A 277173-nucleotide genomic window follows, 5' to 3' on the forward strand; every position below is an offset into this window, starting at 1 on the left:
GACCCTGGCAGAGCTGTCGGAATGGAAACGCCGATGATGGGTTTGTTGGTGTCAGGGTCGGTTTGTGCAAGACTTAAACAAAGGAAGACAGAAGAGTTCTCAAAACAACCGTGTTGTCGTCGGGCTCGGGTTTGTTTTTCAGTGAATCGTGAAAAGGCGCCACCGCTACACGTTTTTTAACAAGCTCAAGGGGCCGAGTAGTGAGCCCTGGAGGATGCCAAACTGGTATATTTCGTGGGGGTTATTAGACTTATCTTATTTTTAGCCAAGAGGGCTGTGAGGTGGCTGTTGTTATAGGTTTTGGGGTTCTGCTGTTCCCTCAAATTTAATGAAATAACTGTTGGCTAAAACATTTGCCTTTGCTACAGCTCAGGCCGCTCCGTCTGTCAACACCAGCTCAGCTGACACGTCCTCGCTGTCGGTAGTCCGCCGGTAACCTGGAGATGCCCGCAGCAACCTGTACTGCCAGTCATTCACGTCTTCCTCTACAGGGGGGGTCAAAGGAAGGTCACAGGTAGGGAAAACTTTCCTTTTTTTCAGCCTTGTAATTCCAGGTCCGTGAGAATCACCGCGGCTTCCTCGACGCTCCCTTGGATGCGTCTGATTGGTCGGACTGCCATCTGTGAACCCCATTAGCCCCAGATCGCCAGACTTGTTAGCGGCGGCACCTCCTGCGAAAAATTTACAATCCCTTCACCTCGACGGAATGCGTTCCATGTAGAGCGTAATGGAAGTCATCCATTCTCCCTGTCAGGGCTGCAAAACACTTTGCTTCCTGTACAAATTGTGCTGTGGTGGAGGATGCAGGTTGGGGGTGGGTGTGACGGCAGGAGGGGCTGGAGATTTGACCGCGGGTGTCGCTCATGCAGTCTGCACACCATGACTGGCAGGTTTTCAGGATGGGGGTCGCTCAATTCCGAGCACCCAACACAACGGCCAAAAGCACTTTAGAAGCCCTGAGAGTTACGCAATCACGAGCCAAATCTGTCGTGTCAGTGATTCTTCTAATTGACTACTACTTTTGGACATATGAAGGCTCTTTCCAGAGCCAGAGATGATCTACAGATGCCGAATAGAGCCGCCTTTATGCTCAGGAAACCGAGAATCTTTGGAAGATCTCAGCTTTTCCAGCACAAGGATTGTATTGGCCTAAATTTAGCACTGGGTGGTTTTTCACCAAAAAGTCCCTGCTAAGGGGGTAGTACTGTACTCTTCCAAAGCTCAAGAGATTTTTTTTTTTGTGGGTGCTCGAAGCGCCGGGAATTTCTGATTGGTCAGATGCACTCTGGGTTTTATTTTTAGTTGCTTGCGGCTGCAGACTTTACCGTTTAGTTTCAGTTTCATCGGTAGAGACGCGTTTTCCTTTAAGGTGGACAAAGTTGACTACAAGATGCAGAAGATCATAATTAGTGGTAAAATGATGAACAGATAAAGCAAGATTTATTTTCTTTTATGTCGTGAAAACTTTGAACTGAAGCGGCAAGTTCTTTGTAAACTGATCCGGCATGTTGGCAATGCTAACAAAAAGACTGTGTAGTAATAGTTTTTACAGCAGTGTCTCTGAGATCAGACTATTTTCAAGAATATGGCATTAAAAATATCGGTGTTGCAAGAGTAACTCCAGCTAAGCAGCTTTTCTCAGTGGAAATATAGCTATCTTGCTATCTCTTAAAGTGGATTCATTAAGCTAACTAGCTTCTTACGGTACATTTCTGTGTTGAACTTGTTAGAAAAGATGATTTTTCTATCCACCATAATATTTACTCTCAGCATCCGTGTTTGATTTGTGGACCTCAGCGCGTTTAGTTGAAGTCATTTCAGCAGAACTCTTTTTTTTTTAATCCCCATGTTTGAAACCAAAGCACACACGCTAACTCAAAAACAACAATCTATCTTTTGCCTTTGCCTATATATCACCCTCTTTCTCCACTTCTTCACCCTCGCTCCCCCGCTCCTCTCCCACAGCCCCCTCCATAAATCCCGGGACAGCAGCGCTTTAATGGATAATTAATTGATGCCGTCGCAGCAGAGTAATAAGACGATAAATTACGACACAGGCTGGTGTGCTGTGTCAGTGTGTGTTGCTAATGGCCCTTCAGGACTGGAGCAGGAGGCTAATAAATTAGACACACATTAACTTCGGTCCTATGGCTGCCGTAAATGAGAGAAGAGCAAGAGGGCAGGGGTCATCATATTTGGTTTTCTGAACTAGGGAAATGAATTGTTTCAGTTTCTGTGATTTTATTTGCCAAAAAAGGTGAAATCTGTGATTTAGACAGGAATAAATGCAGGATTTGCTCATTTGGGAAAAACTGGAGGGAGAGTGAGACAACGTTTATGGAGCAATGGAGCGATTCCAACGAGAGGAGCTGAATTATGATGAGACGTTTGAGTGACTTCATGATCTCCCGGCTTTGCTGAACGCTCGGGCCCACGTGTGGAGTTTAACAGATTATGTCGCGCTCCGAAGAGGAAAATCCCAGATTAGTAAACAAGGACAACACCTCCTCCCTGGATATGCACAAATTCGGGAGAAGCCTGTAATCCAATTTAAATGGTTGTCTGATTAAGAGGTGAGAGGGATTAGAATGCGAGCGTGCACATGCGGCGCGCTGCGTTCAGGCACACATCCAGTGAAATTTAAAATAAAACAGCCAAAACAACGACGCAGAGAAGAAAAGAAGAAGAAAGTGAGCGGGAGAAAAGGGCGAATGGCCTCTCAGCGATGTGGTCCCAAGCCTTTCATCTCCTGATGTCGTCTTTAATGAGCAGCCTTTAGTGGCAGTTATGTAGATAAAAACTCTTTCTGATTGATTTCGATGGCCCACTGAAATCTGCTTTGCCCCAGCTTATTGATCACACCCCTCAGGAGGAAAACGGCTAATTAATAATGATAATAAAAGTGCCAGAGCTCATTAAACTCAAGCGTGAGGCTGAACCTCTGCTCAGCTTCCATCTGCGTCATCGGGCTTTAATATCGTGATTTAAAATTGACGGCAGATGATACAATCTGGACGATCCTCCGACGTATGATACGATTAAATCCTCTGAAGGAAAGAACAAAGAAGAAATGAAAGCCATAATGGCTGTACCAGAGGCCACACTGGCCTTGACCCTTGACCTGGTGACCCCTGATCTTTGCCATCCAAATTAAATGAGAGCAAGTATCTTGAATTTTAATAAAAAGAAATCATCTCCGTCGCCTACATCAGCTAGCTGTAGCCAGTGCTAGTCCTGTGTGGGCTACCATTGGCTAGCTTTAGCTGATGCTAGTCCACACGAATGCAGATAATGGGACCACAGCTGCTGCCGTTTATCTCCCTGCCTGTTCAGCTTGCTCTGTTTACAAAGCTAACACGCTTTATTTGCCTCATCTGAACACTTTTTAGTCGCAAAGTGTTGAAAAAAAAAAAGGCATTTCTCATCTCGCCCCCAGTAATCTCCCGTGCGCTCTCGTGCACGACGAGGTCGCAGCAGCTGCGGCGATAACAGCGCGGATAATGATTAAGCCGGCGGTGCAGAGGAGAGGAGCGCCTCATATATTACCAGCGGACACAAGTGCCACCACCAAAGACTGAGTGCCCGATGCGGAGCTCCTGCGGCTCGGGACCCGAAGCTTTCCCCGATATTTCTCGCCGGCTGTCAGCTCGTCTAATAAAAGGGGGACAAAATGGAGGAAGGGCGCAGCAGCTGAGGGTGGATGAAGTATCTCACACTGATGTAATATAGCTTATAAATCTAATTTAATTACCCAGTGTGGGGACAGGCTGTAGAAGCCCTGAGTGGATTTATCGTGTCTTAACTTGGCATCGTAACGACTTTGTGCTTTTAATATCATTACCCTGTAATTTATTCTGTCCCATGCGCACACACACACACGCTCTCACACACACCGATATGCCCGCAGTTGGCCGACACCCACAGCGTGGTCATAATCTTTTTAAGCAGGATTTACAGATTGTTGGGCTGCCGAGCTGTGACGGCTATTGATCCATAAACTCCCTCGTTGACTGGTCTCATGTCGCACCTCCTGCGTGTCATCAAAGCGCTGTCCCACACCCTCCAGTTCAGCCAGTGCACGTCAATAAATCGGACAAACCCTGGAAAATGGGAAGAATTATATGGCGAAGAAGGAGAAAATAAGAGATGGGTGGCAAATAATTCCCAGAGGCCTCTGCTCCACATTAGCTTAGCTCACAAGCGAACCACCGACTTAACGCAATCCACTGAATGCCTGCTGCACAGCCCCGCTGACAGTGACATATTTGTTTTGTGGGCTCCGTTAATGTGATGTCTGCCACTGAAGCAGAGGATCTGATTAATGCCTCTCCTTCTGAGGCCTTTAATTGGCTGAAATCAACTGGCGCCCAATCTGTTCTGCTCCCTACTAGGCTCAAGGTGCGAACTAATGAATGAGACCTGACAAAAGGCTACGTTCGATGACAACAAACAGCCAATCAAAGCCCATTTAGGTGCTCATTTTAAGTTTAATTACAATTTAGCATCTGTTAATCTCTGAACGCCTTTTGGCTTGTCCACATGCTACCACATGCTAACAAATATCTACAAATTTGGAGCACGGTAGAAATTCAATCACTTCAGAAATGAAAGAATGAGCGTGTTAATGTCCCGCAGGCTGCAATAACACAAAAATGAGTAAAACATTCGGAGCTAATCTTGCTAATGCACTCATACGATAGCATCAGTTTAGTAGGTCGACCAAAAATGTGCCAGTGGACGAAAGACCTCACAAAAGCCTGTTAACTGGAAGCTAATTCATCAAATAAAGTATCATTTGATTCTTTTGTGTTGTCCGGTTGCTATGGAAGCTGGCAGTAGAGAAAAGCAAGCCTGTATTTTACATTAACTGTCAACCATTAACCTGAGTGAAACTAAAACTCGCCCGGTCGAACGGATGTTGGACTTTTGGGTTCTGGTAACGGGTCTGCTGGAAGACGCAGCAGATAAACACGCCACATTCTTCACTGCTCCGCCGTCTGCAGCCGTCAGAGTGTAAAACCGCCCCTGTGGGTCCGTCTGAGGTTGGCTCGTCTGGTCCCACCATATCTGGAAATAGCACCGCGTTGTTGTCTTTTCAGAGGGTTCTGGTCGGAGGTTCTGAGTATGGTTACTACCGACAGCCCCCACAGCCCATAATTTACACATCGACAGAAATGACTACAGCCACCATCAGATGATCTGGAGGGACATGTGACTGTCCTGCCAGCTGCTTTGTAATTGCTTTCATGTGTCCATCGTGACCTCAGAGTTCATATAAAGGATAGTTTAAAAAAAAAAACAGTGTAATAAAAAGGAAACAATGAGGAACAGGCCGGTCGAACAGGAAGACAAGGAAAAAACAACCAAATGAATAAATTGGAAAAAGGAAAACCTCGCTCTTGTTTACAGGATGAAGCACTTGTGCGCCGTGTTGCCTCTAAAACCTTTTTTATGAATGAGGTTTATTCCATTTCCATAATAATAGTAATAACTCAGAAGTGCTGTCATTCCACCTTCGCCTGGTCAAAAATAACTCCTCTCCTGACCAAAGGCGGATCACATGCACTTGGATTTATGAGCATCTATCTGGAGGACTTGGAGCTGGAACAGGATTTATTTACGCTGTATTTGGCTTCGCCAGTCTCTGGAGATGCTGTTCGTATTAATTACCGACGTATATATCTTAACGTTTACGGCCGCTCTTGCTTTGTTGCGCACAAACACATAATATGATATAAGTTCATAAAGCTGCTGGCAGCAGAGCTCATGTGATTCCCTGGTGGGTGAATATAATGTGTATGGAAAACTAATGGTTTATACTGGGAATTATTGTACACACACACAAGTTTGGCCTTTTAAAAAGTGGATCATGTGACATTGTTGACATTTGTCTCACAGGACGGCAACATAGCAGCCACACGTCTTTGTACCATCTCATGTTTGAATGCACAAGTGAAAACAATGTTTGGTTCTGATTGAGGTTTCTGCCTGGCTCTGATCAAGGTTTCTGCCTGGTTCTGACCGAGGTATCTGTCTGGTTCTGATCGAGGTTTCTGCCTGGTTCTGATTGAGGTTTCTGCCTGGTTCTGACCGAGGTTTATGCCTGGTTCTGACTGAGGTTTCTGTCTGGTTCTGATCAAGGTTTCCACCTGGTTCTGACTGAGGATTCTGTCCCGTTCTGACCGAGGTTTCTGCCTGGTTCTGACTGAGGATTCTGTCTGGCTTTGATCGAGGTTTCTGCCTGGTTCTGACTGAGAATTCTGTCCGGTTCTGACTGAGGATTCTGTCCGGTGCTGACTGAGGTTTTTGCCTGATTCTGATCGAGTCGTTTTTTCTCTGTAATTGTCTCTGTTGTCGTAAAAATGCTGTTTTTGACAGACTTAAATGTGTTTTAAACCACAACAAAGGTTCACCACAACCATCTGCTCAGACTAACGAGAAATTCAATCAGCCCAAATTGTGTGTTGTCAACAGGAATTAGACTTTACAGACTTGGTGGTTGCCTGTTAACTGACTGTTCCTCCATCCTCTCCTTGTACTTTTCCTAAATTTGGGGTAATGTTGTGCGTAATTTGTGTGTTCTCCGGGTCTCATTATCAACACATCCCTCCATAAACATTAAGAAGTTTTGATTTCTTGGATGAGTACGGAGAAAAATCCCTCGGGGATGGTTAAGTCTCCAATGATTATATATTTGCCGGTTTAAAAAAAAAGTCCTGACCCGGCACTAAACGTCTCCATTAATATCCATCAGAGCAAATTAAGTTAGGATGGATTAGCGGCTCTTAAATGCGAGACGGGCCGGTAATCTTCCACAAGCTGCTGAGTGAATCATATCATCACCCGCTTTAACCTAGAGTCTTGGAAAAGTCCCACCTTAATAATCGCCCAAATTGTCACAAACAGAGCGGCCAAGCCTCGGCCGCCGCGTGGACCACTGTCATAACATGCCACGTATGTCAGCGCCGAGGTCAGGGCTGGGTCAAGAGGAACTGGCACTCCTCGCTCGGTGGGCGGGGGGAGGAAAGCGGGCTGTGTGTGAGTGACGGAGCCCACAGAGAGGGTGGCAAAGAGCCACGAGCAGGCGGCCTTGGCTGGCGGAGAGGGAAGGAACAGCCTGGCCAGCGCCGCTGTCGGGTTTACTGATCTGTGAGCGGAAACTGCAGAAGGTACAGGGACATCGGACGTGTTGGTGTCCCCTGGTCCTCGTTGCCCCTCCGCACAACAGTCTGCTATTGTTGCACGCACGAGTTGTGGAAGATTTACTGACCGTTGACGAGTTGGTGTTGATGGGTTTCACCATAATTCCAGAGTCAGGAAAACACCAAATCATGCAAGTGTGTGTGTGTGTGTGTGTGTGTGTGTCTGTGTGTGAGAGAGAAGAGAGAGACCAGGTGATTTATGGGGCCTGTCTTCCTCTGCAGCAGTTTGTCTCTCCTAGCATGGAGGATGAATGGCCCGCTGTCAGGCCTGCCTCAACCTCTCCTCCTGCCCCGACTCAAATTACCTTTCTTCTTCTCTGTCCTCCCTCTCTTTGCATCTGAGCTATCTTATCTCGCCACACGCTCTTCCTGTGCAGGTACCTTGTCATCCTCACTTCCTTTTCCCTGATCTGATCCTGATTTGTCTCTCTTTGGGGCTTCGCTCGCTGTCAGGGCACGAGGATCTCTGGTCTTGAGATATTTGGGATGCTAAGTGGCGGGGGGGGGGGGGGGGGGGGCGTATTTCTGCGCCACGCCGCGGTAAACGATAATAACTTTATCCGCGCTCGCTCACTGTGGATCCCCGGCGATGCGACAACAGTTCAATGTGCCGAAAACCTGAAGAATAACATCTCTGGACGCCATTAATTGTGCCACCATTATCATAATTTAGCAGCCGGAACACGCCACTCCGTCTCTGTCACGGACCTTACCGTTCGCTCATTAATCAGGCTGAAGGGGGGGGGGGGCAGACAAATGAAATAAAGGAATGACCTCTCCATCAATCCCATTTCCAACACATTAGAGAGGAAGCACTTTTTCTTCTCTTCCTCTCCCCCCTTCAGCCTCTCTGGGCTAATGGTGGATATACAGTGACATCGTAATGATCTGGCCACTGCCGCGCAGCACCGGCCGTATCGATCGGCAGCTGATTTATTGCCGTCTGGGGCTGATTATTGGGCCATTCATCAGTCTGGGATTACCCTATCAATAAACTGCTTAAGTTTGTTTGTAAAGTGCTCGCCACCGAGCGCCGCGACTCCCGGCTGGAGCGATGTAGCCGCGGCAGCTCGACACGTTTCGCCGGCAAACCGAAACTGAAGGGCCGTCGCCGGCGGTCAGCTTGCAGACATCAATAACGTCAACGAAGAAGAAGGTGAGGCCGAGGAAACTTGTTAATGTCACGCAGTGATCATGAAAAGAAAAACAGAATCCGTAGAGTTCAATAGGCGATACATCTTGGACTTCAAGCAAGCACCTCTTACCCAACGACTGGCTAATCACGACCTGGACGACCCTGAATCGCCAGAGACGAGCCCAACGATTACGTGTAAACATTTGCTGTGGATTGACGACCTCAGTCTCTCAGCAGCCAGATGAAAGTCCTGACGCGAGTTTTACGACGTAGCGTAAAACAAATAAACGAGGTGTCCGAACTGTTGTTCAACTCTTGATAGAGCCAATAGCCGGAGAAATCTTTGGTGAGCTAGCAAATTAAGGATAGCGATTTTGCTATAAACGCCCAAGATAAGGGGAGTGAGTTTGATTTGGAAGTTTGATGACCACCCTCATCTGGCGGTCCCTTTTTTTTATTATTATTTGTAGTGTTCAAGTAAGTTGTAAAACATTCTGGGGGCTCCCGGACGTGCTGCCAGCGGCTTCCAGGCTGCCTCCGAGAGCTGCGGCCATAAAACCCGCCTCGACCGCGGTGTCGTAAAGTGGACATAATGTTATCATAAACATGTCAGGGCACCTGCTGTAAACATTAATGAGTGTTTATGAAGGGAGATAATGAATTGGAACACGGTCGTTCGGCAGGTTGTGGCCGGGGAAACATCCCCCTCTGTGTTCCGGGAGGGGAGTCGATATTTAGTGCCAAAGCCACCAGAGCCGTTAAAGCTCTCAGACAAGCTCTCTTCAATCCAGCCTTTCTACCCTACTTTTAAATAGCTTCTCATTGGGCCATTGGGGTGTTTCAGATCCTTAATCCTGAGTAACCTCCGGTATGCCACACCGGAGATCCTCCCTCTTGAACCACAACAGTTAGCTGCTGATTTACTTGGCAGACTTTTCTCTCCTACAAGTGTTTGAGGCCAAGGAGACTGGGATTGGAATCCCAGATGACCTTCCATCTATTCCCTTGGGAGGTCTTGACAAACTCCAGGTGCCTCCCTTCAATCGCGGGCCTCCTAATTCTGGTCCAACCACTTACTTGTAGGAATCTGATGTTATCTGGGCGTAGCTATCGCAAAGGTTCCGGAGGCTTTAGTTGCGCCCTGCCATGAGTCAAGCCGGTTGGATACCAGAATGCAGTAGAAGAATGCTAAAAGTGATGCTAATTCTCTTCCCACTTTTGGGACTACCGCTTCCCAAATGTTTTTAGCATCTCGTCGGAATTGTGCTCACAGTCCCAGGTGATGGAGCGAGGTAGCTGCCGCCACCTTTGAAGAGCGCAGCATGTCACTATCGATTCTAGAGCCGTCACATGACTGTCGGCGGGGTCGAACGTGTCTGCATAGTGACGGCATGCAGCTTGTGCACGACTGACAGGAAGTCGTAACCGCCCATCACAGACTCGGCGCTCAGCAGCCTGACAGGTCGCCATAATCCCCACCTTTCCAGGTGGTGGTCCGGCGTGCCTGACAGTGGTTCTGCGAGGCAAACATCACCGTGCACTCTGCCTGACCCAGGTCACACCTGCTAAAATACAGACAATACGAGTAGATAAATGCAGGCGCTAAGACAACCTGAACCGATTTATGAGCTTTGTTGAGGCGTGAGTTATGGCGCTTTGGCTGACAGTTGGTATTTAAGTGATGTCAGTGGATCCTGTGAGGCTATGCGGAACAGATGTATGTGAGCTTTATATACCTTATACAGTCAGGCAGCCCAGAGGGGACAGTCCAAGACAAATGTGTTGGTAATTTACAAGTGTGCTTAAATACCCATTATTCTTTCCTCTGTGAGCTCTCTGAGGATGTGCTGCACTCATTTATCATCAGCGCTGCAGAGAGGCGCACTCACATATAAATGCAGGAAGAAAAATGAGGAGGGGTGTCGGAGTTGTCACCGCTGGGACTGCGTCAGCGTGGAACCAATCAGGAAATCCTTTCATGTCACGGCGGAAAGCGAGGTTGTTTATATGCATTTTGACCTGGTTAAAACAGTGCTAATGCTAACAGTAGCCGTATTTTAATCATGGCCCTAGCTTCCCAAATAATGAACACAGAGCATCAACATCGCCCTCTAGTGATGAGCTGCCTTTTTAAAACGCTAGCACCGTTTGATTGGGATGCAAACAGTTTTTTGTGTGTTCTTAAAAAGGCTAGCTCCTGTAGCAACATTCTTCAATGATGGTTTTTTTTGTTGTCAAGACTTGGACAAAAATCTAAACAGCCCATAAAGACTTCAGTTCTACCCACATTTGCATGACCTTTTTTCCAAAACTTCAAATAGTGCGCTGCATTTCATTAATCTCACCGCAACCGAGCTAAAGAGAAGCTCTAACCGGCTGCAGGGTGGACGGGTGAGTTTTCATTGCAAGGTTACAGTGACTCACACCACGATGGGTCAGTCCCATCAAGTTTTACAGTAAGAGGGGGAATTCAATTTACTAGCACGCCACAGCAAAAGTATGCTAATCCAATACAGACAGGAATCCTCAGAACGCCTGCTATTGAGGCTAAGGTGGGCGGAGCATGGGGGGGGCGTTCTCTGTAGTCACACACCTTTCATGCTGTTCTCTGAGATTACATTTCAAAAATGCCACAGACAAGACAGAGGAGATAATCAATCACATGAGTGCAAAACACGCAACTGAACGCAGGCGTTTGGTGACGTCTGCCGGCCGTGTCAGCTTGCAGGGCTCGTAAATCAAGCCAGAGCTGTCGGGGAGCTGAACGGCGGGCTGCGGTGAGTCAGAGCGGCGGCCCGGGTGGATTTACACTCTGCGGGCCCCCACTTTGGCTCTGCCTGACCGCCAGATAGAGCGATGAGGGACCCGTCATGTCAGGTTCGCCAGGTATGGCGGCCATATCAACTGAACCCATCTCCCTGTGTGTGTGTGTGTGTGTGTGTGTGTGTGTGTGTGTGTGTGTGTGTGTGTGTGTGTGTTTATCATTATTTACAGCGCCTTAGCAACAATCAATTATTGTTGTAACCTTGGCACAGAAGGGGCTGCAGGTTGAACGATGGGTTGTTTCTTCCCCCGGGGGGGATGCTAAAGCCCTGTTATTAGCCGTGTTTACTAGCTAGGTTGCTAACATCTACAGTAAAGAAAGGCTTGTTAATAATAACCTTGAGCTGAAATATGAGACGCATAAAACCCAAAGCCGAACAGTAAAAATGGGAATTTACAAATCCTGGTTGGTTTTTAGCTGTTGGAGGGGAGTTCTCCAGCTCTCTGTTGCCCTCTAGTGGAAGGCTGCATTAATGGGCTCATCCTCGACTTTCCTCGTTTCTTTTTTTGGAGATCAGCTGGTTCGCATTATTTCAACAGTTTGTGTTTTCTTGTTCCGTCTGGCTGCACATGACATCACCAGAACAAGATGTTGAGAAACACCTGCTCCTCCAGCGTTGCCTGTTCGGGGTGAAATGAGGACCACGTCGCTGAAGGAGGAGCTTTGACTCACTGTATTCCTTCTTTTTTTTAATCCAACAACTTGTGCATGGACAGAGCTACCTCCCAGAAGCGGCGCGCACACGTGCGAGCGCAGGGTTGTGGGGGTATGTGGACGCTTTTGTGCTGTCAGGCTTGTGATGTGGACAGCTGTGATCTGTTGTAAGGGAATCCGCTGCTGATGACAGTGATGATAGTGGAGCTTATTGGGCTGTAACTCGGCTGTCTGCTGCAATAGCGGCGCTGACAGATGCGGACCACCCACTCTCCCCCAGCCAGAAGACATTCATCATATTGTTAACTTTTTCCTCCCTCCCCCCCACCACAACACCGAAGCCTGAGTCAAGAAAAACATACAGTCAGAAGAGCCGGCGTGCGTGTTCCAAATTTGAATAAGAGGGGATGTTATAGATTTACAGGACGCCCTAAAAAAGAGGTTTCGGGATTTAGAGTATCTGGTTTATATTGAGGAGTCGACCGCAGCAGCGGGCCGGGGTTCTGGAATGGAGCGTGGGCAAGAGAGCGCGGCTCCCATTTCACTCATTCCTCCGTGTTCGGTTTCCATCCTCCCCGATGAAACCGCGGCAGAATCGCCTCTGCCCTGTTGGGTTTTCTCTATCTGTGGACTCAAAACTCCGCTGGGTCCAGGTGCTGCTCAGTTAACCCTCAATAATCTGTCCGAGCATCCGTTTCCTCTCGTGAGCCTTCGGGACGCGACGCCGCAGCCTCGTATCAGCTCCTCTGACGAGGTCGCTCCATCTCATCTCTGGCTCATTGCTGTCATGTCTCCCCCCCCCCCACCCCCCCTCACCTGACAGTGATTAATGACCCTCAGCTGCCGGGTCCTCCCTGCTGACACATCTTCCTTTTCTCCAGCACTCCGGATTAAAACTAACTAAACGATTGATGCCACATGCTCTCTGAGGGAAAACAGATCGAAAGCCTCGACGCTGGTTAAATACTGGATTATTCTCAGATATATAACTGAGGCTGGGCTGTGTAAAGAGGGTCGGAGGACCAGAGTCGGCCTTCAAACGCCAGACAGAACGTCAGCATGTCAGCTGATGATTATTTCCAGTTTAGCTAGTTCCACACGTGTGCCACAGAGGCCTTATTCACATGCACGGGGCTTTGTCTCCCTTCCAAATCTCATTATGTGATGGAAGCGCTAACCTGGCAGATAAACAAAATCCCTCCAAGGTAATAATTTAAATTAAATTTGCACCGTTGTGATGACAACATAAGAAAAACTGTGGCGAGTGCTAACTGTGGCAGCGGCCTGATGCTAACAGCACATGGCTGCACTACTTTCTACTCAGTGACAGACTTCATTTGGGTTGAATCTCACCTCCAGAGGTTTTCTCACAGGATGCCAAGGTGTTGAGCTGCAGAGGAGCGTCTCGCACCCTCTGTTGTCACTTCCTGTTTCCCTGTCCTCATTCGCCCTGACGTCCACCCTCACCGGGTGTCCCAGTGTCACGCTACGTTCCTCCACTTCAGACGGATGACAGACAGCAGGCCAGTGCAGAGGATACACGGCTCTGTCTGTAGGTTATTAGTGCATTTATGGAGAATTCCATCCGGTGAGGAATTTTAAATGCCAGAGGCTGATAGACGAGTGGGAATTTGGAACTTCATTTTACAAATGTATTCAGGAACTTCCACAGATTTTTGAGTGGGGCGGACTGTCCAGTGAATGCTGGGAGATTTTCCAGCATCCTCAACTTGTACGCGATGTACTGACATACTCGCTCTAAAAAAGTTACATTTTGGGTAAGGATAGAGTAAGGAGATGGGTAATGTGTTATGGCAATAAAAGTCCTGATAAAGATAGTAAAGAAATGTGTATGTGTGTGTTTGTGTACATTTTTCATCCAAAAACACACATTCCCACTGAGTTATGCGAGGACAATTCTGATGGTTTGGACTCATTTTTAAGTTTTGAGTTCTGAGCTATTCTGGTAATGAAAAGTCCTCACAAAGATACAAATGCCAATCACTCATAGACATCTTGTCACATGTCAGAAATCAAAAATCACAGATTTATATTACACAAAATGCTGTTGATATTTCAGCAGGTTAGATATTGACTTGATTTGATGTCATGACAACAGTGATAAGAAGGAAGTCCGTGTGCAGAGTACCAGAGCGTCTTAGACCACTAATATACAATTAAACAAATCATAATACAATCGATCATGAGAAACTGCACCTTAATGTAGGCTTGAGATTATTTGATCTGAGAAGATCCCATTTGCTCGCGGGACAAAAAAGAGGGATTGGAGGAGATTAAACGTTGATCAGCCAGAGACGCTTCTTCCAAAAAAGGAAATTCTGTTGTTTTCAGCATTGCGGCAGTGTTCTCACACATGCTACACATACGCCCTGGTTTCTGGTTAGCGCCTCTCCGTCCTCGGCGTTCTCTCAGCTGTTCAAACACGGCTCCTCTGTTTATACGCATTAGCATGAGAATGTGTTCAAGTCTAATGAAGCAGTCCGGCGTGAAAGAACAGCAGTTTAGCTTGTCAAATAGCTCCGGGCCTGTTAATAACAGATGACTTAACTGCTGAAGATCGGCCTGCCTGGCTCTAAATTGTGTCCCTCACCAGGTCACGTGATCCAGTTATATTTCTCGGGCGAGCACATCAATAAACAACAAATAGAAGACTGACTTTCTGCATTAATTAGCTTAAAAGCTGCAGCTTAAACACCCATGGCTGACATCAGCAGCAGCCGGTTGTGCACCTCAAGCACCAGTGGAACCAGTGAAAAAGGGCTAATTTACGGCTAGCTTGCTGCACACATCCAGCGTAATTTAATTCGTTGTCAAGAAATGGTGGGAAAGTCTAATGGTGGTAAAGAGCACGAAGGAATTAGTGACAGAAAAGGAGATTAGAAAGGCATTAGGATATGGGAGGCTCACCCGCGCTGCTAATGACTCTTCTGTTCTGAACAAATCAGTTTTGCCAAGTAAAGCTGCTCTCGACAGAATTATAGCCACTGTTAGCCACTCTTATTGCTGCCCCCATTAACTGGACCCTACCTGAAGAGAGATCGGTGGAATAACACCATCAATCCAGGCCGCAGAAGTTAGTTCCCGGGAAAAGTTGTCCTTCGCTGAGGGGAATCGTCCTCGGTACCAGGTGCAGCGCTGGTGATGGAAGGAAATATGGACACATGATGTGGTGATGAGAGAGAAACAGCAATTCTGGGTCTATACACTTAGATTCCAGATCATAGCATTTCTTTCATACTAGGTGGACTCCTGCTTTTAACCTGGGACCCCAGTTTTCTTCATGAAAGCAGTTAGGACAGAAGACCCAGCTGGCCCGTGGGCCTTGAACTGGGCTGAGGCCTCCTGCCTGAGCGCAGCAACACCCGGATCGTTAACATGGAACAGGGATTCAAGCTTCAGCAACGTGCTCGTGCAGTAAACGCACCTTTCCATACAGTCATTACATGCAGAAAAACCTCCTGTGCGCTACTTGATTCACACGTCACGGAGGGTAATCTATCGCTATCGGCATGTCGGCGGGGTCCTGTTTCAGGTGTCAGCTTCAGCCGGACTCTCCTCCACATCCAACAGACAGTTTTCCCACATGATGTCGGCCTACGTGCGGCCAGCTGCTAAAGAAACGCTCGAAGAGGAAGAAGACTTGGACGCGGCGGGGGAAACAAACGCGGGGGGGGGGGGGGGGAGGGCTGGTATTGATCATCCGCCAGGTGTGATGGATAGTGCAATAAGTGGCAGCGGCCAGCGGAGGGGAGAAGAGAGTGATCTGTGCTTCTCTGGGCCCTGATAAATGAGAGCGTCCGAGGGAGGCCGGCGTCCAGAGCCCAGAGCATGATGGACTGCTGTGTCAGACGCCGAAATTGGAGGAGAAAAGAGGAGAGGGGAGCGGAGGGAGGAGCGAGAGAGGAGGAGGAGGAGGGAAATGAGGGGAGCGGAGGGAGGAGCGAGAGAGGAGGAGGAGGAGGGAAATGAGGGGAGGGATGGAGACAACATCAAGGCAAATGTAAGCATGGGGTGAGATTTAAGGAGGGTCAGTGGGAGACAAGAAGTGACAGAGGGGTGATTGGCCGAAGAGTGCTGGGGGGTGAAAAATTGAGAGTGATGGGGAGGCGTGACGACGGGGAGATGAAATAGAAACACTGAAGGATGGGCCAGCTGGAGGAGGAAGAGGCAGAAACGAGACTTCAGAAGGAAGCTGAAGCTGATTGTGTCCATCTTTTATTTTTTAGCATTTCACAAGGTGAAGTCCAAAAAAAAAAAGGGGCTTTAATTAAAGAGTTTTCATTCTTGTCTGCAGCTCCAGGCAGATGCTGCTTCAAGAGTGGATCCTTGTTATCAAAAAGCTGCACTTTTTAACACAGAAATGGGTGAAAAACCAGACAAACATCATTTTGGAGGACTTCTGGGGGGGAAACGGGAGGCAGCCTCCGCGGCTGCCTGATAATGTCGGCAGTAAAGCCGATCTGAGAAGACGTTAGCGCGTCCAAATGAGAGGCGCTGCCAGATACCCACAGTCCTAAAAGGCTTCCAGAGAAATGGGACCGACGCTGGCAACAGCGGACGGCTTCGATTTGGCTCCAGCTTAGGAAAAGAGAACGGGAGCTGCATCCAAGGATGGATCCAAGGAGAAGAGGAGGAACAGCGAGCACAAACATCCCAGATTTCTCACTATTTAAGTTGAGGAGTGGCGGAATTTTGTCACCAAGGGGGGGGGGGGGGTGTTTTCATAATGAACTGAGCCCAGTCCCATGTCCCAGGTCTTTACGTCTCCACTGGAGAGCTTCCATTCTAATCCCCTCACACGTCTCGTAAATATTTATCTGGGCTCATTTTGGACCTGGAGCGACCTGCCCGGCACGTTTCAAAGGGGTCGGCCTGGAGGAAAAGTTTGACTTGCTTGTCCAACTTTCCAGGGAGACTCTGGAGACGCTCGGAGACGTTGGAGCCTTGTTATCTTGGAGCGGATCATCGGTGTGTATTGACATTTTTTGAAGGGTGAAACACGTCTGGTGCTCGTTTGTGGTGGCGCCGTTGTTCTCCGCGCAACATCTCGGCTGCAGCTCACACGCCGACGCACAGAACCGCCGCCTTTCACTCATCACGGTGGGGAGGAAAGGAAAAGACCGGGATGAGAAGCTCTGCCGGCCCGTTCTCCGGTTTCTGACAGCAGAGGGCGCCGTCAGCGGGACAAGTGGATTGTTTCCTCCCACGGGATGAGAAGATGAAGAAGGGATGAGGAGGAGGAGTCAGACAAGCTCATTAAAGAGAGGGCAGCGGTGTGACAAATGAGACATGGAGATGGCAGCATCGATCCAGTCCGTCCTCTCAGGAGGAGGGTGTCAGCACTGGGGGATGCTGCGAGTGTGTGTGTGTGTGTGTGTGTGTGTGTGTGTGTGTGTGTGGACTGAGAAGTACTGGTGTTGCCGCTCTAATGGAGAGGCCAGAACCGGCGTCCTGTTGACAGATGACCTGTCAGCGGAGGGGAGGAGGAAAAAGAGGAGCGGTAGTGATTAGATAGTTGTGCTAATGCTTGACCTCCGCGGTCCCAGCATCCGTCCTTCATCTCGGCTGAAAAATGTGGAAGGAAATGAGGGAGGGGGGCAATCAAAGAGAGAGGGAGGAGAAGTGCTGATGATAACACGGGCTTGGCACCGCGTCAGCACATTGTTCGGAAGATTTGAAGATTTTAGTGACTCGTGACAGCAACGCAGTCTTAAATCTATAGAACAATGCTGCAGGTGGGGCAGTGTCCTGGGACCCTTGAGGTTCTCCTCAACAGGAGAACGCACCTGGAACCAGCCAAACCTGCACACCAGAAGAACTCTTTATCAGTTAGAGAAAAGGCTTTTGGGCACTGATTTAGATCCACTTTGGGGTTTACAATAACCATGCAGAAAATTGACGTCCACCGTCCAGGAAATAACCTGAGGCAGTAATGAAGATCTGAGCTCCAGAGGACGGTTTGAGGACATTTGAGGAATTTGTTTTCTCAGATAGTGAAGTGAAGCAGAGACAGGAAATGGACCAAAGACAGGAAGTGAACCAAAGACAGGAAGTGGACCAAAGGGAAGAAGTGAAACAAAAGGACAAAGTGATCCTACTGGGTCCCCTGGACTGTCCTGCTGCAAAAGTGTCCTCAAACCCATCGGCAAAATAGTTACAAACCACTGAAACAACACGTCAAAGCTCTTTTTAAAGGAGCGAATCTGCTTTTATTATGACAGCTTAAGAACGTGTGAAGAGATGTACCAGGCACGGAGCCACGTTGGCTGAAAACTGGAACAAGACGTTTCTTTGGCAAAGTGAAGGACAGCTGCTGCGTGAAATATGGGATTAGCGTTAAATATCGATATTTTCTGAAGGATGAAGTAGTGTTACAACAGGGGGGGGATTTAATATGCAGCATTTAATACGCACATCAGTTAAGATTTTAAAAGATCCCAACAGTAAAAGAGCAACAAAATCCAGAACTATGGTGAAATCCAGCGGCAACACAAGTCGCCAGACCTCATCCCGAAAGTGGCGGGTCCAGTGGAGGTCATGAGGTACTTCCAGCCACCATTTAATGGCTCCAGCTTATTAGGGGGGATTAGAGGCGTTTTACAGGAGGATGGGCCCGGACGACTGCAAGGACAAGGCAGAGAGAGCTGTTTGCAGAAGAAAGGCTGGAGAAAGGCGGGAGAAGGAGCAGCGGGGAGCGAGGAAGAGGAAAATAAATGAGAGGGTTTGTTGCGATTCATGCAGCAATGCCGCGGCTATCATTACCATACATCAGGACAACGAATGGGGCTTTCAGCGAGCGGTAATAAGAATTTGATAAATCATGAGCTGAGAATTAACTAGACGTCAAAACAATGAGAGCGCCCTGATAGATGAAGAGAGGATGATGGCATAGATTAGTCAGAGGAGAGAATAGGGGGGGGGGGAGTCTTGCAAGGTCAGGAGAAATTGAGAGGATAAGGGAGGGTCAGCGGTGGAGATATATGAGGAGGGAAGAGGACAGAGGAGGACAAAGTGAGAGGAGAGAGGTTGAGAAAAGAGGTCAGGTGAGGTTGCCCGACAGAAACTGAGCGGGTTTTTTGAACCGTTCAGATGAGATGAAACTTTCTCGATTTAAACTTTCTTTATTGCCACTGTGAGTCTAGATTGACCACAGGGAGCCCAGCAGGACCCCCAGCAGTCTCCTGAGTTACTACAGTGCTAAAACAGGAAGTGCTGAGTGCTTTGACCCCTGGAGGAGGAGGCGGGGCCTCCTCTGCACATGCAGTGTTTGAGCTAAGCTAATTAAAAGTTGGCACATCTTTGAGCCCGCACACCTAAATTGGACCAATTTAACTCAAATGATCAATAGGCCGCATTTGAACGGCACTGAAAGCGACTGCGCTGAGTTTAGAGCGGAACTTTGACTGACAGGTGTTCCATTGTCAGTCTGCTCCGTTGTCCGCCTGACAGCCGCCTGCGCCCCGCCTGCCTGGACCGCTCCGTTCCTGGACCGGTGAAGGATGTGACAGGAAGATGTTTATTTAATGAGAGCAGTCTGGAGGAGGTAATGAAATCTGCCCTAACACCATTAACAACCAGGCTCATCAGCTCCGAGGACACACGCCGCCGCCGCCGCCGCCTTTTTGCTCCCCGCCCGAGGCTGCCGCCGCCACCTAAAGGGCGGGTTTCAGATCTCCTAAACTCTGCTGACCATCCTCTTCTGCCCTTTTCCTGCTTTTTCATCAGCAGGCGTCTCGGGTATTTTGTCCAGGCCTCATGTCACTTAAATCATTCCGATTTGACTTTTCCACACAAACAACAGCACAAACGCGCACAATAACGTGGAAAATCTGCCCTTGAAAGGCTCGTTTGCCGAGCGTTCCGCCGCTGATGGCCTCGCTGAAGTCATGTAAATGAGCTGTTGGAGAGCCTCATCAGTCACCGCGGCAGATGCGCTCGCTCATTATTATTTATGGCCGTAATTGCCCGCGTTTCCTCGGGCTACAACGGCGCGCCGACGGATCTGAGGCCGACTGCTCCGCGCCCAAATCAGGAGAAGTGTGCGAGTGTCTGCACGTGTGATGGAGCTGCAGCAGAGACCTGGTCTGGCTCCGGATTCCTGGTCCGGTCTGAAGGATCGGCGCTCCCCTGGTGTCCTGCCTTTACTTTTCCACTTTAGCTTCCCTCCATTTTGATCACTGTCAAGAGCTTCACCTGGGTTCCATTACCACCTCCTCCCAGTGGATTCAAGCCTCCGTGCTCCTCTTCATCTCTGCCAAACCTGTTTTTTTTCCAGTTTGGACTCAGAAAACACCTTCATGTTAGCTCAGATTATTGTTTCTACATCGTCTTGGGCGCCACGTGGGTCACATTTTACCCCCGAGTTGAGTCAGGCGGCTGTTTTACTCGTTCCGGTACCGGGCTGAGCCCATTCAGGCAACGTTTATTGCTGCTAATCGGCAGCTAACGATTGTCGCAGCTACAGCTTAATGGTAACGGCCCCTCACTAAGCTCTTAATCAGGAGGTCATCGGAGCCGAGCTGACAGTGCCTTCATTCACCCGCCGGTGTGTGAAAAATCGACCCACTCTACAAATCCATCCATCATTCTGGGGGGGGGGATAACACTCACCCGCTCTGGCTGTAGCACAGTCAGTGGCAATTAGGAGAAACAGTCGAGGAATTGAGATACGGATCATCAGGGGACGGCCGTCAGACGTGGTTGGTTGACTCCAGGATTGAAAAGCCAGGCTCAGAGGTTGCTGGGTAAATGCTGAGCCCCTTTCACTCTCGTAAATGGACAGTTCTTCTGAACACACACCCTCCCAGGCTGAGTAATGGGCCCTCTTTATCTAGAAACGTTCCACCGATCTGACCTTAGCCTTGCACAGCTGATCCAGGAGCAGTCACAGGAGCCTTCCTGATCTCACTTTTCATTATATAAACAATCATAATGAAGGAGGTAAATATGCTTGGAAAGACAAATAAACAAATTTCATTTTGAATGGGAGAAAAGAATTACAGAACCTGCATTATTACATATGTACCCAAAGCGACCGCCAGGGGGCGGAAATACCCCGAAAATTAATTACTTATCAGAAAGTCTGTTGAAATCTCCTCACTTAAATGTAAATCCAGCTTTTATGGCCACATGATCACAGGCTGTTTAGACATTTCTATTCAGAAATGTCCTACATTTGAACATTTGTGTATGAATTAATGTAAGAAGGGCCAAAATACATGTGATTAAAGCAAAACAGGGACATAAATCATCCTTTAACACATATTTTTAAAAAAGCTTACTAAGCATAAACATTGTGGTAGAGAGCAACATTTTCATCGACATCTGGCGCGGCATTGTAAAAGATCTTTAACCCAATATGGCTGTCACGGGTGATGAAACATAATCCCCGATCAATGATGGATGTGTTGGATCTAATAATGTGAGTTGGGAGGAATTACGACTGAAATAAAACATCTCTCAGGGGCATTTTTCAAATGACACCACCGGAAAACATCCCATTATAAATGGCAGCAAACGGTGGGGTGAGGCCACCATCTGTTTGCCAGTAAAAAACATGATCCTGGTGCGAAGCTGTTGACAGACGTGTGGCTGTTTCCCCCCTCGGTGGCGTAATAACGGAGAGGGAGGCGGCCTTGTGCTCGGCCTGACATTTGGTTGCGGGGGGGATCGTTTTAAGCCTCGTCTGTCTGTCTTTATTTACATTCTTTTTATAGTCGTGTTCTGCATCGAAACAGCCAGATCTGACTGTCAGTTTGCCATATCGCTCCATACTGAAACAGGTCAGCACACAGTGGACAGATTGCTGTGACATTTTCAACAAGTGCTGCCCAGAGGGCAAACGCTTCAGACTTTAGCGATGCCCTGATTTGTACCCTAGCGCCCCCACCAGGGCTGCTATTACAATCAAAGCCCCATTGGTGTCAGTTCGGAATCAGAGTGCATTCGTAGTCTGAATGTAAAAAAAAAAATAAAGGACAAGAATTGGAGCCTGAAGTCAGATATCACCATTATCTATCTTTGTGTAGCAAGATATTGTGTCTGGTTGCCGCAGCAACTGAAGCGTCAACAGTTCATTTTTTTTAAAAAATGTTTTTTTAAATAATCTCTGACGTCGGTCTCTTGGGTGTACAGTATTTCAAATGGACACTACCTGGTGGAAATCTGGGCTTGTGTCGCCACCTGCTGGTGATGATCGGTATATACAGAACAACAGCTTAAAGACGGGACCTGGAGCATCTTATTGAGTAACATAAATCTCTGTAAATTTATTTTTTTTGTACTGTGATATAATTACACACAATGGTATTTGATGTTTCTGGAAATATAATATATAAAAAAAAGATAAACATGCAGCAAGTGTGAGCTGCAATTAGCACCATGCTAATATCAACATATTAAGTGGACACAGACAAAAATGACAGCATTCACTAAGTAATAAATATGTTTCATAAAGAACCATTTTCAAAAGTAATTATTTGATTTCTTTTTTTAATTACTCATCAGAGTACTGAACTTACTTCTTGTTAGGGGAGGTTTTCACTATTCCAGATCTGAAGTTTAGTTTTTAGATTGATAAATAAAATTTAAAAATCAATTTTTTACAATGTAATTTGATAAATATATTTTCTAAATACACTTGGCAAATGCTTTAAGAGGTCAATCTGATTTTTATATTTTGAACAGTTAAAATGCTTAAATAAAATCCTTTTAAAAGTAGCTATTTTATATATATATATATACATATAAATATATGTGTGTGTTTGTGTGAGGACCAACTAATGGCAATAGTTCTACACAGCAGACTAAATCACCACATTATATAATAGGGTATATTATCCACGTCAGGCATGAATAAACACCTGGAGCACTCAGACGGTCTTTGCAGGTTTGGACAGGTCCGAGTCCGTCTTGCTGCGGCCTCCTTTCTCGCAGAGCTCCAGCTGACCGCTCTGCTGGTGGCCGTATTCGAAGCCGATCCTCAGCTCTCCCATGTGACAGCGAGGGAGCACGTCAGGGATCCACTCGATCACAAAGGGATTGGCCTCCTTCAGGGTGGCCGAGCCTGTTCCTGAGAGAGGTCACAGGATCGTCAGCGGTGCCGGACCGGTGCTGTGGAGAGCCGGGAATAAACCCACTCACCGACTCTGAGGAAGGTGCGGAGCTCCAGAGGCCTTATGGGTAGCGGTCGGTCTGTCCTGTGTGCCTCTGGCTGAGGGGGAGGGTCAGGACAGCGGAAACGTGAGTAGGTGCCATCGATGTTCTTCACAAAGCTCTGAGAGAGCTCCAGAGGCACCTGAGGGGGATAATGTATGTGAGGCGAGGCTGAGGAGCAGCCGATCGGCTGGACTGAGGTCACGTGTGCATTTACCTCCGGGGTGTCGAAGATGCGCTTGACCTGCGCCAGGTCGGTGATGTGCCAGGTGTACTTGGTGAAAGAGCCCAGAGGAAGTCCATCAGTTCTCGCAAACGCTGGTCACAGCAAAAAGAGACCAGGGAAGTCGTCGGCTTTCAGCTCCCGAGGCGTCGGGCGTGATTGCGAGGTCAAACTGTTGCGCCTACCTGTTGTGAAGTTGGGCAGCCTCTTCTTCTTGGAGCCCAGCGAGAGGCGTTGCTGCAGAGCGTTGAAGAACTCCTGGGGGATGTGGTAGACGAGAGGCTGAGGTTTCCCTGCTGAAGATGCACCTCGTCAAGCCACAGCAGGCACAGTTTCAAGTTTTAGACCATTACAAGCCCATTTATATGGATGATACCGCTCTTTGCATGAGGCAGACATTTTCTATCTATATCTTCATTAAAACAAAGGCAGAGAGATAAAATTGAAAGAAAATGTAGTATTTGGTAATATTCTTTAATAACTATAAGCAACAACAAAGCTTTGGACTTCAAAATCTTGTGGGTTCTCATGGAACTCGTGGTTATCCAACAGCCAACGTGGATTCCCTTTAAAAGGGACGACAAACTCGCTATTGTTGCAGTTTGTCATATCGCCACTAGGTGGCGCCAATCGGAAGCACCACACCTATACAGGTCGAATCAACGTGTTTTTCTACACTTTGGGATCGACTGGTTGCACGCTCAATTTGGTCTGTGGTGGCTTTAGCATCACACAATCCCTGGAGGACAGACAGTGGTGTCAGATTAAATGAACCTGGACTGTACCATTATTCTGGTAGTGCATGGTCAGGTGGATCCTCTCAGTGACGCCGGCCAGCCACTGTTGGAAGCCCATGGCCACGGCACGCTCGTCCACCACGCTGGTGCTCCCTGAGACATGAGGGGGATCAAGCAGCACAACACACACTTACTTTACCGTCCAAAGAATCACAGCTTCGGCTGTGTGTTCTGTGAATATGAAGAGAGCACCGGCGAGAGCGTCATCCAGGCGCAGCTTCTTCGTCTTATTCTGAGAGTTAAATGGTTCAGCTTGTTGCAGAGGCTTCTCACCGGGAATGGCCCCTCGGTTTATCTCGTTCTGCTGCCCACCTAAAAGACGACGTGGGGGGGAAAACACCGTCTGAAACATTGGGTTTAAAGAGGACGTCCCTCCATTTTGCTTATGAACAGCGTTTAGATTTGAACCTCCCGTGCAACATTACGGCGGCTTCACGCCAGCGTGGGCGCCTTTAAAAGGGTTCTGCTACTGTACCGTTGGAGCTGTGGTCGATGAAAGCAGCGAACTCCGCAGACAGTTTGTCGTCGCTCGCAAACGCGCACACACAGGCGTAAAAGTGGAGGCAGGGCGGCGGCGCGGCCGTGCTCAGCGGGGGGTGGCAGCCGGCGCCGGCGGCTGCGGCGTTGCCGGCTTTACTCCGTTTGCTGGCGAGCTGACAGGCGCAGCGGAAGATCGCCTGCTGCTCTCTGCTCCTCTTCTCGCTCTTCGAACCCTCGGACAGCCCCCCCGCCCCTATGGTGAGGTGCAGTAACCCCAGGGGATGCTGGGAGTCCGCGTGGCATTTGACAACCATGGTGTCCTTAGCAACACGCTGCACCAGGGGCCCCGGAGACTCCGTCGCCAGCCTCCACAGCTCCGCCCTGGCCTGAATGGAGACCTGCAGCCCTTCCAAGATGGAGCTTTTAAAGGTCAGCGGGGTGGCGCAGCTGTGGCACTCGATGGCCTGCTTGATGTGGACGCAGAGGACGTCCGAGGACTGTTTGGACTCGGCGGCGCTCGACTCGGGCTCGTTCTGGTTTGACCTTTGACCCTGCCTGCAGGACGGCACAAAGCAGCGCCCCAGGTTTATACGAGTCAGCAGAGTGGCGCCGTCGCCCGTGGCTATTGCGGTGTCAGTGGGAACCAGCTCGACGAAGCCCAGGTGTGTGGCTGCGGCTCCTCTTCCTCTGTGGCACACGGAGAAGACCTGCACCCCCCCTCCTTTCGCCCCGCTCTCCTCGCTGTCTATGATCATTTTGACCACCTCCACCGGGCAGCTCCTGCGGCTTCGGCTGCTCGGAGACGCGTTCCTCAGCTTGATTCCGCAGGCCTTGTTCTTGCAGCTGAGCCCGCGGGTTCCGTTGTAGATGCCACACTGGGGGCACTTGCGGATGCCCCGCAGGGTGGCCCTGCCCAGGTTCGACAGGAAGTCGGGGGTGGTGGGTGCGGTCCGTCTGTGTTCTCTCTGTTTGACAGTCAGATTTGTCTGGGTGGTCAGGGGCCTGGAGGATGCAACCACGTCGGCCGAGGACATTGTCACATTGTCAGCTTCCATTTTGGCATTTATCATGATTCAGTTTCCAGGAAAACTTGAGGCGGGGTGGAGGGGGTTGGATCAAACGGTTTAGGCAGAAATTAAATATAGGCTCACATCACCAAAGGAAACGATCGAATAGGCGTTGCTTTAAAAATTATATTACGTAGATGAACTTTAAACACTTACTATAAGTGTTTCTATCAGTTTCAAAAGTGACAAATAAAACGCTTTGGCTGGACCCGAAATGGCTTCAGCAACGACTCCGTAAACACGCTCCTATGGTACAAGTGATCGGACAAGGTGAGAATGTTTAAACTACCTGCGGATTCGCTTCTGTTTGGTCAAATTCAGCTCTTGTCCGTCTCGACCGTCGCCATTCCTCCTTACATCCCGACAACCGCATTGCGCCTGTAACGACACTCTTCATTGGTCAGAAGGAGTCAGGTGACTAAATGAGGGTCAGCCTATTGTGGCAGCGGTGAATTCTGGGATTTGTAGTTCGTGGACGATAGCGCGCTTTTTACCCTTGTTTTTACCCTTGTGTTTTTAAAGCAAGAAAACGAGAAATCCGCGTTGCAAATCCGAAATTTATGTCATATGATTCGATTATTGTAATAACTACTGAGTGTAAACCTATAAAGTAAGATTTAAATGGGCACCATTTTGATTCGAATGTTACAAATATTTAAAGAGATAAAGCAGAACAATTTCTCAAAAGATAATTATCTAAATAAATGGAAATCTTAACTGAATGTTACTGGAAACGTCCCTTAAAAATACTTGCCATTTGCCCTCCATCCATTTTTTCTCCAAGCTATTTTAAATCCAATCGTCCCACTTTGTCATTGGGAAAACACAAAGTACAGCATCGCATAAATTTGCCAATTAAACCATTTCAGCATCAGCATTTTAATGGGACAAATCAAAAACTCAATACTTCTCTTGCCAAAACAAAGATTCAAAACATTCTTAGGCACCGCCAACTTTTTGATGGTTCGTGGTTCAATTCATATTAAAATAAGGCAACACAATGGGTTTAACTACACGTGTACAATCTAGTCCGATTCTCACGAGGTTTTAACTTCAGCTATAAAAACAATGGTTTATTAGCTAAAACTGAATAATTTAACTAATGCATTGCCTGTCAATTAAATGCCTTTTCTGATTTCATGGCCAATTCCTCTGGAGCCTACTTTACATGAAAAGAACTAGACAGGGATGCTACTGTTACACAGCTGTCCATATTCCAGAAGCCCAGATGCTTCCTTAATTAACATATCATCTTTATACAGATTCAGTACAATGAAGCAGATCTTTACATAAAACAGACTTTCAAGTGAATTTACAAAAGAAACTGGAATGCAGAAAATGACCTTATCAAACCGTGAAAAGATGAACTTAAGAATTTGTGCAATATTTCTCTGCCCATTGGTGAGATAAGAGTGGCAGTTAATCCCTGCAATTGGTTTGAAATATTGAAAATCTAATTTTAAAAATAAAGTCGACAGTCAGTTAATGCTTTATAAATGAACATAAGAGCTCACAATTCTGCGGTGACACTGCAACAATCCTTGATAAGACAGTCCCGAAACAAAACGCACAAAAAAAAAATCTTTATACAATGTCAGCGTTTAAAGAAAGTAAATGACATGGGGGGGGGTGGGTGGCATAGTCCTTTCTGTTTCAGGGAAGTTAAACTGGACGTTGTCTTGTGTGTAAAAGCATCAAAGTTCATGCACACACACGAGCATACTCACAGTTTCTTATCCACAGAAGGATTCTCAGTCCGTTCTGGGACCGATGAGCGAAGGATCGCTGAAATGTGACGTTTGCTTTCTGTCAGCTTCTACTCAGTGATTTCCTACATGTCTCGGGAAGATGACAACAGTCTGAGAACTCACTTAAACAAACACAGTGAGAGCAACAGTTCCTATTCAGAAAAAAAAAGAAAAAAAGACTTATGGACTATCGACTATTTGTTATGGCAAAGATGGCCGCCTCTTCTCCGTGTCTGGTGTTAACATTGGTACAAATCTCTGCTCTTGCTCTTTGGCTCCAAGCGGCTTAAAACACAACGTGGGTGTTTTACAACAGATGTCGACATTTCTCGCCTTTATACTACAAGGTTGTTGTTGGAAATATCAGGACAGACGTGGTCATATAATTTATATTTAGCCAGGTATCGGCGGGCATTACAAAAGCAGGCCAACGATGCTGAAATGGGCCCGGAAATGCAGAATGAATTAGCAAAGGCTGTTTGGACAGTGTTCAAGTGTTCTGTGGTAGTATTCCTTCACACTTGCAGATCTGGGCAGTGGATAAGGTTATGAGCCAGTAAAGTTGATAACATGGTGCACCGGCTCCACTAACAGAATAACACGTGTGGTAGCAGACAGAGCTCATCTAACGCGCTCCTTTCCCCAGCAGAGTTTCGTTCTTCTGGCCTCAGAGGCTCGGAAACAGCGGTGTGCGATCAGTGAGTGGGGTAGCCGGCGGTGCTCATGCCAGTCTGGTTGGTTAGCATCGTCCCGTTGACCCCCTGACCCGGCTCCACCATGCCTCCGTTGCTCACGGCGCTCATGCCTGTCCATCCAGCCCCGGCATGTAACTGACTGAGAGAGCAGAGGACGACAATATCACATAAAAGGAGCAAAGAAATAATAATAATAAACCAAAGGAACTGGATCGCCGGAGCTTACTTGTAACCCTGTTGATCCCAGGTCTGCCCGTAGACGCCATAGCTGGGTACCTGCCATCCGTTGGGGACGTACTGTCCGATCTGCTGCGTGTTGCCGTACCACTGCCCCCACTGGCTGTAGTGCTGCGCTGCAAAGCTCATGGTGTTCTGCTGTTGTATAGAACATGCAGAGTTTTACACAAGGCCAGGCTTCAGGCCTCACCGGCAGAAGCAAGGGCGTGGCTACACACCTGCGGCATCTGCACCTGCTGCATGGGGCTGACCATATCCGTCGTCTCCTTGCCCCAGTAACACTTGACGACGTAGCCCTCGATGGTCGTGCCATTGACGGACACGATGGCGTGAGCTGCTGCCTCGTGAGAGTTGAACCTGCCAAAAGGGACAGGTCAGGTGATCGTGACAGGATTAAAAAAGACAAAAAGGGGTCTGCTTACCTCACAAATGAGTAGCCTTTGTCTGGGAACACGCGGATTTCCATTATATGGCCAAAGGGTGAGAAGGTCTGTCTCATAATTTGCTCTGAAAACAAGAATAAACAATAGGATTCAAGTATGAGGTTTCGAACCATGTCGTGACTGACTGAGCAGTGTGTGACTCACCTGTGAGACCTGTTGTCACCCCCCCGCAGTAAACAGTGCAGTTGCTGGGGCTGGACTGGTTGACCACTTCGTCAAAAGATAGTTGCTTGGTGTTAGTAGCTAAAGGGGGAGAAATACAAGTTTCACCAGCTGCTTGAGTCAAACATCTGTGGCTTATCTCCAGTCAAGCACCACATACTTTCATTTGTAGTCTTGGGGGCGGGCTTCCTTGTGGCCCAGTTGGTTCTGATCTGCCTGCCTCCCAGCCACTGCCCACCCATCTGCTGTATGGCGTTCTCTGCATCCTGATGACACCAAAACAACCTCCCTGAGTCGGTTACGCCAAACACAAAGGACTCTACAGGTGTTAGCGAGACACTCACCCATTTGTTGAAGAAGGAGACAAAGCCGTATCCTTTAGATTTACCTGTGGCCATGTCTTTGACCACCCGACAGTCCCTGTGGACACAAAGGCAGTTCGGGATACTGTCCTGGTGACTTTGAACCTGCGGGATTATATGGACCAACTGGAATACCACACTTACGATATTTTCCCAAAGGGCCCAAAAGCCGCTTTGATGTCATCTGTGGTGATTTCAGGACTTAGGTCTCCAACGAAGACGTGGAAGTGACCTGCGGTGACCCGACATATAAACAGTTACAGGCTGCATATTAACCATATTGACCATTTTACCCACAGGAACATTTAACATTAACCCAAGGTTTTGGAAAAATCCCAAGAGCTTTTTTAAAACTACAATTACCCAAATTTAACCCCAAAAAGTGCCCCGATGGAGGTCGATTTTCATACTGTCTATGAAAAAGCGTTTCAGAACGTACTGCTTGTGTCTTTCTTTTGGCTGGTTGGCGTCGTGGCCCAGTTGACCTTGACTTCCTGTAAGAGAGAGAGTTGCAGAGAGCAGCAAAGAAAGAAAAGGTGAGACCCAAAAATACACCCGCGAAACAGAGGAAGGCTCTTTTTCTTTGATCAGAGGCTGAGGTCACACACCAGGTCTACTTAGAATCTGTGATCGAGAACTTCATTTATATGTGGTCTTGGTATGCCAGGCTTTCCATAAACCACCATTACACATTTAATAATCCATGGTTACTAAGTTTACATACCTGTGCATCTATTAATAAGACAGTAACATACAGTGGAGAATAAAGGGATTTCACCTTCATAATTAGGAATATTTCAGTCTTAGTCTAGTAAAAATTTGGAGAAAACTGTAGGAAGTAAGGTCCAAATAACAAGGGACTTACAAACAAGTGATTTATACGAACTTGTTATACTCCTCAAATGGTCCTTCAATACCTGTTGAGGATAAAATATTTTCAACTGAAGGTATTTTCCTTGAAGGTGCTCTTATGTGGATTTTATGTGGAAATGAGAACACAACAGTAAAGACGTCGGGGCAGAGAGCATCAGTTAAACTAAAGAAACGTTGTATGCAGCATGATCACAGCGGCGTAAAGGTTTTCTTACAAAATGCGGGCGCATGACAGAACGCAAAATGGGATTCTAAATGTATTATTCTGGGACAAAAAGGGGAAAAAATTGCATTATTTTGGAGTGTTTGGGGGGGGGGATGTTTTATTTGTTGTTGAACATGTGTTAAAATAAGATCATTTATAAAATAGGTAAATTAAAAAACTCACTTTCTTGAGTCCATGAACATATGTTTTGTTAGGAGTCTGAACCTTCACAGCAATAAATAAATTCACAAAAGTCAGTGACTGCTGATCTCAACCATCTTTCAGACAGTGCACAGAAGAATAATGTGCACGAGAGAAACATTAAGTGGAGCAGCTAAATGAGGGTTTACATGGATACAAACTTTTTGGTCACTTTGAGACCCAGTCTTGGACGTGCCTTAGTTGAGCCACCCAGGAAATATGACTGCTTACCTTACCCAGAATTTTCCGACCATTCATGGCTGCGATTGTGGCAGTGGCGTGTCTATGTTCATAGAATTCCACAAAGCAGTACGGATCATGGCCTGCTGTCTGGAGTGGACATGAGAGACAGAGAGGGAGATTTAATTCAAACCAAACCGTGTTTTCGTTCCCCATCTATTGACCGTTTAATTCCCCGATGCTGAATGACACATGCAGCTCAAAACAATCAATTCTTAGTTTATTGTCTCCAACAGTAAATTATCAGGACCAACATATGTCCAACTACAATTTAGTGGTTATAGTCAGTATCTAGAAAGTGACAAACTTACATCTACTATCATTTTACAGCTCTTGCAGGGTCCAATCTGGCCAAACAACTCCAAGATGAGGGCCTCTGTCACATCCCTGGACAGATTCCCCACATACCTTGGAAAAAATCGACAGTTTTTATTCATGAAATGAGAGACTGTAAAAAAAAAAAAGGGGGGGGGGGGTGATTATCTGTGATGACGTGGAAGCAAGTTTCCTTTATTAGAAATTGACACAATTTTCCTGGGACCTTTTTTACCCTAGAGACCCACATTACATGTTGACAAAGATTATGGAATCTTTGGCACCGTGGCTAAAGAAAGAACAATTAGGGCCCAAAGATTATAGTCTATTACAGCAGCAGACACCTGGAAAGGGTAGTAGCCTTTAGGCCCAAATTCCTGACTATAATCAGGAATTTGCTGCAAAGATGAAATATTATTTACACAGCGGTCACGGTTGGCTTTAAACTTAAGCACCCTATTAATTCAGCTGATTAACATAACACCTATACATATATTCAACGTTTGAGATATTAATATTAGAATAATTGCTCATAAAACATGTCCTTGAGGATAATTCGTCTATTGCCCGAACAGATATGAGGGGCCACAGCAGACCTCAGGGAGCTTAGTTCAGCTGACCATATTCATGTCTTTATCTTATATTTGATGCATTTCGTATTTACGACATGTATTTTTTTAAGCTAACACCAAGCAGCGCTGATGTTTAATAACGATGCAACTTTTTTCCCCTCTCAAGCAGTGCGAACCGCTGCATACAGGGCTAATTTAAGATTGTTCTGGAAACAGCTAGCCTTGTTGCTAGGTGCCATATTTAGCCGAAGATATATTAATATCCGATGATTGGAATTTTGCAATTTAATCAGGTCGAGCGAGTAGAGCCGGACGCAATCCACGATATGCTGGTATTACAGAAGCCCAATACTTTGTAGTAATGTTAAGGTGCATTTTGAGAGGGAATTGCGCCTTAGATAATTGGTGTCTCAATGCTAGGCTACGTGACGAACACAAGTGGTTAGCTAACGGTGTGGTTACCGGACATACTTACAGGGTTTTGGGCTGTTCGTCGTCCATTCTCTGTCTTTTTTTTGGCCGAGAACGAGTCGCGACCTCAAAAGAAACCCCACAGTTGTGGCGGGTTGCTACCTTTGAGACTGACAAATTATTTAATTGCGCAGTACGAACTGATTTACCACCGCAGTTAGCACCAGGGTGAACAATGGGCACCGACAAAGATGGCGGCGCGACTGTTACTGACGGCCAGTGCGCATGCGCAGTAACCCACCGTCTTCAGCGATCTTTTAAAATGTCATAATTTGGGAGTTGTAAAACCCGGACAATCTTTCCAACAGTATGCTGCATCAGTTAACTTTGAAAATATGAATCACTCAATAGCGTATCCAAAACTATTTAAGTTGTGTTATTTAAAACCTGTAAATAAATGACTTTATATTTGAATTTAAGTAGCTAGTAACCACAGGTCGGTGTGAAAAACCTTATTTTGTCCTGCTAAACAGACCAAAATGCTATTAGTATCTGAAAACAGATTTATTAAAAACAATAATTCAGCCCTTCTGGATGTGACGGGGGTATAGCAGAAAGGTTTAACACCGGGCTGACCAGCAGATTTAAATTCAAACACTCGTCTCCAACAGCACCCGTTCAGCCACCACAAACATGGTTTAAACCTGAAGCAGCAGTTTTCTGGACCAACCCAGCTGAAGGGAGGGATATTACATAACCACAGGTAAAAATTCTGTTCATTTTGGTACAAAATGCACAAGGCAGCAGTTTAAACAAAAATATGAAAATAGAGTTCATTGGGTGTTCCATATATTGTGTTAATGTGTGTACTGGAATATGATTATAAACCTCCCCTTGTTTAGGCCCCAGTTTGATCCATATATGCATCAGAAGTGCACCACATTGTTTATAAAGTGCAGGGAAGACTTATGTAAACCTTTTAAGGATAAAACCTGGTTTATAACGAATTAATTTAGAATAGATTCATTTTACCAGCAACAATAATAAGTAAAACAGAACAAAATGTCCAAAAAGTCCAGTGGTTGAGTAGTCTGAACCCTGATGCTGCTACATGCTGCTGTGGTGCCACAGTCCAGTCTCTCTGCCCCGTTACTCCTCATCTGGGGCAGATCTTGTGGTCGGTGACCAGCTTTTCCATCCTTTTAATCTTGCTCTTGTTTGTTGGCATGGGTTTGTCGTACATGCCGTTCTTCAGCAGATGCTCCTTGCTGTGATGAATCTGGGCACCGTGGTCCAGCTGGAAGGAGCAGAGGGCCTTCAGGGGCCTCAGTAAGACCTGGAGAAAAGAGAATGGGGGGAAATGGAAGTGGAAATTCATTTAAACTGTGGAGTTTTCTGTCCAAATAGGTAAATAAAGATGAAGCATTTCTTTAATCTGACTCAGGACAACTGAAGTGCATGTAAACACATCAGTCCGACTTATCAGAGTAAGACACCCAGATACTATAAGTGCAATCAGAGGTAAAGTGGACAACGCATGTGCTCCACAACCATCGTGCTGGCACAAGACCGCGGAACAAAATAAACCAAGAAAGTCGGTTGCAGAAAAAGAAGGCAAAGAGGGACAGCGTGCATCTTAGCTGCACTATAGTTAGCACGTGCATCATGTACAAGATAAACAAAGCCGTACACTTATCTGTCTGCTGCCTTGTTTATGATGTAATGACCAGTAATAGGACAATCGGAAAGAGGGCCGGATTGAAAAAGATATGCAGCTCTGAAAAGACGCATATCCCCACCTTGTGTTGAGGACGACATGTTGCCTTTGCATGTAAACGGGGACACGGAACGAATTCCGACGGGTGGCAAGATCGAATTTTGATCATAGCTCGAATAAACTGTGCAAGTACTTTTATCATTCGTAAAGAAAAAGCAGATAAGATAAACACCATCAGACAATAATCCACAAATATTTCACTACCTCTTGGATGCTGTCGTTCTTCTCTAGGATTGAGAGGGCGTAGGCAGCGCTTTCCAGTGTGGACAGACAGATGTTGGAGGGCTGGGTACGAATCACATACTGACTGGACAGAGTTCCATTGAGCTGCACCTGATAAGCCAAGATACAAGTCAGAGGAATCCATTTAGGTCCGAGTAACTCATGGAATCTCGTAAAAACAACTCGCTGTTCGAGTCAGATTGCTCCACATCTGTGTACCTGTTTTGGGAGGTGTAACAGGCTGTTTTTAAGGAACATATTTTTAGCCTGACTCCAGGTGCCATCTATGATGATCACGTTATGTTTCTCAGTGCCTATTTCTTCCCGTTGCACTAATTCCTCCAGATTCTCAGATTTGGGGCCTGGATACAGGATGAGTGTTCTGCTATCTCGGCAAATGGCAGCCAGCTCTGGATACCTGGATTTAAAAAAGGATAAAACGGAGAGCATCACAGTGGAGATTTCACTATCAATGGTGGTGGAATAAGTTTTAATTTCCTTTATTATTGAGCGAAAGAAAAGGATCACCATCTACCTCTCTTCGCTGAATCTTCTTCCAACTATGATGTTGCATTTTCCTTGAGGTAAACATGCAGCCAGCAGCGGAACAGTGCGAAGCACCCTGCCCCCCTGGAATAACAGCATGGATTAGAAAAGTCCTTATCTTCTTTAAAGATGCTGATTGGTTTAAGAGGTTAAAATTGGATTGATGTGATTTGATTAAATCACAAGTATGCCTTCCAAAAGAGCAGCTTCTACCCAAAGATCAGAGGGCATTCAAAGACACAATCATAGTTTTAGAGACAGAATGTCAGTGGCATAACTCACTTCTGCAGGATGCTGCACAACATACAGAGATGTTGAGACTTCGAGGGGTTGCGGAGGGAAAAAGGGACAGAGACACACCTTCTCTGGGCGACTGCATGGGAGGAAAGTTGAAGAAGTGAGGCTGTGATTGTCCACAATTCTAGCCCCATCTCTGCCCATTTATTCAAATGTGATAATCTCTTAATGAAGAAAGTAAGTGGACTTCTAGGGGGCGAGCTAGCGTTAGCCTCAATGGAATTGACCTCACCAGCACCGCAAACACGTCGGTCGTCTACTCTCCGGAATCAAAGCCTCGGCCTGTAAAGTGGTTAAGTCACCAAAAGCGTCGGCTAATTCGTCTTTCACCGGGGAACCGTCGTATGTTTCAGTGCCATTTTCTTCTGCAGCTGATGACGAGTATGAACTTGGGACATGATCCATTACGGAGTTAGCAACAACTGTGTGAATGGGTACAGTGAGCGTACACAAAGATGGAAGACATAGATATACACTAAAAAGAAACGAACTCTGCTTACCCCATCACCACTAAAGCGTGTTTTAAAGTTTAACTCATTTTGATCACATGCCTCGTGTCATGTCTTTTCAGCCAGTATAAAACACCCGAGTAACAGTCGCATATACTCGTTTTGATTCAACAAAAGAACAAATTAATACGAATTTACGGTACTCGCAATAGACTTCTTAATTAGTTATGAGTGTGTATATAGCTTGATTAGTAACATGATGTTATCATCTCGAAATTACAAAAACAAAGTATAGTTAACCTTTGAATTAGCGGAAAATAACGACATTGACAATTGGACACATGCGCGGTGCTAAATCTATCTGGTCCAGTTCTATGACCTTCTTCTTCTTCTTTCCCCATAGGCTCATTGGCTCTAACGCGTACATCTGCCCTCTACTGGCCAGTTAAAAACGCGAGAGTTAATGCCGATTAATTATCGTCTCAATGCTGCCCTCTATAGATGTGGAGGTCGAAGTGTAATTTAACGACAAGACGAGGAAAATACTTTTAACATTGTATTTCTTGGATAAGTTTTACATTTTACATCACGAAAACAGAAGGAACGCCCACAGTTATTTCCATTCGTATTCCTTTTCTGTATTTTGACAGTCACATCATGAGAAGATGCCATTTAAGGTTTTAAAATGCTTTCGGCTGGCTAAAGAACATGTAACAGTCACTGTATCATGTTTTGCATGGTAAGTAGAATAAAGTAGCAGAATCATAAAGTTAAAATAATAAAGTGTATCAGAAAATGTGAACAAGTAAGATAGCTTCATGAAAAATACCTCAACATGCATGGACGTATTAAATACCTTGAGTGTTTTGGTTTGTTTACACGATTAAATGCAGGCAATGAGACAAGGTGTCAGGTTAAAGCCAAAGAGGATTATTTTTAGCAGACGATGCACCATAATATGGCACCCTCACCCCTCATAAATGATACTCATGACACCATCCACTCCCCGTCAGCAGGAAATATCATGTATGCAAAGTTCTGCAAAGACATTGAAATAAATTTATAAGACGTATAAAGAAACAGCGAAACAGGTCTGAAGCTACAGAATTATACAACGTGCTTTCTCTTTGGCTGCCTCTGCTGGCATTTGAACGCCTTCTTTTTCCTTTTGACTACCAATGGTTCTGTTTGAGTCTGATGAGCCATGGTCTCCGGGTTCTGCAGCGCCTTCGGCCTCACGTGTCCCCTGTTCTGCTCCGTCTCCCTCGTCTACAGGTGGGGTCATGCTTCTGGGAGGCGGTTCATCACTGTCCCCGGTACTTCCGCTCTGTGCTGGCTCTGCTGCAGCTAAAGCCAGCCTGCAGGTCTGCGGAGGTTCCCCAGCGTCCTCTTCGTCGACGGACTTTGCTGGCGCTGTCTCCGTCTCCTTTTCCCCAACTCCCTGTTCCTTCCCACCCGCGTCTTCTTTTACCTGAACATCGACTGGGGTCAAAGGGCAGAGATCCAAACGTGTCTTAGGGGAAGTTTCCTTTTTTCTCGGGGGGGCGACCGGCTTTTGCAAGTAAGAGTCTCGCCACACTTCCGGATCTGTCGGATGGGTTTTTATATCCAGGACAGCTAGGTGATCATCTGTTAGTCCCCAGTCCAGTTCCTCGTAAGGACACTCAAAGTCCAGGATGCTTGCTGGATCGACCGGGTTCTCCAACTCTGGTTCTGCTTTGATGGCAACGACTTTTTTGGTCTTTTCTTTGGTCTCTGTCGTCTCCTCCGTGTTGAGGGATCGATCAATAGGTTCCATCTCACAGGGAGAGGAGTTGGCACTGGACCTGAGGAAATCCGTGATCTCCTCCTCTGGCTCTGGCAGAATTTCTTTCTCAGGCTTGTAATCATACAACTCCTGGGACAGCACCCGGAGCCCTTCCTCCGCGTGGTTTCCTTTATCTACTGCTTCCATTTCCACCACGGGAGTCTCGTCTATAAGCACGTATTTCTCCAAGTATCCCCTGGCCTCCCGGTCTGAGTGTCTGCTGTGGAAGGACTTCTCGGAGCCCACGCTTTCCGCGTCTTCTTCTTTTGTCCGACATCCCATCGCCTCCTCGTACAGGTCCGTGTAGAGGAAGGCCATGGCTTTGGGTTCCTCCAGTAAAATAGGATCGATGATTTTCGGTGGGCCGTCTGGTAAAAAGATTGGAGTCAGGACATCTTCCTCGCGGCCAAACAAAATGGAGCCGCTTGGTTTTGAAGGGCCCTTGGAGGGGGGCCCTCTGGCCGCACCATCGCTGCCGCCCTCTGGTTTCTGCTCTGTACCCCCATAGAAGACTTCGTCCAGAAGATCACTGGTGAATTCCTCGAGGCTGACTGTGTCTGGCTTTTCAAGGTCGGCGGTTGTCCCAGTGGTAGGTTTCTGCAAAGGTGTCACGGAGTCCTGGGTTTCCATGGCAACTTCTGGCTTTGGTTCCACCGCTTGGGCGATGACAGCAGGACCTCCAGGTGCCTGGGCGTCGATCAGGGTGTAAGCCTCAAAGTAGTCCACCACCCCAGAAGCTCTTCTGTCCAGAGGCCTGGTCATTGGGGCCCCTGGTGGGTCCGTCACCCTGATGGGGACAGCTGCTTCTGCACTGGGACCTGCTGTTGAGGTCCCCAGAGGCAGCTCCTGAGGGTCTTCACTGGCCTTAGGGACAGGCCTGTCCTCCAGGTAAGACAGGTTGTCCACCATCTCTCTGCTCTCCTCCTCATCCACAGTGGCCAGTTTGGTGGGAACGACGATGTTGAGGATTTCGGAGCCTTCAGACACTAAACTGAAAAGCTTTTGCTCCTTGTCAGCGGGGGGATCATTCGAGACGTCTTCGTCACCGTCGTCGGGTTTCACGTTTGGTTGTGAAACTTCCGCCAACTCGGGCCTCTCGGAAATCGCCCCAGAACTCTGCAGGGCAGCTTCTCTCTGTCTGTCCGACCTCCTTTTCTGGTCGCTCTCTCTGCTCCTCTTCCGTCTGGACATCATCCCTTCGTCCATCACAAAGATGATCTTCCCGGCTGCAGCAGACGAGGGCGTCGAGGACCGCAGCGCACCCTGAGAGCCCAGATCTTCCGACGCCCAGGGCGTGCTGCAGCGGCTCGGGGTGGTCTCCCAGGCGATGCCGCTGTCCTCGCCTTGCAGTGTCACCATGGAGAAGGAAGAGTCCATCATCAGGAACTGCATGGTGGGCCGGACGTTGTCATCCTGGATGACTTCACGTAAACTGTGAGCACAAGGACACAATCTGACCTCGACTTCCATTTTCCAACCCATATTAGTTACTTTGGTCACAACAACAGTTATTAAATGTGGAAAAATGTCCCTGCAAGGGATTATTTCAATCAAACTGAACCAAAAACACACTTTAGAGCATTTACACACACCGGCTGGAAGCATTGAGGGAATTAGCATCGTTTAGCATCATCATTTAGCATTTTTCTGCCAGTTTTATCAGCCTATAATGTTTCTGCACCTGTTTTGAAGGTGCTCCACTTCATCGCCAACAACAAAGCCTTGATCTTCAGCGTTTTCGTGCACCAACGCCATCATCTCGCCATCCATCTCTGCCCCCTCAGCAGAAGAGTCCATTGCCCTGAAATCCCGCCGCGCTCGGCTTCAGCGTTTCCCGTCCGCTGCTCCGTCGGGCTCGTTCTAAAACCAGCGCGCTGGGCTCCAGTTTTGGTGCTCAGCAGTGCTGAAATACAAAACTGGCCTTCCAGGGTTTCACATTTGCGAAACGTGTCGGGGTTATTTTGCCATGTGTTCACACTGGCTGGGCTCTTAAATTTGGCTGATACAATAAGAAAGTTAATCTGGGATAATTACTTACAGCCTCTGAACTGTGACCCAGCCGTACAGAGTTTAAAGACTTCTCCTTTTTCTGAACCAGGGCTAAATATACACGGTTTGCTGTTAGTTGATACCCAACATCACGAACCTGCAGGTCGAGGAGGATGTGTGGGGTGTTTGAGTTACGACCGTCCCACAAGTGATCAGGGAGATCTTCAGTTTGAAGACTTGTGGAGTCCAGAAATAAACGTTTTAATTGTTTTTCATTCATTTTGTGATTCAAAAGCAGCTTTTTTTCCACCTGTCAGTGTTTGTTCACCAGCCTCCTAAGTTAGAGAAGACAGGAGGCACGAACTTAAGGTGAACCTGGAAACGGTGGCGCTCTAAAGGTCAGGAGGTCTGGCCGGAGTCACGGCAGAAAGCCATCAGAAGGTCGTAGACTCTGCTTCACAAAACTGACAGAGAATGAAAGAATCTACTGGGGGGGACTTTGCAGCTGCCTCTCAGTTATCTTCTGCATGGCCACCACTCGCTCCAAAGATTAGAGAAGCAAGCTGAGGAGAAGCATCTGGGGGAGATTAGATATGAGACACAACAGCCTCACAGGCAGACAAGGCTCCACAAACCTTCCTTTCAACTCTGCTAGTCCGGAACGAAGAAAACTAGTCTTTCAAGGTGTGAATCAAGGCAGCCTCTTCTAACTGATGAATGCGCTATAAAAGCCTCTCTGGCACGGTCGAATCGAGATCATTTCAATAGTTTTGCAGACTTAAAAACCACCGTTTGGTGCCATTTGTTTCTGCTTTGTTTACATGAGGTCGAGCTTGACCGCCGCTGACGTCACACTCGAGTGTTTCCGTGGTGACGACACGAGCGACAGCCGAGGATGGAGCCGAGCAAGTGAATGAGAATGGTGCTGAGGAGAGGACCGGTGGAGCATCGGCATCACGTTTTGAGATAATCCGAAAGTCGGATTAACCATTGGATTGAATTACAGACACAGAACAAGACGAGGAACCGGCGACCTCGGCCAGAAGCGCCCGCCCCCGTGGCCGCAGCGTCGGGTAACCTCGACATCTGTGCAGCTGTTGCGGTCCTGGAGGAGGATGGGGATGAAAATCCCGAGTGCCCAGCAAGAGAATTCTGTCTGATCTCCAGCAGCGGAGATGAATCTGCCTCTTCAGAGGAGATTTCTGCCGTCGACAAGGGGCGGCGAAGCCCCGGATTGTGGCAGAAAAACGCTCGGTTGAAGAAACTTGATGGCACGAAATGGAGAGAAAGGGACCAGCGACTGCAACCCGGGATTAACGAACCGTTTAACGACATCGAGGGGTGAGGTTCACTGATATGCAAAGGTTGTTCTTTGGTTGAAGATTTCTTGTTTTTCCAGTGTCCAGTTAAGATCACCCACACAGATCTGCAGGGGTACCAAGGTCGAGCTAACAGCGAATGGATAAAGCGACCTTATTTGAAGGCGTAATCTCACTCGTCGCAGCATTTGCTGGTGCTGGACTCTGTCTTTGGACTTGGTTAAACAAGTTTACACGCCTTAACTGGCACTAAATGACCCTAACTTGCAAGTGTCGTTAGCTGGCTTATCTGGGCGCAGCTAGCGGGCGGTTGCATCACCGACGGCAGCGCCGCGTCTCGTCTCCTCGTCATGTTTCCAGCCACACATTTGCTGCTGTGAACCCCCCCAAACACCACCGCCACCACAATGGAACTAAGCCCGAGCCACGTCGGACTGGAGACGGGACCGTGGATGCGCCGTTCCTGAAGTTAAGCGGAGAGAAGCTCCGGGTTGAGAGAGGGTCTAAAAGCTGGAGCTAGCCTCCAGCCCGTTCACACACATCAGCTTCCAGAGAGCGCAGGGACGGCATCACTCTCCTCTCCGGCTACAGAACCTTGCAAAAATGGGGTATGTATCCAAACAACTTGTTACTATAACGCCACAAGTCAGGCTCCGAGTGCCTTAGAGGTTTTCAAGCTTTGAGCAGCGAAGCGAGTCCCAGCTGCAGGATGCCAACCACCGCTAGCCAGCTAGCCCGGCTAACTGTGGCTAGCCGTGCAGCACCGCTGTCCTCCCCGAAGCCTTCTCAAACACAAATAAAATATATGAATCTGTAGCACACATGCACACACAAACACCGCCTTGCAGCTTTCACACGCTCATATTTCAGATTAGTTAAAGCAAGTTGACTTGTGATTGTGGTGCAGCGGTGCAACTGCACCTATGGGCACAACGTGCTTTGGGTTAGAAATTCAATTTATTAGGTTGTTACACGATTAAACTACAGCCTGGAAAGTTTGCCTGCTTTAAATGTACCCTGCCCACTTGATTCCATAAACCAGGATCTTAATCTGGGTGCTAGGTTAGTGCATATGCAGTAGGTGAACCTGCAGATGTTTGGTGGGGCGACCTAGTTCTTACTCCAGACAGAAGCAGATGATGTTGCATGTGATTGATGTGTTGTCATATTGTGCTGCAGAAGGAGGTGGGGGGTTGAACCGCTGAACTGCTTACCACCTCATGCAAAGCACATTCCCTGTAATTCTCATGGCCGGCGGGCATAATCCAGCCGGAGATCAATTCCTCACACGCTCCAGCCTGTGTCCTACGCTCGCCCTCTCCTCTTAAGTGCCAAGTCAGATTCAGACGCTCCGGAGAGGGTGAATCATTTATGGCTGAACGCGGCATTAAACTTTTAACTGGAGTTGGAAGGAAAGTTGTGCCTCATGTTCGAGTGGGTCAGGCTTTTAGTTGGATTTCACTGTCTGATCACTCACGATTTCAAATTAAAGACACTTTTAATTCAGAATCAGACGCTGTCAGACTAAACCTGGCCTGAGGAGTGTGCAGGAGTAGCTAGCCTCATGCTACCAGCTAGCAGAAGCTTCCTGCTGCGTTTTGGTGTTCGTAGAGTTGGTCTCTGGCTGCACGTGTCCCCCGTTACCACTTGTGACCTTCTTCATGGTGCCTTTTTGAGATTATTCTTTGTTGGGTTTTCCTCATTTTGATCCCTGTGTGCTCCTTAACGAGAGAGCAGATCTCTTTTTGAGGCTTTTTCCGGGAAAGAAGGTGCTGAAATGCTGGAGCGTGGCAGTTCTTCTGCCGGGTTGTGGCGCTCCTTTCTTTTAGATCGAGGAGAGAAAGCCGGTGGAGCTGTTATCCCGCTGAACGACATATGGGTGTTTGCAAACTGCACGTTGCCAAGCCTCAGCCCCCGCGCTGGTCGGGAGGGTTAACCAGCAGGGACATGGGGGATCGGATTGGACGATGGACAGATCAGGTTGGAGGACTTCCATGCCGGAGCTCATGGGGACCAGCTCGTGTCACGTGGTCGTTGCCATGACAATGCTGCAGCTAAGTTAGCAAAGCGGGCTTTTATAGAGCTGCATATTTATATTCCCAGTGATGGGAGAGGTTGGCGTTGAAGACGTGTTTGTCTTAGCGTTGACCTCGGTCCTCAGAACTGTCCACAGCCGTACTGAAACACTGGAAGCCAATGTTAAAATCCACTATTTGATTTTTTAAAAAATTGTGTTTTCCGGCAGCCGTCATGAATCCAACGATTGGCAGCAGCAGCACATCCTGATGAGCAACGTCCTGATGTGATTAGAAGAAAATGCAGCCACATTCTTGTACTCACAGACAGTTCCGCCCTTTGTTGACTACAGTTGTGTGTCTGTGTGTGTCTGTGTGTGTCTGTGTGTGTGTTGTGGCTTTAAAGGAAGAACTGCTGATTCAATATCATCTGCAGGCAGATTCCTCTGTCAAAGCGTTTGCTGTCGAGACTTGAATGCAACGGTCTGTTTCATTGTGAAAAGGGATTATGAGTTAACTGTCACCACACACACACACACACACACACACACAGGCTGGCACACACACACACACACACACACAGGCTGGCACGCACTGTGATCCAGGCCAGTACTGTTACAGTAACAGTATATATAATTATAATTGTTCTGTCTGTCTCATCTTTGTCCGCTGCTCAACACTCTCCAGGGTTTAAGCTGACTTCCTGCCTCCTCTCTCGGCTAGATGTTGAATTCCTCTTCACTGTGAATGAACATTCTCCTCATTAGACTTGGTGCCAAAGCCTGTGCACGCTCACTTCCCCCCTCTGTGTCTCTGGAGTGCAGCTATCGTTAAAGAACATCCTCTGTCACCTCTTCGTGCACACTTAATTACCAGAGAGCAGACGAGAGGGTCCCAGAGACGGGAGCTGTCGGCGGCGTCTCCCAGACACACTCCCCATTAAACCGTCGTTCCCTGAGAGACGTTCCCACGTGGAATCGCTTGATGGTTCTCTTAAATGGGTGGATCGTTTCCTGCTGCCGTGTGTCACACGACCACGAGCGTCGACAGGCTGCCTGCACAGATGCCTGCCTTCGCCGTCGGCGTCGGCCGCGCTGCAGGACTCGCACAGCAGACCTGCCTTGTTTGTTCCCTTCCATTTAGTTCCAGCACGTGACCTTGAGCTGCCCCAAGGTCAAAGAGGTGGTTGCCGTGAACTCGATGAAGGACGGCCCCAGAACGAGTGTTGTGTTCAGGTTTATCCGGTTCTTTATGGTCTCATCTCTGCACCACGTTATTAAATCTGTCCATTTGCAGCTCTGTAAGTGCCATTTATTCCGTCTCCGTCCCAGTAGCACTGGCTGGCGGCTCGGCCATGAGCTGCGAGGTTCGTTAACCCCCAGTAACGACACCTTGATGTTGTTTGGAGACGTTAGAGGAAGCAATAAAGGCTCTCCAGTAGTCTGATGGGATATTTCCCGCCGAGTCATTTATTTCCGCACTGTTGGGGTCCGCATAAACGACAGCTTTGGGCGCTGCGCCTGGCGTCCTCACGTCTCCGTGTCTTCCTCCACACAGAGAGCAGCCCATCTTCAGCACGCGGGCCCACGTCTTCCAGATCGACCCCAGCACCAAGAAGAACTGGGTCCCGACCAGTAAACACGCTGTCACGGTCTCCTACTTCTTCGACGGCACCAGGAATGTATATCGAATCATCAGCCTGGATGGTTCCAAGGTGTGTGTTTATGTAACCTTTGGATCTGATCCGTGACTGGCTGGAAAACCTTTCGGTTTGAATCAGCAGATGTGGGAGCCTGCGGCGTTCGGGTTTGTTGATTTAGTGATTATTTTAGTCTTGTGACGAGTGCTGGGGTGGAGTTGGTGGAGTTGTGCAAGTTGCTGCAGCTTTTCTTGCGTTTTGTGGGGAACATTTCGGGAGGGGGGGGGGTTGCTGAAGTCCGGAAATGGTGATTTCCTGATTGAACCTGGTGGGATTGTTCTGTCTTTTCCCTCCAGGCCATCATCAACAGCACCATCACTCCCAACATGACCTTCACCAAGACGTCCCACAAGTTCGGCCAGTGGGCCGACAGCCGGGCCAACACGGTCTACGGCCTCGGCTTCCCGTCCGAGAGCCACCTGACCAAAGTGAGAACGCGGAGACACACAAGCACCCCTCTGACCCCCCCCCCCCCATGCTGAAAAGTGTCCCTTTTTCTTTAAGTTTGCAGATAAATTCGCGGAGTTCAAAGAGGCGGCTCGGTTAGCCAAAGAGAAGTCTCAGGAGAAGATTGAACTCACCAGCACTCCGTCTCAGGTATCACCAGTCAGTCCCTGCACACCTTCCTGCATTCCGAGCGGGTCAGATGAGACGCAGATGTAGCTTTTTTTATCCTAACTCTGTCTGTGTTGGACTGGGAACATTCCGCATGACTTTCTGCCACTGGGGCAACAACCTGCCGCTGGTTCTGCCTCCTCTGATCTCCCCGATCGTTCCTCCTCAGGGTGGCGCCGTAAAGAGGGATGTGTTGTCTGTCAACAAACCTGTAAAAAAGAAGGTAACGGGGAACGGAGAGGTGGATTGATTTGACTTTAGAGGCATTTTCCCTCCAATTTCACCCCGAGTTAATGAGCTAGTGCCTCCTCGGCTGTCCCCTCCACCGTGTGATGTTTGTGCTGTTTACCACGTCCTGGTTTCTAGACTAACACCTGTAAAACCCCCCCCACGTGACCCCTCCCTGACCCAACCACCGGTTCACGCTCTCAGAAAACGGTCCGATAGAGAGTCGCCTGTAACAACAGGCGCCGCCGGCTTTTCACACATTTCCTGGCAGGGACGTACATTTTTGAGAGCATGAAGTCATCAACACTGCGTCTGATTATTAGGAGTCCAGCAGGTTGATGAATGTGCTTAATCACCTTCCTGAAGGAGCGAAACAAGATCATTGATTCATATCTCAGACTGGAACATCAAATATGTGACCTAACAAAGCCCCGACTCTCACCTCTTTTATTTGTGATAACTGTCATAACTTTTTTTCCCACATTTCACTGTTTGTTAATTCAGGAGTCCACCTCCGGGGATCAGCAGTCACCTTTGACCCCGGGAAACTTCAACGGGACGGACGAAGAGCCGGTCACGCCGGGCACACCTCAGCGCCCTGAAGTCAGAGCGGAGCCTTCCCAGAATGCACTTCCCTTCTCACAGAGGTAAACACTGCAAACAAATCACACAAGAAATTCCCAAATGACCCCCCCCCTACCCCCCGCGTGTGTCCAGTTCGTCCAGTATCGGTAAGCACTGGGAGGCGGAGCTAGAGGCTCTGAAGGGGAACAACGCCAAGCTGACGGCGGCTCTGCTGGAGTCCACGGCCAACGTCAAACAGTGGAAACAGCAGCTGGCGGCGTATCAGGAGGAGGCCGAGCGGCTCCACAAAAGGGTACGACGGCGCCCGGCGCCCAGAGGAGGGGGGAGCAGCTGGGGACCAAAGGCCGGTGTCCTTTGTGTTTCAGGTGACGGAGCTGGAGTGCGTGAGCAGCCAAACGACGGCGATCAAATCCCAAAAGACAGAACTCAACCAAACGATAGAAGAGCTGGAGGCGGCTCTGAGGGCCAAGGAAGAGGTACGGGGGGGGGGGGGGGGGGAGCGGGCCGGCGTGTCCGAACGCTCACCGGTTGTGTCTCCGTTTCAGGAATTGCAGAGACTCAAAGCGGAAGTGGAGAGTGCCAACGAGTTCCAGACTCGGAAAGACTCGCTCACGCTCAAGCTGCAGGTGAGGGGGACGCGTCCGTCAGCTGGCAGCGCCGCTGGTCCCGTTCGCACACCGTGACCCGGTCTTTGTTTCAGGACACGGAGTCGAGGAACCAGACGCTGGAGGCCCAGCTGAGGGAGCTGGAGCAGCGCCTGGAGAGCAGCCAGCAGGAGCGGGACGCCTTTCACAAGAGCCTGCGCTCGCTGCTCGAGCTGCTGGACAGCAAGATCCTGGAGCTGACGGAGCTGCGGGACACCCTGGCCAAGCTCCTCCAGAGCAGCTAGAGAGCGGCGCCGCCACCCATCAGCACCACCAGCCAGCGCTCAGAGGACACATCACCCGCATGTCGGCAGTCACCGCGACTTGAATTCCTGTTCCCCACGTGACCGCGCGGCGCGTCCAGAGGAGTATGTTTACACGCGATGCATTCACGGTCCACACGTTACGTTTCGGTACACGTTTACAAACCGGCCACGTCGGCTCGGATCATGCCTTCCCCTCCGCTCCTCTGGAATAACCTTCCAGGTTTTCTTTTCATGCAGAGACTTCTTTAAGACCCTTTTGAGCTCGGTGACCGTTCGCCTCGTCCCCATTTTCACCATCAGCCAAAAGAACAGTAAAGTTTCCTCCGGTCTTATTTGGATCTTTTTTGAGAGGGGGACACGTCTTTTATCCTATTAGAGCAATACAGAAGGGCAGCGAGTGGAGGATAAATGCTTTCCATTCTCACTTTCAGGTACTTTGATATGTGTAGGCTGCGAGGCAGACATTTAATTCTGATTTCTATCCTTTTTTTTTACTAAACTCTTCATAGTGCACTTTTGTGTGTGAGTGAATCATGTTTTCTTTCCCCTCTTGTGTCTGTTGCAACTCAAAGTGCAATGATTGGTTCCTTTTTGTTGTTAATTTATTACTAAATGTTGCAAATGTTGGAGTTGTTCAAATGCAAATGTATTTCTTTACATCTTGTTTCCTCTTCATCCTTTTGTTTGGTCTGATTTTTCGGGTGGTTTGGGTTTGTTTTTTGTTTTTTTTTTAAAAACTGGCAATATTTTTTCAAGCATGAAAGGAAATTAAGTCTCGTTCTTGTTTCCTTTTGCCAAATATTCCTCTACTTACTTATTTTGCAGTTGTTGCCTTTGGTACAGAGACGCATCAATGGTAGCGGTACTTTATTTTGATGGGTTTCCTGTTGCCAAAAATTCAGAGACATTAAAACAAATTCAGCATAAACACCTAAAGAACACTATAAGGGCTTGTTGTTGGTTCTGCTAGACAAATAAAAATGTTTCTGCTTGAAATGGGAGAAAAAGGCTTTTAAATGTTGGTTTTAACACATGCTTAAAAACACAATTGTAATTTTGAGTTCATAGTAAAAGAAAAAAAGATCATTCTTGTGTCATTTTTGCCCCTTTTGAGTATTTTCTGCACAAATTTCACTGGTCTGCGTTGTCGAGAGTTAAGACTAATAATGAAATGGCCGTTCAGGCAATGCTTTGGTGCTGAAATTTATTTTGAAAGGACAAAAATAGAATTATGGTATAGAAACAGGAATGTCATGATAGGATAGAACAAAAAGAATTATAAAGTACATTTACATTTGTATGCTTTAAAAATCACTTTGAATATGAAGTTTTAATAAATACTTCAAATACATTTAGGCATGCAGATAGATTTTTTGTCATGATTTACATTTAAATTCATTACAGTATACTTTAAAAAAACGACTTTAATCTCAATTATTGCACTTACATTGGGGGGTTGTCCTCGAAACCTGCCACGTGCATAAGGTCGTAAAGGTTAAAAACTTGTAAAGTTTGGGGTGCAAATGAAAATAAAGCCATAATTTTGGAAACACAATATTCCTTCTGAGAGGAGAAACAACTGTAGCAATGAAAGACGGTGCGAATTCTGTCAATCTTTAAATCTTTCCAATAGAAATGAACTGGTTTTGGATCAGGGTGTCGCTATTAACTTAAACATATATTGATGCTCACACACATACACACACAGCAAACTCAAAAAAACATCAACAATCAATAAAAAGGAAAATAAACGTGTGAAAACAAAGAAGGCAGTGAAAGGGGAGAATGTTCCCCCGGGGTAATACAACTTAAATCCACAGTCAGCGTCACATGTAGGTTAAGCCCTCACCAGCAGAGGGCGACAAAGCCGAAATGAACCTACAGACCTCAAACGCAGCACGCAGAAGCGTCTCCACGTGACGTGTATTTTCAATAAAGAAACCTCACCAAACAAGCACGCGTGAAGTCAAGTTTTATCCATTTATCTTCAAATCCCCCACATCCTAAATGTCCCGGATGAATGCCGTTTTGTCCAATCAAAAAGGTTTACAAAGATATAAAAGCAGAAAAGGCAGCAAACTGTCACAATGGCTGTGCAGCAATGCTGCAAACATTCACTCTCCATTATTGTGAGGGACAAACGATGCTCCTTCTTTCCATCTCATGCTGAAAGAAATCAACATTGGCATCTCTGCGTGGCAGCTACGCTACAGTTGGACAACTTCACACTGCATTAATGCGATCACCTAAACTCTTACCGATTTAAAACGTAGGATAACACTGTCGGCAAACCAGATTTTTTTTGTTAAATCGATGATCTGCTTTAATGATCGGCTCTTTTTGTGCAAATATCCGCCGTTAGCAGCAGGAGAAACTCCTCACATGCGCGAGCTGTGTGGATGCTAAAACCCTCCTACAGATTTACAGTAAAGAGGTGAAAAACTCAGTTTTATGCTTGTAATCCAGCTGTGCTCCTGTGTGCTGCAGTGAAACCGTTGAAAATCCATCAAAGAGTCTCACTGAAACATTCATCATTCTATGCTTGAGGATACTGGCTTTCCAAACCATGCAGCGTGACCGCGCCGATGAACTAATTGGTTTGTTAAACAGGCAGCTACACATTAGCATGATATTTGCATGTTATTCCATATATCTACAAAGGTTTTCATAAAGCTTAAAAACAAAACGTTTTTCACTCATGTCAAAGGTCATTTTAACTTCTAATTGTGCAATGTTATGGGGGTATTGCAGTATAGACCCCACAATAATTCAGTTACCTTGATATTACTTTAATAGCTGCTAATTCCCTCCACGAGCTGCTGCTGCCAATTAGATGTACACAAGTTACGGCTAAAATGCTTCTGTTCCTCTCTGCTTCATAGATAAAGCTGCTGATAACCTCAAACCAAGAGTATGACACTTAATTTAGTACCAATCTAAAGGAAAATCTTTGTATCCCACTTGACAACCAGTCCCGTCCTGCCATGTTTACGTAAACATACACAGTATAGGTTTGAGTGCAGTGCAAGTTTTCAGTATTTCGCAATAAACCCATCACAGCGAGCTACAGTACGACGTGATGAGAGGTTAGAGGTTGTGTCCTCCTCATGAGCGCCACGGCAACAATGTAAAAAATAATCAGTGGTCCATGTTTGCAACAATACACTGAACTATGACAAAAACATAATTCTGAGGACTTCTGATATAAAAGGAAACAGATCAGGATGTTTGTTTCAGATGATGTTAGCGCCATTTAGCTTTGAAAAGGTTAAAAATCTAGCTCTCCCAGTCAGTGCACGGAAGACCTTCATCCTCAGACTCGGACTCCGGCGACGCCTCTTTAATCCTCCTCAGAGCCTCGTGGATGCTGCGCGTCAGCGGGTCAGAGGAGTGGGGGAAGGTCTTGGCGTGGCGCTGCTGCTCCGGCCGGGTCCGGACCTTCTTCAACCTGACGCCCTGCCTGATCTGAGCCAGGATGTTGTTGGTGTCATCGTCTGGGTCTGGGGCCAGGACTCGCAGCTCGGCCTTCCTCAGGTGGAAGCTGCCGCGTTTCAGAGAGGCCAGGACTTCATCCATGGGGGAGCTTGCTGTGGACACAGGTTAAGTGGATTCTGTTATAGCTGCTTTGCATTCTGGGATCTGTAGTCAAATGTCTTCCTTCTAAAAGGTTTCTCCTCACCTCTCCTCCACTGTGATGAGTCCAGAGAGGCGGTCTTCCTCAGCTTCTTCCTCGCCGTCTGCAGCTGACTGCTGTCGAAGTATCGAGGGGAAAACGGAGCCAGTGGCAGGGAAGAAGTTTCAGTCTCGCGGGAAACCTGCCGTACTGGGGTGCCCGACTCCTCCTCGCTCTGTCGGTCCTCCAGGGGAGGAAGTGACATGGGAGGAGGAGGTGGCGGGGGAGGGGGAGGTGGAGGGGGAGGAGCGAATGAAACAGAGTGTGGCGCTGAGAGCGGAGGCAGCGAGAAAAAGGGCGATGAGGCGTCCAGCTGGTCGAGTTGAATGGTGGGTAGAGACAGGATCTCACAGGTGTCCGACGCAGGAGGAGGAGCAGAGAGTTCTGGGAGGTCCGAGATGCAGTCGGTCTGGACGCTGGCTGCCTGAGTGCTGGGCTGCTGCCCGGTTCTCCTCCGGCTCTGAGGCTGATTCAGACGCAGTCGGCTGGACTTCAAGGTCACCTGACCCGGGTAACGCTGTGGGCAGAGGAGTCAGCAGGAGGAGGTCAGACGCAACAACCCGTGAGAGAGCAACGCTTGAGCCGCTGTTCCTCACCTGTCTGAGGCTGCGGAGTTTCTCCAGAGTCCTCTGCCTCTCCTGGCTCACGCTGACATTTGTCTTGGCTTCATCCTCATCTCCTCCCTGGGCAACAGGGTCCGTATTTAAGCAGCTGACCGACAGCACTGTACCGGACATCACACACCACCACGGTTGTTACCTGGAGCGCCGTCTCCAAAGAACTGCTGTCATCATGGCTTCCTTCTCGCTGCTGTATCTTCTGATTGTGGTTGATAATACAGATTTCCTGTTGGAGATGAAACTCACATGAGTAAAGTGCTCAACTGTAGCACATATCTGTAAAGCCCTCCTAAGAGGTTTGGGGGGGGGGGCACCTTCTTGTTTTTGAGGTAGACTTTCTTGGCAGTGATGCGGCCCCTGCGGGCTTCAAGCTGCCGGGTCCTCAGCTGCAGGATGCTGAGCTCTTCATCTCTGAGGGGGGACGGTGGGGTCGGTGGGTCTTCTTCGCCCTTCATGGCATCGGGGCTCTCAAAGGCATCGTAGTACACCACCTCATCCTGATGTTCTGGAACGGCATCAGGACAAACCCATGGTAAACCAGTTTGCATACACAGCAGCACCTAAATGCAGCTCTAAATGAGCGGGTAGCTATAAAACAGCCAGACAAACACGCCCACCTGTCATTTGCCGCCGTAAACTCTGCAGCTGAGCGGTCAGCAGCAGCTCCTCGCACTGCAGCACCTCGGCCTGGATGTCGTACAGCTGCAGCTGCAGCTTGTAGTACAGCGCCTCCATCTGGTCCAGGCGCAGCATGGCATCCTCGCCGCCTTTCAAACTCTGCATCTGAAACAAGATTGAAGAAACAATTAGATATTTCAGATGTGTTTAAAGCCTCTTTCTATTGCAGTTTTGAAATTTCCTGGGAAAAAGCATGAAACTGTATAAAAGCAACTCTCCCCACACCCCCCTCCTCCCCCACTTTGTTTTGGTTCCATGGCTCCTCCCAGAGGACTGCAAATCGAACCAGGAAAAGCTTCACCAAACACATAATTAGAAAGATAATAAGAGATCTGCTGTGCTGTTTCTTCTATGGCCAAACATCATCAATCAAGTTCCTCACATTCTGCAGAGTCTACAAAATCTTGTTGCATCTGTGAACAGAGAAAGACACAGACAAACTACTGGATGGAACGTGTGCACCAGTTCTCACCAAACAAGTTTAGTTTTAACAGAATTTGGCACATTAATGCCAGTACCCAGCAGTCCTTGCCAGTGAGTCATTTCCAGTGTTCCAGGATGTTATTCACTCCACTGCAGGCTGTCGAGGGCATGAGGTCATTTCTCCTACACTGCCTTTATCTTCCCCCTTTTCTAACCTCACAGATAAGTCTTTCTTCCTGGTATCTCTTCCTGGTAGCCTGCAGCTCCCCCCACTCAAAAATAAAACACGTCAGCATTAGTGTCGATCTGTGTGTCGCTCTACTTTACCTCCTCCTTCAAGGCATGTTTCTTCTGTTCCAGGCAGATTTCTTTGGCCCTCATCAGCTGCAGAGTTTCTTTGGAGACTGCGTACTGCAGCTGCTCGATGCGTTCCACTGCTGCTGCCCACGTGGATTTGCCAAACTTCTTTTGGTCGGCGCGCATCCGCTCGTACAAAGCTGAAACACGCGGTGAATGGTGAAGTAAAGTATTTGGGCGACATATTTCAGCTCTCTGAGATCTGTTACCTTTCTGAGCGCGCGTGGTGGCTTCAAAGAACTTAACGGTGAGGTCTTGAATGGACAGGACGGCAGCGTGCGCCTTCTTCTGCCATTCTTCATCCTCTTTCCTCAGGCCCTCCACACGACGAGGACCCAGCCGCTCCGTCTCCAAGGAGATCTGACGCAGGTCAAACATACAGTGTTTACATTGGCACGGATAGCTTAGTAACAACAGACCAAAAGCCTTCACAACCTGACTCCAAAATTAATTAAAAATGCCAAATAATTGGATTCTACAGCACAAAATTGGTTTCAATCCCTGCATTTAGGATTTTGTTTTCTCTCTCAGTGGGCAGACAATAGAACTTGGGTCTTAGCGCATATAAACAGGAAATGTGCTGTTGCCATGGTCTCACTGAGTAATTGTTGGTGGTTAAATCGGGCCACAAGTTGTGAAAGTTGCATCATAGGTTACACAGGCCAAGTATTTATTAGCAGCTCTTGTATTCAAAGTACCCATACATAAAAAGTATTAGTCTAACTGGCATCTAAATAATAATAACAATGACATCAATGATAGAAGTATTATGACACATATTCGAAATTAGTCATTACACTCTGTTTCTTTTAGCACTTTTCATGTACATTGTTTATAATAGCCATCACAAATGTATCCTCTAGAGGGCGCGTGTGGGGCTACATTTTTTTCTCATTTAATAAACCTATTAATAAAGTCATTCATGTACCTAAATTAACTCCATGAGTACTGTGGGAGACAAATAGAAAATATTTCCTTATCTTTCACTAGGGTGTGACACCAGCTGGTGACAACAGGCGGTGTCGAGTGTTTGGAGGCCCATTTGCTGTTTGTTTGTGTTGACACTAAAACGGTGCTTTAACACAACAACCTAAACTGAGCATCACCCAGCCCAAAAGAAGAACTTTTTACAAGAGCCGTATTATACGTGGCAAACTATCTCTTACAGCCACAGTCACCCACTCATGTCAGGCCATGTGAAAAAGAGTTAGAAACAGGGGGGAAGCTTTGCCACGTGGACTCTCACCCCGCCCACCAAAGGAAGGCCGAATGGAACAAAATGTACAGATGGACCTCAGCTCCACCTCACGTACAGTCATGTATTAATATCTCAACGTGAAACAGATGTGCTTAGGTGTTCAGAATTGAGGAGAACCATGGTAATTATCAACCAACCTCAAAGGTCTGGGAGAGAGACAGAGAGACAGAGAGAGAGAGAGACAGGGTGAGGGGGGAGATTGTGTGCACGTGAGCCATAAGAACAGGGAGTCAAAGGGGGGGGGTTAAACTGAGAGTGGGGGAGTTAAGATTACATCAGAAACAGAGAGAATAAGTCTGACCGCAAAGGCTAAAAAAAAGAGAGAAAACGTGAGGGAGTCCAAAAGAAAATGTTAACGTTTATCCCAAATCCCCATAAAAAGAAAGGATAAAGTACAAGTGTGTAAAAGGAGGACATGCAGAGAGAACGAGAGCTTCTTTACATCCAGACTCACTCCCCCATAGCTGATCTGGGACTGATCTGATCATGAAATATGACCAACGTGACGCCCGATTGGTTTATGTTATTAATAGGAGTTCAATTAGGGGCTAGAAAAATACTTTTTTACAGACTGAGCTATTTGTGATGCTACTCTGTTGTGTACAAATGAAATTGCATGAAGGGCAACTGTGAAAGAATTCTTTTCACACGTCAGATCAACAGCTGCTCTTGACAAAACAAAGATGAGGCGAGGAACTAAAAATAGAGGTGAAGCCAGTTATTCACGGCACGGATATCACCACGGTGGTCCTGAGCTGGGCCATTTGGCCAGTCCCAGTATCAGACGCTCGGCACAGTCCAGAGGAGAACAACAAACTTAATCTGTCATTTAAGGGATTCCAGTCAGGATTAAGTCATATGCGATTGTCTCCTTCAGTGGATCCGGGAAAAAAGTAATAGGAGAAAAGGAAAAAGGAGACGGGCAACAGCTGCTGAAGTAGGCGAAGCAGATATATCAGCTCTTCCTTGTTCTTGAGCCTATCACACACCCTCCACCACAGTGTGAATCGGCTTAACATGTGAATCTGATCCGCTCCACAGACATTCCACAGATGAAGAAATTAAATTACCCACAAGCCCAAGCATATACGCGCCGATAACTAAATCAGCGTCACGTGGCCAGACATAGACCCTGGTGGAGTCAGACACGTCAGTATAATTTTAACCTCAGGCACCCAAATAGCAGGATTTAGTGATTTAATGTTTCCGGCGCTCACTGAGCCATTAATTAATAAAAGTGCAGGATAACAACAGCATGTGTTGAAGGCAGCAGGTGCCAACTCGCAGAAAGGATGTGAAGCAGTAACCGGAGCCGGCTGCTGTCCAGAAATATCTCAGGCCTGTCACAGAGAAGCCTCATTTTTAATTCATGCTTGCCCTTTGACCTTTTGGGCAACAGGAGAATTGCAGGTCCTCCACACAGCAGGTCCACCTGAGAATGTGCCAGTCCTTCATCGGAGTGCTCGGGCGTCCTGCTGGGTGCCTGCTGCGATGTGAGGATTTTCTCCTTTCCACCGTAATTGTAACGCCTCAGACATGCTTACCGACTCCACCAGGTTCCATCATCCTCAAAGAGTCTCAGGAAGGCTCTGACGTGCCAGAGGTGTGTTACTTAGTGTAAAATTAGCATTAGTCTGTCTCCTACTGTCAGACCAGTCCTGAACAGACCAGTCCTGACTATTGACTTCAGCAGCAACCACCTGCTGGTGCCAGCACCGGCGCTTCATTTGCATACAGCTATGTTTTCAGCTGTTGGTTCGCCCTGGAGGCTGCAGGTGAGGCAGCTGCTGCCATCACAGATTCCCCGAGGAACACAGAGTCTTAACAAACCTGTTGTGATCTCCCAACACGAGTTTTCTTCATCTTTGGATGAGTTTTCCCTGCTGAGCACCATCGAACGAGCCACACTACTACGGCATCTCTTTTTTTGGGGGGGATTAAACGATCCAAAACCTGTGCCAACCTCCCAGTGTTATTATACGCTGGCTATTTTTGTCAGTATTCTCCGCCACTGGCACATTTTCTACCTGCCTCCTCCTGCCCTGAACACTGACATGTTAATATGTATTCATTGTTGGATTCTATGTAGTCAATATCATCAAAGCTCCTGAATATTTTAATACAGCTTACATTCCTGTTTTTGTCTATGTACTTCATGTAGATTTCCTCTCTTTTCTGTTGTATAATGGAATATTATGCGCACACTTCCTGAACAAACATACAAGAGTGTGAAGAATTCTGACCCACTGACCCCTGGGGAAGGCCAGAGAGAGGAGAGATTAACTCTTGGATTTACTTCCCTTTTCAAGCCTCTAATGAAGAGCTCTGAGAGAAAAAAATGGAGTGAAGGAGGATTGTGGAGAACTGAAGATTGTGCTGAAGCAGCAGAATCACAGAGTGGTTTAGTGGCTGCTGTAATAATACTTATGCTGGTGGTTAAGCAGCTCTGGCAGGGGGGAAAAGCCTCCATGGCTGATCCTCTGCCCTCCACAGCCCTTGATGCAAAGCTTCAGGGTAACACATGCTGGCTCGTGCACCATCACCATCACCATCAAATGTAGCCTCAGCAACTAAACTAATGTCCTTACAGTGGACTGGAATGGCAGGGGCAGCAGAGGACTTCACCACAGTGTTTCAGGGTCAAAAACAGCACCGCTGAACTCAACTCGGAGTGTGTTCCAGCTCCAGAAGAGTGTCTAAACCGACTAAATCAAGCCCTAAAACAGATGGCATCCGAGGATGGTGTATTACCTTAATCTGCTGTCTGTGCAACATCGCCACCTCCCTCATGTCCCTGAAGGGCTGCAGCAGATAGTGGTAAAGCTGAGTGGTCGCCTCCAGAAGCTCTCCGTAGGCCTCGTCCTCCTGGGTGTACACCTGCAGCAGCTCAACCATGTTGTCCATGGCTTTGTGTCTGTCCAAAACCTGCACCCAAATCAGACGGAATGGATGCATGGATAGTCACATGACATTCTTGGAAAATGACAAACACCATATTTCATGACAGCAGATTGTAAGATAAATTTCCAGTAAGCAGTGAAGGCAAGAACAAAGTGTGTGCGGTCAGAAATGTCACAATGAATATGTTGTTTCTGTGGACACAATGAGAACAAACTGGCCATAGCTACTGGGGATTCACAGAATATCTCCTGGGATCCACAGATACATCATTGTTGGGGAAATAAACGCGATCGCACAAAGCTCTGATGTGCCAGCGGCTGCATTATTTAGCATTAAAATGTACGTTTTTCATCTGAATAAGGAGCTACAGAAGAGAAGACGTTTACATCAACACAGGCGGCTTTTCCAAAGCCCGTCGCACTGGAGACTGGGTCAGACACTGCACGATTCAGCTTTAACACTGCCCCTACTGTTTACCACGGGTCTGCGTCTCCCTGGTAACCACTGGCCAACAGCGTACCGGCTCCCAGCGCCTGCAGTCAGCGTGAGACAGGAAACCGCTGGGCCGTGCGAGCCGACTCCAGCCCCAGCTCAAGCAAGACGCACTGAATACATAACACCAAACCTGGGATTAAATCAATCAATAAACAAGATGTTTAAATGAGGATTGTTGTCCCTTCATTCTGAGACAAAGTTTTGTTCTTGTGACACACCGTCCTAAAGTCCTGTTGAGAACAGATTTCCATATTCAAATGACTTTCTCAGCGGGACAATAACACACGTGTGGACGGCTCGGAGAGTTCCTGATTATCACCTCTGGAAAGAGTAATCTACGATCCAACACAGACGAGAATTACAATATGTCGTTTTAGCCTCGGGTGAAGAGCAATTCGCATTCATGTTGCTCAGGAATCATTAGAAGGGCATAAAGATGTTTTACTAGTTATTTAGAGTGATTTCACATTTCATAAACACTAATAAAAGCCAACTGTGATGTATCAAGATTGGTGGGAAGAAGGTCCACTGTTTATCCAACAGGGGTAAACTCATTGCATCCTCACAAATGTATATTTAGCCCACAGTTTTAGTCATTAAGTCTCCAGGAAGTGCCTGAACATGCAGGCCATAATTAGCTATGATTGATACGAGCTGCAGTCTGCTCCAACCCTGTGATCAGGACCAGCTCTACCGGTTTGTCTGTCCCAAGATGCGTTGAAGGACTTGTGCTTCTGCCCTCCATCTGAACTACTTGGCCATATAAATTGGAGCACACTCGAGTTAAAAGGGTCTCGGCAGGAATAAAGCGTTTCAAAGGGAAACGCCGCATACCGCCTCATCGTTTTCCGGAATTCAAGCGTGAAGCAGAGCTGCTGCCGTCTATGAATAAGCTGAACTCTGACCCACAGCAGGAACGCTCATTGAGCAACGTGTTTTGTAGGATTTTTACTGAACGTGAAAGTCCTTTTAGACAAGAGCACAAATGCCGTAAAAGCAAAGATAAACCCCACGTGCTATTGACACTAACGTACACATCATCTCTCACAGGAGCCACATGAGGACACACCATAAAGCCTATTACGTAATAATGTATTAATGATATGGCCATAAGAATGAACTGTAGTGTCACGGTGCATTTATTTAAACATGGATAAGTGTTTGACTGAAGGAAAAGAATTCAAAGTGGGAATGATTTGCCTTGACTGGAGACGATTGGTTACATAAACAACTGATACCACACGCTGGCAACATTATATGCTATAATTTCAAGTATGTAACAGAAATTTGACCAACCACAATTGCCGTCAGCAACCACTGATGGTCAGACTCTGTGAAATGACATTCTAAAGATAAAGAAATGCTGTCTCGGGATAATTATAGACAGGTGCATGACCTACATCTGAGCATAGTTTTTCATTTTTCAGTCTTTTTTTAAACAAAAAGCAGATATTTCTCAGCTCCTCCCATCCCACCAAATCCTGAAACAATCCATTGTACTCTTCCATTTCCCAGAGATCCACTATCTCCGTGTTGAGTCCTTTCTGTGATATATCAATTCATGGACTATCACTTTCAATTGAGCACATTGTCCATAAAATAGAACACAGATTTAAAAAATATAATGGAAAGTCCCTACAGTTTATGTTTCATCTATTGTATTGATGTATATTTTGACAGAATGTCTATGAGCTCCAATTATACTCATCTTAGAACACACAACCTGATACAGAGCCAAATGCTAACATCTGATGGTATATTCCATACATTTTGTTTTATCGTTCCACATACAATAATTATTTATATGCCCAGTCATTCCTGTGACCTGTTGTTTGGCAAGTTTTAAACCACACTGTACCCTGACAGGCGTATGATTTAACCTCAGTGGTTCAAGCTTCCCAAATGTGGAAATAGGACTGTTTGTGGTGAGTTAGAGAACAAACATTTAAAGTGGTGTTTTTGGTGTTAAAAGATGGCTTTTCACTGTAGGAGAAGAACAGCATTAAATGTCATATTTTCGTTGGCAATTAACATTGTAATGTTGATTATTACAACTATATATGGTTACCAATGCACAGCAAACTGATTAATATTGCATGTTTATTTACAGATATACAACTTATCTGGTATTTTCATTGGCACTTGTATATAACCAGACCTGCAAAAATGATGTAAAATGCTGAGTGAAAACCCATTCTTAGCTGTGTGGACTCAGCACAACAGCCCCAATAGTTCTGGTGAAGCCTCATTTCTGTAACTCCACCTCTGATTGTTCTCTTGTGTTTCTGTAACTTCCAGCTCAGCCAGCTGCAGTGTGATGTCTGGCCAGACCAGATCATGTTACAGGCCTGTGAATGTGCAGCAACAGATGGTGGATCGGGGGGGGGACAAAGGAAGAGGAGGAGAATAAGCAGGCCTTGCAGCACAATTATGCTCTGAAAACGACATGCTTTTTGGGAAGCCAGCACACTGCGGTCGGCCCTCTTAAAATGCGTCTCTCTATAATAAGAGTGCTGAGGTTTAACTGTCGAAAAAAAACACACACCATTCAGCGCTGCTAGGATTCGATCCCACATGCAAGTGCAAAAACAACTCTCACATTAAATGACATTAAAACTCACCTCTTGCAGGCGTCTTTTGGCCCTCTCCTGAGCATCTTCGTAGCCGTTCTGCCTCAGCTCGCTCAGGCTCTCGTAGTACTCCTCCGTGTCGTCTCCTTCGGAGAAAAGCACCTGGGACAGGATCTTCCATCCGCAAGTGTCCAGGGCATGACCCAGGTACACCTGCAGCTGGTAGCACAGGGCCTCTGTCTCCCGCTGCGACACCCCGGGCGCACCGAAGAGCACCGTCCACACGCCGGATTGCTCCTCCGGGAAAGACGGTAAGCACGGCTCGAGGTCGGAGTTAACGGCGCAGAGCTGGAGGTGGGCTGCCCTCAGGTCCTGGACGGAGAAAAGCCCGGCCCAGCTGAAGTCCTCCCGGCTGCTGTTTTCACTGTCGCCGGGCTCATCTTCCGGAGACAGTTGGAAATCTACAGGATCCAAAATCTCCAGATCCAGAACTTTCGGTGATACAATATCCCAGGATCCGAACGCGTGGCTGACACACTCCGTGGTCTTTGTAACACCGGCTTTGGCCGTCGTAGTTGCGGATTTCCCCGTGGGACTAGAGTGGGGTCTGACTCTAGCGTCTTTCGTGGTGATGACGGGACTTTTGGCGTGTTTTTCAGCCACAGAAGCGCCGGAAGGAGCATCGTCTATGAGCGGCTCCAGGAACGTGGACCGTCTCTGGACGGTTCTGTTGTGGGAGGTTATGGCGAACTTTCCTTCGATGTCGTTCCAGGCCACGATAAATACAAATTTATGTCTTTCCTTTTCGTCAAAGACTTTGGGCCTCACGGACACCCATCCGGACTCTACGTTATCCTCCATGGTGAATGACATCTCATCCAAAGTAAATAAAGACACGACGAGATTAACGCTAGGGATAGTGGGGGGGGGGGGGGGGGGGGGGAACAAAAATCCCTTGAGGCTAAAGGCTAATGCTAACTAAGGATGGCTACAATAAGATGCCCGTTGGAAAAGTCCAACCTGGAGTAGCCGTTTCCAGAAATCGATCAAATAAATTAAGAGAAACAAAGAAAGTGCGGCTGTTTCCCCCGCCGCCAGCTGCTCCGGAGCTGTTGACAACGCAGCTAACGTCGATATCCCTTCGAACGGTCCGGTTCGAGGTCCGGACATTAGAAGTTCATTCGGTCAGACGAGGTCGGCCACAGCGACGTAGACGAAGAAAGAAAACCATCTTCAAATCAAGTCAGATAACCTCGGTTGTCATGACACCTAACCCCGCACCTGGCCGATGCTCGCTCTCAATGTCGTTCTTTGTCCGCTCGCACACAATGCGGTCGCGCAGTTCGGTCCTCGGTGTCACGTGTGAGCTTGTGTTTACAAGCAGACAAGGTGCGTGCGTGTTGTCAAATCCGGGGAGGGATTTAAACGTTGCACCCTTCCCCCCACCGTGTTGCATTCACGGTCCGTGTTAGGAACAGTGATTTCCACCGTCATGGAAAATATCCTTACTGTACAGTCGTTGTACTGCTTTTTGCGTCTCTTTTAGACTTGGTTTTTGATTATTTGATTTCAACCATATGCCATGAAGGGATACAAGCAAAAATCTATCGTAGATATTTTGAGGCATTTTTAAGATATTTTGCCCCAGGTCAAATAAAACGTTTGGGGGGGGGGGAAACTGAGCGTAATAGTCAAAGATTGTTATGATGACAAACGTAATCCACATTCGATCGTGTTATTTCATAATTTTTCATTTTTATTAAATGTTCCATCAACTTCTACCACCATCAGTTTTGTAAATACCTTCTTTTTCACATCGTTTCTTCCTGGCCGACGTGCACGAGGGGAATAAACATCTACACGTGGGTAAATCGATGACGAAAGCTCGTCGAGGACGTGCTGGCGACGAGACGCTGTATGGCAAGTCATTTGGAACAAAAGTTACTCTTACGCGGTTTTCCACGCACCGATTAAAATAGATTTGATAGTACTGTAGTACAGTAGACACATTTGGAATTTGTCTTTCATCCCTTACACTTTAACTAATATAAGCAGTAATGTTAATATTGAATATATTAAATTGAATTTTCTAGATTTTGTAGACATTCTACAGGTTCTTTTTGGTCCATTATATTGTTTATTTTAAATACACACAATATATGTTGTTTAAATATCTGAAAACATTCTGACTTGCTCAACAATGTTAAAATCCAAAATTTGTGATAAGAAAAGATTTTTTTAACAGTGCTTCTTTGAGCATTTTGTGTTTGCTAGATTTATACTCCATGCAGAACAGTATATTTTCATGGAAGATATCAGTTTTCTCCTGAAATAATGTCTGCAGGTTTTTTGCAGTTGATTCTCAATAGTTTTAATGCTTTGGAACTTGAACACATTTCTGCTTATGGGAACTTAGTTTCAAATTTGCATTATTATTATTATTATTTTTTAAAATAGGTTCCAGAAAGTAACATGCCATTAAAGTTTAATAGGTTTCAATATTTTTTATTTCATTTTCATTGTTTTGCAACTTTAAAGTGAAACCAGAGATTCCATTTTTATTGCTATCCATTATGATCGTTCATAACTGCGTGAGGCATCTGTAGAGGGTTACTGATTGAATTCATAGCTTTTTTTAAGTGAGGAAAACACCAGTCACCCCAATTTCTGGTTCAACCTGAAGCATCAAGACTGAATACAAATGGTCCTAAAGACACAGCATGAGATTTTCACATATTTATGTAAACTTCAGAAACTGCTGTCCAGTAGGTCTTCACTAACACTTGTCAGCCTTTTGAAAAAGAGCTTTCATTTCCTCCTGTGAGGTGGCCTCCTTCTTCTGCATCAGGTCAGCATGGCCTTTGGTGATACCCCAGCTATCGGGTTCTGACAAAGAGGGGCAGAAGGGACGACCAGAAGCAGGTTTCAGCTTCTCCCAGTAGTCACGACGAGCCCTACGGTGTGATGAGTTAGGATTTATGCATTTTACCACACTAGATATATAAAAATATGAAGAATGGTGGTCTATACCTGGCTCTGACCCAAGGCTTTGTGTGAATCTCCAAACCGCTGCCCCAGTTGCCATGTTTCTCTGAGCCAGCAGGATAAAAACCCCTCTCAGCCTGCAGTTCCTCAGACAGGGCACGGATATGATAGGCTTCAAATCCGCAGCAGCCACCGATGTAACGGATACCAGCGTTATAGGCCTCCCGGGCATATTTTTGCATGTCCCATCTGGTCAGTATCCTGGGCTCCAGACCTGCCAGACAGAATATTGGTGAAATAATATATTATTTAAATCTGAATTAGAGTCTTCGGGAGCCTGCCTACTAAAGGGGAATTCGGGGAGATCAATGAAGCCCTGGCAGTTGCAATCAGGAGTGTGATAAGCCAGCGGCTGGGACATGTAATGAGCCTTTAGTCCAGCCTTCTCCACGCCCTCCTTCATCATCTTCACAGTCTTCACACAGGTCTCTGGGTCAAAATGGCAGTTGATGCCCACAATCTGAGCTCCTAAACAACACAAAACATGGAACCTTTTAGTTCTTTTATTCCTGACCTTGTCAAAAGCTGTCGACAAATTACTCCAAAAACATTCTTAGAGCACTTAAGTAAATGCCTTTCCTTGAGACTCCATTTATTTAAGGACAATGGAGTAGTTGTAGTTTTGACTGGTGTCTCTAATGTCAGTGTATTCAAAGCTCAGGCTGCATTATGCAACATGCTCAAAGACTTCTTTAACCAAAATGCTCAAAGAATTTGTCATTTTATTATCTTTTATCAAGAAGTACACAATGTCTGTTTCAGCTGTTCTCAGTAGCAAGCTGTATTGGGTTCATTCTGTACATACCAGCTTTGACAAGTCTGACACCACATTCCCCGGGGCTGATTCCATTCAGATCACCTTCTGGTCCGATACACAGGGTGGCGGCCACAGGCTTCCCAGTAGCCTTCAGAACCTGTACGGCCCATTCAGCCTCTTCCACATGCTCAAAGTACTGACAATAAAAGAAAATAATTGCAGCTTTAGTTGAACCGTCTTCAGAGCTGTATTGGTCATTTCCAGTCGCTGCTTCTGGTATCTGCTGCCCCCAAATGGTTAACAAGTTATTGCAACAGCAAAGAAGCCACACTCATCCATTGACAAACATTAACCCATTTCAATAAACTAAATAAACCCTGATAATTCAGTTATACAGTATTAATCAATGTTACTCTCACTCAGATAATGAGCACGCAATAGTTGCATCAATGCTAATCTTCTCGTGAGGCCGCAATCCTGGTATCCACCTTAAAAATCATTTTAATTTTCTAAACTCTCACAGACTCCAAAGCATTGGAAAAAACAGATTATAAGGACCGAGCACCTGCCCCTCCTTAATTTCCCCTTATCCTGTATTTTACAGTACATTTAACACGTTAAATTGTTCCTTATCACAGTGTTTACACAGGGGAAAGAAGGATTACCTCTGCAATCAAGAAGTCCACGTCTTTCTTCACAAAGACGTCAAGCTGCTTCTTGAAGATAGCCTTGACCTCATCTTCACTCTTGCAGCTAAGGTAAGCTGGGGTCTGAGAGACTCCTCCTGCCACCAGGGCATTGCCTTCATTGGCCACCTCCCTGGCCAGGTCACAGGCTGCTTCATTTATTTGTGTCCCCTTTGAGGAAAAAAGGCAGCACACATCATCCCTGGTGCCATTGATTATATTCCACTATGTGATGCAGGTTTGTAAATAACACCCGGGTATTTTGCACAAAATTGGACACTAAGTGTGTGTGTGTTTTTGTGTGTGTGTGTGTGTGTGTGTGTGGGGAGGGGGGGGGTCAGGGTGTGACAAGTGATATTCATGTGTGGCAGAGATCTATCAAGGTCATAATCAGCGTTCAGTGTCACAAAATTGACACCGGCTCCTAACGCTCATGTATAAGATTACTTCCGGTCCTGTAATCCTGTGAATAAAGTTTGACACAAACATGAAAATACAGTAAACTTACAGGAGGTGCAATAACTATCAATTGCTTTTAACAAGAAGAAACGCGGAAGCCAGTTGCAGAAACTCCAAAAGTTTTTACGACTTAAGTTTCGGTGTTCCACCCCCTTTCTGCCACCACCACCCCGTGCGTCTTTATGCAAGTTGCCAGTTGTCGACCTGATCTATAGCCAAGGCTCATTTTCTAACTGCCATCTCCCCGCCCCCACGACAAAAAAGTGAATTTGACATTTCTGGAGCAGCTGCAGTCACATGAGAGTGTAAAGATGGTGCGTTCACTGACGGTGAAGCGCTGAGCGTGGCCCCTGTTCTCTAGTTTGTCATCGCTGGCGTAAAAAGTGAACGTTTGCATGACATCAGAACCCGCCCTCAGGAACTCTCTGTGCAGCTGGCGCACTGAAACATAGAGAAAAAGACAAAGAAATACAATTAAAACCGCGCCTACAACTTCATTCCAGCTGGGAAACTTCACCAGCATTGCGCAAGCACAGTAGTAGAAGTAATAGTACCGGCTTCGGGGTACTCCACGGTGGCTTCAGGTGTCCACGGTCCTGCTTTTACGTAACCTCTCTTCTCAAGTGCAAACACGAAGCCTCCGTCACCGATAACGATCTCTCCTGCATCCAGACGCTCCAAAATGCCCTGCGCGTTTTAAAGGCGTGCAAAAAGAATCAGCGAGAGGATAAATGGTAATTCGGCCGAGTTTTGTCCGATGTTTTACCTTCTTGTTCGCCGCGGGTGCCATGATTTCTGCAGCAGTGAGTCTTTCTTCGCTCTCCGGGGCTTCAGAGTTTGGGAAGGGCTTCACGGAGGCGCTCACGATGCATTTATAGTCGCAGGGTGTGGCGCGCCTGTAACTCTAGAGCTGCCTCAATGCAGCTCATCCCCTTAACTCGGAACTTTATGGGCTATTTAAAATAAAAAACAACAACAACACGGCGATGAGTATTTAGTCGATAATATAATAACATAACATAATGTAGGGTTTTATCCTTTAAGTTGGTATCATTTAAATAAAGTGGTATATCAAAAGGTTAGATTCTTGGATAAGTTGGAAATGACGCTTTTGGAGAGAGTTTCACATTTATCTACTCTGTAAGGATCAAATAGTGTATGGTGTAAATCGTGTAAATGGTTAATGAAATATGTTTTCTGCTGAGGAACGTAATAGTCTCAACAGAACAATAGCTGAAACGTGATTTGCATTTAAAGTGGGTTAATGTAAAAGAAAGAGGCTTGCATGTGTTATTTATATTTAACAATGACAGATAATCATTTATTATCTGTCCTTAATGTTTAGGATTATATAAGCAGGATTCAGCAAGCACATTGTCCAAAAGATTTTCCCTGAGTCTTCATTACCATGGTGATGGCCAGTGGTGCACCCATGATCAGCTCAGCAGCTCCAGCAATACTTGAAGTTTAAGTGGAAAAAGAGCATTTTATTAAGCAAGTCTTAAAACCCTCAACTTCATTTGTATGAAAAGCACAATAGATGCATACAAAGTAGGATAAATAAATACCTAAAATAAAACAACACAAAGAAAATACACCATATTTTAATAACCAAAGTACACAAAAATAGTAAAGACGTAAAGGTGAAGTTGGATAGTAGTTTAGTTTAGTTCAGTTGACCTGATGGTGCCGCCAGACAAAGGTCACCAATAATAGAGGCCTTTGGTGAGAGCTAGAAGGCAGTTAAACATAACCTAGTTTAGAAGAATGCTGGGTCTGAGAGTCAGTTCTGGAATCTCTTACCTGGTTGCTGGTCGGGCCTCATAAACAGTCCTCTGTCATGCTCAAGGACATAATGTTCTTTCAAACCTTTACCTGCTGCGCTTGCCCTGACAACCCTAACGTTTTTTTCCCACCCTGCAGCTTGTAAAGCTTTCTGCACCTTGTTAAACTTTATCCAGCTCCTTATTTCTAGTCGTCCAATCAGCTCTTTGGTGCATTCCAGAGCAAACAATCCTTGAAATGTCTCCCTGAGTCCCAAACATATTGTGAACGCTGTGTGTGAAACTTAGGTTAGGTTGGAGGCTGTGTTCCACAGGAGAGCCCAAATAACAAACACAATGAGCCATTTGGATTCTTATATCTGCTACATACAATTTCCACAAGTCACATGGCTTGAATTGTGCAGATGGTATTGCTGTAGACTTTATCGGCCTGGAATGCAGCAGTCACCAGAGACGTTGCCATTGAAGCACAGTAAAGACATTCGAGATCCAGAGGATGAGCCTTAATATCAGAGCAATGCACAAGTAAGCACTTAAGCTTGCAGCAAGATGGTTCTGTCATGATAAAATACACTGTAAAAAGGGAAGAGTTGTACAGTTTATCTTTCTTCCAAAATATCATTGTGTAAAACTGCTTCTGCACATTTATTGCTGCCCTCCTTATGTAAACGCTTTCTCCAGACAGGAACCTTTGTGACCTATATTCAGTTCCACGGACCACTAAGGGTTAACTCGTATCAGGCTGAACAGGGTAAAGTTTCGACTTGATCTTGTGGGAGTACCACCTGTCAGCAGCAAACTCGCGTATTTGTCTCCAATCTGAGCATTGGAGTCCTGCAAGAGAGGCGCTGATTATGCTTTATTGCAGACTTTCTTAACGGAGTCTCGGCCATGTCGCGGATACTGCAGCTGGTTAGCGCTCATTTGCGCAAAGATTTGGCAGCCTGTCATGGCGCAATTCCAGGATCCGTGAGGACAATAAGCTGCACGGCAAGAACACACGCAGAAGAGAGGTGAGGCGTTCGTTTTCAACCGCTGGAGCAAACTCTTGTGTGCGTAAAAGTTCGGGGGGTGCGCCTTCAGCCTCACATGTGACCCGTCCTTCCTTTCTTCCAGCGATGCAGCCTCGGTGTTGGGAAAGAGGTGGAAAGACACCGCGGAAACGGTGATCATCGGGGGTGGGTGTGTGGGGGCCAGCGTGGCCTATCACCTGGCCAAAAGTGGCATGAAGGATGTGGTGCTGTTGGAGAAGTCCGACCTGACAGCTGGATCCACCTGGCACGCTGTGAGTCTGACCAGTTCAGCATGCCCTAAATGGACAAATGTCTATTTTTATTAAAGAATCGGTCACCATTCTTGCGTAATGTCTGCACCAGCGTAATTTCTCCGAATTCTATTTTAATTTAAAATTCATTTGACTGATTCAGAGATAGCCATTTCCAATAAATGAGCATGATGGTGACGTTCGATTAAATTGCCAATTGATTTAGCTTAAATTGCTTTGTTTTTATAACTATTATTAGTGGGGGGGTTTTTTGCAAGTAAATAAAGCTACACATGTTATTCAGTATTTGGAGGTTTTTGTTCTTGACCTCCTTCCTCTCATTCACTCACTGTTCATCAGCGCGGTGCTATTAATACCTATGACATGTGATACCGGTCCTGAGGTGGATGGGTTCAAACCTGTCCTTTAGAGGCATTCTTTTCAGGCAGATAATTTGGTTGGTGAATGTTTTATTACTGCTGTTATGGCTGACTGTTTTTCTTGCACCAGGCGGGTTTGACAACTTATTACCACCCGGGCATCAACCTCAAGAAGGTCCACTATGACAGTCTTAAACTGTACGAGCGCCTGGAGGCTGAAACAGGGCAGGTGAGGCTCCGCCGCTCCTCTTCCATTCATGTCGTTGTTTTAATCCTGACACCATTCTTACCATCGTCCTCTGCAGGCGGTCGGCCTTCACCAGCCTGGCAGCGTCCGTATTGCTTCCTCACCAGCTCGGGTGGATGAGATGAAGTATCAGATGACCCGCACACACTGGCACGTGACCGAACAGTATTTAATAGGACCAGAAAAAGTCAAGGAACTTTTCCCTCTGCTTAATATGGACAAGGTCTGTATGTAAAACCACTTAAGATGTGTTGATTGTGAGGGAAATGATCCATTAAAGCCACCATAATGAAGTTTTTATTTTTTTATTTTTTTTTTAAATCAATCAGGTGTTGGCAGGTTTGTACACACCAGGAGACGGCCACATCGACCCTTACTCCCTCACTATGGCGCTCGCTGCTGGCGCCCGAATGTACGGTGCCCAGATCTACAACCCGGCCCCTGTCACCGGGCTCAGCCCGAGAGCTGATGGCAAGTGGGATGTCCAAACTCCTCATGGAACCATCCTTGCCAATCGTATTGTGAACGCAACAGGTTCGTACTTCAGTTTTCGAATCAACAGACGTTCTCACAGATGGTGGGAAGTGTGTCTTCGGATTTAAAGTGCCAGGTCTTAAATCACTTTCTACTATTTTTATTCCAGCTCTAAGTGTTGCTGTTTAAGAGACCCGTTCCGCATGCGCGTTACTGTACTTCCTGTTATCTGTGGACACTCCATAACCAGAGACCTTTGCTCGCACAGACCACCACATGCAGGGTTCAGCAGAATGAGTTTTAGGCTCAGACTGGGTCACACCAGTTCTAGGAGGATCTTACTGGCAGCGATTCCATTCATCCCTGCTGCTGTTGCATGTTTACCGAGCAGGTTAGGGACTCGCTCAGCCCTGTGTCTAGAGAGTGCCACGTGTCAACAACTCTGTTTTATTTTTAAACTATATATCCATTTTATTTCATTGAAACTGCAGAAGAAATCAAACACTGAAGTAATTCTGCCACCGTAGTGACTTGCAGAACCGTACAATGCTCCATTTTCCTGTTCCATATTTTCTCACCCAGTTTTACGCTGGTTCCAGCCAGTTCTGTTCAGAACCACTTTGCCTTTTGACCTCACGGCTCCTGCCAGCCAATCCAAACACATCAACCTATCATTTTCCATCCAATCTTGTGTCAGCACCACCTGCACTCCTCCTGACAAACAGCATTTTGCTGCTTTTTTAATCCAGGAGATGAAATTTTAAATGTATCATTTGTGAATTGGAGAATTGTACTGTCCCTTTATCAGCTGTATACACATTTTAAATGTTCTAGAATAGTAAATATTGTTGTTGGGTTTGTTTTCTTTGAGGAAAGACTGGGGAATTCTTCACATGAATCCTCTCCCGTTGTTTTAATACTGTTTTAATTGACTTTAATTAGCTAATTTTCCTGTCCTCTCCTGCACCCAGGGACTAATGCACGACCACTTTTCTTTTTTGAACTCAGTCGAGCTACTGTGAATCGCTTTACTGTTTATCCAGGAGCTGTTGATCTTGGTTGGTTGTAGTCTACTGTTATATAAGGTAATATTTTGGGTGTGTTAACCTGTTTTTTACGTGGTTCACATGCAGATATCTAGAAATGTATGTGCGTCTCATCATTTTTGAAGGTTTAGCTTTTTTTTATGAGCATGTTGACTCCCTCCAACACTTACCCTGTGTAAACGAACGAATGAATGAATGTTTGTCTGTGTGTGTTATGACCCTTGTTGCCCAGTTCCTGCCTAAACTGGGACTTTAACTGTGGGTGAGGGGTTGCGCAATGAACACACATATCCAGATAAACTTTACTTGGATATATATACAGAACATAAACCATGTCATAGGTTACAGACTTGGTCACATTTTGCTATGTCTACACTCCTTAATATCTGCATATTATTTAAATTTACTGATTAAAGCATTGGCAGCTTGGTGTTCCAGCAGCTCTGCTCTCACACTCAGACACAGCAACAATGTCCCAGCTAGGGCCTCATTCATTATAGTTGTTTTTATCCACAGCAGGTCAGTGTTTGGCTGGTGCAGCTCGGCCAAATCAAGCACTGCCGTGCTCAGATGAGCTGCAGAACCGAACCACTCCAGATATAGAATATTGTAATTTCCATCAGACAAAATAGCCACAAAGATTTGGCTGCAGTTATCTTGGGGGGTGGGGTTGACTGGAGCTCAAATTACAGGAATGGTCCCTCTAGCCATCTAATACCTGAGATACAGTTAAATTGTCTGCCCAGTAGAAGCGGAGACTCTGGTGGTACCACAGCTCAAAACACAAACAGCAACACATTTTAAAACACACAAATTCAAATCTTTCTGGGTTTCTTTTTAGGTTTTTGGGCCCGGGAGGTGGGGAAAATGATCGGGTTTGACCATCCTACCATCCCGGTGCATCACCAGTACGTAGTCACAGCAACGGTACCAGAGGTGAAGGCTCTGAAGAAGGAGCTGCCGGTTATCAGGGACCTCGAGGGCTCTTATTACCTGCGGCAAGAACGGGACGGTCTTCTGTTTGGCCCCTATGAGAAGATGGAGAAGATGAAACTGCAGGACTCCTGGGTCACAGACGGAGTACCTCCAGGTCAGTTGTTAAGGATGAAGAGTTGGTAAACCCAAGACAGGTTTGGATTTAACTGAGCTTTTGGTTCCTGTAGGCTTTGGTAAGGAGCTCTTTGAGTCAGACCTTGACAGGATAATGGAGCATGTCGAAATGGCCATGGAGATGGTCCCTGTGCTGAAGACTGCTGACATCGTCAACATTGTATCTGGACCTATCACATACACCCCTGACCTTCTGCCCATGGTGGGACCACACCAAGGTGTTCGCAACTACTGGACAGCCATTGGTTTTGGGTACATGTTGGACTTTAAAAAAAAACAACTTTCGGTAGATTTTTTTCCCTTTACAAAATAATGACCAGTCAAGCCTTGGACTCCTTTCAGTTATGGAGTGATCCATGCCGGTGGTATAGGCAAGTTCCTGAGTGACTGGATCAGAAATGGAGAACCTCCTTATGACCTGATCGAATGTGACCCCAACCGTTACAGCAAATGGGTCGATGTGCCTTTCCTGTGCGCCAAAGCTCGGGAGTCCTACGGCTTCAACAATGTCGGTAAGGGAAAGAAAATCATCAACAAGCACGTTTAGTCAAGAAAAAAAAAGAGCTTCTTATCACATCTTGCTGCCTTTTCCTCTTCATTCTAGTTGGATACCCCAAAGAGGAGCGTTTTGCCGGTCGACCAACTTATCGGCAGAGTGGAGTTTACCAGCTGTTGAAAGATAAAGGGTCTATGGGCTTCCACGCCGGCTGGGAACAACCTCACTGGTTCTACAAACCTGGAGATGAAACTGGATACAAGTAAGATTTTGAGTTAATGCAAACATCTTTTTGCAGGAGTTTATTAATCACACTTTAACAGTTCTTTGACTTTCTAAAATTAAGCCCTTGTGGCCTATATAATATCTACGATGTGCTGTCCTAAGGCCCAGTTTTCGGCGCACAAATTGGTTCAAACCAGTTGGAAGAGAGTACCAGCTGGTGATGGAGAAGGTCGGGGTGATCGACCTGACGCCTTTTGCAAAGTTTATCGTGAAAGGAAAAGACTCGAACAGGCTGCTGGACCGTCTGGTCGCAAACACGCTGCCCAAGGTGAAACAGGCACATCTAGTCTGTAAAATATTTATCTGTTGCAACTGGAAATGTGCAGCCACACATTTTATGCACATTTAAAATAGTCCGCTGCCTTTACAGTCCTGATTTTCTTCAACCTTCGGTTTTTCAGGTGGGCGTCACCAATATTAGCCACATGCTGACACCAGCAGGAAAAGTTTTTGCTGAGCTCACCATCACCCAGCTGACACCTGGGGAGTTCTTACTGATCACAGGCTCTGGGTCAGAAGGACATGACCTCAGGTAAAATATTCATAATCAGGAGAAAACTGTTTGGTTGACCCTATGGTTTATGCTCTGGTCTGTATATCTGTACTCATATTACTGGGATCTAAAATATTTCTCAAGGATTTAAAAAAAAAAAAAGTGCTGCTGTACCACAAATGCATGTTTGTCAAACTGCAGAAATTATATAAAATACTTAGAATGACCGTGGACACCTGGGTTACATGTAAAAGTTCTCATAAAACACACTGAGACTTTGCTTAACAAGATGCTCTCACGATATGTTTTAGATTAAACCTAATAGCCCATAGCAACCGTTAACACAACACCCCCCATTCTCTTCAATCAGGAAGGAGTAAGCCCACAGCACACAAATATATACAGTACAGTCTGAGGTGGTTCAAACCAAAGGTTCCATTAAGGACCGATACAACGTGTGTAGTGTGTGTAGATCCCTCTAGTGGTGGCCCATGCAGTCAACTTTGCCCTTCCTCATACAGTATCTCCTTTCTCTCCGGATTCTTTTCAGTTGGATTGAGACTGAGGCCCAAGATGGCGGATATGAAGTTGATATCAGCAACGTAACAGAAGACATAGGCGTGCTGGGCATCGCAGGACCCAACTCACGTAAAGTTCTCCAGAAACTGACAAATGAGGATTTAAGTGATGCCGGATTCAAATTCCTGCAGTGTAAATCCATCCAGTTAGCTGGCATTCCTGTAAGGGCTATCCGGATCTCCTACACGGGTAACGTATATATCAGTTAAATGCACTTTCAGTTTTGTGTTAAGTGAAATCCTTGGCCTTTATACCTTTCCCATTATGCTGATCAGATTGCTAGGACTGTGCAGCTTCGGCACCAAGATTCTGCAGCTAAAACTCAATGTGTGTTTAGGTGAGCTTGGTTGGGAGCTCTACATCGACCAGAAGAACATGGCAGCTGTGTATCAGGCCATGATGGAAGCAGGAAAAGATGAAGGCATCGACAACTTCGGCACCTACGCCATGTCCTCCCTCAGACTTGAAAAGGGCTTCAGAGGCTGGGGTGCTGAGGTCTATACAAAGTCACACACCTACTATAAAATAAGAGGTTTTTTTTGTTAGTGTCTACAAATTGCAAATGTGATCTTTCCAGATGAACAGTGACACCAATCCTCTGGAGGCCGGATTAGATTATTTCATTAAACTAAATAAGGTAATTGTTGCCCTTTTCCCCATGCATTAATTATCCATTCCAGTTTTCAAGTCAATACAGTGTTTGCTTCTGTACTTGTTCCAGCCTGCTGACTTTATTGGAAAAGCAGCCCTTCAGGAGATAAAAGCAAAGGGCCTGAAGAGGAAACTGTCCTACATCACCCTGGATACAGATAATATTGACCCTGAAGGCAATGAGACCGTCTGGCACAACGGCAAGGTGAGCATCCAATTTGTCCTGTGGTCAGTTGTGGTTGTATCCATGTGTATTTAATCTTCAGCCCTCCTATTATTCTCCAGGTGGTTGGCAACACCACATCAGGAGCCTACAGCTACGGTACCCAGCAGAGTCTGGCCTTCGCCTATCTGCCTCTGGAACTGTGTTCTGTAGGACAGAAGGTGGAGGTGGAGCTTCTGGGGAGAAAATACCCAGCCATGGTTGTTCAGGAGCCCTTGGTCCTCACCGAACCCACACGGACCCGGCTGCAGAAGAAAGCAAAGGGCAAAGTATAAGCATTAACTGTCAGTGCTAATGCTAATGGGAAAATATTTCACTGTGATACATGAAGAAGAGTATTCTTTAAAAAAGGACTGTCCGACTGAACCATTAGTGTGTTATGCTGAGGGCGAATGAGACACTGGCTTTTGCACTTCCTCTTGTTGCTCTGAAGTAGAAGGAAGCTAAAAGAAAAGGCAAGCAAGAATTCTTGCCGCCTTAAAGTTTTCAACAAGCAGGGAAACAATAAGTGATGTTTTTGCACCTCACATTGTTGGAAGAGTAATTTTTGTAATTCCATGAATAAATGTTTACAGGTCAACCATTGTGCTTATCTGACAAAGACCACTGGCATTTTGAACAATAATGCAGCTTCATTTCTCAGTATTGTCTGAAAAATATGTAAACACCATAACCGTGTTTGAGAGTTTTGTAATCTATTTTTCAATTATTGTACAACTGATTAATAAAAAAAGAAAAAAGCCTCAATATTGTTTGTATTAGGTGTTCATGTGTCTTAAATCTGGAGGTTTGACTTGACGAAATTTGGTTGGTGATGAAGATAGAAATGCTCCCTTATAGGTCCAATGTAGTAAACATCCACTTCTCACTGTGTTGAAGAAGCTCCTTTGCAAGTGTTGCTTGTAAAAATACATGTGGCTCAGCCCAGCCGTAGAATGAACAAACTATATTTCTACCCTAGGACAAGTGTAGTCTATAGACATATAGACATATTCTAGATCCGTTCACTTTGAACAACAATGTTTAAAATTATGACAGGAACTTCGCTTAGGCCAGAGGTCGGCAACCCAAAATGTTGGAAGAGCCATATTGGACCAAAAAAACAAGAAACAAAGCTGTCTGGAGCTGCAAAAAATTAAAGCCTTTTATAGGGCTTATAATAAAGGCAACACATGCTGTAAGTGTCTATATTAGCTGTATTAGCCTACTTTCCAAATGATTAGTAGGCTACAAATACATAATGAGCATTCATGATTAAATGTTTATTTTCCCTGCAGCGCATCCTGGAGAGAATGAGGCACCACGTGACCGCTCTGCTGTAGATGGAGCTTTAAGTTTAACTTCCATTATAATGAGAGGTTGAAATTAAATATTTATTATACACATATATACAGCATTGGAAAACTTTAAGAATGTTTGTCACGTTTTTCCTCCTACAGAAATTATATTAAAACAATTTCCATTTTCATATTTTTGAAAAAGCTCCAGGGAGCCACTAGGGCGGCGCCAAAGAGCCACATGTGGCTCCAGAGCCGCGGGTTGCCGACCCCTGGCCTAGACACCAGGGCAGAACCGTTTGTTGATAGGACGCATGAACAGGTTCTCAAAGTTTTAATCAGACAGCCAGTTTTGTTTAGCACTATATCAGCTATATAAATATGGATGCAATTTAAATACAAGTTCAACTACCCGTAGTTTTAGTCTCCCCAACACTGCTCTCATGTATAATAAATGGTATAATTTAAATAGAACTATCAATCTTTTCTAAAGATAAAATGTTTATTGTGACCGTAGTTACACATAATATTTATATATGCCCTTAAGTATATTTAATCATTAAAAGAATATCATAATTGAATATAAGGTAGTTACAAGATAATGATACATGGTAGTGCCAAGTATACTCTGGAGTCATGTGATTGGCTGCTACTTCAAGTTACCTGATTGGCTGCTGGGTGTCACCTGACATATTTACGGAAGTTTTTGAAGTTCAACTAAACCAGGATGTTGTACAGTGTATTTATTGAGACTATGTTTTCTGAGTTACCGCACATGAACACTAGCAGTTGGCCCATCTTTGGGCGAATTCAAAAGTTACGCTCTGGGAACTCAATGGCACTAATGAACTAATGAAAAATAAGACGTAGATACGATGGCGTTAGCAAGTTTTCTTATTATCACCGGGCTCTTCTTGAGTTTTCCTGGATTTCTAGCGGCTAAGCAGCCTCACATCGTCTTCATTCTTGCAGATGATTTTGGCTGGTATGATGTCGGCTACCATCTCTCCGAAATTAGAACACCAATCCTGGACAAACTGTCCTCCGGAGGAGTCCGTCTGGAGAACTACTACGTTCAGCCTCTGTGCACCCCCTCCAGAAACCAGCTCATGACTGGAAGATATCAGGTAAAATCCCCGAACAACTGCACTTTATCTTCAACTTCAATTATGTCAAACCGTAAAAATATGAATAATACAGTCACATCATTGAAAGCTATATAAATATCAGCAGAAACACACGAGATATGTAGTTCACCTATTTAAAATTGTGTTAAAAACAATGTAGAATCTTGTATATGTTGAACAATATCTGTTCGTGTGTTTTAAGTTTAACACTGAGATCACTTGAGACAACATCTTGAAAATGATGACATTAATTTTAAGAACATTTCTGCATACATGATTTCAAAATCCTTCCTGATGTGACCAAAAAGTGGAGCAAGCGAACCGGTCAAGCCGCTTTAAGAGAAGCTTTTACAAGGCTGTTGGTTTGCAACAGTGTTACCACAAAGAGCGACGGTTCCTCTTTTTGTAAACTAAAAACACACTTTTTCCTGAGCAGCATGTCTGTGCTTATAGATCCATACGGGCATGCAGCACCAGATCATATGGCCCTGTCAGCCCTACTGCGTGCCTTTGGATGAGAAATTGCTCCCTCAGCTGATGAAGGAGGCAGGCTATGCCACTCATATGGTGGGCAAATGGCACCTGGGCATGTACAAAAAAGACTGCCTGCCTACCCGGCGGGGTTTTGACTCATACTTGGGTAAAAATCCTTTGAGAGACAGTGGGTGATACAGCTGAACTGTTAACTGAATGAACCTCCACTGTGTGCTCAGGCTACCTGACAGGCAGCGAGGATTATTACACTCACATCCGCTGTCATCCCATTTCTGCTCTCAACCTAACTCGCTGTGCGCTGGACTTGCGGGAAGCAGAGGCTGTTGCCAGGAGCTACAAAGGAACGTATTCCACCGAGCTGTTCAGCCAGCGAGCCGTCAGCATCATCGAAAAACACACCTCTACCGAGGTGACATCTTCTTGATGTTGCATATTGCATCCAGTGCTAGATTATCCAAACTCTGTTCAGCTGCCACAATGAATCATACCGCTCAGCACATGCTTTTTCTTTTTAGCCTCTCTTCCTCTATGTGGCTTTCCAAGCTGTCCACGCGCCACTGCAGGTGCCAGAACGCTATGTTGCCCCATACAGTTTCATCCAAGACCACTCGCGCAGGTCGTACGCGGGAATGGTGTCGGCAATGGACGAAGCGGTGGGCAACATCACTCTGGCTTTGCAAAAGAGAGGATTGTGGGAGAATACAGTCCTCGTATTCTCAACAGGTATGTCACATGCATTTAAAGTTGTGGGCACCATTGATTGATTGATATATGTGGATAATTTTGGATCACTAAAAAGGGCCGATGCTTACGTACAGTTTAAGTATATAAATCATTGTGGAGATTCTGACTGTAAGGTGTCATTAGCTGAGCCCTTGTAATTCATCGGTGAATCTCATGCAACCTCATACTAACTTGATGATTGAGCAATTAGAATGGAAACCAGTAGAGCATGACTTTGCCGCTAGAAGCCTCAAAATAGAATTTATGGCGCCTTCCTCCTATCAGTGTCTGCATTCTTTTTTTTATTTCGACCTTCCTCAATTCTCATTACTTTTAAAACTTGGATAATCCTAATCTTTAAGAGCTGCAATCATTGCCTCTTTCCTTTTCTCTTTACCTCTCCACTAGAGGGCAGTGTGTAGCTGTCTCTTGTGTATGGAGCATTTTGAGTCTCACTTGGAGGCTGAAATGCACGCAGGAACGCTTTAACTGGCTGACTGAGGTCTCGCTGAACATTGAAGCGTGTCCACGCAGGCTTGGCTTTGACGAGCATAGTGTGGTTAAAATGCAGCATCATCTAAACATGTGCCCGCTGCGCCCCACATGTGGAACTGCTAATGAATCGCATCTGAAGTAGACGACTTTTGGTTATTTCTGGGGCCTTTAAAGGGGGATGATTAGTAGACAGAAACAATGCTGTGAAAGTAAAGTGTGAGGTTTTTCATGCCAGTGGTGGTCTTTCAGTAGGTGGCCTATTTCATTGTTCCTCCACACATTTGGTTTTGCGGGCAGATGTCGAAGCTTCTGATCCGCCACTCGCAAAAAGCTCTCCAGTTGCTGCTTCTTTGGCACTGGTAGCGTAATATCTGACTTCAGCATCTCAGATTTAAATGCACAATTATTGGTTAGATCTATCATTGACTTTATTACTCGTGCGTCTCATTTACCATCTAAAAATTTCATGTGCAGGCTGTTTTCACTGACCCACATGTGTCAGACTTAACGGGAAATCAATGGGCCCTAACCTTGACATTCCTTTTTGTTGAAATTTTCTACAAACCAAAAGCCTCAGTGGGAATTTACTGTAAGCAGATGAGCGAGAGAGGTGGAGCGAAAGAGAGAGAAGCGGCCTGTGGAGCGCAGGAACAGACTGAAAAGGCATTAAGAATGAGAGCAGACTTTTCCAGAACTGTCTGAGAATTGGGAACTACTTCCTGAACTAGGATAACCTTCCACTGCTGGAAGGAAAGACCTGGATAAGTGTGATGATGCCTGGATATGACTGGTTTCGTGTGTTTATATGGGATAGCTGTGTGTGTGTGTGTGTGTGTGTGTGTGTGTGTGTGTGTGTGTGTGTGTGTGTGTGTGTGTGTGTGTGTGTGTGTGTGTGTGTGTGTGTGTGTGTGTGTGAGTGTGTGTGTGTGTTTGTGTGTGTGTTTGTAACATTTTGTCCAAAAAATAGATGAGTGATGTTTTTCCCTGCTGCTGTCCTGCTAAATTTTAAAATTCACAACAAAAGATTCTTCCTTTACAGTGAAATGAGTCCACCCCAGTGGTGTACAGCCCATTTCCTGTAATAGTTGCCATCTCGATGTGAAATGAGCTGTTAATGGGCGACCCAGGGCAAAATCCAGTGGTCGCTGGGGTACGAGGCCTCTAATTCATTGATCGAGGATTATACGTGAGAAGGAGTGGATACGCTTCCAGTGTTTTAAACAATGCTTGATGTGGAAAACCATCTTTAATCAAATGCGAGCCAGCGTATTTTACTTCAAAAATTGTACTTCAGACACCATATTTCATATTTACTGCTTCGTCTTCGTCCTGTGTGTCAGTATGTTTCATCTCTGACTTTGTCGGGCAGATAATGGAGGTCAGACTCTTTCCGGGGGCAGCAATTGGCCCCTTCGAGGCAGGAAGTGGTCACTGTGGGAAGGAGGGGTCCGGGGGGTCGGATTCGTCGCCAGCCCTCTGCTGGAGCAACCCGGGACCATCAGCCGCCAACTCATCCACATCTCTGACTGGTTGCCAACGCTGGTGGGTCTGGCAGGAGGGAGCACCAATGGCACCAAGCCGCTGGACGGCTTCGACGTGTGGAACACAATCAGGTGGGTTATTCTCTTAGAGCGAGGGTCACGCCAGGTCAGAGGGTGCCTCTTCTCTCAGTCTCTGCTCTTGCTCCTCTCTGTCCCGGTGTCCTCTTCAATAAGCCCTTTGTTACTGTGGCAATGGAGCTCAAAGAGAAGGAAATTCCATCAGTCATTCGTGCACAAATCCATCTTTTTTTCCTCATCCTTCCCCTTATCCTCTCTCCTTGCTCAGACTCATAAAAGCTTTTTTGTTAAATAGAATTTTAGCTGCCAACATATACGTTTTATGTGTTTTACATTTCATTGTTCCTTTTTTTTTTTTTAATTATTATTTTGGAAAATAAGACGATGGAGGTCACCACCCTGTCTGACTGACACATCGTACTGGTCAACTAAATGTGGACACAGTCGAGAAGGTGAAATTGAGGGCTTCAGCAGAGCCCCAGCAGAAAATCAAGGCTTAGCCCGTACCGCAAACTGCTACCCGCAGTCTTCACTCGACTCGACTGGTCTGACGCACGTCAGCTGACCTCAGGCTGCTGGCGTCGCCGTGCGAGCAGCACACCGACCTGGGGCGCGTACGTCCCCACTTTACAGCTCTTAAGTTGTTTTTAATTAGCTATTTTATAGGCAACAGCTCAACCGGGGGACGCCGAAGCCGAAGGAAGGCGCGGAACAGTAGGCAGGAAGGGCAGAGCGAGTTATTTTAGGTGTGTTATCAGACACTGTGGTCAGCGAGAGCAGCGTGTTTTCTCTGTGGTGGACTGCGGTCAGAGCATATGACTGGCTGGTGAGCAACAGCCAGCTGCTTTAGATTTACAGATCCCAGTGGACTTTACAGTGCACGTCGGGCATCATGTTGTGTGTGTATGTGGGTGTGTGTGTATTCATACGTTTGAAAGCTACACTACTTTCTTATCTTGCAGCAAAGGCTTTGCCTCGCCCCGACTGGAGCTACTGCACAACATCGACCCGCTGTATAACGACATCGCTCCCTGTAAGTCCACTTCCACCCCTCACGGAGGAACTTCTCTCCAACTTTTCCCTGTCAATGGAGCCCTTTGTGATCTTACTTCCCTTGCAGATTTTCCCATGTGTTTAACAAACAAAGCAACACATTATTTTCCTAATAAAATAAGGCTGCAGACTTATGGGTATTCCCACAAACTTTAGCGTGCAGACATACACACCAGTTCACTCGTCATGCCTGTCTTGCCCAGGAAGTTGGGAAATGTGTCGAGGTTAGCATTTGGAGCCATTCTTCCTGTGGCTGTGTCAACACTTGTCCACATCTCTGCTCTCCATGACAGTCGGGGGTGTCCTTGACATTTGAAATGGGTCGTATTTCTTTTTTTTATCTCTACATAGCCACCAGTATCAAAGGCTTACTTTTTATGTGAAATTTACCACTGCCAGATGTCTTAAATCCAGTTTAATTAAGTTAAAGGGAGACAAACTACATCAAAATTGCTCATAGTTATCCTACTTGTTAAAACAGTGTCGCTTGAGGAATTCTGATAACAAGGCCGAAATACTGATTCGTCACCGTCGTCAGCGTCGTTGACCTACCCACACCTGACAGCAGGGTGTGTGTCCTCACACTTTAAACCCTTTGGATTGCAGCGAGGTTTCCAGGAAATAGACCTCGGCACGGCCTCCTTTCTTCTCACAGCGGTGTGGTCTCATTCATGTCTAAGCCACTCAGAATTCGCCGGGCCGGGTCTGAGGTCACTCTTTCTGACTTTGCGGAGGATGCTGCGCACATGCACACACCAGTTACACATCAAAAATAGCAGCGGCTAAGGAGGAGTACCACTGTAGCGAAATGCTTCACAGATGTACCATTATGGGCATGGAAGAGATTGTCAGGAGTCTTGGTATCCTTTGATCCACCATTGCAACATTCATCTCCCGTTGCATCTTCTCTCCTCTCCACAAATGCTTGTAACCTGCTGCAATACTGAGTTTACTCGTTTATGATGCTGCAATGTTGGCCTTTATCCGATCGTCACTGACCTAATGACATCACAAAACATCCAAAGATCTGATGGTGCGATGCACCGAAGAGCTGCGAGGAACTGGTGATTGATGTTTTTCTGTAACCTTTAGAGGCTTCGACCTGGAGATAGGCGTGATTAAAACCAAACGCAATAACACGGAGTTCTGGGAAAAGCCTCGCTTGGCCTCTGTTTGTGTGGGCGTCACATTTCTCTTCAGGTTCTGATTATCCTAGTTTACTGCTGGTCATTAGCATCTAAATAAAAACGATCAAAACAGGATTCCATCAAGAACACTTTTGGAGGCTCGTATGTTTTATGTTTGAATCTTAATCAGCAGCAGTGACAACCGTTCCCTCTTGATGCATTCCAGGCTGAGATTGCTTCTTTCTTCTCCTCTTTGCTATTAAATCGGCCTCTCTTTGACAACTTGCTGCTCTGTTTCGTCCCTTTTTCTCCCGGCCTCTCTCTCTGTGCCTTCTTGTCTTTCTTAACCTCATGAAAGGGCCTCATTCCTTTTTTTCTTTTTCTTTTTTTTTTTAAGTTTTAGAATTGCTTTTCCGAATTCCTTCTGTGCCCTCGGCCTTTGTGAGAGGTGGGATCCCCGACACCGAGGGGGTCCCTCGTCTTCTTGCTTGTTATCTTGTGAGTTCAAGCATTAAATCAACCCCCCCAATTCTGCCTCCACCTTGTTGCTCTCTGTTTGTGGTGTCTCCTGCTGTGGATCCAGATGAGGAAGGCCTGATTTGAGGCACTGCTGTCTTCATGCGAAGACCTGGATGTCAGAACCAAGAAGAACCAGGGCCCCCCTAGCATAAATCTCTCCCTGATGTATGCAGACCCTGAATTATTTATCAGCTCACCTTCTTCCGTAACAGCAAACACTCTGGAATCTGAGCCCGACTCGGTCATTAATTTGACGCCGTGTTGAGCGATCCCGATCAATCCAATGCGAGAGCAGTTAAAACACCCACATGTCATTTACTAGACCATCCGATTCAGTTGGGCTCTTTTGTTGCACGGCCGCGGAAATGTTTTAATCTTGCAGTCATGTCGCTGTGGTTCTTGTAGCCGCATAAAATTAGCTTGAATGACGAGTCATTCCATCATGAAAGACAGCTGCTTAATTAAAGAGAACATAGAAGATGATGGAATTAAAACAACAGGGCCACTTTAAAGGCAGATTAACAATCAGTAAATTACACTCCATTTAATACTCATTACTGTGTTCTGTGTATTATCATTTCCAATAATTTAATGAGATTTAGATTCTCTGACTCTGATAGACCTCACAGAACCCTGACGTGCATGAGACGTGTATTTTTTCACAGTTTTCCTAAATAAGGTTAGCCTCAGTTTTCTTCTTTGGTTAGATGAAAAATAAGAAAAATTTGTTACACATGTCTTGGTTGCTATTCTTGTGGGTTTCTCTCTTTTGGTCAGCTGATCAGAGAGTTAACCAGCTCTGATTAGTTTCTCCCTTCTAGAGATTCTGGTTTCAGAGCCTTTAATCTTGGATAATTCTCAACAGGTTTATAAGAAATCTCCAACATCTCTGCAATGATTCAGCGCCCTGTTTGTGTCTCTTTTTGCTATTCTTCTGGGGACCCTGGGGTTTGTATTGGTGGCCATTTGACTGTGTGCCCAGGTTGTGTGTGCCAAATCTGTGTAATGAGGACCACATTGTCAGGGTCAAGGCAAGATCTGTTTTTATTCCTTTTTTACCCCCCAGTCTTCTCATTTTTAAGAGTTCGTTTCCATAAGAAGTGAAATAACCCCCGGTGGGGACAGTTCTGCACCTCCGCCATATTAAACTGGTAAACTGATGCCAAAGGTTAACCACAGCCACTGTTGCTTATCTTCTAACCCTTTTAATACCTGTCCTACAACCCTCGAGGGTAAATTATTCATTGTGCTTGGCAGAAATGGAAGGCTTGTGCTGAATTGACCACATTCCCCCTGTATTTGTGGGAACGTGTGATCTTTAAGGAAAATATTGTTTTGAAGTAATTCTCTGCCATTCAGTTCCTGTCACTATTAATTCTACTGCAGAAGAAGAGGTCCCCCTCATTGGTGTATTTATTTTCACACCCTCACTCGATACTCGCTGTGATTCGCCGGTATGCGCTAAAATCTGGTATCAACACTGACAGAGGGGGGTTGTATCCAGTGGTGGTCCAATACCTTCCTCAGCGAATTCTCTCACTTGATTTTTCAACAGATGACCTGCATGATCGGCTCTGTCCTCTTCTTTCTTCAGGTCCTGGCACGCGGCGCCCGTTAACTTTGGCTCAGGTGGCCGGCGGAGCTTCCAGGACCAACTCTGGCTTCAATGTGTCCATTCATGCCGCCATCCGATACTCAAACTGGAAGCTGCTGACTGGCTACCCGGGTCAGTATCCTCTGTCACCCATTATGACATGTTTAGTCTGAGGAGAAAGTGGAAAATCAGGCACACTTAAGCGCAGCCATGTGGTCGGGTCTTATCTCTTTTAATCAGTGGTGGAAAAAAGGAGTCGGATCCTCGACCTACAGGAGTAATAGGCAACATTTCCACATTAATGTGTTATTATATGTATATATTTCTCCTCACTACTTTTTTGGGTGTTTTGCCTCCTCCAGGATGTGACATTTGGTTTCCCCGTCCTGGTCACAACGGCTCCGATTCGACGCCCTCTGAGGCGGAGCTTCAGAAACCCGTCAGGCTGTACAACATAGAAAAGGATCCTGAAGAGAGAAACGAGGTGTCTGCTCAGTTCCCCGCAGTTGTGGACCGCCTCCTGGCCAGGCTGTACCACCACCAGAAAAGCGCCGTGCCCATAAATTTCCCCGACGATGACCCTAAATGTGACCCGGGCCCCACTGGAGCCTGGGGACCCTGGACTTGAATGGCTTTGTTTACTGGATTCACAAGAAGATTAATTTGATCTCTTTTTTTTTAAAGAAGACAGAAATTCCATATTTCTCCTCTCTGATAATCACAATTGAAAATATTTTCAAGCTTTTAAATCTCACCGAGCTCTTAAACACACAGAGTTAAAATAAAACAGCTTTTTTTACCCTTATGAAGTTTGTTTGGATTATTCACCTTTATTGTCTTACAGATTTTATTGTGCATCAGTATTTAGTTACAATTGAAACAGCGAACGCCACCCTTCGCTAAGTCCCACTATAGCTATATAACCTATGTGTCCATGGACCCAGAACTGGTCATAAATAAGTAGATGATGAATGGGTTCGATATTTCATGGCGTGGAACAGCTGACGGCAGCAGACGCTCACATGTGCCGGTGACAAGTATTCGGGGTCGCCCTGCAAAATGGTTTTGCCACCGATCAGTTAAAGGCTGCATGACGGACATTATCCGGACCTGAAGGGTGAACACTGGATACTTCCAAAGGGACAGTCTGCAATTTTTGGAATCCGTGCGAGAGAAGCTAATTAGCTTTATTCATACACCCTTTCTGACCTCTGACCTCTGGTGACTGACCTCCCATTGGCTGAAACATGCAGACAGCCGCAGGAAATGCTCCCTGCAGAGAGTGGGCGGCTCCGTCCTAATGCGAGTTCTGACCTCTGACCTGCAACCTGAATTGATTGTCAGCTGAACTCAGCAAAACAATGCAGCTCAGTGTGGAAAACACTCGTTCTTGGTAATCATTTGACACCAGTAGGTTTGTTACGCTGCTGAGACTTCTTTCCTTTGTACATCCATGACATGACAATGTTGGCTAAATATAAAATCTAGCCGATAGCATAACAAAATGGTTTTATTTCATTCCAGCCTCTCATTGTGATCAAGAAGAAATATGGTGAATAGCATGGTGACCAACAATGTATCATGTTTCTGAGCTAAGCTAACACCTAGTTGAATGCTCTGTACTCATTCTATTGTCCTTAAAAGTCGACTAATTGAATAATATTTGCAGGAAGTGTCAAACAGCTTTATTTCCTCATGAAGGAGTCAGTGTTAATGCTTAATTAATGCACGTGTTTCTCAAATTTGAGGTCACCTCACTGCATTATTTATCCGGTATGGGTCCCCTCCATCTGGGCAGCCCACGGCAACACTGGTGACACTTTATTTTTCCAAAATCTAAACAGCTTTTCTCTCAATGGTCCGCCTATTTGACTCCCTTTAACGCCAAGTTGTTTTATTTGGTGTTGAAGTGTACATGTGTTCAAAAACACAGACCACCGTCTCCCAACATGGTTGTTAAATGGAACTGGAACTGGGATTTTGATAATGGCCGACTACCAGAATACCACAAGATTATTTTATGTTTTGGAGAAAGTGCTTCTGACATTACCGAGGCTATAAATTTGTCACTCGCTTGTTCTGTTAGTTTACTCTACAATCAAAACTCTGCCGTTCGGTATGATGGGATAGTTTATTTAATTAGATGCTGCCAGCACGAACCACTCATCTAAAAGCCATATCTGCGAGTCTCTGGGTTTTACTGCAGACCACTTTAGCGCCTCAGCTACCCTCTCTGTGGTGAGCTGCCCCTCCTGACAAGTTATTCCATCTTACCCCTCTTGTCATTACCAGCGGCCGACCGCGGCCGTGCCACGGCTCGCTCTCCTCCTCCAGCCTTTCAAAGCAGCGACGGTGTGTCTTTCACACTTCACGCTGCACTTTGACTGTGAAGTCTGCCACGGTGTGGCCCCCGCAGCACCCAGGCTGCGATGACCCCGGCCCCGGCGTCACCCTGACCCTTTTTTTGGGTTTTGTTTTTTCAGCTGTGGCGAGGCGACGCCTGCCATCGGCCTCCACCGCGATGGCCCTGGAAGATATGACGGCTAATCTGGGGCTCAGATGTTGCTAACGCTGTGCACAACCAGAAATTCAATACAAGGGGGCATCATAAATGTGCGTTATCCAATATCAAAATAGTTTGAACACATTTCAATAGGCATATAATCACCGTGGAGGGTAATTACAGATGTAGCAGCTTTAGGTGATAACTACTTAGTTACTACTTGCTTTATAGGTAAGATCAAAGGTCTGCCAGAACAGTCTTGTTAGGCTTCTCTTATCTTATACTCAGACAGGACTGAAGGTCTGTTTCAATGAAGTAAGACAGGTTACAGGAACGGCTCAGTACACGTCAGCGCTTTACTCAGCGTAAGGGACAGATCAGACTTTTCTTTATGCTTTTATTGAAAGGAATTAGGGCAAGGTCTAATTGACTCAGCATGGCGGTCCGGTAACAGGCCTGCCGTTTGAATCCAGTGGGAAATATATAAAGCCTGCAGGGTAGGAGGTCTGTTGGACGGCGACTGTGAGGCACACAAGCGAAATGTGGAGTGACACTCCAGCGGGATCACTGTGTAATCTTGATCTTGAGCTAAAATCTGAAAATCTGAGATTATGGAGCTTTAATACCATCCTTTCCTCGGTGTTAGCGAATTTATTATTAAAGGGGCACAGAATAACTGTTTGTCCTGGAGTTACTTGGGTGAGAGGCGTTTAAGGACCTTCAGCTGTGATGTCGAAACTGTGTGTCATGGAAGAATCAGGCCTGTGTTACAGAAGACTGAATAATATGGCACTTTCCTTTTGACTCAAACTAAAAGTCAGCCCCAGTGATCCCGGGAACTGGTCGAATTTATGACATTAACTTTATAATTTATGACATGAGTTGTTTAGCCAAAACTCCCAGAGTGAATCATGAGACTCCCCTTCTGTTTTCACTATACTCAATTCTCATCTGAGCAAGGGAAGTTTAAATAAAGGGGCAGTGGGGTCCTGGCACCAGTTGATCCCTTCCCAGTCACAACAGACTCCAAAAAACCCATTTGTACTCTCACACTCACGTGCAAAACATGCATAGATGTGCAAAGGTTTTTGTTCTTTGTGCCGCAGGGATGGTGCCATGTGTTTCTGCACCCTTCCACCATTCCTGGAGACTTGGAATGGCATCCATGGTGGGGGGGGTGGTGGTGTACTGGTGTGATATGTTGGACCTGAACTGAAGGAGGCTTCAGAATGCGAGTAATCTGTGTTGACCAGCGATGGCTTTGAGGCTCAGCTGTTGGCGTGCCGGTGAGGACGTTAAGACACATTTGGAGAGACTGTGACATGTGGACTATCCAAATGTTCACGTAATACTGCGAAGAGTTTGTCTTTGCATGCCGAGCGGTAATCTAAGATGCTGGGAGAACAACAGAGAGGAGATACTACAAAAGTATTTTTTAAAAACCTTGTACTTTGTGGCTTTATTTGGCTAGCAAGATGTTCTCAAGATTATTTTACCCAAGGAAGAAGAACAAAATATGCAACTTAATCAGTTTGTTATTCAGTTCTATTTTGAGATAGTGAAGATGACTAAAACTGATTCTCGAATCCCAGAATGACATCAGAGCTATTTTTAGGTTACAAATGCATCTATATTCTCAACAGAGCCACTGCTTCGCCACATTCAGAGAAACCAGCTGATGTGGTTTGTGCATCTGGTCAGGATACCACCTGGAAGGATCCTTGGGGAGGTGTATTGGGCAAATCCGGCTGGGAGGAGTCCCCGAGGTGGACCTCAGCCCCGCGAGTGAGGTCTGGCTGGCTCCCATCGAGCGCTGGAGCGCCTTGTGGTTGAGCTGGAGGAGTTAGCTGCAGAGAGAATGTTCTGGGTTTCCCTGCTTAAAGCAGAGGACTAGACCAGAAATGAATCTCTTTAAAACTTTATTATATCTAATAAAATATTAGTTGCATTGATCCATTTATGGTACCAGCTGTCTGCAGTTGAAATTTAATTTAGTATACTGCATTTACCGGTTTATGCAAAGGAAATTGATTTGGTTTTCCATGTAAACTTACATTAATGATGTTTAAAGCCACTGTAGCGCTTTAAAATACATGTCTGCATTACCTAGATAGAAAATGAGGAAATAAAAAGAACAAATAAGGACTGTGCGCACATGCAGCTAGTGTGCAAACCGTTTGAAAACAGTTAGACACCAGATGTGCAGCAGCAGGTTTCATTATTACGGTGCGGTGGTGTGTTCACGTCCACACGTACTGTAGGACAATTGAGGGGCCAAAAGATAAAACAAAATGATTTAAAGAATTATATGTAAATTAGGCGTGCCTTTCTTGTTTGTGTAAGAAGTTAAATGGTTCTGAGCTTTAATAGTTTTCATATATTGTAGTTAGATTAACTATTAGTCGTAGAGTCCGGTGAGCAGCAGTGATTTTGGGATGGGGGAGGGAGCTAACCGGGCAGTCACTCCCTCCCATCCCGGCGCTAGGCTCTGTGACCGGGGGAGGACGGAGCCATTCATTCTTCTGTGGTTCCGAAGCCAACGAGGAGGATGAAGAGCAGACACTGAGAAAGAGAAAGAGTACATTAGAGGTAACCTAACCCTGCGCAAACGGCAGAAACACGCGAGGAAATCCTCCAACTTAGGAAACGTCACTCCAAAAAAACAGCCAGAAAGCTGCGAAACGCGTAAGTAGCAGAAGACAAAATCCCTCTAAAACTACTTTTATCCAGCGATAATTAAGTCTATTCGCCTGCGAAGCTCGACTTTGGTCGGAGACCGCATCGTGTGAGTGCTCCTTCGGGTTTTTCCACCTTCCCAGCTGTGGTAAAGCCTGACGGAGCTGAGAAAGGGAAAGTCGTGGCACCAAAGCCGAGCAGACGGATGCTTTTCCGGGCAACGCAGCGCACTGTGACCGTAATGTGGTCCAGGCTGCGACGCACCAGTCACTTTTCCATTTAACCGACCAGTTCCAGAATGGAAATTGCTGTACTGGTATCCAGTCAGGTTAGAAAAGAGATTCCAGCGTATTTTGTGTGTGTAGGAGGTTTTCACTAAGACTCGGTTTTGATCATTAACACAAGTGCTCTCGATAAATAAAATATGCATATTATATACTGACTGATGGGATTTCTCCCAAAATAATCAACTCTACCACTTTGTTTTCCATTAGCTTTCCCCCCAAATGCCTCTCTGACCTCTGACACCTGATTCTGATTGTTCTGTGTGCGTGTCAGCAGATATATAGCAGGTTTTAGGTTTCGCTGCTTAAAGAAAGCCTGTCATTTATCTTGACAAAGTGCATCAGAGATTCTTGTTTTTGTGTCATCAGTAAACCCGAGACCTGACCCCACCTGCAAACTACTTTGTATGTGAAAGAAGAAATCGCCCCTGGGGGGGGGGCAGGGAGCTGTGTAACAGTTATTTGAAACATCATGACCAGGTTTTTGTGTAGTTAACGCACAGAAAATCGTACTTAATTGCTGAACAAACATTTATTTCCTATGTGATGCCTGTTCTAAACCAGAACTGTTGGTTTTGTACGGTAGGAACCAACGCAGATGTGTTAAATCTCATTTTCCGCATGGAATTTGATCTGTACAAACACTATAAATGGCACTAAGGCCAGGTTTATGTCATCGTAAAATGACCATATTAAAGTCTTGTCTTTAACCAGTGATGTGTTAATGGCACTTGTGGTTAAGGTAACTGCTTATTTGTGCTATTTAAATGACTTGTAGAGTATAATACCCAGATTTTTTTGACTAGCAACAAAGATGCCGGTCGCTGAAACGTCCAGCTTGCGTAAAAGTGCACGTTGCCCAGAGCTCTGTGTTCGGTCCATTTAAAAAGCCTGGCATTCATTCATCGCTGTCCTCCAGAAGGCTGCCTGTCTGTGTTTAAGCAACAGGGGAAGCAAGAGTACACACATTTCTCTCTCCATGGCGAGCTGGCAGTGTCGATGCTTTGGAAACCTCTGTTTTCCCCTCTGCTTTACTCAGGAGAGGAAAAAAGTATCAGCACCCTCACTTTAGCCTGGTGCCCATCGTGTATTTAGTGATGCTTTTCATGCATGTGTCCTACGACGTGGCTAAATTTAAACTGCCAGACCACATCATCCTTCTTTTATGCCTTCTGGAGCTCCATTGTGCTAGATCCAGTATACCAGGTTGTGTTTTATCGGACCAGTCGGGGTTTGAAATACGTCCCCGCACATCTGTCTCCTAGACGTCTTCTTTAGCGTCCAGTGGCGTAAACATAACTTTGAGAGGCCTCCTGATTGAAATTAGAGCCGGTCCGCACCTGAAACCAGAGCCGAGATCTTCGTTTCGCCGTGACCAAAGTGTGAAATCCACTAAATGAACGGCTGCTCCCGTGTCAGAGGTTAAACCCGGAAGACTCCGGTCGGCTCAGACGGACATCTGGAATGCAGTTTTTTTACAGCAAACCCCTGCTGCGCATATCCTCACAAGTAGATGGGCCTGATAACAAGGCCCGTTTATTTGCGTCCTATGTGTAATGCCGCACTTGTGCACGCATGCACATCTGCTTTAGGCCGCGCTATAAAACCATGAGCAGGACATCGGAAGTGTTCTAATTAGACCAATGCATCGCAGGCGGCGTCTTAATAACCCTCGCGTTGCCATGGTGATTGTTTATTTGGGTTTGACATTGATGTAATGCGAGAAAGGATACTTCACACGAATCTAAACTAGGTCACATGACGTGATGCCGTTTTTCCATTCCAAGATTTAAAAGGAGTATTTCTGCCTAAATTAAAAGCAGCCGCGTGTTGGAGTTCGATTCCTCCTTCGGAGTTGTGATATTTCACCGGTGCTGGAAAAGTCTGTGTCGGATCAGCACATCTCAGAGATTCTCTGCAGCTGTCTGTCTCACCGAAGCCTAAAAACAAAACACATTTGAAGCCAGTTTGGCCCGACTGCGATGTTTTCCATCCACGCTTTAAACTGCGTTTGCGTCCCGATTGTGTTTCGCGTCTGGAGTTGTTTGCTTACTTCTCAAGGACCATCTCCACTCTTTTAGGTGGCAAAGTCTTCAGATCCTTTTAAAAATGGCGGGTGCTTCTTTTGGGCAACTAACATACCTTCGCATCGCTGCTGTTTCCTGTTGTAAAACTTTTGACCCTCCCCTGAAGTCCCCGGAATCCTTTCCTGGGACGTGAACCCATCAAGAAAGTCGTACTTCCGTCACAACTGTGAGCATGTTTCTCTCATCGTCAGCTAATGGCCCTCCTCTCTGCTGTTCTTTGCTCCACTGGTCACTCTTTTTTTGGTCGGACTCCCCCCACGCCCGGGGCCTCCTTGTGGCTCCTGTGGTTGAGCCTCTCCTCAGGGTCCGTGGTCCTTCAGCGGCTCTGCAGCCTGCTGTTTACCGGGAGATTAGCAGGGTGGGGTCCTCACAATAACAAAGCCCTCACCCTAAACTTCCCTCAGTCAGTTGGAATCTGACTGTGGGCCTGCGTGGAGCATGCAAGTGAATGGCTGGTGAGGGAGTCTTGGGGGTGGGGGGGGGGGGGGACCCTCCTGTCGGGTGAAATGAGGAGAAAGAATCTGCGCTGGGTTTTTGTTCCTTTGTGGTGGGCCGGGGGTCAGTCTCAGGGGAGAATCCACGGCAGACGGACGGCGGGCTTTGCAGCTGCGTGGCCCCCAGCACTTTATCTGGTCCCTAAGCAACTGCCGCCTCATTAAACTCTGCTCAACGTTCGCGTCTCAGTCGACATTGTCTCCGGCTTTTCCGCCTCTGCTCCTTATCAGACAGCGTTGTGATCAAACATGTTTGAATATGAAGCTGGATTTACACTCAGCTGTATGTTAATGGTGGAAGGTTATCACCCACCACAATGGACAGCCTGTGCGCAATGTGCGATAAGGCGGTATCATATGTTCGGTTTGGTTTCGGGGATGGAAAATGCTTGAAGCCAGACGGAGATTACATGATATTATCCTTTGTGTTTGTGTCAAAGTTGAACGTCACACTGTGCTTTGAAGTTTCAGATGAATAATGGTCAAGAAAGGAAATGGAAACCACAAAGAAACGGTCTTTTGTAGGCCCATCATATTAATCAGGTTTTTCAGAAAAATCAGGATTAGCTGGTGACCAGAGGTCTGGTCCTCTGTGTTTAAGTCCTGGTTTAACCAGCACCATGGAAACGTAACCCTGGTTTTGAACTGGCAGGCTGTCACTAGTCTTTATCGGCGCTACACCCTAGTAGCTCTGGTTCAGCAGCTGGACTTGTTGCCATAAATCTCTCAACATGCTTCGCCAGAGCCAGTTTTTTTAAGAAATCCCGCTCACATTACTAACTGAATTAACAGCGACGGGCCCTTCCTTTTGTTACGACCTTCCAGGTTTGCATTCGTCCCAGACAGGAAAGCAGAAATTATAGTCCAAATGAAATAGAAATCGTCAAATTTAATAAGCTGTAGCTACCCAGAAATGAGTTTGCGCTGTCAATCTTTCTCCTTGGCAGAACATTTATTGTTTCAATCGTAATCAGTTCAGTTCATTCCAAGCTTCCAAGCAAATTAGCGTGCTATGCTAACAAATGTAAAGATAAGGATTTGCTTTTGGATTTTGTCTGACACAGTGAGGAAATAATGTACGTTAAAAGAGCCACTGGTGGCACCAGTCGGACCACACGTACGCACGCATGCATCTGTGCTGGGACTAGATGTAGATCATCGTCCCATACCGTTTTTTGGGTCAAATGAGATACTTTGAAGGTGATAAGTTGGCGATGTGAACCCAAGAACACACTCTGATCGTATTGTTCCTTGTGGACGGAAACAGAAATGATTAAATAAGAAGACTAAGAGTCTTTCGTTGCATATTAACTGCAGCAGCCCTGCTGGGTCAGACATCTGTGATCCATCTCCCAGAGATGGGTGTCTGGAGCTGCCTCTGTACGCCCCTGGGCTCTTCGTCCTCCTCCTCCTACGCCCATCCCTCCACCAGAGTCAGGACTTGCCTTTGACAACCCTGCTGCCCCAGAAATCATTCATTTGGTGGGGCCACAACTTTTTAACAGTCACCTCTGACCTTCATTGTTATTCTCTCCACATGTATGAATTTGTTATGTTGGAGGTCAAATCCGCCGTATTCAAATGACATTTGCATTCTGAGGGACAGATTTTGTCAAAATAGTCACATTTTGGGGTCATGTTAATGCAAATTTCAGTCAATCGAACCACGGTGGAAGCGGAGCTATGCCACAGACCTCCCTGTGTGTCCTCTACACTACTGGAACTACTTTTCATTAAAAAATAGAGTAACAGTAGAAAGTGTTGACACTGCCCTTGAGCTCTCAAACGACACTGAAATTGGCATCATATGAGAAAATATCTGCTCATGCAGTGGGCGGACCTTGTTAACCAGAGCCGCTGCAGATGCAGCGAGGCGATGGAAGACTGTCAACACCTCGACGGCGTTGTGACCGCAGAGCTTATTTCAGGCAGTTTAATGGCAGTCATGCACTTCCCATCCATCCATCCATCCATTCTCTGCCGCTTATCCGGGGTCGGGTCGCGGGGGCAGCAGCCTAAGGAGAGAATCCCAGACTTCCCTCTCCCCAGCTACTTCCTCTAGCTCATCCGGAGGGATCCCCAGGCGTTCCCAGGCCAGTCGAGAGACATAGTCTCTCCAACGTGTCCTGGGTCTCCCCGGGGGTCTCTTACCGGAGGGACATGCCCTGAACACCTCACCAGGGAGGCGTCCAGGGGGCATCCTGACTAGATGCCCAAGCCACCCCATCTGGCTCCTCTCAACGCGGAGGAGCAGCGACTCTACTCCGAGCTCCTCCCGGATGGCAGAGCTTCTCACCCTATCTCTAAGGGAGAGCCCAGCCACCCTACGGAGGAAGCTCATTTCAGCCGCTTGTACCCGGGATCTTGTTCTTTCGGTCATGACCCAAAGCTCATGACCATAGGTGAGGGTAGGAACGAAGATCGACCGGTAAATCGAGAGCTTCGCCTTTCGGCTCAGCTCTCTCTTCACCACAACGGACCGGTGCAGAGCCCGCATTACTGTGGACGCCGCACCGATCCGCCTGTCGATCTCCCGCTCCATTCTTCCCTCACTCGTGAACAAGACCCCGAGGTACTTAAACTCCTCCACTTGGGGCAGGATCTCCTCCTTTACCCGGAGAAGGCACTCCACCTTTTTCCGGTTGAGAACCATGGCCTCGGATTTGGAGGTGCTGATTCTCATCCCAGCCGCTTCACAGGCGGCGGCGAACCGATCCAGTGATAGTTGGAGGTCACGGGCCGATGAAGCCAACAGGACCACATCATCCGCAAAAAGCAGAGACGCGATCCTGAGGTCACCAAACCGGATCCCCTCAACACCATGACTGCACCTAGAAATTCTGTCCATAAAAATTATGAACAGAATCGGTGACAAAGGGCAGCCCTGGCGGAGGCCAACCCTCACCGGAAACGAGTTCGACTTACTGCCAGCAATTCGGACCAAACTCTGGCACCGATCGTACAGGGAGCGGACAGCCCGTATCAACGGGCCCGACACCCCATACTCTCGGAGGACCCCCCACAGGACCCCCCGGGGGACACGGTCGAATGCTTTCTCCAAGTCCACAAAACACATGTGGACTGGTTGGGCAAACTCCCATGTACCCTCGAAGACCCTGCTGAGGGTGTAGAGCTGGTCCACTGTTCCACGCCCAGGACGAAAACCACATTGCTCCTCCTGAATCCGAGGTTCGACTATCCGGCGGACCCTCCTCTCCAGTACCCCTGAATAGACCTTGCCAGGGAGGCTGAGGAGTGTGATCCCCCTATAGTTGGAACACACCCTCCGGTCCCCCTTCTTAAAAAGAGGGACTACCACCCCGGTCTGCCAATCCAGCGGCACTGCCCCCGATGTCCACGCGATGTTGCAGAGTCGAGTCAACCACGACAGCCCTACAACATCCAGAGCCTTAAGGGACTCTGGGCGGATCTCATCCACCCCCGGGGCCTTGCCACCGAGGAGTTTTTTAACTACCTCGGCAACTTCAGCCCCGGAGATACGAGAGCCCATCTCCAGGTCCCCGGGCCCTACTTCCTCACTGGAAGGCGTGTTGGTGGGATTGAGGAGGTCCTCGAAGTATTCCTTCCACCGATCCACAACATCCCGAGTTGAGGTCAGCAGCACACCATCACCACTATACACAGTGTTGACAGTGCACTGCTTCCCCCTCCTCAGACGCCGGATGGTGGTCCCTGATCGTGTAAACACTCGTGTGATTGTATCCTCTTTTCACAATCATTGGGCGTATTAAGGGGGCCTGTTACTGCAGTGCTGTTGGAATCCTGGGGGCCAATCGCCCGTGGCTCAGTGGGAAACCCGATTCACAGACGAGACGGGGAAGATGATGCCAGTTTGTCTTCGAGACATGATAACACAATTTGGAGGACATTATAGCTGCAGGAATGAGTCTGCGTGACCTCACGCGAAACCTTCCTGCTCATTATGTCTGTCAACATGTCTGAGAAACTTGGTTTGCATCCAATCCACCGAAATTACCCCCGTGTTGACACGAGAGAGCCCATAATCCACCTGTCTTTTATCATAAAGTGAGGGGTCAGTGATGACCTCACCGCATTTTGTCAGACAAGACTAATAACGTTAGCCGTCGCTGTTTGATCTCTGCTTCCTCGGTGATTCCATTTCTGACTTTTCACCCTCAAAAGCACTCCACCGCCGGTAATAAAGTGCTGCGACCTAGCATTAAGCTGAGATGGTACAAAATGATGTAATATGTAAGGGCTGTGTGCGGTCTGTGGTTTACAGGCAGGACAAGAACATGTGCACGCATGTACTGCAGGCACACACGGGGAAATTGGATAGAGTGTGGATAATTGTTACATTAGTGCAGAGTATGCAATCAGCGTGTGCCTGGGGGAGTAAAGCACACCTTGTGTTTTCACTTTACAGCCTGAGTCCTTTTGTAATGGCTTATGCTGCAGTGTTAAGTGTTTTTGTGGGGGAGGAACGGAGGGGCTCGTTGTCACGGGGAATTAGGAGCTAACTGAAGAGGCAAAGCTTGACGTTAGCGGCATGATGTCATTCAGACGGGGGTGTAATGCCACCGAACATCGATTTTTGAGTCCAAAAAGTCATTTCAAAGAGGAAACAGGTTAAAGGCCTTTTTACATACCACAGACATGGAAATCGACAGCCTGCACATTGATTACAACCAGAGAGGTCTGAGTTAGCATGTGCAGCTAACAGGATTATATCACACAGACCCCTTAATGCGTTCTTTTAGCGGACTATTATGTCATCATAATGTGATAACGGGATCTAGGCTTGTCTGAGAAGGTCCTGTTTCCTTGTTTTGGGGGAACATACCAACATTGAATCAGAAGGACCCTTATTGTTGCCGTGAACTAGCTTTGTTTCTGTTTCTCATCCACCATCAACAGGCCCAGCTCACACCCAGAGCGGAAGAGGCACAGGCACCAGAAGCTTGACACCCCCCCCCACCTTTTTTCTCTTTGAACACCTTCTGGCATCACTTTCAAAGCCCCTCTGTCTCAATGCTGCCCCTTGAAATAATATGTGCTGAATAAAATACAGCTGCCAAGCAGGAAGTGACAACGCTTATATTCCGCTCCAGCAAAGATTTGTGCGCATCCCGCGTGTTTACGCTACAGAGCACATCGTCTCGATCAAATTTCTCCTTTTTTAAATTAACAAAGCAGAAAAACACTGTCCCACATGCAGGATAATCATCCGCTGTGCTGCCACTGCGCGGTTTCTGTGGTGCTGATGCAGCAACGGTTCTCTATTTCCAATAAAAAAAAAATGTTCCAATGAGACGCGGACTTAAAACACTCCAACTGCCAAGCGTGATGATGTCACTGTCACTTCTGTTTGGTTTCGAACGAGCAAACAGCAGCTGCAATGCACATTTAGTCTCATGACAGGAGCGCTATACAATTAAATCCACACTCACTGCATGTCTTGTGTTCTGTCAGTTGCACAACAGATGGGCACACTTGTTTTAACTTTAATTGTTCACTCAAATGTAAAATCAGGTCGTCCCGCTCCCGTATTCACCTGCTGTGTGCGTCACGCCGCCTGTATTGGGAATAAAAATCCTAGCTAAGTGTCAAAACTTGTCCTTTTCTTCCTTTCCGTGACCCGTAAATCTTTAAAGAAAAACCCTTTGTGTTGGACCTGGCTGCAGAAAACTTTCCTATTTCACAAGCCAGGCCTCATATTATGGTCTGCCCCCAGCTGGGAAGGATTTGGTATCAGCTCTAAACCCCAAGAAAGAGTTGTCTTCAAATCAATAGAATTAAAAGAGAATTTGTTTTGAACACACGCTGTTAACGTGTGTATTTTTCCAGGTGGATTATTGTCTCTGTTATAGTTATTGAGGCAGATTTCTGCTTGATTTTCCCACCACGGCCACTGCCGCCTGCGCCTGTCACAGCCGCACATTTAAGACAACTAATGAACAATTTATCCTTCTGCATTTTGGATGTAAAGCAGTTATTTAGCATCATGTTTGAGAGAGTGGTTCTGTCTAAGTGGAATATTCTGTATCTGTTAATGTGATGAGGAAGTGAGATTATAGACCAGTGTGTTAATTATCCACGGTCCGTCGTATGTGTTCCAGTAGAGTGACTAATGACTGTCAGGAGACTGTCCTCGAGCATTTCAAAGGCTTGTTGGGGTTTTTCTCCTCACAAATGCTCAATTTGCAGCCCCAAAACCGAGAAGGAATGTAGAGAGCAAGAGGACTGCATTCATCTGCGTGGAGAGACTAACAGGATGATTGGATACGGGTGAGGAAAGCAGAGCTGGGAGGCAGAACAAGGTTAACCTAATAGAACTCATGTGAACTGTCACAGGAGCAGCGATTCTACGTTTTATTTGTACTGATCTAACCAGCTCGCGTGTTTAGGTGTTGGATGGTACTCTGCCCTTTTAGATTTGTGGCATTAAAGTTCTGAGGTATGTTCAAGGCCACCTGGAGAACAAACATTTGTACTGGTTTTTTAATGAAAGGTCATTTAATCGCTGCTATGTGGTGCTGACGTGAGGCAGCTTTGCCACAGGGTCCCACGTGGAGCCGATGAAGGGACATCAGCGCCCCTGATTTCTGGGTTTATGAACAGGTGAAACAGTTTAAACGCTGTCCCCAGGTGCACGCAGACGCTCGTTTTGTTGGGGGTGGGGGTGTGGGGGGGTCCTCCCTGGGAGAGATGTTGCCGCCCGGACTCACTGTGCACTTTCTCTGCAGCGACCCAGAAGGATTCCTGCACCGTTTGGATTGAACTGAAGCTTTTCCTTCGCGTCCTCCAGAAGATTCCACACGAGGTTTGTGTTTTATTTGCTCCTCTGTTGTCAGCATGTGTCCTGACTAACAGCCTGGTTTCCTGCTTTTCTTCTGATGATATTATTGGGGTTCCTGCCACCTGTCTGAGTTGCTGGAGGAAATCTTTTCCCATGACTCCTATTGTTCCCTCCAGGTGTTACCTAACAAGACTCCTTTAAAAAATCCTGTCGGCACTTTCTTACCTCATTCTGACACTAAGCATGCAAAAACATACAGGATGTGATTAATCACAGAGCTGAATAACATTGGCTTTTTAACTGGAGGTGTCTCCCATACAGTAGAATCTGTGTGTATTTCCTGATCTCCTCCTGAACCGTGAACTGTAAATTACCCACGCTTCTGTCTCCGGAACCCCAGTCAGCTGAAGGAGAAACGACCCATTCTGTATTTTCCTTGCCTGACTCTTCCAAACTGTCTGGTATATTTATCTGGATGAAGAAGGAAGTCGGGGGTGAACGTGTTTTTCCTATAGGAGGGAAAACAACAGCCTGAGAGATAATGAGTCCGGACCACCTGTGAAGGTCATTTCAACGTGGAAAACCCCTGCTAACATAATAAACAGAAACAGTCGTTTGTCATTTTGCTCCTAACATAGGGGGACTTTGTGTCAGCGGGCCACTTCCTGTTATCTCAATTGTTTTTAAATGGACCTCTGAACACGTCGGTGGGATCCATCTGCTTCTGACGCGTCGGCTTCCAAATCTTGTCATCGTTGCTGCCGGAATATCTCTGTGCTCGTACGATTACACATCTGAGATGGGCAGATTTTTTTTTTGAGCTCTCAACACTCATCTTGTCCTCTTGTGAAAACTCGTCTCCCTTTACCTCCTGTAACCAGCCCAACAGCGGCGACAGGCATCTACACGTCTCAGTTTCCTGCCTCTTGTCTCCCCACGCTTGACCTCCATCGTTTGTCCCCATCTTGGATGTCCTCGCCTCCTTCACATGCTGTTCATGTGATTTAGAGAGCTGGGCTGATATCACTTGATGCTTTCATCATCTGAAATTCAAGAGGGTCTCGGTGCCCACGTTCCCCGGCCCCCTGCTTAATTTTGATTTTCCTCAGGCTATCAGGTTGGAGCGTGGCGTCGCCGTGGCAGTCATGGCTCAACCCCCCACGGGGAGCTTTGATACGACGGCCAGCGCAATCTGTGTTTGCAGGGGAGTTTTATCGTCGGAGCCACGGGGAAGTGAGGATTAAACTGCCCTCATCCTGAGCAAAAAACAGAGTGAGAACAATAGTTTTTACCCCTCCAGAAAAGAGGGTCACATACCATCCTCCCACTGCAGCAGATTTCCCGAGCCTGGCTTGGAAAACAGAAGCACAGGGATTTGAAGTGGAAGGACTTCTCTCTGGTGACCCCCTGCCTTAATAGTCCCTGGAGCTGTGTGCAGGTGGGGCTGGAAATGGTTAAGTATAATGGATGCAGTGTTTGGCCCTAGGCCGTAAACCCTGCAGTTCACTCACACTGGGAAACCGAGGAAGTACCCAGAGACTCCCCCAGTTCATCACCGATCCGTCCAGCAGCTAAAGGAAATGGGTGTCCAGGATTTCTCTAAGCCATTTTCCCAAGTGACCCATTTTTGTGCAGCATGAATTTTGATTCCACACCCTGTCTGTGACATAATACACAGAAAAACTCTGAGAGAGCAGCAGTGGCTTCAGCCACACGCAGAAGGGCTGTCAAGAGAGCCGCAGCCTTGATGAGTCTCTGCACCAGATAAATATCCATTGAAGCGTTCCGAGTTGGCGGCGGCCCGCTCGGCCACCCACTTTGAGCGCTGACTGCGATGTGTCAGATGGTCTTTGTTTTCCATCAACCTTTTAACCCGTCTTAACTCGCCTGCATGTGAGGGTTGTTATGGTCAATATGAGAAGACGAGGGTTTGTTGACCCTCCTCCTCCGAGGCGCAGCTGAAGGATAACCCCACCCCTTCTTTTGCAGTGGCTCTCACCCCACCCCACCCCACCACTAGAACCAGTCAGGCAGATTGTATAACCAGATGTTTCCAAGGGGAAAGTTTGGAACACTTACACTGAGATCAAATAATAGAGGTTTGCCTGGTTTGTGCGTCCAAGTGCACATCTGTTGATGTCGACGCTATGCTGTGTTTTTAGGTTTTATGTTCTTAGACTTAGCAGGCCTCCTGGGAAAGGTGAATTTGTTTTCCTTATCCCTCAGGCTGTTTGTGTCTTTACAGCGTCTCCGACGTCTCGTGGCTGGAGGTGTCGGTGCCTCTGTTACTGGCCCACCTCTCGCAGATGTCCTCTCCACCGTCTGGAGCTCCGGTGTCCCTTCAACACTCACAACACGGCATCGTTATTCCATTTTTCCTCCCTCCTGCTTTCCCACGCTCCTCTACCACTTCCCTGAGAGCTCACTGCTGGGATGTTCTCACCTCCAGCCCATCTGTGTGTTGCTATTCCGGCAAACTTGCCAAGAAGTTAATAAATGAGTAAATATGCCACAGAGGTGATTCCCAAACTGACCTGCAACCGCTGTCGACAGCAGCATAATGGATAAAAGGGATGTTTCAGAAAACTCTTACAGCTGCTGCTTTAAATTAAAATCCGAGTGCGTCCGGACTTTGAAGCTGTGAAAATATACTTAATGCGGCATAAAAAGGATGCATGTGCCTTTCAGCAAGCATTTTCTTAACACACGTTGCGTAATCTTTGTTTAAACCACGGAAGAAGGTGATACGGTGCGGGTCTTCATTGATTTAGTCTTTTCCAAGAGAAGTGAAAGTCTGAAAGTCATATATTGCGAGAGACGCTGGTCAGGGAAAAGCCAGGATCGCAGCCCAGGCTGTGATTTAGACGTTAAACATCTGCCCTCTTCTCCTGCTGCTGATGGGCTTCAGGCAGCTGTGTCCTTGAAGTGGCCAGATGGCGGTAGCTGCTCCCACTGTGGGATTCAAACTCAACTTTGGCCTCTTTCATTGCAAACGTATATGACTCTGAACATCTACAGGCCTCTCCACATCTCCTTTTAGACTCCAGTGATACCACGCATCTGAAGAAAGTGGTGAGAACTGGCTGGCTAAATCAAAAACAGGAAGGTTCAAAGGTGTGTTCTTGACACTTGTTAAATGCTCTTGAGAGTTTTATGGGTAATCCACTTTGGATTTCACAACATATCGAGCTGTCATTATTACTTTCCTCAAATGCAAAGTCCATAAGCTCTTGATGGATCCAAATATTCCACTGGTCTGTCTGTTTTTCCAACTTTTATTACCAAACTGAACCCTGGATAGACTCTGCAGGGCAGCCAGGTGGTGGAGTGGCATTACACATGCAGCCGTGGTCCAGATTGGAAACACGTGGGGCTAAAATCCTCATTGAGATATCCGAAGCATGTCGGAGAATCATAACATCAGCCAAAATCAAGGTTTTTTTTTCTAGTATGACATCAGTTCCTTCCTGACTCCACCTAGTCCACGTGGAGAAATATCTGTCATTGACAGACTTAGAACCTAAAACCAAAAGGAAACATTGAAGTTCCGATATTACAAAAGCTTGTTTTCCAAAATGAACTAATACGAAAACAGTCATATTCTACGCCATTGTTTTTGGTCAAATGTTATCAGGTCATCAGGTTTGCTCCGCCCTCCCCAGCCTTCTTCAGATCTACACAATACTATTGATCACAATCTGAGAAGACCAAAACGAATTACCAGCGAAGCCACAGCCAGACTCATCTGAGAACTCCCTCAAACCCCGACATGAATGATGATTCGGCCTGGCATTCGTCAGGCGCGTCCATGCACGCAGATGTTTGACTACATCTGCTGGGGATCTTTCTCCACTGTCTCTTCTGATCTTCTGCCCTTTGAAGTGAAAGTCTGCGCTGCGTCTGAGCTCTCCGGCTGGCGACTGAGAGCTCATCTGTGCGTCTCAAGACCCCACTGCTCTCTTTTTGTCTCTGAGATGATCTAGACCGGCTATTTATCTCCAAATGGAAAACACAATACTGCTTACAAAGTTGGCTTCAAAAGCCGAGGGTATAAATAGCCCAGACTTCCTCCCTTCTGAACAGTTGCAGTCCAAATGGAACTTGGACCAGCCGGGCACGTCAGTGCAGATAAAATAGAAGAGGTTAAACACGTTCACAATATAAATGGTTCTACGGGGAAGGTTCGAGGCTAGCATTAGCAACGCTGTGCTGTTCCTAAACTGACATCTTAAAATCTGCAGTAAAAATGGGACTGCGTTGCGGAGACATCGAGGCGCAACAGTAGCGCCCGACTGCATGGAGGCTTTGCAAACCATCGCTCGTTTTGCTGAGAAAAGGCATTTTTGCCATTTTTCTCAACATTAAGGGGACTTTGTGTGGCTTCTCAGTGGCCCATCAGCTTCTTACTGTCCAACTTACAACCACAGGGTAAAGGAGGTTGAGTCATCAGGTTTTACTGGAAATAGGTCAAAGGAGAGGTTTTATTAGGCTCTGGGTTGAAAGTAACTCTTTGGGTCCATGTTCCTCTGAAACTGATAATGAAGAGTTCTTCCTCGAGCTTTCCATGCTGCATTCAAGTGCCTGGCTGATCGCATTCCTTTTTCATACTTCATATGGAATTAATTTGTCTCTTCTGTCAAATGCTGTAGCTGACTGCAGGATTTTGTAAATCCAGGGACCCTCTTCGCCCACCACTAAAGAAGTATTCCATTAGTCAAACAGTTAACCATCTGCTCTGTCAGCCAGTTAGCTGCCTATCTTATCTGTCCTTTATTTTTGGAGCAGACTTTAGCTAAATCTAAGGTTAACTTAAGACACACACAACTGAGAAGTGTATTACTGAGTAACTGTGTCTCGTGATTACGTGATCATTATTGTTAATAATTAAGTATTTATGCTACTCAATGAACATTAGTCATTAGGAATTCCCACTGTAGCGGTTTAGACCAGAACCTATATATGGATCTAAATTAGTTTCCTGTTGCTATCTGTTGCTATAACTGAATATTTCCATTTTCTGGGGTTTACAAACACTAAAAAAGTAGATTTTTTTGACGAAATGCGACTTGTTTCGAAGTTAAATATTAGACTTTTACAGCATTATAGTTTACAGGATAATTTACAAACTGTATATATATGCAAAATAGTACAATAGGTCTGTTGAATATATTTAATCTGATTTGATATTTAGTTAGAAAGGTAATAAACTATTTATTAGCATGGATAGCCACTAATGTATCCACACTCATTATTATTAGCCTGAGGTTGCACTGATGAAAAGGGTGGAGAGACCAGTGAAAACAGTGTGAGGAGGTGAGAGAAACTGAGACAGAGAGACAAAAAGGAGAGACCCTCCGGAGCTCCAGTTCTTGTTATTATAACCCAGATTCAGCACTGAAATATGGCCACCATGTGGACTCCCTCAAAAAGCTCTGCTCCAGTCTCGGTCCAGCCAATAAGAGGAGATAAGGTCCGGGCAGGAGGGACGTGGGGAGGGTCTGAGAGAGAATGTCATCAAATTGTGGGAGCACAGCAGGAGAGTGAACGGCAGAGAAGCAGCATCTGCAGGAGATCTGGATTACCCGCAGATCCATGGAGACAGGTTGGACAGGTTTTCTCAATCGGCCTGCATGATTCCAGTTTAACCCTATGGAGAAACACTTACTCATTTAACTGTCCCCCGACTGACATAACGGCTCATAAATATTATGTTGTACGTCAGGGTCCAACACTGCTGTAGCATCTCAGGATGCTGAGCAGATGTGCAGAAGTGTTGGGAAAGGCTGGCTCTTGCTGTGGAAAATATGACTGCGCTCATTTGTTATTGACTGCTGTTCACAGGTTTTAGCTCACTCTTTCACAAGAGCTTTGGACGTTTTTGCTGAGTTCAACTCGTTTGCCATGTTCATCTCTGCCAGCTTTAAGATGTTTTTTTCCGGTCTTGTAGTCCACACAGAATCATCGCTGGATGAGACATCCTTGTTGTGGAACCAATCATCTGAAACATTCCCTTTGAGGAGCTCTGGGGCCTTTTCATTTGCCACAGATCTTCACAGATTAAGCGGTCCCTTTTCTTTTCTAACTTTGGTCTGGGTCACGTGCTGCAGATACTGCGGTCAGCTCAGACACAGCTTATCAAAACGTATCCTTTGTGCTCTCAGCCCCAGAAACATTCTCTACACCCCCTCACTCTAAACAAACACTCTCCATGGTGACGTGTTGCTCTAGTAAGAGCATGCCTATAGAGATGCAGATTGTTTCCGGGCAGAGGTGGCGCGGGACGGCAACTCCTGCTGGTTTTGTGCCCGGGTAGGAGCAAGGCTGAATGGACACTGTTGATGGTGTCTAGACTGTATTGTCCCTTATGTTTGATGACTAATTTTTCCTCACCTGTTGCGTTGAACAACATTGGCCCACCAGCTAGCTGACAGGTAGCATGCACGTCTGAAAAACTAGTCATGTTCTGTTATTTCAAATGAAATTTGATTGTATGCCGTGGTGACAATTCAGGCATCTTTAATGGTCCTTTAACTCTCATTTTGTCGTGTGAATTATTAGTTCAAGCTGTTGGTAAAAGCCCCCTTGTTGCAGCCACTTATGCAGAGCATGCTGGCAGGTAGTGTTGGAAGTGTGTGCAGGCATATGGGGATTTATGTTGGGGTCAGTGAGGTGGTGGGTGCAGGCTGAAGGCTGTAAACTCCGCTGTAAACCGAGCCTCGGATAATCCCGGGTCTACCCCACGGTTACTCAAGGAGTATAAAAGACATCATAAATCCAATAAAGCCTCACATATTCGGAGTAGCTGCCTTCAGTCTATCTTGGGAACCTTCTGTTTCTGATAACCGCTCAAATCTGTCTGTCTGGGAACACTGACCAGACGTCTGGGTGCATGTTGATGTGACAAATACCAGCATATTAATAGCAGACTTGTCCAGACATGCTTTAGATTGACTAATGCACATTCAAGGCAGCTTTTGACAAATTGAGACCCACCGGGGTACTGTGTAACCAACAGGCACGTGATGCAAACATACTGGACCCACAGCAAGGTCAGAGGTTATGTGTGCCGGTCGTTCAAAAGCCCTATCTCCCCAGCTGGTTTGAATTGTTTCAATTCCAAAGTGTTTTCCTTCAATATTCTTGTCAGTGATGAATTAGTCTTCCCAACTGGCCAGCAAATGTTTGACCCTGAGACTCAGGGCTGCCAGTTTGTCTTAAACCCTGATGTCAAGCACCGGCCTTGGCACCCAGCACCAAACACCCCTCCGTCCTGAAAGCTTACCATCTTTGGCCAGAGAGTTTTTTTTGGAAAAGTTTCATTCGAGAAGTCTGCATCTGTTTTTGCATCTGTTCACGGTGAGGCAGCGAGAGCGCCCGTGATTCACAAAAATAATTTTGGTGCGGATCCACAGAGGCGGGCCCTCCAATGATCTCATCTCGCTCGCTGCAACAACACACACACACACACACACACACACATGGCCTGTCTGCAACCGCAGATCTGGGCCATTGTCTGGGCCCGGGGAACAGTTGTTGATATCTGGACAGGATGTGACAGATCCAAGTTTGTGTAATCCTCTGACTCACTCGCCTGCTCAGTGATGACCACAGAGGTCAACCGCGGCTCGAGTGACCCAGTGTAAGGGGGGAATCCTTACGGTGCAGGCGGTACACGCGTCAACAGCAGCCCCCGACTCTCTGCTGCGCTGCCAAACACTGTGAGACGCAGACTCCCACGAGACGGAGAGGAAACCGGCGCTGGAAAAAAAGCCCCCCCCCCTCACCCAAAAAAAAGAAACAACTGTCAGCTTTGGATCACAGCCGTATTTGTAACATCTGACTGAAGACTCGGACGGTCCTAATCCAACTTATCTTTACACTGTGTTATTGTTCGAGGGGATCTCGTGGTCTATCATTACCACGTTATCCGTTTACTGGGCAACTGAGAGCGGGCAACACTTCAAACGAGCCTTTTCATGTAAAAATAACGTCACGGGGTGTGAAAAGGAGCTCGGGGTAATTCTGATGCAATTATTATATTAGCTGAATAGATTAGTTTACGACTTGGTGGGAGACGCTTGCGTCGAGGACCAGACCTATTTAGAACTTAATTGTTTTACAGTTTAAAGAGAAACTGTGCTGTGGTCAAACACGGGACAGTAAAGTATACAGTAAAGGAACGGTTTAACACTTTAGGGACATATGCGTGTCTGCTGGGGATTAACCCCCCCCAAAAAAAACCTCTGGCATGAAATAAATGACTTTTACATTTGTTTATTGTGTGAGATAAGGAATTCCGCATGATCGGTAGCGAGACATTGGCGAAGCGCACAGAATGACCCGTAATGCTTAAACAAGTGAGTTGTCTCCCTGTTTCACTGCTGTGATATTAATATGTTGTCTTTGGCTGATGCTGGCGATTCCTCCTGCTCTTTGTGTAGCTCTTTGTTGGTTGTGCGGTAGGTTGCCGTGGCGTTCCCTCTGGGAGTGGCTGTAAGTTGTTTGAAATGTGCTGTCACTACTGTATCCACAGTATCCACAAATAACACCGGAATTCCTGCAGAGCCTTCTCCATGTGTGGTACATGTGAAAAGACAGTGTTTTTGTTCCTTCGGTAATGCTCATAACACGTCACGTTTGGAAGGTCTTTGTCATATCGCTGAGTCAGCAGTGAAGCCGTGAAGATGTCAGTGAGGTTATCTGCGGTCATGGGGCAGCAGGACATGGTTATCAATGTTTATCCACCGTTGGCTGACCCTGGGTCAGCCGTGTGGGCTGGCTGATGAGCCACCTCCGGGTTCTTTTTCTCTCTATGGCCACATCCGCTTCCCATTCCGCTGTTTCGCGACGGTATTAGCTGCTTCTCCACCTTCATGCTGGGTTTTACCGTGGGTTTTTTCTAGTTTTCCTCCATCCATCATCAGTGGGGCAGATCCACTGGGAGCAGTGGAGCCAGAGAGAGCCCCGATCACAAATCCTCAAGCATAAACACAGTGAAAACAGAAGAGGCCCACTTCAAATGAGCACATCCCTACACAACTCATTAGAGCCTCTCCTGAAGATCCACAGCAGGCCTCCTTCTCCCGGCTCCTCCTCCACACTTTCCTCACTCCCTCCATATGACAGAGGAGAAGTGGGAGCGGAACAATTACTGATTAATCTCAGACCTTCTCTGACTTGCACAATCAGATTTAATGTGCGCAATTAAAGCATTAACCTCGTCCTGCCTTCTCTCTGTTTTATGTTTTAGGTGTGTCTGATGTGACGCCAGCTGGCTGGCTCTGGGGACACAGATTCAGTACAATGTAGAAACCAAAACCAGACAGAAAAAGAAGTCTGAAGAGCGAAAGGAGCTCGATTCGACGGAGGAGGAACAACAGCTGTGGCGAAGTGACACAAGCAGGAGATAAGAAGAAGCAGCGAAGGAAAAGTGGGAAGCAGCTGTAAATCATTTACTTGGAAACTTCCTCGTCCCTCTGAAGTGTTCACTCGGGCTCGCGTCCCTGCCAGAGAAGGATCCGAACCCCCCCAGAGGGATTGTGACCCACCCTCCATCTCAGCAGCGTTGAAACCCGAACAGAGGGAGCCTCCAGCCGCCGGCAGCCATGTGCCATGTCATTGTCACCTGCCGCTCCATGCTGTGGACTCTGCTGAGCATTGTGGCTGCGTTTGGAGAACTCATCGCCTTCATGAGCACCGACTGGTTGGTGGGGTACCCCCGCACCCCTGACGCCGTCTTTGGCCCCCATGGGGCCACCACAGCCGGAGAGGCCTACAGGCCGACTTTAGGCATCTACGGCCGCTGTATAAAACTGCCCCACCTGCAGCGTGGAATACTGTGCGGACCCTACGCCATACATTTCGGGGAGATTGCCAGCGGGTTCTGGCAGGCTACCTCCATCTTCCTGGCAGCGGGGATTCTGCTGTTGTGCGCCGTGGCCTTCATCTCAGTCTTCACCATGTGCTTCCAAAGCATCATGAAGAAAAGCATCTTTAATGTGTGCGGACTGCTGCAAGGGATTGCAGGTGAGAGTTGCATCAAAAAAACGGCGTCGTCCGCTCCAGCTAGAAGATTTAAAAGTTGTTTCTACTCATTTTGTGTGATCGCAAATGTGTACAGAGACATTAAAACTACAGAGAACTTTGCATGATTACAGAATCAACATTTAGAAGACAGTAAATATGTCAAATGCCTGTAAGACCACTACTTACCTCTGTCTAAACTGAGGGGCTACTGTCTTTCATTTTCTGAAAATGTCAGCCCAGCCTGCTTTTCTTTCCGTGCCGTGGTTTGTCAGATGTGAAGAGGTAGTAAGTCTGCAAGAACTGCCCTCTCTTTTTATTACATTGTTAACTTTTTCCCCTCATTTTCCAAGTCTAGAACAAAATGCTGCTTTGTGCTTCCCCTGCGGTTGACCGACACATCTTACAGTAGTTGAACTAGTCTTTTGCTTACATAAACTGGCCTGGAGTCCCACATGTAGGTGGGTCTAAATCCATACTGTAAATAATACACACCTCAGAGCCAGACTGAAAACAATGGCTGGGCTGCGCCGCTAACAGTCTCTCATCCATCTAGGGAGGGACATTAAAACTTAGCTCATTTAACTTTTGTGTCTCCTCATTCTCCTCCCTACAAGGTAAATGAGGAGTTTCGGCTGCGCACGTTCATTATGAGTGCCAGAACGCCCACGGCGACAATGATATGTTTGATTCTTGTGGAGCCTTGTATGAGCTTTCAGCCGAGCAGTTAGACACCACAACCTCTTTCCACCCTGCAGAGCTGCCGCTCGTAGCAACTGCCACCCAAATATTTACTTTCTGCCCCGGCTTTCTGACCCTCTGTTGGTCTGGAGTTAAACACGCATGCGTATCTGCGTGTGTGTGCGACGGGTGTGTGACTTGTGTTCACCGTGGGGCTTCTGGGGCCAACATTAAAGCCACGATGGTGAGTTATGGAGGGGAGAGATCATTCTCACCAGGCCTCCTCACTATAGCTAAAGCTTCTGGCACTCTGCTGATTATGGCTGTCCTCCCCCGCAGTTGTTTATTTGGTGCACGACTAAAAAGGAAAAAGGGTGGGTGGATGGTGAAGGACAGGCAACGCTGTAAATCCAACTCACAGGGTTACTGACCCGACAGGCTGCTAAGATTTATGACAGGCTACTGAAAGGATTGCTCAAACCTGATTATCTTAATGCTAATGTCCAATGTGGACCCAGTGTCTTTGATTCACTGGTTGTTCAACGGACGGAGCTCTCGGTAGCAGTTTTTATTATAGATTTGGGGGAAAAAAGTTGTAATGGCAGTTCATTAAAGATTTGTAGACCGCTTCTGTTTTAACATCTTAACTTGTTGTAGATTTAGCAAACGTCAAAGGACTTTATTTATGTAGCACTTTGCCACTCATCTTGACTGGGGGCATTGGCGTCCTCGCAGCTTTCCACCTGGTTCTAATTCAGCCCTACCCTGGCCAAAGCCATGACACTGTTCAAGTGCCAGCTTGAAGCACTTTTCTGATCACCCCAGCCAGTCTGTTCCTGCTGAAATAAACATTAAAGCAACCAGGAATGCTGTTCTTCACCAACTATATCAAGCAACTGAGCTCACAAGATATTTCCCAGGTCCTTCGGGGTTGTGCGGTCATCGCCAGTTGTGCGGTCATCGCCATTGAACCAATAAGTTGTCAGCTTTTGAGCATGGAAAGGAAGAATGCAGACAACAGGAGGGATAAAGTTACCTAATCAGGAAGTACTTTATTTACCAAATATGTGGTGGAATTGTGGCTAATGAAAGTGGGGAAATACAGCTCTGAGTCTGCTTATTGTGAAGAGGAAGAGGATGTGGAAGAGGAAAGTGGGTGAATTGAGCTTCAAAAAGAATGGGGGGGGGGGGGGTTTCCTTTGTCAGTGTGCCTAAAGACCCATAACCCCTCTAGTCATTTTATCTACAGGAAGAGAGACGACCTGACATATGTTTTGTTTGAAACCCACCTGTGTCTTTGTCCTATTTCCACTACGGTGTCACACACAGGAGTGTGTTGTCTCTCGGTGAGGCCAGTGTGAGATGTCAGTCTATCTTCTACCCGGACTAAATCATCAATTTCTGCTAATCACTGTTTCCATTATTCATGCCGACTCTTGGGTAATGAGGAAGCTGGAGCCAGACAGCAGATATTTGGGGAAGTGATTGACCTCAGATGTGGAGATTGTGATTCCGTTGCCAGAGATGGTCACGTCATCGGCTGTGGAGCAGCTCCAGAGCTCATGAACCTAATCTCCACATTCGCTGATGTCACTTGTGCTTTTTAACCGAAGAGTCTCGGTGACACACTTTCTGCTGGCCGCAGCTTGGATTCCATTAAAGTGACGGTCAGTTTGAGCTCAGACTGAAGGTAAATCCATTGCCTTTACGGAATTGAACAGCTTTAACAGACGGCCCTCTGTCCGGGGTCAGGTAAACTGTGAATTCTGGGAGCGCGCGGTCGGAAACCCCCTAAAAATGTCTCGTTCACTGGTAAAGCCAGACAAAGGTAGAGGCAAAATTATTGAACCGCCATCGTCATTCGTCACTCACGCTGTACATTGACTGAAAAACGGGATAGACAAACTGGCAAACAAACCGGTCCATAAATCTGACTCCGGTTTCTGTCCCTGCGGGGCTGAATGGCTTTATTAGCCCCCGTAAACTTTTCCTTGCAGCCGTGACTCAACGAGCTCATGGCAGGTGACTCAGGTCCGGCCCGGAAATGAAGGAAACAAATCGGCTGTTTACAGGAATGAAAGTGTTACTGCCAGTAGTTATTATAGTTGCATTTTTGATGAAACAGAACTCTGAATATAAGTTACATAAGACTTGGTTTTCAGCATTTTGTAATACACGAATCAGCCACTAGGGGGTGTGCTACCACGTGGTTTTCTACATTTATTATTAGCTGATTAACTTTACAGGGTGGCCTGATGCTTTATCAATTCAATGTAAAGTAGCAACAGTACAAACACTCTCCTTTTTTCCTGGAAAGCGGAATCATGGCCAGTTTTGCCACCAGATTTTCCAGCTGCGCCTTATTGCAGGGCAGAAGCTGTGGGTGTTGAGGTTATTTAGGAGGGGTGAAGTCGTCGGTGGCAGGGAGGCGGCGATCGCAAACGGCTTGATGTTGGAGGGTCTACGGCCGTCTGGACGTTCACAACGACAACCACTGCAAGGGGAATAGCGAGGCTGGAAGGGTGAATCATGGGGGTGGGGGGTGTTAGACATTTCAGCCCGTTGTTACGGGGGCGGGGGTGTCCAAGGAGGGGCGTGTGTGGAGGGAGAATTAGAACCATACCTTCAATCCATCACTGGAGCCGGTCTGGATGTCAGGCCGGTGCGGCAACATGTGGAAAGAATTTATGACCTAGTTTTCGTTTCCTTGTTTAATACGATATCAGTTGTGTTAAGAGAGCGAGAGAACGGGTGAGGAAAGAGAGGAAGCAGAGGGAGAAAGGGGGATGCGTTCACCTCCACATACGCAGGGAGGTCAGGGCTCCTCACCGTGCACTCCACTTGCCGTGCGCAGCAGCATTGCTGTAAACGTGCCTTCCTGAGCTTTGATTGGCAGCAGGCCTGTCACATGACATCGTCCGGAGGAAGAAATGGGAATCATGATGAGAAAGTCTTCTATGAGGGAAGGCTGTGTTTATGCGTCAGGAGTTTTGAGATGTCGGAGCCAAGTCGGCAACAGAAGTGGGTCAGGATCAGACAGGAAGTGACCCGAGCACCGGAGGAGGGGCGGGGGGGATCTGGGTCAGGCTACCTTTTCCTGTTGTTTCCCACTCCGAATTCAGGTTCAGCTCGTTATTTCCTGGAGGATTTCTCTGATTTTCTTCAGCTGCGCGTTCAGACAGACGGCAGGAAATCATTCTTGCTGGTCCACAGATGGTTCTGGGCACCATTGTGTGGTGGAGGAGCTCTTCTCAGAGCGCGCCGGTGGCCGTGGGGATTGTAGCCGCCCGCTCGGCCCTGGCCGAATCTCTGGGGAAGCTGAGGTATTTTGGGTGTTTTGTGGGCTGCGCCTGGAGGGTGCTGTCAGCCGCTTATTCACTTTGACAGGCTCTGCTTTAAGTTACTCACAAGACTGCATTAACATTTGTTAAGAATATTCTCGGTCTCCGGAGGATTGATGTCAGCGTATTTGAGAATCGGACACGTGTGAGACGTTTGAGGAGATCGCCCTCGACAGTTCCAGCCAGTGATGGATTATTTGGCCTTAAAGCGGCCTGATTTTAATCACAGGGCGCGCTTTGTGGAAAAATAAGTAGCTCTATATGGAACTCGCGTCCAGCTTTATGTTGTTTTCAGGGTAAACATTTCCTGTTTTCCTCTTCCGGCAGGTCTGTTCCTGATCCTGGGTCTGATGTTGTACCCTGCCGGCTGGGGTTCGGAAAAGGTGCAGCTGTACTGCGGCCATGACGCGGCCCCGTACCGGACCGGGCTCTGCTCCATGGGCTGGGCCTTCTACACCGCCATGGGCGGGACCGTGCTGACCTTCATCTGTGCCGTCTTCTCGGCTCAGGCAGAAATCGCCACCTCCAGCGACAAGGTCCAGGAGGAGATCGAGGAGGGGAAAAGCCTCATCTGCCTCCTCTGAGACCCTCCGACTCGAGGGGTTAAAGAAGAAGCAAGAAGCAGGCCGGCCGCCCTTCCTGGATGCTCTCATAAGGCTGGCCTATGAAATTCATTGTTTACCACTAAAACTGACTCTCTGTCGTCTGTTTTGTGTTTTTATCCTGGAAGAAATCTACAAGTGCCAAGTTTTTCTCAGAGTGCGTCTTTGTCTTTCTGCCACTAGAGGTGCTGTGCCTGTTGTTGCGAGCGCGCGGACGCCGAGACGAGCTCGGCCCGCCGCCACGCGCCCTGTAAATACGTGATTATCGAGGGTTTTTTTGTACATAGTTGCGATCACAGAATGATTGTTCAGCTCGATCCAGGCTGGGCTGATGATGCCACTCCTAAACACTGGTGTGTTTGCCAGCCCTTGGAGGCGTCTGTGGATTCAACGCAGCGTTCTGTGAGGTCCAAACAGACCAACCTGGACGGGTTAACCTTTTACCACGTGTGAGCGTGAGCTCAACAAGGGAACCACCACTCAGCCAGAATAAACTACTCCCAGAACCGGAGCGGCCGCGTTGGTCAACGCGCAGAATGTACTTTTGAATGACATTTGGAAGGAGCTCGACACGGGCGGCGCACGGACGCGCTGGGTTGCGCAATCCCAGCCGAAGCTATTGAAGATGACCTGTGAAGGATCTGTAATCCGTGCAAGGATGGACGATGAAGTATTTGCTGTCATTAGTTAACGTCAGGGAGTCTGTTGAGTCGTAGATCGTGTTCCTGTCTCTCTTATTTTGTTTCAGCCAGACAAATAAAGCAAACATCTGAGCTGGGGTGCTCGTCTCCTCCTTTCTATGAGTTCAGCGAAAGCCCGGCTGTGTGTGTGTGTGTGTGGGGGGGGGGGGGGGGACACGGGGGAGGAACGGGAGATGCAGCAAGTGGAGCAGCCAGCTGAGACCTTGGTTTGGCCCTCCAAAGTGGGGGTGGGTGCGTTTTCCAGCCAGCGGGCGATCAGTTTTTCCACTGATGCAGAACTGAACTGTGCATGTGTGCGTGCACTCATATTCCTGCTGCAACACTGAAGCGCTGTATCGTGTTTTATGAAGTAATGAAGCCGAGATTGTGACAGTCGCACAAAGTCGTCCGGTGTCGGGAGATTAGAAAATGAGCTTTGAACGTCAATATGAAGGGTGATTGTGGCAGATTTACCTGCTGGGAACAGGAAATGAGAATTCCCCAGTTTTAGCGTATTGTTAAGTTGATTTTCTCATTAGTTTAGGAAACTTTATCTGGCACCTTCCTCATCTCTCCTAACAGAGACAGATTTGGTTTCATTGACTACAAAGACATCGTGTTAGTGTTGAGTGAACGCAGCAGCTGAAACCAGAGATCAATCATGAGACAGACTCATATTCCCCACTCGACATCCTCCTGGCTGTGAATCTGGTCCAATTCATCCAAATGATCCTGTTTATGCAGATCGGAGCGCCCAGTGCCAGACCGGTGCTGCTTTGATAAACACCGCCACCATGTGGCTGTAGGCTGCTATTACACCCTCATCCTGCAGAGCGTAGTTATGAACGCGTTCAGAAGCAATTTTTTTTAATTGTGTTAATACAATAAATAAACAAATCCCAAACTACTTAACATGCAACTGAAGGGGGAAACCAGACAATCTTAAAATTACAGCAAACTTCAGTGGAAAAACACTGTACAAAATATACAAACACCCGGAGTTTTCCTTCAATTAAGTCATTAAGTTGCTGATAAAAAGATTTGATTTCACTTTCAGTGTTTCTACCAAAAACCCTGTTGATTACTTAGCGCAGCTCCAACCTACGGCTTTCAGTGCAGTCCAGGAAACCTCGTTTACCAGCAGTCTGAATATCTATGCTTCAAAATAGACATGCAGCAATCCCAACAAGGCAGAGCTCAGCAACCTCACAACAAAACCACAGCTTTGCTATCAAAAACACGAGTCACTGAGGATTCAAACATTCAGTCTAGAAGAAATACATTAGACCAGGTTTACACTGCTGCACCTCTTTGTTGCTGGAGTAGGAAACTATGAAAACGCAGGTAGTCGCCAGATCTTCCTGGACATTAATAACGGGCCAATTAAACTCTTCACATAAGCAAAGAGTGGATCCTGAGTTAATCTGAGGTAAATCTCCCGATGATGAGGAAAGCTGAAGCCAAGAGAAGACCTCTTAATGGTATCTAACTGTGTGTGTGTCCGTGAGGACCTCAGGAGATGCTCCAGATTAAGAATCTAGTAACCAGATTTAAAGTGCAACTTGACACAATTTAACAATGGACATTGAGACTTATAGGCAGAGGATTTCCAAGAAATTACTTTAAGGCAAACTACTGATTGGTAATTTACCTAGAAAGAGGTATCGATTAATGGCTTTAACTGCTCCATTTAGAAAATTTAACATTTTTACGAGACAAAATGAGAGAAAAAAAGAGGGATGCACCAGTTCCAGTGTTGAATACCAGATAAATACATAAAATGCTGCTAGCGTGGCTAAAATCAACAATGGATGGAGCCTATAGGAAAACAATGCGAATACATTTCCTTATCAATATATAGGGAATTTAAAACCATTCATAAGTGACAGATGTATTTTATCCTTCACATTTAAGAAACAGAAATATGAATATTATAGGGAATACGAATCACACATCAGAGGAGAGTGGAGTAAGGCAGTGGGCGAGAATGCACGGCATTCATTTGAACCATATCACGTCACTCCACCAGGGGGCAGCAGCGCGAAGCGACAAAACGAGAAGGGTTATGATATGACAGAGAGAGAAATAAATTATTTTTAAGAACAAAACAACCAAAACTCGCAAAGGTGTTAAGAATGCTGAGGGTAGGAAATGCCCAGACACTACAGTTATATTTGTAAGTTACATTAGACCCCCTGCAGGCAAAAAAGAGGCCCAGAGAAACAGAGTAAATTGTAGCGGAAGCAGGATCGCAGCTTAGGTGACGCAACATAGCTAAGCCTTGATGGAAATGAGGAGGAAAACTTTAGATGATTGGACGGCCTCTTTCACGACAGCAGGGTCTGAAGACACAGGGACTGTTCTCAAACCGGTAGTTCAACAGGAAGGTGGACGATCAGAAACGGCTGGATGGAGCCGATCAGGGTTGCTCCTTAAAGGCCCCCTGAGCGGCACTGGAGGCGGCATTAGCGGCGGCAGCCTGCACCGTCTTGTTGGACATGACGCCGGAGGCAAACTCCTGCTGGGCCCTCTCAAAGCTGGCGCCCGTGGTGCGGTAGAGCGCGTGGATCTAATCGGGACGTGGAGGTGGGAAAGGAGGTCAAACGAGGGCATCTTTTCAAACAACAATGGCTGGTTGTACCTTCTTGAACATGATCAGGGACATGGCGGCCAGGGAGGTGAAGAGAACGGCGACGATGATCATAATCACGCCCACTGGGACGTTTTTATTCAGGCAGGTCAGAGCCGAGATCCACCCACTGTGGAGGAGAAGCGGAAGTTTGACACTGTTGGACGGCTAAACTCCGAGTTCAGTCGGAAACAAACCCGCTTCCTGATCGAGGTTAAATCCCCTCACCTGGTGCCCCAGCTTGTGATGCCGATACACTGGATCACGTAGATGCCGAACTGACAGATGTACACGAAGAAGAACAAAAAGAACCTGAAGGAGCTGTCACTCCTGCCCGCAGAGACGAAGAAGTAAGCAGGTGAACAACAGAGAGGTGGGGGCAGCAATGTCAGGCGCGTCCGAGGTGTACCTGAACGCTCCATAAAGCGGCCGGTACCAGCAGACGTAGGAACACGGCGTGAAGAGCATGAACCAGAGGATGGACAGACCGAAGTCCACGCCGCGGGAGACGTCCACGAAGAACCAGGCCATGCAGCCCACTAGGTTAGCCAGCAGGGTCCCCGCATGACCTGCAGCAGAGGGACGGAGACAGAAGGACTTCAGCAAATGAGTGACAGCACCTCTGAAAACACACGTCCAGAAATATGTTACACATTATTTGTGCGTGTGGGAATTTGTTCACGCGGAAAATCTGAAACAGCCCCCAGCCCCTCCCTGTACATCAGGAAACTCTCCATTTCTCTTCATGGTTTCAACCGTAGCAGAAGTCTGGAGGCAGATTTCACAGCCCGATGTGAAATACGGCGTCGGGCTGCTATTTTACAGCTGAAGGCAGCGAGAAAAAAAAAAAAAGAAGTCTGCTTTTAGGTGCTCAAGGATGTAAAAGCATGAAGGGAATGTGAGGGAGAGACAGGTCTGTATCTCCAGAAAGCTCTGAGCGATCATCTGACCCCGGCCCTTCATTGGGCCACATGACTGCACCATGTGCCTCCGTCATGAGGCCTTTCATTCCCTCAAAAACGCAGGAAATCTGAAACGGTTTTACAGACATGAGCACTGAGCAGTTTCTGCCGCCTGCGTTGTATTAAAAGACATTTATGAGCAACAGAAAACAAAAAGAATCCAACAGGGAGGATTTCATTTATCCCCTCCTGGAATTCTGAGGGAATTCTGACATTGAGGTCAGATCTCTCTGAATTCACACCCCCCTCGGAGCTCCTTCGGAGTCAGCAAACCGCTTAGTTTCACCTCATAAGCCACTAAAGTCCTAATTCCACGACTTCGAGAGCTAGTTCCTCGTTCCCGATGAGGACAGAAGCAGCCACTCACACATCCACAGATAATACATGATCTGGACCGTCTTCTGGAACTCCACCGGGATGTCCACCGTGATGTCGTGGTAGAAACAGGGACCCACTGGGAAATTCTCCGGCAGGGGCGGCCAGTTGTTCTTCCTGCCTGAAACAGAAGAGAGCGAGCTGCTCTGAAGCGGACGCGTCGCCACCCCTGACCCGCCTCGGCGGCCCGCCCGCTCACCTCCCGACGCGCTCAGCGTCTGCATCTCCCTCTCCCGCCGGTCCAGCTCGGCCGCCTTCTTCTCCAGCTCCTCCTGCCTCTTCAGAAGCTCGGCGGCTCCCCGCGGCTGCTCCTGCGCGCGTTCAAACACTCGAGTCAACACACCGACAAAGCACAACAGGCGCAGCATTCGGTGCAGGCGTAGGCGCGGCCACCTTGGTCTGCGAGTACGCGGGAGGCTCCTCGGTGGGCTTCATGATGGCGGGCTGCGTGCTGACGGCAGGCGCTGCAGCTCTGGGCGTCTGTGGACAGACAAGAGAGGGTTGACGTACACTCGTCATACACATCAGAAATATGGACGATAAGATGACAAGAACTGACCGTTTGGGCATCCGTGAAAGGGTTATACTCCTCCAACCCCGGGGGAGCCGCCTGTCTGGCCTGTGTCACCGCTGGATCCTGGGAAAACATTAAAAAAAAAATCCCTGCTCAGAGCAGCATCAGTCTGGAATATTACTGGAACACGACGGCCCTGGTGACCTTCACCAAGGCAGCAGAAGAGGTCCCGCTAGCACGATGTCAGTGCAAAACCCTCCATTATTGTGTTGAATCAAAGCCTCTTTATTTAAATTGCAACAGGCCTGTAATTTAATCCTGGCAAAGACAGGATGATTCCAATAATTTTCACAGGAAGATGCTATAAATATCCACATCCGCAGAGAAATGTTTCTGAAAGAAAAATGCGAAAAAGAAAGAAAGAAAGAGGGCACAATTTGTCTCACAAACAAGCGTGGGGGTCCTTGTAACCATTTACAAATGAAGCAAACTTAAAAAATAGCTGCAGAGGGACAGAAAAGTCTCCTCCCCCAGCAACATCTGCGTACTCGCCGTCCTTCCACTTCCTGGAGAGCGTCGCCACTACCTCACCTTGACCGACCCTTACCATCAGCTGCCGTCGCTCACCACCAGATTTCATTCAAGATTAGCATCCAGGCGCCGGATCCCTGCGTTCCTCCCCAAGTCTAAGTCACTCTGGTCTTCTCCCCGCGCCCGCCTCTCAGTTTCTGGGGGGGGGGGGGGGGGGGGGGTTCTCTCCCCAACGCCGCACACATGCTGCAGGACCCGTCGCCAGACCAGGCTCATGAATATTTCATGGAATGTTGTGTTGAAAGTTTAATGTTGCCCCGCTGCACAGCCAAAGCAGCACAAGATCTCATTATGAGACGCACGGCTCAAAGATTTCTGTTTTAAAAAAAAAATCACAGTGGAAAACCGGCATGCGTCCGACACCCTGAAACACGACACCACGGCTCGTTTGATAAGGAACGAGCTAACGAACCCGCCACCTGCTCCAGCAGCGAAACAGAAACTAGAGCTAGCTGGAGCCTTCATGGCCTTCTACACCAGCCTAACTCGACTACATGTGGGGCTATTGAAGGATAAAGTGTATCCAGCAAATATGTAAAGCTTAGTTTGGTACATTTGGTCTCTTAACTGTTGCCAGGGAGCACTAATTGTGTATGAATATAGCATTAGAGCACAAATCTGACACTGGTAGATGAAAGGAGGGGCAGAGTTTTAGCAGAAAACCCAGCAGAAGGGATCCGAACGCCACATGGTGCCAAAAACAAGCACCATATGACTTCATCAAGTATTGAACAAACCTCCGGGAGGCAGACAGCGCGTTCCTCAGGCTGCAAAAATATGAGCCAGAACGCCAGAGGCCTGGCAGGACGTCAGGATGTCACCGGTCGGGTCGGCGTGTTAACGCGGCTTCATGAATCTTTCACACCGAGCAACGCAGCATCGAGGAAACGTCCGGAAATACCGTTTGGTGCGAGGGAGCTGTAAACACTGTGGGTGGCTGTGAACTTGTGATGTCACTCACCAGTTCTATGCACGTTCTGCTTTTTCTCCCCCTCTTTTTATGTCACCAAATATCGAAATGACTGCTTTCACCACCCCTCACTGGCACCTTTGATAGTTTACACACTCACAAGATCAGGTCAGTCGTGAGTATCTTGTGTTTGGAAAATACGAGTCTTTCTTTTGGGGTCAAAATGATGAACGCCCGGGATGAACTTTTCAAACTACCGTTGGGATCCAGAAAGGGCGACAGTTTTGTCCCAGGAAGGAAACGAAAGTGTGTCTGAACTTCCCGGTGCATGGTCCAGATTTAGGAAACAGCTGAAGGTTGGAGGTGAGAGGCTGAGATCTGTGGCACCAACAACAGCCAAGCTGCTGTCAGACAGGGAGGGGGAGCTTTCAACTGGTTAATCTTTCACTTTTTAACCATGAAACTAGAAAATAGTCACTGGTTTTCCTCGCAATTCTTCTGGAAAATCTGCACTCTCGATTAAATTTCCCCCAGTTTTAACAGAGTCTCTCCTCTAAAAGATGTAAATTACTTTTATGACAACGAAGCTCATTTTAAGTAGACTTAGTCATAGAAATAAGAAGTTAGAGGGAATTATTTAAACTAACAGCTGACATATACGCAACACTTTAAATCACGTTGATACGGATATGTAACAGAGTAATATAATCTCTAGATTAGGTCCGTGAGTGGATCTAATTGGAGTTATATGATGAAATACCAGGTAATTAACATGCTGTTTGTTATAACCAAAATAACAAACGCCTCTTACCAGGAAGACAAACACAACTTTAACCCTACCCAAGTCCCATCCTGGTGAAGTTGTGCACCAATATTGACAGACTTCAAACGAAGCAAAGCAAAGCTTCATTTTAAAGTTGCAGATTGTAAACACTGCGCTTAAAAAGCTTTCTTGTACCAAATGCCCAGTGCCTCAGTAACGTTAGATCACGTATGTGAACAACGCTAACGCTAGCAGCTAAAGTTGCTAGCAGCGTTACCTGAAAAGGGTGGCTGAACGCAGGGTCCGCGAAAGGGTTGCTGTCGATTTCTGACATTTTCCTGTGATTTAAGTCGCTTTTTTGCCTGGATTATGACTGAATTCCAGTTTCAGCCAAATGTAGAGCGAGCCACCTGTGAAATACCGTCGGACGTAAGTTGACACTGAAGGAGGTGAAGTCCAGTCTTGATAGTTCTCAAAGATCGTATCGACGTGTAGATAGTTCACCAGTGGTGGTCACACGCGACGCAAAATAATTCAAGCGGAAATGAATGTACGTCATATCCTTTAAATGTATTTAAGCGAATTTACAAATTGCTTTGATCACATCAATTGTAGTGCCAATTAAACTCACTTTCCAGTCAATTGTACATATTACTAACCAAAGTTTGATATGATTTTTCATATTAACGCCATTAAAATGGACAGGAGATGATTGTTTTGTGAATTGACAGAAATAAAATATACAAACAAAATAATGTAGACAAAAATAATATAAATATTTGATTTTAAATACTACTGTCAACTCTAAAGTTACCGTAATTTTAGCAGCACAAGAGCTCGAGGTATTTTGACCATAGTTCTACAATTTCTAGTCTAAAAAGATGGTCTGCCTAACGACGACTTTAATTCTAGTTTGTATAGATCTACGTGCTGGAGGTCTGTCATGTGACACCGCCTTGTCCACCTCACGCTTCCGCTTCTGCGTGTAAAAACTTGTGCGAAATCTCGGAGAAGTTTTTCTCTGCTGGAAAGTTTTCTCGCTAAGTGACACATTCCGAAAGCGAAGACCTGTTTCTCCATCGCAAGACCCCAGTATAAACGTATTAAGTGTACACGTCGTCTAACGGTGACTATGTCGACGGGCGTCTCGTACAATGACCAAGGGGGAGCAGAGGCTGCCGTGGAAGCGGCTCAGGAGAGCACCCCGACCTCCAGCAGCACCGGAGCTGCCTTTGGACTGTTCAGCACCGACTTCAAAAAGTAAGTCAGCTGCAGGAATTATTGACGCTGAAGTTGTCCCAAAGTCTGGCGGTTCGAGGGAACTCTTGAGTTGCTGGCTGGAAAAGAGGCCAGCTGAGTCCAGCATCATCAACAAGCTAGGCGGTGATGGCGACTGTTAGCTCTGCAACTCTGGATCTATCCCATGGTTACAGCACCTGCTTATGTTTAACGGTAGAGAGCCAGGGAAAGTGAAGCCAGTAGAGTTTAATTCCTTGGTAACATTGAGTAGTATGATGTGAAAAATTCTATCACGGGACATGAGGTTATAGTATTTGCTTATAGTATTTAGGAAACGTGAAAATGAAATGTTACTGTCAGTGTTTGGGCTCATGTGTTCCTATATAGAAACAGATGAGTCCCACTATCATTTGAGCTGCTGTGTTCATTTGCAAACCGCCTGTATTGTCTTCAGCAGGACCAGATAGGAAAAAAAGATCTATAATGACAAAACTTTTTTTAAACCGAGGCAGTATGTAGTTCTATATTGCCGTGCAAGGTCACCAAATATAACATAATTTATCACCATCATCACCACTTCACTAAAACTCACAGTATTGTCAATATTTGTTTGTTTGTTTTACATTTTTAGTATTCCCTGTTTCATCCCAGTGGACACTAGGGGGCGGTATAACCCAACACAGCTCCTGAGCTCCTCTGGATTAAAACTCCAGAATGAAGATTTAAGACAAAACAGGGTTTAAGAATTTTTGTATATCTGTGCTAATGCTTTTGTTTAAAAAATCCTAAAATTAGGCAGACCTTTTCATCTTCAGTTTTATCTCGAAGCAGTGTTTATTCATTGATTTATCGTCCCTCCCTTTACTTTAACTTGTGATAGGATGTCCTTAAGTCTAAGTGTCAAACGAGTTAACTTCTAAGCTGCCTCACATGACCATCTACCCAGTGAGGGAGGCTGTGTCATATGTCTGCCTCTGGAAACCAGGCTGACTTGCCAGGGAGAGAATTAATGTGTGTGAATGATGCTTTTGTGTGCAGATGCATGACCCAAATCACAATGATCTGGGCTCTCACACTGGTGCATCGGGCAGACTTTCTTCCTCTCCAGCTGTGCTGTGTGATTGGTTATTAGAGCTTATTTCAGTGTTTTTCAGTTGAAAAATGCCCAATATGTGTCACGTGCAGCTATCCTGCTGTGTTACACGGGTCGTCTACAGATCAGGGGTGTGATTTTATTACGTGAATATTTGGATTTCAGTCATGAGGATTTTTAGAAGACGCAAAAAGTCTGCACCCTCATGATCGCAAATCGCAGTTTTTCAATACATTTTATGGTAAACGTACCACAAAATGACTGATCGCCATCATTACATCTGCTCAACATGGGCAGATATCTTAAGACACAAATCCAAGTATTATTTTTTTGAAAAAGACTTTTTCCATTAAACTGCAGCAGCATTTTGTGGACAAATTACAACAATCAAACTAAGTTGTGAACAGGAAATAAGCTCATTAGTATTTTTTGGTGAATTATCCCTTTAATATAATTGAAGAGGAATGTATTCAACCTTTACCTTTGATTAAAATAAAATCCACTTATCATGATCTGGATAAATATCCAAAAGTGGATTTTTTGTACATTCTATTGCAGGAGTCAATGCTGTTAAGTAATGTTGCAAAATACAAGAATTTTAGTAATTATTAGCCATTACCGATATTATTTAATTATTCAACTTGGTAGAAGAGAATCAGAAAATCCACCGGTAAGAAGTACATTAGTTTACCTGTAATTGTTTTAGGAGTCCAGACATATCTGACATATAGATCTGATGTCACCAACTAATTTTTGTAATCCCTAAAATGTATTAAGATAATTTAATAAATGTGTGTGTTTAATAAATGTGGACTATTTGTGCCTAAATATTTAGTAGGATGTTCAGTGAACATCATTAGAAATGTCAGATGTCATAATGTAAAGATCTAAAAATGAATCATAAAAAGAGAGGTCACCCAGGTGTTAAATGGTGCTGCTGCCACTGGAATACCCCCCCCCCCCAATTATTTCCCAAATGGTTTATTAATAAGATTTTTTTTGGTTGTATCTGCAGGTTGTGCAATATAGTATTTGTTAACCAGTTGTCTCATGAATTTCACAACAGGCTTTTCGTACCTTATTGTCTTCCTGTGTGGGACCAAATTCCTCCAAACGGCATCCTGTTTGAAAAAAAAAAGTACAAATAAAGTATACCAGGCGGGCAGAAATTCAAGGAATCATGTTTTGCACATTCCAGAATTGTTCTGGAAGTGCGCTGGCCGCCTTAATTTCCCGAATTTGTCCATGTATGCTTATCTTTGTTATCCAAATTTGGCTGTGAATGTTTTGCTGAAGTTAATTATTTTGCTGTGGAAGTGCTGGAAAGTGGTGCCGTGTTTACCCTCCAGTGTAGATAAGGCCCTCCTTTTCCCCCAGAGGGAAGTGACTGTAGTCACAGAGCAGAGTCCCAAATATCCACGAGACAGGTGAGATGTTTTTGGCTTCCAGAGGAAAGTTTTCACATTTAAAAAGTGAGGAGAGGGAACAATAGCGGGCCACAGATCGTCACTTTAGAAGGTATGTGCTGACCAGGGTGACAGCGAGAATAGCTGGTCATTACCAAGCTGATGGATCATCTTGTGACTTTTTTGCGCAAGAGAGGAAGACAAGAGAAGTGCACGAGTGGAGCCTGTGGTGGTGATCCACTCTTTCTGGATCTGCAACTAAGAACAAGTTAAGGAGAGAACTGTAAATAGAGCCGGGGAACGCCGCCTGGAGGAAAAGAATTAGCGCAGTACAGTCAGTTGGAGTTTTATTTATTTATTATTTTTGGCGGGGGACTCCTTGTTCCCGCGCTAGAAAGCGGGCATGGACGTCGGCTTTTCCTATAACCACGCGGCAGGAGCAGTGAGGACGGCGCTGGTGTCTGCTGAGAACCTCCATCTCAGCCTGAAGTCTGGGCTCAGTCTGGAAGAACAGGCTCTCACACTCTCCCGGAGCCCCAAGGACACACAAAACACTCGGTACCTTTAAAAAGAACACGGTTGAGTTGATTTGAATCTAAGCAGTTTTTCAGGTTTAGGTTTCAGCTCTTCTAAACGAAATGTTTTAAACGGGGTGGGTCTTTAGGTATTTCAGTCTGGGACAAAATAACAGTCAATAAGACCATCAGTTTCTGAGAAATTCCACTTTGGGTTCTATTCCCACTTTCTGCTTAGTCCATGGAAACACACTGTTACTGGAATGATACCAGTTTGTGCTGGTGTTACTGCTGGGAATGAGCGTTGCCGTGGAAGCACGGGGCAGGTTTGGCCGAAATGGAGGCGACGATGCCGAGGTGGTGGTGGTGTTTTTACTGGTTTTCTGCCTCATGTGTCTTGGTTTCGGGATCAGGCGTAACCCTGACTTGTCTCCTTTATCTGTGAAGCCGACACAGATGCGACAGATGCGAAACGTTCCCAGCCGCACCGGTCAAGCAGCAGCTGGTCGCCGCCGCCGCCTCTGTAGGGTGTTTTTTTTTCTCATATTGACCTCATCGAGTGTCAGTAACAGTGTTGTTAATCCGCAGGAATGAAGATCTCAAAGAGATGTTGGAGAGCAACAAGGAGTCGCTCAAACTGGAGGCCATGAAAAGGATCGTCGGGGTGAGCGCACGGCGAGGCTTCTCCCTTCACATCGATCGTTTTCTCAGCAGGTGGATTCAAATTTGCTGCTTGTTTTCAGCTGATCGCCAAAGGGAAAACCGCTTCGGAGCTGTTTCCTGCTGTGGTGAAGAACGTCGCCAGCAAAAACATCGAGGTATGACATCACGGGTACATCGGAGCGAAACTGGTTCCCTGTCTGTGATGCGTCCGCATCCTTTGGGACTCACCTCAGGAGTCACAATCACTACTGAGTAAAGGCAGCCTGAAATCCGGCCGAAGCACCCAGATGGGTCCAAAGCAGCGGTACCGTAGTGCGTACCATACGGATCCATAATGTTGGACAGGTTATGAACGGTTCCAAGGCCCCAAACCTGGGAATATTGGTCAAGTGCAGCAGAATAATCAGGTGGCGTGATGTTTGGGGGGTTACCTGAAGTTGTTCAACGTTCCGCGTGAGGCATGCAGCCAGAGCAGCTCGTAGGAGGGTAGGGGAGCAGGTGGGAGGGTGTAATTGGACCAGAGAGCCCACAGTCACGTCTTCTGTCTCCCACTTCAAACCCACCAGCTGCTGAGGTGGTGCTTTTGTTTCTTTTCTGAGCTCGGCCGCACTCCTCCTCCCCTCTCTGTGATTTGCTATTGATCACTGCTAACTCCTCAACGCTGTATCACGCACATATATCCGTGCAGTTTGTTCCCTTTAAGCGCTGTTTCGCGCAGTTTTATATCATGTAAGGTTGTGTGGGAAAGAAATTACACAAAAAAGGGTCCTGTTTGACCCTGAGGGTGTTATGGGGACCTTTGATTAGTTTTCATACCAATTCAAAATAATATTCGCCTGTTTTTTGCAGAGAGCCGATCTTTGAGGACAGATGGGTTGTGTCCCCTTTTTATGGTGAATAATGTGACTAATTTCAGCAGTAATGACCAGAATGATGATTGAGAACTGAGGTAGACTGCAGCAGGTCGATACTCGCTGCATTCTGGAGCTGATTAGTAATTAAGCGCTTAGTGACTGTACTTAAAATATAACCTTACCCCTGACCTCAACCGTCTCTTTGCTCCAAAATGAAATTATAAATAGTTCCTGGAGTAAATTGTCATTTTTCACCTCAACATTTTTTTCCTCAAAGGGCAAAATTGGCTCTTTTTTTCTTTAGCTGCTGTGGGGAACTGAGGAGCCACCTTTAGCCTCCAGCAAACCTTCTCAAGTGGCAGCACACATTTTTATTTTAGGCCTTCCTTTGAGAAAATGAAAAACATGGAAGCTCAATTCAATGGAAACTTTCTGAGAGGAAAAAGATGGTGTAGCCTTGCTGTCCGCCTGAATCAACATAAGATCTTACTGGCGCTGAGTGACCGGAAGCTCTGTGGTAGAACTAATAAACTCACATATTCTGCTGAAGCTCTAAAGAACCAAGCACCCTTTGTTCATCGATTAGGGTTTATTTGAAGTCATTTTATTCAGAACACATGCATGTTGTGTTTTTCTGCCTTTTTTAGCATATTTCCAGTGCTACATGGGTTTCAGTGTGTGTTTTCTTTTTTGATTCCTTGCAGCTAAAGAAGCTGGTGTATGTGTATCTGGTGAGGTATGCAGAAGAACAGCAGGACCTGGCCTTGCTCTCCATCAGCACCTTCCAGCGGGCTCTTAAGGTAGCATATCGTACATAAACACACTCAGCCATTCATTTGGGATATTATTTGTTTTAAAAATCAGTGTGTGTTATACTCTGCACGTTTTGTTGCTCTAAATCTTTTTTGTTGTCGTACTCACCCCATGTTCTTGTAACAGGACCCCAACCAGTTCATCCGGGCGAGTGCCCTACGGGTTTTGTCCAGCATTCGTGTTCACATAATCGTCCCCATCATGATGCTCGCCATCAAGGAGTCATCGGCTGATCTGTCTCCATACGTCAGGAAGACGGCCGCTCACGCTATCCAGAAGCTCTACAGGTACACTCTAGCCTGTTTGTTCTTCCTGTAATAGACGAGGGGAACTACAATACCGGTGAATTCCACTGAAATTTGTTACATGTTGTTATACCAGTCGATACTCTAGATTAAAGAATGAGTGAAAATCCTGAGATGGGATGATCTGATAGTATACAAAATTCTCTGTCACTGGAAAATATCTGTCCCGAAGCATTGTGAACACTGACATTATTCTGAGGACAGAGTAGTATAATTTAATTTGTAAGCCCATCAAGTTTTAACGTTATACGAATAATTTCAAATCCTTAATCGCCAATTTCACCATCTCTCCTCTTCAGCCTGGATCCAGATCAGAAGGAGCTGCTAATTGAAGTGATAGAGAAATTACTGAAGGACAAAAGCACAGTAAGTACAGCTTGAGTTCTGCGTAGGGCAGCTCTTGCGTTGTCGACCACTGGGGGGCGCCCCAGTCAAGCGGTTCCCCCCAGCTCTGCATCACACAGCTCATTCGGTAGTGCCACGGTTTGTTAACACCCACTTAAACCCACACATCTTCAGATGCTCCTTGTTAAGTGTCCATTTGGAAGGAATGTACGCACTGATGCTTGTGTCAGCTTAATTTTCTAAAAGGCCAAATTCTCTCGCTTTTCCGCAACATCGACCGTAAGTGAGTCAAATTCTTAAATCCCGCATTTAGGCCAGCTACATAGAGAATACCCACAGCTGAGTAGAAGACAGACACATCATGTTCATTTGAGGGGATCAGAGTGAATGATAAGTTTGCTTTCGTTCCACTCTCAAATATTGTGAGTTCAGCGACAAACTAGAGATAATGTTGCGTTTGTAAAGGTCAGCCCTGCCCGCTGGCTGTAATTTTGTATTCACACCATATATACCTATCATTATGCAAAGAAAACAAAGCAGTTCAGGCCAAGAGGGGAATGAAAAGCCCAGTACCAGATGCATAGAATATTTAGCCCTGGACGCTAACGAAGACAGATGACTCGGAGCCTGCATTGTGAAGCTGGGGGACAGACAGAGAGGGCACTGTCATCACACAGATGCACATGAGTTCGAGGAACATGCTCAAAAAACCTGAACACAGTGGCGACTAAACAACCATCAAGCGAGACGCAATGCACAATTTTACTACGAACCCAGCATCTAAATAGCTTTCAGGTGAAGTGGCCAATCACCAAACAGTCTGCTGTTCGGTTTGTAACCTTTCTTTCTGTCTCCTTCCCACCCCCAGGCTGAAGGCAACAAGCCTTTCAGACAGGTTTAACACACTGCCTGATATTAATTAAGTCATTTAAAAGGGGATATGTTGGCCAATGCTATTTAGGTGGTGCTGCCATGCTGTCTGTTGAAGGAGGAAACATTTGGTGGTAGTTTGGTGCTGTGACAGTGTCCAGGCCTCCTGACATTTACCTTTACCCGTGTGGCTGTTTGTTTAAATGGCTGTGACACATAGTTTGGGGGGAAGGGGTGGGGGGGGCTTTTATGCAATATGGCTTAAAGAGGAAATGGGAAGGCCTGATGACAGAGACAACATAAGAGTTTGTGCAGCTGTTTTACTGTGATGGATCTATTATCCCTCTATTACAAGATAAATGATCGATCCCCCCTGTCCTCCCTGCTCATGCACCTTCTGCAAAATTGAAATGAGAACAGAAAGGAGGGGCAGGGAACAGCATGGTGGGTACTATGATCAGGAGCTAGGTGAGGTGCCCATTAATTTAAGCAGAAAGAGAGGGAGGAGGAAGAGAGCAAGAGGGACGGGAGGATAGGCCGACCCCACACTGGGCCATCAATCAAAAAGGTGCGTGTTGTCTCTGGTGTGATGACCCAGCACTCTCTGCCTCTGTGGCACTCTAATTAGAATTCATAGCAAAATAGATGCAAGGAAACGGTTTGGGCCCTTCATAATTTTATAGGAAATTTATTGTTATTAGAAGAACCATTTGCTTAGTGTGATTTTTCCATTACCAGCTTGTCACACAGGGTAGATAATATGGTGGAGGAAGGGGAGGGAGGTGTATGAACTCCATAGATTGGGGTGTCAGATTTGTTGATGGTGCATGTAGTTTACCTTGGAGCTGTGTCTAATGGGGGAAGTTGGTAGCGAATGCACAAAACCCTTGCAGCAGGAGCCACAGGAACAGATCTGCTTGTAATAGCCTTAGAGACAAAAGGCTGAGGAAAAGCACCGAGGGGGAGCGATGCCAAAAAAACACAGCAGCCTGCCCTGAAAATACACACCGCTGTGGAACAGATTGATCTATAACAGCATATGTTGACTCAGACGCGCTCAAACCTCCATTACAATATTTTGTTATATTCTACAGTAAACATTTACTTCATGTTTATTTTTGGATTAAATGAGGACAGAAACTTCAAGAAAGAGAAGTGTTTTTTTCCCCTAATGCGTAGTTTGTTTTTCAGCACTTAAGGTTTGTGAAAATATGCATTAAAGAGCTTTTTAAAATTGCAGAATATCACAATGATTTTAATTACTTAATAAGATCTTAGCATCTCTATTTACACTCTTATAGTGTCTCGCTGTCTAGAACACACTGTTATATTTGCTAGCTACAGCAGCAAGAGAATTTTATCAACGTCTGTTTACAACTGTGTTCCCAAGCATTGGTGTCTGATATTACTGTATTATCATCACTGTATGAGGTTACTCATCCTCTTACACGCTCTAATCTTAAACATGCACCTACGCGTAGGTGTTTAAAAATAAAATTTTTGCCCCACTCACAAATGGTCATGTCCCTCAAATCCCAAGGTAAGATCCCACATAAGTCGGCAATACGCGCACACACGTGCGTGCGCGCGATCAATCAATGCAGGCTCATGACAGTGCTGATGGGTAAATGCACCGGTTTCCCACAGGGCCACCAGGGGCCAGAACACTTTAATTGGCAAGACCAGATTCTTCTCCCTTTCCCTTCTTCTTCTCCGCCCTCGCCTGCCCGTGATAATGCTGTTTGCATATTAATACATCACCGTGTTTCTCACTCAGCCTCACAGTCACTCAGCAGGCAGTGGAATGGATGTGAGGAGGGGGGGGGCGTGCTGGTGGTGGGGGGCGTGCTGGTGGTGGGCGCACAGCCAACAGTTTTTGTTTTTTCCCCCCCATGTTCTGTAAGAACGTCATTGACTCCACCAACTGCTGCTTCCTCCATTTCAAATTAATGATTGAAAATAAAATGTACTTTTTATTAGAGAAAGGATTTTTTTTTAGACCGAAATGTGTCTATTATTTTGATGTAATTGCAAATTTGCTATTTTGTTATATTATAAGTGCAGCAGTTGATCTTTTTTCCTGTCTGTGTGTTACAGAATTTGTGAATATAACAAGATCTGCCACAACACAATTAGAATTTGATTTCAAGATTCAAATACAATCGGTAACGGAGGAGGAATGTATATAGATATATGTGTGTATACACATATATTACAGTTCTGCAGCATTTTTATTTAGCCACTGATCAATATCACTGAGCACAACTCTAATATATCTGTGCCACCTCTGTTCGGCTTGCAGTTCAAGTCCAGAGAGCTAGTTGAGACTCTCAGGTCCATTCTCTCATTGTGCTCTGCAGCTGGTGGCCGGCAGCGTGGTCATGGCGTTCGAGGAAGTGTGTCCAGACCGCATCGACCTAATCCACAAGAACTACAGAAAACTCTGTAACCTGTTAGTGGACGTGGAGGAGTGGGGACAGGTGGTCATCATCTCCATGCTGACCCGCTACGCCAGAACGCAGTTCACCAGTCCTTGGAAGGAGGTGTGCAACGTCTTAGTGTGGAAATAATCTTGCACAGTAATTAAAAAAAAAATAAAAAACATTTTTTGTAGCCAAGTAATAAAAGGGCATCTGACTGCATTTACCACTTTGCATCAAGTAGATGGTTAACCTTTGTTCTGTAAATTGTTTCAGGGTGCTGTGCCCGAGGAGAACGATGACAAGACTTTCTACGAGTCTGACTCGGAGGACAAAAAAGAACAGGCCCAGAACAAGCCCTACATCATGGATCCAGACCACCGACTGTTGCTCAGGAACACCAAACCTCTGCTGCAGAGCAGGAATACAGCTGTGAGTCAGACTGACACTCGCATCGAGTCAATGCACGTCTGAAATAAAGATGATTGACACTTATTCTTAACAACGTATGAGAGTAGAGGCATAAACATTGATTAAAGTTTCAAGGTGCTTGTGTCTCAGCTTGAACACTAAAGCTGCACGTAATTTAGTGCAGAGTGCACACTCTCTGTATTATATAACGCTCCTGTACATATATAACGTGGACAGAGAACGCGCACACACGCACGTGTACCTGTCACATTGCACGTCCCGAGATGAGTAAACAAGAGGGTGAGTGCAGATCTCCATCATCCAGGAGACTCAAGGTCTCTGTCAGTGTGCGGCAGCAGGAGGAAAAATCCCCCCCAATGAAAGCGTTGATTAAAATGTGCCATGCTGTGCCTTTTCCTCCAGACAACAGAGTGACATCCTCCATCTTCATAGATGCCTGGACCACTTTCTTTCAGCCAACAATGACAGACACACATCCACCAGCTATTTAGAGCCACCGCTGAAATATTGCTTTGACGGTCTAATGTCAGCGCCTCTGTACTGATGCGTGTGAAGGAATGAAACTTTAGTTTGGTCTTTTGTTGCGGATTTTCCAAGGTGGTTCTGGCCGTCGCTCAGCTCTACTGGCATTTGGCCCCAAAGCATGAAGTCAACGTTGTCTCTAAGTCACTGGTGCGACTCCTGAGAAGCCACAGGTAATACCGAGAACACATAAAGTCTGTTGCCTCTCCTAAAGAGCTGAATCTCAGTGTTGTCTCTGTCTCCGTAACACAGAGAGGTGCAGTACATCGTGCTTCAGAACATAGCCACAATGTCCATTCAGAGGAAGGTGAGTCTCCACTTCGGTGGATGAGCAGTTTAAGTGACATGAACTGAGATTTTTCTTAACGCAATTTCTAAACAAACAGGGGATGTTTGAGCCCTTCATGAAGAGCTTTTATGTGAGATCAACAGACGCCACACACATTAAAACCTTGAAGGTAACGGGTTTTGTGCATCAGCTACCTCAACAGGGAATTCTGAGCTCATAAAATAAAGCTTAAGAATGATTTCTCATCTTTCCTCATGGTGGTAGCTGGAAATCCTGACCAACCTGGCCAGCGAAACAAACATCTCCATTATTCTGAGGGAATTTCAGGTTTGTTTCATGATTGCAGTTAGTTATCATCTGCATTGATGAGATCCCTTTACTTTAAAATTCCCCTTTTATTGTGTGTTTATTGTTCTGGATTTCAGACATATGTGAAGAGTCAGGACAAGGCCTTTGCAGCAGCCACCATTCAGGCCATCGGCAGGTGCGCCACCAACATCTCTGAGGTGACGGACACTTGCCTCAACGGTCTGGTGCTGCTGCTCTCCAACAGAGATGGTAGATCCAGCTTTTTGGACCGTAGATAGTTCCAGTGTTTCCTGCACCAGTGCAGCCTAATTGTGTTTGGGCTGAACATGTTTTTGCAGAGACTGTGGTGGCTGAGAGCGTGGTGGTGATTAAGAAGCTGCTTCAGACTCAACCCTCCCAGCACAGTGAGATCATCAAGCACATGGCCAAGCTCTTTGATAACATCACTGTATGCTTCACAATTTCTTTCTCCACTCTTAATTCACACTCCTTCATATCAACATAAGATTGCAATTATATATAAATATCCATGCAACCATTTTGTTTCCGGACGAAAATTGCAGGTTCCCATGGCTCGAGCCAGTATCCTGTGGCTGATGGGGGAGTACTGCGAGAGGGTGCCAAAAATCGCCCCTGATGTTCTTCGTAAGATGGCGAAGACTTTCACAGCAGAGGAAGATATTGTGAAGCTGCAAACGGTCAATCTAGCAGCAAAACTCTACCTGACCAACTCCAAGCAGGTACAAAATAACTCACAGAGGCAAGAGTTGAATGAAATGGATGTCAAATTAGCGTCAAGATGATAAATATTTAAAAATCGGAATCATTTTTTTTGTACTCTGTTATTGGTTAAACCTATGGAGCTCAGAGTGAAATGCTCAGTTTAAATACAGAGATGTTCATGTGACCGGCCAGTGGTAATGAAGCGTCTCCGTGTGCAACTCTGTGCTCATTGGTCTATTTGGTTATATGGGGCAATTTTTGTCTCTTAACTGGGTTCATGAGCCCACTCTCACGGATGGAATGAGAAACACATAAAGGCGATTTCGGCCCATAACAATTTCCGTTTCTCCGTTTAATTTGTTGTATATGATTTATATGCCCACGTATGTTTTTGTTCAATGTTCTGCTTGATGTAAAGATGCTTTAAATACAGAGCACGCGGTTTAGTGTAGAATCCAACCATCAAAACCTGGTGCATTAAAGGCTAGATTTCTCCTTCTCCTTTTCTGTGGTACAGACAAAACTATTGACGCAGTACATCCTGAACCTGGGCAAGTATGACCAAAGCTATGACATCAGAGATCGAACACGCTTCATAAGACAGCTGATTGTGCCTAACGAGAAGAGCGGCGCCCTCAACAAGTATGCGCGACGCATCCTGCTGGCACCCAAACCAGCTCCTGTGCTCGAGTCTACCTTCAAAGGTATCTCATACATTTTTAATGTCAACCTATTATCCATATTTTCAAACATATTAGCGTCTCTAAATGAGTTCATAGGCTGAGATTAGATCCTCTTCTTCCAAGTGGCTCGTTCATGCGGTGGTTATATTATTCTGGTGCGTCTGTCTCTCTGAAGGGCAGTCAGGTTGGACCCCTTTACCTTGGCCTAATGATATGGGTAAATAGTTGAGCTAATGCTAACCTTTTTCAGACACTCGGGGGGGGGGGGGGGAAATCTCCCTCATTTTGCCGTCTCTTCTCTCTCCCACCTTCAGAAAAGGGACGGATATGTGCATTATTAAAATTCAGAGGCAGTTTGCACTTACTGGATGTTTTTGGAAAGCTTTAACCACCCGTCATTCTTAATATTCACAAGTTAATTCCCCCCCTCCATTCCAGCAAAACGTAGCATCTAGAGCATGCCTCCCAAGACAACGACACCGATTATCTTTGCTCAAGTTACATCTAATCTACAGTACTAAAGAAAAACTGGGACTTAAGCTAACGTTCTTATTAATTTTGAGCGGCTCTTAATTTGAAGATGGTGAAAAAGCTCTGAGGCAAATGCAGTGTATAAACAAGGGATGATATTTAGTGTGGAAATGAAAGAAAAATAACCTTGGTTTTCTACTCTTCTCCCCCCTTCCACTGGTGCCTCCTGCTTTTGTGCACTCGCTGCTTTTTTTCCCTTTTCCGTGATTTATTTCCCCTCTCGTTCCAATGTCTCCTCTCAGATCGAGACCGTTTCCAGCTGGGCAGCCTCTCCCACAGCCTCAACAGTAAAGCCACCGGATACCAGGAGCTCTCAGACTGGCCAACTGTTGCTCCTGACCCATCTGTGAGGAACGTGGAGGTCATCGAGCCAGTAAGGACTCCTCCTAAAACATTTTCTCATCCCTGTAAACATAATGTCACACTCTCCTGCTGTGGTGCGAGATGCATAATCTTTGTCTGTCATGGTTTATAGAGCTCCAACACTTACCGGTAGTTGATTGGCTATTTACTGGAGATTTAATCAGCTATTATTTTGACAAGATATTAAGCAGAAAATGACATTACCTTCAGTTGACTTTAGTTGAAAACAAAGTACTTGGCAGCCATGATTTTAAATTAATCATTGCCTGTATCGTTTTAATAAACACTAGAACTTTCCTAATCCTTTATCAGGATTTTTTTAGAATGCCTCTTTCTGTTACCAACATTTTCTGTTTTGAGCATTAAAAATGTGTTTAAATTGTAAATATAAAACTAATTATTGTGAATTACAAGTTAAACCGAAGACCTTTTTAAAAAAAAATATTTTCCTTTTTATGAAGTTAAATTCTCAGCTCACTCCTCTGTATCTCTGTAGGTGAAGGAATGGGCACCTTTGGTTGGAAAGACCAAAAAATCCAAATCTCAGGACAAATTCTACTCTGACGAAGAGGATGAGAAAGAAGAAAGGTCGGACAGCAGTGGCAGTGGCAGCGAGAGCAGCAGCAGCGGTACATTTTTTAAGCTTTAAAATATCTACACACAGGAAGGATTCTAATTCAATTCTGATGTGGTGCTTTCTGTGGGCGTGTTTGTGCAGAATCAAGCAGCAGCAGCGAGGAGGAGGAGAGCAGTGACGGTTCAGAAAAGTCCTCCAGTGATTCTGGAAATATGTCCAGTTCCTCTGAAAAGAGCTTCAGTGAATCTGAATCGAAACAAAAAGTGAAGAAGAAGACAAAGAAGAAGAGCCAGATGACAAAAACCCAGCTGAATGCGGCTGACAGGTACAGCGAAGGCACCTGTCTCTGAAACTCTTAGGCCTTCATTTTTCTTCCCAGGAAGAGTGCCGGGTCCAGATGTTTGCTTGTTTCTTTCGCTTTCTCTCTTCCTCACTTGGTTAATTAGACAGCTGCGTGTTTGCGAGAGGCGCCAGAGTGGAAGTCAACAACAATGTGATCAGTGCTTTGCCGCATCAATAAGTGCAAGCCTCCATCTGTTCATGACTTCAGCCATTTTTATCAACGTTCTGACACCCCATCTGTTGGCAACTCTCCCCTTTTACTTCAGTTTTAACTTCCTTTTTAAACACTTTTACCTAATCCAGTATGTCTAATGGGGAAAAAATAGAATTCTACTAATTTGTCCTTTACTTAGCACCGGTAACTTTGTCAAATACGTGTTTGAGTGCCTTGAAAATAAAATAAAAGAAGATGACATGCCTCTTCCAAAACAAAGTGTGAGCAATGAAAAATGGTTCTAAAAGCTTCGGTGAAAAATAATTAATTACATTCTCTTCTAAATGAGGGAGGAGATGAGATTTATTCCAACACGTTGTGGCTGTGCCTTCATTACGCCTGAGTAGAGCCTGAACACTTTTCCCACTGCAAGCTGGAGCCCCTGCCACAATTTATATTTTGACTTTGTTTTCAGGGTTGAATTTTCTCCAACAAATGATTCGTGACAGGTGGCGGAGTGAAAACCACGCTGTTTACCTGGACAAATTATGGAATTTCACTGCCCTGCATGGACAGTTAATCAGAACATCTACATGTGACTGGCATAACGGTTCTGCTCATGATCGAGTCGTGTTTTTATTATCAAAACGGCAAAGTTTCGAGCCAATTTTCTCCCTTTGGTGGAAGATTGTCAGAAAAATTCTTGTTGGATTTATGTTTTATGTGGACAATGTTGGCTTGCTGACTGGTTTAAGAGAGTTTAACTTCTACGGGCTTGTTCTAAAACAACAGTGAGAGATTCCCCCCCTTCTCATTGAGAGGCAAAGCAAAATCAAGACCTCAGCAATTTAGAAGATCTATTTTTAGTGCCTCGGTATTTGTTGTTTTCACGGGATTCCTGGTTATTCGTCATCCATCCTTCTTCTGTTGCCGTGTTCACAGCTTAATTACAGCATTGGGCCCATTAACTCCGTTTAGTGTTTTTTCAGTGTTCTAGTTACTGTGACAGTACACCAGTTAAATAATGAAGCCGACGCTTTTAGACAAAACTAAAAATAACACCAGCTGTTGATAGAGGAGACAATGCAGTCGAAGTCTCTCTCGCTCTCTCTCAGTGGAATATCATTAGTGGGGGTTCCATTAAGATTCAAGAGTCAAGATTATCATTACCAGGCTAATCAAAGAATTTTCCTCCTGTAGCGTAATCCACATTTACATGGCTAATGGATAATGACTTCTGATTGGTCATTTAGCAGACTGGTGTTACCACCGAATGAGATTTGAGTCATTACTACTAAATATGCTCACGTATAGTCCCTCGCACTCTGGCAAATTTAGTTTCTTGTGCACTCTGCCTCATTGCCTCACAGACACACAAACTGGGAGTGAATGTACCTGATTTTACTGTGTGACAGGCCAGTGGCTGACCCTGTTCTCTCCATTAGAGAGTATAATTAGAGCAACTCACCCCAGTGCTCAAACACACACTAACATGCACGCACACACATACACACGGTAATTAAAGCGGCTCACCCCAGTGCTTCCACAACAAACACAGCATAATGCCCTCATTATTGCCCAGTCGTTTTAGGCAGGGCCTAATCAGGCCCGCAGTGATTTATATCACTTTTTCCTGTTCACACAAATGAAATCTGTAAGCCAAATTAATACTGGCTTTTCATCATCGCCCCAGTTAAAAAGCCAGTTACCGTCACAATTCACCCTCATTAATTTAACAGCTGAAAATCCCAGTCAGAGTAAACACTCATTATATTATCAGCGCAAAGTGAGGAGGGACACGGCAAGTGGAAGAAGGATGGAGATCTCTGAGTGAATTAGTGACACAGAAATGGGCCGATTGTGGGTCATGACCAGGACAGAAGTGTGGATAACACCTCCTCTTTTTATGTGTTACAGTGATTCGGATGAAAACGGTAACGGACCCGAGAGCAAAGCCAGCAGTTCTTCACCCGAAAGCTCCTCCAGCTCAGAGACGGACTCTGAAGAGGAATCTGATTCAGACCCACCACAGAAGAAGAAAAACGAGGCAAAGCCCAATCCCAAGGTGAGCCGTAATCGTTCAGTCTAGTCACTTGACTTGTATCCTAATCTAAACTCATCTTTACGTTCACATTGAAGGCGTTTGATGAGCAACCACATTTTCAGTACAGACAGATGGAACATCATATTATCTAATTATCCGCCTAAATTTGTCCATAGAAGTGCTTTTCAGGCCTCAACGTCTCACTGTCACCGGTACACAACACAGTATGCTGCCCTCTCTTTTCTTTTCGGCTCTATGTAATTCTCATTGCGTACAGTTTGTAATTTGCGCCCGCGCCATGAATTATGCATCTCTGTTGCTACCTTCCAGACCTCCATTTACTAACAGGTTTTCTGACTCTATTACCACCATCAAGTGTTGGCAGGAGAAGATGTGACAAGATACAATTTCCAACTCGGTTGTGTGACTTCGCTATCGTTCATCGGGCCCTCCTGTTGTTTTCTTTCTATCTTTTCCGCCTCAATTATCCCGAGTGGATATTTGATGATTCCTTAAGTGAAAGCAAACAGGGTCTGGGATGGTTACAGTGGTGAAGCAAAAGTGTGTTTTAATATGTTTTTTGTTGCAAGCTGGAGAGAAGCCATCGTTTAATCAAGCCTGAGTGTTGTTTTTCCATTCCAAATCAACACGTCCCATCTTGGTGTTTCAGAATCAGAAGATCTTCATTTATCCTGGAGGGTTTTTTTTCCTTGCGTCTCAAGATCTGCTCTGCTGAATTCATGCCTTCATCTGAAATGGCACAGCTAAAAATATTTGTTCATTGCTGTTTTTGCCTTGGCTCATTGTCATCATGGTGTTTCAGGCCCAGGTGAAGCCCAAGAAGGAAGTATCCTTGCTGGATCTGGATGACTGTGAGTCTAATTCCTTGACTAAATGGGAAAATAAAATCTGCATTTGGTTGTTTATGTCGGATTTCTGCTTGAGTTAAGAGGCTGAAACTCTTGCTCATGCCAACCGTTGTCACTGCCTCAAATCCATGATCCATGACTCTTAAAGAGTCTCATAAATAGAGACACAGCCAAGAGTCTCCACATAAATGTTCTCTTCCTCTGAACGCGAAGTCTGATCTCTACTGACGGAGCAACCTCGCTAAATTATGTAATACGCTTAAGTTTCATAAAAGATGTAGCTGCCAGTTTAGCCTGAGAGCGCTACGATAATAAATACAGCGCTGTCATTCAGCGACACAAACAAAACAAAGACATTGTTGCATTCATGATCCTAAAATGTTTCTTTGCATCTTTGTAGTTTCTCCCACACCAGCGAACTCTCAGCCATCAGCCATCTCTTCCAGCCTGTTCTCCGACCTCGAGGGCCTCTCTATGTCCAACGTCTCCACCACCATGCAGGTTTGTGTCTGCAGCAGGAACACGTATGACATTTCCTCCTCCGTGTGTTGAGAATCAATAGTTTTTGTCTGGCCGACGCTGACAGGAGCGCAAGGCGAGTTGAAATGAACCTCTCTCCCTCGTGGAACATTTCTGCCTAAGACGCCATCTATTGACCTTTCCTGCCTTCTTATATTTATAACCAGTCAGGACAGTGCGACTGCTCTGCCTGTTTCCTGTATCTCTTATAGTCTGTCTTCCTCACCCGGCTGTCTTTTGCTCTTTCGCACCCTTGAACTCTATTTCTGCGTCTCATCTGGAACTCCGGCCTCCCTCTTTCTCCCTCTCATATCTCTCTCCTCCTGTCTGTCACCTTCCATCGCTCCCTGTCAGGTTTTGTGTCCCTCGTGTCTCTGCGTTGTGTATATCTGATGGGTGACCTTTCTTAGTGTGACGGCTCCTTTCTCTCCTCGTGGTGTATTTTCTGTCTTGCCCCCCCCCCGGGGAGAAACTGCCAGGCCGTTTTTGTAGTTTTGGTTGTTTGCCGTGTCTATTTTGTGTTATCGCTCCTGTTATTATTCACAATCGGCAATCTTTTTTTTTTTTTTCAGCATTTACATATTTTGTCTTTGCAGTGATCAGTTTTTTGGAGTCAATCTTAATTAATTCTCATTAAATTAATTGATCAGTCTGATCAATTTTTTTTGTGCCATAAAAAGTTTTTATTTTGTTTTTTACAGCGTGCATTTATCAGTGTGCAAGGTGCTTCAACTGGAGGGCACAAACAGTCTACCCATTACAAATAATGTATTTTATTAAGAAATAAGATTAATATCCTAGACAGCAAGTGAGCTTCAGGAATGTAAATGGATAATTGCGTAATTTATCAGAATAATTTAATCATCTTGCCTCCTGCTGTTGATACGAGTAGCTTCCAATGCAATAGCCTGTTGTCCGAGCTTATTGTTGAGCTCGGGATGCCCAGAGTCTTTCAGTGCTAAAATATATGAATTACTTTACCATAATTGTAAGGATCTGTCTAATGGCTGCAGGTAAACAATCGTATCCACTCTTTTCGTCTCTGATACTGTGAGCGTTGTTGTGTGTGTGTGTGTGTGTGTGTGTGTGTGTGTGTGTGTGTGTGTGTGTGTGTGTGTGTGTGTGTGTGTATCCTGATTCTGCGCTTCGGGCCTACGCAACTGTCACTCTGTTTGATTGACAGCTGTGCTCAGGATGCCGTTTATGCTACACGAGACTTGTAAGTCACTTTCTCCTCCTCAGGTGAAGGCCGTGGAGTAATGGACAATAGAAATGCAGATTAGAATGAGGAACTTTTTTCAACATCTGATTTTAGAGTCAATTCTATGCATAAATACATGATGAGCGCCAGGATTCATAGACAAGGGTAAATAACCTCACCTTTATTCACACTCGCCCCCCCTTCCCGTGCAATGAGAGGCAGACACACACATACATACACACACACACTCTGGCCTTAGTGTCATTTCTATTTCTCAGCAATCTTCCCACGGAGGCAGCAAGACTGTCTCAGCTGAGCGCTCGGGCCCTTTTAGAGAATTACTGCATGGTTATCAAAGGCATTTAGATTAACCCTGGTCACTGTCTTTGACCCCCCCTCCCCTCCTGTCTCCTCCTCCTCTCCTCAGTTTCTGCATGCAGCAGCTCTCTCTAATAACATTTTGACATTAGGATCTCTCACAAATGCCTCTTAAAGCTCCCCCCCACCCTCCCCCGCACCTCTTCCGTCCGCTGTCCGTGCGCGCACCGAGGTGGCTGAGGCAGATAACTTTTCATTCACAATTAGCAGTCAGCGAATGGGGCTGCGTTGGGGGGAAATTGAACTGTCAGCGGCGGGGCGCGGGGCGTTTGACCCCATCACACCCAGAGGGGGCCATCATAATTTGTTCATTTGGTGTCCATCAGGCGGGCGCCGGCTCGCCCCCTCCTTCTCCCTCATCTCCCTCCTCACCCATTTGACCTCCCCGTAGTGGGAGCTCTGGGTTCAGGTCTAATTATGAATCAGCAGAAGGACCCCTGAGTGCCATGAATATAGCAGCCCCCTGCCCTCCCCAGCTCCTGCTGCCACTCAAACGGCAGAGATTGCCTCTTAAATAGGAATAAATGTCCACACTAAAATCAGCAAGGGGGGGGCAGCTGCTGCCACAAAGGTACAGTTTTGGGAAATGTCTTAATGTCGCTGCATTTCTCCTGTGCCTGCGTGCACGTGTGCCGGCGCTACCCTCAGTCCTCATCACATTGTGTATTTTTTAATGACTTCTGTGTTAAATCTGTGTTTTCAGTCAGGAAAACAGGCAAATTTGGGGTTTTGCCTTTCATTATATTATTTCTGTAAACACAAACACATCATATTATAAATCAATTACAGTACAAATATGCAGTTTGCTCATTTCAGTACATCGAGAGGATACAGAATATTTACTACGCTCTCACAGTTAATGATAATGCCAAAAGTATTTTCCATATTTTGGTTACATTTTTAATCTTTTTGTAAACAATTCCTGTGTGTCAGCAGCGTTCATAATATATTCCACCCACAAGCAAAGTAATGATATTTACAAGCTGATAGCTTGTATTTATTACCTTTCCTTGAATTGTTAATGTGTTAATTGGTAAGCAACACATATATCAAGCGAGGTTTTAATACTAAGTGGTTTTTCTTATATTGTTTTTTATATTTGGCTGATGAAAATCAATAATTGTGCCTTATTTAACCTAATGCAAATATAAAGAAACTCTTTGCCCTTTAATGATACTGGAGTAAGACGAAGGACAATATTTGGTGAATAACAATTCTGTATTATCACTAATTTTCTTTAATGGAAAATTTCAGAATTAATCATTTTAGAATATCTAATCCACGAACAAATTGGCATTAATGAAGGAACCCCTGTCTGTCTGTGCTGGGGAGGCTTCTTGTTAAATTAAAGTGGTTTAAAAGGGCTGTAGTAGTAACATTTCTTTAATTCAATTTGCAGTCAAGGTCTTTGTAACGTCCCGCAATTAATTGTCATCTCCTCAAATGAGGGCAACAATTATGCTCTAAAATCAAACACATGTCTCTTACTTTAATCCTCTCAACTTTTGTCGAGCGTAATGAAAATCTCGTCCCTTCTGTTTGGAAGCAGCCGCCATCCGAAATAAAGAAATAGATTTTCAATATATGCTCGCATGTTACTGCAAACCCCCCCCCCCCACTGCTTTCTTTTAAATTGGCCCCCTTTTGCACACGCTGTAAGGCTACCCAGCCTCGCTCAGCCCTCTTTGAATATGTCAGCAGGATTTTCAGGTCATTTGCCAGAGAGGATGCTGGGAGCGTGGCGTCCGGGCTCTGAAGGTGACTGGTGTCTGTGTCATCCATCACAGCAGCTTCCTTTAAGTTGATGCATAATAGAGCCCCTCAATCAACTTTTTTCCTCATTGTCACCTGCCGCCTAACTGTCCACGATGGCGAATGAGAGCCAAAAAAAAAAAGCAAAACAAAGGGAGACTGACAGAGGAGTCAAGGTTACATCGCTCTTCTTCTCTTATTTACACCTCAGGTGTTATGGGCTTGTGCTCTGTAACAGGGCAACAATGGGTGGAGAAGCGGAGGGGCACTGGTGTCAGGCTTTAACTGTCCACTGTGTCAAATTGGTGATAATAAGCAGTTTGAAGCGCTGTCCCGTCACTGTTTGTCCCCGCCGACGGCGGCGCCTGCTTTCAGCGAGGCGGCAGACAGGACCTTGAAGCTGGATGTGTCTGTCAGGGAGGTAAATCTCTGTTGTGATGGGGTGGCAAACATTATGGCCTGCTTTATCGACACGGACTGCTCTGACACGTCCAAAAGTGGCCCGATAAATTTGCACACTGACGGTGGCGTGACGGGCGGCGTGAGGGCGCCGCAGCAATACGGCAGAGTGACAAATGTTTGTTTGACCTCCTTTACAAGAGACATGGCTACTCTGACTGAAAAATGGCGCCGTAACCAGGCAGTATCTTCTAAATCTGGTTCGGCCAGCCGTGGCTTATTCCATAAATGTGTTTTCTTATTTCACAGCAGACTTCTGAATTCCACTTTCTGCACATTTTCCCATAATTTCAGCCCCAGGAGTTAGCTCACTTCCACTAATGTGACTACACAACACGATAGCGTGCAAGATGCTTGACAATGTTTCAGATTTGTTCACGTGTTGCTGCCAGAGGGCAGCTTCTCGCCCTCAGACGTGAGCGCATTGAAACTCATCCGCGCTGCTCTTTTTGTATGTCAAAACGATTCTTCACCCTCTCACAGCCTGCACGACGAGTCAGAAGCTGTCTCCAACATTTCTCATTTGAGTGGCAGCACAAGCACAGCACAGCACATCACTAAAGCAGCGTCCAACCACAGTGGGCGGCACCAGCCGTTGCGTTGCTTATTATTAGCTGCATTCGGTTAGCTTAATTAGTTCACATATAATTTTGCTTTCCTCTTTGACTCTCACAACTTTAGCTGAAAGTTAAATTTGCTGTGGTAACTTCGAGGTGATAAATAACTTATTTTTTTCCCGCTTTTTAAACTCACACGTTCTTTTCTGTGTTTCCTTTTGCATAAGTGTGAGCACAGTCGTGTACTACACCGGAAAGAGGGTGTGAAAAGTCCACGTCCTCTCCGATGTTTTGAAATAATTAGCGCTGCCAATCAAGACCGACAGACCTCTTTGACTCTTGTCGAAGATTGAAGAAAGTACTTAAAGCTGTCAAGACTTTTGTGATGTGTTTTATTAGTTCGTGTTGATTATAAATACAGTGCAGCCGCTGCAAACAGATTATACCTGCTAAGTGAATATTCTCAGGTTTCTGTTGTAAATTGTGCAACACTGTGTGGGAGGTGACAGTTGCCAGTGTAAAATCAGTCAACAAAAGGCAGGAAGTGTAAACACATTCATCCAAGTAAAAAGATGTTAATTTTTAGCCTTTACAAAGGATCTACAGTCACAGAGCTGCTTTCTTTTCTATACCTCTCGGACATAATGAGATTTCCTGCCTCAGCGAAAGTAAGCGCTCTTCTCTTAAGGCCTGTGAAAGGCAGGTTTGGCCCATGAGGCACTTGTGTTTCTATTCATTAGAGCTTGTTTTTATTCAGCCCGACTGGGCTTCCAACCCATTTCTGCTTTTCTAGATTGATTGAGGACATTTCTTAAATGCGTTCTTGTTTATCCTACAGAGTTAATGAAAGGTGTGTTATCATCAGGGACGCCGCATTCTGCCTCCTGATTAGGCGCCGTGCAAAGATGGGTCCTTCTTGAATTGCTCTGTTGCTTTTATGCGGGTGGAGTCGCACTGTAATGCACAAGGTGTCCCTGGAAGAGTCTACCTCCTCCTCCACTCACCGATCAGTCGCCTTTACGCTGCTGCTCGTTTCACTCATAATCCAAATTGCCGAATCTGTTCATGTTTAGATTTTATCAATGTCTTGTTTTTCCAGGTCACCACTCCATCATTCGGCCCCATGACGACCCATGAGCTGCTTCACCACATGACAGGAAAAGGTCTGTCAGCCAAGTACCAGTTCCCACGGCAGCCCTGTTTGTACCAGCCCAGCATGGTGGCCGTGCAAGTCATACTCAGCAACAACTCGGACCACTGCCTGGAGAAGATCCATATAGGAGAAACAAGTCCAGCCAGTCTCAGCATCCACTGCTTTAACACTATTGGTCAGTTTAAGCGCCACATGTGTAAAATAATTCCCAGCCTACTCACTAAAGAGCTCCAGCCATTGGTTAATCCCTTAAATAAATCATTCCTCTTCATAAAACCAAGGCGATATCTTAACTTTTAAATGCTCATTTGCATTTTCAATGCTCCACTTTAGGGCACTTGAGTCGTTTATGACAGCTTCCTTCTGCATTCTAAATGTTCCGTCTCGTTCCCCATAACCTGGAAACGGCGCCTACCATTTCTGCTAATCCCTGCTCAATAATACTGCCAGGATGCACACAAAGAAATGCCATCTCCACATTTCTGGCTATGCATTTTCTTTGTCATGCACACAAATATGCGTACGCCAGGAGAGGGGCTGTGCAGTCAAGCGTGTTAAAAATGTCAATTGCAGGGGATTGATCGGGCATTGAAGGAACTCGTGCAGCCAAACGGTGGGTAATTTAGATCGATTGAGCTCGGCCACTGTGAGCAGGTGGTTGGTGCTGGGTTTTGTTGGCTGTGGAGGATGAGAGCTTTATGAAGTGCTGCCTTGTTGTGCAGGAGAATGTAAAATGGACAGGTTGTAATGCTCCTAAAATAAAATAACAAAACATAAAGTAATCCTTGGTTTCAGACGGCTGGTAAACAAAGAATAGGCATATAAATGTTTCTAGCAGCATGGATTTATTTATAGCTGGCTCATAATCGGACCTGAGATCAGAGTCCGTAATGGTTCTGGTTTCTCTCTGGAGTCTTTCTGCACAAAGAGTTGAGCAAGGGAAAAACACTGCACCATACAGAGAGCAACACATGCCATCTGGGGAAATGTGGAGCATGTTTCTGTCTGTTCATCTCCTCCTCTTTAAACCTCCCTTTCAGTTGTCCAGACTCCGCAGCAGTTTTTGACTCTACTCATCTCTGTCCAAATCCCATTTTGCCCTCTTTGTCTGGATCTCTGATGCCGACGCTTCCTTTGACAAGCTCTACAGCTTAGAAATATGCTAGCCCTGCATATGTTCCTCTTTTTTTGGGGGGCCCGAGGCTCGAGGTGTGTGGAATGAGATTGAAAGATAGATTTCTCACACACGGTGGCCTTGCTTTGTGAAGTAGAAAACACAAGTGGTGCGGATGCCTGTCTGTTCCACTCTGCTGCTGCTCTCTCCCTCCGCTTTATTCTTCCCTACATTGCACACTGTGCCCTTGTCACTCACTCCTTTCTTTTCGCCTCCTCCCTCCTCCCATGTGCAGAACGGCTGGAGCCAGAGGCCTCAGTGATGGTTTCCATGGGTATTGACTTCAGCGACTCGACACAAGCGGCCAACTTCCAGTTGTGGTAAGACAACCTGACATCAAACCGGGTGCTTTTTTCCTCCTAAGACCTTCACTTCTACGTCTTGTTCTCAAGTGTCTCGTATACAGACTTTATTATTATCCATTTTCCTTTTTTTTTGTTATCTTCCTTTTTCCGTCCAACCTGAAGGGAGACATGAGGCACAATTGATCTCAGATCACTTGAATAACAGTTATTCCTTCAGTGATCAGCCCCAGCCAAATCAACCTGCTGAATGCCATCGGCACTGCTGCTCCGCCAATCAATACTCTTATCAGGAAATCTGTTGAGGATGGGGGGGGGGGATCAATCCTGCCCGAATTGCCATTCACCGTGCGTGACGTACAAGACAATGAGAGGAGAAACATTTCATCCTTCAACAAAGCAGAAACGTGAACGCACATGTCCTCCTATCACTTTGTCCCCTTTTCTGTATGAAGGGCTGAGACGATTCGGCTCTATTCTGAGCTAACAACAACAACATGTTGGCGCTAACACCTGTTAACGTTGTGATTCTCCACTCCTCAGCACTAAGGAAGACCAGTTCAGTGTGTCCATCCAGCCGGCTGTGGGAGAGCTTCTAATGCCTCGAACAATGTCAGAACAGGACTTCTGCAAGGAGCAAGGTCGGCAACAGGCAGCAGACACCATCACCGTCACGCTAACAGTTACATTTAGCCAATTTGTGTCCTGAAACAAAGATCTGTATTTATTATCTGTGGTTCTTAATTTGAAGTCAAGGTTTAATGCAATCCTTAAATAATAATATCAAAATAATATCAAATATTATGTAGACGAGTGTGTTTTATTGTAGTTATCGATGGCTTGTTAGGGTAAGGCTTAACTGAACACAAACGCAACATAATTGATTCCAAAATTGTGCGCTTGATGTTAATAAATGTGTGTTTTCTGAAGTCTGATCCTGATAACTAATGCTGAGAGTATTTATACGACCTCAAAGCTGCTGTTTCTATTCTGAGCTGTGGTTTCTTCTCATTATCTCGTTAACTATATTTACATTAGTTGTTTTTTCCCACTACCGTTGCAGTATTTTTTTTTAAAGCTATATTAATGACCTCCATTGTTGTAAAGGGACAGGGCTTCCCCCTTCTAAAGCACTTCGGCCACTTCATGGTATTTGCTACATAAATGTTCCAAACCCCTCACACACACCTGCAGAGCTGCAGCTATTGAGTAGCTGAGAGCATCCTCGTATCTAAGCCATCAGTGCTTTTAAGCTGCCACTAAATGCTACTTTGTGATTAATTAATTAGAATTTTCTGTGGTTTGAGCACTGATGGATGCGACTTACACTCTAGATAAAAGAAAGAATTGAACGGAGTAGAATAGTTGGCTTCGCTGGACCTTTCTAACAAAGTGCTGTTTTATGCCCATTGAGTGAAAAGTCAATTAGTGGTTCACCAGCAGGTTTTTATTCCATGTTCCTCATAAATCCTCTTTTAGTTCTGCTTTTTGTTTACAAGATTTATTCGACTGATGGCCGGTTTCATTTCGCATCCCCTCAGGTAAACTCCTGGGCATGAACGAGACCTCTGCGACCGTCACCATGGCAACAGCAAACACCTCCAGCCAGGCCATCAGAAAGCAGGTGCTGGCCGTGGCCAACGTAGGGGTTGTTCCGTGCAGCCAGAGCAACATTCACAGGTGAGTCTGCCATTTAAGACCTCTTTTAATGTGTATATTTATGCTCTTCAACTTTGTTGCTTCTTCTAATAGTTAAAAATAAAAAAAATACCCATTTCAAATATACGATAAAAATGTTAACTCGCATAGAAGAAACTGCAGAAAGTTATTAAAGTTTCAAATCACATTGGTAAACTTCTGCAGGAATATGCATGCTTGTAATGGAGATTAAAATATGAATATGTTGATGTATGTGTGTTCCCAGCAGACTCTGTCTCACACACACACAACTCACACAACACACACACAGACACACACACACTCTGGGGGAATGCCCTAAGAAGCTTGGCTTTGTAATTGGTGTACACAGAGTGTGCTAATGAGCTTCCTATTCTGTCACGCACTCCCGAACACCTGATGGATAATTACGCCTCCCTCTCGCTCTCTCTCTCTCTCTCTCTCTCCCTCCTTCTCTGTCTTTTGTTTCTCCTCCTCTCTGCGGCCGAGTCTGTCTCTCTTTCCTTCCCTCTGCCTCACCTCCTTGCCGTCATTTCCACCACCTGCTCGTCTCGTCTGTCTCAGCTGGCTCCTGTGCGAACGCCTCCACTCCTCCCCTTGTCGTGTCGCTCATCATCGGTTTGTGGATGGAAACAAAATAAGTGGGGAAATATTGGAGATGGACAAAAAGCAAAGGGCAATAAGAGCCGTGCAAGGGCACAAAGAGCCAAAAGACTGAGTGGAAATCAATGTTGTCTCTACATCAAACTAACTTCAGCCCTGCTGTCTGGAAGGTGGCCTCCAGGTTGGCCAGTTAGCAACACTGGTCTTTGTAATAGATGGCTGTGAGGTTGGTCATCGTGGTTTTAAATAACATTCCCCCAGACTTTTTACTCTAACTCACATTAAGATGCGGTTTGTCCACAGCCTTTATTTTAAGGGTCCCAGTCTGGATCCCATTGGAGACTCAAAGCAAACTGGTTGTGCTAAACTGTTCATCGTAATAGTTGTTTTAAGTCAAGTTATTAACAGAGCATTTGTCTTTTTTGTGACATCCACGTGTCAATACTCGGGTGATCGATTGGATTAGATCCTCAGAGGTAACCGTGGAGGTCATTTGTCAATACGTGCAGCTTGAGATGTGGCCTCCGTCCAGGTCTCTGCATCTCTGGGGAGGTCAGCGGTGACTCTGAGGTCACACAAAGAAATCACAGAGTCGATTACAGACATTTGATTGGCATATTTAGCCCGAGAGTTGAGCTTGTCTCACTTGTGGTAGGAATCATCACGCCGCTGCACTCCCTGTGTTTATCAGCAGGGCGCAGCACTGCTTTTCCCAAACAGCTCATGGAGCCGGAGGGAGGGGGGGGGGGTGCTGCCTGTGAAACACACAAATTGATTGCTGGAAAGGAGGATGGCAATAAATCAAGCAGGAAAGCAAATGTAGAAAACGCTGTTCTTGTTTATGTCTAAACAGGCGGAATGGAATAAATGTGGTCTATTTTTCAGTCCGTTTGAAAGCAAATTTGATCGAATTTTGCATGCATTGCCAATCCCTCTGTGCCCCCCCCAAAGGAGAAAAAAAAATCAAGTGATTTATAAGCTGTGTTTTCTCTCTGCTTTTTGATATAATTAAATTAGGTTTCTTCGAATACTTTTTTTTTCCCCCTCATTTTTGTGAAGTTTTTGAATTTTCTGCTCCCGTATAAAATGTCATTTAAAAAAAAAAAAAAAAGCATTTTAACCCCCGCTAATTGAACGATACATTTTCCCATTGCGCATTGCTTTAGCTGACGGCAGCTGATACGTTGAGCATCACAGATTTGTTTACCGCCACATTTGCATGTTTAAATCCATTCTATATTGTTCTCCTGCGCTCCTCTGTTGGTGTGTGTTTGTCCTCTCACACACTTGGCGTCTGACTGCCCATAGAGAGCAGCTCTGCAGAATGTTGGTATGGGCCAGCTCTGCATGGAGGGTTCCCAGTTCTAATTGGGGCTAATAGCTTTGGCCATCTGCCTGGTTCGAGTCTGAGCACATGTGGACGCCTCCAGTCTGGCCTTACTGACCACTCAGTTGAAGGACGCCCCCCCCCACTTGTCCACCTGGTCAGTAGAAAAGGGATAAAGCAGAGATGTTCAGCGCAGCGGTGCTCAGGTTTATTCTTTTTCTTATTCTAATCTGAAACTCCGGCTGCACCAACGTCGTTTTAACCAGATTCCAGATGGCGGAATGATATTGAAAATACACGAAGATGCCAATAGCTCGCTGCGGGTTAACCCCTTTGGTTGCTGGCTCTTTAGTGGTTCTCTGGCGAGGGCGAGTGTTAAAGGTGAAGACCCACCCTGTGTCTGCAGCAGCAGGGCGGAGTGGAGGCAGATGGCACACACAGGCGCTCCGCACTGAGGAGAATCACAGATAATTGGAGAGTGATGCTTAGCCGCGGCCCAGCCGATCGATGCCAATCCGCCTGCTCCAAGTCCAGGGGTTATGCTTTGCTTTGCTTTCCACACGCTGCAATTAATCCAGTGTTTAGCCCAATATGTGAGGAGTGCAGGAGAATACCAATGACCCGTTTAAGGCCCGTTTGTCTGTAATCTTGGAATAAATGCTCTGATGTGTTGGGTTTAAATAAAAATCTGCTCTTTTCACCTCAACACAACCAAAAACACCACACTGACAATATCAAATAACAACACACTTCACACACAAAAATCCAACAACTCTTTGTTTCTTCTGGCAGTTAAAAGCAGCGTCTCCAGAGACACAATGAAAGCAGCCTCGGGGTAGTGTTAACTGGCTGTGTAAATGATAGATTTATATCCTAAATCCATTAGCAAAGCCGCAGGGACCACGTAGACACCTCGGGCTACCGAGCCTTAGGGCGGCAGAAGGACAAGCACTCCTGTTTGTGTTTGCACCAGTCTGCACTGAAGAGAAACAGAGTGAGCCAAGATATTCACAGATTATTAGGACTGTTTTTGTTGCCCCTTTCTTCAAGGATTTCTGATGAATTGAACTTACTGAATCACAGAATTTGGGGGGAGGAGTGGATTAAGTTCCAATCCCTGTATTATTTAAAGATGTGATAGAAATCAATCCTGCTCTTGAATGGCTTCCTGCTAAAGTGGCTAATATTTTAATTAAGCCTGAGGAGCACTCTCTATCTTCTCCCTGAGAGCTCCCTGATAAACTCCCTCTCCTCTGTTGATGGTAATTTAGCAGCTCCCCAGAGACGCACCCAGACACGCCGGGTTTGTGAGCCAGCAGTGCTTTATTGTGTGCCCCCCCCAACTCCATGTCCCTGTCTTTAACATGTGCGCGCTAATTGGTGAACGTGCTAGTCGCTCATGCTGTAGAGGTGTCAGGCATTGGGGGGTGGGGGGGGCTCTGTGTGACAGAGCCCGTCCAGAGGCCGTCCTGCAGGGGCTCTTCACAGGCTTTAGTCAGGCCTAAGTGGGGCTCATTGTAAGCTGTTTGTCAGGTCTAAGCGCGCTGCCACGGGGGGTCTTTGTTGCACAAATGTAGTGCTAAATGGAGGCAGATGGCTGGGAGTTGGCCACAGGAGACCGAGAGATCCAGAGGTCCAGAGGGGAGCAGGAAAAGCGCTCGGCTCGGCCCTGTCGCCCCTCAAAGGGGGTCACCCTGGGTCATAGCCCCTGGCTGCCTCTTGTTAGCGCTCTCAATGGGGACCATGTGTGCCCAGATTTTGCCCCTGTCTACCGGGATGGTATCCAAGGAAACGGTGGCCTGAGAATTCTCTCGGTGGTCCAGAGGGAGTGGGTGGGATGGGACGTCCATCATGTTGGTCCAGAGGCCCCCAGTCGCTCATAGACACCCACAGTCTATAAAAAAGATCCAAATTCTGTTTGACTGGCATGAAGGGCGTGTCTGCACCTTAATGACCCACTAGTCAGCTGTGATGATGAACTAACTGTCTGTTGATCTCCTCTCTAAACGTCCACTCACATCAGCTCGTTTTCTTCCTCTTGCTCAGTATTTCAAGCTAATTACAGGAGGTGAGAAGCTTCACTTGTGATTTTTGAATATCTTTAAGGTAACAGATACAGTAACTTTCTGTCCGTGCTTGATAGCCTATTTCCTTTTACTATTCCAAATCTATCATAAGCCGTGTAGCCGACGCTCGCTCTGCTCTCCTCTGCAGGTTTGCTGCACAGACCATCAGCAGCAGAGCCCTGGTCCTGGTGTCGCTGGAGCTGAAGGAGGCCACAGCTGCACTCACCGTCAACACAGAGAAGAGCGTCATGGCGTCAGTGTTACTACGAGACCTCAAACAAGCCTTCGCCCAAGTGTAGAGTCCCCCCGTCTATCCCTCCTCCCTCAGTGAAGGTAAAGGGGAAGGGCATGTATTTTAAGATTTCATGTTTTATTTCTGTGGTTGAGGACACAGCAGTTGGTACCTGCAAAGATTTGCCACTTTAAAATTCCCCAGCTGATAGAGTACAACGTGAAGAAGGTTGACCACAGGGAAAAAATTGAAAAAGTGTGAAAATGTTTATTAAATTTACAATTTGTGGGTGTTTTTTTTTTTTTTTTTTTTTTTTTTATAATGTAATTGTCCTAAATCACTGAAATAACCGTGAACACCTTGAATAAAGCAACATTCTCCTCCTCCACACCAGGCATACCATTCATTTTGAAATATTACCCACATTTTGTGCTTAAATCAGTCCCATCCCGAGATGACACCTCTGCCCCGCCAGAATAAAATCATGACATTTCTGGTATTGACCAGTGCTGCAGGACAATCTGTCTTCTGCGTTTCTACACACTGAGTTTTCCCACTGAAACACTGATGTCCAGCTATATTTTACCACCATTTATTTCCCAGGAAACAGATCCTAGACCAGTAACACAAAAAAGTATGTTTCCCACCCTCTGCTGCCAACAAATAACTTGTGAAAGTGCCTTCAGTGCACAGGGAAAATGGTAATTAGGGCATAAATCAACGTCTTCGTAATTGTTTTGCATTTGCTGAACAATAAAAAAGTGCATTTATTTAAGAAAAATGCTCTTTTTCTTCCTTTTCGTGAAACGCATATATGAGATATGAGGGAATTATTCTACATTCACTTAGATACTAATTTGAGCTGCTACTGTTACTGTAACAGGATAGATACTGTTTAAGCTGCTTCTGTTTGGAGCAAACTAAAGCCTGAGATAGTCCTGCTGCGTTGGATAAAGTTCTGCTGATGTACATGATGTGTTTAAGCGCTGAAGCAGGCCGGCGGCGTCATGTGCTTTGCGTCTGGCTGTCTTTTCCGGCTCATAAATAGCATCTCTCTGAGGGTTGTGGTGAACACCTGTTAGCTCATCTGTCACAGGAGCTCCACTCGCATCCATCACCTCTCCCTCTGTACTCATTCCCTCAGCCAGCTGTTCCCATTACACACACACACACACACACACACACACACACACACACACTCAAGATGTGTCAGGCCTGCCAGCTACTCATTCACAACATAAAATCATATAGCTCCACAGTCATTCGGAAGACTTGAAAACACAATTTATTGCACAAGTCACTTCACGCAAATGGAAAAACCCAACAAATTTTCTCATTTAGCCCAAACACTGGAGGACAGAGGGAGGTACAGGTACTGGACAGTGGCTGCAGTCATAAATGTGTTATTTCACCCTTAATCTGACGTCGTAGCAGCTCACAGAGGGCACGGAGCTAAATGCTACAGTGAAGTAGCGAGCAAGCGTTCAGCCTTCAAACGCTGGTGAAATGGCAGACTGACGCTTGCGCGGATGCTGAATTGCTCAGTTGGCAAACGCCGCACGAAGCATGAGCGCCACAGTCCCTCGTAGCCGCCAGTATTCTCTGGTCAACATTTACAACCCAGCAAAAAGAGCCAACACACACTCCCACGCTGTATCTGAGAATAAATAAAAATCCCATTGCCGCGTCCTGCACTTTACTCTTAATTGATTCTAATCACCAAAAAAGCACAGCAGCTCGTGGGCCCATTTCTTTTAGTCATTAATTTTTCATTAGCATCTCAGAGGCTAACTGATTGTAGAATAACTGACATTTGCATGTGCAAGCGTCCTCCACCTGCAATTTCGACGGTGCACATCTCGCTAAATAAAGCTGGAATGGCTTTTTCTTTTTTAAATTTTTCATTTATATGTTACATGCATGGGGATCTTGGTGTACCACCCAGGTAACAACTTCTAATCATGTTTTGTGGCATTGTGAGCTCATGTGTGATCTATCTCCTGGCCTTGGCACCTGCTTTAATGATCTCCACCAGAGAGAGCAGGAGGCTGCCGACGCCTCTTCTCCCTCTGCATTGCTGTGCGGTGACAGCTTGATTTCTTTCCCTCTCCGGGCTCCAGCACAGTGACATGATGGGCCTGTTCAGCCACTCTCATCAGGCTCGGCGCGTGTTGGAAGAGAGCAAAAGGAGGGGAGGTTGAGGGTGGGGGGGGGTTGCGGGCGTGGAGGAATGGGATGATCCCGGCTGAGGAAACGCCTGTCTGACCTTACCGGTGAGAGCAGAGCACCGAGAGCTCATTAGCCAACCTGTCTCTGATCATCTGACACGGAGCTACACATACTCGCACGCCACCGGAGGCGGTGATGTCATCCCACATTGAGCTGTGGCACCATGTTGAACTCTGGTGTCAATATAAGACGTGATGCTCCACAGAAATGAGTCAAGATTGCATTTCGTCTTGGACTTTTGTGGTTAATTATTCTTAATTACTCCATGGTTACGTCTGCATTGACGTTCACAACCAAGATGCTCGAAAAGATGCCTTAGGGTTTCTTTTCTGATGCGCTTTTCCCTGTGAGCGTCCACAGCTCACCGTCACCAGTCTTCCCAGTTTAAAGGAAAAGGTCTGTTCTTCACTTCCAGTCAATCACAGTTTCAACCCGATTTCTATCGCTGTCTGAAACAAGCTAATGTGATAAATTTAACCGAATTTCCAGTGCTAGATCACTTGGTACGGAGTTCAGCAGGGTTCTGTTGTAGGCCCCTCCTAGATTTTTCTGGGTTCCTTCCCACCATCACGAACAAACCAAACATTAGACAGACGCAAGATTCTCTATAAATCTATAATGTGGACAACAACAGCGTAAAATCACAAATAAAACTCAGTTCTAAACCAGTTGCTCTCAGTGAGTATATGGGAAGCCGTCTCACCCGTTCCAGTACAGTTTCTCCCTAACAACAACACCTGTAAGACCAGCAGACCTGTGGAAACAGTAATTGGGACCATTAATGCTTAATCTGATGCTTCACAGCTTCCCTCGTCTCCTCTATTGTAATTATGCTTCCCTTTTTCCCCCTTTCCGCTAAAGTTTCTATTCAATGCATCTTTGGAGCACAGGGACTAATGACTACATGTTTCCTCACTGATATGTTCAATCAGCAGCTCATTAGGGGGGACAGACACATTCAGCTCTGCTGATTTGATTTTTCACTTTGCTTTTCGGTGTCCCACATTTATCAATCTGCAGTCTGGAGGAGAGAAGTAGGACCGAAAACCCTTTTTATGCCCCACCGTTGCAGGATATTTATTCATCCTGCCTCGCTTTATGGCTTAAGCAAGGAACGGCTACTCTTTGCTGCATCCTTGAATGCTTCCATTTCTGTCTTTGCCCTTTTTGTGTCCCTTTTTTGGAGGGTCGTCAAGGACCATCTCACAGGTGCATTTAACAATTGACTCATGTTTACGTGCCGGCGGGCATAAAAGAAAAGACGAAGAGGGAAGAGAAAAGGCATTTATGGTCAAACCTCCCACCAGCCCTTAATTAGCGTTTGATTGCACTTTAAGAAACACTCAAGTGCATTAAAAAGTGATCACACAGTCAAAATGGCTTCATTAATAGCGCCTCGGAGGTAAAAAGCTTGCGGCCTCTCGGGGTTGTAAACACATTTTGGAGCCGGCTGCCCGCTGGCCGTCCCTGCTATTGTGATTCATGTGTGATACAGATGCAGCGCTGTTGACAGGTTAAAATGAGTTAATATAAGTTAATAAGTTAAAAGGGGTGAGGAGGAGGTGAGTGCTGTTAAAGTGCTCCGCTGTCCTATTCGGCACCAATTTGCTGCCATAAAGGCTGGCGCTAAAACGCACTCCGTCTGACGCGGCGCCATATTAGGGGTGCGGGCGCCACATAAACCGCAGTGATTCACGCACACAAAAGCCACGCTGGAAGTCTCCCGGGCGCTCCTAATGAAGACCTGTGCGCGGCAGCGGGCGCACAATAAAGCACGGCGTGCAGAGTACCAGCGCACCCACCACCGCCACCGCCACCGCCTGCATCTGCATCATCCTGCGTCCCCTCAATGATAAAAGCCTGAGCGGAGTCTGGAAATCAGAGGAGCGCCTCTGCCTGTGTCTTTCTCCTTTCAATGAGAGTCTGGCCATTCAAGGAATTTACCGGCATTAAGGAGATTGAATGCGTCCTCTCCCCTCCCTCCCCTCCCCCCCGACCTCTCTCTCCCCCCCGACAACTTTAGTACTCGCCATGTTTTGATCTTTTTGAAGTGTTATTTTTTCCTCTGGACGTAGGATTTGTGTAACCCCAACTGTTGAGAAGCGACTATGCTTAATGATTCTAATATTTTCTCTTTTTTGGAGCTTGTTGTAAACTCTGGACTCACTCTTTAGGGTCGTCACGACGGTTAAAATGTCCCAGGTTCGACCACCAACGAAACACGGATTTAGCTGATCCGTTTTGCTGATCCGGCCTATAGAGGCTTTATGTTTGTGTGTAACATTAAGAGAGGGATGGACTCCAGAGGTCAGATGCTTTTTAGCATCTTCGGCCGCTCGCTGTAGTCAAGCGCTCTGCATCTGGGATCCAACCAGGCACTCTGTGGCCTGCCTGCCTGCCACGGCTTCCAGTCAGCTTCAAGATTGATTCCAACATTCTGTTGTTGGGTTTTAAGTCTTGAAACGGGCCAGCACCCCCATATCTCGACGGTCTCCTCGTTTGATTAGAACCCAGAGAGCAGCAGATGGATCTGCCTCAGAACCCGTCTGTTCTTTTACCCTAAAATGGCAAATTTCTTTAGTTTTTACCATTTTTTTTATCCGACACAATGATGGTTTCTTGGATTTTGGGCAGTTCTGGTTGTTTTTACCTGCTTTATAAATAAAGGTGTTTGATGCTGTTGGTTTGGAACTGCAGCCGATTTCATTGTTCCAGTTTCCTCAGAATAAATCTGATCCAGTCGGCAGGCGCGGAGTGTGTCAATATCACAACTGTATCGTCTTCAGCTGCCCTTCCTCGCAGCGCCGCGCCATAACGCGCCGCTCTCATCTGAATGCTAATTTACCATTTAAAAATCCTCCCCTCGCACGGGGAGGGGTGGGGGTGGGGGGTGAAATTGCTAGAAACCCACAGATGTAGGGAGCGTCAAGCCCGGCCTCCCCTTCTTCTCCAGCTCCGAACGCCGCTTAATTAACCCGAAGACGGCCGGCGTTCCGCGCAGCGCACGGCCGCAGGCGGTGGACCCTGTCCCCAGATTTAAATGCGCATCTCATTTCCACGGTGCTGCACACGCACATGCACGCCCTTCCCCTTCTAACCCTACAATAGAGATGGAGGGAGAAATGAAGAGTTGCAGGATCGACTCCAGGATCTAATCCCCCCTGAGATTAGCCCCTATGGAGGCGGGTCCCGGGTTGTCCCGAGTCACTTTTGGGGAGTTAAGTGCTTCAGAATGATCCTTTTGTCTGCGCCACGAACACAGCAGAGATCTTTTGATGCAGATGAAATAGAAAGTGACTGGCCTTTAATTGGAGCGCTCCGAGAGCAGTTGTCATACGGAAATATTTGAATAGAGATTGCGCGCTGCACTTATACAAATCCACTGGTTTGGAGGGGAAACTGAGGGATTAGATAAATGAACTCCCGCCGCCTATTAACACTTGCACCGTCTTAAGGAACACCCTGGTTAACATTTGAAAGGCTCGTAAAAGGCCTCCCCACTTGTGCGGCCAGCTTTGTTAATGGCAGATGTGTGATAATACCGAGGGATTACACAAAAGGGGCCTGTAATCCTGTTAAATGTGAGATTAGACCCACGGCCCGGGCGTGATCGCGGGGACTGTTTGGGTTTTGGGGGGCGGGATGTTTGGGCGAGCGTCAGTGGTCCCATTTAGTTTCATTCCTCATTGAGGATGATTTCGGGCTGACAAGGTTACACGCTGCATTTGTTTGAGTTTGGCATCTCTAATCATGGCGTTTCCAATTGCGTGATTTATGTCCGCCATCCAAACGCGGCCTGTGATTGCGGGCCCGGTGGCGAGCGCGCTTGAGGCGGGTGAGGAGGAGGAGTAAATGGGCGTTTTATTTATCACCGATGCCACAGCCCCCCGGAGCGGAAGAGCGCCCTCCTAAATTGAAATATAGCGGAGTTTACTCTCCTGATTAGGGCCCTCTCCGTGTTCTGCCCAAGGCTATCATCAACGAGAGAAGAGCAGCTCTGACACATAATTGAGTCTGGATTAATGTGACGGCGCAGCTTCTGTCCACAGCGGCCAAGAACAGTCCGCCCCTGAACGCACCCTGGAATGAAACAAAGCAGATTATTCGTTTAATCTCAGCCGGGCTCGCTCTCACCTTTATCTTTGAATTTAACAGGAACACACGTTTGCAGGGAGAAATGGAGATTAATATCTTTTCTGAAAGTAATTGATTTTTCCTTCATTGTTACGACTGGAAGTCATCCGTCACCCACGTGGTTGGAGGTGTTGCAAATCCAGGCTGGTAGAGACATAAACAGGCAGCAAAACCCCTTTTACGTCAGTCTAAGAAGTTCTTAATCCGTATATTATCCTTATAATCCTAAAAAGATAAGTCATTTAGGCATGCGTTATCTCCACCTTTAAACAATATTAATAATAAACACTTATTTTCGAACGTAATAAAAGGTAAAAGAAATAGGATTGATCCACTTTAAAAAAAAATAGATGCAAACTGTGTTTTCTTATTTAAAAATCTTTGTAATAGAGCCGACATTGTTTAAGGAATTCCCTCATTTCTCACCGTGAGAGGATGAGAGTGGCCACATGACTCAGTTATTCAGAGGGTGAAACGAAAGAGTTTTAAAAAGAGTTTTAGAAAGCTAAAGGACCGAAGCAGGCTTCTGTTGCTCACTTGGTCCGAAACAAGATGGGACTCGTTTACGGACTTGTTTCATGGTTTTAATTAACTATATATATTAACTTTATATTAACTATAATAAATTAAAATATCTGCTTTTTTTAAATTAATCTGCAGCCTTTAAAAACACCCATTTCTCATAAAAATAAATCAATAAAATCTGTTTCCGAGTATCCAGATGGCTTTTGAAGATCCAGCACATTGAGGATTTTGGTCCTTGTGAAATATTTAATATATCAATAGATTGAGAAGTAACCCCCCCCCACACACACACACACGCACACACATCTTCCTTCCTCCCATGGTGGATGAACCCTTTAAACCGGATGAATCAGGTGTGCACGCCTGTACGTGTCACCGGCCCTGGAAGCGCTCACCTGAGCGTTACCGTGCACAGCCTCCGCAGAGCACCGGCGGGCTGTGACCTTTGCAATACTTCATCACACGGCGGCCTGACAGGGGAGCCCTTCACACGCCGGTAATTTGATTACTATAACATCTGTAACATCAATAATGTCCGATGAGATTGTTTTGCGCAACCAAACATGCAGGGGCCATAAAGGATTGGTGGGGAGGCGGCGGGGTTGGTGGGCCTTGTCAGGACATTTAGTCAGCGGCTCCTGCGTGAAAGCTCCCTTCAGGAGGGAAAGATCTCGGTGATGGCGATTTATGGCCCGGAATGTTTTTGGAATCACCTTTACGCACGCGGTTCAACCAAGATGGCGCCAAACCTGGGTTTAAAAACGGGTGAAACGGAGACGGGCTGATACCCAACGTTACCAAAATGACGCAGGAGTTTCTGCAGAGAGAGAGAGAGAGGGAGAGATCGCTGGATATAAATGTTTAGCTTAACCAGAGGAAACACTCGGCCCGCTAACCGATCGCCGAATCCATTAAGTTAATTTATTAAACGCAATTTGCCGTGTGTCATTGAGCTGAGTAATGCTGGGGAGAGTTAAGAACGAGGTGACGCGGGGCCACTGGGCGGGACAGCGGGGACACGCGGCCTTGACATGCGGAATTAGAGAGGAATTAAGAGCCTCATTGAGGAGGTGGTTCCTGGATAAACAGCAGCCATCACTGACACAGCAGACGCATTGCCAGCACCTGACGTTGGACCCCACTCTCGTTTAACTGCTTTGATTATCGAATTTCCCTGTTCAGCAAAAACTCGCGAAGCGCACACGCAGGTTTGCTCTGCGGATTATTCCCGCAGCCGATCACGCATGATTAGCGTTTCTCTTTTGGCTCGTTTTCCCTCGTGTGCCCGCGGTGTGTATTTTCCCCCGGCCCTCCTTGTTCTGCTCTGCAGGTTCTTCTCTCCCTTCCTCCCCGTGGCTCCAAACTCTGTCCTGAAGTGCAAGCTTGACACTTTTGTCCTGTTTTTGTTTTTCCTCTTTTTATTTTCCAAGACCACGCCAGCAATCTGTCACACCGGTCACACGTGTTAATGTTGGGCTGCACCGCAAGATTGATGTCTCATCATTTTGACCGTTGTTTTGTTCACAAATATAAAGCAAAACACACTCGGCAAGAGGACAGAAGAATCTCTCGCCTCATGGTTATTAGCTCGGGTAATTTATTTTGTGTATGTCAGAAAACAAGATGGGCAGAGAAAACAGAATATATAGGCTTTCTTTTCCATTTCCAAACATTACAACCCATCGCTGCACCGTTAAGTAATTTGCAGGGGGGACGCCAACAGTCTCGCCGCGTGTGTTTAAACCCATTACTTTGCTTTTTAATCAAACGGCGCGCTGGTGTCAGAACGCACTATTTTCCCCATGCATCTCCCCCCTCTTGGTTCCAGTTCACCGGGTGACCTTGAAAGTGTTTGCTCTCCTAAATGTCTCCCCCCATCTGAGGAGAGCACGCACAAACACAGAGGCGTCGATGTTGTCTTGGGGAAAAAATTGCTCCTGTGCGTGATCATCGGAGCCAAAACGGCTAATATCAACAAAGGCAGTAGTGATATGAATTCATACTGTTTACATGCAGATTTGCTTGCTGCTGTCCGCGTGTTGCCTTCACTGACCAAAGAGGGGCGAAATCCGGGTTATAAATAAAATATTAAAAAAATATAATATAAAAATATTAGAGCCTAAATAATGGACTGTTGCGTCGGTTACATGGTGACCAATTGACCTAACCTGCAGGTGGAGAAGTTGCAAGGCGTGCGTGAACATATCTGGGCGCACGGCGGAGATGGTGTGCGGGTGTGCGTGCGTGTGTGCGGGGGGGGTAGCCGTTTGATTTATCGCGATGGGAGCGCGGCTCCAGTTTTTTGGTGGCCGGCCTGTCCTGACGCATTTCGCTCCAGCCATCAGCCATGATTAAACACCTGCTGTTGCGCGGGAACAAAGCGCACTAATCCAATATGTATTTCTGACATCTTAAATATCACCCATTCCCCTGACATTACGGGCTGCCTTTTTTACCTTTCGGTGGGATGGAATTCTAAAACATATTTTTCTAATTTATGGACGGACTATAAATCAAAATTAAGCCAGCGGACAACGAAATATACGTCAGTGGGGGAGTCACGTGGTCACACCGAGGCGCACGATTCCTCCCTCCTTTTCTTCCCTCTCTCTCCATTCCTCCACATTTCCTTTGGCAGGTGATAATTTGTAAAAAAATAAAATAAAATAAAAAAAATCAAATCTTATATCTATCAGTTGCTTTAAAGCCTCGAATGTTCATCCGGGCCCACAAATCCAATCAGCGCCGTTGATAAGTCATTCATCGCGCCTTTTACACGTGCTCTCACTCCATTAGACACCGTTTAAGAAGCTAAACTGGACAGGGACCTGTTGGCTTTTCCCCAGATTGGTTTGTAATTCACATCCTTCAACACTTTGACTGATTTTATTGCTCTTCATTAATATTGTGAATGGCTTTTTAAACCATGTAACCGGGTCTATTTAAGCACTCAATGTTGACAAGTTGTCTTTTATTTAGCACCATCTGCCCTCATTACTATATTTCATTCATTTATGTTTTAAAATTATTAACCATAAAACGACAAAGTAAATGATTACCACAGCCGTGTACATCTCTAATATCCCACTGATTCAGTGGGTGGTAATGAGAGCTATTCTGCTGATATTTTTGAATAATTTGTAAACGATTCAGTTTGACACCGTCTTTTCTTTTTTTTAAATTCTAGTTTAGGAAAACAACGAGAAGCTTCGGTAATCTGTGTGTCTTTTGCAGAATTCAGAACTTTCTTTCTAAAATAACTGCAGCACTGAACATTCTCGGCACCAGAAAAGTTTCTGCCACCTCCTCAGAGTTGTTTCCTTGTTAAAGGAAATGCTGCTGTATCTGCCCCCCTCGTCCAGGACCAATGTCGCCTCTGAGCTGATGCTCATTGCATGTGACTCTTCAATTTCGCTGCTTCCCCGCATTTACAGCACATTTCTGCTGCTGTATTACTGAACTATGAACTATCTGGACAACCGGTGTTGCACCAGGTAATGGATTGGGTTTTTTTTCTTCTTCCCTCTCTGAGGGCTGCTGATGTGATGAAATGCCACTTCTACAGAGAAAACCCTCCCATAAAAGACCAAACATTATTCTATTTGTTCATGTTCTTGCTGTAGGTGCCCTTTGTACTCTCCTAAGTGGCTTTGTGTTGAAATTAGTCTCACTGCGGTGTTGATTCCATCACAACAATGGCCCATTAGAGGATAACTGAAAAAACTAACCCATATAATTGTTTATAGTGGATCTAATTAATGCACTAATGGCTGCATTTCATGCCTCCTAATGAAAATAAAGTATATTTTCAAGCATATAAAGTTTGTGGCCAATAGGGCGGGTAATTGTCATAATGTCTTCTTATTGATATTTATGTAAATAAGCAAGTTCCTGTAATCAGACCAGTGAAACCAGGTGAGAATGCTGGCATCCATTACAGCACGCATGAGGCACAGAAATGCAGAATTAATTCTTTATTCCTCGGACACTTTAAGCTGAGGACATATTGGCTAATTTGCATCTGAAATGACTCTGTCAGGCATGTTTTGGTAACGTATTTATGAACATTATTCAAGCGGATGGAGCCATAACACACACACTGCTGGTAAATGCTGCAGAAGAAACATGGCAACAGCACTGCATGGAGCCTAACATACAAACCTTTTTAGCGCTGAGGCAGAATCAGGAGCCAAGATGAGGAAACAGGTGGCAATAATTAAGAGCAGAGTGAAAAATGTTCACATTTCTCTCCATTCAGCGACTTCAGTATCAGGAAGCACAGTTTAATGGCAGTTGGGGGAGGGTGGGGGCAAAAACACCAAATGCCTGCTTTAAATATCATTTTTATCGCCCTGACAAATTAGGTTCTTTTGTCTAACCGGTCTCCCACGGCTGCTGCCTCACATCTCGTGAGGAAACGGCTGCGTTTCTCATTTTTCACCAGGGCAGCCTCCATCAGCCGCCTTCCTTCTTCATGAAGCTCCTGATTGGGAATCACAAAGTGCTCTTTACCGTTCCATCTCATATCCACAGGGCAGAGCTCTGTGCTCATCTCTGAGATGACAAATGGTCAATTACAAACTCCTTTTTGCACCTTCCTCCTGTTGGAGCTGTTATTTTTATTTAAAATAAATTCAGTCCTTTCATTATTGGACATCTGTTGAACCAGAAGACTCGCAAGTAATTTATTGCCTGAGTGAAATGTAGTAAAACATAAAGGTGAATTCATCTTTTCGGAGTATAGAGATTTAAAGCGTCTTGATCTAAAGCCCCATGTCTTTGATCTTTGGAGGATCAAAGGTCAGAGTCCCTGTGGCATCCTGAAATTCCTGAAACATTCCTGAAAATGTCATTAAAATCACATGATCTCCTTGGTAGAGGCAAAAATGTAAACAGTGCATTCAGCTAATAATATAACTACAGTCCCAGTAAAATTCAACCTGGTTGTTAGTATAAATTCTGCATCACGAGGGTACCCACACATACGCGTGTTCCGTGGCGTCCTCTCATCTTCCAACACATCCCTCCGACAGTCTATATGCATGAGAAATGGGAGGTGCGGCGGGAGATGATTTTTCATTTTGTGTCTCGCCTCAGCTCTGCCCTCCTTCTACAGAGGATCCAATCAATCTGCCAGCTATTAAGTTTGTTAATTGATAATGCATACTAATTAGGCTGAGCGCAGTTACTTTGGAGACTCTGAGGAGGTAATTGTGGGCTGGAGTCCAAATGGAGTTTAAAACAGTCTGTGCCAGGTAAAAATTCATTAGGCGAATAGATTGGAGAGGATGAGGAGAGGGAGGAGGCGGGGAGCAGAACAGGTGGAGAGGCGGGGGTTTGGGTGGGGAGGTGGGGGGGTCAATGCTAATGCCAGTCTATAGAGAAATTTCCCACTGTGATCCAATCACTATTTCTTTACAGGGGCGTGCTTCACTTATGCAAAGAGTTTTGTTGTTCTGAAAACTTTCCACGCTCGGCTGTGAGGTCAGAACGCCGACAGCGAGCCGACTTTCTGCTCCGCTTCACTGCGGCGGAGCCCGGGCTTCACAACATGTCAGTCATGGGGCCACAGAGAGAAAAGGTTAGCAACTAACAGAGCTGTTTACCTTTAAAATATCTAAAACAAAACTGGCACAAAATAGGTGAGGTGAGTGTAATACTGAGTGCAAATAACCATAATAATAATAACAATATAAACTGTCTTCTAAATATTCGTTCTTCTATAAAAGTAAAAAAAAAAAGAAAATCAAAGCATTACCAGGGCTAAATTCCAAAATATATTCTGAACCTGGAAAAGATGTCAGAAATACATTTAATGCATAACCTGGACAAAAGGGGGCGGAGCCTGTCGCATTAATTTTACTTTCACTCCCTATGAGGTCCAAGTTTTAGGTTTATTTTTTCTTTCATGAGATCTAAAGATGCAAACCATCCAATTAACAGCTTTTCTTCATCATCTTATTCAAAATGAAGATCAAACTGGACCTTAAGCACACTTTTCCCAACAGAACTTCACTACTTTCTTTAGCTCTCAACAACCGGCCCCTGATCCTCGGCCATGTTGTCCTCACGCCAGCGTGATTGACGTGCGTTTAACATAATGAGACCCGTCTCCGGGGCCGTCCCTGTGACGGCCGAGAATCAAAAGGCCCAGCTGCTAATTGAGACGGTTGTGGTGTGTTTACTGTCCCCTTCCTGTGTCAGCCTGACGACCCTTTGAACTGTCTGTCAGTCCAGCTGCCAAATGAATGTGTCCCTCAGCGTGAGAGGCATGCCTGGGGATCATGTCAGAAGCGTGTTTTACAGCTCGCCTCAGTGTCTTTGTCACTGAGACGGAGTGACAGAGATATACTGCGCAGGAATGAAAATAGATGTGTCTCCCAAGTGTTTGCACATCCCATCAGGACTTTGGAGACAGGACTGGCGTTACAGTGGACACGACGCTATCAAAACACGGCGTCAGTCGGGACCGCGTCTCCGCTTGATGGGACTTTCCCCCCCCCCGCAACACTTTGCTGCTTTTTTTTTGGGTGGGAGGCTGACAAAGTGAATTAGCTGCTGTGTTGTTTTGATGGGAGACAGCAGGACTGTTTCTGCCACCTGAAACTTGAGCAAACTCTACAAATTGCTCTGATGTTCAGTTCCATTGTCGCATTATTCATCCGGCAATGTTCTCCTTCTATACACACACACACACACACACACAATCACACACACACACACACACAGACATGCTTGGATAATAATTTACGGTAAGAGATTTCACTTATGGCATCCTTCACTCTCCTGGTCACTTGTTAAATAATCTCTCTTTCTGTCTCTCTCTCAGTCTCAGTCTCAGTCTCAGTTTTGTTTGTCCCCCCCCCCCCTCCCATTCGCCCTGCGGGACACCTGCAGACAGACAGCCTTGCCAGATTCATTTTCTGATCAAAGCTGTTTGATTTGGTCAATTTTGCCACATTGGAGACGTTCCCTATTACTGAGATAAATAGCCTCGGGCTAACTGTCAACGAAAACTTGTAAGCTAATAAATTATTCCAATTTCTTCCAGCCGGATTTCTCTGGGGAGTCGGCCTCCAGGAAATACACTTTTTGATTAGTAAATTTCTGCGTGTGTGTGTTTGGGCGCGCGCGTGTGTACGCCTGGACATTCGGATGTGTCGTTTTTGATTAGCGGACGGGCTTGCAGGAGTGGAAGGCGGCAGAGGGGGCTGTCAGGAGGAGGAGGCCTCTAATGCATTATGCACTGACAAGGCTTTGGATGCAGCCACCTCTGCTGGCACGCTCGGGGGAGAGGAAGAGGAGTGGAGCTCACCTGAGGGGCCTCTCGTCTGCTCGCTCACAGTCCTGGGGGAGAGGACAGCTTGACAGAAGCCAGCTCTGACAACCCTCGGGAGCGTGCGCTCTCCCTCCCGACACGCACGCTCAAACATGCAGCTCTGAGGCCAGTGCACACACCTCCACCTTCTTCTTCTTCTTTTTTTTCTTCTCCTGGCCTGGAAATGGGCCGATGGGCAGAGAAAGTGTGTCATCAGCAGAAACGGACAAAGTGAGAGGACATGACTGATAGGCTAGAGGGGAAAATTGATCGGCTCCGCGTCTTCCAGCCAGGCACTCTGTCCCCTTTCCTTCACTCCATCCCTCCCTCTTCCCCCCTTCCTCCACCCGTCTCTCTGCTCAACTGGCCCTGGTGACTCAATAAGACTCAGCGTGGGCCAGATCTCCAGCCCTGCTCGGCTGGTTTTGGGCCAGAGCAGATAAATAGATGTGCGAGGGTACGAACGCCAAAGCCACACACACCATTCATCAACCCACCAAAACTGTCCCTAGATGATTACCTCTTCCAAGCGCCCCAAAACCAGGGGGAGGGAGATGGAAGGGGGAAGACGGTAAATGAAACTTTTGAGGGGTCAGTGGTTTTGTACTTTGGCTATTCATCTTCTCTCTCACCTCGCGAGGCTGCAGAACGGCAGGAGTGCTGCTGGGTAATTACCTCTCAGCGTGCTGCACTGCTTCATTATGTCCTGCAACTCCAATCCACTGAAACATTTGTAATTTAGTCTGGGAAGCTCCGCGCAGGCCATGCTGAGAGGAAGATGGCTGCGCGTACACGTGCGTGTGAGGAACCACGAGAGAGGAAGTGACCCGGTGTGCATCTCCAAGAGGGCGGCGAGCAAATGCATATCACTGGTTGGGATTAGTTCTATGTCCGATGAGGAAATGAAGCAAAATTTAATTCATTATGTGCAGAGGCTGAATGTTAGTTTCAGTATTAATTTTCAGATGGGATTTACTAAGTGAATGCTCGAGCTGCATTGTTCAATATTTATGCTATATAGGTAAAATTGGCATATTAAAGGAAGAGTATTGTCATAGATACTGAAGATGAGCTTGTGTTCTTCCAAAAAAGGCTTATGTTACAGAATCTTCTGTGCTGTTTTTTTTTCAGAGATAAGAGTAAATAAAATCATTAAAAACTGATAATAAAGTAGTCATATTTACACTTGCTGTGTCATCAGGGTGGCACCAATTTTTCAAAGCTCAAATCAAGGACAGGGTTCCGTAAGTGAGACACTGAAACTGATGCTGATCTTGAACTTGATGTCACAGCCACTCCTGGTTTGAGCACTTTCCCTCCAGACAGTCCAGTGACAACACACTCATATGCACAGAGCCCACGGGGGGGATGGGGGGGCTGTCAGGGCCTGAGACCCAGCCTCTCAAATGTGGACTCAGATGAGGAGTCGGGTGGATGAACAGGCCTTTGTTTTGACAGAACCTTTGGGACTGAGGTTACAATCCTTGCAAGATGTTGTTTTCAGATCTTCTGACACATACACGCCTTCATGTGTGTCCTTAAACACATGTCATCTATCAATCTGAATAACCGCTCTCAAATATATTCAATTTACTGAATCCATATGGAGAATATTTTTCTAATTTTGGCTTTTGAGTTATTTATAATCCTTTATTGGTGTAAATTAAAGATGGAGAACAACATATGTCTGTGACGCTTTTAACTAATGGAGGAAGGTAAATGTGAAATGGATCTAATCAAGTATTTTAATCATGAAAATATGTGATTTACTGTCTATGATTGTTTGAAGGCAGTGCTGTAATTCCAATATTATCCTAAGGGCTTCTGACAGCATTCATTACAAATTTGTATCTTCAGCCGAACATCCTTTTTATCTAATCAAACTGTTTGTGGCAATCAGGTAATTCTTTAAATAATAACTGTCAGAATGAAATGGATCCCTATAATCACAGGATTAGTACAAGCCATTAAAAATCCCTTTTGCATTAATAATGCCATTTTACTGTGAAATACATTTTTATTCTACAAACTAAATTAGTATAACTGATATTCACAAGACAACAGTACAATGCAGAGAAGGTGACATATTTTTCCTAGTTATTTCAAAGTGCTGCAGAACTTGATGTGTAAAGACTGAAATCAGTTACTGTATGCAACAAAAAAACGCTGTCAATTATGAATAAGAAACACTTTCCCTCCCTGTGTAACCTTTCCAGAATGGTTTGCTTCCAGGAATGTTAATATGCTGATGCACATTATGCAAAATGTCTGTATTTTCCTCCATATTTTATTTTTGAAGTCTGCCTGTGAATGTTTGAGTTGTTGTGGTAGGTGTATGTTTATTGTATCAATAAAAGAGGAAAATATTGCAACCATTCCACTTTAAAAACCTGCAGCCACGGTCAAACACTCCTCTTCCTGAATCATTATCAGCCCGTGGATTCAAACTTTTAGTTTTGATTCCCCCCCCCCCCCTTCCCCACCCCACCCCATCACTCACCTGAGCGCTCCTCAGGTGTGTCCCCCTAACAGCCTGTCGGCCTCTGATCCACTAATCACCCCCTCACAACACACATCACCTGCGTGCTCTGCCTGTAAGAGGTGGGGGCTTTACAGTAGGAGGAAGCCCCCACCACCTCCCCCTCCGCATCCACGCACTGACTCACCTAACTATCCTCCTCCTCTTCCCCCTGACTGGAGAGCACGGAGAATAGGGAGGGCAGGAGGAGCCAGCTGGGTTGTAGGAGTAATAAAGAAGGAGAATCAATAGGGCATGCAATGGAGCCAAGGTGCTGCCATTCATCACGCCGCCTCCCTGACTCCCATCATTCATCATGCTCAATGAGGCAGCAAATAGGAAAATGACTATTTGTATCAAACACATCTGCACTCATCCACCAAGGTATTTTATTCCCATTAACTCTTGGAGTAAAATACGCATGGGCTTGTTGTTTTTTCCCCCCCTCCCTCTCGGTGATTGTGTGTATTTGAGTGCGTGTCGTCGCTGCGATGCGCCCGTCTCTCGCTTTGGTGAAAGATTTCTGGGGCAGAGAACATGTTTCCGACAGTTTTCCCTTCCCTCCCTCCTGCGCCTCTTCTTTCCCCTGTTGGAAGACAAATATTTTACACTGAAGCCGCACCCGCACTCCTCCCCTCCCAGGTCTTGCTCCCACCTCCCCATCATCCCTTACGGGGCTGTCATCGGTGGGCCGTTGTGGACGTCTTCATTCTGGAACCACAAACACGCGTGAACGCGGTGATTCTTGGTTTTTGCATGTACGTTAAATCTCTGCCGGTGCCTCGTGTTATTCCAGACGCTGATGCTGTGCAAATGACTCGTGCCAGGTGAGCTGGAGCTGCAGATCTGCCACTAAAGGTTGGATGGGATGCAAATGTGGAGGACAATCATCATTATAGTGTAATACTCCATGAAATGGTGGGATCATTACAGGCTCTGGCAGCATCGTTTCTGCCCACAAGCTTTTACGAGGTTCTCGGCAGAGGAAAGAGGACAAGACCTACGTGCACACTATTGTGCGTTCAGTGGTCATGTGATCCTGGCTGCTGTGTGTTTACATGTTCACCCATCACAGCTTTCAGGAGTGTGACTGGATCTGTGGTGGATCCTCATGACAATCATAAACATGGCTGTTAAGGAAATATGGAAATTTGAGTGGGTGGGTGGGGGGGGGGGGGGGGGGGGGGTCTTTATGTTCACCGAGAGGCAAAGCAGTGGTGCAAGAGGCAAAATCCAGCTCTTACATATCCTAAATAAATATCAATAATATTATTAAAAATAACATTGTGCCCAAAAGGTCAAAGGTAATTCCTGAAATTGTAAAAAATCATTATTTTGCTGTTACTTTAAGATAACATCAACAATAATATTAATAATATATTTGTATAAGATAATTATAATAATATTATTTAATCAAAAATACAATAATTATTTGTAGCCAAATTCAATGAGCTAGATTAATGGTGCTCAATTATTATTCATTAATTTAATAAAAGTGTGAAATCAGGACTGAACGCTCTAAATATAGCTGAGTTGATATATTTCCGGGTGTGTTTATGTTAATGCTATAAACCCTTTACATCGTCCTCTTTTGCCCCATCTCCCCCTAAGTGCCCCACTCTCCAGCACCCTCCTTGGAGAGCAGCCACCAAAGTCACCTAAAGCAGGAGCAGACCTTACAAATTCATAAAATTCATAGGATTTTTCACAAATGAATGAACACAATTTTCTACCAATTTCCACATTATGCAAATATGCAAAATATCACACTTAGCCCAATTAGGCCTCCACACAGTTCCAATTTTAGCCATTTAAGCTGTAATTGCAGAAACTATCAAATAATTACCACCGCTAATTGTGAATATTTGTGACAGATACAACAAATTCTCACACAAATCACTTTTTATTTGGGGAGCCACTGAATGCCACTGCAACTATTGTCTCTTTTTTTGCAAAGTTTAAATTAATTTATGTAACCAAATGAATTGAGTAGCTTGTTATCGGATTTGAACAATTCATGATGCTGTAATGTGGAATGATGAGGAAAATTGGTCCATGATCCACACAAGCTTTCCCTGATCTCCTTCACTGGCCTTTCACACAGTGGAAAAAACCTTCTTCCGCCATCAGCGATGGTGTTAGTGTCAGGAGCTGACGGGCTCTCATCACTAAACCTCACTATGACTTCAGGAATACTCTTTATATGGTGCAGTGTTTCATTTTCCTACTCCTCAGTAATGGACTGTATGAGCGCTGCATTCAGGGAAGGTCATCAGTGGACACCCACATCTATTCCAGCCCTAATACAAGACGCAGGCATTTATAACTGTCGCCCTGGTGACCCGTTAGCGGATTATGGATGTCCCCCGCGGGCAGTGATTTGTTTAATCCGTGGAAATGGTCTTGGTGCTATGTAAACAAGCCATGTGCGGAATGAAGGGGGCCAGCCAAGCGTGGCAGCGAGGCCCTATTTGTCAGGGATCCTTCATAAAAATATGGCGATGGCTTTGGAGAAGTGATGTCTTCATTTCTTTCCTTTTTTATGTGCAGAGGGCATGGAGACTAAACGAGAATTCTGATTATTTTAATAAGAAATTAGAGGGATTTTAAGATTAATCTGAAAGAGCTGCTGCACAAATAAAATCAAGATAATGTTTTAATAAGCACATTTTAAATATCTTTTTAATATCATTTTATGACACTTTTTGTCATAATTACATCTATATAAATAACAATTCTAAGACTGTTTATGCTAAATTTGACACATATATCATAACAATGTGGGCCTAACAATCATCATAATCAAATATGTACATATAAACATGTATACATATATATGTATCTGTTTGAATGAGGAAAAGTATAAAGATAAATAAATGAGGATTTATTCTTAACATAACAATATTGACCATTTAAACCCTTGTAAGCATGTCTATATCAAAAGACAATAAGCTGACCAATGACTGGCAGGAATAAATAAAGTGCATTATTGATAAAAAACAGCATTATCACAAAAATGTTTTGACATATTTGGGATTTGTGTTGTAGCGTTTAAACAAGCTTCATCATAACTGCAGAGTGACATAAAAGAGCCCATCTGAGAACAAAGCTCAGCAACCAAATGTTATCTGGGTTTAATCCTGCTACTTCAGTTACAGGTATGGTGTTTGTGTGGTTGAGGTCCCCATTATCCTTTACACACACTTATAGACACACTTACACTCACACACACACACACACACACACACACACAATAGTTTGGATGACAGAGGGGATATTAAGTCGCTCTGCAACATCCAGGACACAAAGGGGTGGTGATTGATGGGGGACACCGTGGTGACTGCAGGACAGGCCGTGTGTGTGTGTGTGTGTGTGTGTGTGTGTGTGTCTGCGGTGTGCTGAAGAAACACAAATGTAGAGGTTGCAGACAGTTTGGGGTCTGCTGGTATGAGTAATCAGTTACCTACAGATGTGCATGCACATTCTTCTCTCTCTCTCTCACTGTCTCTCTCTCTCTCTCGCTGTCAGCCATGTTTACTCACTGATTTTCTCAACAAGACAGTCATTGACACCAGATGGATGGGGCTAATCTGACACAGGGAGGAACCGCTCTGCCAGGGTTACAGGTCTGAGACAGAGCGCCCTCCACCCACTCCCTTCACCTAATCTTCCGGCAAATATTTATCACTATCAATTTAGCCCGACTCCGAGACATTAAAATACCACCTAAAGATGACCTCTAAAAAAGAATCGATCGCAAGCTCCTGCAGCCCAGCCAGCCTATGCCCCTCTTTTGCTTGGATCTGACCAGAGGATCAGGTGGAGAAGATCACTTCTGTGGGTCACAGAGGCCTAACAGGTCAACCGTGCAGTTTGGGGATGACCACAGAGGAAGTGGCTCCTATATAATGAGACAGTGCGGGACACACACACGGGAGGCGGTTTGGTTTTCCGGGTGTGTGTGAGCTGCCCGTGACATGACCAGAGGTCTGGTCCCTTCTACCAGGCCCACGAGCTTGACCCTGATGAGGAATACGCACTGGTTAATGGAAGGTGGATGAATGGACGGAGACCGGTCAGATAATTTGGCGTGTCATTTTTACTTTTTGGAGGGTGATTTTCTGGTTTGTTTGTTGTTGTTTTTTTTGGTTTACAGTGACCGGTTTTGAATCCTGACATATTTTCCACACAATAAGAATCAAACTCAGACTCAGTAATCTTTACGCAGTTCTGCTCCTTAAAAATGCATTGAGGGAATTTTGATTCAAACATTTGAGTCTGTTGTTGCTCAGGCAGCCGCAGATGGAGGTGTTGTTTCCCTGCTTTGTTATCGAGAGCAGAGAAACAGAAAGCTTTGGGGTTGGGGAAGGGAAGAAGGGCACCAGCTGATTCTCCTGCATCCTCCCTCCTCTTCCTCTCGCTAATTGACCCACCGCGTTCATGCGCACATTTCTCACTAATTTCTAATTTGCTATTCCAGCAGCGGTCCAGGCGCGTCTACATTTCCTCCTTACTGCTGCGGAGTCCGTCAACGACTCCCCCTCCCCATCTAAGCTACAGCAGTTTCCTTTATAATCACACCTCCACTGACCCCCACCACCTTTATATCGCCTCCTCATACGGCCGCGCACACTACGCGCACTCCTTTTACGCACAGGCCTGCAGCTTAGCGCTATTTACAGAAAAAAAGTGACCTGACAAAGGCCGTAAATCGTACGCAAAGACCGTGCACTCGCACACGCGCGCACGCGGATGGGCGAGCCAACGCTTTAGAAAACTCCAAAGTCATCCAGTTTGCTCTAATCATTACAATTAGTCGTGAATTATCACCGGACTCTGACAGACGTTCCTTGTAACTCTCTTTTATTTCCACCCCGCACTAATCAGCGACTCTCATTACAAACGCTGATTAAACTGCAAATTAGCCAGCGGCGGCCCCGTCCGCGCCGACCACCGCCTCGCTCAATATCAATTAAGTGCAGCAGCCCGTCTGCAGTCTCAGGGCGCTTCCAAATGCTTGATAGTGCCACTTATTAGTTTGGAAAACTCGGAAAATACCAATAATCAACGGCCACAGGGCTGCGGGGGAAGGAGCTCGGGGTTTTCCCACCTCTCAGATGCAATCACAACCAGCTTTATCCATTAAGGATTTTTCCCTCTGCAGTTCCAGAGCACGTAGACTCACTGTAGATGTCCACTTAGCAATGTACACAAACAATTATAATCACGTATAGGTCGTTATTGTCAATGCAGATGAGGAGACAGTTAATAGTAACACTCATATTAATGACTTTTATGACTTTGTTACCTTTAGTGAGTACACAAGAAAGAAAAATGCAATCAATTTTCTTGAATTGAAATGAAAATACAACCAAATAAATGTGCAAAATGACTTTAAAACACCTGCCTAAAATTGTAATATAATTTTTGTCATCCATGGGGATTAAAAACTAGCGTAAATAGATTATTTAAGTGACTGAAATAAACAAAATAATGATGAGGTTTTTATTAGTGGTATCATATCTAATAGAAATCAGAGGAAATTCCAGTGGAGCAACAACTGTGGAATAAACACTGACATTACACTGAATATTAAATGTGTTAGGAAAACATCAGCTGGCCTGATCACCAAACATTCACCCTTTTCTTTGCCAATTGCTTTAAAACTCACCTATTTCAACGAAGGTTATTTTACAACTAATATAGCTTGAGTATTTTTTGCAGCCAAGTGACTGAAAGGGTGCAGCAAGGGTCAAACTGCTCTGGTTATTATTTTCTCCAAACAATTGCATTTTTTTCAACCCTCTCCCGTGCACAAACACATCAGGTCTGGCAAAACGTATATATTTTTAATACTTAACACATGAAGAGGGATATTCCTGTGCTCTTGCCCTTTCAGAGTGGTGGAACCAGACATTTACACTGATTCCATTTTGCCATGAAACTGTTGGTAAAGGACCTGTTCTCAGAGTGTTCACATGATAACAATATAGATGTGACTGAGTACTATGTGTTTGGACATGTCTTTTTTTCCAAGTAAAGATGTCACACGACAGCAATATACAATTACAAAGATTATGAAGGTTATCAGGGTACATAAAACTTTACCAATATCATGAATATGTGAAAAGATAGTTTAGGAAACTTGATTGCAACATCTGATGTTGGAGTAACTGAGACATGTCCCTCATGCTATAGGAGGAGGATCAGAATCATAATGATTTTTTGGATATTATTTACTTTATGTAGATTTTTTTCTGTATGTTAATTTTTTTAAGATCAGCCATAAGAAAAATATAACAGGATTAAACGACACAAATATCACCAATATACTACTAGTATTTGTAAGTGATTGTCGATTCCTCTATTAATATATGCAATAAATGGATAAAACGAATTACAGCTCAGATCCTATAGTGTTATTTTTTTTTAAAAAGGATTAAAACAGATCCCCCACGTTACTTTATTGTTTTAGTCTATTTTTTTATTTGATTTTTCTTCGTCAAGGCTAGAACTGAAGCCGGTATCGTTTCACATCACTAACACATCGTGTCGATCTGCATTCGATTGCTTCAAACTGATCGATTTGTCTGGGAGCAACTCGTCAGGGCTGGGCTCATTGATCCACATCCAAACACACACACACACGGCTAAGCTACATAGCATTAGCAACAGCGAACATAAATCTACAATTTCCAACAATGGCAGAACAAAGATTACGGCAAATCAAAATTAAAACTGGAATCGTTAAGCGGTAAGGCAGGCCTCATTTAATCGTTATTTGTGTTAAGTCATCTACGTTAAAATAAAGCTGCTAGCTGGCTACTAGCTCTAAAGGGGAACGTTTTCCAGCGAGTAATAACTTTACCCCGGTGATCTTGTTGAGGCCTATGCCCATTGATTGCTCCTCTTTCCTTTGTTTTTGGTTTGCTAGTTCCCTGCAGCTTGTTTACTTCACCCCCTTATGTAATAACACATAAATCGAGTGTCCTCTTGGCATGAACGATATACTGTAAATATTTACAGTAGGTTAGTACATCGATAGTATTAGTGATGTTAGCTTCACTGTCATAATGCTAATGCTATTATCTTCTACTGCACAGATACAAAACTGCCTGTTATGTATCTAATGGTCTAATGGTCGTTTTTGTGAGCTAAAGTTGCACACACTGTGTAGCGGATTAAAATTGTTAAAGCCAATACATCTTTTTATTGAAATCAATTAAATTGGTGGGGAGGTTGCTGCATAATCATGCTCTCTCAATGAAATTACGTCTTCATGTTGTTTCTGTTATTAATCTGATCTTAATGATCGCATTCTTTGAGGTTTTAAAACCATAAGTGAATGCCATAATGTTGGGACACTAAGGCTTTTAGTAATAAAATGTAACAGCACACGGTGTTGTTTTTATTATACTGCGTAGTCTGACACAAATATCAAATTGCTTATGTGATGGACTTCATTTACTGTCTGCCATGTATAAAATATCGTGTTGTCACCATGGCCTGAGCCAAAATGACATTGGAGTTTTATTACAAGTGTTTCCTTCAGTGTCGTGATGGGTCACATGATACTGTGCTGACCGTAAATGTCTGCGAGGTTTATTAAATTTGTGTTAGATAACCAGCATAATATGACATACTGTTGAATTGAGTCCTTTTTTGCAGGATTGTGCATAGAAATAAGCGATTAATAACTTTATTAATACTACTAATATTTTCATATTGATCAGTGGATACAAGCTGCTGTTATTAGAAGCAATGTAGCTTTAAAAAATGTGAGACCTGTGTTAAACTGTCTTTATAAAATCATTTTTAAAAATGTGTTTGCAGCGCTGAGGGATCGCCAGTCCCAATCCATTCACCTTTTTCCCCTCTGAAGAATGTAACGATAGCTGGGCTCAGGATTTTTATGAAATCAACACAAACGTGTTTGTGGTGTAGGATCATTCATACTGATCATCCATGTCAAGGCTGCGGGGATTGGCCTGATATACGATGCCGAAATGGAAAATAGGGATATTATGAGGTGTAGTGGAAAGGAGGGTCTGTTTGATGGGTTGTGAGACCCGTCGATGAAGCAGACATCTAATTCCTTGCTGTCATTGGGGGTAGTGTAATTTGCTATTGATCGTGTTTTGATGAGGGTCAGATTGATAAGGTAATGATGGCGGCTAGAGTAATGATGGCGGCTAGAGTTCCCGTGGAGGATAATGTCACAAAATACACATGATACAATGGCTGCACTTTATCAAACAGTGTGACATTAACTGTTCTAATGTGTTCAAGGGTTGAATTAATAAATACATGGTGTTAGATGTTACATCCTGTGGGTAAATAATAATAGATTGAGATGGTTTTGTTGAAATCTGCAGACTGTCATTGGGTTTTCTTTTATAATCCCGTGTCCCATTCAGTCCCTTTTTACTTTCCTTGTTCACTCTCTCTTTACTTTCATATATTGGAATTTAGTGGGAACCTGCCTTCTCTTTCAGCCAAGCCTATTTCCAGTGGCTTTTGCGCATTCCAGTCAGTGGCTTTTCCTGCCCTAGCGAGGCGGATGCCCTTAATAAAGTGACAACAGTAATTTGCCTTTGTCATTCTGGTCCCTGCACCGACTACAGCGCGGCTCAAAAATACAGTGCTGGAGGAGGCGGCCCAATGTGTGACGGCTGACTCTAATTCCCTTTTTTTTTTCTCCTATTTTCCAGAGAACTGCTTTTTCCATTAAGGCTGAGGTGGCAGGTCTATTTAAAACCAGCCACGACCCCACCCCAATTCACACAGCTCTGCAAGTCTGGAGAAATAAGAAATTAACATCAGAACTGGAAGGGGAGAAATGGACATTTTGTTATTAGACTGTCCTTCAGTTTTATTTAAATGAGTCCAGCCTTCCCTCCGCCATCGTTCCTCAGCCTCTGCATCGCCTCTGACTGTGAGCAGGTGACATCTCTCACTCTGCATCAGAGTTAAAGGCAGGAGCTGCCGTGGCACTGGCGCCTGCTTAAAAGCCTCTTGATGGACGCACATTAGAATGAGAAGTAATTGATGTAAAATATGACAGAGTGCTGTTGGCTTCCATGGTTAAGCGAGGAGCAGCGCAGCACGGAGGGAAGGGTCTCCAGTAATGCGACTGATTAATGAAGGATCACTCACTTACACACACAGAGCTGATTTTATGAAAAATTAAATTTGTGTTGTCGTTTCGACAAGCAAGCGCAGCCGGAAAAAGACTATTAGTTGGGGGAATCATTATCAATAGCCGTATTTTAAACTTCATTATGCCAATCAGGGTCAGAATCTGTTTAATAGATTTAGTTCCATTTGGCCCGTAATTGATAAATAATCAAAATTTATCAATGTACTCAAGCCCATTTTCACTAACAATCAAGGAAAAGAGGCCCATTTACCACCTGGCTTGGTCCAAATTAGGGACTAAATTGATGATCAATTAATCCTTTAAAAAGGACTAGTAGTGTGTGGACTCATTTGTGTGTTTGTTTGGGATAAAGGTGTCAGATCATTAGTGCAGATATTCCATAAAAGTTGTAACATTATCTGCATTTATGATGCCTGATGTGATATTGTTCACGAAAAATTTAAATGTGATGAATAGACAGTTTGTTGCTTGCACGCACATTATCCATAATACTCATTATTTATACATTCTATATGAGAGATGACTGCTAACACCTGCCCAGCCAAAATCAGAAAAAATACACAACTTTGCAGGACGGTATGACATTTTCATGTGGGATTCAAGGCCAAGTGCCTGGGTGACTGCTTTTTTTTGTGTGTGTGAAGCACCAGTGAGGAGGAATGATGTGTTTGCTGGTTGTTATTGAGGTTCGTGTCTTTCCATCCTGTGGGAGATGATCTCACCACGTCCCCTCAGTCGGTGAAACATTAGAAAGAATGAGGATAGATGGCCTAGTCTGGGAACGGAGGTGACCATCACAGCCGTTCTCTTTTTTCTTTTTTTTCGGCCTGCATGCGGGAAGCTGTGCATTCAGGTTTGTGTTTGTCGCTGCCGTTAACCACGATCCGTCTTCTCCCCGTTGTCGAGCGCAGGCTGGCTAAAGAGGAGAGCACGTACAAAACCGAGGCAAAGGAGCAAGAGGAGAAGATCGAGCGCATGAAAGCGGAGGCGGGAGACGAATATGTCATCAAAAAACAGGTACACGCTAATCTGGAATACTCTTGGCTCTCTGCGGTCGTTTATAGAAAGATTTCCTTCTCGGCTGATAGGAAGTGAATTTCATTGTGCTAATATTAGCAGGCCCTCGTTTATTTAATAAGGCCGCTCCACTGGGATAATGAAGAGTTGAGTTTTCAGGGGAATCGTTCGAGATTTAGTAATTTGCCTATTTCAGATGTAATCAGATCATGTTCGCTGAGAGGAGTTTGGTAATTGACTGACAAAAGCTTAAAATTTGGTGTCATCTGTGCCTACATCTCCCATCATGACTTTCTGCGTGTGGTTTTCATGCAGTTTGGTGCCCTTTGATGGAGTAATTCAGAAAGAATGCTTTAAACAGATCTGCAGGGGTGGATAAACCTCGTAATTCTCCACATCCCCATGTCACAGATACATCTCCCGACATCTCAGACCTCTTTGCCGATGCCGTTTGTGATTATGTTTCCCGTCCACATTGATATTCTGGGTGTGTTTTGTTTTGTCTGTTCATTCTAACACCGTGGGCTCGGGCTGAGCTGGAGTTAAATGAGGAGTTGTGGAAGGCCAGGGGGATTATGGTCAGAGATGACGGGTCTGAGATGCGATGGATTACAGGTTTTTCTTTTAATGGAATCAATACACTGTAAGCGTCTTCTTTATCCGGTGCTGATGGGATCATTCCACTCGGAGGGCACCATGACTTTACCGTGTTTCGACACTCTTTTGCTTAGTCCGCCTCACCTTGTCACATGTAAATGACACCAAACTCGGACTAGCCTGCTGCCATCCACCTTTTACCGTGTCAGGTATGAATTCGTCTGTTGGAGAGCACCGCTGTGGAAAGTGCAGGCGAAAGGCGTGTTGTGGCTTCCCAGGGTGAGCTGAGGAAGCACGAGTGTGTGTCTGACGGCATTAGCCAAGCCCTCTCTGCTCGTTGGGGTGCCAGCTGCACAGGGGAATTCCACATCAGCCACGGCCGTGCTACCTTCCCAGGCTTTAACACTGCCCAGAAATCCCTCCTTCACACCCACACTCGCTGTGCCCTCCACCCAGGGTTACTTCATTTACCCAGGCGTGGGGCCTGATCACGGTGGTTCCCCGCTGTCCGAGCCTCTGCCTGATCGATACCGCTAACATTGTTTCAAAGCACGGACTTATCGGGAGGTGTCAACCTCAGTAAAACGGTGGTTTGGGACCGCCTGCATGTCGCCGTTGCTACTGAGAAACACTGAATGGGTCGACGTTCTATATTCTAATGTTAAATAAGAATTAAAAACTGTGCCAGACGGTGTGCTGACACTGATGTGGTCTCTATGTGATTTCAGATGGAGGTCCTGCAGGAGTCCAAAATGATGATCCATGACTCCCATCGGCGTCTGGTCACAGCGCACAGCGCTCTGGTTCAGATATTAGTGAGTAACATCCATCCAAAACATGGAATGCTCCTGATAATGTAGACACAAGCCCTCCACACTGGTTACATAAGAAAAGGAACAGCATGTTCAATGTCTCTTGCACCTTTGTGAAAAACAATTCCATATATATATTTATATATTTAAGGACATGGGCACCAAAATGTCACGTTACCCCTCTGTCCAACCCTCAGGTTAAAGACGACGACCATGATTATGATACTGACACATTTTGTGATGTAACATCTGAGATGCTTCTGTCAGTGTGTTTTTAATGTTGGGAATTAAATTCTTTCCCTTAAAATGACTCTCCAATGACAGCTCTGGCTATTTTTGTCTTTCCAGGAAACAGAAGAGGACTTGAACGAGTCTGAAGAGTACAAAGAGGCTAAGAACATCTTGGATTCCCTGAAACCCGTCATGTGATTCCAGACTCTTTAGTGCTCACACATAAAGATTCACCTAAGTGTTATATCATTCCTTTTGCCAGATTCTGCTTTTTAATTGTAGTTATTATTATTATATGCCAACTGAATCAGCCCAAGTTCTGTTTTTGATGGAAATGTTTTACTTTCGGAACTTGTTCAGCTAACGTCTGAACTTCTGCACTGGTCCTTTGGAAGCATTTCCATTATCAACAGTGATGACTGACCGGAGGTCCCGTTTTTTAGGACCCGATTATGCCTTTGGGAAATCTGCTCTGATTCAGTTCTTACATGCCGGGACACAAATTAACCTAACATCTGATATTTGCAAATGTGAGCCAAACACCCAGTAATCACTGTGGCATTTACTCCTCCCTGCTCACAGAAGAGCTTTAATACTGACCCAATGGTTAATAAAAATGATGGCTGACTCAAGATGGTGGTCAGTGTGAAGTTTGTTGTTCCTGTTAGGGGCCGGTAAACGGATTGCAGCCCCCTCTCTGATGAAAACCTGTCGGTCAGATGACGAATCCGTGAAAGGTGAAACGTCCCTGCCTGCTGACTGTGCCGCAGCTTTTATTATCCAAACGGCTGGAAATAAGCACACCTTGTTGCAGGGGCGAGGCAGCCCTTCCTGAATAGTCATACTGACAAATGAACTCAATTGCCAGACAAATTAAGGTTACATTTGACTTGATCCTTATTCTACACATTTCGATAATTATCGGGATCACCCCAAAGTCTCATTACCGCCCTAATGAGGCGCTGCTGCTCCGTGGCATCTACCCCGCTCCATCTCGTTAAGGAAATCGCTCCTCAATGCTGATTATTTTATTTGGAGGTATAATTATATTTCTTTCGGATAAATCACGGCCTAATCGAGTCCGTACAGAGGGCATTGGCGCTAATTGAGGCATGAGATGCTGCGACAGGGCCGCTCCATCTGGGTTCGTGTCGCCGTCAGGACCCGCGCTGACTGCTCTCAGCAGCCAGCAGGAATTCAGGCTTCGCAGTATGAAAATAAATCACGGCATTGCTTTTTTTGTAGTCTGACTTTTTCCATTTAAAAAGTTCGATCATTGCAGAAATAAGGGAGTAACAGCTTCGGTTCTGCAGTCCTGGGTGAATTGAAATGACAATGTGACAGCAGCAAACAAAATTTAGAGATTTAAAATCCCAAATACAGTTTCTCGCCCTTTGCTGGCACGACGAAGTTATTGCAGTTAACTCTTCACATTTTCCCCTCTTCAGCTTTCAGGTTCAACTGAATGAACAGAAAATTCTCTCTAGACTGTTAAACTATTACCAGCTGTCACATCGACAAGCTGCCTATAATTTCGTCCTGGCATCTCGCTGCAATTGTTAGATTCATTATCAATTTTTGGCTGTATTATGAGGACCAGCGCAACAAAATAGTCCCTTGAGCGCGCAAAAAACATCTGATCTATCATCACTAAAAATAATCGTGAATTATAAACCGTAGGAGGGTTATGTTGAGCTGATTCCCAAACTTTTAACAATTAAAACCCAACCGACCCAATCAAAGAAACAACTTCCAAAAGAGTGAAGCTTCGCTGGCTTCCTTCCTCCGTCAATGTGCGCTCACCTGACCGAGCTTCTGATTGGTACATTGCATGTTGATTTTCTGGTTACAACTGGGTCTCTTTTCAAAACTTAAGGCTAATGTAGATCAACTACATCATACAATGATTTCATTTATTTAAACCGAAGCCTGGAAAATCGATTCTTGTTCCCCAGTTGCTCAACGTGTACCAGGCGGAGGAATGGGGAGGGAACAAAATAGGGCCTATAGATGTTTGACGCAGGGAGCCCAGGCAGCCTCCCGCTGTTTACCGTCCCCAACAAACACACCTCTGATCCTCCCCTGGACGTATGCAGGGTTTCCAGTACGAGCCCATTATACTTTCTGGTTTTTTTATTTGTATTAAAAGCCACTTTCTATCTTCACAAGGCGTGAAAATGTCTACTTTCCACTCAGATGCACCGCATTACCTTGCGCTTTGTTTGTTTGTCTATTTTTATTTAGTCCTGTATGTGGAGAAGATTGATGCCAGCGTGTTAGTGGAGTCTGCAGCTCACTCTTGGTCAGCTCATCAAAACACGCGCGCACACACACGCACACGCACCCACAGGCGCAGAGAAAAGGTGCCTTTGAATTACGCAAATTTACGCAAATAACTGTTAACCAGATAGATAGATAGATAGATAGATAGATAGATAGATAGATAGATAGATAGATAGATAGATAGATAGATAGATAGATAGATAGTAATGCATGTTTGAACTGAAAGAAAAAATAAAATTAGCGCATATTTAGATCAAAAATCGAGAAAAAATATACAAATCGAGAAGTCGCCACCAACGCAGTCGTTCAGCTGTGTTTGCGCAGCTATAAAAGCACCGCGCTCGAAATGTCGTAAAATGAAACGCCTATCCATCATGTGGACATGTGATGATTCTGAATTATCCTTAAAAACACATTAAAAGCGTAAGAACCTGCTATTAGAATATGATACAGAAATGTCTGCAGGTGTGGAAAATAAAGGAAAAATAAAAAATAAAGGATCTACGCTTTGTTTCGGTTCTCAATCCCTTAATTTCTACCTTAAATCCAGTAAAAATAGGGAGAAGTATCTCCAAGTGAAGTGCATCTTGATGTCTTTTCCTCTTAAAAAAGGAGCGCGTTTCATCGCTGAGACATTTCCACAGCCACCGGTGCGCCCGGAGCAGGCTCCATCCAGCTGTGCGTCCCACCCGCGCTGTCTGTCTGTCGCTCGGTCTCTGGTTTCTCCAGATTGCAGACGAATAAAAGACGAGCATGAGGCGACTGCAGAGCCGAAACGTGCCCTGGGTTCACGCTCGGACGCATCCTTTGTGCCACTTTTCAGCAGATGATAAACAAACCGGCTCCAGAACATCCCGACATCTGCCTGAAGGCTGATTTTCTTTCTTTTTTCCCCCTTTCTTTTTGTGAGGGCCATTAAATATTTTAGAAGACAGCAAATTAAAAGAAAATCCCGATGTGCTAATTGACGGCCATTGTAAGTAACATCAAAGAACGTTTTCTCTCCACGTCTCCTTAATTCTACACAGATGAGGAAAAGTTGGGAAATAAACCTTTCTCCTCAAGGATATTTGCTCAGGCGTCACGTTATTCAGCTGTCCCTTTGTGAAAGGGAAGTAATCGCCATTACAGCTCGTGTTAAACTCCACTTTCCGCCGAATTAATCCGCTCACACATCATTTAAAGCAGGTCCCTCCCTTCCTGACAGTTGCGCCCAAACACTAGTAAATTACCTCTAATTTATACTGATCTTTGATTTTTCCCCTCCAATAAAGGTGCATGGATTCGCCACCAATTACATAAAATCTTAATGGCCTTGAAAATGAGCCCGTGTAGAGGCTAATTCAAAGTTTGTTTTTTGGTTGGCTGGAAAATCAAGGAGACGCTCGCTCGTGCTTATCACAGAGTAATGATAATAAATGCAATTTCACATTAAATACTTCATATTCCATGCGTTTCAGAATAGATCTACAGAAGCCATGTGCTTTAGCCACAGTGGATTTTTTTTTTTTTTTTTTGCAGAGCAACACGCACAATTAAACAAATATCGTGGTGATCCAAGATTTCTTGAACGGCTCCAAGTTTCACATACATATTAAATCAGGTGATTTTATTGGATGTAATTTGGGGGAGAAATCAAAGCCAATTACGGGAATGAGGAGGAATGAACTTGTGAGTGTAAGAGTGTAAGAGACTGGAGGTGCGGGCGGAGGGGCTGCTGAGGCTGACAAACCTCGGGCTTCAACTCTGATTGGTCCTCTTTTGCAGGAGCTCATGGGTTCATTCCGTCGTTAAGCGCCTCCCCATTTCTCTAAACTACATTATAATGCAACGAACCTCCCTTTAACCACAAGCCGAATTTGCTTTCATTTAGGATATATATATTTCTTAAATAGGTTAAAGTCATAGAGGGTTTTTTTGGAATAGCACTTCGCCCTGGAGCGGTGCGCAATGCTATCTCACGCCGACCTCCTGGATGCTCGCCTCGGTGAGTTATCATCACCAAACTCCGGTCTTCAACTCTACTGTAAGATGGAGACACTTCTAATCTCAAATTACGTTTTGAATGTTGTCAATTTGCTTCTTATATTATTTAATGCGACTAGAATTGAACTAAAGTGGCTTAATTCATTGGGAAAGTAATTATTATTATTACATTACTGCATAATTTGATTGAACAATTTTCTGTTACGTTCGGATTAAATAGAGTATTTAAGGAGCAGATTGTCATGTGCATGCTGTCCCTCTTCTGCTGCAGTCGCTTTTTTAAATTCCTGCATTTGCCTGTTTAAATTGCAGTGTAATGCATGCATCTCTCAAGTATTTCTGCTGCAGGAAAATGTCGTTTGGTTGATTGACGCTGCATGTGTGGATTTCAAAGTGTCATATTTGCCTCTAACCTCTCGTTTTTGCCTCCCTGTAGCTCAAGTGTTTTCTGTACAAATCTCACCAGATGTGGCTCTCTGTGCAGGGATGAAGGATGCCGCGGCGGAGCTGCTGGGTCACAGGGAGGCTCTGAAGTGCAGACTCGGTGGGGGCGGACCTGACCCGGGACATTCGGGGGAGCTCGGCCCGGGCTCGGATGGTGTGGAAGGGGCCACGATGCTCCCGGGAGAAGATATAAGCAGCGGCGGCGGATCCAACGCGGTGCAAGTCAATAACAAAGAGCAAGAGAAGCAGCAGCAGCATCAGCAGCAGAACAACAACCCAAATCAGTCCGGAGCACAGCAGTCACAAAAACAGAAGCGGCACCGGACCCGCTTCACCCCGGCGCAGCTCAACGAGCTGGAGAGGAGCTTCGCCAAGACGCACTACCCGGACATCTTCATGCGGGAGGAGCTGGCGCTGAGGATCGGCCTGACGGAGTCCAGAGTGCAGGTAGGAAGACAGGAGCACCGTCAACCACCAGAGACTGCTGCTTTTTACGCCAAAATATCACCGTGAAAATGACAAATGACTGTGGAAAATAGGAGATAAAGAAAACCAAAATACTGAAACAAGAAACAATGAGTCAGTCAGTAAAATAAAGCAATTCTTTTTAAAAGCACAAACATTTTAAAAAATGATTTATTTCGGGGTAAAAAAATATTCTTTGTAATTGCCATATTTTTCGTAAATTCCTTAATTTAAAGAAACAAAAACCAGACCGTTTGAATAACTTTGTAAATAGTTAAAATTGCGCAAAATGTAAACAGCGATATTCAAAAAATACATATTAAATTTACCGACTTCAATTAACGAAGCCTTTTATATTACTTTGGAAAACTTATCATTTTCTATATTTTATTTACACTCAATCAATAGGCTACATCTATACACTAGGTCTGGATATTTTAGTTAAAAATCAGCAATATATAGGGCTTACGCGTTAACCTATTTATTTTAGGTCCGCAGATATTGCGATTATTATCGTTACTATAATTACAATAGCAATTATTATTATTATTATTATTATTATTATTATTATTATTATTATTATTATTATTATTATTATTATTGAGGAAGTTACATCCTCTCACTGATGGCACATTTTTGTGCCATCCCATAATGGATCCATAAGGGGTAGATGATGATGATGATAATGATGATGATGATGATGATGATGATGATGATGATGATGATGATGATGATGGTGATGATGATGATGATGATTGCAGTTTTATTACACTCCTTTAATAGCTTTAGATAAAACCGACTAAATACCAGCTGGTTAACCTGAATTATGTGGACCAGCTTGACTAAATCCTCTGCTCTGTAATTCTCCTTTATGAGGCTCATCACATTCTTATACAAATCCAAAATATAATTTATATGATCTTCCAACAGCCAATACAACGGAACCTCCTCAGATGTGAAATAACATCACAATAATCTTTATTATTAGCGCGTGAGTCAGTTCCGTTTCTATGGCCCCTGTACGATTTCCATAAAAGGAGAATTAGTGAAATGAGGCTCATCTGCTTTTATGGCAGAGCTGAAATAAGAACCAGGTCGGGGTTGCGCTTAGCGATGGGCCTGTCACTTCCCTCCACGTCTTAATGCTGAGAGCGCACTCTGTCTTTTTAAAGGGAATGAGAAATTGGCTTTTCTTTCTTTTGAAGTGTAATGCATTTCAGGCCGGATTTCACGGCTGGCTAGGCGGAGGGAACGAGAGAGAGAGAGAGAGATTGTCTCGTTCTTATTACCGAGCCTCACTTTCTCAGGCAAATCTTCACATTAATCACAGACGTCCCGTTTACACGCAAAGCTATTGAGGCTCAAGGACTCCTGAAATAAAACCCTGTTCGTCACCGGCGATTATCTTTATTATCTGGCTACGTGCGTTCTTCCAAATATGAAAACATTTTCTCCAAAAATAGCAATAATATAGAAATAAATAAATAACACGCAGCTTGTAAATAATGTATGTATATATGTTGTTTGCTTTTTCAATCCTGTAGACTGATAATAAATATTGGTCCGTAGATATTAACCACAGAGACGGAAAATAATTTGATTTCATTCGGTAAAAAAATAATAAAACTAATTATTAAATAACAGTATCTTCCGTGCATTTGTTTAATCTCCACTGTCTTTTTTTACCTTTACGCGCGGATAAAAAGACGTTAGTGAACAAAGATGATTGTGTGATTGACTCCGGCCCTGACTTGCTGTAGCAGGTTAACAGTATTATGACGATCCTATACGATACCATAACCTTTTTATTACAGCTCTGACAACATGGCCATGGCCATGCAGACTTGTATTACCCTCTCCTCCTAAAGCTCATCACCTGTCTTTCCGCAGGTCTGGTTTCAGAACCGACGCGCCAAATGGAAGAAGCGCAAGAAGACCACTAATGTCTTCCGAGCGCCGGGGACTCTGCTGCCCACACACCACGGCCTGCCTCAGTTCCCCTCCGCGGCGGCTGCAGCGGCGGCCATGGGCGACAGCCTCTGCTCATTCCATGCCAACGACACCCGCTGGGCCACGGCGGGGATGCCCGGCGTGTCTCAGCTGCAGCTGCCGCCCGCGCTCGGCCGCCAGCAGGCCATGGCTCAGTCCTTGTCTCAGTGCAGCCTCGGCGCCGGGCCCCCGCCGAACTCCATGGGTCTATCCAACATGTCTTCAAACGGTTCCGGGCTCCAGTCACACCTCTACCAACCCACGTTCCCTGGGATGGTTCCTGCGTCCTTATCGGGCCCGACCAACGTGACCGGCTCGCCTCAGCTGTGTAGTTCCCCGGACAGTGACGCCTGGAGAGGGACAAGCATCGCCTCGCTGCGCCGCAAAGCGCTCGAGCACACAGTATCCATGAGTTTCACTTAGAACTTTTCTTTCACGCGTATTCAGTTCTTCATTCAGTCCACTGGTGCGCGGGGAGGAACCAGGATACTTGACCAACAGAGGAGGCCTGCGTAGGACCGATTCTGCGTGACGCTATTTATTTATTATTTCGCATGACGCTTATGGCAACTATTTATTTGTATATTTAAACTAACTTATTGGTTTGTTCTCTATTTATTTATTTGTTTATTTATTCCTCCACTGCGCCCTCATTGCGTTTGCAGGGCTTCGCAGTGACTTTTGCTCATTGACTGATGGTTTTCCCAGACAAACCTGTGGATACTTTGACGTACTGAGTTCCTTCCGCGCCTGCGGCACAGCAGGCACCTCTGAGGGACCAAGGGGACGCACAGACGTGCAGGGACAAGACAGCTGGACTCAACAGTTTTTGAAAAAAAAAAAATCATAAGAAGAAAAGGAGACTGGGCAGGACTGAAGATGACTCGACTGCATGTGCTGTCTAAGGCAAAAAAGGGACAAACTAGAAATAAAGACGTGGAAATCGACATTACTATAATCTGTTATATAGGCTGTTTTGTGTAGCGGAAACACTTGTTCCCATTTGGTCATTTTGTGATAAATTATTTCAAAAATTATGTCTGTGCTTCTGATCAAATATGACTTTCTAAATGTTTGAACATTTTATTTCATGGCCATGTTTATATCAATTAAATGTAAATGATCAAATAAAAATCATTCACCCTCTTTCCTCCTTACTCCAGTCCTGCCCAAACCACGGTTTTTTTTTGTCTCAAATGTATAAATATAAACAATATTTTGGTTGTATCTCAACCAATTGAGGGAGACCTGACCAAAATAATGACCAAGAAAGAAATTTTTGCACTTTTTTGCACAAATTCAACTCAATTCTTCATCGCTGTATTGACTCTTACTGTCTGACCTCCAGCTGCAAATCCCACTCACACAGCAGGTCATGACATCATCACCGGATAAGGAGGTCAGGTGACCCCAGCAGTCAGTGGAGGATGATTTCCAAAGCAAAGATGGTGGAACCCTGAGGAACATATGGCTCAAAGTGATTTATTAGCAGTGTTTATCAGTCAGGGTTGTGGTCCTCAAGAGAATAAATAAGTCAGTTTTCTGTAAATAATTCAATAAATATGCGTATCTGGAACTTTGGAGGACCACGTGCCAGGGTTGCTTGACTTCGTACTAAAACCTTAAGTTGCTCTGCTTTTTCTTCACTGTTTCAAAAACAGCTCAGGCGCCAATAAGAGGTCAAATTCAAGCATATTGATTAATCACAAACACTCAAAGCCTGACTAATCTCCTGAGTGCAGGCTCCTCGTTCCAGCTTAAAGAACATCATATTATCAAAATAAACACTGCGGTGCCTTTGGCTTGATTGTTTAAACCTTAACAGGGAGCGTCCAGTCGAAAGACTACTCAGCAAAGAGATATTTACATATCTGGAAGATTTAAGACCACCTGATTGTGAGATAACATAATCAGCAATCCTCAAAAATGTTCATTAGAGAATACATCCATACAGTAAATGCGACTTATTTTAAAACCCTTTAAAGCCTGACACATCAAAAAACAGCCAGAAAATTCTAATTTTTTGGAAATGAGATGTTTATTGAACCTTTTAACAAAATCCCAATTTTTTTTAAAATTTTGTTTATGACATTTTTTTTGTATCAAATATAATACAAACGGCTTTATAGGGTTAAAAAAATAAACTGGTCACTTTTTATTTAAACTGGGTTTAATTTCATCGATCTCCTGTCGAGTTCAGAACCACAAAGATGGCGTGATCACAGCCGGGGAGGCAGAAGGATAGAGATTTCTGTAGTCTGGAGACAGATGTGAAATAATATTACATAAATGTAATAATTTGTTTCACTATCACCCAGGTTAATTAGTTTGTGGAAATGGGTAACCTGTTTCTCATTGGGTAATTTGTCACACACTGACGAGGTAGCCAATCAGTGACCCTGCTGCTGGTGGGATCATTTCTCCCAGAATGCTGTGCAGCGAGTGTGTCGTGGAAAATGTGAAAGCGAGCCAATGTTTACCTCCTATTTATCCCACACAAATAAATGAAATCAGTCAATAAACCATCCAAGGGTGAATATGGCTCTCTCTATCCTGGATTATGAATGAGAGCTCATTAATTTTCCTCTCTGAGGTGTGTGTGTGCGTGTGTGTGTGTGTGTGTGTGTGTGATCTCACATCTTTATTTTGTGCATGTTTATTAGTTACTGTATCAAAAATCAAAACGGTTACTTGAAAAGGTCACCATTTATAGCTGTAATGCTAATTAGCATAGCGACAGGAAACACAATCTATGAATTCTAATCATTTTCTATCTATATGTATTTTTCTTTCTCTCTCCATCAGTAAAGTGGTGTACTATAATAATTGTTATCTCTGTTGCTATATCTCTAGTTTTATATGTTTATATACAATTTATGTGATTTCAAATACAAATGATTGTTGTTGAAGAAATTTAGAACTTTTATTTTGTAGGAAATTTGATCTTTTCAGCCACTAAATGAAATGCAACTTGACCAGGAGATCACAGACACGCTGACACATCTGCCATCTTGGGTCTTGGGAAATCATGGGAAAGTAGAGGAATTGAGACGCATTTGGTGGTTTTATGTCCATAATCCAGGTGGTTGTCGGGCCAGATGGCGGGGAGAAGATCCCCGCTGAAGTTTTTATCAATTTTCGTTAAAATCAAGAGCTTTTTCTCTCACTGATGAAACTGATTGACATCTTGCTGTTCCTTCCATTTGTCATTGTTTGAAAAGGTCTTAATTGTATTACATGCAAATGAAGAGATTTGATTTTAGCCCATTATCTATTCATAAGTGAAAATGAACAGAACATTAGTGGGTCACGGAATGAGGGAGGAGGGGCAGCGCTGATGGAGAGAGACAGAAAGACAATCGGGGAGACAGAATGGAAGTGCAGAGCTAAAGGGAGCTGGCAGAAGGGTATAGTTTACTTCTTTGGTTTGTATTGATCAACAAGAGTCTCTCCACTCAGCACACACCCATCCTGGTATGTGTGTGATGGGTGGAGGGTGATAATTAACGCGTGATGACTGAAACACAGCAGGATTACAGTCACACACGTGTCAAATCAAAGTGACAAGCTTGAGAGCACTTCCTTGGTCAGCGTTCATACCTTCCATTATCTTCCAGATATATGCTGCGTATCATAATCTGTCACTAAATTAGGTGACATGGCAAGACATTGACCATTTTGTATGGATTAATTATTTTAAAAATCGGAATATTGGGGTTATATGGTTCCGTTCATCATGTGGGTTGATGCCAGGATTTTTACCTCTTAAACCAGTGATTCTGGCCCACCCTTGTACTGCACTACATAAGCATGTTACAGTTATTGACACTATAGTTTTGAGATCCAGATATCACTGTTTCTATGGTGCAACCTGGCCGTGCTTGTAAGCATGACTGTTCCTTTTTGTATTTGAACACATACATTGTTTGGAGTCTTCTATTTGACCTATTTACTCAGACATCTGACAGACAGTTAAACAGAGCATCATCCAATCCCCAAATCTAAAATCCATTCACTCCACCTCAACCAATCCCTCTCCCTAACCCTCCTCCTTTCACCAGCTGCCCTTGAGCTTTTCTATTACCGCATGGAAAGCACCTCGCAGCCCCTGACAAGCGCGGCGGATCGACACTAAATCAGAAATCAGTGCCAGTCGCAGATCTGAGCCACCATGAAGGTCACAGGCCCCTACACTGTGTGTCGTCTCAATCTGTGGAGCAGGAGGAGACACAGCTAGGGCGATGTGTTGCTCTGTGTGTTTATGTGTGTGTGTTTGTGTGTGTGATGGAGAGGGCAAATATGTGTGTGTATTAGCAGAAAGAAGGGAACATGGAGGAGAAAGTACAGAAGAAAAAGATATGGAGGATGCTCTCAGCGTATTGCAGAAGACATGGAAATCAGCAGGGAAAATTAAATCATAAAACTGCCTTTGAATTTCTCAGATCAAACGCATAAATTGTGGAATAATGGAAAAGCTTAACTACAACCTGGCTTGTATTTTTCAACGAAGACTTCCCCCGTCTGAACTCCTGGGATTGTTACACGCTGCCATCTAGCGGCCGAAAGAAGAACCTCACATGTAAACACGTTCAGCAGCTGACGACGTTACATTACAACATCCCCCCAAGGCAGTGTTTTTTCGCTTGTGTGGATATTATTCATGTTGTTGCGTTTCATTTGGATATGTAATTTCACATTATATCGACCATAACGGCGCGTCCTCGTTCCTCACAGGTTACGCTCGCAAACGTTTGCATTTAGTGTCTTCTTGTCAAAAATGGATAAATGTTGGTGATATCCGCTTTTGAGAAATGACACAAAGCGCAACATTTGCACAACAAGGCAACGTTTAAGGAAAAGGGGAGTTTTATTCAGTGGCCAAACATAAGTCGACCTGAATAAGTAAGGTCCCACGAAGGCTTCCGTAGTTTCAGTCATATGAGCGTTTGTTGTGTTCGTGACTGTGGTGCCTTTTATCCTGCAAAATATGGTGCTATCCTTTCAAACAACAGTATTAACGTTGCGTTTTTGGTCACATATGGTGGGGTTATTAGGAAGGCAGAACGATCGGACGAGAGTTCATTAAAATACCCGCGATTTTCTCTTTGTGCAAACGGGAGTGACAAAATTGCGATTGACTGCAGTGGCGCAAGCCCATGTCTTTCTCATATTCTAATATTTTGCACGCAGCATGTATTAGCCTCTTTAGAGTCATCGGTAGACGAGCTTATTAAAGGGTGATTTGGGCAATAATCGCTTAAAGAGTCATGCTTCGGTGGTTTCTCGGGGGTCGAGATGCGCAGAGCTCAGTGGAGGTAAGAGGCAACAGCTTCCTCAATACACACTTTATTTGCAGTAACATTCTGTTTATCACGAGCACTGCATTGGCCACATTTCCCTTTATTTTAAGGAACAGTGTATATATCACTAAAGGGTGGATTTTTTTTTTTTACAGTTATTTGGAATTGAAGTGTGGAATTTTAGTGATTTTGGTGTAATTGACTTGACTTTTATTGGTTAGATTTGATTTCCGTTTTCTTTAGCCAAATGAGTGATGCTGACTTTAGATGTAGAAACAGCTCTTGGCCGTTTGCCTGGACCCACGCACAGGTTATCTTTACTCATGGAAAAGGTCATCATTTTGCTGGAAAAAAAACGGTCTTTGTAAGATGACAAACCCCAAAATGTTCATCAAAATATTGGAGAAAGACAAGAATCTGGTGGAGTGAAAAAGAAGTTTAATACTTCTCCATAAACATAGCAACTGAAGACATCCAGAAGCTTTGCAAATCATTTTCAGAGAGGAAACTCGGGCATTGACAAATATTAAAAGCAGCTGTTGAATCATTGCCTAAACACGCTGAGCTGCGTTCGACCCTGCCCGTGTGCCCGTGTGCCCGTGCACCTCCGTGCACCCCCGTGCACCTCGGCGCGCTCCCCTCACGCTTTCTCTCTGCTGTCTGCAGAAAAGCCCGGTGCTGGGCATTGGAGAGGAACAGCCCAAAAACTGGTTCACTGAGCTGCAGGTGCTGAAAGGACATTTTGACATTGTTCGATTTCTGGTGCAGATTGATGACTTCAGGTAAGCCCCCCCCCCCCCCCCCCCCCCCCCCTCCTTCCCCCCCAACCTCTCCTCCACCCTTGACTGGCCTCTATCCCTCTGTGATTGACAGGAGATCCTCACCTACACAAAGCTTACAGAGCATGACATGAGCCCAATCATCACCACTGGGTGACTGGGTGTGCACAGTACAGTACGAAGCATTTAATAAAGTCTACACACACGTGCGCGCACCCGTACAGTATATGGAGGATTTGCACCTGCTCTCCTCTCTGTGTTGCGTCCTGGAAGCTCGCCGCACGCTGGCACGGTAGAGCGGGCCTGCATAAGTGGTCAGACTGCGATGTGGAACAAAACTAAGTATGTGTCTGCGTGTGTTTGGGAGGTGGCGGCTACTTCACGCCTGGCCTCCTCCAGTAATAACCCCCTCCTCAGAGTGCCGTCCGCTCTGCACATAGGTCCGCACTCGGGGGCAAAGGCCAGAAAATTCCCTTCAGATTGCTTTTGAAGTCGGAAAATGTAGCCTCGACAGTTCCGCATTTCTCATTTTACCTCTCTTTTCTATCTGTTCATCCTGTCTGTTGGTTTTGGGAGCGGGTACTGCGGACGGTCGAGGGTCAGAGGCCGAGTTAAAGTGGAAGGCCCATGGACAGATGTTTTTTTAATACGGTTTCTCAGGCGGAGATGCGCCCACTGGAAATAATTCTTCACCGAGACAGAGATTAGCTCTGTGTTTTTGGCTCCGCTGAGAGAACTTGTGAATGATGAAGGCTGCCATTACGTTCCCAGGTTTGCCTCAGCGGGGGACGACGGCCTGGTTCTGGTGTGGAATGTTGAGGTAATGCATGAAGGGATTATTTCAATGGTTTGTGAAACTGCACCCAACACTAATTGTTTCTATTTTCTGGCCAGACTGGAGAACAGCTGCAGGAGCTGAGAGGTCATTCCCAGCAGATAACGGCCATAACCACCTTCAGCAGTGACTGTGCATCGCACACCTCGCTCATCACGGCCTCCTCGGATCGCAGCCTCAGCGTAGCCTTTCTGGCAACGCTCTGACCTTTAAAACGTCGGCGTTAAGATTATTCGTGCGTGTTTGTCAGCGAGATTCACAACCGAACCTTTCCTTAATCTCACCTTCAGCTGTGGGACCCTGATTCAGGTAACAGGGTCCAGACCATCTCCGAGCTTCAGTCTTCTGTGAAGGTAAATGACCTTTTTGTAAATAAGCTGTGAAGCTCCCACACACAGTGAATGCTACACCAGGTCATATTAGCACCATCATCAAAGAACTATGATTTATATGCTAATATGTAATGGGGAGGCTCAAACTCTATCTTAAGTACTCTACAGGATAAAACCTGGCTTTGCTGTTTTTATAAAAATGAGTATCTTAGTGAGTGTTTAACAGTGGAGGTCTTTTCTGTTTTGCCGAGAGATTAAAAAAAAAATGAAATCGACTGCTCCTGATCACAGATTTAGGTTAATTACTGCATCTACGGACTAATTGGCTTAGATTGTTCTTCATCTGTGTTTGCGTGTGTGTTTCAGTGTTTGCTGGTGCTGGAGCGCCTGAGCGTGTGGCTCTCCGGCGGGCAGGAACTGTGCGTGTGGAACGAAAACTTTCAGCTGCAGTGTCACAGGCAGAACCACAGCGACAACGGTGAGACTGTCACAATAAACCCTTCAGCCGATGAATTGTCGCCCCGCTGTTTGCACACAAACTGATTGATGCTATTTTCTGGGGGGCGGGATTTTGCAGGAATAACTGCATTGGTGGAGCTGCCGAAGAACTGCGTAGCTGCTGCCATGGATAAGGAGATCAGTAAGAAAAAAAATCCAATAAATGAGCAAATACAAGACCAGTGAAAAACCCTGTTCCTTTTTTTTTTTTTGATAGTGATCTACAGGTTGACCGTGTCCACCGACTCCTCTATATCAGTGGCTGAGATCCGCTGTCTGTCGGACCACCAGGACCAGATTCGATCTCTTATCAACGTCAATGGTCAGCCAACCAACAATCAAAGAGATGAAAGAGGGAGCTCTCACTCTGACACCTCCCAGGGGGGTCAACCTGCATCTGACATGCACGTGCCCTCTCTCCCTCAGACAGGCTGTTTGCCAGCGGCTCCCATGCAGGTGAGTTGATCCTGTGGGACGCGGTTGACTGGAGCTACCTGGCCTATGAGCACATCCTGTGGGAGGAGCCACAGTCTTCGACGCAGGTGGAAATTCGCTTAAACGCTCCCAATCCGAGTGAGATGTCCATTCAGCACCTGTGCACCAACGGAAAAGTGAAGACGACAAAATGGAAATATAAATTTTAGCCCACGAGGATGATTAGCATAAAACAATTAAATGGTGTGTTTTCAGTACATCCTGGCAGCAGTGGGATGTGGACTGTACGTCTACAGCATCTTGATGAGGGCAGTGGTGGCCTACAGGAAGGTCGCCCACGACTCAAATGTCTTGCACACCTTGCTGTTATCTGACAGGTAATTAAGTTTTGTTCGTAGAAAAAAAAGAAATGTTTTGCGTTTGAGTTTGTGAGTAAAGCAGATGTTAACGGGGTCTCTGGTGCAGCGAACTGATGTCCTGCTCTGAAGATGGCAGCGTGAGGATGTGGGAGATCCAGGACTTGCCTTTGGCTGCTGAACCAGCCTCCCCAGGTCTCACACACACATGTACAAAAACACACACGTACGCATGTGTTTTTGACCTCTAATCCACTATTGTAAACACAACTAGGCTTCTTTGGAATGTGGACCCTGGGCCGGTCGAACAAGCAGGCGGGCTCTTCGTCAAAGAAAGCTGCAGATGTGCCAAACCTCAAGACTCTGGAGTTGACGGGCGACCTCATTGGGCACTCCGGAGCAGTCCAGGTACGCTGTCATACCGGTCTGCAGTCCCTCAACATTGATGGTCTCACAGTCCTGTTTCTATTCCTTAACAGATGTTTATGAGCTTCGGGGAGAACGGTTTGGTCACATGCTCCACCGACCACCTGCTGATACTGTGGAAGAATGGACACAGGCAGTCACACCTGCGCAGCCTCGCTCTGTTCCAGAAACTGGAAGAGGAAGGAGAACTGTGACCTGCGAAGCCTTTTCTTGTGCCTTAGAGGACAGTTGCATTGCTGGCTAAAGAATTCAGTGTTAGTGTTTGCATAAAACAATAATGTGATAATGTTTGCCTTTGTACCAGAATTGTCCTGTGGATTAAAATGCCTGTTTCAAACAAATAATTGTCTTTATTTCCAACTTGGTGTTTTAAAACAGTCAATTCACAACATTTCTGTAATCTGTTAGCACTTTATTACTCAGTGTGTTAGACATTATATATATATATTTTTCAGAAATTACATTTCAAATCAAATCAAATTGTTAGCATCCTAAATTACCCTTAACTATGATTTAATCACATTTGCTACAGTAGTCCATTTTGTCATTTTTTTTAGTCACCATTGCTATTTAAATTACACATGTCATATTACATATTTAAGTTATACCCAAAGCACAAATTAAACTCTTCTATTAAAAGCTTTTTGTCCCCCGGCAGCCACCGTAGATGTTATAAGGCTTGCGATGGATGAATCATGCAATCTTTACTCCCACCACAAGGGGGCTGATAAATAACGTTTTCCGTTGTTGGAAGCAGGTGTGTCGGATCCCAATCCTCGAGGGCCTCATCCTAGCCATGTTTTCGGTCCTCCCAGGTGGAAATGAGCTTGAAACGCGAAAAGTTTAGATCAGAAAACCTGGTAGGACTGGATTTCGACGTCCCTGGATTACAAATTATGGTTGTTATTCTGCGAAACTCCGTTATGACCTGGGTACTTTTAATGACATTGCGGCTTTATATCGTCTTTGGGCTTTTCTCAAGAATAAAGTTAGCACTTAACTCAACATTCTTTTAGATATGAAGCTGCAGCCTCAATAACTTAATGTCAATCTCAGCAAGATCATGTGGAATCATATGTCTTCTCGTAACAGCACGCACCTTATTTAAGAATGCTTTAATTGTCTTGCACAATACATAATTGTGTGTTTGACAGGGTACAATAGAATAAGACATGAGAATACAGACAGTGAACTAAATCAGAGACGTTTAAAGCATTTTCAAAGCTTTGTTTTAATTACTATGCATGAGGCAGTGAGATCTGTGAAATCACACTTTAGACCTGTGATTGGATTTTTAATCTTCAAAAAGGTTTGGCGTCAATTCACATTCTAAAAAATGTTATGTAGTGAAATTATTTAAAAAAAAATCCGGGATCAACATGGAGTTTGTACAGTTGATGAGGGAGGAAGTGATGAAGGCTCAGGAGAGACACAGGAGACTGAAAAGGAGTGAGATGTTACGTGATCAGCCATATAATTGATAACTTGACATTCCAACTGCTTCTCACACACACACACACACACACACACACACACACACACACACACACACACACACACACACAAAAGCATGTTTATTTCAATGTCTCTGAATAGAAATCTTTGATCATCGACTAGCAAAAATATCTTCTAATGTTCACAGAGCGTTATCTTTCAAGTCAAGTGTAAAAATGATGCATTTTAAACACACATGAGCAAATTATGGAAAAAGCAAAGCAGAAATTGTATTTAAGGTTTTTACAGAAACTAAAAGTAATGTCATTCACACTAATTAGACATAAGATTAAGGCGTTCTGACGTCGGTCATCCTGTAAATCATGAGGGGGCAGATGTGACCAGTTTTGTGTCCATAATAAACCAAAAATCAAACCAAAGTTTTTGAACATATTATTAGTGTTGTGATAAGCATTAATACACCCATATTTAGCTACATTTCTAAACACCTTAAACATGGCTTTCCTTGCAAAGTTTGTCAAAGGATGAACATCTATTTTAAACCAAATAATTTTTTGTTTTTTGTTTTTGTAAAATCTGACCAAAGATTAAGGCACCCGTAAAGATCTCTGTGTGCCTTTGGTTAATACTGTAATGTTGGATTCTTGGATGTAATGGGTGTGCCATTAAGTGTAGATGAACAAAATCTTTAAATTAGCTCAAACACCATTGTCTTCAGACTGAACCACTGATCACAACATTCAAATGATAGTGTTCAAGCTGGATCTTTCCAACACTCGCAATTTTAAGAATTATCTGAATGATAAATAGACTTAAATGAATAATTATGGGATATTTCATGAATAAAATTCTCAAATCCTACATTAAAATAAAAAACCTTTATATTCGCGTTTGCGTCTTTACTGCAGTTTCAAAAGAAGCCACTAGAGGGCAGGCACGTCATACAGACTTTAAGTTCTGAAGGCCTTTTCTGTCCATTTCTCAAAATCAAAAAATAACAAAGATGACGTTGTTGCAGCTGCAGGATCAGACTACTGTCAGCGCCAACCACTACTTAGATTTCAGCATTTCATTGTACAAGAGAACACTTTTACTTCCTTCTGATTTTTGCCACTCTACAGTTATTGTCACAAAGCTACATGTGTAATATCTAATGGGTTTATATTTGTCTGAACACTTTAGCTCTACAATGGCTCAGACACAGTTTAAATCAATTCGTCCATTAACAGTAGGTCGTTGTTGGCGAGCCTTTTCACCACAAGATATACATCCCGCGACTGCTGCAGCCCTTCTCCGATTTCCGCGGTTTCATTTTGCTGGCTGGTTTTAGACAGAAAAATGGATTTCTGTGTACTGAAGAGGATGAATAATTCCACCTGAGCACTGTCTCAAGTTGGCAGTTGGATGAAAAGGCTGTAGAGTTCACACGCATTGGCCCAAATGCGCACGTTTCAATGCTTCTGGCTTCCGTGAACACCTCATTCAACAGCTTTAGACGGATGTATGATCAAGACAAAAGTACAGAGAGGGAGCTCAAGATACCTAGATTAGCTAAAGTGCAGGTTTGTGGTCTTGTGTTTAGGACATACTGTGAGGTGAGCTATCAGGTCCACATAGGTGCTGTGGAATATTCAGTCCAAAGGGTTCTCCAATGATCCTCCTCTGCTGAGAAGTGCATGGGAGAGGTCAAGGTCAAATTAGTCCCCTCAGAGAGCAACAAACATCCATCTCATCACTCAAGGGACACATTGTTCTGGAGCAGGGGCTGTGAGCGCTGTACCACCCCGCCAGGGGCAACAGGTGAGTTGATGAGGGGTCGGTCAGGAAGGAGGCGGGGGCCGCAGGCTCTTACACTTCACCTCGTCCAAGCCCTTCCAGTAGTTGTAATTCTCCGACAAGTGCTCCATGAGGCCAGGCAAGTTGGCAAAGGCTGGATTGAGATATACAAAAGAAGCAGATTTGGATCATTTGAGACTAAATAGATAAATAAATTAAACACGCCTGTTTCTGACACACGCGGTGGACAATGACAAGTTCTGATGTTGATAGTTAAAGCTCACTCCTGACTGCTAAAGCCGAAAGCCTCCCACTGACCCCATCTAGTTTGCGTCCTCATTTCCGGCCTGCCGCCGACCCGCGCTCCATCTGTGCCTCCCTGAACTCGTGATGACCGCCAATCCTGAGAGGCTGCATATGTGTTTTTATGTGTACGTGTAATTCAAGTCGTGCTCGCCTGCCCCTCCCCCACCCACCATCAAAATCCAGTGATCACAAACCCGCATCCATCCATTATTTTCCCCTGACGCCCTCATGATTGCTCCTCATCCCACTTGACATTTGGGATCTTTCCATGACATCATAGCTGTGTTGATAGTAAACAAGTTTCCTCTCGGGGAGACCAAACTAAAAGAGAAACTCAGTGGGAAAGGGGAGGCGGGCCCCATAATATCCTCGTCCATCCTCCTTCTCATAATATTCCTGTAATTTCCAATTTTTGAACCTTCCATGAAACCACTTATGGTTGGACTGATTGGACTGGCTCGGTTCCTGCATAAGGCCATCGTGTGTTTGCAGGAAAACAGTGTCGTGGCTCAGCTGCTGATTGGAACAACATTACATCAGACAAACCCGTTTGTCTGTGTGTTGCCGTATTCTGCGACTAAATATAACTCTCTGACTCTTCCGCATCCGCTTTTAAACCGCGTCCTCAAAGGGTCAGTGCAAACACGCTAAAAAAAAGCCAAAGCAACAACTCAGAAAACGAATGAAATCAACAGAAAATGTCTTATGTACCATCCCAGGCGTCAAACATGTCAGAGATGAAGTAGTCGATGAAGGAGAGCTGAGATTTGGGTATGCTGCAGGTGTTCCTGTCAAACACTGGCATCACCACGGGCAGCCCCTGCCGCTTCTCCTCGTCCGTCTGCAACACACGGACCGGAGGGACATGACGTCAGAGGGATGCTACTGAATTTAACCGAGCTCTTCCTGACGTTTGTACCTGTGCAAAGTACTCCTCAGAGATGCGGCCGGCCCACTCGATGCAGAGCTCCAGCGGCCTGCAGGGGTTGGACACGTCCGCACACTTGATCAGCATTCTCTTTATCAGCAGGCGGTTCTCCGGAGAGTTCCTGATGTTGGCCTGGCCGTCAGCGTCGCTGTTCAGACTCTGTCGGAAGCAATTAACGCGTCTCATAGAAGCCAAGACAAACATTTCATCAAAAATTAGGATCAAGCGCTTACATTTGTGCTGCTCTCCTCCAGGGCAGCCATTGGCTTGTTGATGCTATTCACAAATTTGTTGACGTGCTCAAAATGTCTGGTCATCTCTGTAGCCAGCACCATGTCGATAACGGCCTGCCGCAGCGTCCGGAACTGGTTCCTGCCAGAGGTGAAGGGGGTTAACTTGAATATGTGTCTCTCATTCACAACAATGTGGCGTTCGGGGGCGGCGCGGACCTTTCAATGTTCTTGAAGATGTTGCTCTTGCCGTCGCGCCCGGTGAGCTGGAAGGCGAGGGCAGCGTGGTGGCTCTCCAGCACGGCTGTGTCGTTGTAGAGGATGGCCAGCTCGCTCCCAGCGTTGCACAGGAAGGAGTTGGTTCTCCCTGGGTGGTCCACGTCGTGCACCGTTGCTGCTATCAGAGCGGCTACCTCATCCAGCTGGTCCAGACTGCTCTGAATAAGACAGCAGAGACACAGGGATGCCATCAGTACCGGACTGTACGGCAGTTTTAGCACATTCGCTAACAAATAAGCAAAAGGTGTGTTTTTAATTTGGTTCCTATCAGTTCTTTAACACTCAGCACCAAATACCTCTAACTCAACATGCTTCTCCTCTAACCTTGACTCTTTCGGTGCGCAGGAAGTAGGCCGTAGCGTGCAGCACGTCAGCAGCGTGCGTGGAGTTGTGGTAAGAGTTGGAGGAATGGTAGCTGGCCTCGATGAGCTGCAGCCACGAGCGCAACGTGGCCTCCGTGCAGTTCAGGAACTCGCAAATGCCGAAGGACGCAAAGACCTTCAGGCCAAGGTAGGTCAGCGGCCTGCGGAGGATCGCGCAGAACAGCTTTTGTTAGGACGTAGCGAAAACCTCGACTGGTCCTGCGTTAGGCGAGAAGATCAAAGATGAGGTAACGCAGACCTAGACTTAAAGGTTTGGAGTGACGGGAGTGGTCAGAGAAGCACAGTTTGCTTCCTGGGTGCTTGGAACTAACTTTTATGCCATAGAAACAGTGTCATCCAGTGCTCCAAAGCCTGATTTTAAAAAGGTGCAAAAAGACTCGGCTTGTTTGTGACGCGACCATTAGAGGGAACGCTAAATGAAATGATTGTCACGCGTCGAGCGGGCTTTCTTGCCTCGCCGTCTCTGTACCTCTTGTGCGTCGCAGCCTCCAGCTCCAGGATGTTGAAGTCCCAGCACTCCTCATCATTCAGCATCTCAGCAATGGATGGCGGGACATCATTCAGAGTGATGGGGATGGACAGCTGGCTCTGACTCATATCTAAACACACACACACACAAACACAGATTTCAAGGTGAAACTGACTATAAAAGCCGCTGGTGAGACACAGCCTGTGTAGCATGGCATAAATTATAAACACTCTAGATCCACACAAACTAATATGTTTATAGCACGTGAAAGCACGTCTGTCACCACGTACGTATATAGCCAGCTCAGGGAGAAGCAAAGATCGTTAAATGCAATTGTATAAGACCCGTACACTCAGTTACATCATCAGCTTTGATGGAGGGAATTAGATTCAGAGGCAACGGATCTCATGTTCATTCATGTCCTCCCTGATGACGAAGGTCTGCACACCGACACGTTCCTCGGCTAATTTCCATGAGTGCAACATCTACGAGCGTAGCTCTGTCATCAGATCCAGGACATTATCAGACTCAGAATTCTCATTTAGATTTGACTTGCTTTCTTATTCCTTCTGACTTAACCAGCATTTAAACTCATCAACGTCAGGAGTTGTTATCTGCATTAAATGTGGAATCAGCGTAGCTTTGCTTGTCTTTCAAGACAGAGCACGTTCCTGCCTGTGATTTATGCCTCTTTGCCTCATGTATAACATGAAAATAGATCCTAAATAATGTATAATATTGCAGTATTTGAAGCTTACTTTTGCAGAAAACATATTCATTCTCAGAGAGTCTTCGTAGCCCATCCTAGGGGTAATGGAAAACCAGAAGTGAGTATAATCACATGACATTATATTTCTATTTATCAAACTGTCAATCCAGATTGATAATATATATGTTTAGATATATATGTTTATATGCTGCTTCTTACATTCATGAGCCCCCCAACGAGGTCATTGGTGTGGGGATCGTCCTCTTTCGAGGCGAGCTGGGGGGAGTAGAGCTCAGTGGTTCTCAAGATCTCCAACACGCGGTCCAGGGCCTCGGCTACGGTCACTGGGCTGCTCTCCTGGGCCGCATTAATGATGTTTATTACCTGGGAAAGGAGAAAAACAAAAGAGTCTTTCTTGATGCTACATGAAATCACAGGCAAAAACAGCCCCCTGTAAGACACATAGGTATTTTGTGCACGTGGCATAAAGATGTGCATGTGAAAGCTTCAATGGGGCAAAACGGTTAAAGAAAGTTGTTTCTCTAATACAAGTGTGTCACTGGACTTTGAGTAGGTTGAGTAAAGACACATTGTGACACAGTCCATCACCCTAGAAGAACTCAGCCTAGAGCCTGTTTTACTCCTGGATGTTCACATATCATCTGTGATGAAAGAAATAGTGCACAGCAATCACTGGGTACACTGATTGTATGTGATGACCACATTTATTTCACAAGTTGATTGGATTAAAAAGTGTAAAAATCCTCGACTGACTGATATTTAAATATTTGACGCCCTCAAAACATCTAAACACCAATAAATGGTGCAGAAAGATACATTCAATGCTGGTTTGTAGAGATGTTCCTTTGTTCCAGCATAAGAGCAGCACCTGACTGGAAACACGCCCCTGGATCGCCCATAAAAATCGCTATTTTGATATGTGGAACCCGACTGAGGGTTTTGCCCACAAGGAGCATTTGTGTCTATAAACGTGCCTGAAGCAGACGTTCAAACAAAGGATTCATTGCGAAGGTCATTTGATAGATGTTTCCTTGGATGCATCGCGGTGTCTCGGTGATCTTGTGTTGACCATACATTAACCCTGAGGTTTATTTTAGAAGAGACAGGAAGGATGGATGAAACTGAAATACCTTTGTGATGGGAGCCTCAATAGTCATGGAATGAATCCTGGCGACGGAGGAATACCTTCGGTTCTGCAGGCTGGGAGCTGCAAATCAGGCATAAATGTTCACAAATCACCTGGAAAACTGACTGTCAGCTAGTTTAAACTTCTGATGGGTGTAATCACAGTGGGGACATTAGAAATGAACGCAAAAACTTCTCCAGAAATAGCCAAAAAAAAAAGGTCCTTAAGGACACACAAGTGCAGAGTAAATAAAGGCGAAAGAAAGCAGCAGCACTCATTAGAGACGCCTTAAAATAGCTGCAGCTGTGTCAGAGTGAATTGTGTAGGAAGGCACTTCATCATGCCATCATCAGCCCACGACAGCTCTCTATAGCATTCGAGTGCCTTCCATGGCTCATCCCGACTCCCTAACAGCCCCCCCCCTTCTGCGCTGATGTCTTTACCTTCCTTGGTCACCTTACAGGTTGTCCTCCGCCCCCACCCCACCCACCCACCCGAGCCATCGATGCAGCGGAGGCCTACCGTCGCTGCCGCGCGAGCTGAGCGAGCGGGCGTCCATCGAGTCTTTCCTCCGGTCGCGGTGACGTAAAGAGAAGCACTCTGTGGAGGGAAGCAGCAAATAACAAACAGAGAGGGTGTTTACACGAGGAGCGAGCCCTCTGGTTCACATCAAACATAGTGTATTTTTCTTGTGATCCATGTTTAACTGGACCTCCAGTAGTCGTCCTTTTAAAGCCAAAGCCATTTATTAACAGCCCTCTTGGGCGATAAACAACAATTGCAGCGGTTTCAAAGACCTACAACCCTCAAGGGCTTTTATAAACACGGGTGAAAGGATATTTAGCCAGCAAATAAGCACGTTTAGTTGCAGAATGAGACTGAAGGTGAAATATAAACAGTACAAAAGCTACCGACAGGGCCATTTTCATGCTATCCACAACTTTTCGTTTAGGAAAAATATGAAATTAAACAAATGCACCGTAGCGGTACCTGAGTGATCTCCGCCCTCCTTGTACCTGTGGACCTGACAGAGAAAAGAAGCTCATTAAGTTTCAAAATTAGATGAATATTGATTCTAGTGTGGGAATGCTGAGATGCACCGACGTCTATAAGCGTGCAACCCCTCTGGCTGTCATACTGAATGTCACTAGACATCTGCGTTTTTGCCAAATTCTTCAACCTGTTCCTCTACTGCTCTTTAAAAATGACAACTAACGAACCAACGAGAAGAAGCATAAATCCAGCGAAGCAGAGGTAGAAAGAGTAGAAGTGAGTCCCTGAGACGATCCAGCTCAATGAGTTTCTCATTGATTCAAATCTGACATGGGGGTGGGTTCATGAGAGGCTCCTCACTCATAAATGTCACATCTCATCAGAATATGTATAAAAATTGTTATTCCTGATTGATATTCACCACGAGAGCACCTTTTTAATCACAATATACGCTTATGCACGTCTATGCAGCACATCCTGTTAGTCACAGTGAGCTTGGAGATGTGGATATAATCCGGTTACGGAGGATTTTCCTCACCCACTGACGCACGGCACCTTTGCATCTTGCTTACAGTGCATCTGGCACGCTTACGTAATGGACAGGTGCACAAAGTTGTGACACTACGTTCTAAGAAAATTTCTCTGTTTTAGAAAGAGCTCAAAGAGTTAAGCTGCTCACAGCGCTAACAGTCACCTGACCTGGTGGTCTACCCATAGGATTAGGAGAGTATAAACAATTCCACTGACACTCAAGGTCATAAGGTGGGACTGGTTACATGTAACCAACAGACATTTGGTCTTTTTGAATGAACCAGGGTTGTGAAATGGCTGCGGGAAGGTAAAAACGTGAGATGAGACAACGAAACGGCAAAAATGGATCCTTGCTGTCGTTCAAGTGCATTTAAAAGGAGGACTTCCTACAAATCCTGTGTTTCGACTCTGCGCATTTCAGATGACTCCTCTGGTTTTGAGAATGGGATTATCCACTGCCAGGATTAAGGAGCCACAATCCCAACAAGCAGGAATGAGTGCCATTTGGCTTTGGCGGGCAGATGCCGACTGCTGACTCACCGTTATACACACATGTTTTCAACGGCAGTGAGCTAAAGCTAGTCGCTGTGTGGCTTTTCCTGGGGTATAAATAGCCTTGGCGCCTGGCTGCTAGCCTTTGCTGGTCTTAGCAGGGGGATCCTGGTGATTAGCCATAGCTTAGCATAGCATGACGTTACTGGCCTGGAACACAGCTGAGAGCTGAGCTGCTGCTGTAGCATAAGCGTGCATGCTGAGGAGCAGAGCGGTCTGACAACCTATAATATTCAAGTAGGTTTAAAGGCTTAGGGACTTAGCAAATTAAGATTTTCAGCAGCTTTCTTTTTCAAAGCGGCCGATTTATCATCCTGGGCATTTCAGCCAGATTTATGAGAACGCCTCGTTGGTTGCAAACGGACAAAGACCCACCTGGTTATTGTTGTCGGCATGAGGTCTTTTAATGGCTACATAATGGCGAATCTTCCTGTTGAAAGACGGGAACGTCAGAAAGGCCCATTTGCTTAAACACACACGGGTCCTAGGCTGCTTGGCTTACCCTCCTTGCCCAATGACAGGCGTTATCTTCACATGCTGCTGTATGCTGTCGCCTGACTTCTTTCTGGCATAGTAAATGCCCTGCCATTCCTGGGGGGACAAGACAGTAAGACAATTGTTCTGATCCCAGGTTTGGAGTGAGGTGTGTGGTAGGGACGGGTGCGAAACTGACTTTTCCTTTTTTGATGCAGGTGTTGATGGTATCCAGCAGGTCAGCTCTGTTCTTGTCGCTCTTGGGTAGTTCAGTCAGTTCTTTCCCAATCAGCTCCCCCTTGTGGTAGCCCATCATCTGCTCGAATGCTGGGTTCACATACTGGAGGGAAAAACAGTGCACGAGTTAGTAAAAATTCCACATGTGTTTCAGGCAGATATGCCTGATGTGTTCGCAGAGCCCTACTTGAATCACGTGGTCCTCGCTGGTGATCTCCACGGCCTCTTGACAGTGATCCAAGGCAGTGAAGACCGAATTACAAGCCCTGCGAAAGAGGAAGGACGCGCCCCCGTTGGTGAGTGTGTCCTCGTGTTTGCAGACAAAGGCGGTGTGTGTTTGTCTTGGCGGTACCTGAGTTTGAACTGGCAGCGCACCTCTCCGTGTTCGATCTGTACGAGCTCGTTGTAGCAGGCCGACACGCTGCTGTTCTCCACAAACCTCTGGAGATCAAACCAGGTTAAGTGGGGTTTGGAGAAAGAAGCGAGATGCAACAGAAAAAAAACGAAATTTTGCTCGGCAGCGACCACCGGCGTTTTAGCGCCATTTCATTTGACTTCAGCGGCTCAGACCACTTTGTTCTAAACAAACATTCGCTCCTTGTGAATTTGACTCACTCTGCTAAATCCAGCACAGAGGAGAGGAAGAACAGACGGCTCCTCTTGATCTGCTGGCCTGAAAAAACAAGAGTAGGAGCGTCACCCTCTGCTGCTAGAATCATTTTTCATAAACATCTGTACACAAACTTGCACTGATCCACACTTAATTAAAACAATCCCGTTTAAAGGCTTTCCAGGGCTCTGCTGCAGGTCTGGAATGTGTTGATGAAAACACAATATTGATGTTCGCGAACAGCCTCTGTTACATAACAGGCCGCTGTAGATTTGGTGATGCTTTGTCCCGCGGACCCATTAGGAATCATCATTAATTGAATTTGGCGTCAGCTGTCAATCATTCACAAAGCTGCCAGACTAACCAAGTCTGTTATCAGAGAGTGCACACTTCTAGATTAGATAAAATGTACATATCTACAAACAAATATATAATAATAATAATTTTAAAAACTTACTTTTGGGGAACAACAGCTAGAATAACTGTGTTTTCTGAGGGCTTTGTGGCACGAATCAACCTGAAAACCAGATACAAATGCATGTTAGCTTCACTTGCTTCGGCTCAGACCCGAGGCTGCAAAACAAATAAGCGGATCGAGGACGACGTCACTGTCGTAAAGGTTTGCCAGAACTTTTCTGTGTTTTACACAAAAACATCCAAACATCCACCTCAGAGGTTTTGGCCGCAAAGCCAAATCAAGGCCTGGGGATGAAAGGAGGAACAGACGGGTGGTGAGAGCCTCATGGGGATGAAAAAGAAACATCTTTATACTTTATCAGCGACTGGAGCAAAAGGACAAGCGGCAGAAATGGGATGAGATGAACCGTTTTGTTCCGTTACTTGAATAAATAATGAAGCGCTTTTAATAAATCACTATAAAACATACAAAGTGAGTGCTTTTGGTGTATTCTTCAACTAAATTGCCACATTGTCTGGCAATAACTCCTGCTATTAGAAGCTCTGCAGAATTGAACAATTTTGTCAAAAAAACAACGTAAAACAAACATTTGTAATTTTCTATCACATTTCTAGACCTACTATGCTTTATGAAATCAAAAAGGACATGTATTTCAACTTTAAACAACTAGGCTGCTGGTTAAACGTTATACATCAAACGACCACTAAGCAGCAACAGTGAGCACACAATATCAAATAAACGCTATAAAAATCGAACTCATTCATAAATATTCCATAAAGTAACATTTCCAGTACTACACTGGAAAGTTGGGGATGCTTTTTAATTTATTTAATTTAAAAATGCAGGAGACTAAGTGTTTAAATAGACAAATCTGCTGCTGGATTGAGCCTCATGCAGAAGGTTATCATTTAATCTTAATAACAGTATCCCTGAAGCACAGCTAAATCCCACCTGCACACAGCTTCAGCTTCAAAGTACAGCGGGTGACGGCCATCAATGACTATAATCTCATGGTGCTTGTCCAGGAAGCATTCTACTGCAGACTCGGGAGTCCGAGCAATGTTGCATCTGAAGCCAGCCCGGTCGCAGGCCCACCAGAAGGCATCGCTTTGGCTGTCCTCCTTGGCGAAGACCAGCAGGACCTGTTGAGGGAGCAGCAGCAGGGTGAGACAGCACTGGGCAGCAATGTCATTGCTCAGGTTAGACTGAATTTACAGCTCTGGAGGGGTGCTTTATCTGGTGGGATGTCTTCTTTACAGCTTAAGAATTACAACAGGTGAGATATTAAATCTTCCAAACCCTACTAAATGTCACTTTTTGCACAGTTAAAGACAGTAAAATTTAGTAAAATTGAGTGAAAACTTTATATTTATGCTAAATTTCTTTTTAATAAATCTAGAAGTGCCATCATCGTCATCACAAAGACCCAGAAGGAGGACGTGTCCAACATGGGGTTCATGGAGTTCTCATGGAGTCATATTAAAAACCCAGGAGAACTGAAGATACACCATCATGTGAATTATTCTGTGTGACTGCAGACTCGTGTTTCTGATCCCGCGGTGTGTTCATGGCCTAAGCACACCGCGGCAACTTTGATGCAGCGGTGACGAACTACAACACAGCGGCCGCACACACGCACGTACGCGTGCACACGGGCAGCTGCGGCCAGAAACAACAGCACTCAGCAGCATCACCTCCTGACCACCCTCAAAGGCCGGCGGAGGATTGAGGGACAGGTGGAGCGCACAACGGCGCAGGTGAAGGAGCGGAGCCACAACTGCTCCCACCTCCTGTAGGGTTCCCAAAGCCAGGCTGCAGCAGAACACAAGAGAAAATGAGCTCATATTGGTGGGAGCCTGTGAAAGGTTCTCCGGCTTTGATCCATCACCAGCTTGTGAGGCCACAGTGCTCAGATGTGAAATTCCACACGTGCGGTACCCCCTCGACCCAGGGATGAGTCCGACCGCACTAATTTCTGACCTGCAACCCAAATATGTCACCATAAAGACAGGATAAGCCTGGCGGGAGGCCCACTTCATCGCACCGACATCTGATGCATCTGAGAGTCACATTGTAAAGGCTGCTAGCGGCACAGAAATGTGCGCATGCTCACACCAGCACCTTTCAACACTATCTTTAATACTTCATCCTGGCTCTAACGCACAAGTGTTCAACATTCTGATTCATATGAAAATAGCTGATTTAACCTCCAGGCAGTTCTAGCCATGACCTCTGCGAGCTGACTCATATTTTCAGGCTTTAGAGGTTGATCAACCACGTTTGCAAGGCCAGACTACATGTTTTTAAATGCTGGACAGGGAGAAGGCACTGGCACAATATTTGTTGCAAAAATCTTGACAATAACTAATAATATAACTATTTAATGACTTTGCAGTGATCTCAACACATGTTCATGTTCCGTCTTACGGTGTGCTGACCGGTCAGTAAATGGTTAAAGTTTGACACAACACTTTCGACAAGACATAGTGTATATAACGCTACACCTGCATGTAAGGGCAATGTAGCAACACATAACATGTGTGACCTTGGCTGGAGCAGAGCACATAAATCGTGAGATAATTCGAAGGAGGTAACCAGAGAGGGAGGAATTCTTCTGCAAGTAACAATAAATGTCAGGAAAATTAACTGTATTTTAGCTCCCTCTCTCCGTCCCTGTAAGAGGAGTAAATCCGAAGAGGTCACGGGTCCAGAAGAGAGCTGGAAATGCAGCCTCAGAGAGCTGCTCAGTGGGATTTTACAGGGCAGGGAGGATTTTAAATACCCTCCACCTGCCTGGATGTAGCTATGGCTTCCCGGGGTGGGTTTGGAAGACCTCTGGCATTCAAATAACATCAAAGCTGGAGTCAATAAAACCCCTGGAGATCAGTCAAACTCTAGCAAATATAATCAAACTAGCAAACAAGCAGCTAATACAGTGGAGGTTTACTGGAGTAGGAAATGCCCTGAGAGGGAACTCTGAGTTCCTTTGTTACATAAGAATAAATCTGACTAGCACCTGGTCTAATCCCCAAACAGAGGATGAGTCCCGGCAATCCCGGACTCAACACCGCCTGACAATATTCTCATTTTTTCACAGGTGGAGGTTTGAGTCTAAAAACAGGTGCACAACATCTAACAGGAGGATCCATTCCAGACACTTTGAAATTAAATTTGGAATGATTACAATCAGAAAAAAAGGTGTTTGGTCACAGGTGTTGAGTCTAAGAGACGAATAAGTGAGTAATTTATCTGTATTTTGATGCAGGACCTGAAAAACAGCTCCGTTCTGTTCTTACCTGACTTGGCTCCTGAGTCAATCTCATTGGTCCAACACATTCTTCTGTAGCTGAAACCTGCAGCAGGAGAGAAAAGGGCTGTTAAATAAGATCAAATCAGTCCTGCAGAACCCCAGGATGGCAAGCGCTCCTCACCATTTGACCGCTGATGTCCAGAATCATGATGGCATATTGTTTCGTTTCTGCACCAACCTTCAGCTCCTCTAATCTTATCTCCTCTCTATTAGCATTTAAAACCCACCGCACAATAAAACAAGTCCCTCAGTCAACAAATGTCTCCTTCAGCTCCGATCACTCCCTCTACTCGACATTTACATGCAGCATTAGCAGTCCCGAGGGGACCTGTCCACCGCAAACAACTTTAGAAGGTATTAACCGGCACACTCGGCTTGAACTGGCGGGTTTACTTGCATAATCCCCCTGCAGAAGCGACACACTCTGTGCTGTGTAAGAGTGTGTGTGCAGACTTCTTAACACCATGCGTCATTCCGGTATGAATAAGCACTCCATGTGCAACCTTGGAGTACATGCAGACGCATGCATGCTTGCACAGGTGATTCAACGCTAGATGACGTCATCCAGTATCGGAAAGTGGGCATCACGTTAGCTGGAGTTATTCCGTTTCCAGTCACGTTTGTGAGTTTCTTTCAAGGGAAAATCTTTAAATTCTCCCTAAAAACTGAATGAAGAGGCATCACACCTACAGAAGAAACGAGTGTTCAGTGAACACAAAAATCAGCTGTTATCCTCCCTTTTGCGCTGCTTTAGATGAAGTATTTTGTTTTCCTGGATGACAGCTGCAGTGAGACCAAAGACCCAAATGAGTCACAAATGAGTGATCAGAGGGAAAAGGTCACGACAGGGCACCAGCGGCGTCACCCCGGAACACATTGTTCTAAGTCAAGGCTGCGATAACCATCAAAAGACAAGAGCTTCGTGGTAAAGGATCATATTAAGCTTTGGTTACTGAAGGTACTTAATTTATCGCTCATGTGGTCGAAGTCGGCTCTTCGGTGACTCATCTCTCATTCTCATGAGTCCTGAACAACTGGACTCTGTTTTCACGCAGTTCTGCAAAATCAGTAAGTGTAAAACTTACAAAAGGATTTTCCTCTCCCCTTTCAGTCCTTCGCCAGCAGGCATGCTTCAATGCATGAGCTGTTTACGTATCATAAGTGCATCACATGTCGTGTTCAGATGTTACATCCACAATGTTTGCCATTGAGGAGGTGAATACATTGACCCCAGGGTGGCTGCCATGTGAGGAGACGGACCACCTCGTGTACTGGGGCCCTTTCTGGTGACGCCGTTGAAATGATGATCAGTTTTCAGATGTGATTGGATGCATATATAATGTCAAATGTATTGCACATAAAGCCTGACTGTAGGGTCATGGGTGTGTTAGCATGTGCTAGCATGTGTAGCTCAGCATAGGTGCATTTACCTGACAGACCCAAAGCTTCTGTAGCTCTGTAGCTCAAACGTTACATCACATCACAATGACATCACTGATGATTCCTGACTTAATATCAACTGTTGAAACGGTGCAGAACAACCTGAGCTGAGCGTTTCTCTCAGCGTCATTTCATCCGACTGTGTCTGCACTCTTTGTTTTTGTCAGTTGCTGCGCAGTGATGAAAGGTGCCGTACAAATAAATCCTTAATTACCCGCCCAGGTACACGGCGCCATCGCGTGCGCCTCACACACAACACTAATCAAACGGCGCTTTCGCTGCCCGCCGCTCTGGCGTTCATTCAGCCGGGTCGTTTATTCCTCAAAATGGAATAAACAGGTCAATGTCCTGGCATGTTTACCGCATTATTTTAGTGGAATTTTCAGTGTTTACAATGATGTCAGTTTATGAAATGCCAGTTTACATTATCACCGGAAAACAGGAAGAGGAGTTTACACTTCGGCTGATGCCTGAAGGAGGTGCATTTCATTTACTCATGATGTGGCCTCTCTTTCAAACGCAATGATGTGGTCAGATATCACTAAATGAGACGGTTTAATGCTGCTGCGCGTTGACAGAAGGGGCCTCAGTATTTTCACAAAGTCCTTGTAACAAGGTCTCACCTTATCATCAGCATAAGTGACCTTCTGTAGTGCCAGGATGGTCAGAATCAGGCCGTGCACTGTTCTGCTTATCCTTAGTCAGAAGTCATGAATAGTTCACAGTGATTTACACGGGTTAACTCAGTCAGCTGAGCAAGTTGAGCAAATGAGACACACAACAGCACCGACTCCGACTAGCACATTAAGACTAACATTTGTCTTGATATTCAGGATTGAAATAATGATCAGGTCCACGACCCCGACATGGTGGACAGGTTTGTGAGGACTTAAGGAAGAGGCTGACCAACCGTGTGTGGGTGTGTGTGTGCGTGTGTGTGTGTCCGCATATCATGTGAAATATCTTGACATTTGGTGCAGACGCTCAAGGACATCTTATCAGAGACGTAAAAATTTCTCTAGGGATCTTTTTCTTATCTTATCTGTTCAGACTGGTATTAAACCTGGCGTAGAAGAATCAAAATGTTGGCGATCTTGACAGTTTAACATCTGTAAAACACAGATTCAACAGTGCCCCCCAAACATTCTAGGTGAAATCTAGGTTTAGAGCCCAAACCAGTCAAACCTACTGTAAATTTCTGGCCAAATTAGCAAATATTGGTTGTCTGCAGAATTATCTCTTGTTATTTTTAGTCTTTTTTCCAAAAAGGCTTGTGACAATTATTATTGCTGTCTTGCAGACGGGTCATTGGAGCATCGTTATGCAACTCGGGGTTTTTTTTATCCCGCTGCTCCTGTGGAGAACTCCAGTTCAGACTGCCACCCAGCACAGTAGAACACACATAAATACGAACCACCAGGGACTTTGTAGCACATAAACAGTTGTCTCATGATAGTCAAACTATTTTCCACTTCAGTCTTTCCTGCTGTCACACATTCCACTCTGAAAACCCAGCTCAGCCTCCAGACATATTCGGAACACAGCTGGTTTATATATTTAAATTGAAATAAGTAAAATTAAGGTTTACTATATAAGTAATTTGGACATATTAATTTGGACATGCAGATCCTCTCCAGCTCAGTTTTGATGGAGACTTTCGTTTACAGCTGGTGGTTCTGGTTGATCCACCAGAGGACACAACCGAGCTGCTCCCCTGCAGTCGTCTCTCCTGGAGTTACGGTCTTGTTGGGAGGTGAACCGTCGGGCCTGTCAGAGGTCTCGGGCGCTCAGGAACAGGCTTTCATTCAGCATCTCCATTCCCTCCTTCTGGAAAGGATGGTATGGGGGGGGGGGGGGGGGGGGGGGGGGTGATGTTCAGTGGCTGCTTTCCTCCCATCATGATGCTCAGAATTAAGGTCGAAACAATAAAACTTGGTGTCAGGATGAGCTCTGGAGGGGTCCATCTCCTCCACCATATGCTGAGGCCTCGCTTCCCCTATCACAACAATGTGGAGCCACTATTTGCCACTATTTCCATTTGTTTCTGAACACCAACGTGAGAATCTTTCAGTCACTTCTATAAAATTACACAATAGATCCCCGGGAGGTGAATCAGCAGCAGATTATTCCAGACTTATTTGCTTCCTTTATTTTTATCTTTGGAGATTTAGGTACGTTCACAGTAAATAGTTTTTCTTGGTTGACCGAGGAAATAAACTTATTGAATTATTGAATTACATTAGAATCCTGAGGAGAATTAGGTATCACTGATTCCTGCTAAATTCTTTGAGATTAAGTGGAACTGAGGGGAGGAACAGTTGTTAAAACACACACACACACACACACACACACACACACACACACACACACACACACACACACACACACAGAATACACAAGCTAAATATTCTTATGCCATTTTCTGGTTGATCTGATCTGGCAGTGATGATGATATCACTTCATAGATCACTTCAATCCATAGATTTTACTTTATTGCTCAACACAGACGAACAGAGCCCCTCCCCAAACTAAACACCATACATTAAACATGACCGTTGAAGACAAGGGCAGCAGCGATGTTTTACGTGCACAGATCTTCACGAATGTGCTCCGCTAGATGCCTCCTGAATGAGTGACTCTGTTCCGAGGGTCTGGTGACACGATCATCTGCTCCACCACTTCCTAACAAAACAGAGTAATATCCTCTGGGGGTCCATCCCAGCCATGAAGAAGAATTTGTTCACACGGTCTCCCATGACAACACATCATGTTGGGAGCAACATTGGGATGCCCCCGCCGAGGATTCTCTCACTCTCTAACGGCTGCATGAGCTTTTTGTGGCACATATTGACCTTGTAATGCAAAACTGTTGAAATTACATTTTCAGCCCCAAAATAGAAAGAAGCCAGCGTCGGTGAATTTCATTAGTTACGTCCTCGTGGACAATGAAACCAATTGTTCCACTCAAGCTGCAACCCAGAATTTGTCAAAAAACCGGGAAGAAGGCGTCAAGAACTGGTTCAAGCGATGTGATAAATAAGCCAGTTTAGGATTATTATCAGATCTATCTAATATTTGTTGGGTCACATCCCACGTGGTCCAAACCTACACTGCTTTTCATGAAACCTAAAGTTTGGGAACTGTACCGATTATGAGAAAATTAAGTTAAAGTGCTTAAACACACTGGCCCGCTTGCGCGTAATTCAATACTGCTTCGGGCTGATCTGAGACATAAATAATGTGCTTTCTGGTCAGCTATGAGACCAAAAATGTAAACCCTTCCTGACACCTCCGTGATCTCATGCTTCCTTACATTTCTTGTATTTTTCCCTGTTGGCCAATAATTCCATTTGAATGTGAGGCTCAGCTTTTGCATCCTTTTGCGCCAAGAGGATGAAACCAAAGTTCACATATGTGTTGGTTTGTTGGACAAAATCAACCACACTGGACCCAAGAAAGAAACTGAGCTGCATTTAAAAAGACCAAATGCTCATTAATAACACTTTGAAGCAAAGAAAGGACAGTTTTTTACTCTCTCTTTTCAGCTCAGACACAGTGTTGAGTTACCCTGTGCTAGGATCTGGACTAGACTCGTCTACGCCCCTTAATTCAACCATTTCCTGTGGCCATGAGACTCTGGGAAGTATAGATGCTAAACACAGAAACTCTAAAACCTTCTGCACTGTACATTAAAGCAGGCCGACAGTAATAAACACTAATGCCACATAAGGAAGAGGCCAAATTAGAACAGCATGCTATTATCTCATTTTTGCCATGGTAACATGATGCATTCACTTCCCAAAGTAGAAAATTACACCTGTTTCCCATCAGGACTTTAATTTTACTCAACATTATCCAGACGCTCAAAGAACGATGGGAGAAGATATATTTGGTGTTTACTGTCTAACCAGTCATGGGCAATAGTTGTGAGTTTTCTGTAATTAACCACAAAAGTTATAGTGGAGTTGGAACAACTGCGTTATTTACATTTAGATTACACCCTCAAGGTTATTTCATTGGCGGAAAGATTCTTCTTTCTGAATGTTTTTTAAGTTAAAACTCCCTCTTCCATTCGCTCCTTATGAGTGTGCGAGACAATAAAGTTGCTCCTGAGCAAATTCCCATTAGGAATTAAAAGATTTGAGGCACATTTATCAGTCAACATCACCGCTGCTACAGAATTTTGTGGGGGGAGGAAATTCTTTGCACAAGTTTAAATGGCAGTTTCATGCATATGTCCATAGGCGAGTGCATGTGCAGGACTGAAGCAGCTGGGGCTTTATCAACGGGTTTGTTGTTGCACTGCAGAGCTTCTAAAATAATAAATTACTGTTTCGGCCTCTTTCCTTATGCTGACCTTTAGAATATTGACAGAGGCATCGCCTTCACATTGGAATAAAGGATCATACGCGGATGCTTGCGCGGACGTTTCGATCGCGAGTCACCTACAGTCGTGCACAATTGTGAGCCGGGCCTGCTCTAGTGACAGATAAACATCCCCCACCCCCATCCCCCCACCTCCGCACGTGCGGGTTTCACTCACGACCCGGTGATGTTGATGGTGATGGCGATGCGGTGACACGTCGCGTTTGCGGCATTTAAACGGTACCTTGACGCTGGCGTGGCTGGTCTGCGTCTCGGCCTCGATGCGGATGTGCGCCCCGCTGTTCTCTCTGCGATCCCGGTACGAGTTGTTACGCGAATGCCGGCTCTGGTAGGTGATGACGGAGGGGATAGTCTCGGCCGCATCGGTTTTGATGAAGAGCCCGTGTAGCGTGGCCGCGGTGCCCTGAGAGATGGTGGTGGTCTGGTGAGGGGAGTTGGACTCGTCTGAGTCTCGGCAGTAGATCACGCCGCTCTGAGAGACGTGGATACTGGGAGCGCAGCCCATCACTCAGCGACGCGCCTCCGGAGTCCGATCCCAGATAATAAACACCGACACTTGGATCCCACCTTCCTGTCGTCCACAGCTGCCTGCACACGGGCTGCTGGCTTCTCCGGGCATCAAATCGCTCTCGCTTCCACACACCGTTTGAGCACATTAAGAGTAGGAGGGGGACGTGAGGTGCTGGGGATTGTTTAATTCATGCATCCAGTTCCTCTTCTCAGCTACTGTAAAATGCTGCAATCCGGAGTCATGTTTGATTTAAAAAAAAAAAAAAAAAAGTCTCAACTAAACGTCGCCGGCGCAACAATGGAGTCATGAATGGATGAGAAGACGACGCAGCACCTGGCGGCGCGGTCCCCTGACGTGGATGTCAGGCCTGCAGACTAACTGCCTGTGTGAAATCGTGTCTGTGCCTCTGCTTAAGTTATCCAGCTTGCTGACGATTTGCCACAGTCAACTTCACTTCCAGCTCCATCATGAGTTCCCATCTCCCTGGAGACCATAAATTGCCCTCCAGGGGCCACTGAACGGCTCACTGTAGCGATGGATCTCCGTTATTTATCGAAATAATCAATAGGTGGCGCTAAATTTACAACTATGTCATAAAACCAGCATAGAGAGGTTTTCAAGCACAACTCCCTGTCTCTTGTCCTTTCTGCTTCTGGTCTGTTATATAAAGAATGTATTTATTTTTAAAATCTGGGTTAAGGACTTAAAAGAAACAAAACCTGCCAGCTGCTTCCGCCATGTTTGGGAAGCAGTAAAAGAGTTAAAGTGGCCCTAACCCTCAATAAACACACACCAAAGAGTTTTAGATTATTATGACCCACGGCTACAAACATTATCCAAATGTTGTGCACAGAACGATTAAATGAAGTGTTTAGTCGCAGCAAGTATACCTGGCATGAAAAAAAAACTTTAGCTAGAGAAAGCAGAAAACTAAACTTGATGGTACAAGTCTTAAATGCGCTGCTAACCCTGGCCAGTAGGGGGCACAGTGTCATCATGTCACACACAAATTAAACTCAAATGAGTCAAGAATGGAAAAGAGGGTTCTTGGTGAGTATTTTCTGTCTGAAGCTTGATTAAAACTGTCTTCTTTTTTCCAAGTAATGGATTTTTATCCCCCCCCCCCCCAGTGTCACAATGTTCTGTCCAACCCTCAAAAGAGTACAAAAGTGAATACAGGGCTAAGAAAGTGTTGTATAGTTCCAGCAAGAGTGTTGTCACATCAAAATTAACGTTTCTGGTCATTTTTGTTGTCCCCCACCTTGTTAATGGAGCCAGTGATATTTAGCCCAGACTAAAAAAAAACCAAATACATCAAATAGATTCTCGCTTGACGTCAACTTTAAAGTGTTAAATTCTATTTTAGTACACGGCATGTGCTTTTATTGAAAAATAATGAAAAGAAGAGCGCCATCTAGTGGTCACGATGAAATCAGGTTAAACTGACTAAATGTAGGTGAAAGAACAGGCTGAATATCTGCCACGAACCACAGTTATTCTTTTAAGGCCTCATGCAGATAAAATTAACCATGAACTGCTCATGTGTCATGCAGCTATTATTTATGGTGTCACAATTTTAACACCTAATGCTGTATGGTAAATAAACAAGTCACTTTAATGCAAATAAACATGTCAGTAGACTAGATGAGCTAAATGACATCATTTAAATGACATCATTTTCCACGCAAATGGAAGCATGGAAACAACACTTGTGAAGACAGTCAGCTCCTACCTTTCGTCTTCCATTCAGGGACGAAGGTTTTGACCCACCACTCATGTCTGAATCTAACGTCATGTGAAACGATGGAATTTCTGCCTGCAGAGAAAATAATTTCTATTAGAGATTTTAAAACAACAACGAACAACCACGGTAACCTACAGGACAGATCTGCACACATGCAAAAACGTTTGATGCAAGTATTTTAACACTTTATACCTTGTGATTGCATTATTAATGGAAAAAAAGACTCACATTCATGCATTTTGTATTCTAAATACCCCACATATTTACATCATATATAAAAAACTGTAATTACTTGAAAAATCACGTTATAATCACTTACTGACACATTTGACTGAAACATTCAATGCTTTTCTTTTTCCCTTCAAGCTTATTCTTTACATCTTTGGTGAGTGTTTTCTGATCATTACCTGTTATTCCTTATCAAGTCATTGGAGGCTAAAGCGCACATGCATAAATCCTCAGCCTGTAAAAACAACTCCTGTTGCTCCTGCAGGCTCATCGATCACAGAGTGAACATTTGGCTGTGAGTTCTCTCTTTTACTGGAAGGAGGATTAAATCAGATCTGATTGCCAGGGGATTCAATCATCCATGGGCACTGAGTGGGGATGTTGTATATCTAAAGATTATTCTGAGCGTCAACACGGCAGAATGGAAGGCACAGCCGTCAGCTGGTGTGTTATGATCCAGAGCAGACAGGATGCAACCATCACGAGGAGCGTGAGCTTGGTTCCAGCAAAGCCAGAGGAGGTTTGGGAGAAACAGTTACTGCTGGATGTAAACTGGTGTAAACGGTGTTAAGTGATAATGGCTACATGCCTTCATATCGGAGGCATTAATTTATTTTGTGTATTTTTATTCAGAATTAAGGAAGCGTTTTTTGTAGCTCCCTCAATTGACCACTAGAGGGAGCAACGGGCATAACAGATCATAAACTACGTTTTGAGTACATTTCTTCTCCATCTGGAATTTGATTTAAAAAATAGAGACATGGGCTACAACCTGGTGATTTATTTTGATTAAAGGAATACAATTTTAAAAATTGCATAAGTCAAATATAATGGGAAAAAGTATCCTGTTTCATGTGCATAGAAAGATGGAATTCTTGGAAAAACTGAAAGGGAAAGATGCTGATTGAGGACAAATTTTTCTCTCCTCTGCTCATCTTGCACGTAGCTTAACCATGTTATGACATAAGAAGGCCTTTGTTTCCATAAATCTGAATGAGCTATTGCTGTACTGAATCCAGCGCTCTTTGATGCACAGGGAGGATTTTGCACGCAAGGATTCCGCATGTGTGTCTTTTCATTTCCTGTTGAGGAAAATGAAGGAATTGTTTTCTTTCATTTTGATCACAATCATATTTATCCAACAAACCAACTTTAATCAAAAAAAGAGATCACTTTGATACTGAGATGACAGGATAAATCCTGTATTTTTATATGGCAGAATTTTATGGCAGTAAAATTTGAAATATTTCAGATATTTCATTGCCCAGACTATGATGTCAGGTTAAGGTGTCTGCACGTCCAAACTGTCAGCGCAGGGGCACTTTTTATATTAGTCTAAGTGTCCACATGTGCTGACAGAGGCCATCTGTAAACCTGACAGTGTGCTCTGTGATAAGAAATGTAATTTTAGCCTCCCTGAAAAAGAAAACACCTGAAGAAATTCAAACCAAAGAGTTTCATTAACATGTCATCAGTGTCAGAGGGGAGCAGGAGGCATCACAAGCTCATTACCAAGCCTCAGTCTGTTTTTGACACGCTGTGATGCTGAGAATCTTTTTTTATTGGCCTGTTTGACCTGTCCAGGGGGCTTTGCTGCTTCTCAGACCCCAGCATCACCTGTGACCATGACTGGGAATAAAAGATGGTCGGCAGGAAACTGATGGATGGATAAATAAACAAATATTTGTGTCTGAAATTAAGCATCTCAACATTTGGTGCCCATTGACAGAACTACACTATTCAGACCCAGAGACAATTTACAGTCTCTAAACTGGGGTGTTCACACCCAGTCCTGGAGGCCACAATCCAGCCAAGTTTCCTACCCTACCGGATAGACAACCTTTCACCTGGGCTCCAGCTTTGCGTGATCTTGTTTCTGACTGGTAGGACAGAAAACCCAGCCGGGATGTGGCCGTCGGTGGACCTTCTTGTTGTGACCCAACCTTGTGACAGTCTGATTAAAAAGAGGAAACAGAATAAAAACAAAGAAAACAGGTCACCAAAGCACATGGAGCAGCTCAGAAGATCAACTCAGTTACTGGTATCCTGATTTTTCCCAGATGAAGAATGATATATTAGCAGTACACAGTGATTTAAATCGGTCCTTTGGTAGCCTCAGGCTGTTGAAAAGGACTCTGCAAAGAGATGGCCAAACCAGGATGAGTGTATTCTCAAGATAAGCCAGCTGGCAATCGGAACTTGGCAAATGTATTAAATATCTCTCACCCAGAAGGCAAATGGAATTTCAAATATGATCAGATATAAAAGGAGACAAATGTCTTATTTAGAATAACTTCTGCTGTCCTTGAAAAGTTTCGTGCCATGTTGATGTAAATAACTCAATTCAGACTGCAGCACCGCTGGCTCGGAGCTTTGTCAGCGTCGCTCCAGTGGGTGAGAAGACAAGAACCGGATTCTACCTTCACTCAGGTAGTCGTACTGCACCTCATTTTAAGAGAAGGATCACCCAAGGGTGCCTACTGACCTCTGACCTCTGACCCTTCTAACCCACTCAACTCCGACATCAGCACTTTGTTATAATTAATGTATTTCCATGATCTCTACCTATTCTCTCCTCTACCTGTCCTCCCCCTTCTCCTCTCTCTCTACCCAGCCCCCCCCCCATCAGCAGGAGGGTCCCGCCTGGTCCTCCTCAAGGTTTCTTTCTGTTAAAGGGGAGTTTTTCCTTGCCACTATTGCTTGTTGGGGGTCAGGCCCTGGGATTCTGGAAAGGGCCTTGAAACAATTTTGATTGTAACAGTCGCTATATAAATAAAGACTGATTTGATTTGAGTTGAGAAGACGTAAAGTAATTACACAGCTCTGTCCCATAAGGCATCTGTCACAGAGCATGACCCCCAAATTAAATGACAAGATAATATATATACACACACATGCCAGGTCCAATATTTAAGACACACAAAAGTACATTTCATTTACATCTGGAAGTAAGCATTCGGACTTGTGTAGTTTGTATTGTGGCTGTGTGCAGCCCTTGTGCAATCAAATAACGGCTTTACAACATCTTAAATTTGTGGCATAAACGTGGCAAACGGCCCAGCACCCCCCACATTTACCTCTTAATAGAAGCAGATTCAGTCCCGCCCAGTTGAATGGACCATTATTGACTTTTGGAATAACTCTCATTATTTTGACTAAGACACGGCTCCAAAACAGGCAGCCATCAAAGAACAATGTTTAACACTTGTATTCCACAGTCTGTCACCTGTTATATAAGCAGACAGGGAGGTCGTCGGCTGAGCCAAGTAAACAGAAACTGGACTGCACAGCAGATCCCAGATCTGTGCCCGTGTTCTGGAAGGAGGTCGGGGCCATGTTACCGCCGACGCCCCCACTTTATCCCGTCAAAACGCTTTTGGAAGTCAGCTCAGGGTTACTGTCTAGCAGGTTGGATGAGTGGGAGATGCTGAGAGGAAGGGAAAGTGTGGTTGGGGGAGCAGCATCACTCGTGCTTCCTTCACATCTTCGCATGAAGTGATGTTTTTTTGTAGAGAAAACAAGCTTATTTTGGTGTCATTTGCCCAAAATATGGGTGGATGCTTTGATTCACCTTTTCTGCTTTTGCCTTCATCTTTGTTATCAAAAAAAGTCAATTTTGTATAAGTGTTGCTTCATTTTCCCACTCTTCTAAAGAAAAGGGCCATGTAGCTCTGCAGAACCGATCAGAAATTGCATGTAAACTTACTATATATAGTCTTTTTTTTTTTTTTTTCTTTTTTTTTAAGAAAGACGAACTAATTACTAGAATTAGTGCCCATTATTCCCTGTGAACTCCACTGAGGTAACCATACTGGACATTAATTGATTTTTAAATCAAATATACAAACCTTTTCGTCCCGGTAAGTCAATAGTTTATTCAAAATGTGTCCCTATCAAAGACAGGTCAGAAAGACAACTGTAGAGGCATTTAAATAACTTTTTAGCCCCGGGACATCGTTTAATGAGCGCGCTGTTTGAAGCACGATGACGTCATGAAGTTTGATCGTCTTTCAGGAATCAACTGATAATCTCTCTCTCTCTCTCTCTCTCTCTCTCTTTCTCTCTCTCCCCCTTCAGCGTGTGTCCATCCTCACCCTCGTCACAGCCTCCCAATTGGTTGGATGTGAGAGGGGAGGAGGGGGGGCCGTGGCGGTGGCGCTGAGGGGGGTCCACATTAGCCCAGTTGATCCTTGCGCAGAAGTTGGACCCATAAAAAGGGTCGCGGCTTGGGAGCGCGCTTCAGACCGTCCTCGCTCAGGTGCGGACAGAGACGCGCGTCATGGAGCGCACTTTCCGGGAGCAGCTCTTCGTCCTGCTGCTGAGCCTGTCCGTCCTCAAGGGAGACTGCAGGTATATGGAGGTGAGTTACATTCCTTTATTCTTTTTCTTCACCTCTTTAAAACCTCCCATTAATACTCGCTTCACTTCTCCTCTTCGTGATCTTTTGTTTTTCTTCTTGTGTGTGTGTGTGTGTGTGTGTCTGTTTTAAGAACAACGAAATCTCTAAAGACGAACTGTACTCATTTTTCAACTCGGAACTTAAAAGAGAAGCACCTGAGGAATTAATGTTCCGCAGACCTTTACGTAAGTTTGACGGCAGAAAAGACGTTAGATCTAATCACCACATTAAGGAAATATGAAATTAGCACTATATTACTATATTGTCTGTTGGTGTACCTTGGTTGGCGTCTCATGTGGATCTCCTTGGCTCACAGGATGCCTGGACATGATTGCAGTGGAGGGTCGGTTCACCTTCACAGCAGAGCGTCCTCAGCTCAGCTGTGCAGCCTTCTTCATAGCAGAGCCGAATGAAGTGATCACTGTGGATTATGACGGTGTTGACATCGACTGCAGTGGAGGAGACTTCATCACGGTAGACCCACCGCGTGCAAAACTGAAGAAAAACATCTGGTCACTGGGAGAAAACAGTTTTTTGAAGCTTGAATTTTAAACTCTTGCAAGGGTTTTTGGTCATTTTCCAATAAAAGCAACTGTAATAATCAGGTCTTGTTACTCTCGGTGACCGTCTCAGGTTGTGTTCAACAACCTGAACCTCTAAGCGTACAAACACATCCTGATTATTCTCAAAGCTAAATTTAACATCAGATAATCATATATAACCTGCTTACTTTAAACGACCTATGGTCAAATCTCCCCTCTAAGTTCAAAGTTCAGGGGAAATGAGCTTGAATTTAAAGTCCTGCCCCTGACTTCTATTACTGTTATTTTTCTGCTGTCCTGTGAAGGTGTTTGATGGCTGGGTAATGAAAGGAGAGAAGTTCCCAAGCTCCCAGGATCATCCTCTGCCCCTGTACGAGCGCTACGTGGATTACTGTGACTCTGGGTCGCTGAGGAGAAGCGTGCGCTCCTCGCAGAACGTGGCCATGGTCTTTTTCCGCGTCCACAACCCTGGCAGCACGTTCACCCTGACCGTCAGGAAGCACATCAATCCTTTCCGTGAGTATGACACAAACCTAAACTCCAGCCTCCTCTGCTCACAGACCAACTGTTCAGCCATTGATTTGTGAATCTGTGGTGACAACCCAGCCTCAGGCGGAAAACACCGCCATCGCTGGTGCTGCATCGGGGCCAAACTGGGAAATGTTGCGTTACGCAAATGAGCAGTTTCATTTATATGTCCACACATGCCTTCGGTTTCATACATCTGCATTGAGTTAGCTGCACGTAATTTATTCAAGCAAAATATTTGGCTGCCTGTGACAGACCAGTTTTAAATGATGTCAAATGTCCCCTGCAGCCTGTAATGTCATCTCCCAGTCACCAGAGGGCGCTTACACGATGGTGATCCCGCAGCAGCACAGGAACTGCAGCTTCTCCATCATTTACCCAGTGGAGATCGACATCTCCGAGTTCAGCCTGGGACAGATCAACCACTTTACAAAGGTAAACAAAGAGTTCTTTTCAAAAAGCCAGTGATGATAGTAACACCCTTGGAATTTACATTTTTTTAAAAAGATCTATGTTTTATTATGGCAAAATCTTTTTATGCTTAGGTGAGATTGTAGTCTGGTCTGGTTTAAACTCCTTTCAAGTGATTCACATTAAAAAAGGAAGAAAAAAACAAAGCAGAGGTATCAGGTGGCTCCACATCAGGTGTTCCTGCAGCTCCGTGGTGTTTCAGTGTCTTTAGGCTTTTCTGTGTTGCTTCCAGACAGATGAATCCCGCTGTGCAGCTCCACACAACACAACGATGTTTCCCCAACAGGACTAAAACCATCAAAAACAATACAGGATTCAGAGCCAAAAGCAAACCTGCCATTTTAAATCCACACACTTTTCTTTAGCAGGGTAAAATTTTGAGTGATATTTTGGCTGCAGGTTCTCTTAGTTTGTGTCGGTATTTGCATGATTTTGGTCTCCACAGAGGTCCAGACCAGCGTGCGCAGAAACAGGAGACTTTGTGCAGCTGCTCGGAGGAAATGGGATCGATACATCGAAGTTGCTGCCCATCACGGACCTTTGCGTCTCCTTCACGGGGCCCAGTAAGTTCACGCCGCTCCCTGTCCTTCCACGCTGTCCCCGCTGTGCGAGTGATGAGAGCAACCTCTCTTGCAGCTCACCTGAAGGTCGGCTGCGACAACACGGTGGTCAGGGTGGTGTCCAGCGGGAAGTTCGTCAGCCGGGTGTCGTTCAGCTACAGGCTACTGGACAGTCAGGAGCTGCAGACCATCAAACTCAACAACGTGGAGGATTTCTGCTTCAACAACTGACACCAGCACCACAACGTGTTTCATTTGACTGTTTTTAAAAAGAATTAAATTATTTGACTTAAACTGACAAAATCACTCTGATTATTATTCACTGTAATGTCCATATGAACTAATTTTACAAAAAAAAGTCAAAAGTGTCCTTTTGGTTTGTTGGAACTTTAAAACCATTTTTATTTATACTTCAAATTTTACTGTTATGTTCTTTAAGGTTCACATTAGTGAAAAAGGAATGGTGCTAAAATGAATGTTAACTTGTGTTTATATCTTGGATTAAAGCGAGACACGTCATTTCAACAGACCGCGCCTGAGGAAACATTCAGTGTCATCAATCCCATAATCGTGATCATTATGCAGCTGCATTTGTATAAAACCCTTTTGTAGTAAAACTATACTGCATGACAAAGCAATGAATCTTGGTTTTGTGCTTATTTTACATTTTAAAAAGAACCTTACCGTTGTCCTAAAACATTAAAACTGAACAGCACCAACAAGGTAGCAACATATTCTAAATGAATCAGGAATCCCACCTCGGAATTAACCTGTGATCGACCCTGTTTGTGCGCGAGCGGCTCTGGTGCCTGCGATTCGATGGGTCAGAACACTGATGTTAGCATTAAGCTATAAGCAGGTGTTGACATGACAAACCTGGCAAAACCGCAGACCTTTCAGGGGAGAAATTTCCACTTCATTTTCTCCTTTATTTGCACGGGAGCGCCCCCAGAATGGGGTGTATTATCACCCTTGAATGTCGCTGTATAGGGAGCAGTAAAGGATTATCTGGGGGATAAATGGCCTGAGTGGTACCCAGCAAAGGGGCAACCGGTGATTAAATGCCTGCAGGGTGACTATCTTTGACAGGCACCTGCAGCCACAGCTGGTGATGGAGTGTGTGTGCGTCAGAACTCGGGTATATCGTGGGGGTATATGAGCACCTTTAGGGCTTTGGTTGGAAGAATTATGGGTAGAATGGATGCAAAGGAACTACAGAGGTGCTAGAATGACTGGTGTGTGCAATGCAATTTAGCCCAAAGATTTAAAAAAATAAAAAACCCCAAAAACTAAGCTTATCACAATAAATTGATGGGATCTGTGTATCATTTCTGTCATGCCGTGAATAGAAGATTAAATATACGAATGGGATAAAACTCCCTAATTCTATTTTTCATAATTCATTTTAATGTTCAGGATAAAAAAGAAACTATTAGCTGGCACTTCAAAGCCAATCCAATAGGACTAAAATGGTTACAGCAGCTGCTATGCTGCAAAAACAATAAAAAAAAAAATAAAAAAAGAGACAACAGCATTTTTCATCATTTAAATAGACTCTTTGGATATCTTATGCTATATATGTCATATGCTCGAATGTTTTATCGCTTCAGTTTCATAGATGTGCGCAGATGGTTCATTTTCAGATGACAGGGATAAACTCCTGAAGTTTGGAGTGACAGATTAATTGAACTCCTTTGTTAGTCTGCAGATTGAGAAAATTAAGCGTGACATTTGAATTTGGCCTTTCTGAGAGACAGAATCAGCAACACTGTCAATCACTCATCAGTTGCAGCAAAAAACAATCAATCACTGTTATAAACACTGCGATTGATCACTGCGAATATTAAAACATCAGACACTGAATGAGGGGAAAAAAGGTTTGCCATAGTAAAACTGGAACACGTGGACGTAAATGACTATATTTTTAAAACAAACAACCCTCTAAAGATATTAGTGACCGTCTGATCCCTCCTCAGCTTCGCAAACACACACTTAGAATTAAAAAAGAATAAATAAGGGTCCGTCTTAAAAGGATTGAATGTCTTTGGCTTTATCCTTAATCTCCCCATCATGTCAGTTTTTAATCTACACACACTCACATGTACGCGCACACACACAACGGGCCCCTCCTCGAGAGTTATCACACTGATGGTGACGCATAGAGTGACGAACAGCATGTGGGAGATAAGAGCTTCCAGCACAAGGTAAATTTACTACTCATCACAGGTAGCAGCCTGGAGCAAAAATAATCTTTCTTATTGGTGAAAAAATGAACAATTGTTTATGTGTTTGTATATATATATATATATAAAATCTATTGAATTGTATACATGCTTCTAGTGCTGGTCCCTCACCTTACTGTTGGCAGCATTATTTCTACATTTCATCTGTGACCAGTGATCGATCCTGCCGGTGTCCTTCACACCTTTCCATCATTTCTGACGTCCAATATTTCTCCTCTCCTTTCTAAATTTACGGCTGGTTTCTCCAGAGCGCCGATTCCGACTTCTGGAGGGGGTGAAACTGAATTGCATCACCTCAGATGAGGTGAAGCCGAATGTCTAAATCCCTCTTTCATCTATTGCAGGTGTAAGAAGGAAACACTTCAGTTGGTACAAGACGGTTGCCACGGGGCTGAATCAGTTGATCTGTGAGCCAGGCCACACAGAAGATGCAAAATAAACTGATGCCTGAAGAAGACGACAAGGTCACGTTAGCATTTGGACCTAGCGTTGTGGAACACAGGGCCTCTGTAACCGAATGCTGCCCTAGCTTTTGTCTCGAGCCGTCATTACGGCAGCAAATCACAGTCTTTTTTATGAGAGACGCTAAAGACCTTCTGACTGCTTCAGAAAAGAAATTAAGATAATAAGAGAAACAAATCTACAAAACACTCAACCGCACTGACGAGGCAGAATTATTATTCCGGAACTGTCCGGAACTGAATGACATTTGTGAAGTTTATTAAATGTCACTTCTAATTAACTGTAACCTTTTTTAAAAGTGATGTTGAAAAAGCCCATAATTACTGCACGTCATCTCCCTGAGAGCGAGAGGGTGATTATCCAACCCGATTACAGCCAACCACGCACAAATTGCATTGTAACAGCGAGGAGCACCATCTGTGCGCGGAGAAGCGTCTCACTTGATGCTGTCATCTTCCTCAACGTCACTGCTGCGGCAAATTGAGTATTTGGGGAATTGGGATTTACAAAGGAAAACCCTTTAGAAAATACAGTTAATGCTCGTATCCTCCCCGAGGTGAGGATGTCAGCGCCGCCGCTGGAGGCAAACACGTGCCGCTGTGATTGGCTGCTGCTGTAGGACCCAGGTGCTGCATCTATATTGGTGCTGCTGTGCATCATCGAGACACAAAATACCTCTTCCCAAAAGGACAGCTTCGCTAACCATGTCCGATGATCGGTAAATGAAAAAAACAGCTGACTTCTCCTCTTTTATGGTCACGCGCAAAATGCCAGAAATAAGGTGATGTCTGGCTCGTGCATGTTTCTCTTCTGCAGCCTCCTGTTGTCATGGTCGCGTCACTTCAAATTCTGCTTATATGGTTTTAACTGTTACATAAGGAGACAAAACCAACCGTACTCATCATGCCTAAACCTACACGGTCATCCGGAAAACACGCTAAAATACAAATATGACACATTTTACTGCCTAATAACTTTTTTTTTAAGAAATGTGTTTTTTATTAATTTCACCAAGAAATATGCAGAACCAGTTAAATATAAAACAGTATAAACAAATGTGTTTTCACTTACTTTGAGTTTTGAAGAACAAACTTTGTGACATTAGCTTCTTGCACACAGGTGATCCAATCACTTTGGAGCCTACCACTTCCTGTCACATGACTGTCACCTGATCACCACACCAGGATGTTGAGGGAGTTAATGTAAAAAAACAAAAATACACTCATTGTGTTGCATGTGCACGAACACCAACACGCACAATAGTTTGGAACATTTACCTTTTATTTTCTGATACAAGACTACAATACTCCAGTCAAATATCGCTTAAAATATCTAAATACACAAGGTTTTTGCAACACAACAGACAACACATTTAATCACATGGAATGTCCCTGAAACGTGTCCTGAACACCTGATTCACTGAGATTTTTCCATCACTCCAGGTGTGTGCCAAAATAATATTCCTCCCCGGGGACACACGAGGCTGACAAAGAGACAAACACGTTTCCTTTGGACTGAATGCTGGAAAATATTCCATTTTTGACATTTCTAACAGAGCAGGCTGCCCCAGCTGAGAGGGCAGCATAAGAAAGGTACAATTAAGGAATTAATGAAAACTATTGAAATCAAGAAGGTGCGTTTGGTAAAGGCTAATCAATTCATTTATGATAATGACCCAACAGACAAAAGTTAATGTTGACGCAATGAAAGGGACACACACAAAAAGTAAACAATTAATTAGGAAAAGGGTATTTTCACATTAGGAACTTTGAAATCAAGGCTCATTTTGACAGCGTTTTAAATCGGCTGTTTAAAAAACCCAAACAATAATGTTGTTTCCACGTTTACTTCTTATTTTGCGCTTGGAAGAAGTCGTTGCAGGCAACAGTCAGTGCCGCCACCAGCACGACAAACTCGTTGAAATCCACCTCGTTGTCCTTGTTGGAATCCAGGTCGTTCATGATTTTCTCCACCAGCATCGGATCCTTCTGGGACTGCAAACAAAACGGGAGAACAAAGCACGTCACATGACCTTTGCCCACAGAACTTCTACTACTGAGTCAAAGGTGCAGCGTGGATACGGACTGAAGTGACATGTTCTCCTGATGTTACGGCTGAATACTGACTCACAGGCGGTGGAGAGCAGACAGATGTTGCTGCTCAATGAGCCGCGAGCTGCTGCTCATCACACTCGACGTGTTCTGCTTTGCTCATTTCCTTCAGGATTAAGATACAAGCGCCGTTTTCCACATCCACCCTCGTGCCTTTTCCTGACGGATATTTGGATTTTTCTATCCAGGGTTTTTGCTCTCGTACGTGCTTAAGTACGAGCAATGCTGCTGGGTAACATGTGGTCACAAAGTCAAATTTATTGACAGTGAAATGCTGGATGAAGTCCAGGATGCATCCTTCCATTTTTTTTGGAAGTGCTTGATTCCCAGAGGCGGCTCCGTTCCTGCCGCTTGGCTACGCCTTCATTTTCCTCCTCCCTGCAGTGCCTGAAAACCTGTTAAACGGCACCTTCCTGTTTCTAAATGGAGGATGATACCCTAATCTCTTATGCCTGGCATCCTCCAAGAAATAGAGGTTGAATGTTGTGCTGGTTCGTCTTATCTCAGGGGCGACAGCGGCCCGGGGGGGGATGCAATGACATCATGGGAGATTCTATATCTGGACAGGACACGGGTCACTGGTGATGATAGTGATGATAGCGATGATGCACGAGCACCTGAGGCTTCCTGTCCTGCCGAGCGAGGGCGGGGACTGAAGACGAAAATATATCTGAAGGCGTCAGGGCTCCGGATTCTCTGATCGCCATCACACAAACCTTATCTATCTCCTTCACACTCGCCTTTATTCCCCCAGTCGGTGTTGCGGTGCGAGAGCTGCTCTGAAGGAAGTCAGCAAGGAAACAATTTCCTTTGACGAGGTCAGAATGTTCCTTTTGGAATCATCCTGCTCATCTAAAATATCACTTCTAAACAAATGACTGAACAACAAACACGTACACAAACAGGCTGCTCTGATTATTAGGAATGACAGGGAATTCTACAAATACTGTCGACAACAGCGATGATGCTGACACGTTTCTTTACCGTGAGGAAGTCGTTGAGCTCGCTGTGGAGGAGCTCCTTCAGCTCGCCCTTGTTGAGTTTGTGCTTGTCTCCGTCGTTTCCGGAGTAGTTGTAGAAAACTGTTATGAGCGCGTCCATCGCACCCTCGAGCTGAGTCGGCATTCTGCTGGGAGGACCAGAAACGGGGAGCAGCCAGAGATTCAGGGGAGGAAATCACCAAAAGCCAATCCAGCGAGGAGCGGAGGTGCTCTTACCTGCTTAGAGTCGCACGCAAGTGTGGCAAAGCGCCGCAGTGCTGCTTGTTTATCAGTAATTGAGGAAAAGCTTGGCTCACCATCCTCTTTGCGTGGTTAATTAATTCCACAGGTGAGAGGCCCATGGTAACTGTCTTTCTTTCCAGGTCTTAATCAAGGCCGTTAAGTGAAAAACAAAACATGCGCCAGTGTGACCCTGGAGCCCTCGAGGGGGATCTGTCACACTTGGAGCCATGCAGGGACACGCCTGTCAGTGAAACCAGAACCTTCGTGTTCTTGCTCTTCTGTTTATCTTCAGGTTCCACCATCACTGCTGGGTACTAACTTCACCTCATTCTGGGAGTTTTTTCCACCAGAATGAATCAACACCTGTATTCAATCAGAGTGGGCAGGAAGTGGTGTCTCCCACACTTGAACAGATTTGATGCTGAAGGATTCAGTCATCTGTGGTCGGATGATTATTATCACCCTGGGTTACTGTAAAACATGTGCGAAAGGGGTTTCTACCAACGGGGTCACCCTGTTTCAAGGTTACGCTTTGAGTTTTATTCTTGAGGAAATGTTTGTGTTGCCAAAATAACCAGTTTATTGATGGTAAGGGAACGTACCACTGCTGTCCAAGACTCTTGTTCAAACTTTTAAATGTAAATCTTATTAAAACTATGCAATGGTCGTTGCCATCCTTGTAAATTCGCTTCAGAGTGGTTTGCCTGGGTGCAGGTTCCTGTCAGGTTCTGGTCAGTCATTCTGCATAAAATGGCCTCGCAGCTAAGCAGGAGCCCACATGTTCCCTATTGTGTCACAGTGAGGTAGAGGCCTGGACGTGCTCGTCTGCAGGTCGCCACTCTCCCAGTTTCACCTTGCGAAAGGTGTCATATTGTAGGTTTATTTTTATCCGCGGCGCTGCTCATCCATTGTCCCGTCTGAAAGCGGCTGCTTCTCCTCTGTCACTGTGTCACAACTGCCGGTGGAGAATAACAGCCCGCCAACCCTCCCTCCCTCTCTGAAGACAACACCTAAGGGAGGTTCACATGTCAGACGCACCTGTAACTTCTCCTCCACGTCTGCCAGTGGAGGAGAAGAAGTTTCCATCGGTCGAGGTGACGACACCGTCCTCACTCCCCGATGGCTGCTTAGAGTGGATGTTGTGGAGGACAGCGGCCAGCGCAACGATTTACGCCAGCTGACATCACATCCTGATGTAGGAACTGCGAGGCTGATTTATAAGAACAGTCTTGCAGCATATTGCAGTAGCCTTAAACAGTTTTGTCTTCATGTGTTGTTTTTAGCACATACGTGGATCTAGTGCATAAATGCATGCACCTAAAAGTAAACTAGACTAAAAGGTGTGGCTATACTGTACATGGTGCAGCACGTACATGATAACAAACTTAAGTGAAGACAAGGCAGGTTTATTTCTATAGCATTAGTCAGACACAAAGCATAGTGTGTTACACGCTTCCTCGGATACATTCGATCAAAGCCAATACAATAGCAACAAAAAAAATACAATAAAAAAAGCTTTATTAAAAGGCCTGATTTAGAGATTGTGTGTCTCACAATTGAAGAGCATAGAGACTAAAAGCTGCTTTACCTTGATGTGACGCTGGGAACCATCACTGAACCTCTTCCTGAGGACCTGAAGGTTCTGGGTACCTGGGGTCTGGGTATCGTACAAGTAAATCTGAAATGTCTTTAGACCCAAGACCATTCTGTGCTTTATAGACCAGTGGTGAGATTTTTAGGTGGATTATTGACGCACAGGCAGCCAGTGATGTGTTGAAGGACTCTGGCTGCAGCTGTCTGATTGTTCTTACTGAGACCTGTTAACAGGCTGTTACAATAATCCAGCCTGCTGAAAACAAAGCACATGACCATACTTTTCTAAATTTTGCTTGGTTGGAAATCTTTTAATTAAAATAATTTTTCAGATGGAAGTTGGCTGATTTTATTATTGTCCTAATGTGGCTGTTAAAATTCAAGTCTGAGTCCATAATTCAGAGTTCTAGCTCGACGTGGAGTCAAGGTGGGCACTGCTGTCAAAACCTTTTGGGGCCAAAAACAATCACTTTAATAAATAAAGCACCTATTTCCCCATGCAAAAAAACCAAACAAACAAAAAAGAAATAATTCAAATGTGATTGAGCATTTTTCCAATTTATTTTAGCCTTTTTTGAATATTATGACTTGATCCATGTTTTTATTCTTATTTGAATTATTACCCATATTTCAGATGGATTTCAGTCATTCATGTAAACGTATCATTTATTCCAAAACCTGGAATAAAGCACAGCATCCTGTGCATTGTAGATGTGACTAAAACGCATGTAAAATACAACCAGTAAGATGTGAGAAAGCAGAGAGAGAGAGAGGAGAGAAGTCTGACACACTGTCATCGTCTCCTCAGACACCTACTGTACACGCAGAGTAGTGAAACATGTCTGTGGTGTGTTGAGGCTCAGTGTGAGAAGAAGACTCCTGTTTCTATTACGCAGGCTTGTCCAAAGTGATAACTCAGAACAGGGTCGCTGTGCACAAGCTAGTGCATCTGACAACGTGACAAATCTGTACATCCTCTGGCTGATGAGTATTTTCTATTTGTCCTCTGAAGTCTGAAGATTAGAAACACTGACACAGCAAAGATTCACTTATTATTGATTAATCACTGACCTTTGGAATGTATGTTGAGATCATTCTTTATCTTTCTCTATTTCCACCCAAAAAAGCAGATAGATAGATAGATAGATAGATAGATAGATAGATAGATAGATAGATAGATAGATAGATAGATAGATAGATAGATAGATAGATAGATAGATAGATAATTTGATTCAAACTGCTGTCCTAATAAAAAAACGCTTATTTTTGAAGATTAGTCAACTACTGCCCTCTAGGGGCGTTTCTGTGTATTATAAATATGTATTATTATGGGATTATTATGGAGAATCACTGTTCACTGACCTGATCGAAAAACTAAGTTTAAGAAAAGATATATATATATTTAAAGGCTTTATTCTTTAAATCCATTCTTGTCCTTTTTTTAGGTATTTTTGTTTGAATTTGTACAGTATTTATACTCGACTAAAAGACTGTGATCTATTAATAATGCATTAAAAGGATACAGTCAACATCAGGTATCATGGTTATAAAAACAATAAAACTTCCAGTGTACTGTAACCTGGGTTCAGAATGTATATTAAGATCCATACAGGAGACAGGTTTTTATTTTATTCAACTGTGTAGAATAAGAGAATGTAGAAAGCTAGTCACTCCTCTACATATCTGAGATTATAAAATGAACTATGTAGTTTATTGTTCAGTTATAATCTGGGTCTTGTACCAATACAGATAACAGTTCAAATATGTTTAAATGACGTAATGTCCATAACTGAAGCTGTATCACATGAACTTGACTGAGCTGCTGTGTCACACCAAAGAAATAAAAGCTGCGGTCGCTGCGGAAATCATTTGTTTCTGTAAATAAACTCAAACTGAGCAATAAGTCAGCTACAAGTCAGCATCGGAACGGAAGCGGTTTTGAATGCTTGACAGCTTTTCTATGATTAATTACTCCTCGGGGTGGGTGTGTGTGTGTGTGTGTGTGTGTGTGTGTGTGTGTGTGTGTGTGTGTGTGTGCGTGTGCGTGCGTGTGTGTGTGTGTGTGTGTGTGCTGAACCATTAAAATATTGATGAGGATGCAGCGGTAAACGTGAGCCATCCGTCATTAATGTGAAGTTTTCGTGGCGGTTCCCCTCTGATGAACACGAACACCTCGAAGACACAATGGCTCCGTTTTGGCTGTGTTGGGAGTCAGATCCACCCGTCAGCGGAAGCTCTCTCTCCACGGATCGGGCCAAAGATTGGAGCTGTTGCTGAATCCTGGCTGCCATCCTTGTGCCCATGAAAAAGGGCCTTTACAGACACAGGGGTGGGGGGGACATGGAGGTGGGGCTTGAAAATACATAAAAGGCCAAAGAGAAGCCGGCAGTCCAAATTGCTCTTGCAGAACCTGTACTGGGAAGTTGATTGGACCTTTTCTTTTATTCATCTAGACTCTCTTTGTGCTCTCCTGGGCCTGGTTAATCGGCCCTCCTTTGGAAGAGAAACACTGAGCCAGTGATGAGCACCAGCGGGTTTTTCAGAATGTTGGATGAGAACAACGTGACCGACAGCCAGTCCCAGAGCCTGGTCCTGCAGCCTCTCTGGGACTACCTCCTGCAGAACCACCACGACTTCCTGAGAAGCCCTCCCTTCCCTGCAATTCTCTCTGTCACTACCTACTTCATCCTGGTTGGGTTCTACACCGTGCTGGACCTGTTGGCTCCCACCTGGCCCTGTATCAACCGCTACAGGCTCCACCCGGACCGGCCCGTTACCTGGCCCAACATCTGGACTACTCTGGGCGTCACCGTCTACAACCACGTGTTTTACATCTTCCCCGCTACGGTGGCGCAGTGGCTCTGGAGGCCGCCAACCCTGCTACCCCGTGAGGCGCCCACGTTCTTGAGCTTCGTCCTGGGCATCCTGGGCTGCATGGTGCTCTTTGACTTCCAGTATTACCTGTGGCACCTGTTGCATCATCATATTCCGTGGCTGTACCGCACCTTCCACGCCATCCACCACCAGTACAACCAAACCTTCAGTCTGGTCACACAGTACCTCTCTGGCTGGGAACTCTTCAGTGTGGGATTTTGGACCACAGTGGACCCCATCCTGCTCCAGTGCCACTGCCTGACCGCGTGGAGCTTCATGGTCTTCAACGTCTACATTTCTGTGGAGCAGCACTGTGGCTATGTCTTCCCGTGGGCCATGCATAACCTGGTGCCCTTTGGCCTGTGGGGCGGCGCCCCCAAACACGACGCTCATCATCAGAGGCCAGGCACCAACTTTGCCCCTTACTTCTCTCACTGGGACTGGCTGGGGGGCACCCACATGGTGCCAAGCCCCTCCAGCCTGGCCACCACAGGTGAGCCGGACAAGACAAAAGGTAGAAAAGACTGAAAAGTTCCGTTTTTCCGTTCCTGGCTTTTAATAATGTTACCATTCTCAACTACACACCAACTAAACATGCATCTCCTACACACTCTTTAGACTTTAAATACGATTTTGTGTTTTCGCTACATTCTCAGGTTTCTGCATGTTTTGTGTTTTGTGAAAATAAAAGTGTATGATGAGAGCTGCATGTTCACACACCTTAGAGCATTTGCTACTATGTGACACACTGATTGCACAAGTTAGCGTGTACATTTTTCCCTCTCCTCCCTCAGCAATGACCCTCTCACACTCATGCATGAATAGCAGCCTTTTAGCTGCTTCCCAGTATGATGCGTGGATGCAATACTAACATCCTGCCATTGACGTAAAAAGTTCTCTTAAGCTGCTCAGCATCATTATCGCCTCTCAAAGCTATATAACATCTGTGATGCAAACTTGGGAAAAAAAAGAAAAGAAATAACATAAACCATTGCATTTTAACAAGCAGAACGCCTATAAAATATCTGATTGTTTTGAGATAACTGTGAAAACTAGTATATTTTAGCTAAAATATTTTAGGAATAAAAAAATTATAGAGATGTTTTGCATATTTGTGTCAATTTCTTCATGCTAACCAACAGAGGGCGCTGTTACGCCCCCGCACAAATCTGAGCAGAAAAGGCAGATATGTCAATTATTGTCGATTCTGCATTATTTTATCATGGTCAACACTGCCAGATAAAATTTGTAAATGTGTTATGTTTTTGTGCTGTGTTTTTTATCAACTCCAAGAGTGCCTGTAGTAATGCAGTGGTGACACTGGAGCCAGAACCAGTTTGACAGGTTCCTGCTTTAAGAGAGAAGTATTGACTGTTTCAACATGTCCTGCTTATTTCAGAAACATAGACAGGCCTGAAACAGCCCTCCACTATGCATGTTTCATTTGTAGGGTTAGTAAGAATTCAATAAACATTTTATGAATCTGTGTTCTAATTTCCATTTGTATATAAAATCGTTGAAAGAATCTAGTGTATAAAAAAAAAAGAAAAATAGCTTCAGTGTTATGATGGCTGTCCGTCGAGGGCTGAACGCACACTGACACACACACACAATCATTGGGAACTACGACGGTGTGGCATATTTACTGGACTGTTGCAACTTAAGGAGCATGTGTAGCCGCACACTTCCCAGCATGGAAACGTGTGCAAGAGCAGAGGTGATTCACGGACAAATGCAACCTGCTGCTTCAGAGGAGACATTAGTTCACATCCCAGCTTTAAGCTCCTTGTAGTGCCGCTCCTGCACGAATATGAAACTATGACATCACATCATTTAAGACTCTCCTTCCAAAGATGAGCCTGAGGGCCGAGGCTGTAATCTATTAACAGCTTTATGCGTCCACACTTGTTCCTGCACAATCACTCCTGGAGCTGAAGTAAAGCCCCTCCAGAGCTGCACAAATAGTTACGTATGACTCAATTAACCATTCAAATCACATGAAACGCTGTATAAACACGTTTTCTGGTCTGGTTTTAATGTTACGATATCCATGGGGGGGGGGGGGGGGGGGCGCTGTGCCAATGGGTGACACTAAGGTATGTCTCCCAGACTCACAACAAAGGGTAAAACGATTCTCCGCAACAGTGGTTTAACCTTTAACGGCCCGGAGCTCACAGGCCCAGTGTTTACCTGGGGGAGGTTATACAGCCTGGGTGGGGTCACGATATCGCTTGCTTATCTAGAGATAAAGGACCCCTTTGTAATCACGACAGTCTGTGAGAAGAAATGCTCGATACAGGGGGAGAGTTTAAGGGAAAAAATAAGAAATTCAACAGTCAGGTGAGGAGAAAGAATCCCTACTGGGAGGAAAAAAGATCGATAACTTATTCAGCATTAACTATAACCGATGTGTAACGGACAGGAATGTGGCACAGCTGTGTATTCTTTTTATGCCCGCCACAACACATTCCAAGACTTCCTAAAATTTCCACGAAAGTGATTCAACTGGCCCTGCCCACAACTCCGTGCCATCGACTCAGAGCCGAAACCATCAGGCGGCTCACGAGTTCAGTTGCGCAATGCTGGAAGAATTTCACAAAAGCTGCGTCCAACTGTGTCACCATTTATTTTACACGCTGTGTAATAACAATACCTTTTTCTTCGATTATGAACCCAAAAGGTGGATTTTAAAAAAACGTACGTCAATAAAAAAAACCAAAAAAAACCCCATCTGAAATGACCCTTTCCTTTTTCTCGCCAGTGTCAAATGAACTTCATTCCTCTCAACATGTGTGGCTCTTTAAACTTGAGTCGGGATATTGGAGACAAAACGAAAGACGGATCGGGGAAAATCTCTTCAAAGGGGTGCTGTTTGTATCTAAAAAAATATTAAAATATGTATTCACAAGGTAACAAAGTTCACAATAATGTCACAATTTTCACCAGCAGCTTCACATTTCAACTTCATCTGGGATGGGAAGTCCAGGAAGAACTAGCAGGCACTGCTCTGCGTGTCCCCGCTGTTCGACACGTACGACTTGCTCTTCCTGGAGTATTTCATGGAATTAAAAGAGACCCTCATGCGCTCCACTGTCCTGCTGCTCCTGCACAGCAGCGTGTTCTTCACGTGGTCCCTGAAGTCCTCCGACACGAAGTAATAGATGAACGGGTCCAGGCAGCTGTTGAGGCTGGCCAGGCACAGCGTGGAGACGTAGAAGCCATAACCGTTGTTCACCAGGCCGTCTTTGAGGAGAGAGTAATGCACCACCAGCATGATGTTGCTGGGGATGAAGCACACCAGGAAGGTCACCAGCACGACCACGATCAGCACCACGGCTCGGTGGCGGTTCTTGGAGGCTGCGTTGTCGCCCATGCTGTCCCCCAGGGCCCTCAGCAACAGGATGTAGGCCACCACGATGACGACGCACGGGACCAGGAACACGACCAAACCCATGAAGATGAAGTAGAAGTACAGCAGCTCGATCGAAGGGAACGGGTTGAGGGGGTCGTGAATGACGTTGACGTCGTGGCAGGTGGTGATGTTGGGGGTTTTGAGCTTGGCGGTGTGGTTGTACAGGTACAGAGGCGTGGTGGTGCTCCAGATGAACACCCAGATGGCGACGCAGACGCACACCGCCACTTTGTTGTTCTTCCTCTGCTGGGACAGGGGGTGGGCCACGACCCAGTACCTCTGAACGCTCAGACAGGCGATGAAGAGCACCGAGCAGTACATGTTCCCATAGAAGAAGCCCATGAGCACTTTGCACAGCGGCTCTCCGTAGGTCCAATTGTTGCCCTGGAAGTGGTAGGAAATCTTCAGGGGCGTCCAGATGACGAAGAGCAGGTCAGCCAGGGCCAGGTTGGCCATGTAGATGGTGGAAGGGTGCTTCTTCTTGGTCCGGAAGAGAAACACCCAGACGGCCATGGCGTTGGCAGGAAGTCCCACCACGAACACGATGATGTACAAGACCGGCATGAAGACGGTGGTGAGCGGACTCGTCAGCGTGTCGACCGCCGTCTGATCCACAATAACATCGTCCAAATTTTCAGGGTCCTTCCAGCCGATGAACCCCCGTCCTTTGGATCCTAGAATAAGGCAGAACAAAGTAAGTATCAGAACTACACACTGATTCAAATTTCATTTGATTACAAGTGATTAAATAGGCCTATTACGAAATAACTCCATGCACAGTTTCCCCCCTGAATTGTAGAGCTGGAAGTCTTGTGAAGGTGGAAAGATTAAATATTTATACAACAAATAACCAATGACCTGTTGGACGAGCTGCATTTCAGCCGCCTTTCTACTGTAAACACGACTCTCCCACAGCTCCGCCCGTGAATCTCTCTTTAAGGGCCAAGGTGACCCGAAACCCGGCTTACTTGGCTGTTTATCCTTTAAAACATAACACACTTGCACTTTATTTTACCAACCGCGTTGCGTCATTAGCTCTGTATGCGGCACTCCTTGGAAAGGGAAAAGTTCGAATCTCACCTGAAGCACAAGAGGCAGAAAAACAGCCCAAAAGGAGCAGCAGCAGAATCCGCGTCGACTCCATGTCGGTGCCTCCCGGTATGAACAGTTTGGATATGAACAGTACGAGTTCTGCGACTTCCTTAAAACGTTGAACGGGAGAGACAGAGAGAGAGTGAGAGAGAAAGAGAGAGAGAGACATTCGCGGACACACCTAGAGCACCTGCGCGTAACGTGCGTGCGTCACGCACCCCCGCCGCAGGAACGGCTCCCTTCATGGCGAGTTTCAGTGACAAGAAGCCACAAACAAGTAACCTCAGACATAATTTAGAAACTGACCCTGAGCTTTCGGGGCTACGAACAAGTCAAACATGCTGAAGAAATATATTCCCTTTTCATTAAAAAAAAAACGTAAATAACTTTTTCTTCTTATTATCTTCTTTATTTTAAATCTAAAAAGACAATGAGAATGACTCAAAGTCGAACGTTTTGTGTTGCTTTTAACCCAGAATAAAGTACCAAGTGTCAGAGAAACCTACTTTCAAAATTGAACTGGCTGTTTTCAGTGTATTCTTGGACATTTACTGATGAAGTTGGTGTATATTTTAACGCATTTCTAAATTTTAATCTCAGTTTAATCACTTCATTTAATTGAAAACGAAGCAGTTAGGGTTCCATTTCTTTTTCTGACCGTTATCGTTGCTGATCTTATCCACGATCACTGTTGCTGTACTTTTATTTGTTGTTTATTTTTAAACAGCCGTGACGTCAATCAGAATAAACGCCCTCTGGTCTGTGTGTCACCTTTATTTGATGTGATAATGCAAATGAAAACCAACGCGAATCCTTTCAGTGTCCTCATCAAGACAGGATATTTCAGCTGTCAGTATGGATCTAGTTTTAACATTGCATTATCTGGAAAAGCAGATGATTTCCATAAAAAGATAAGATCTAAACACTGCTAATTGATCAGATCCTCGAAAACACCAACAAATTTGTTATAGGAAACCTGGTGATTTATTTGTGCATAAATAAAAAAGGAATAATTAAACCATGTAATATTTACAAAGACCCTAAAAAAGCAGAAATGGCTCCAAACCTTAGGGAGTGAGTCAGAAAAGAGGATTTCACACAGCAACAAAATACAGTAACAGATTATGGCCAAGGGAAGACACTGATCGGCAGTGACGAGCTAGCAGTCGGTGCTGCCGGTGTTGCCGCTGCTGCCCGACTGGGACGTGTACGTGCTGCTCTTCTTGGAGAACTTCAGGGCGCTGAAGGAGACCCTCATCCTCTCCACGTTCCTCTGGCTCCTGCAAAGGAACGTATTCTTCACGTGCTCCCTGAAGTCCTCGGAGATGAAGTAGTAAACAAAGGGATCCAGGCAGCTGTTGAGGCTGGCCAGACACAGCGTGGTCACGTAGGAGCCGTACAGGGTGTTTGGAGATCCCCTTAAAAGGAGAGCGTAATGCACCAGCAGCATGATGTTGCTGGGCGTGAAGCAAACAAGAAACATCACCAAGACTGTGACGATCAGGGCCACAGCCTTGCGCCTCTTCTGCGCTATGGTTGGATCCGTCATGCTGTCCCTGAGAGCCTTGAGCATGCGCGCATATGACACCACGCACACGATGGCGGGAACGATAAATCCCAGCGTTCCCATCGTCAGGAAGTAGCCCGCCGCTGTCTTCTTCTGGCTGGGCCTGGTGACGTCATGACAGGTGTGGATCTCCAGGTTCAGCACGTGGACCTGTTGGTCGTACAGGTACAGAGGAACGGTGATGAGCCACACCACCAGCCAGATCGCCACAGATACCAACACGGCCATACGGTTGCCCCGCTTCTTGGCCAGCGGGTGGAGCACGGCCCTGCAGCGCTGGACGCTGATGCAGGTGATGAAGGCGATGGAACAGTACATGTTGCCATAGAAGAACGCCACCAGGACTCGGCACAGGGACTCTCCGTAGATCCAGTCGTTCCCGTTGATGTGGTAGGCGATTTTCAACGGGACCCAGATGACGAAGAGCAGGTCGGCCAGGGCCAGGTTGGCCATAAAGATGGACGAGGAATTCTTCTTCTTGGTGCGGAAGAGAAACACCCAGATGGCCAGAGCGTTGGCTGGGAGGCCCACGACGAACACGGTGATGTAGACGACCGGGAAGAAGACGGTGGTGAGGCGGCTGCAGAGGGCGTCTTTGCCATCGGGGTCCACATCAACCCCATCGTCACTCTCTGCACCAGGAAACCCTCTGAATTCGTTCCTTGAGGGATTTTCTACATGTTTACAAGAGAAAGATTAATCGTTTAAGAATAATGACTGATTGATTGCTTGGTAAATAGAAGCCTCAATAAAGTTTAAACACGAAATAAAGAACAATGCTGGCATTCTGCTAACAGACCACAGAATTATACTGAAAGGCGTAATGCAGAAGTGCGTGTTTATAGGCTGAGATGTCATAAACCTGCCAGTAAAACGCAGTTTTACCGAGTTGTTCCAGCTCTAAACATGTAGGTTTTTAGTTTCATTTAGGTGCTTTAGTGCACATTTGCATAACACACAATCTAATCCAAACTCCACTCTGCGTCAAAAAGAAGACAACCGGGCCCAACAAAGAAAAATCAGACAAACCAAAAAGATCCAGTAAGCTCAGATGTTAATTTAAAATACATATAAGAACAAAGATAAAAGTAATTCTTACCGCATTTCTGAGAGAGTCCGACACCCACAAAGCAGCAGAGGAGGAACAGCTGGAAACACGCACAACTCCGACTCATGACTGCCGAGGGAGGTTAGAGAGTCCAAGTGTTAATGACTGCGGGTGTGGCCGCTCCTCTTCACAAGCCATTCTTCGCGCCTCCAATGGTTTTGTTTATCACCTGCGTGATGTCACAGTCAGGTGACCTGCGGGAGTTCATCTGTCCCATGACCTGCCTGAGTATGATTTAGTTGATTTTAGTTTGAAATATTATAAGTAATATAAGTAATGAAGATATGCCGAGTGAATGTGGATATTTGGATCATATCTGATGTCTTTACATGTGTTTACCTGGTTTTAAAGGAACTATGGCGCCACCTGCTGGAGGACAGGATGACCAGCACTATATATTTGGTCCAGCAGGGGGCAGCGCCCCCACCATATATACAAACGTATAATAAATAAGGAGACAATTTGCGCAGCAGTTTTATGTAACACCATGAAAATACAGACATCTAAACAAAACAGGAGTTACATCTGGAGAATATTAATTTTTTTACAAGAATACTTGACTATAAAGATAAATGAGACATGACTGGTGCCTTTTTCAAAGGCAAAAGATGAGCACTTTTAAATGTACACTGAAGCAAATCTATAAAAATAGCAACATTTTAAACAATTTCCTTCCACTTAACATAACGAGACATTTACATTTAGCTTGAAAGCTGATTTAACGCATAGAGTGCAAAAAAGGTGTTTTCCATCAAATATTAAGCTGAATTCTAGAGAAAAACAAACACTCTTTTTACGAATACTTGAAGCTTTTTGGTGGTTTACTCTCTTATTCTCCCTCCCTTGGAGGACACGGCAGGCCAACAATTCTTTTATTACTGATGCACTTCATAAAATATTTAAAAACATAACCCACAGCCCATTAAATCCACTCGAAGTGATCCGTCCATTAGATTAACAGTTTCTTGTACTGGCCGTTGAGGTTTTTCTGGAAAGTGTCTGATGTCGTAATTTTGCTGCTTTCTGTTCGGCTGGATTTCATATTTCTTCTGCTGTTGAACCTGGATGATGAGTGGCTGCTGCTGCTGTGGCTGCTGCTGCACTCTCTGGTTTTCCTGCAGGTGAACGCGCTGGACAGTTGTTTCTGGCACTGGGATGATCCAAAGTAGTACACCAGTGGATCCAGGAGGCAATTAAGACTCCCCACGCACAAGAACACCAGGTACAAGGCGTAGGAACCATCTGGGGCCTCCTGGATGATGTCCATCCCTTCGTGAATCTGCAGATAGTGCACTAACAGGAGACAGTTGGTGGGCATGAAGCACAGCAGGAATATCACCAGCACCGTCAGAGCCATCACCATCGCCCTTGTTTTCCTCCGCGAGCGCCCTGGGACCCCACACGGGACCAGGCTCAGGGACCAGATGACCTTTGCGTAGGACACCACAGTGATGAGCAGGGGCAGGAAGAAGAGCACACAGCTGAGGACGAGGAAGTAGAGCTTGTAGCTCCAAATGAGCTGGGAGGGCTGCACGTCGTGGCAGGTGGTGATGTTCAACTCGCTCACGTAGAGGGTCTGCTCAGACAGAACGAGGGGCACCGAGCCAACGAAGGACAGTATCCACATGGTCACGCAGGCGATGGTCGCGTTCCTCGGCCTCCTCCAGGCCAGAGAGTCGATGGGGTAGACCACGGCCAGGAGTCGGTCCACGCTGATGCAGGCTATGAGGAGGACGGAGCAATACATGTTCCAGTAGAAGGCCGCGGTGACCACGCGGCACATCAGAGAACCGAAGATCCAGTTGTTGCCGCCAAAGTGGTAGGAGATCTTGAAGGGGAGCAACAGGGCGAAGAGCAGGTCGGCAGTGGCCAGGTTCAGCATGTAGATGACCGCCGGCTTCTTCGGCCGGATCTTGCGGGCGAAGGCCAACACGGCGCAGATGTTAATCGGCACGCTGATCAAGCAGACCAGCGTGTAGAAGGAAGGCATGAGGACGGTGGACATGGGCCCCTCCAGGAAGGACAGGGCCAAGTCCGACATCCTGGGCTGGTTTGAGCCGGTCACGTCCGGCCTTCGGGGCCTGACGGAGAGGTTGGAATCGGTCCCGTTGTCGTCCATGAACGGATAATTCACGTCAAAGGGCTCATCCGTGAATGAAGGGTCCGATCTGAAGAACGTCTTCACCACATGCACTGTGTCTGGGGACAGAGACGGAGACAATCAGGGTTTGATTTCATCAGCTCAGACAGTCAGTCATCATGTTTGTTACCTCAGCAAAAGACCGGTTAAATAAACATGTTTAATAATGGAAAACGAAACAATAACAGCAATTCTTATGGCTAAATATTTAGTTTTGTACTTAAAGTTTCTAAATGTGAAGCATTAAAACAGGGGTGTCCAAACTTTTTGCAAAGAGGGCCAGATTTGATAACGTGAAGATGCCCGGGGGCCAATAGATCCTTCTGATGTTTTTTTAACCAGAAAAGTAACATGCAAATGTACACTATTATAAAACTATTTTCATTGTCACAATTCTCTTTATTTTTCAAATGGCAGTGTAACCAAATATAAGCCACTCAGGCAGACGTGAACAACTCTAAAAACACAATTCTGCCTTTAATTCATATCTGGAGAGTCAGATAACATTGAAGACTGAACTGTATGGAATACCTTAAATTTCCATGAGTTTGATAAATGTAATGCAAAGTTGTCTGTTATCATTCAAGTTTAAAACAAGTAAATTTGCTCTTGTCTTTTACAAGATCTTTCAGAGTAATAGTTTGTGTCACATTTACAAGTACACAACATCAACAGTTATAACCAAAATCTTAAATCTTAATCTAAAGATGTTTAATTAAATGAAAAAAGTGCCATTAGTCCAAGTGTGTAAGTATGCTTTTGGCTTTTCACTGTTAATAGTGACAGATTCAAAACATTCAATTACAGATTGATCAAGAAACCAATAACTTGCTGAATCTAATGAGAAGGGTGATACTAAGATCTGGATTTCAGTAAAGAGGCCAGGTCTGGTTTGAGGGAAGTAGTTGGGATGCGTAAAATGTCACGTAAGTGGGAGTCACTTAGTTTTAACCTCAGTCGGTTCTTGTTTAAGTTCATGACAGAGAATGTCTGCTCACACAAATATGTGGAGCCGAATAAGCTCAGCATTTTCTTGGCAAATGTTCGCATTTCTGGAAACCTGCCTTTATCCAGCTGCTCGTAAAAGTCAATAAGAGAAAGCACACTGCAGCTCGATGAGCTCCAGCTGCAGCTGAGGAGGAGCATCATCAGGGTCCACGGAGAAGGGAGAAGAGAAAAGCAACATGTCCTTTTCAGTAACGGCAAAATCCCGAAAGCGTTTGTTAAATTTCATTGAAAGAGACGCGATAGCGGTTGCGTAACTCATCATTTGCGCACCTATGTTGTGTTGTCGGTGGTGTAGAGCTTTAGAAAGTTAAAATCTTTGAACAAGGCCACAGTCTCTTGACAAATAAGACAAACCCAATTGCCTCGATTTTCAGTAAAGAAGTACTGTGATTTCCATCTTTCTTGAAAGCGGCGTCCCTCACTATCAACTTTCCTCTTTTTCTTTGCGGTCGCCATGACTAATAAGCGGAGAAGGGTTTGAGGCAAGGATGCAGAGCCAGACAGCATTACAGTGGTGCTGCCACCATGTGGTGAAAGGAGGAATTACATTTTAGTGATTTACTGATTCTGTTAGTGCCAGCGGGCCATAAATATTACGTTGTAAGACTGAAGTTGCGGCCGTATGAAATCTTTGGACATGCCGGACTTTGAACATGCCTGCATTAAAAGAATAAGAAGATCCTCCCCCCCAGGTTACGCAACTAATGAGACTGTTCGCCCCACAGGAAAAACGCACTTATTTCATTACTTTAATCGCGTTTAATCAATCGATTAAAACTAAACAACAGCAGGATTTGGTTTAATCGTGCAGCAACGGAGCTGGAATGTTTGACATTCATCCCGTTTCCTCTGAAACTTGTATGTAATTGTCGTAATCGTGTCATGTCAGTCATCCTCACATCATGTTCGCATCTTATTACCAAAACTTGCGCGCATTCTCTGGCGCATAAAGAAAATGAACATCAATCTTCTCACCGTTCATGTCTGCAGCCGAGGAGACGAGCGCGCACGCCAGAACCGCCAGGAAAGTTTTGGGATTCCACATTTTATCAAATCCAGACGCTATAACAGACCCAACGACCACTGACCACTCTTGTCTGTGACTCACTCCGCTGGTTTTTTCTGGAGTGTAGTCGCTGCTGAGTCTCCACCCGCCGTCCAACAGGTCCAAGTGTCTGTCCACCAATCAGCTGCGGCCTGAAGCAGCGGCCTGAAGAATTCCTGCAGCCTGACGTCACATTTCCCGTATCCTGACCCAGTCAAACCATTAACGCACCGGCCCCATTTCAATGTCGACAACAATTAAATATCAAAAACTCTGCTGTTGTTTAAAAGTTGAATTTGCCTCATAATTAATGATTTGATGTTTACTGACTGACAACATTTCAAAAGAGCTGTTTTAATAGTAGAATAATATTAATGCCAGTCATGTTCAACAGCAGTATATATTTATCTGTGATTAAAATTAGAAGTGCTCTGCAGTGTGTTTTCGGATTTCCTGAGGCAGAAATAAAATTCTGCTGAAACCTGTGCACACTTGGATGTGCAACATTCAAGATCGCTTTTATAAATATTGATGCATGTCCCCTCCGTAATGTCCATCTCATCTCACTGCATCTGACAATTAGCACTCTAATTTAAATCCAATATCTACAACAACAGCAACACCAAAACCACCACCACCACCAACCACAACAACAACAACAACAACAACAACAGCCCTATTGATTTGGAAAAATCCACTTATCCCTCAGCAGCTACCGAAGGTCAGGTTTGAGGCAGGCATTCAAATCTTACAACGTGCACTCTCACCACTAGATGCCACCAAATCCTGCACACGTAACACTTAAACACCCTTTCAAGTGGTGACCTACGTATGTTAGCCCAGTTGTCACTTACAAAACTGTTCCGTTCCTTTCTAAGTATGGAAACAAGTATGGAAACATGGGACATGCTAAGGAAACCACACATCCCTAGAGATGCTGAAGGCTTCCTCCATTTACAGGCAGCAAAAACACCATATATTACATCTGTTTGACACATATGTGAGGAATTTGGTCTATTTGTATCTAGGAAAAACATGTAAACACAGTTTTTCCTCCACAAACAACCACAATCTTGATACCTCACTTGTTTTTGTCGAAATGGATTACTCGTGGGAACTATATACTAAATGTACTCAGACTTTAATGGCCTCCTTTCCCAGGAGATTACATGCCATCCAGGGTAATTACCAAATGTTCGTGCTGCGTCTGGTCAAGATCTTCAGGCAAATGGGTCCAGAGTTAGCAGTAGCCACAGAGGCTAACAATGAAGTTAACTGAAAGAATGCAAACATGTGCCTGAGGTGGAGAAATGCCCCGCTTGCCTTCCCCGAGATAAAAAGAGAGTCTGATGTGAACAGGATAGGGTGGGATTCATGACTCACGCTGAACTTTCTGTCCTCTGAGACTCAATATCTGAGCTCGCAGGCAGCCAGACTCAAGTCATTTCCTCACAATAACGGCCTTCACAGTGTTTAACACATCAGTCTGTCCTCAAAGCTGCCAAAGCAAAGACACCGTCATTCGTCCGCCTTTACAGTTGGATTAATGTGAATTATCTGCACGGAAAAAGCAGAGATGCCGTCTATGAATGCACACCATGAACTCTTGGGGAAGGTTTCCCACAATTCACAAGTCACAGAGGAGTTTGCAGCTGGACACGTCGTCCATTTCAGAGGTTTTGTTGCTTCTGGAGCCTGCTGACTTTCTAGCTAACATAACCTTGCTCCTTCTCCTGGGAAGAGGGGAGTCAGGATGCAGACTGTGGGAGACAGCGTCTAAGGCTTGTTCAGTGGCACAGATCACAAGTTCAAATGCTGTTGTTTTCTCAGTGCCCCACCCCCACATCACCCCCCCCCCACTTCGTCCACTGAACATTAGGTGTTGAACTGTGGGGGAGGTAAGGGCGAAAACAGGGCGGCCAACAGCAACACCAGTGAAAAGGATGTTATGTCGATGAAAGTTCAGAGGAGAGAACATCTTTTGCCGTACATCTTTGCTCCCTGGCCGTGAAAACAAAAAACAGCATTTGCTTATTTTCCTATGAGGTCACAGCTGCTCCTTCACTGAGAATTAAAGCCCAAATTTGAGTGAAAAGGCCTCATTCACAGTGCATGAAGACTATAATGAGCATCTAAAGGCTGCTGCTGATGTGTTATTTTAGCACAAGTCAACAGGAAGTGAAAACATGGTCGAGTAACCCCGTGCTCGGGTCACGCTAGAATGTTCTGGAGGGTTTGCAGATATCTGCTGGAAATAGAAGGCAATTTCGAAGGAAACGTCATCAAAACATGTTTGGGAGGATTTTGCTGATATCAGATATCAGCTTCCTGAAGCCAAGATATAAAAGTGGCCACTGACAACATTGTAATTTTGTGGAATCAGAAGGTGGGAGGTTCACAAACTCTGCTCCTCGTTTTCTGTCCTTCTCTGGAGTGACTGGGCGATGGTTTGCATTAGACACACTGTTGGTGACGCAGACAGAAGCAGATGCCGACGCCCCCGTGACTGTCCGTCTCATCTTCATCCGCTAATTCGGGGCAGATTCAAGGGGGCAGCAGATTCAGTGGGGAGCGGGAACCTTCCTCCCCCACTCACATTCTCTGGGTCCTCGAGCACTCATGATACAGTGGTTTTCCATTTGTGATGTCACGCAGCACAACAGACAAACGAAGACTGAATTTGATCAACACTACAGTGGAACAGACAGAACACCACTCCCCATTTATTCTCTCCCTGACTTCTGCACTTTCAAAGCTGATCCCAGGACACTTGAAATTCCCCACATTTGGCACAAACATAACCAGCATCCAACTCCGAGTGTGTCGGTTTATCTCATGTGGCCGCAAACATCCCGGGACACATTATCAATCTTTGATTTCAATATCTATTTTCCAAATTTGCCTGTGCCGACAGCGACAGATGCAGAAGCGGTGTCGATCATAAAGGTCTCAGTTTCTAATGACAACAGTCCCGTGCCAGGGAAATGGAGAGAAAACAGAGTAGATATTCAAATCATGTGCAGATAGTCTGTAGAACTCATGTGTCACTCTGAACCTGTATTTAAATAGAGGGGGATGCCTTTGTGTGACGATTTCAATGGATGTTAAATTTCAGAATACCCTGAATACATAAACAACCATCTGAGGAACTGTTTGAACTATGGACATCAAAATAAAAACTACAAAAACAGCAAACACCTTTTAATGTATCCTCACAACTCTGAAGGATATATAAGAAACTCTCTTCTTCGTGTGAAACTAATGCTTAAGAAACAATAGGAAAGGGAACATAAGCGTCCAACAATATGCACATACTGCCCTCGTGTGGCGAAAGCAAACAATGCAGTTCATTAGGTTTTTGCTTCCTGTACGCAGAAAGTTTTTTTTCCTTAAGAAATAAAAAGCAGTTTTCCGCTAATCACGAGGATGAATGACATGTTCCACCTGACACGCTGAACTCCACCAATTTCATAAAAGAAGACATCATTGTGCTTTAGCGCTGACGTATGTGACTATTTTTAATGTGACAGGAAGCAGGTGTTTACTGCTGATGTGCGACAAAGCATCTCCTTCCTCTCCCCTTTGAAGGCTTGAGAGGAAATGCCTCATGCCTCCCCGCTGTACGAGTTCAAAATAGTTTGTCTGTTAAATTTAATTTGAAATGGTGCTATTTTGTGTACATGCATTTTAATGCATGAGAACATTGGATGATTTGGATTGATATCAAATGGATTCCCAGGAGAACCAGAAATCTCACCGACTTTGGTATAAGACCATCTTTGGTGCGCTCAGATCGCATTCTCGGTTTGAGTATTGTGTGGCGTTTAAGCCGGCGATGACGTCAAGGTGGGAGGGGTGTCTAAAGGCACAGCCGCAGGGGGTAAAAACACGGCCTGTTCTAAACAGACAGGACGAAAAACAGGGCTAAGGTCACATCTGCTATCAGCTGGATGTTGATTTCCAGATGTTTTCACATTCGTTCATTTTCAGGCTCATAAACAAACATGTTGGAATGAGAGAGAAAAGTTCTCATGTTCAAACCATCTTATCGACTTTACAGACGTTTCCTCAGTCAGGGTCCGACTTCCGGCTCCTCATATACCCCCAGAAATCACACACACACACACACACACACACACACTAAACCCATAGTTTCTAAATCAGCAAGAGGGACAAACTAACAAAGACAACCCAATTGTTTGTATATTACAGTTATTCACTGCTGGATATGAGCGAGAGTCTAATCTGGAATAGATTTAGAGTCGAGAGATGATGAGTGAGCAGATGTGGCACAGATCCGGATCAGGGGTGTGACTTCGCTTGCATGTTCAAACACAAAGCAAAGGCAGTCCGCATTCCGCGCAACCCGACCTAAAAACAAGTCAGAGTTTTTTTCTAGGGGGAAACACAAACCCCAAACCAAGTAGCAGCAGGCAGCCGAGACACAGACGATGAGGAGGTGTTGAGTTGAACTCTTGGAGATGAGAAAGGTTTTTTGAGCTCTTTTTTGACCACAAGGTAGAAAAATGGCAAAACATTTTGTCTTTTTCTTCATTCTTGTCCTCTGTCTAAGTGCTACGCTTCAGAAAGAGGGTAAGTGGTGCGCGTGAATGTGTGTCGTCTGGGTATTTTATCAATCAGGATCTCAAGAACAGGCTGGATCGTCAGCAGTGGAGACCGTTGTGTCATTATTACAGCATTGTTACAAGGAAATAAGTTTTATAATAAATAACTGTTTTAAGGCTTTTAACTATCTCTTCTCTGTCTCTTAATTGTTTTTAACACAACAGTAGTTTTTTCACTTAATTTTACCACCAAATTACACAAAAATAACGAGGACTTAGGCTTTTCACTTACAAAGAAAGGAGTTTTACCACTTATCAATGATTTGATTGCAAATGAAACCTTTACCGAATCAGAGCTGTTGTGGTGAATCTTATTATACAAGCTTGGCATGGATTAGAATGTGATTAAAGCATAATGAATACTATTAATAATAAGACTTTAATCCTTTTGTTTTAGGGAAGAAGAGAAGAAAAGTGAAAAGAAACAGCTCTGATGTTGCTCACCCAAGAACATTTTTAGGGGTCCCTGAGAAGGGTTCCATTTTATTTGCCCTGAATGGCACGCAGGCTCCCGTTTTCTCCAATGTTCCTCCTGCACTGGAGTTGCTAAGCAACATAACCAAGATCTACCTCGACAGCCCCCTGAGCACTCGGGTCATCCCCATTATTTACATACTGGCCATGGCTGTCGGGATGCCGGCTAACATCGCCATTTTGTGCATGCTCGCTACCAAGCTCAGGAAGGTGTCTTCTGCGATCCTGTACTGCAGCCTGGCCGTCTCCGACCTCCTCCTCCTCCTCTCCCTCTCCTTCAAGGCTTACTACCATCTCCATGGAAACAACTGGGCGCTCAGCGAGGACCTGTGTCGACTGGTCACGGCCTGTTTCTATGGCAACCTCTACTGCTCAGCCCAGACGCTGGCTTGTATCAGCATCAAGCGCTACATCGCTGTGGTGCACCCGTTCCTGTACAAAAGTCTCCCCAAGAGGACGTGCGCCACCTGGATGACAGTGGCCGTGTGGGGGGTGTTTGCGGCAGGCATCGCCCCGGAGCTCCTCGTCCAGCAGAGCTACTGGATCCCCGAGGTGAATCGCACCACCTGCCATGATGTATTACCTCTCAAAGAGAGCACCCACATTCTCCTGCTCCACTCCAGCCTGTTTCTCACCATCTTCTGCCTCCTGCTGCCCCTGGTGGTCACGATTGTTTGCTACTCCCGGATCATCTGCGAACTGAACCGGTCGCACCACGACTGGTCCGTATACATCAAAGCCAGCTCGCTGGTGTTTGTCATCTTCCTGGTGTGCTTCACTCCTGCCGGAGTGCTGCAACTCTCCCACCATATACAGCTGTTCCTGGGTGGAACAGAAGGCCTGTACATGTACTTTAAAGCAGCCGTGTGTTTGTGCTGCCTTCATGCTTGTCTGGACCCCTTCCTCTTTGTCCTTATGTCCAAGTCTGCAGGCTCCAGGCTTAACTTCAAGCCTTTTGTCAAAATGAGCGTGAGTCTTTCTGCTTAGGAAGATGGACGTTTAGGGTGAAATAAGCTCTTTGGCTGGACTCCAAAGACAATTTTCACTGTGTGAATTTTCACTTCTGCTAGAGAGGTCAGAAGGTGAAACATGTTATTGTATACTGTACACTCAATGATATATTGAAAAAAGTTTATATTTATGAAATATTATATATATATATACACAGACACACAGACACAGACACAGACACAGACACAGACAGACACACACACACACACACACACACACACACACATATACTGTATAGTTGTTTTCCATATCCCAGAGGAGGATTTCACTTATGTATTAATGACTAGTTGTGGTCTAATCTGTGAGCAGAGCAGAAAATAAACAGATTTTTAATAGCATACCAGAAGTAAAGAACAGTTTAATGTGCACTTGCCTTCAGAGGTATTCCATGTTCGGATGTTGCAGTAAATGAGCAATATTTGATAAATGACAGTCTGATGGCAATTTTAGGGCTGTTGGATGTGTTTTCATTAAACTTTGTGGAGATTTGTGCCTTGCAGATCATTAATCTTGGTGATATGATACTGTGATTTATGTTGTGATCCATTCCACATTTCACACCAACAATAAAATGTCAAAGTAGCCCTGCGTCCCTTCATTGGTTGGAAAATTTAGAATTTTTAAAAAATATGTAGTAGATCAGTGCTAAGTTTGAGTAGAAATAATATGATCTACTTTCATTTCATTGCCTTGTGATCACATGCAGAAACAGTTTTTCTTTCGTTTTTGAAAAATGTCGTCATCTTCTGGTGAAAAATGTTACAGCCACCAATAAGTAGGCCCACAGCTGCTCAAATGGGAGTCTTTATTCAATGTTTAGACACAAGATAAATCCACCTATGCTGCGTTCAGCTTTTCTTATTAAAATAAATCATATCAAGGACAGGTCTTTACACACACTTGCACTTGTTTGATTGCAGAGGCTGCCATATCTTTTTCTTAGTTCCTGCTGATTAATCTGAAACAAACCTGCCAAGAGTATCTGCAAAACTGCAATAGATACAGTTGTGTCTCTTTGCAGAGATCGACCGCCTTCCCGTAACAAACCAGATGACGCACGAGAATGATACATTCACCTTTTGAACTTTTCTGCTCCTCCTGTGGAGGAACAGCGAAGACACCAACAGGAAACACACAAACAGCAGAAGGACGTCAGTAACAAACATGCAGGGTCGCAATAGAGAACATTCTGTTTGGTGGGAGGGCTTCACACAAGCAGACGGAGGGAAATAAAGCGTCAAACACACCAGAACAGCTGCATTTCATTTCAAAGAAAACTCTTGTTACCCTTAATCAACTTTTTAAATATATAAATGAAGCAAAAAAGAACGCTTCTCTTCCTAATTGAAAGCATTTGGACATGAAAACACAGGCATAGTAGCAGCAAGAGTTGGATTCTTCGGAGGTTTTTAAGGGAGTTTTCGCCCAATGGAGCTCAGATTGTGAGTAGCCATGCAGGTTTCCTTCCAGGTGCTTTTTTTTTTTCAAACAATAACAGTCTTGTCAGGCTTTCACACTGTTGCCGGAGAGAGTGAGCTGTTGTAGTTCGCAGAGCACCACAGTGATTCAACCTGGAGCTTTAATTGTAAGTAAACATATCCTCCAAACTCAGAGGACAGAGCATTAAATTAGTGATTTCCCTATGGGGATCCATTTGGGACTCTTATTATGAAGTGTCACCAGGTTATGACCTGAATCGTGAACTTTAGTTGAGTGCCACATTGTATTTTTGATTTTATAATCAGAATACCAGTCTGCATAAAGAGATGCAAAAGTGATACTAAACAGCACACATGAGTAAGAACAGGTGAACAAACATCACTCCTGTTTTTCTGAGCAACGATTTGTCAGTCCGAACTCAGTGGGGCAAAAATGACAAAGGGATTTTCGGTTGTCAAGGTGACGGAAGATCAAATCAGTACCACCAAAGACAGCGCGCCTTTCTGTACATGAGTGCATGCATGTGCAGTTTTTCATTTGCATCAATAATTCCACGAGATCAAAAGCTAATTTCATCAAGATTTAAAGAACCATGAAGGAAGTCCTGACATCAATGGCTAAACAGGAAAAGTTATCTGCATGGCTACACTCTTTGGGTGAAGTACTCCTTTAAACATGGCTTTAATTTTCATTTAATCATGCAGGTGTTGTCACGGTTCTCCAAACGCCCCGTTTCCTTGGCATAGAAGAACAAAATTCCACTTTCAACATATAAGATAGTGCTCTTATTTCCTTCACCACCCCTTTTTTTTTTAACATGTACATTGTCTCAAACACAAACACACAGACGCGCATTCACGCTGCAGGTATCCAGAGATGAGCGAAAGAGCAGGTGAGCGCAGCAAAGCCTCCAGAAAAGGTTTGGAAGGAGAGACAGGCTCAATGGAGAGAGAGGCACGACATTTGAGAAAGGCCTTTGAGTTTGGGAGGAAGCAGGAACAAGGCAGAGAGAGATAATCAGAGCAAAAGGACGAGACGCTGCGAGGAAACAGAGATGGACGGAAGGGGGGGGTGGTAAACAGGAGCAGATAAATTCCCCTCGACAGAGCAGATCGCAATGGAAAGAAAAAGCCCCTGACGGTGAGCTCAGAGCCACAAGACAGACACGTACGAGAGGGAGGCAGAGAGGAAGTGTTCAGATGCGAGGGTCTTCCAGCTCAAGAGTCTCTGACTGCAAAAAGCAGAAAATGTAAACTTCTTCTCACTTTAGAAATGTAGCTGCTGAAGTTGCCAGTTGGGACTCAACTGTTACGTTGTTAGTGATAATTTTTTATAGCAAAAAGGCTCGAACACCCTCAACTGTTATATAACAAGCTAGGCTAGCAAGAGCTCGCAAGCTACTGGGAATATCCTTATTTTACACAATGCTGACATAATTCATGATAACTCAAACCAAAGCAGTTTAAATAATCCCATCCTGGAGAGGTTTGTCTGTGGTTCAGGAACCATATGTCCATGCTTACATAACACTAATGTCCTGTTTGTTAGAACTGCCCCAACACAGATAAAGATCACACCCATCATTTGGGAACCATTACGCCCCCAGAAATTAAGTTACGAGAAATAAGTTCTGACTGTTACAGCATGTTGGCATGGCTGCCTCGTCTCAACACCCTGCCACTGCAATGAGGTTTTTACGATGAAACTAATCCCATAAACATGCAAACTGTCGACTAGACAATGACAAATGTAACCACGGAAGAGCCAAATGTATGGGTTTGCTCCCGGAATCATTAGATTTGAAGCCTAAAAAGAAGGGGCGAGTTTTCCGAACTCCAAGCCTTTAGCGTTTCAACATGTGTGAGCTCATATAGTTTTATCACTGCTGCGAATTCTTGTCTGTTTTTATAGATTCCTGTAAGAATAATCAAGATTTTCTCATAACTGATCATAGTTGTCCCACTCTTGATATCAACAGCTCATTGCTAAATTCGTTATATAATCCCAGATTATTTACCAGGCATTTGACTGACTTCTTTAACGACCGGGACATAATTTGCCAAACAATAAATATCACACATAGTCGCCGTTAAATCTATAGTAGACAAATAATCGGCCCCTTTAAAACACCTGGTAAATAATCTGTTTTCCCTCCAGGTTTACATGAGGACGTTGGCCCGCGTGTCTGGCAGTCGGAGTCCCACCAGGCCGCCACAGACCAGCACGGACGACGCCAGCAGGATGGGAATAGCTTTGGTGATGCCAACCAGCGAGCCAAAGATCAGGTTGCCCAGCACTGCTGCCAGCTTGCACAAGGCGTTGCAGAAGCCAAAGCCTGTGCCCCTGGAAATGACAGCAAGAGGGGAAACACCGCCGTCACCTGACCACACTCTTTTGTCCCCCGGTGGGAAATGTTCAAACACCCTCGTTTCCCGGGTTCCCACTGACCTCCTGTCTGTGGGGTACAGCTCTGTTGTGACCACATCCAGAGAGTTCCAGGCAGAGATACTGAGGCCGTTGTAGAGGCAGAGCATGAAAATCATCATCGACTCGCTGGTCCCAAACCACAGGAAGAAGCAGCTGATACCAGACAGCACCATGGAGCCCCCTGCAGGACACAAGGCAGCAAACGTTTCACCCATCACATCCCCTCTTGGATGAACATCAGTAACCCAGATTGCGTCATACCCAGCATGCTCAGACGTCCTATTTTGTCCATGAGGAGGGCAGAGACGATGTTCCCAGGCAGCACCGCCAGGGTTCCCAGGAAGTTGACAAAATAGACCCAGTAGGCGCTGTAGTCGTCGTCAAATGTCATCTGACAGCCCGTCTTGTTGTGGTGGAAGGAGCTGTTGATCACTCGGGAGTCTGTTAGCTTGAAGTCATCGATATCTGTAAAAGTGTCAGATCGTGGTCACGCGGTGCACATCCCGAATTACTCAGCTGCAAATATGGGTGTTAGGTTACGTTTGTAATTTGCAGATTTGGTATCTTTACATTATAGATATAGGAAACTGATCCGACTCATCATTTATAGACGTCATGATATTTTCTACGAGGAAAACTGGGAGGAACACATTTGAAATGCTGGGAAAACGGTGTTTTTTTCCTTTCTGCAGCAGAGCTCTGCTGGCCTCTGTGCAGCTGTCTTCAAAGAGAAATGATTTATTAATAAAATGCAGCGGCAACAGAAAACGTTCCCTCCCTCTTTCCTTTCTGCTCTCATGACACACTCCTCCCTCCCTCCCCGTCTCCCTCCGCCTGCCTTTATCCTCCAACATCCGACAGACACGCTGCTGTTGGGCAAATAGACTTCATTTCCCAGGAGGCATCATGTCCACCTTACGTGCCCTCGCTGTTTCGGTGTTCAGCACTTTCCTGGGTGCTGAAGGTAAACTCTCTTTTTTTTATCCTGGACTCCCACGAGGTCTGATTCAGCTGCAGCTCTGCTCAGAACATTTTAAATGTCTGTCCTCCCTTTTCCTTTTTTGTCTGCTCCAAAATAGGCTGGATTACACTTTCATAACGTTACCTTGAATTATTAACATTCGCAGAAACACCTTCATGCTCATCTTTTACAGAAAAGAGTATGAAAGTAGAGAAGTGGCTGTTTATAAGATCTAGTTTCTTCAAAAGCATTTTAAACACCAAATGTAATAAAAGTCTGGCTCGGTTTCACTTTTGACGGCGGGCCACTGAGTCCAGAAAGGCAATCTGTGCAGGGGCAGCGAAGTCAAACTGTAATTTAGTGGAATAAAGCAAAGCCATAAATGATGAAACCCAGACTCTCTTACAGAGAGCCCAGACATTAGGCCAAAAACTAAGGTGCTATCAGTCAGACTAATGTGCCAAACTGTGTTTCCTGTGATGGAAGGTAAAAAACGTCCCTCTCAAAGACGCACCTGTGTTGTAAAAAAACGAGTCCACAATGGTGCAGTTCTTGAAAGAGGACCCCACAGAGGAGACGTCTTCAAAGTAGCAGTTGAGGAAAGAGGAATCGATGAACGTGACCGCCTTGAACTTCATACCGATGAACCTGGGGAGACAGGAGATGGAGGCGGGAGACGTGAGCGACATCAGCTAACAGCTAGCTCCAGCCTCTCTTGCAGGCTTTAGGTCTATTACTCTTTGGTTAAGAGTAACTCTGAGACCATGATTTATATGTTTAGCGTGTTCTGGGGTGATTAATAACGTGCTAAAGGATATCTGCACCTCTGTGTCTATCAAGCTCTGGCAGTCTGTTATTGATCTGCGCTGATCTGCTCGCCGCTGTACAAAGTAACATGACATTGGGATTGATATGATCTCCCTGTGAGGATGGAAAAGAATAAAAGCAGCACATAGACGCGTTTCTGCTCTGGCCTTTGTGTAAGTGAGCATCATATCCAGGTGGGACAAGAAAAGATGTGTTCGGGAGACGGAGAAAAGAAAGAGGGAGACACAGATAAGTCTTTTAATATCCTGCCGGTAAGAGAGATAAAGGAGGCGGGATTAATATTCCTGACAGCGGCGTGCTGTTTGTGGGAATGATGAATTGTACACGATCTCACGTCAGACAACAACGGTAGGAAAGGTTTGGAGTCTGCTCTGTAATGCTGCTGTGATCCCCTGATCAATAACTGCCAGTGAAAGTTAAGGTTATTGCTAAGCGTTCTTGTTTTTCAACCTGTCGTTGAGAAAGACCCCGTTCCTGTGGATCTGGTTCTCCAGGGTGAAGTTAAAGGTGAAGTCCTCGATGCGTTCACTGTTGTGCATCTTCACTCTGGAGGCGTACTCGTCTGCCTGAAGGTGCTTGATCACATCCGGGAACCACACGGAGAGCCCGTAGAACCTGCACAAAGGATGTCACCAGATCACTGGGAGACATAAGCAATCACAAACACTGAAAGGCTCAGTAACTGGCTCAAATACACCTGGGGATCTAACCCCTGACCTTTCTACCACAAGCGGGAGCCCTCCCTGCACCCCTCCGACACAGGCCGATCAGCTGATTCCATGTCTGTCAAGGAATGGCAGCAATATCATCATTTTCCTCTTAAACCCACTGCAAGATAACAATTATGAGAATGTTTTTAATGGCACACAAGCCCAAACTGGTTTTCTGAGCAACATATTCATACGCCTGTAACCGGTCCTTGAGTCCAGCTGTGGCACTAGAGGCAAACCAGTTGAGAAAAAGGGTGCGGAAGAATATGGTGGCCTCAGAAACGGCCCTCAACACCGCTCCGTCCCCACCATCTCGGGGACAAAATCATCCAACATATTCTAGAATTCATTACAGCAAGTCAGTCCATAAAACCACACGGCACCTTCTCTCGGATCAGTTCTCGCTTTCCAATCTAACCTGTCAGCATTCATCAAGACGCTGGGAGAGAGAAAGCCCCGGCCTATGTGCTCAGTGCTTCACTGAAAACTGTAATTAAAGTGGAAAGTAGTGATGACTCAGCTAAATGTCATACAGGGAGTCGTACAGCGGAAGCGTGGAATATTAATATGAAAAAGTGCGCCACATGCAGATATAAATATCTTACCCGAAAGACAGAGTGAACCAGACCGCAGCCAGTTTCACCGTGTTGTCCTTCACCGGAGGGCTGAAGCACTTCTTAAAAGTTGACCAGATCTGTTGGGAGAAGAGAAGCAGCTTGTTGCTTGAAGTTTAATCTGGCGTAAAACACAACACCAACGGGAGCAATGACGTCCTACCCCTCTGAACTCGGCCCTAATCTTGGCGAAGACCTTGAGAACAGGGTTGGTCGACTCGTTCTGCATCTCCACCAACTCATCCAGCTGCTTGGGGATCTTTATCCTGTTCACCTGCAGGGGGAGACACTGAGCTGTCACCGGTGCCACCACTGCAGCAGCAGAGGAGAAGTCGAGCTTGGTGCACACTTACAGTGAAGACCCTCTCGGGCTCGCCACGTGCACGCATGTTGGTGTCGTGGATGTGTTTGAGCACCATCCAGGCCTCATCGTGTTTTCCCATCTAGGGCACAGGAGAGGACGGTTAAGGCAAAGACAAACCCTTTCACCTCTACACAATGTGTATACACATCGTCCCCGGAGACGTCTGTCTGAGACGTCTGAAAAGTTCTTGTGCCAGACGCTGGTCGTTATTTTGCTTTTTGAGTTGAGATCCGTGCCAGCATCTGCTGTTTAGAAGAGCACGTTGCTCATTTCAGTTAGTGCACTGCTGGCAAATAAACAAACCTTTTGGAAACTGATCCAACTCATCACCCCACAAGATCCAAAATCCCACAAGATCCAAAAGACCACCCAAGAAGGTGCGGTCCCACAAGCCACAGGTAAGGGAAGGGCTAATCTAAAAATGAGCGATTAGCAGTTGGTTTTCAAGCAGGTGATTGTGATTTGAAAGAAAAAGTGCTGACTCAACACGGGTTCTTGGTTCCCCCTGAGGAAGCTGATGTGGTTCATGCAGCTGATGGTGTTTTTTACCTAAAATAACCAAGTGACGGCAACGGCAGGGAAAATGCGGGTGAAGGCGTGGGAGGCGTTCCTCCTTCACACCCCCACATCACACAGATTTGCCCTCCACTATACATCAACACATTTTTAATGTGAAAAAAGAAACCCCAGAAAGATACAGGGGTGCTCCTCTGTTCTCTGAAACCCTTTAAGAGTCATTTCCAGTGTCATTAAGAGAGAAAATGGGGCTGCCGCGGCTACAATACATCGTTTCTCTCTTACCTCCAGGTAAAAGCGGGGGCTCTCAGGCATAAAAGTGAGAGCTACCACCGCAGAGACACACGGGAGCGCACACACCACCACAAAGACTCTCCAACTGTGGAACTGGTAGGCTGAGCCCATGCTGAAACTCCAGCCTGCAACAGAGAAGCAGTCACACGGCAACAGTCAGCAACAATGAGGCGGTGCAACAGTCGGCCCTAATGAAGCTACAGCAGATTCACGTTTCAGCACCAGATGCGTGGTTTTTCCCCAAATGGCTGCATTTTAAAATCGAAATGTTCATTCGAGACCAGTTTGGGTTGATGATTAGATGTTGATATGGTCACGATTAGGGTTTATATGTTCTAATGAAGGTTTAGGGTTTAAGTTTGCTTTAAGACAAATTCAGTGGACTTGCTTTTATGGCATATTTTTTGCTTTGCATGGAAACCTTTGCATAGCAATCAGCATGACCCCTCCTGGAAACGTGGCCCCGCCGTGTTTCAGATGACAGGATGAGTCTGGACTTTTCTTTTGGTAGGTTTTCTTTAAACGATTATATGTCATCAACAACTAATCAGTAACGTGATGGAATTTCACCTCAATTTCATTTATACAGCAGTGTTCACGTGTGTGGTATGGAAAGACACACACACACACACACACACACCGCTCGCCTGTATGAGTACAAACCTCATTAGGGGGATTAAAGCTTTAATGGACTAGAGGGGACGGCTGACTGATTCAGATACTCAGCGAGATTTATGTTCCTACTCTACAGTAAGTGACTGCCCAGCTGAGACACACACACAAACACACACACACGCACACACACACGGTGTCCTTAGCTACGACTTAATTCTTCACACATACGACAAGATTTTGCAAAAAAAGTAAAACTCAACATACAATGAAGAGCAAATAAAACCTTTCACAACATCTTAACACACACACACACACACACACACACACACACACACACACACACACACACACACACACACACACACACACACACACACACACACCCACCCATACAGACGTATCTGTCCACCAGTCAATGTGAAGTGCACTGCGGCAGAACCTATTACCCACACACGGCTGCATTTTAGAGAGAAAAGAAGTGTTAAAACACAGACGTTTAATCAATTGACCTCCATTATTATCCCCAGGTTGCACTTTTACTCATTTCACCCCCGGAAGGTGGAAACTTGTATCTCCACATGCGAGTTGCTGAGATACACCCATCCTATTTCCAGTTGATGGTGATTTAATTCAACCTGAAGCCCTGCAGTGATTTACAGTAAAATGTAATTGGATCCAGATCTCCAAAAAAATCTGCTGTCTTTGCCCTGTTGTCCTGAAACTTCTCTGCATACTGTGCAAAACCCACATCTGGACATTTGGTGGGACATTTCATGTGCACAGATGGACACAAAACACCGACGTCAGATACTGCCAATGCGCAAGGCTGAAAGACAATATTCTTCTGTTATGGGTCTTATGATGATGCGCCACGATGGCTTCAGGAAGAGACGTCACTCACAGATACCTTCACTCCTCTACCTCTCTACTTTCCCTTCGTTAACTTCTCCCGCTCTCCCTCTCTGTTTGTCCCCCTGCCACAGCTGTCCCCCCCTTCTCCTTTCAATTATCCCTGACACAGGTCGCATAAATCAAGTCCGTCCCTCCGCCCCCCCCCCTGCCCTCCTAAGCTTTTTCATCCGCCTTCTGCGCCGTGAGATCGATTTCATCTCTTTCACTCCGTCTGTTGAGGCGCACCCCCAGTTGCTCTAAATTTTCTGTCTTGAATCCAGGCCTGAATATGCAGAGTGTGTGTTGTCCTTTTGGGATACTTTGGTTGAAAATTGAAACGGACACACATTTTTTTCTGGCTGCACACGCAGTTTTCGCCACGTCAGCTGACAGTTTACCCACCACACCCTTGTGTGTCTCCCCCCACCTACACCACCACCTGCTTTATGTTCCCCTGCATCCTGGAGGGTTCCTGCCTTTTTTTTTTTTTTAAAGAAACCACCTGCTTTAGGGAACTCTCTGCTCTCTCCCCGCAAAATCCGAATGTGAGCTGGGGATTTCTTACGCCCGTCACTGCTGTCTGACATCTTCCAGCGTGATCCGACAGCACAAACGCTCCCACATTCTTGTCTTGCAGTAAACAAACACCCCCACACCTCGTGATCAGCTCACTCAAATGTGCACCGATCAGACGTTTTTCAAATAACTAAAACAGGGTCACTGCAAAATAAAAACAGGGCGGTCCAACACTTTGACTGCACATTCACGGCAGATTCTTGTCTACATTTCACCTCAGGATCACAGCAGTTAGAAATGAAGACAGTGCTGCAGGAACTATCAGCTGCAGGCTCCATTTATCTGCCAGAACCTGTAAAGCCAGTTTAAAGCCCCATAAATTGATTTTATTGCAGTTTGATTTCTATTTTTGTATTACTTCTTGCGCTATAAAATAAATTAATAAAGATTACAAATCTTTCATTCGGAAGTGGGGGGAAAAAAATTGCCCCTGCCATTGGTGTGGCGGTGCCGTGACTGCTAATGCTAGTGGTCCACTCACCATAGTGCGGGATGATGGCCCAGGCCATGGCCGAGGCGTAAATTCCGCCAATCATCCAGAACATACACAGCCAGCTCAGATGCTCTCCTCGCTTCTCTCTAGCCAACACCTCCGCAAAGTAGGAGAACACTATTGGAACCGCTCCGCCAATCCTGCAAACATCGTTCGCCGTAATTGCTTATGCACGTCTAATTTAGTTTTATCAGTGGGGGTAATGAGAAATATTTGACAAATATCAGCAGAACAGATTTGAAAAGACAGAAAGTCATTTGGGAAACAAGCCAGCAGGTTGCAGATGAGGATTTAAACACATCTTTAAAATCATCCAAACAAGTTAGCACATTCTGGACATGGGGGCCTGGAGGAACATCTGTATACCTCCTAAACAGGAGTTAAAAAACTTGCTTTTATTTGTAAAACCTTCCTGGTATCTTTAGTATTTTGCAACATGTCTAATGTACAGAGACATAGTATTCTTTTAGCTATGTTTTATTAGCATTTTAATGTAACCAGTGAGACCGTTATGAACGTCTCATATAATAGTGGGTTGCTCAGTAACATGACATTTGAGATGAGGAGGTGTAAATGGTCAGGTATGAGCAGGGATGTCAGGTCAAGGTGAGGTCAGGTCATTTACTGAGCATGTGAGCAGCCAAGCGCGGCACATTAAAACAGGCAGATGTTCATCACTGTCCCCTGATCAGTCTCCTTTTCAGTCGTCTTCTTCCTCCCTCTCACGTGGCGAGCAAGGAGCCCTCCTGTCAACCCTCTTCTTGAGACAAACCACACAAAAAAAAACAGTACTCACCCAAAGCCGGACACCATGCGACAAAGGAGGAACATGCTGTAGCCTTGGACAAAGGACGACAGGAAGGCGAAGAAACCATTGACAGTCATGGAGATCAGCAGGCACTGTTTACGGCCCACTTTGTCTGAAAGCCCGCCCCAGAAGAAGGCTCCGAACATCATGCCCAAATATACAATGCTACCTGGAGATAGGGACAGAGACACGGAGGAAGAGTAAAACAACCCAAAAATAACACACAGAACTGGCCAACTTCTTTATGTCCATAAAACATTCAGTAAATATCCCAAATTTGATCATCGCAACTGTGCTCTCTGTACTGTTTTAGCAATGATGGGAACTTCACTGTTGCTCTTTCGGCTTTTATTTTGGGCCATATTAACTCCTGAGGGCAACACCTGGCTGTTTAGCAGCTAAATGTTCCACCCACGTTACCAGCTAGCCTCTGACTGTCTGTCTTCCGTGCAGTGTTGAACAGATGGGTTCATCAGAGATTCACTGGGAAAGGCTGCCAGACTGGAACCTAAAGTCGATTAGAGCCCAAAACGACAGCACAGGGCAACTGTAACGAAGTAACTTTCCAGGATGCTGGGTGAGAAACTCTAAAATAAAGGAAAGGTCTTTTGTATAGGGTGATGTTTCTATCAGATTTTAACAGCTGCACTGACTGATTATACTGTATAGTAATCATGCGTGCGTTTTATTTATGTGAATGCTGTCGACATTTGTACCTCTGTGCCCGCTGAGGACACTGAGTGCTTGCTGCCCCCTCTCTCTCTCTCAGTTTTTAAAATCCACATTCGTCCACTCTTACGCAGAAAGGCGAGGGGTCATTTCTCTTCCTGTCATCGGTCACACGCGGCATAAAGCAGGGATTGGTAGAGAAGGGTGATGGTTGTCGGACCAGTAAATAATCCACTTCGCTCTCAATGTGCTAATAAAAATGCTAATGGGACGCGGGCAGTTTGACGACTAGGCTGCTCAAGAGAGCTGGCAGATGTGAGAAGTCGAAGGCTTTCTTTCTTTTTCTTCCCCCCCTCCCTCTTGCTTTTGTTCTCCCTCCCCCATTGCCTGTTTGTGGCGATGGTACAGATATGCAGGAAGTGGAGGCTCTTATCAAGCAGCACAGACATGATGCTCAGAGCTAGTGATTCATTACAGGTGACAGCCACCTGATCTATCTGTGAGCAGCTACTGCAGAGGCTGCAGGCAGCAGGATGGAACCCGCTAAACCGGCACCTCCCAAATATCACAGCAAATATCAACACTGCACATCCCCATCATGGTCTGCGCATACGGACAGTGCGCATGAATGCATGTACCCGAGGAGATGCTATCACTGTACCAACAGCTCATTTGTTTTATGGCTCCCCTTTACACCAGGGTTTGTGTACGTGATATGGGGGGAGGAGAGGGATGGTGATGGGGCATCTTTCTGATTGGATTTCTGGGTTCAAACTCAGGTCAGACCTTTGGACCTTTGCACATCAGGGCTGGTCTGGTAGAAGCAAGCTGTGTTCAAATGTTGATAAATGGCAATGACACCACCAAAAAAGACATGTTTAGTAAAAAAAAGATAGATAATACATTATAGTTTTATGACTTCACAAAGCTGAATTAAATATTTCATTTTCAGCTCATATTACAAATGAGCAGCAATAAAATTTGCAATTTTATAAATGTTTTAATGTAGTTTCACTGTTGAGGGTATTGAAACCTCCAGTTGCTACATCATTGTTTAGGGTTAAATTCATCTTTATAAGACATAAATGTCATCTCTTTAGAAGAAACACTGCAGATCTGCAGCCAGTCTCCGTAAAGTTGTGCTGATCCCACGTGATTTTTTCCCTAGCAGATGGTCTCTATGCTCTGCTGAGCGGTACACTGTGCTGCTCTCCTCTGTATCCACAGGGATTATTTCAGCTCTTAAATTCAGATGATTTTATTCTTTAGTAATTAGCTCTTATGTTCGGGTGCAATTCTCTTCTCTCTCCTTCTTTCTCTCTCCACAGAGGTAACCAGCGTCCCGGCATGGATGACAGGAGACAGGCAGCCTATGGAGTGATGCTTTCCTCACTTTTTTAAAGCTGTGGAATTTCAACAGATGAGGGGATACCCAGAGGGCTTCTCTTGATTGACAGATGGGGAGCAGCAAGAACAGAAAGCGGAGGCAGGGGAGAGGCACAGAGAGCCCCCTGGGAGAAAGTGTGTCCTTTAAGCATTAATTACAGCAACACCTGCTAATTTGGGTTCTGAAATAAAATCCTTAGAACTTACAAATGATATCGTCTTTAAACCAAGATATGGCCTAAAACAACACAAACGCGCACCAAAGATAAGGCTAACATTTCTGTATTAACATTTCTGTAGAAGGTGCTCCAGTGCTGGGGGCTTTTCTGTGTTGGCATGGTGCCTGCTAGGGGTCTCTCTGGGTCTTCCAGCCCCCGCCCCAGACTTCAGACATGCGTCTGTGGGACTAGCAAAGTGGCGACTTTATATTGACCTAAGGTGTAATGTACCCCCCGCCACTAGCTGAGAAAGCAGCTTTGAAAAAGCCCCCCGTGACCCCACTAAGGGATGAAGTGGTAAATGATGGATGGTTGGAAACAAAGGGAAAGGCAAGGTGCCGTTTTAGTTACCGATCTGCTGTAAATTACATCGGTACCGTCAGGTGACTTGTTTTTACCAGGAAGTGTCAATAGGTCTGTCTACCAAAGGAAGTTAAAGTGATGCTTTAGAATTTAAAGATAAAAATTTCTGCAGTATTTGCTGAAAATGCTGTTTCATGATCTGTCAGTATTTTTCAGATGATTGAAATATTCTTCTTGGCCCTGATTGACCCTGACCTGTTTGTACCGCAAAGGAGACCTAATGAGATAATAGCTGTTCCTGATGATAATGCTGCAAACCTGCGGATCCGTTTATTCATTAACCTCTGTTGCCATCGCCGATCAAACTTTTACAGGATAAAAGAAGGGAACCGACAAATATCCATGCAACGCGTGGTACCATCCTCAAAATACTCTCTGCCATTCCTGAAAACACACACAGACAATTTACAGCCATATGCTGCTAAACAGTAAAGGAAGGGAGGGGAGACACTGACAGAAAGTGGACGATGGCGCTCTACCTCTCTTTCTCTGGGGGAGTGCATGAGGCAGCCTAGCGTGTCTAAACTGCAGTGAGGCACATTGTTGCAGGGATGAACTCCAGCCCGTATCTCCAGATCAAGAGTGTAAGAGAGGGATTACAGGAGGAGGGCAGCACGGGCAGCAGGCCGGGACAAGAAAGGAGGGGAAATACACCCCACATCTGGATGCATCACACCATCTTTCTGTTGTAATAATCAGACTTTAGGTAAAGGACATCTCTGAATCATTCTATTAAGCATTCGCAGGGTCATTTTAATTTATAATAAATGTTTTAAGGAAAAATTGTGTTATGGCCACAATTCAAAATCCTCATTGTCTTAAAATGTGTCCACCTCATTTTATTCTCTCGCTTTTTTCAGCCTTCCTGTGGACCAAAAAGTTTTTAAGCCTCCCCGAAGATTCACCAGACTGTGCCTGAAAAAAGCAGTTGGGTTATGCAAGTGAGCATATTTGCACATTATTTCTGTGCCCTCGCTGAGTGGCAGATCTGGTAAAATGACTCATTGTTTCCATTGTGTGGCTCGTGTCTCCCCCGGTGCAGAATGAGTCAGACTACAAGTGAGATCTGGCTGAATAATGATCCATCCTGCTCTAAATAAAAAAACAAACAAACCGGGTTAGCTGTCTCCTTTCGCTTATCAGCCCACACAGTATTGTGAAAAATTGTGTTTTTCCCTTCATCTTTGTGTATTATGGGTTTAATAACCCATATATTATAAAGCTTCCAGTCTAACGCTGCGATAAAACCTAATCATGGACTCGGTTTACAGCGGCTATTTTTATGTTTGTGAGAGAAATGTGCAGTGGAGAACTTTTCTCTTGTGCACGAGAGAACCGCCGAGCTTAACACACCTCCTACTCATGTACCCAAATACCTAGTGCTATGACAACCCACTGGCAAGCTCCTAAAGCTATGAGATTATTGTTGAAAATCACCCACCGCTGCTCTCCACGGGCATTCCATTGGGTCACAAACACCACATTAGCAGAGCGCCTCTGCTGCTTGGATGTCGCTTTATGAATTTTACTGATTTGCCTGTAGAAATGAAAAACTAATGTCCAAGGCTTTACATTTTTAGCCGAAATTAGAGGATTTCTTATTATCTCTTGATGAAAAGAGTTACAGCACCAAGTTTAGGCCAGTTGCAGGAAATCCAAACGTCACAGCTATCGTGATTATGGTTGTGTGTTAGTGCACAGGCAATGGGAGAGCATGACAATTCCAGCCCAGCATTCAAAGCCCGGAATGGTGAGGCAGCGGCTCCAGCCGATTGGTCTCGCAGGATTGTATTTGCATTTCTCCTTGTTATAATGGGACATTTTTGAGTTCTGAACCTGTCAGTCGACCCTGGCTGAACCTGTGAACTAGGCCAGACACTGCAACAAGACGATTGGGGACATTTCAGGGCAAAATGCAGGAAAATCCGACACTCATTCAGGGCTTTAATAAATCCTTACCAAGCCACCCGGCGCCAGAGTTGGGGACACACATGTCCGTCTCAGCGCTGGGCAGGACGAAGCCCACCACGAACACCTCCACGCCATCTGACATGAGTGCCAGCCCAAGGACGAAGAACAGCTGCCACTGGAATCTGCCGTGGCCGCACTCCTGCATGATCAGCTCGTACTGCTGGGCCAGCTCTTCCTCATCCGCCTGTCTCTCATTCTCCAGCTCCTTGTGGCTCTTTAGACTGTCGGACACCGGCTGGCCAAGGGCCACCTGACCATCCTGGGGCTTCCCATTGTTGTAAGCGGGCACGCCTTGGTACTCGCCCTCGTAGATCTCGTCTTCATCGTCGTGGCCCTCTGTGGCATCGCTGGAAGCCCCGTCGTCATCATTGGCTGCGTCATCATTGTACTGGTCCTGTTGACTGTAGCTGTTGTAATTGTCCTCTTCTTCCTCATCGTTGTGGAAGCGGTTGTAGCTGCGATGAGTTGAGTATTCATCCGTGGCCCGATCAATTGCTTTGTTAAAGTTTTTGGAAGCTTGCCTCTTGGCTTCTTTAGCGATGTCCTTGGCACCTTTAGCTAAGGAAGTCCTGTTGTTATGCGTCTCATCCATTTTGGCACAATGCTAGTCAATGGCCACTTACAGTCTTTGTATTCTTTAAACGCTTATTAAACTTTTAATCCACCAGGTGCTTCTGATCTAAGCTATTTATCTAATTTGCCCACTTGAAACAGGTTCTTGATGCTGAAAGTCAGATAGCTTCTGCCGAGGTGAATAATTGAGTAGTGATGTCAAATTCCATCAGAAGGCCCAAAACTACAGGAATGGAGACAGTTGGTCTCAAATGGGAAAGATCTTCATGCTGCCAGAGTAGGGACCACGAGTCTGTGGGGACAGAAAAAAAGGATTTTTACTTTTTTCCAATTGAAATAGTTTCAGAAGACCTTGACAGCAAAGCCATCAAATTACCTGCTGACTTAATAATTAATAATAGCTTAACTTATTACATCTCATATTTTTAAGTTTAATATTTATATTAGCAATGGTAGCGACCTGCAGGCACAATGCCAGAGACAGGCACAATGCCAGAGACAGCCAGTAACATAATGCAGTGTCATTCCCAAATTTTAGACCGTGCCAAGCATAGTGGTGCAGTGGTATTATGACTGCAGACTGGAAACTGCTACAACACCACTTTAATCTATGGGATGGTTGGTGGAGACTTGCAAGAGGCAATAAAATGCAACGGCGTGTCTTTAGCTGCGCCGCTCAACCATGTGGAAGGAGAAAGTATGTAGCCCTTAGCATCAGGATATGAATGCGGTACCCATAACACATCTGAAGCGTGAATTATTTATCACACACAGAAAAATGGGGTAAAAATATATCACATCTGTTCTATCGTGTCCTCTGGCAGGATATTTTATTGAAATCTAGTCAGAGTGGCCTTGTAATGGAGGTAAACAAAAGCCGTAGCCTCCCAGTATGGGCAGCACATCAAACCTGAAAAACCACATCCTCATAAAGCATTTAACAGCAGACCTGGGAGCCCGACCACCTGCTAATGCTAACAGTCAGCCAGTCAAATAAAGCCACAATAAGACCTTCATCAGCAAACTGAGTTATTGCTGCTAACGTCAGTCAAAATGTACACAATGTTCAAGTCTTTTAGTTTTGAAGTTGCATTCTTCAGCCACCTGATGTCAACCAGCAGTAGCAACTGTGCTGTTTAATGGTAAAGATGATTCATTTTTAAGCTCGATTACCCAGCCAGAACTTTCTTTGGGTTCTACACAGTGGGATGTGAGACTGACATGATCTCCCAGAGGAATTGTCCAAAACCCTTCCACATAAAGGTTCACGTAGAACAAATAGAAATCATCTGGGGTCAAATTTGGGATCGATAATACTCACAAAGGACAAAAAACACAACACAATTAACATTTTGTTAGCTATCATCGCTGTTGCCAAGAGTAACCGCCACAAGCAATCCTGACATAATCTGATATAAATGCCTAATAAATAGACTTAGATGCTTTTTTAGGTTATCAAGGATGGAATATTAAAGCTGTCCATCTCTTGAATAGTATCAAAAAGCTGATATATCAGGCCAAACATCCCAGCATATCTGCAGTTCCTCTAGGGGAAATCATACACCGAGGTTCTTGGACCGGGTTAAGTGCCCGAACAGACAGTGGCAGGTTGATGTATGGTGTTTCTACTCACCTCTGCTAAGCGGGATTAGATAAAACATCAGTTTGGATCTATCATTTCAACATAAGAACCGGTTCCCCGTGTGCAATGTCAAGCACCCTGAGAGATTTTGGTGCAATGCAGCAATGAAATGAAGCAGGAAATGTGTTGTAAATAATGTTGCTTATGGCCAGATGATTTGCCGCCCTCCCTCTGGCAGTGAACTCTTTTAAACTGCTTCAAATTGGTGGAATTCTTAAATCTTTCGTCACATAAAATGTACCTTTAGCGTAGTTATGTTGGAACATGAAGGCAAATCAAAAGGATTTTACTGAGCTTTCATGATTTAATGGGCTTATGGAGAAAAAACGTGAAAACATATAGAATGCACCATTTTGTGCAGGACTTTATCTTAACACAGCAAACAAGATAAACAGCTGCCAAAAGACAAACTGTTACTTTTTTCTATGAGCTGATCATCAAAACGTGGAGTCAACTGTCATATATAGCTGCTTTTTATAAGTGAGTTTTAATATATAGCTTTAAAGTCTCCTCTGAGGAGCCTCCATCGGAGGGACTGACGTCCGAGTCTGAAAGGTCAAGCGCTGTTAACCTTGTGATGTGCTCTGGGAGCCGCTGCCCACAGAGGAAAAGCACTACAACTTTTTTGTTGCAACGGAAGGCGGGCAGCCGGTCGGGCTTCACTTCAGCCATCTTTCCCCCATTGCATCCAGCTATCTTTCTCTCTCCCCTCTCCTTACTTTCATTCAAGATTTTTGGTCATCTCGGAGCCTGAAAGACACCTCCCCTGCTGGCATTTCATTATTCATAATGGGCTCATTTATGTTGACATTTCCTGAAGAAGCTTCTCCAGCTATGGGTTCCTGTCCCCGCTGATGAACCCACATATGGCTACATCGGGTAGCTGCACTTACCCAAACTGGCTAGCTGCTATCATAAATTGTTTTCCATCTTCCTCTCTGATGGAGAATCGCCACGTGTGACCCCCCCCCCCCCCCCGTGCTGTGATGCCGTGATCGGGGTTATTACAACAGCGGCCCAAAGATGCGATTTCAGCAATCGGCGCAAACCTCCTTTGAGCTCTGAATCAGCAGTCCACAGAGGGAGAGAGGAAATGATTTCCTCGCAGTCGTGCTGTCACGGCCCGCTGACGCCATCCAGCCACGTCCATTAATCACCCACCCAGACACGGAAACACACACGCACGTAGGCGATGCATACAGTACACTCTGCAGGTGCACGCACACACGTGGGGGGGATGTTTCGTGCAGGACGACATTGATGCAGTCAAGATGTATTTTTATTCTTTTAACTGTGGCTCAGACCGCGTCCTGCATGCGACACGCAGCTTGGCACAAGTGTCGTGTGCAGAGCCCTGCAGGCTTTCTGGAGTGCCCACAGATGGCTGCAGCGAGCGTTTGTGAATGCACATCGTGTGAATAAAGCTACACGCCATGCTCAGCAGATGCTCCGCAAGTGAGGTTTTCCAAAGCGCCGCATCCTTCGCTTAGTATGAGTCACAAAACGTGGCCTGGTTCAGGGCTGAGTGTTGTTCAGTCGATGTTCAATGTTGGTGACGGTGATACGCGCACCTGCAGGGAGGCTGGCCCGTGTGTTTAACATAAAAAAAGAATCAGGTTTCAGCAGCTGCAGAAGGTCACGTCCCATCTTTGAATGCTAAGCTGGAGAATAAATCATAAAAATGCATTTAAACTCAGTTTAGAGCTCCACATTCAACAGCAGATTTTGGCTGCATCCTTAAACGAAGTGCTTTCCTGGCGTCGGTCCAGAATTAGATTTAAGTATTTAAAAGAGCTGATTGCTCCATTGATCTCTTTGATGAAAACTGGATCCAGACAAACGCATCTCGGAAAGAACTTTCTGGGTAAGTGAGCAGTCGCACGAAGGCTGATGAATGGGTGCGTTAAAAGACCAGAGTTAAGATGCACCGTCTTCTTTGCAAAGAAATGCGTCATCTCATTTTAAAATTGACCTCCCACTTTTGTTTTGGGGGGGGGGGGGGTCCAAAGTGATGAAAGTTTAGCTCCACAGGTGAGGCTGGATCTTCTCCTGCATCAGGTGATCTGAAAATCATCCATCATCCATCTCACAGCAAAACAATGACATTATTTCCAATAATTCAGTTCTGATAAGTGGACATGGTGCGTTAAGCCTTCCCAGATGGTCTGGCCACAGTTGTCAACCCCAGATACCCTCCAAATGCACATTTAAATTGAGATGATTGTTGCCATCTCTCCTATTTTCCGGACTAATGATTTAGTGACAAATCGCACTCGGACTTTTCCCCCTGAACCTTATAGCTCAAAGCGCTGAGCCAAAGCCTCCTTTGTGTTCGGCCCCTGATCAAATATCTATGACCATGACTCTGAATGGAAAGCAGCTAAATAAACGGGCTCTATTATCCATCAGCTGGGATAAAGCAAACACAGCCTACAGCGGAGTAAACATACATCTGCTGACTTGGAGGTTCGGATATCCATCCCATCAGAAAAGTGTCTTACAGCAACAACTTTCTTTTTAAATGATTCCTTTATTCAAACTCCCCATTCCTCAGACTTGTACAGGACTCGCCGCTCACTTTCCTCCCCTTTGTTCACATCAGACCACGCTGCACCCGCACCTCCACGCCGCGTACAGCAAGAATCATTAATCAACGCAGACTCTTTCTGCGTCCCCTAATTAGATTTGCTGGCCGTCCTGCTGCCTGGGAATCAATCCTCACAGCACGGCGCGCTGCACGTTTTAAGATGACCAGCCGCTCGCTGCATCGCACATTTAACCCCCTCCCTCCCTCCCTCCCTCCCTCCCCATCAACGCCGCCATCTCCCCCCTCAGGCTCGCTGCAGTCACTCCGTGCAGTCACGGCGGGTTGCCTCCGCCGTGCGTGGGGATCACTCATCTTTGTTATCACCTCGATTTCTTCATTACAGTAACATATGGGCAACCAGGGGATAGGTGGGTGGGGGGTGTACCAAAGCTTTATTGTTTTGGCTGCGTTCATTAAAATGGAATAATCGTGCAGGAGCGAGTGTCTGACAATGCGATCTTTTGATGGGCTGTGGTGGGTTTATGTGATGCATTTTTTTAAGAAAATAAAATAAAAATATATATATTCACAGAGTCTCATTCTGGAAAACTGTTTGGAAGTTTCCAAACTTTTCCGAGAACCTGGCGCCCGCAGGATGGACTGGATTCACAATTTCAGCACCAATGCAGGGGGAAATGGAAGCCTTTTAATCATCAGGTGATTCTCCTTTCCATCCCATTAAAACTTGCCTCCGTGGTGGACCTCGAGGAACACGCGAAGCGCAGAGGGATAAAGTTGCAGTTCTGCGCAGGCAAAATAAAAAAAAGGAAGGGAGAGAAAATTGATTTAGACTTACAACAACGTAGAGGATCCGACGCATCGGCGCTCGCTGGTTTCCTCTACGCAGCGGCAGAGAAGAGGCGCATCGTGCAGAGATTCCTGTTTCTTGTCTTCTTCAATGCAGCGGTTCCTCTGCTGCAGTCCGAGGAAGACACGGCGAGGCTGAGGGGAGGTGGGAAGCGTGAGTGTGGATGCGGGGAGGAGGAGGCGAGGACGGAGGGAGGGAGGGAGGGAGGGAGGGGAGACAGAGATCGATATATGCCGATAGTCTACGGCGATCGTCTGCGGACCCGGTGATGATGCGGGATGAGACTGCTGAGGTTCTGGACAAAGAAGAACGAAATGAGAGCAAAGTTCAGAGATCCGGACTGTTGCTGAATACGCAGAGAACCACAGAGATGGAGGGGGGGGGGGGGGATCAGCCAAATTCAGATGAGGATTTTAGCCTCAGAGTGGATCAATATTTAATCAGTCTAATTTGGAAAACTTCTTACGAAGCATTTTAACGGAGAGAGCTCCTGCGGTGTGCTTCTCGTTTTAGAAGAAGGCTGGTTTCATACTTCATAACTCATCCAATTTTTGTTTTGTCTGCCACACAAGTGGTATTTTTTTGTGTGTCACAATCAATTTTAATTCACCCCCCAAGTGTGTTTGCACACAACAGGGGGCGCCTCGCAGATCAGCACTGGTACAGTCAACAGACCATTTAACTATACTGTTGGTTAAAAACTTGGAAAACACACTCATACTGTGTGAAATTCTTTCAATATCTTCGCTACCCTCCTACTTCTCACTCTATTAAAGACATTTTTGTATTCCAGCGAAGCGGTGGATATTCAGAACATGTGTGTTCTGACAGATCCCATCGCCTCATTCACGAAGCGCTAATTAGCTGCAACTCATCTCTCTGTTCTCTTCATTCTTTCCTTTTCCTTTCATAATTGTCACCCAAACAGCCTTTGATCAGAAAAAAAAAACGTGCCCTCATTTCAGGTAGTGAGTAGGTGAGTGGGAGGATTTAGTGAATACTAATGCAAGCAGCCTGAGCCTGGTCTTACTTTTTCTCTTTTGCTTATTTATTTATGTTTTTGAAGCTGAAGGTGTGGAATTGTGTT

The 277173-nt window shown here is 45.4% G+C and overlaps 24 protein-coding genes and 1 long non-coding RNA gene across 45 annotated transcripts; 11 read left to right on the forward strand and 14 right to left on the reverse strand.

Moving 5' to 3' along the window:
* Positions 1-22079: 22079 nt before the first annotated feature.
* c6h2orf42 (chromosome 6 C2orf42 homolog) lies at positions 22080-25974 on the reverse strand. 5 transcript variants are annotated; one of them, XM_011619439.2, is made up of 8 exons: positions 25847-25969; positions 24486-25579; positions 24203-24322; positions 23999-24103; positions 23399-23509; positions 23208-23308; positions 22979-23132; positions 22080-22907 (listed from the first exon to the last, which is right to left on the reverse strand). In XM_011619439.2, exons 2-8 carry the CDS (start codon positions 25558-25560, stop codon positions 22708-22710), a joined length of 1866 nt encoding a protein of 621 aa, XP_011617741.2. In that variant the 5' UTR covers positions 25561-25579; positions 25847-25969; the 3' UTR covers positions 22080-22707. The 5 variants fall into 5 exon arrangements, with proteins under 5 accessions (XP_011617741.2, XP_029693249.1, XP_003978174.3 ...); XM_029837389.1 differs by having other exon boundaries at positions 23399-23506; positions 24284-24322; positions 24486-25974; XM_003978125.3 differs by having other exon boundaries at positions 23399-23506; positions 24486-25973.
* A 442-nt stretch (positions 25975-26416) lies between these two features.
* tia1 (TIA1 cytotoxic granule-associated RNA binding protein) lies at positions 26417-32267 on the reverse strand. 2 transcript variants are annotated; one of them, XM_029837390.1, is made up of 12 exons: positions 32086-32267; positions 31035-31131; positions 30715-30813; positions 29644-29698; positions 29349-29436; positions 29187-29262; positions 29003-29108; positions 28825-28923; positions 28660-28744; positions 28456-28594; positions 28227-28372; positions 26417-28139 (listed from the first exon to the last, which is right to left on the reverse strand). In XM_029837390.1, the coding sequence occupies exons 1-12, from the start codon at positions 32109-32111 to the stop codon at positions 28001-28003; spliced, it is 1155 nt and encodes a 384-aa protein (XP_029693250.1). In that variant the 5' UTR covers positions 32112-32267; the 3' UTR covers positions 26417-28000. The 2 variants fall into 2 exon arrangements, with proteins under 2 accessions (XP_029693250.1, XP_003978167.1); XM_003978118.3 differs by having other exon boundaries at positions 28227-28375; positions 32086-32263.
* A 162-nt stretch (positions 32268-32429) lies between these two features.
* Positions 32430-35738, reverse strand: dtwd2 (DTW domain containing 2). Of its 4 annotated transcripts, none has more exons than XM_011619434.2 (7): positions 35613-35738; positions 35096-35251; positions 34849-34939; positions 34556-34650; positions 34240-34438; positions 34003-34131; positions 32430-33357 (listed from the first exon to the last, which is right to left on the reverse strand). In XM_011619434.2, exons 1-7 carry the CDS (start codon positions 35711-35713, stop codon positions 33178-33180), a joined length of 951 nt encoding a protein of 316 aa, XP_011617736.2. In that variant the 5' UTR covers positions 35714-35738; the 3' UTR covers positions 32430-33177. The 4 variants fall into 4 exon arrangements, with proteins under 4 accessions (XP_011617736.2, XP_011617738.1, XP_011617739.1 ...); XM_011619436.2 differs by having other exon boundaries at positions 35096-35285; positions 35613-35714; XM_011619437.2 differs by having other exon boundaries at positions 35364-35703.
* Positions 35739-35858: 120 nt separating this feature from the next.
* si:ch1073-398f15.1 (cardiomyopathy-associated protein 5) lies at positions 35859-39891 on the reverse strand. Its single transcript, XM_029837948.1, has 2 exons — positions 38801-39891; positions 35859-38551 (listed from the first exon to the last, which is right to left on the reverse strand). The coding sequence occupies exons 1-2, from the start codon at positions 38914-38916 to the stop codon at positions 36412-36414; spliced, it is 2256 nt and encodes a 751-aa protein (XP_029693808.1). The 5' UTR covers positions 38917-39891; the 3' UTR covers positions 35859-36411.
* Positions 39892-40127: 236 nt separating this feature from the next.
* On the forward strand, positions 40128-47552 carry LOC101063326 (homer protein homolog 1). Of its 3 annotated transcripts, none has more exons than XM_029837949.1 (11): positions 40128-40449; positions 40508-41035; positions 44000-44156; positions 44438-44569; positions 44646-44738; positions 44926-44979; positions 45489-45631; positions 45702-45861; positions 45935-46045; positions 46115-46195; positions 46270-47552. In XM_029837949.1, the coding sequence occupies exons 2-11, from the start codon at positions 41031-41033 to the stop codon at positions 46456-46458; spliced, it is 1125 nt and encodes a 374-aa protein (XP_029693809.1). In that variant the 5' UTR covers positions 40128-40449; positions 40508-41030; the 3' UTR covers positions 46459-47552. The 3 variants fall into 3 exon arrangements, with proteins under 3 accessions (XP_029693809.1, XP_029693810.1, XP_003978172.1); XM_029837950.1 differs by having other exon boundaries at positions 40788-41035; XM_003978123.3 differs by lacking the exon at positions 44926-44979 and having other exon boundaries at positions 40137-41035.
* Positions 47553-47669: 117 nt separating this feature from the next.
* jmy (junction mediating and regulatory protein, p53 cofactor) lies at positions 47670-60388 on the reverse strand. Its single transcript, XM_011619432.2, has 10 exons — positions 59506-60388; positions 56240-56413; positions 52440-52590; positions 52201-52370; positions 51390-51555; positions 51087-51277; positions 50912-50998; positions 50749-50835; positions 50159-50669; positions 47670-50066 (listed from the first exon to the last, which is right to left on the reverse strand). The coding sequence occupies exons 1-10, from the start codon at positions 60325-60327 to the stop codon at positions 49756-49758; spliced, it is 2670 nt and encodes an 889-aa protein (XP_011617734.2). The 5' UTR covers positions 60328-60388; the 3' UTR covers positions 47670-49755.
* A 1555-nt stretch (positions 60389-61943) lies between these two features.
* bhmt (betaine-homocysteine methyltransferase) lies at positions 61944-65325 on the reverse strand. The gene is made up of 8 exons (XM_003978117.3): positions 65168-65325; positions 64956-65088; positions 64730-64842; positions 63922-64113; positions 63305-63452; positions 62785-62967; positions 62485-62713; positions 61944-62408 (listed from the first exon to the last, which is right to left on the reverse strand). Exons 1-8 carry the CDS (start codon positions 65189-65191, stop codon positions 62231-62233), a joined length of 1200 nt encoding a protein of 399 aa, XP_003978166.1. The 5' UTR covers positions 65192-65325; the 3' UTR covers positions 61944-62230.
* On the forward strand, positions 64997-74213 carry dmgdh (dimethylglycine dehydrogenase). Of its 2 annotated transcripts, XM_029837946.1 has the most exons (18): positions 65118-65135; positions 66867-66936; positions 67054-67198; positions 67302-67470; positions 67960-68058; positions 68135-68299; positions 68406-68610; positions 70438-70686; positions 70760-70958; positions 71049-71218; positions 71311-71464; positions 71590-71755; positions 71889-72019; positions 72531-72748; positions 72897-73054; positions 73137-73196; positions 73281-73415; positions 73496-74213. In XM_029837946.1, the coding sequence occupies exons 1-18, from the start codon at positions 65133-65135 to the stop codon at positions 73706-73708; spliced, it is 2709 nt and encodes a 902-aa protein (XP_029693806.1). In that variant the 5' UTR covers positions 65118-65132; the 3' UTR covers positions 73709-74213. The 2 variants fall into 2 exon arrangements, with proteins under 2 accessions (XP_011617733.1, XP_029693806.1); XM_011619431.2 differs by lacking the exon at positions 66867-66936 and having other exon boundaries at positions 64997-65135.
* Positions 74214-75400: 1187 nt separating this feature from the next.
* arsb (arylsulfatase B) lies at positions 75401-84208 on the forward strand. The gene is made up of 8 exons (XM_003978116.3): positions 75401-75837; positions 76291-76477; positions 76551-76741; positions 76848-77055; positions 78920-79163; positions 80072-80142; positions 83403-83534; positions 83765-84208. The coding sequence occupies exons 1-8, from the start codon at positions 75586-75588 to the stop codon at positions 84028-84030; spliced, it is 1551 nt and encodes a 516-aa protein (XP_003978165.1). The 5' UTR covers positions 75401-75585; the 3' UTR covers positions 84031-84208.
* Positions 84209-88354: 4146 nt separating this feature from the next.
* On the forward strand, positions 88355-113653 carry lhfpl2a (LHFPL tetraspan subfamily member 2a). Of its 3 annotated transcripts, none has more exons than XM_029837832.1 (4): positions 88355-88590; positions 98175-98251; positions 107478-108253; positions 112600-113653. In XM_029837832.1, exons 3-4 carry the CDS (start codon positions 107833-107835, stop codon positions 112854-112856), a joined length of 678 nt encoding a protein of 225 aa, XP_029693692.1. In that variant the 5' UTR covers positions 88355-88590; positions 98175-98251; positions 107478-107832; the 3' UTR covers positions 112857-113653. The 3 variants fall into 3 exon arrangements, with proteins under 3 accessions (XP_029693692.1, XP_029693693.1, XP_029693694.1); XM_029837833.1 differs by having other exon boundaries at positions 88357-88494; XM_029837834.1 differs by lacking the exon at positions 88355-88590 and adding an exon at positions 97618-97716.
* Positions 113654-114404: 751 nt separating this feature from the next.
* On the reverse strand, positions 114405-120802 carry LOC101076948 (secretory carrier-associated membrane protein 1). Of its 2 annotated transcripts, none has more exons than XM_003965382.3 (9): positions 120576-120802; positions 118080-118157; positions 117914-118000; positions 117720-117831; positions 117513-117641; positions 116593-116752; positions 116412-116513; positions 116196-116313; positions 114405-116123 (listed from the first exon to the last, which is right to left on the reverse strand). In XM_003965382.3, the coding sequence occupies exons 1-9, from the start codon at positions 120630-120632 to the stop codon at positions 115974-115976; spliced, it is 993 nt and encodes a 330-aa protein (XP_003965431.2). In that variant the 5' UTR covers positions 120633-120802; the 3' UTR covers positions 114405-115973. The 2 variants fall into 2 exon arrangements, with proteins under 2 accessions (XP_003965431.2, XP_029693268.1); XM_029837408.1 differs by lacking the exon at positions 120576-120802 and adding an exon at positions 118642-118751.
* Positions 120803-121236: 434 nt separating this feature from the next.
* ap3b1a (adaptor related protein complex 3 subunit beta 1a) lies at positions 121237-152840 on the forward strand. Of its 2 annotated transcripts, none has more exons than XM_003965383.3 (27): positions 121237-121558; positions 125140-125215; positions 125295-125369; positions 126773-126868; positions 127008-127168; positions 127486-127552; positions 130762-130944; positions 131098-131253; positions 131851-131948; positions 132028-132082; positions 132162-132233; positions 132329-132391; positions 132490-132622; positions 132712-132821; positions 132937-133113; positions 133614-133800; positions 134553-134683; positions 135170-135302; positions 135392-135575; positions 137664-137811; positions 138614-138662; positions 139060-139160; positions 144625-144853; positions 146088-146172; positions 146698-146795; positions 147696-147834; positions 151976-152840. In XM_003965383.3, the coding sequence occupies exons 1-27, from the start codon at positions 121431-121433 to the stop codon at positions 152124-152126; spliced, it is 3285 nt and encodes a 1094-aa protein (XP_003965432.2). In that variant the 5' UTR covers positions 121237-121430; the 3' UTR covers positions 152127-152840. The 2 variants fall into 2 exon arrangements, with proteins under 2 accessions (XP_003965432.2, XP_011603012.2); XM_011604710.2 differs by lacking the exon at positions 121237-121558 and adding an exon at positions 123949-124594.
* Positions 152841-175373: 22533 nt separating this feature from the next.
* tbca (tubulin cofactor a) lies at positions 175374-181232 on the forward strand. The gene is made up of 4 exons (XM_003965322.3): positions 175374-175537; positions 178855-178960; positions 180286-180372; positions 180718-181232. Exons 1-4 carry the CDS (start codon positions 175485-175487, stop codon positions 180796-180798), a joined length of 327 nt encoding a protein of 108 aa, XP_003965371.1. The 5' UTR covers positions 175374-175484; the 3' UTR covers positions 180799-181232.
* A 3486-nt stretch (positions 181233-184718) lies between these two features.
* otpa (orthopedia homeobox a) lies at positions 184719-188929 on the forward strand. Of its 3 annotated transcripts, none has more exons than XM_029838112.1 (3): positions 184719-184909; positions 185354-185760; positions 187669-188929. In XM_029838112.1, exons 1-3 carry the CDS (start codon positions 184834-184836, stop codon positions 188188-188190), a joined length of 1005 nt encoding a protein of 334 aa, XP_029693972.1. In that variant the 5' UTR covers positions 184719-184833; the 3' UTR covers positions 188191-188929. The 3 variants fall into 3 exon arrangements, with proteins under 3 accessions (XP_029693972.1, XP_029693971.1, XP_003965372.2); XM_029838111.1 differs by having other exon boundaries at positions 184719-184870; positions 185306-185760; XM_003965323.2 differs by having other exon boundaries at positions 184719-184870.
* Positions 188930-192664: 3735 nt separating this feature from the next.
* On the forward strand, positions 192665-197069 carry wdr41 (WD repeat domain 41). The gene is made up of 13 exons (XM_003965325.3): positions 192665-193082; positions 193734-193849; positions 194618-194666; positions 194741-194863; positions 194972-195034; positions 195380-195491; positions 195591-195653; positions 195729-195833; positions 195938-196122; positions 196202-196323; positions 196412-196497; positions 196577-196710; positions 196782-197069. Exons 1-13 carry the CDS (start codon positions 193035-193037, stop codon positions 196920-196922), a joined length of 1347 nt encoding a protein of 448 aa, XP_003965374.2. The 5' UTR covers positions 192665-193034; the 3' UTR covers positions 196923-197069.
* Positions 197070-197942: 873 nt separating this feature from the next.
* Positions 197943-218490, reverse strand: pde8b (phosphodiesterase 8B). Of its 2 annotated transcripts, none has more exons than XM_029837959.1 (22): positions 217585-218490; positions 211522-211578; positions 209177-209367; positions 208265-208324; positions 207813-207870; positions 207550-207638; positions 207385-207463; positions 207160-207300; positions 206989-207077; positions 206862-206916; positions 205401-205434; positions 204933-205010; positions 204415-204491; positions 203483-203647; positions 203313-203358; positions 202555-202684; positions 202027-202225; positions 201643-201860; positions 201427-201565; positions 201185-201352; positions 200977-201106; positions 197943-200113 (listed from the first exon to the last, which is right to left on the reverse strand). In XM_029837959.1, the coding sequence occupies exons 1-22, from the start codon at positions 217864-217866 to the stop codon at positions 200004-200006; spliced, it is 2595 nt and encodes an 864-aa protein (XP_029693819.1). In that variant the 5' UTR covers positions 217867-218490; the 3' UTR covers positions 197943-200003. The 2 variants fall into 2 exon arrangements, with proteins under 2 accessions (XP_029693819.1, XP_029693820.1); XM_029837960.1 differs by lacking the exon at positions 217585-218490 and adding an exon at positions 211657-213273.
* A 5583-nt stretch (positions 218491-224073) lies between these two features.
* Positions 224074-226980, forward strand: crhbp (corticotropin releasing hormone binding protein). Its single transcript, XM_003965326.3, has 7 exons — positions 224074-224204; positions 224335-224428; positions 224560-224717; positions 225091-225301; positions 225603-225748; positions 226230-226347; positions 226421-226980. The coding sequence occupies exons 1-7, from the start codon at positions 224124-224126 to the stop codon at positions 226573-226575; spliced, it is 963 nt and encodes a 320-aa protein (XP_003965375.2). The 5' UTR covers positions 224074-224123; the 3' UTR covers positions 226576-226980.
* Positions 224083-230208, reverse strand: LOC115250253 (uncharacterized). The gene is made up of 3 exons (XR_003888837.1): positions 230121-230208; positions 224522-224738; positions 224083-224188 (listed from the first exon to the last, which is right to left on the reverse strand). It is a non-coding gene; the product is annotated as an uncharacterized lncRNA (long non-coding RNA).
* Positions 230209-230309: 101 nt separating this feature from the next.
* Positions 230310-232608, reverse strand: s100z (S100 calcium binding protein Z). 2 transcript variants are annotated; one of them, XM_003965385.3, is made up of 3 exons: positions 232378-232608; positions 232145-232286; positions 230310-231043 (listed from the first exon to the last, which is right to left on the reverse strand). In XM_003965385.3, the coding sequence occupies exons 1-3, from the start codon at positions 232500-232502 to the stop codon at positions 230894-230896; spliced, it is 417 nt and encodes a 138-aa protein (XP_003965434.2). In that variant the 5' UTR covers positions 232503-232608; the 3' UTR covers positions 230310-230893. The 2 variants fall into 2 exon arrangements, with proteins under 2 accessions (XP_003965434.2, XP_029693475.1); XM_029837615.1 differs by having other exon boundaries at positions 232145-232289.
* Positions 232609-236378: 3770 nt separating this feature from the next.
* ch25hl2 (cholesterol 25-hydroxylase like 2) lies at positions 236379-237559 on the forward strand. Its single transcript, XM_003965386.2, has one exon. The coding sequence runs from the start codon at positions 236497-236499 to the stop codon at positions 237376-237378; it is 882 nt and encodes a 293-aa protein (XP_003965435.2). The 5' UTR covers positions 236379-236496; the 3' UTR covers positions 237379-237559.
* Positions 237560-239459: 1900 nt separating this feature from the next.
* On the reverse strand, positions 239460-241566 carry f2rl1.2 (coagulation factor II (thrombin) receptor-like 1, tandem duplicate 2). The gene is made up of 2 exons (XM_003965327.3): positions 241343-241566; positions 239460-240936 (listed from the first exon to the last, which is right to left on the reverse strand). The coding sequence occupies exons 1-2, from the start codon at positions 241521-241523 to the stop codon at positions 239843-239845; spliced, it is 1275 nt and encodes a 424-aa protein (XP_003965376.3). The 5' UTR covers positions 241524-241566; the 3' UTR covers positions 239460-239842.
* Positions 241567-242112: 546 nt separating this feature from the next.
* f2rl1.1 (coagulation factor II (thrombin) receptor-like 1, tandem duplicate 1) lies at positions 242113-244352 on the reverse strand. The gene is made up of 2 exons (XM_003965387.3): positions 244021-244352; positions 242113-243595 (listed from the first exon to the last, which is right to left on the reverse strand). The coding sequence occupies exons 1-2, from the start codon at positions 244094-244096 to the stop codon at positions 242514-242516; spliced, it is 1158 nt and encodes a 385-aa protein (XP_003965436.1). The 5' UTR covers positions 244097-244352; the 3' UTR covers positions 242113-242513.
* Positions 244353-244490: 138 nt separating this feature from the next.
* On the reverse strand, positions 244491-248330 carry LOC101078307 (proteinase-activated receptor 1-like). Its single transcript, XM_003965388.3, has 2 exons — positions 248153-248330; positions 244491-246228 (listed from the first exon to the last, which is right to left on the reverse strand). The coding sequence occupies exons 1-2, from the start codon at positions 248220-248222 to the stop codon at positions 244979-244981; spliced, it is 1320 nt and encodes a 439-aa protein (XP_003965437.2). The 5' UTR covers positions 248223-248330; the 3' UTR covers positions 244491-244978.
* A 3503-nt stretch (positions 248331-251833) lies between these two features.
* On the forward strand, positions 251834-254914 carry LOC101078530 (proteinase-activated receptor 3-like). Of its 2 annotated transcripts, none has more exons than XM_029837773.1 (2): positions 251834-251987; positions 253245-254914. In XM_029837773.1, the coding sequence occupies exons 1-2, from the start codon at positions 251930-251932 to the stop codon at positions 254306-254308; spliced, it is 1122 nt and encodes a 373-aa protein (XP_029693633.1). In that variant the 5' UTR covers positions 251834-251929; the 3' UTR covers positions 254309-254914. The 2 variants fall into 2 exon arrangements, with proteins under 2 accessions (XP_029693633.1, XP_003965438.3); XM_003965389.3 differs by lacking the exon at positions 251834-251987 and adding an exon at positions 252530-252815.
* A 2462-nt stretch (positions 254915-257376) lies between these two features.
* Positions 257377-271068, reverse strand: LOC101065061 (synaptic vesicle glycoprotein 2C-like). Its single transcript, XM_029837772.1, has 12 exons — positions 270465-271068; positions 265858-266038; positions 265050-265201; positions 262478-262611; positions 261666-261755; positions 261476-261586; positions 261304-261392; positions 260439-260603; positions 259675-259808; positions 258461-258664; positions 258221-258380; positions 257377-258115 (listed from the first exon to the last, which is right to left on the reverse strand). The coding sequence occupies exons 1-12, from the start codon at positions 271066-271068 to the stop codon at positions 257932-257934; spliced, it is 2208 nt and encodes a 735-aa protein (XP_029693632.1). The 3' UTR covers positions 257377-257931.
* Positions 271069-277173: the final 6105 nt, after the last annotated feature.

The sequence above is a fragment of the Takifugu rubripes genome, chromosome 6 (genome assembly GCF_901000725.2).
Source record: "Takifugu rubripes chromosome 6, fTakRub1.2, whole genome shotgun sequence".
In the NCBI taxonomy this organism is placed as follows: domain Eukaryota; kingdom Metazoa; phylum Chordata; class Actinopteri; order Tetraodontiformes; family Tetraodontidae; genus Takifugu; species Takifugu rubripes.

Coding starts and splice junctions, on each gene's coding strand:
- arsb (XM_003978116.3), top strand. CDS start 75,586: ATGGCGTTAGCAAGTTTTCTTATTATCACCGGGCTCTTCTTGAGTTTT. Junction 75,838..76,290: donor TCATGACTGGAAGATATCAG/GTAAAATCCCCG, acceptor CTGTGCTTATAG/ATCCATACGGGCATGCAGCA. Junction 83,535..83,764: donor GCTGCTGACTGGCTACCCGG/GTCAGTATCCTC, acceptor TGCCTCCTCCAG/GATGTGACATTTGGTTTCCC.
- LOC101078530 (XM_003965389.3), top strand. CDS start 252,749: ATGGCAAAACATTTTGTCTTTTTCTTCATTCTTGTCCTCTGTCTAAGT. Junction 252,816..253,244: donor TGCTACGCTTCAGAAAGAGG/GTAAGTGGTGCG, acceptor CTTTTGTTTTAG/GGAAGAAGAGAAGAAAAGTG.
- LOC101078307 (XM_003965388.3), bottom strand. CDS start 248,222: ATGTGGAATCCCAAAACTTTCCTGGCGGTTCTGGCGTGCGCGCTCGTC. Junction 246,229..248,152: donor CTCGGCTGCAGACATGAACG/GTGAGAAGATTG, acceptor CTCTGTCCCCAG/ACACAGTGCATGTGGTGAAG.
- wdr41 (XM_003965325.3), top strand. CDS start 193,035: ATGCTTCGGTGGTTTCTCGGGGGTCGAGATGCGCAGAGCTCAGTGGAG. Junction 194,864..194,971: donor CCTCGGATCGCAGCCTCAGC/GTAGCCTTTCTG, acceptor TCTCACCTTCAG/CTGTGGGACCCTGATTCAGG. Junction 196,498..196,576: donor TGCTGAACCAGCCTCCCCAG/GTCTCACACACA, acceptor AAACACAACTAG/GCTTCTTTGGAATGTGGACC.
- si:ch1073-398f15.1 (XM_029837948.1), bottom strand. CDS start 38,916: ATGGACTCTTCTGCTGAGGGGGCAGAGATGGATGGCGAGATGATGGCG. Junction 38,552..38,800: donor GTGGAGCACCTTCAAAACAG/GTGCAGAAACAT, acceptor TTGTGCTCACAG/TTTACGTGAAGTCATCCAGG.
- tbca (XM_003965322.3), top strand. CDS start 175,485: ATGGCAGAACAAAGATTACGGCAAATCAAAATTAAAACTGGAATCGTT. Junction 175,538..178,854: donor AAAACTGGAATCGTTAAGCG/GTAAGGCAGGCC, acceptor TGTCGAGCGCAG/GCTGGCTAAAGAGGAGAGCA. Junction 180,373..180,717: donor GCGCTCTGGTTCAGATATTA/GTGAGTAACATC, acceptor TTGTCTTTCCAG/GAAACAGAAGAGGACTTGAA.
- dmgdh (XM_029837946.1), top strand. Junction 70,687..70,759: donor CACAGACGGAGTACCTCCAG/GTCAGTTGTTAA, acceptor TGGTTCCTGTAG/GCTTTGGTAAGGAGCTCTTT. Junction 73,197..73,280: donor ATTTCATTAAACTAAATAAG/GTAATTGTTGCC, acceptor TACTTGTTCCAG/CCTGCTGACTTTATTGGAAA.
- ap3b1a (XM_011604710.2), top strand. CDS start 124,440: ATGGACGTCGGCTTTTCCTATAACCACGCGGCAGGAGCAGTGAGGACG. Junction 125,216..125,294: donor CCATGAAAAGGATCGTCGGG/GTGAGCGCACGG, acceptor GCTTGTTTTCAG/CTGATCGCCAAAGGGAAAAC. Junction 147,835..151,975: donor AGCCAGAGCAACATTCACAG/GTGAGTCTGCCA, acceptor TCTCCTCTGCAG/GTTTGCTGCACAGACCATCA.
- jmy (XM_011619432.2), bottom strand. CDS start 60,327: ATGTCATTCACCATGGAGGATAACGTAGAGTCCGGATGGGTGTCCGTG. Junction 50,999..51,086: donor TCTACCTCAAAAACAAGAAG/GTGCCCCCCCCC, acceptor CATCTCCAACAG/GAAATCTGTATTATCAACCA. Junction 50,836..50,911: donor CTTTGGAGACGGCGCTCCAG/GTAACAACCGTG, acceptor CCTGTTGCCCAG/GGAGGAGATGAGGATGAAGC.
- f2rl1.1 (XM_003965387.3), bottom strand. CDS start 244,096: ATGAGTCGGAGTTGTGCGTGTTTCCAGCTGTTCCTCCTCTGCTGCTTT. Junction 243,596..244,020: donor CGGACTCTCTCAGAAATGCG/GTAAGAATTACT, acceptor GTAAACATGTAG/AAAATCCCTCAAGGAACGAA.
- crhbp (XM_003965326.3), top strand. CDS start 224,124: ATGGAGCGCACTTTCCGGGAGCAGCTCTTCGTCCTGCTGCTGAGCCTG. Junction 225,302..225,602: donor GAAGCACATCAATCCTTTCC/GTGAGTATGACA, acceptor TGTCCCCTGCAG/CCTGTAATGTCATCTCCCAG. Junction 226,348..226,420: donor CGTCTCCTTCACGGGGCCCA/GTAAGTTCACGC, acceptor CCTCTCTTGCAG/CTCACCTGAAGGTCGGCTGC.
- LOC101076948 (XM_003965382.3), bottom strand. CDS start 120,632: ATGTCAGAAATCGACAGCAACCCTTTCGCGGACCCTGCGTTCAGCCAC. Junction 117,832..117,913: donor CCGCGTACTCGCAGACCAAG/GTGGCCGCGCCT, acceptor GAACGCGCGCAG/GAGCAGCCGCGGGGAGCCGC. Junction 116,753..117,512: donor CATGTATTATCTGTGGATGT/GTGAGTGGCTGC, acceptor CCTCTGCTGCAG/GTCATGCGGGGACCCTGCTG.
- s100z (XM_029837615.1), bottom strand. CDS start 232,502: ATGGGCCTCTCACCTGTGGAATTAATTAACCACGCAAAGAGGATGGTG. Junction 232,290..232,377: donor TTGCGTGCGACTCTAAGCAG/GTAAGAGCACCT, acceptor TGGTCCTCCCAG/CAGAATGCCGACTCAGCTCG. Junction 231,044..232,144: donor AGCTCAACGACTTCCTCACG/GTAAAGAAACGT, acceptor TTTTGTTTGCAG/TCCCAGAAGGATCCGATGCT.
- lhfpl2a (XM_029837832.1), top strand. CDS start 107,833: ATGTGCCATGTCATTGTCACCTGCCGCTCCATGCTGTGGACTCTGCTG. Junction 108,254..112,599: donor ACTGCTGCAAGGGATTGCAG/GTGAGAGTTGCA, acceptor CTCTTCCGGCAG/GTCTGTTCCTGATCCTGGGT.
- tia1 (XM_003978118.3), bottom strand. CDS start 32,111: ATGGACGACGAACAGCCCAAAACCCT. Junction 30,814..31,034: donor GCTGTAAAATGATAGTAGAT/GTAAGTTTGTCA, acceptor TGTCCACTCCAG/ACAGCAGGCCATGATCCGTA. Junction 28,924..29,002: donor CCCCAAGACTACAAATGAAA/GTATGTGGTGCT, acceptor CTCCCCCTTTAG/CTACTAACACCAAGCAACTA.
- c6h2orf42 (XM_011619439.2), bottom strand. CDS start 25,560: ATGATAAATGCCAAAATGGAAGCTGACAATGTGACAATGTCCTCGGCC. Junction 24,104..24,202: donor CCTGGATGACGCTCTCGCCG/GTGCTCTCTTCA, acceptor CTCATGTCTCAG/GGAGCACCAGCGTGGTGGAC. Junction 22,908..22,978: donor CCGCACCTTCCTCAGAGTCG/GTGAGTGGGTTT, acceptor GACCTCTCTCAG/GAACAGGCTCGGCCACCCTG.
- f2rl1.2 (XM_003965327.3), bottom strand. CDS start 241,523: ATGTCTCTCTCTCTCTTTCTCTCTCACTCTCTCTCTGTCTCTCCCGTT. Junction 240,937..241,342: donor TTCTGCCTCTTGTGCTTCAG/GTGAGATTCGAA, acceptor GCCTTATTCTAG/GATCCAAAGGACGGGGGTTC.
- dtwd2 (XM_011619434.2), bottom strand. CDS start 35,713: ATGGGGAAAGAAGAAGAAGAAGGTCATAGAACTGGACCAGATAGATTT. Junction 34,651..34,848: donor TTGTGCAGCATCCTGCAGAA/GTGAGTTATGCC, acceptor CTGTTATTCCAG/GGGGGCAGGGTGCTTCGCAC. Junction 33,358..34,002: donor AGAACGACAGCATCCAAGAG/GTAGTGAAATAT, acceptor TCTTTTCTCCAG/GTCTTACTGAGGCCCCTGAA.
- LOC101063326 (XM_029837949.1), top strand. Junction 44,157..44,437: donor TCAGCCTGGATGGTTCCAAG/GTGTGTGTTTAT, acceptor TTTTCCCTCCAG/GCCATCATCAACAGCACCAT. Junction 44,980..45,488: donor ACAAACCTGTAAAAAAGAAG/GTAACGGGGAAC, acceptor TTGTTAATTCAG/GAGTCCACCTCCGGGGATCA.
- ch25hl2 (XM_003965386.2), top strand. CDS start 236,497: ATGAGCACCAGCGGGTTTTTCAGAATGTTGGATGAGAACAACGTGACC.
- otpa (XM_029838111.1), top strand. CDS start 184,834: ATGCTATCTCACGCCGACCTCCTGGATGCTCGCCTCG. Junction 184,871..185,305: donor CCTCCTGGATGCTCGCCTCG/GTGAGTTATCAT, acceptor GCCTCCCTGTAG/CTCAAGTGTTTTCTGTACAA. Junction 185,761..187,668: donor TGACGGAGTCCAGAGTGCAG/GTAGGAAGACAG, acceptor GTCTTTCCGCAG/GTCTGGTTTCAGAACCGACG.
- pde8b (XM_029837959.1), bottom strand. CDS start 217,866: ATGGGCTGCGCTCCCAGTATCCACGTCTCTCAGAGCGGCGTGATCTAC. Junction 207,464..207,549: donor CGCTGCCAGTTCAAACTCAG/GTACCGCCAAGA, acceptor CCTCTTTCGCAG/GGCTTGTAATTCGGTCTTCA. Junction 202,685..203,312: donor TGAATATGTTTTCTGCAAAA/GTAAGCTTCAAA, acceptor GTGTGTGTTTAG/ATATGAGTCAGAGCCAGCTG.
- bhmt (XM_003978117.3), bottom strand. CDS start 65,191: ATGGCACCCGCGGCGAACAAGAAG. Junction 65,089..65,167: donor CACCCGCGGCGAACAAGAAG/GTAAAACATCGG, acceptor TAAAACGCGCAG/GGCATTTTGGAGCGTCTGGA. Junction 62,968..63,304: donor TGTCAGACTTGTCAAAGCTG/GTATGTACAGAA, acceptor TGTGTTGTTTAG/GAGCTCAGATTGTGGGCATC.
- LOC101065061 (XM_029837772.1), bottom strand. CDS start 271,068: ATGGATGAGACGCATAACAACAGGACTTCCTTAGCTAAAGGTGCCAAG. Junction 262,612..265,049: donor GGCCATCATCCCGCACTATG/GTGAGTGGACCA, acceptor TCTCTGTTGCAG/GCTGGAGTTTCAGCATGGGC. Junction 258,116..258,220: donor CTGTACCCCACAGACAGGAG/GTCAGTGGGAAC, acceptor TGTCATTTCCAG/GGGCACAGGCTTTGGCTTCT.